At 42.7% G+C, this 282,594-nt stretch overlaps 4 protein-coding genes and 1 long non-coding RNA gene across 8 annotated transcripts in view; 2 read left to right on the top strand and 3 right to left on the bottom strand.

Annotated features, from left to right (window-relative positions):
- Window positions 1–57,308: 57,308 nt before the first annotated feature.
- Window positions 57,309–60,606, bottom strand: SOCS1 (suppressor of cytokine signaling 1). Of its 2 annotated transcripts, none has more exons than XM_073362438.1 (2): window positions 60,080–60,606; window positions 57,309–58,291 (listed from the first exon to the last, which is right to left on the bottom strand). In XM_073362438.1, the coding sequence occupies exon 2, from the start codon at window positions 58,214–58,216 to the stop codon at window positions 57,593–57,595; it is 624 nt and encodes a 207-aa protein (XP_073218539.1). In that variant the 5' UTR covers window positions 58,217–58,291; window positions 60,080–60,606; the 3' UTR covers window positions 57,309–57,592. The 2 variants fall into 2 exon arrangements, with proteins under 2 accessions (XP_073218539.1, XP_073218538.1); XM_073362437.1 differs by having other exon boundaries at window positions 60,311–60,606.
- Window positions 60,161–94,317, top strand: LOC140918336 (uncharacterized). 2 transcript variants are annotated; one of them, XR_012161149.2, is made up of 3 exons: window positions 60,161–60,280; window positions 75,255–75,367; window positions 93,763–94,317. It is a non-coding gene; the product is annotated as an uncharacterized LOC140918336 (long non-coding RNA). The 2 variants fall into 2 exon arrangements; XR_012161150.2 differs by lacking the exons at window positions 60,161–60,280; window positions 75,255–75,367 and adding exons at window positions 89,085–89,151; window positions 92,670–92,866.
- A 10,119-nt stretch (window positions 94,318–104,436) lies between these two features.
- RMI2 (RecQ mediated genome instability 2) lies at window positions 104,437–114,207 on the top strand. Its single transcript, XM_073362435.2, has 2 exons — window positions 104,437–104,979; window positions 109,252–114,207. Exons 1-2 carry the CDS (start codon window positions 104,709–104,711, stop codon window positions 109,398–109,400), a joined length of 420 nt encoding a protein of 139 aa, XP_073218536.2. The 5' UTR covers window positions 104,437–104,708; the 3' UTR covers window positions 109,401–114,207.
- A 4,849-nt stretch (window positions 114,208–119,056) lies between these two features.
- On the bottom strand, window positions 119,057–271,325 carry LOC140918001 (uncharacterized). Its single transcript, XM_078854475.1, has 75 exons — window positions 271,257–271,325; window positions 265,748–265,798; window positions 261,304–261,464; window positions 258,570–258,640; window positions 255,912–256,077; window positions 254,261–254,398; window positions 251,444–251,633; window positions 249,944–250,071; window positions 246,670–246,735; window positions 238,478–238,581; window positions 234,033–234,198; window positions 229,588–229,767; window positions 226,604–226,756; window positions 223,282–223,426; window positions 218,860–219,018; window positions 217,754–217,872; window positions 216,194–216,475; window positions 214,000–214,155; window positions 213,286–213,470; window positions 211,234–211,416; window positions 207,823–207,914; window positions 207,425–207,594; window positions 205,393–205,552; window positions 204,663–204,742; window positions 202,949–203,129; window positions 201,291–201,446; window positions 199,229–199,362; window positions 198,382–198,540; window positions 195,556–195,736; window positions 193,948–194,159; window positions 192,542–192,730; window positions 190,369–190,592; window positions 188,538–188,700; window positions 188,335–188,421; window positions 187,736–187,870; window positions 187,126–187,245; window positions 185,759–185,851; window positions 182,458–182,675; window positions 180,766–180,959; window positions 179,417–179,719; window positions 176,698–176,927; window positions 175,418–175,579; window positions 174,416–174,493; window positions 171,244–171,600; window positions 170,285–170,641; window positions 168,825–169,175; window positions 166,823–166,954; window positions 165,184–165,552; window positions 164,464–164,637; window positions 156,873–157,046; window positions 155,902–156,109; window positions 152,982–153,148; window positions 150,803–150,915; window positions 149,460–149,541; window positions 148,001–148,138; window positions 147,080–147,242; window positions 146,226–146,347; window positions 144,103–144,243; window positions 142,755–142,868; window positions 142,090–142,218; window positions 141,295–141,456; window positions 139,790–139,954; window positions 138,435–138,600; window positions 137,384–137,568; window positions 136,566–136,658; window positions 133,640–133,844; window positions 131,982–132,169; window positions 130,940–131,037; window positions 130,408–130,592; window positions 129,095–129,297; window positions 128,287–128,476; window positions 126,883–126,992; window positions 123,680–123,802; window positions 122,905–123,046; window positions 119,057–120,160 (listed from the first exon to the last, which is right to left on the bottom strand). The coding sequence occupies exons 1-75, from the start codon at window positions 271,315–271,317 to the stop codon at window positions 120,156–120,158; spliced, it is 12,096 nt and encodes a 4,031-aa protein (XP_078710601.1). The 5' UTR covers window positions 271,318–271,325; the 3' UTR covers window positions 119,057–120,155.
- A 10,338-nt stretch (window positions 271,326–281,663) lies between these two features.
- Window positions 281,664–282,594, bottom strand: part of LITAF (lipopolysaccharide induced TNF factor) — a 25,063-nt gene continuing 24,132 nt past the window's right edge. For both annotated transcript variants that reach the window (XM_073362433.2, XM_073362434.2), the window contains one exon: window positions 281,664–282,594. This exon is cut by the window's right edge and continues 2,367 nt beyond it. The gene's annotated coding sequence lies outside the window, so the exon portion shown is untranslated.

Genomic DNA, 282,594 nt, shown 5'->3' with positions numbered 1-282,594 from the left:
AACAGCACCCAGAGACTCCCCACCCTTTTGTTGTATTCATCTCGCTTTGTTAACAATTGTGATTAAAATAGAGATAGAGGATGTATGTGGATGGTTGGATAATAACTGAATGATCAGGGAGGTGCCAGCCTAAGAATCCAGTGTCCATCGCCTGAAGAAGGCGTCAAGTGGAAATAACCAGAGGATCCTCGGAGGGCAGACTGGAATCCACCCAACAGCCTCAAGAATGGGAGAACCAAAGAACAAGATAACATCTGGCAGCACGGAGCCGTCAGGAATGTGCCATCTGCTGATTGATTCAGCAACAGCATGATGAAGCAATTCCCATAGATTGACATAGGAAGAAAATTCCTATAAAAATGGACTCTAGAAAGTGAGAACTTTGGGGTCTGATTCTGCAAACCAACTTCCAGAAGCATCAGATGAGCATTTGACAAGGCCCTGCTCCCTCCTCATGTCCAGGCCACCTGGCCAGTGGCTTGGCATGAACAACTCTAAGGCTGGTAACTATTATGATAACCTTGCAGAACCTGTGTGTGTGTGTATGTATGAATGAACATGTGAATAAATATGAAATTGAATGGTATGTTATAGCTATAACTAACTGCTTACCATGATTCATTCTGTATTCACAATAAATGTGGCATTTTGCCTTTTCCCCTTTAATAAGATCCTGCTGGTTTTTATTTTATTGGTATAACAATATTTTGAATATATCCAGACTCCACATCACTAATTTCACTTCCAATGGGAAGCCCCAATATCTATTCTGCTTGGCAAAGAGGTGACACTGCTATCAGAAGAGGGATGGTGTTGTTATGCTCACTTTGTGTGTGAGGAAATAGAAACATGAAGACATTAAGGCCCCGATCTTGATTGATACAGAGAGCCCTCAAGAGGCCATCCTGCAAGAGGCATTCAGCATCTAGGGATCACTGAATGCACAACGTTTTTTTTCGTCTTTATTTTTGGCATGAGCAATCACTGCTGCTTTCAGCTGTCACCATGTGCCACCTGCAAGACGCCAGAGGCACGGTGATTTTTTGCTGTGTAGGTTCCACTTCCCTTTTCTTAGTGTCAGTCTGTCACAACTGAGAGCTCTTGTATCAGTTACATATTAGTAGGAAGACCACATTTCTATTTATTAAAACCATTGCTTGGTTTTAGTAGCTTCTTGAAAGCACTGTAGAATTTTCTGATCACTTCTGGGAAACCATATGAATTACACTAATGCCTTACATGAAACCGATGACTACAAGGTGCCATCTCATAATCATGAGGTTGCCCCAAAATAAGTCTCCTCTCAAGCAGCCTAGACTTGGCCCTTGAACAATTTTTGTAAAAATTAACCATTTATTATTGAGTTTTCCAGGATGCATTTGCCAACAGCAGAATCAATATGAAACTGAATGATCACTCCAGGAGACAAGGCATCTCATATCATTTTCCATTAAAATCCTTAGTATCTCATGTACAGGGGGGAAATTGTTAGGATTTTTTAGCTCAAAACCTTGTCTTGCAGTATTTCAGCCCTGTAGTTTCTGGTCCTGGCTGGATTATGGAAGGATGATGGAGTGCAAATGTGACAAACAAATTAGTCAAATATTTTCAGATCTGAAAAAAAGGCTTCCGATTGCTTTGGCCTAAGGTTCAAGCCAGTTCTTACCTTAACCAAATGAGTGTGTCCCCCCCCTCTTTTCTTCCTTTAGTTCTTTGTGCACCTGATTTCCATGCTCTGTCCCACTATTTCAGGTACGCTGTCCTAAATCTCTGTAGCCCTCTGCTCACAAGAAGATATGCCTAATCTCCCAGTTACCCTTCCCATTACTCATCATAGGACCACCAGAATGAGCTCAACCCTTCCTCAGGCAATCCAATGTTCATTCAGGTGAGTACAGAGCTGTAGCCATGGGCCAAACCCCTTGTATTTTCCTAGTAATCACTCCAGTTATAGTAAAACTCTGACCCACAACAGTCCAGGCAAGAAACTGAAACTTTATTTCCTGCTCAGTGGTTATTACACCAGTTCAACCAGTTCCTTGTAATTCTTCTTTTAGGTTGCTACTGTTGTGTAATAGTGAACTAAACCTACACATATTTCTTGATGCGACAAGTCAAAGAGAAATGTCCTGCTGAATGATCATCAGCCTCCTCTAATTGTGATTGCTTCAGGTATGACACTGTATTTACAGCTCTAATAAATGCTTTCTAATTACAGATGGCAATGAGCCCACACACGGTGAAATGCACAAGGCAGCACTTGTGTGGGATAAATTGGCTCTAAAAGAACAGCATCACACCTGAGACATTTGAACCTTAAGGCAGCAAAGATTCAAACTCTTTTTCAGACAGAAGGTAATTGGAGGAGAGTGAATTTGAGAGAAGTCTATGGCATAGGGAAAGCACTAATGAGCATCAGGGAAGGGCAGATGGTGTTCAGGTAAGAGAACTGGAAGCCAGGATTCCTGGGTTCCGTGCCCAGCTTGGTTACTGGCACTTAGTGTCTGGCACTTAAGCTGGTCATTTTGTGTCTCTCTGGGCAAAATTCACCCCTGGTAATGTGTTGCTATTCCATTGGCCTCAGGGGAGTTGAACCTGCTGAATTTTAACTGGTTCCATTACCCACCAGTAAAAGGGATGTAATAATACCTACCCGTGCAGCACTTTGTAGGGTTCTCATGAGGTTTAATCCATGGAGGTCAATGATGTGTGCTCTGGTAATGAAGATGGCAATATGAGGCGAAAGCATTGTCCAGCATCACAACTATGCACTCCACCCCTGGGTTTCACAATGGCTGTGTTCGAACAACAGAACATGCTGGTCCCGGTGGTGACCCTCTGGGGAATGGGGTGGGCAAGCTGCAGGGATGAGGAGCTGGAAAGAAGGACAAATCTGGAGTTTGATCCTAACTGATGTTTCAGGCCTTCTGCGAAGTTTTGAGCACCCTCAGCTCCCTTTGTGTTCAGTGGAATTCAGCTTCTGGCAGGGCAGGCACATGGTTCTCGCTGGAACTATCCATTGGACTGCAGTGTCAGCCTGGGCTGTGTCTTGCTCTCAGACTTTCCCTGCATGGCAGTTATAAATGCAGAGTATAGCGAGAAGCAGTGCAACGCTATAGGAGCAGGGTTGCAGTCTCTTCCTTCTTCCCTCAATAGAGAGAGAGAGAGAGAGAAAACAATAGAGATCTGGCTCAGAGTCTCAAGAGAAACTACAGCATACTATTGACAGCTTGAGGAACGGCTACTGATTGGGGGCTTTTGGTTTGCCTGTCAGGAGCTGCCCTTCTTCCCACCTCCACCTCCATTAACTCGGCCAGAGCTCGGTACACAAGACATCTCTCTTCTGAAGAAAACAGTTGCACAACGGCTGCCTGGCTTGGGTCATATGATTCCAGGTCAGTACTGACTCAGAACACCCTTCTGAGAGCAGCAATATCTTGCCAAAATGCTTGCCAAGCCAGCCCCCATCGCCTCTGCTCCCATCTGGGAAGGTCATCCAAACATACATATTTTATTGTTGTTCAAGACCAATCAGTTAGATTTATCCTGGCCGTGACTTTGCTGAAGTTAATGGGGTTACTCTAGGAGAATGTAAGTTTCAGGATTTCCGCGCCCATGAGTCAGGCATAACGGATCACCAAATGTGGGGTCTGGATAGAATCTCTTTTTGGCCTTCACAAAAGCCCCTAGCAATGAGTTCCACAGGTGGCCTGTACATCGTATGAAGAAGTACTTCCTTACGTTTGTATTAAACCTGCTGCCTATACATTTCATTGGATGACCCCTGGTTCTTGAGCTATGTGAAAGGATCAATAACACTTATTCACTTTCTCCTACCATTCACGATAGACCTCTGTCACACCCCCTAACTTATCTCTTTTCTAAGGTGAGCAGTTCTAGTATTTTTAATCGCTCCTCGTATGGAAGCTGTTCCATACCCCAGTCTTTTTTGTTGCCCTTCTCTGTATTTTTTCTAACTCTTATATTATATTTTTTTTGAGAAGGGATTGACCAGAACTGCACACAGTGTTGAAGGTGTGGGCTTACCATGAATATAAAGAGTGGCATTATGATATTTTCTGTCTTATTTAGCTATCTCTTTCCTAATGGTTCCTCATGCTGTTAGCTTTTTTTGACTGCCGCTGCAGATTGAACAGGTGTTTTCAGAGAATTATCCACAATGACTCCAGGATCTCTTTATGGAGTGGCAACAACTAATTTAGAACCCACCATTTTGTATGTACAGTTGGGACTGTTTTCCAGTACACATTACTCAGCATTTATTAACACTGAATTTCAGCTGCCATTTTGTTGCCCAGTCATCCAATTTTGTGAGAATCCTTTGTAACTCTCTGCAATTATCTTTGGACTTAACTACCTTGAGTAGGTTAGTAACATCTGCAAACTTTGCCACCTCACCATTTACTCTTTTTCCATATGTTGAATAGTAGAGGTCCCTGTACGGATCCTTATGGGACCCCACTATTTACCTCTGTCCACTGTGAAAAGTGACCATTTATTTCAATTTTTTGTTTCCTATCTTTTAACCAGTTACTGATCTATGAGAGGACCTTCCCTTTTATCCCATGACTGCCTACTTTGGTTTAGAGCCTTCGGCATGGGACCTTGTCAAAGGCTTTCTGAAAGTCCAAGTACATTGTATCAACTGGATCACCTTTGTTCACATGCTTGTTGACATCCTCAAAGAATTCTAGTAGATTAGTGAAGTATGATGTCCATTTACTAAAGCCATATTGACTTTCCCCCAATATCATGTTCATCTATGTGTCTGATAATTCTGTTTCAACCAATTTGCCTGGTTCTGAAGTTAGGCTTACCAGCCTGTAATTGCCAGGATTAAGTCTGGAACGTTTTAAAAAAATCATCATTACATTAGCTATCTTCCAGTTTTCTGGTACAGAAGTTGATTTCAATGTTAGGTTTCATACCAAAAGTTAGTAATGCTGCAATTTCATATCTTTGAGTTCCTTCAAAATTCTTGGGTGAATACAATCTGGTCCTGGTGACTTATTCCTGTTTAATTGATCAATTTGTTCCAAAACCTACTCTGTTGACACCTGAGTCTGGGACAGTTCCTTAGATTTGTCACCTCAAAAGAGTGGTTCAGGTGTCAGAATCTCTCTCATACTCTGCAGTGAAGACAGACACAAAGAATTCATTTAGCTTCTCTGCTATGACCGTGCCTTCTTTGAGTGCTACTTTAGCAGCCCCACTGATTGTTTGGCAGGCTTCCTTATTTTGATGTATTTTTTTTAAAAATTGCTGTGTTTTTTTTCTTTTGCTAGTTGCTCTTCAGATTCTTTTTTGGCCTACTTATACTTTTATGCTTGACTTGCCAGAGTTTGTGGTCCTTTTTATTTTCTTTGGTAGGATTTAGACTTCCAATTTTTAACAGATGTCTTTTTGTTTCTAACTGCCTCTTTTACTCTGTTGTTTAGCTATGGCAGCATTTTTTGGACCTCTTATGGGGTTTATTATTATTATTATTTTGGATATATATTTAGTTTGAGCCTCTCCTATGGTCCTTTTAAATAGTTTCCATGCAGCTTGCAGGCATCTCACTCCTGTGACTGTTCCTTTTAAGGATGCAGAAAAATCAAACAAATCAATGAAGCAGCCTCTCTGTTCCTTCCTCCTCCTGTTTCCAATGAAAAGTGCACCTTAGATTTTTTCAGAATCTGCCCGTGGGCCCAATGTGTGGGGAGTTCTGACCCAGACGCAAATTTAACCAGCTGAGTGCAAGTGACCCCAAAAATAACACATTAGTGATACTCCGTAATATTTACTCCCAATTCACTATAGCCTGTTGTTTATTTTTAACTAGAATATTAGTTCTCATTTAGGGGAACTAAAACAGCGTTCATTTAAATTCAAACAGGGTAAGATCCATTTGGGCTTGGTTGGCTGGGTTTGATGCAATTCAGATTCCTAATATTAGTGCACCAACTATTCAGCTAAAATAAACTTCCATTTGACAGGAAGGAACACCCTCATCCCCAGCAGTGTGAAGGATATAGGCCTAATCCTGTGGGGTGCAGATTCCAGCATCTTCAAGATTTTCTCCTAACTTGGGTGGAAAGGGGCCTGCATTACAGTCAGGTCAGATCAAAGATGCGTTGTGTAGAGAGCCGGGAAAATAATGTGCTGCTTGTACTGGTAGAGCCGTAATCTGGCATTTGTTCAGCTCTGTTCTGGTAGCTTTGGGTTTGGTCCGGCCCACACGTCTGGGAGGTGAGTAATCTGCCAGTCCAGTTGCTGTGTTGCAATTTCCTTTTAAAAGCTGCCATCAAGTTGTAACATGTGATTCATCTCCTTGTGAGATTACCATCCTCACCCTTAAATCGAATTTCCTAGGGACTCATAAATCCTTTCAAAGGTGACAAGCTTTCCTCGTAACCCATTGTACTTATCATGCTGATGACGCTGTACCTTGCTAGCACACATCCTTTGGAAAGGAAGAGACAGAGGCCCGTGCATGTGCGAGCGAGGAGTGACAAAGGCATGACACACGACTATTGGTTAAGAGAATGATCTTTGCTTCCTCATCCCTGTCATCTGAACTGGGTTAGCGTTATAAAGGGAAATGCGCTTGACACACACGACCGTAATAGATGTCTGCTAGTTCCAATGGTTACTGTTGCATATATTTTTTAAAAGGAGGAACTGTTGAGAGGAGGGGGGAGAGATATTAAAACAGCATATTGCAGCTTATAAATAGCAGCGAAGACTAAGGGGAAACCAGAAGCGACAGGAAAAGGGACCAAAGAAAGCAGGATAATGACAAACAAAGGAAACAAGTTTGAAAAGAGTCAGGGAACTGAAGATTTGCAACATCCTCTCTAAGCCAGTGCTAATGGCTACCATAGGCGATCAAGATCAGTTGTGAATTCAGCTCTAATCAGAATTTTGGAGCATCAGTTCAGCAGGATTATATGGAAGCTGCCCCTGGCCTGTCATAGAAACCTTGCTCTTTTCCAGCTGAATGCCAGTATCACGGTGTGAGACATGGGAAAGAGGGCAGGGGATGGCGGTATCTGAATCACGCACACTGTTCTGCTTAGTGCTTTCCATTAGATTTCATAGGAGACAATGGAGAAGAGTAGAAAATGTCATGCCCATTGGTATTATGTCAGTAGGTTAGTATATCCACTGTCCTTGTCTCCTACTGTGAAATCCAGTGAGAGGGAGGCGATTATTATTGTAACTGACTCATTTGGAAGAAACAAGGGGATGGGTTTCTTGTTCCTGGCTTGACCTTTACAGCCCTGGTACCTTGCAATGGTTCTACAGAAAGGAGATACTGTCCCCTCAAGAATCTAGGAGGTATGAGGAAAATGAGCCCTTTGTGGGGCTATCAATTCATCCTCTTCAGGCCAGCAGCTGATAGGATCCCAGGAAAGAGTGTGTGCGTGCATCCAGCAGCAGGAGCAGCTCTTTGCGTACCATCAATTTGTTTTCAAAGGAAACAAGGGCAATTGATAGCATCCAGAGAGGATATATCAGAGGAGCCAGGTGTTCATGCTTCCTTACAGATCCTTGTAGGGATCAATAGGAAAATCACTCTGACACATCAGACATTTGGTGATAGGCAGCAACTTAAAGCCAGAGTAACAGAGATGGAAAGAGGAAAAGGAAACACTTGCATTTGCTCTGTTATGAACGCACAGGAGATGACCCTTGCGGTCCCTTCTAACCCTATGATTCTATGATCACACATAGTAGTTGACAGCACAGTCCCCATTTAGCAGAAATATATTTTAAAGACACATCAGATAATTTATTAAATATTATGGCAGAAGTCACTAGATGGTGCTGTTAGTTTTACAAGTTCCTCTTCACAGTCTATGAGTATTGGGCAGTCTTTGAAGAAATTCTGCTTTGTTGTTAGTTGGGAGTTGTAATGTCTTTTGGGGAGAGCTGCGGCAAGTAGGAAAGCTTGCTTAGTGTTGCCAACTCTTCCGATTGTATTGATGATCCCGGGATGTTTGATGTTTTATTTAAAGCCCCAGATCCTGGAGGCAGTTGATTACAGAAGAATCTCTGCTTTTGTTGTTAAAAAGTTTCTAGCCTTCATGTAATTAGAGCGTCTGCCTTAATTCGGGCAGTTCCTAACTTCTGAGTGCTTAACTTCGTAACCTTAATCATTATCTTTTAACACTTTGTATGAGATTTTGATAGGTTTTAAAAAAAAGCAAACTGAAGAAACAGAAATTCCATCATTTGGCATTATATTGACACCCACACTGCTCTTGAGCAGGTTGGAACCCTTACAGCCACTGCACAGACCCCTCCTAGCTGAGTTAATAAAGTGATTGCCAGAGTCAGTTGTTTTCCTTGCTATGGACTAGCCCTAGAGGGGGATGGGATACTTTGCCAGTGGGTTTCATGGATATTTGCTGCCAGCAGTGGCATGGTGACACCTAGGAATCTTGGTTCCATTCCAGGCCATGGAGGGGAGTTTGCTCTAATGGACACAGTCTCTTATGCCCATTTCCCCCAAGCATGACCCCGTCCTCTACAGTCTGTCTCTATCCCTGTCCAGTGGTTTCCCCTCCTCTAGCTCCTTGTCCTACTCCCAGTCTCCCTGCACAGCTAGGCCTAGTATCACCCTCTGGACTGCACATCCCAGTCTCCCCTCCACCATTCCCAGTATTCCCTGTCACCTTGCCCAGCCAGTCCCAAATCCTCCCTTCCAGGTCTTCATCCTCCCCAACCCAGTCTCCTGTCACCCTCATACCCACATTCCTCCTGCCCTGCTGCTTCCCAATCCCACTCTCCCTCTCCAGGTTCCCCATCCAATCTTAGTGTTTACCTCCCGCTCAATGTCCAAATCTCTTTGCTCAGCGCAGTTCTCCCCCCATGTCCTGGCTCCTCCTCAGATTTGTCCTGCTCTCACCCCACTGATTCCCAGTCTCCTTAACCAGCCAGTCCCAGTCTCCCCCCGCCGCCCACCCCACCCCTTGTCTGATCTCCCCACTCCCACATTTCCCTGCCTGGGTCCCAATCACAGTCTTTCCTTGCCCCGCCAGTCCCAGTCCCCATGCCAGTTCCAATCTCCCCCCTACAATAGGCTCCTCACCCAATCTACTTCTCCTGCCTCTCCCAGTCTGGCTCTTGTCCCCGCTGCATTCATGCGACTTCCTCTTTCAGGCTGCCTGGGCCCATGTGGGGAGCACTGAGGGCACAGAAGGGACAGGCTCCTGGCTCTCAGTTTCAGTGCCTGGCCCAAGCATGTCCTGTACCAGCCCAGAGCAGCAATTGCAGGGAAAGCCCCGCTCTTTCCGCTGGAACTTGTTCAGTGCGGACGGATTCTTCCAGGAATTAAGCTTCAATGCTTTAGCAAGTCTCTACTGAGCGTGTGAAAGCTGCAATGTTTCAGAAGCTTAAAGCTTGGCCAAATTTGTTTTTCGTGGGGACAAGCTCTAGTTGTGTGTGAGCAGGGTTATCTTATCTGAGCCTCTCCTGTTTGTCCCTTTCACTGTGAAGATGTGCGGTTTCTTCAATTAGCAGGAATCCGGGAAGGGTTTTAGGCAGAAGCTCTGCAGTGAAAGAGAGAAATGTGGTAACTTTGCAGCATTGCAAACTCAGAATTTAATTGAGTCTGTGATACTTGGTGTTTTCTTAAACACCCAGCTTCTGCAATCATGAGAATTTTTTAGAAAAAAAGTACATCTAGTGCTTGTGGTCATGGAGAAAAGCTGGAAAATGGGAACTCTAAAACTTCAGGCACCAGAAAGTAAGAGACCCAAACATTTAAATACCAGGATGACCCCAGGATTATTTTAAAATCTCCTGGTTTTAAACCACTCACAATTTTTTAGGACCTAATGCCCTGGTTTGGGGATGCTTGGGGATGTCTGCACTGCTTTGGAGCCAACACCTTTTTCGAATAAGGTTCCTTATTCAGTGTAATAAGACGGGTTTCAGAGTAGCAGCCGTGTTAGTCTGTATTCGCAAACAGAACAGGAGGACTTGTGGCACCTTAGAGACTAACCAATTTATTTGAGCTTAAGCTTTTGTGAGCTGCAGCTCACTTCATCGGATGCATAAAGTGGAAAATGCAGTGAGGATGTTTTATACACACAGACCATGAAAAATGGGTGTTTATCACTTCAAAAGGTTTTCTCTTCCCCCACCCCACTGGGATTCACTGAGACTCTCAGCCAGCCAGTAAAACAGAAGGTTTATTGGACAATAGGGACACAGACTCAAACAGAGCTTGTGGATACAACCAGGACCCCTCAGTCAAGTCCTTTTGGAGGAGCATAGACCCCAGCCCTGGGGTTCCCTGTGTTCCACCACCCAGCCCCAAACTGAAACGAAACCCCCACCAGCAGGCTCCCTCCTGCAGCCTCTGTTCACATTCCTAGGCAGAGGTGTTACCTCCCCCTCCCCCTCCTGGCTCAGGTTACAGGCTCTCAGGTCTCCCATTGAAACTCCTCTGCCACATTCCCAGGTCAACACTCCTTGATGGCTCACCTTGATTATCATACACATTGTAAGGAGAGTGATCACTTTAGATAAGCTATCACCAGCAGGAGAGTGGGGTGGGGGGAGAGAAAACCTTTTGAAGTGATAAACACCCATTTTTTCATGGTCTGTGTGTATAAAACATCCTCACTGCATTTTCCACTTTATGCATCTGATGAAGTGAGCTGTAGCTCACGAAAGCTTATGCTCAAATAAATTGGTTAGTCTCTAAGGTGCCACAAGTACTCCTTTTCTTTTTGTAATAAGATAGTGGTTCTTTCTGCAAGTCTTTGCCTTGTCACCAGCCATTCACCACTTCAGAAGTGCACCCGGGGGATTTTTCCTATGCCCTCATTCCCAGTACCGGGGAGACTATGAGGAGCTTAGCCTCCTTTTGCACAGCTAATGAATTCCAAACTGGTCCAGCTTAGACCATTTCAGTACTTACTTCCATGCTCTGATTCCAACATGCCAGTGTGGACTTTAAAAAGCATTTTTCCCAACCAAGGAAACCTTAGTTATACTATCTTTCCTTTTCCTTCCTTCCTGTCACCTGTGCTGAACCCAGTCCAACCACAACAGGGGCTAAAGCAGCTGTAGTACGGAAGAGTTGTTTATAATTCTGGCCCAGATGACAGGGCCCTCTTTCTAGCCTGGGGACTCTCTCCTCAAGCTGAGGGTGAAGCTGGGTTTCTCTCATTGTTTCCTAGAAATAACTAACTTCTGAAGCCACTAAACAAGTGTAGGTAAGAGGAGAGGTCTTACTAGAGCCAGTAATTGATGCCCCAGTTTCAGTTTACTAGCTGGCTGAGACTTCCCCAAGAACATGTGAATTGCTGGGAAACCAGTACAGAGGATAAAGAGGCTGTGTCTGTCAGTTACTTCTGTCTGATGTCCAGATGCTCATGGATTCAGTTTTAGCACAATAAAGGAAGCGCTGCCTAATGACCTTGCTCTAGTCCTGTTTATAGACTTCTCTGAGCCAAAATATTGATTCCATGTAAGCAGATGGCATGTGCTAATATGACTTAGCCTCCACTGTCCAGATCCTATTGGTGCAGAGTCATAATGAAGATAGCCGATAACACTCATGTGCGTTATTAGATTGTTCTGTTCTGAATGTCTTTGTCTGTTTTTCCCAGGAAACATTCCTGGAAAGAACATGTCAACAATTTCCTGCCAAGAGATTTGACTAAATCATTACTGCCAAGCAAGCAGTATCTCAAACCCTTATCTCCCTCAAATACTAGAACATTTCCCTCGAGGAGGAAATATAGCAGTCAGGCTTTGCTTGCACACAGTGTACTCTTCTCACTGCAGTAGTTCTGGGTAGCACAGGCACTCGGCTCCTCCTAACTTTGGAACAATCTCTGCTGTGTTTCCTGTAGGTCAGCCTCACAGCAGCTTTGCCCCACAACAGTGCTCATGAAGCTGAAGAAGTGTTTTAGTGACCGTTATGCCCCCACCTTAGCCTTTAACCTAGCTTGGATGTGGGGCTTAAAAAAAAAAAAAAGCTGTGAGAAAATTAATACAAAATGCTCATTTTATATTCTGCTCATCCTTTTCTAAATACTTTTCTGGAATTCTTGGGAGCAGTGTTCTACAGGGTTTTCTATAGCATGGAAGAAATTCATGGAAGCAGATCATAAGCTGTAGGATCTATGCTGTTTTTGCATGTAGCTTTGAGTTTGGAGCATAACCATTCATCACTGTTTCACTCTGCTGTAAATATATGGCCCCACAGGAATTACGTGCATGGACAGTGAGAGAAGGGTGGGGTGAGGAAGGAATTGATCCCTGCAGAGGTTTCTTCCTGCCTGGTGAGGAGTACAAGTGATGATCAGATTTGGAGTACAGGCTGTGTTGATGATAACCCTGTTGCTCCTGCCTGAAGAGTAAGGACTCAGAGGAAATGCACAACTGCTCATGTGTAAAGAATCTTATAGCTCCTCAGAGCAGGCGATTGACACGTATTCCTTTTTCAGAGGACTTTGCCTAGTGTTTAGCCTTGCTTGCATAGCCTCCATTCACCCCACAGTCCAGGGTAACCTTCTCCTCCCACCCTGCAAGGATCTGCAATATCAAGGCCTGCATCTGTGTATTTATTTTCACATGTCTCAGACCATTGTCCTGTCTTCCAAAATGTCAGGAGAAACTAGCTTTTCGCTTCACAATGTTCCCCATTGAATGTAGCTGCAAACAGACGTCAGACAATCGTTACTGGGGAGCGATACGTAGCACATGAACCTTTTATGGCTTGTAGGATGAGACTAAATGTTTTTTTCTTTTACACAAATACCACCTTAAACAAACTAGGAGCAAGGGGCAAAGGATCCAGAGCTCTTATCAGGCCAATGTAGAATACATGAGCATAATGGCTAATCAGAGGGCATAAATTTAAAGCTATGAGCCTTTCCTATTGCTGCCCATAGCTCTAAGGCAGGCATTAAGGGCTTCTCTCCCCCTAGAAGTTATGCTGCTTTAACTAGACCAGGTGTAGTCTTACAACTATGGGCAGAAATGGGAAGGACAGCTAACTTTATGCTCTTCAATTAGCCATCACTCATGTACGCTAACACTCGTTTGCCTGAGAAGAGCTCTCAAATGTGCCTTATACTGGGTAGTTTACCCCTGTTCAGGAATGGAGTAAGCTACGCTGGGATAAGGCACCTTTATACTGGTATAACTGCATCCGCACTAGGGCTTGGACTGGTATAAATTATTTTGGTTTTAAAAAAAAGTTACACCTCTACTGGAAATACGTATACCGGTACTAAAACTGTGTGTAGACCAGGCCTAAGACTGGCATGGGATACTAACCAGGAGACTGCTGACTCCAACAAGGAACTGATGACTGTGTAGGGAGGGGCTTTCTTAACTTGTAAGCTCCCCTCTCCTAGGCACCTTATTATCATATTACAAAAAAACACGTTGATATGAAAACATGTTGGTGGCTAAGTCAAGCACTCAAAATGCCAGAGTTAAGACTGCCCATGCAGCAATAATTTGCCCCCTTGTGCACCTGTCCTAGGATACAGTCTCTAACTAGACGACGATATTCTCTTTTTCCATAGAATCCTACCTCCTCCGGTGGACAGCATGGATTTTTGATTTGTGTTGCATTTATAAGACATGAGGTTAAAGTAACTGGGAAGACAAGTGTGCAGGGGACCCTGGTGCAGTGCTGTTGCATGGCCATGTGATTATCCCTGCCTGAGAGCAGCAGTCAGGCCAAAGACAGGGAGAGCTAGTCCACACATAAGCCCAGGTCTCCTGAGCAACAACAATGCTCACGACTTATCCCGTGTGACTAATGGAGCAGATGCATGCAGGGCTGCTTGAGGTGAAGCTTTTGAAACTTTTGCCAGAATAGTAATATTACTTCGGATGTGCAGGCTTTCTGACCAGAAAAGCCTTAGTGTAGATACAGTTATACCAGCAAAATAGAGCTTTAGTTGGTGTAATTCACTTAGTTTGGGGAACTGGTATAAAGAACTCTTTGGTCAGTACAAGCTGTCTCCCCCTGGGGGACCTTGCTGGTATAACTAGTATTGGGTAATCTCACCTAGCACTTAACCTTAGGGTATGTCTACACAGCTGGCCGGTGCCAGCTGACTTGGGCTCCCTGCACGCAGGCTGCAGGGCTGTTTCATTGCTATGTAGACTTCTGGGGTCAGGGACCCTCCCCCCTCACAGGGTCCTAGAGCCCAGGCTTCAGCCCGAGCCCAGACGTCTACACCGCAATGATACAGTGCCACAAGCCCTGTGAGCCCGAGTCAGCTGCCATGGGCATCTAGTTGCTGTGTAGACATACCGTTAGTTCTGTGTGCACACACAGGGACAGATTCTCAGCCAATGTAAGGTGGCATGGCTCTATTGAAGTTAATAGAGCAACTGAGGCTCTTCCCCATAGTCTACATTTACACTTGGGCAAGAGCTGTACTGCTTTGTTCTCCCTCCGCTGTGTATTCCAGGACTTCAGTCAAGGCCTATATATTTCTATTTCAAAAGCATGTGACCAGAACCATTCTAAGGCCTTGCTTGCAGCCCAGGATTATAGCTTTCCACATTTTCTCCCTTCACTGTTGGAAGGTGACCGTATTCTCACTGGAGCAGCCTACCCCTAGTAAAGCACTTTACCTCTCCAGCCCTGGTTTTGTAGCAGAATCCTGCAAGTCTAGCAGTTGTGGTTGGTTTAAGCTAAGTGTACTGATGCATGAAAAGGAGCTTACTATCTGCCTTAGCACAAAGTGGTATGGCTCTAATTCTTTAAGGATCTATTAAACAGATGCATGTTGTTCTCTGTAAAAGTACAGAACACCCCAATATTTCAATTGTTAGTCAGATTTGCTTGCTCAGGGCTTGTTTCTGATTGCAGATCCATAAGTGCTTAGTACCAGAAAGTTCAAAATACACATCATGTTTGCATCATTGTCCAAATCAAACTATAACTGTGCCACAGTAATGCCAACCTCCAAAAGGCCCAACAGAATAAATACATATATGTAACATGCCCATGTCTGAAAATAGAGTTAAGTGGGAGGAGGCCTTAGCTCACAGACCAGTTATAGACCATATTCCTGTATGCACTTGCATTACTTTGCTTCAGCCAGCATATGGACTATGTAGTCACTAGGGAACTTGCTACTTACCTATGACTCTACACACCTTTCAGCAGAATTCTATATGCAAAATACAGCTGTCAGGATCACTGTGTGAATCTGTCATGCTCACATATCATAAAACAGTGACTGGATTACACTCAGATATACTATGATTATTTTTTCCACAAGATAGTATGTGGGCAACAATCTTCAACATGTCATGCAGGTATAATTCAATACACGTTCAGATCTAATGCCCCAGTCCTGCAAAGTCTTAGACATCTGAGTACTCCCATTGCCTTCAATGGGACTATTAAAATGTGCAAGTCTTCGCAGGATTGGGACTTGTGTTAGAAAAGCTCACCTATTTTATTTAACTTTTTCAGAGTTCCAGGCATGCAATAACTCAACAAAATGGAAGTTTTTTTCAGAGAAAAAGATGTTTTTTCCAGCTATTTTCTAGCCAAGTGCAGAATCCAACTCATCCCAAACAATGTCCAGCATCTTAGCAGGGACTTAGACTACATGACCCCTGTGGTCCCTTCTAACCCTATGGTTCTATGATTCTCTATCTTTCAGTTGCTTTCTGGCTTCACCCTTGTGCCTTATCCTAGATGGGTTCCAAGTTGAAGACTTCCCTTTTTCATACTATTGATCCCTCCAACCCTTCATGTTTCTTTCCTCTTTCGTTGCATTGGACGTGGTCAAATTTCCCTTGCTGTTAAAATATTTAAGCAATCTCTTATTTGTGTTTCTGAGAGGTAAGTGGTTCTAGCTCAGTCTCATTGACTGTGTTCCATAAAAAACTGTCCAAAATAGAGCATTTTCCTATTGGAAGCATAACCATTACAGCTGTGTGAATAATGGATTTGCCTATTCCAAAAAAAGTTTCATTTTGGGTCAAACCAAAAACGAATGTTTTTGAAATTTTTGGTGAAAAGTTAGGAAATACATTTTGGATCAAACAAAATGTTTTGTTTCTTTGGAGTGTTCAACATTTTTGAATTTTTTAAAATAAAGCTGAAGGAAATTTTGACACAAAATTGTTTTGAACGGAAAAACTAATGTTTCATTTTGAAAATGTTGACATGAAACTGAATTTTTTACAGATTGTGGGATCAACATGAATAATTTGGCAAAACAGACACAAACTCACAAAGTGTGTCAGTGTTGTTAAATCTGCAAAGTTTTGGCCAAAAAATGTCACTCAGCACTTAATAACCACGCTAAGAAATTCAGATCAGCCAGATGTGTGCACATATCAAAATACATTAAATATATTCATGGAGATGTGAATAAGTATTTTCATTGTGTGGGGCCATGTCAGCGTGCATTTTACCTGAGTCTGATTTTGCCTAGGTTTTCAGTTGAGGAATGACCTCTTTTAAGACGTGTTACTCTTTGAATGTGGTGTTTTGCAAGTCGGACTGAGTGACACATGCAGTTTTTACTTCCCTAGTTTTGTGGATTTCCCCAGTATCTTGGAATAATGGAACTAAAGATGAAGACCTATTAGCCCAACTAGTCCATCTCATGACATTAGGGTTCTCCAGTACAGAATGTTTTCTGGTGATTTGTCCCGTATAGTTTTAAATTACAAGTGCCACTTCTCACAGGAGATCTTCCCAATCTGACCAAGCTCCCTGTCACTGAAATTATTGCTTCGTATTTGCTAAATATCCCTGGCTTACTTTCATTGCCGTACTCCTTTGTACCTCTTTAATTCCTTTCCTAGGTTATTCCTCTCTCCCACAGCTTAGGGCTTGTCTATACTAGCAGTGCTGCTGTTGCTGTGCAGCTGTGTGGCTACAGCACTTAGTGAAGATGTTACCTACGCCAATGGGAGAGCTTCTCCTGATGGCTTAGGTATTCCACCTCCCCAAGACACAGTAGCTATGTCAACGGGAGAAGCCCTCCAAATGACGTAGCGCTGTCTACACTGGGAGTTTGGTTGGTATAACTGCATCACTCAGGGGCGTGGATTCTCCTGAGGGATGTAGTTGTACGAAAATACTTTTGTAGCATAGATGAGGGCTCGGTGTTTAAAGCATCAAGAAGACCTACAGAAAACATACATTTGAGAATAGCCCCAATTCAGTAATTGGTCAATATGCAGTGTAAACAAGGGAAATGCTTATTATTTGGAAACAACTGGATTGTTACTTGGTAAAACTTGCTTAGCTACTGAGCATTTGGATTTTAGTGCTCTTGGGCTGGATGCTCCTGTCTCAAATAGGTGAAACTCAAGAGTAGCTCTCCTGAGGTCAATAGTCATTCCAGTGTGAAATAGCATAATTAAGTTTGGAATTGGGGCCTCGAAATGCACAGATGTGTACAGTTATAGGTCTTATTGCTTCTGAATATCATAAGCAGAGATGAGCTTGCACCACCATCCTAGTTCTGGACACTCCAGGATTTGGGGGAAGATTAGCTAGGGTTTTGGAAAGAACCATTATAGAAACACGGGTGAGCTACAAATTTTGAATGAAGATCTGAACACCCTTGACTTTGGGGGAAGTTGGATCCAGGTCCAACCCGTCAGCTCAGAATCCATATCTTCAAAGCCACCACCACTGTTGGCACCAGTGGACACCTTTGGGAGCCTCAGCAAGTCTGCCGGTTTTTAAATGGGCATGAAAACGAAATTACCCTTCCAAACCTGGTGACGCTCCCTTCAGATCAGAGCTGAGGAATAATTGTGGAGCTATGTGGGGAAATTCACTGTTGCTACCTATGTTGTACCTATCTCCAAAACAAATGGCAACTCTCTCCGGGGCTGGCATTCCTGTATATTTCAGTGGAACCTAGTTCACTTAAATGCAAATGAAATAATTAGTCTCATACTTTACAAGCCTTAAGAATCCCATTGGATTAGAGCTCTCCAATTTCTTTCCATCATTTTATCATTGCACTTGTCATTGTTTATTGCAAATTGCTTGAATAAGTTAAGTTTATCTTGACCAACTGAACTATAATATATCTTGTCTTCATCACAAAATGCCACATATTGATTCCAAGAAATGCACTTTTTCCAGTTAGCTTGTCAATAGATGCTATTGCTCTGTGATGCTTTTGAAGAAAAAAAATAAAGTTGAATGACCATTATCAAGGGTGTTAGTTTTATTCATGATTAGAGACATTGGTTCACAGAGCAAATGGCTGACATCACTTGCTGGTGCAACTCTTTAGGAGTCTAGGAGTCTGCTCTCAAAGAGCACTGTTCAATTCCCAGCAATGCTGTGGTTTAGCAATGAGATTCCTAGTTTGGGTGGACACAGTAGAAGGAAGTCAATGAGCAGCGTATGCTACGAAACAGTTAACAAAATAACAGCATCACCAGTGGAAGGGTGCAGGATGTTCTGACCACTCAAATAAGTACAGATTAGTGCACCAATTTAAGAAAATGCAACTGGGCCAATTCAGCACAGGCCTTATGAACAATCTGACCTGTGCTCAAACTTCCACTGCAATTAGCTGTGATTTTAGATTTGGACAACATATGCATTTTTATAACTATTTCACTGCTGCCAAACTGAGTGGCACATTGCTACAAAGATTTCAAATCCTGAGCCATAGAATTGGCCGGTCTGTAAGTCAAAATGAAATTTATTTCTTGTGCTTCCTATCCTTAACAATTACTTTGCATCAGTCAGACACCCATAAATGGCTACAAACCAGCCCAGTTTCTATAGGGAGGATTTACGGCAACATTGTTATAATCTGGGGAAGAGTCACCCGGCAGCCACTGGCCAAGAAAATCAGAGCTTCCCTGTATGGATAGTCTAAACATTCATACAGTATACAAGTGAATTCAAGAGAGGGGAAATACAGCCGCAAGTCAGTATATGGAAGCCTGCATACTAACGGTGTAAGCAATTTCTCCTTCACCCACCTCACCCTACAAACCTGACAGAGAGTTGTGTCCAAAACCTGCAAGCTTTTTCGGTTTGGCCTGGTCAACCTCACATGACTTTGGAAAATGGTGACATGCCTGAACAATAGAACACAAGCCTCTCTGGGTTTGTGTCCTTCCTTGACCATTAACTTTGGTTTTGGGAGTCTTAACTGAGCAGTTGCTTAAATGAGTGTGTTCTTTCCTCTTAAAATGACCAGGGTGAAGGTGTTTTGCCTGCTGGTATGAAATGTAACCTGTTGACCAAATGACACATTGGGAGTTTTGAAACATTGTATTATTGCTATTTTTTTTAATCCCTCTGCCTGTAATCCGGGATCCCTTACTACAGCAAATCCAACTATACAGGCCCCAATGGGACAGGAAAATTACAGCAAATTCCTTTAGATAGTCTTCAAAGATGATTACAGTAGCTTAACCAGACACAATAATGTTGCAGTTTCAAAAATGCAGTAACTCAGGACTTAGCAAGAGGAAAGCTATGGGCTCTCCTAAATTTCTAATGGGCTTAAACATGCCATTTCTAGTTATGATGGCTGGCTGGTTGACTATTACCTATCTTCGGTCTCAGGCAATTTTAGGGGGAAATTCCACATTCTACGGGAAAAGGAGGAAACATTTGCCTGGAAGACTTTTTTTTTTTTTTTTTTTTTTAAGTGGCAGGTGCCTGAAGCTGCTTAGAATTGGTTTTATTAAAAATAGCCTTGATAAAAAGATGGATCTGATCTGAAGCTGATTGAAATCAATGGGAATTCTCCATAGACTCCAAGGGGCATAGAATCAGGTCTTTTGTGAGCAGAGTGAAGGAGAAGTAAGTTACATTTATCATAAGTTTCTGTAAACCACAGAGCTATCACCAACACATGTGCAGTGTGTGCATAAATAATCAAGCACACAAGACTAAGGGCTTGGCTACACTTGCAAGTTACAGTACAATAAAGAAAAGGAGTACTTGTGGCACCTTAGAGACTAATAAATTTCACTACCCGTCCACACTGGCAAGGCACGTAGAGCACTCTGACTCTGCGGCTGGTCCGCTCCTGGTACTCCACCTCGGTGAGTGGGATAACGTTTGCTGCGCCCCGCTGGAGCACTGCAGTGCCAGTGTGGACGCACTGGTCTGTTAGTGCGCTCTGATCGGCCTCCAGAAGTGTCCCACAACACCTGTTCTAGCCACTTTGGTCATCACTTTGCACTCTACTGCCCTGCCTTCAGGTGACCAACCAGCAGACCCGCCCTTTACATTCTCTGGGAATTTTGAAAATGCCCTTCCTGTTTACTCAAGGCCAGGCGTGGAGTGCTCTCAGGGAATCTTTCCAGGTCACCATGCCTCCAAGCGCCATGTGATCCCCAGTATGGAGCAATGGCGAGGTGCTGGACCTCATCAGTGTTTGGGGGAGGAAGCTGTCCAGTCCCAGCTGTGCTCCAGCCATAGGAATTACGATACCTTCGGGCAGATATCAATGGCCATGCTGGAAAGGGGCCATGACCAGGACGCACTGCAGTGCAGGGTTAAAGTGAAGGAGATGCAGAATGTCTACCGCAAAGCCCACAAGGCAAACAGCCGCTCCGGTGCTGCTCCCACGACCTGCCGTTTCTACAAAGAGCTGGACATGATACTTGGGGCCAACCCCACCTCCACTCCAAGTACCACCATGGACACTTCAGAGCCCAGTGCAACAAGGCAGGAGGAGGAAAGCAGGAGCGAGAGTGCTGAGGCGGAGGAAGACACCCCAGACTCCCTAGATGCATGCAGCCAGGAGCTGTTCTCAAGCCAGGAGGAAGGTCGCCAGTCAGGGTGACCGGTGCTTGCAGAAGGACAAACACCAGAGGAGGTTCCTGGTAAGCGACTTTTATTTTGGGAGGGAAGTTATTCAGTGCAGGCTCTTGGAGTGAGGAAGGTTAGGGCTGTATGCATGCCTAGATGTGGAATAGGGCATTGATTTGCTCTCTCACATCACAGTAATCAGTGATCACAGTGGCCTCAGTGATCTCTTCAAAGGTCTCATCCAGAACTTGGGCAATGTGCTTGCACAGGTTTCTCAGGAGAGCCACTGTGGTCCTCGTCCCAGTAAGGCTAAAACTTGTCTGCGCCACTGTGCCGTGGAGGGCGGGGCGGACCACTGCTGCACACAGGCAAGCTGCATATGGGTCAGGGTGGAAGCCGCATTGAAGTAGAAGACCCTCCCTTGCTTCCCAGGTCACCCTCAGCAGCGAGATACCTTCCAGGACGAACTCCCATGGAAAATGTGGGGACAGTGTTCAGTATAGGGGTCCCCTGCCCCTGTTGGCTCTTCCCAGGGCACAGAAACCCAGAGGATAGTACAGCCATGAAACAATCAGTCACGCTTGACCCTGTGTTTACTCACCATTTTGGGGCTCCCGTGGGTTATGTGCACTCGCTTTGGGATGGGCAAATTATGCTATTGTGTAGACTGTGCTTGCCCTTAAGTACAGGGGAATCATTGCTCTGTCTGGTGTGAACAATGCTGCCTCTGTTCAGTGTTGCATTTTACCTTTATAGATGCAACCTTGAGATCTCAGCCGTCCATGTAATCAATGGCCTAGAGGCTGCAAAGAATCAGGAAGAGGCCACGTAAAAGCAAAGAGGACATGCTGCATGAAGTCATGCAGCATTCAACTAATGAAAATCGAAAAGTGCAGGAGTGGCGGGACAGTGAAAGGAGGATCCACCAGCAGAATGAGGAGCGCCGGCACAAAAGCGCGGTGCTTCGGCAGCAAAGCACGGATCGGCTGATAAGGATAATGGACTGCCAAGCAGACTCTATCCAGGCTCTCGTAGTCATGCAGGCGGAGCACTACTGCCCCCGCCCCCCCGGCAGCCCTTGTCCCAAAACTCTTTCCCTTGTGTCCCCATGTCACCTCCAACCCACTTTCCCCAACATCTGGGTTCTTACCACCACCAGCTGCCTCCAACACCTGTAGCTTAGCCACCCAGCCCTGAAAACTACGACCCTTACCCCCTTACCCACTGCACTTAACCCCCATCACCATGCAGCATAGCCATCCTGAAGTGCAGCACGCATTGCACAGCACTCCAGAAAGGACATATGCAAATCTGTGATTGTACTGTTCCCCACCCCCACCCCACCCTTTTGTGTTTCCCAAGCAGTTTTGTTGTGTTTCTTTTAAATAAATTGATTTATTAGCTTTGAAAACATTCTTTATTATTGCATAACCTTAGCCCAGGAAAGCAACAGGCACTGCAAGTCAGTGTATCATATGTAGCAAACACAGATTCCTACCACACTTCACTCCCATGCAGGGCACCACACCAGACATTACTGTTGGCTTTCAGCCTCAAATTGCTCCCTCAAGTTATCCCTAATCCTTGCAGCCCCTCACTGGGCCCCTCTAATAGTCCTGCTCTCTGGCTGTTCAAATTCAGCCTCCAGGTGTTGAACCTCCGAGTTCCATGCCTAAGTGAATCTTTCACCCTTTTCTTCACAAATGTTATGGAGGGTACAGCACATGGATATAACCGCGGGGATGCTGTTGTCAGCCAGGTTCAATTTCCCATACAGAAACCACCAGTGACCCTTTAAACGGGCAAAAGCACACTCCACAGTCATTCTGCACCGGCTCAGCCTGTTGTTGAACCACTTCTTGCTGCTGTCAAGGCTCCCTGTGTAGGGTTTCATGAGCTACGGCATCAAAGGGTAAGCGAGGTCTCCAAGGATCACAATGGGCATTTCAACTTCCCCTATGGTGACCTTCTGGTCTAGGAAAAAAGTCCCAGCTTGCAGCTTCCTGAACAGGCCAGTGTTCTGAAAGATGCATGTGTCATGCACCTTTCTGGGCCAGCCTGCGTTAATGTCAATGAAATGCCCACAGTGATCCACAAGCGGCTGGAGAACCATAGAGAAATAGCCCTTCCGATTAATGTACTCTGAGGCTAGGTGGGCTTGTGCCAGAATTGGAATATATGTGCCATCTATTACCCCTCCACAGTTGGGGAAACCCATTTGTGCAAAGCCAGCCACAATGTCATGCACATTACCCGGAGTCACTGTTCTTCTGAGTAGGATGCGATTAATGGCCCTGGAAACTTGTATCAACATGATTCCAACGGTCATCTTCTCCACTCCAAACTAGTTAGCAACTGATTGGTAGCTGTCTGGAGTTTCCAGCTTCCAGATTGCAATAGCCACCTACTTCTCCGCTGTCAGGGCAGCTCTCAATCTCGTATCCTTGCACCGCAGGGTGGGAGCGAGCTCCTCACACAGTCCCATGAAAGTGGCTTTTCTTTTCCAAAAGTTCTGCAGCCACTGCTTGTCATCCCAGACTTACATGACGATGTGATCCCACCACTCTCAGTGCTTGTTTCCCGATCCCAAAAGCGGCATTCCACGGTGGTAAGCATGTCCATGGATGCCACAAGCAAACTTGTGTCATTTGTGTTACTCGAGTTGATATCATCGTTGGAGCCCTCACTGTCGCTTTGGATCTTAAGGAATAATTCGACTACCAAACATGACATGCGGACCAGACTCATCAGCATACTCCTCAGCAGTTCAGGCTCCATCCCCAGACCGAAAGGGAAGACAGAGCGCGCAGTACAAGAAACGTTGACAGATGGCGTCAAATGTGGACGGAAGCAAAGGGAATGCTGGGATTCAAACCAATGCATCACGGGGCGTTGGGACAGGACCCAGAATGCCCCATACCCTCCGCCCCCTTCCCACAAGCCACAGTGCCAGAATGGGAAGAGGGACAGCTCTGTGGGATAGCTGCCCACAATGCACCGCTCCCAATGCCGCTGCAAGTGCCGCAAATGTGGCCACACCAGTGCGCTTGTTCCTGTCAGTGTGGACAGACGGCAGCGCTTTCCCTACTGCGCTGTACGAAGGCAGGTTTAACTCAAAGCGCTCTACATCTGCAAGTGTAGCCATGCCCTAAAGTTACTTAAAAAAATAAAACGGGCTTCTCTACTCATTGCTTGCACCTCCCCTGCCCCACCAGCACTGCCACTGGTTTCTAAGAACATACTACTTTCAACTTTTCCATGTGTCATTTACTCTGTAAACTCTTCAGAGGTTTTACACACAAGTCAACTTCTTCACAGTATGTCTAGCCCAAGGTTAGGTGCTACTTGAGGTCATTGGATATCCGCAGATCATTTTGATTCTGAGAAATGCTTGCTGTAGTACATTAACTCTCTCTGTTCACCACCACCCTCTTTTTTGCGTGTGTGCTATAGATTAAGTTTCAGGCTTTGCAATTTCAGATTGGAGAAATGTTTAGGGCCAGATCCTCAGCTAGTGTAAATCAATGTCGCTCCAGTCTCTTCAGTGGAGCTAGCTGAATGTACAAGGTTGAGGCCCTGGCCCTAAAACTTAAAGAAAGTTACAAAATTGCAGAAGTGAGTCTGCTCGTCGGACAATCCTTCATAAGATTAATGTGTTTGGGGGAGGGGACGGGGGTTTCCATCAAGTTTCATTTCCTTTTCTTGTGTCTGTCACTTGGTGTGATCAGGAATTTCTTAAAAAGAAGTGGAATTACTATAATTCCTTTACAAGCACATTAATAACAAAACAGAAACTGAAATCATTTCTGCTAATGGGAGTTTTGAGATGATTCTGTTCAAACTAAAAGGTCCCTTTTCAGTGGATCTCATCCCTGTTACTATAACATCTGATTTATTTAGGGTCTCTGCTATGAAGCAATTTTGTTTAAGAACCTTTCTGGGCTTCCTCAGCTATACCACTCACTCACATCACTTGAAACACTTTATAAAAAGCTTGTGTGTTGATCTTAACTCATGTTACAAAGTAAACAGTGAAATGCTAGGAAAAGAAGACAGATACTTTACTGGAAACTGGGGGCCAAAGGCTATTTTTGTTGCACAGACTCCAAATGCTTGCTGTACAATATGACATAATTATCTGAAAGTCTGTACCTTGGAGTAAAAGGAACACTATTGATTTTCATCTTTAAGAGTTACTGAAAACCAAAAGGAAAGGGAGCTAGGGAGCGTTAAGTTCCAGGTAGAGTAAAACTGAGACAATGATGACTGCAATGAAGGAAAGCAGATGGGCAGCCAAAATGTCTGGGTAACTTTAAAGCTACATAATTCTGTACCAGCAAACTTCGGGGAAACAGTCAAGTTTGTTTTCCAGGAAGAGATAATAACGTAGAAACCTCTTTCTTGTGGCTTTCTTTAATCACATGCAGGGATGGTGTTAAAAGCAGAGCGCACACACACAGTGACACCCGCTCCTTTTGAACTACAAGAGACCAGCACATCCCTGGCTCATCTCTAAATGGGAGCTTGGTTGAAAGTTACATTCAGTTGGTGTGTGGGGCTGACATGCTGAACCCCTTTTAAAAATAACCTTTTTGTCTGAGTGATCCCAGAACTATGGGGTTTAGTGAACGCTCAGAACCAAGGAGTCAGACAAAGAGCTGCTTCATTCAGTGTTTGAGTTTAAACTCGCTGTGTAAATCAAAATCTTCACAGTGCCCTTTCCAGGCTCTGTGTCAGGAAAGCTCAGCCCTTAAAGTCACAGGCCCAATACCAGGAACAATTAAAGTTATCAGACAAGAAAACTCCAGAAATCTGTGGAACTGAGCCCAGCAGAAGGGTACACTTACCACACACATCTGTCTCTCCTAATTCAAATGCATATTTTACAGAATATGCCTAGATCCAATTAAAATACTTTAACTAGCTTAAAAAGGCCATTTATCTAGAACTGTTTCTGCAGCTGGGGAAGGTAACCTGGGAGACATTTTAATGATATACTGTTGTATCCTTTTCCATTGCCGATTTACAGGTCTCTGTCTCCTCTCAGACAGATTTATTGAGCTGTCACTTTGTCAGTGAAGGATCAGGAATAAATCCTCTGTCTTTCTCCCCTCCCTAGGTGCTCAGGTCCCCAGATGCTGCAGAACCAGCATGGTTTGCTGCTGTATGTGTTAGATTTGGGTGTGTACCCCTTGCGCTGTCATGTCATGCTGCAGGCAGGAATACAGAGGCACATATAGTTACAACAGAGGTAAGTGCTTTCTTAATGACAACCTTGGAAGTGACAATCAGCTTGGGCAAAGAAAGACCAACAGTATTAAGTATCTTCTATCACAGAGACCAGCTCCCAGGCACTGACATGAAGAAGGATACGAAGGAAGGAGCCAGGGTGAAGAAAGTGGATCTGCTACTATAAAGATCCACTGGCTGCCTCTCCCCCTAGAGACACTGGGTGGCGGGAGCTAAATAGCAGACTTGTCATCCCTTCCTCAGAGTTCCATAGCACAACTTGGCTGCCTGGAGAAGCAATTGTCCCAAAGTGACAAAACTGGGTGTGTAAGGACTGTACTGAGGGGTTCCTCTGAGCAAATGCCGTCTTTGAGTGCCCTTTATGATCCATGCACAATGCAAGGTTTGGAGCAATGTGGGGATTTCCTAGCTGTGATGGATCCAGGATTTTAAAAGGAGTCCAGTAGCAAGATGAAAGGTTGTCCTAGTGGTTGTCTCAACAGCTGTAGTGCAAGTAAACAAGGATGAATTGATCTAAAGTTCCGTGGGCTACCAATGAGCAAGTTACACCAATCAACCACTAAAATAGAGTAATCCACGACATTTAGTATGAAAATCAGGTAAGATAACTAAGTACTGTGAAGAAGGTTAGTCTTGTTTCTTCCTTTCTTCTGTCATCTTCCTCTTTTTCTGGAAACTTAATATTGTCTCACATGCCTGTTTGAACTAGTGATGGACAAGCTCCAAAACATTTAGACAGGCATCCAAACCCAGCCATCTCGAGTCCCTGCATGTGCTGAATGTCGACCTCTTGACCTTTCCTTCTCCATACAGACTGTTCTGGCCCTCCTTCCTTTCATGCACCGAGGGCCTAATCCAAATATATGGAAGTCAATAGAAACTTTCCCATTGACATCAATGGGCTTTTGATCAGGTTCACGGTCTCTAATTCAGCCCCTTCCTCCTGGAATTTCTGAAATTCCCTGCTGGCTGGTGCAACACACTCCCATGCCCAAATAACAAAGAAGAAAGTTTCCCGCAGGATCCTGAGTCCCCAGGCCAGTCATTATGCCACTCCCCACAGCCTCACTCAATGTGACATGCACTGCACAAAACGCAAAGCGAGACAGACCCAGCCTAAAATCCTTGCAGTCTACAACCCTGGAACGAACTGTGGACAAACACACTAACGTGGTTCCCCAAAAACCTTCCATACTCTAAATGCAAAAAGGCTTCTTTGACCCTCAGCAAGAACTCGCAACGTTTTGCATCCTCTCTTGGGTCTAGTTTTGCAATTGCTAATCTGGAAATCTCCACTGACTTCAGTGGGAATTTTGCTTGAAAAAGGACTGAGTAAGGATTGCAGGAATGGGGCCTTACTCATTAATTGCTAGTTAGCACAGTTCTCTGTAAATCTGAAATCTCCCTGGATGAACTCAATCATATGTTTCTCTGGCTCACTCTTGTATTTTGCTCCATAAATTTTTAGCTCTGATTATAACTGGCTTATGATTTTTTCCCCCAATGAAAATCAAAGTTTAGCAAGACTAACTTATCCATTCCACATAACATTACTGGAGCGAAAGTTTGCCACTCTACTCCTCTTCCATCAGACTTTTCACAACAGTAAAGTTGTGATTTGTTAGATCTTAGTCCCTAAAAATGTCTTTGATGAATACTGATATAGGGTTTTTGCTTTACAGTTCAAAGCAGAAATGATTTTCCTCACAGTCCTTCAGGCTTGGCTCTCTCTCTAAAGAGGTTTTCTTTTGGTGACATCATCAGCAAATCTGTTCTTTAAATATTTCAGATTGTTTAGCTGTTCCCTGCCTCACTGTTAATGGAGGAGGCTTGATGTATGCTTTGCCCGCTATTAGATTTCCAGAAATCCTTCTCTTTACAAAAAGACCAGTCAATATAAAAAACTGGAGCCTGTAAGACCATTCAGGGAGTCTTCCTGCAGCTGTGCTCTACATTACGAAGTTTCCATATGCGTTTTACTGAGTTCCAGCATAGCTGATTTGTCCCAGCTGACAGACACTACTTCCTGGTGCTGACAAGTAATCACCCTTCCAGAGCACTTTAGAAAGACCTTTTAGACCTTTCTTTAACAGCAGAAACGCACTGGTGGATTAAAGCAAACAGCACCGACAAAACAGACTGAAATCCTAAAAATCAGTATTAAAAGTCTAATTCTGTTTTCAGTTGCATGCGCAGGCCCCAGGAAGACCACAGAAGCAGTATGTTTATGTCTGAAGGAAGAATGTGGCCCTGGTTGTGTAAACATAACTTGCAAAAACATTGACTTGGGTGGACCTGTGTAACTCATTAAGATATTTAAAGGTAAAATGCTCCCCTCAGTTGTACATGTGCAAACCCACTGATTTCAGCAGAATTGTGCTCAGTGTACCTACCAGAGGGCAGAATTTGACCGTCTGTGTTAGGCCACTCAGACCTGACTGAAGAGCACCCCGCGTGTGCTATTTCTCTTATAGGAAGTACTTGACTTGGAACCTTTTGATTCCTGGTTCATTGAAAAGGAGCCACAGAGAACTGTGCAATTGGCTAGCAGGGGAGGAGCAATTCCACTGACAAGAACGCAAAACGCAGGATGGCTCGAGGGTTACTGTCCACGCCTGATTAAGACTTAGCTGGGAGAATACATTTTGGTTCAAGGAGGTACAAAGAAGGGCTGGTTTCTGGCCCTAACTCTGAGGGGAAAAACTAGTCTGAACAGGTCCCAGCCTTTTTATTTGGGGCACAGAGATGCCAGAGACTTTATTGGTCTACCAAGATCTCCCAGTATAAGGCAAGTCCTGAGAAAGTTAAAGCCTTATGGATGTTAATCATCAAATATGAAATTCCCAATCCAAATGCATCCAGGGAATTTAATCAGATTTTCACTAACCACAAAGTGAGACAAAGAATAGAAACAAAGTCTTCAGATAAAATCTTACTAATGCCTGTCATACATAGATCCTAATCTAGCTAAGAAGAAACAACTCAGTTCTGCTAAAAGTCAAATTTGGGGGCCGAGAGTAGGGGCACCAACAAGGTGTAATAATAATTTAATCCAAAATTGAGCTTTGGCTAAGTGGGAAATAAGAGCAAGTTATAGGTCCTGACTCCTGACCAAAAGCATATTTCTCTTAATTGACTCATAAGACTTATGTCTGTGCCGAGCCCAGATGTGGAAATGCGGCCATTTTTTAATTTCTCATTCTCTACCACCTGAACTTCCTGTCAGCTAACAGCATCCTGTCTTTATTACTCTTACTACCACCATCATCCCTTACTAGTCAAGACTGATTAATACTGTCCAGGAGGCTTTATTTGATGTGATAACCAATCAGATAATCCCCTCGAGTGAAAACAGGGATCTCTTTTAGCTCTGGAAGGGCAGCAATCTGCAGTATATTCAAAAAGTGTTGGTCTGGTGAATTAGCACCGTGGGCCAGATCTTGCTGCCTGTAACATCAATGGCAAAACTCCCACTAACTTCAATGGGAGTAGAGTCTGTCCCGTGACACAGATGGTTCTCTAAGAATACTCATTGTTACAGGGGGTGTTTTTTTTAAAAGGGGGGTCTGCATGTAGGTAGATACGTAGCGTGCCCTGAGAGGGTGCTCAAGAATATACAGCATTGTTTCTGGGTTTTGCTGAAGCAATAAAACTTCTTAGTGTTGTGCTCAGCAAATTGCTTTTTGTGTGCAACTCTGCACATAGTGCTCTTACCACCCATTTCTCTTAGCACATTGCTTGTTCCTTCTCATTACAGGTGAAGACACATTAAAGACACTATCCTTTCCCAAAAGAGCTTCCTTGCGAAGTTGGTGAATAACTGGAGAGAGAAAAGAAAAGGAGGACTTGTGGCACCTTAGGGTATGTCTACACTACGAAATTAGGTTGAATTTATAGAAGTCGTTTTTTTAGAAATCGTTTTTATATATTCAAGTGTGTGTGTCCCCACAGAAAATGCTCTAAGTACATTAAGTGCATTAACTCGGCGGAGCGCTTCCACAGTACTGAGGCTAGAGTTGACTTCCGGAGCATTGCACTGTGGATAGCTATCCCACAGTTCCCGCAGTCTCCGCTGCCCATTGGAATTCTGGGTTGAGATCCCACTGCCTGATGGGGCTAAAAACATTGTCGCTGGTGGTTCTGGGTACATATCATCAGGCCCCCGTTCCCTCCCTCCCTCCGTGAAAGCAAGGGCAGACAATCGTTTTGCGCCTTTTTTCCTGAGTTACCTGTGCAGACACCATACCACGGCATGCATGGAGCCCGCTCAGGTAACCGTCACGGTATGTCTCCTGGGTGCTGGCAGACGCGGTACGGCATTGCTACACAGCAGCATCAACCCATTGCCTTGTGGCAGCAGACGGTACAATAGGACTGGTAGCCGTCATCGTCGTGTCCGAGGTGCTCCTGGCCACGTCGGCCAGGAGTGCCTGGGCAGACATGGGTGCAGGGACTACATTAGAAGTGACTTGACCAGGTCATTCTCTTTAGTCCTGCAGTCAGTCCTATTGAACCATCTTATGGTGAGCAGGCAGGTGATACGGATTGCTAGCAGTCCTACTGCACCATCTTCTGCTGAGCAGCCATGAGATGTGGATGGCTTGCACTCCTTCTGCACCGTCTGCTGCCAGCCAAAGATGTAAAAGATAGATGGAGTGGATCAAAATAAGAAATAGACCAGATTTGTTTTGTACTCATTTGCTCCCCCCCTCCCCCGTCTAGGGGACTCATTCCTCTAGGTCACACTGCAGTTACTCACAGAGAAGGTGCAGCAAAGTAAATCTAGCCATGTATCAATCAGAGGCCAGACCAACCTGCTTGTTCCAATAAGAACAATTACTTAGGTGCACCATTTTTTATTGGAACTCTCCGTGAAGTCATGCCTGAAATACTCCTTGATGTAAAGCCACCCCCTTTGTTGATTTTAATTCCCTGTAAGCCAACCCTGTAAGCCATGTCGTCAGTCACCCCTCCCTCCGTCAGAGTAATGGCAGACAATCATTCCGCGCCTTTTTTCTGTGCGGACGCCATACCAAGGCAAGCATGGAGGCCGCTCAGCTCACTTTGACAATTAGGAGCACATTAAACACCACACGCATTATCCAGCAGTATATGCAGCACCAGAACCTGGCAGAGCGATACCGGGTGAGGAGGCAATGTCAGCGCGGTCATGTGAGTGATCAGGGCATGGACACAGATTTCTCTCAAAGCATGGGCCCTGCCAGTGCATGCATCATGGTGCTAATGGGGCAGGTTCATGCTGTGGAATGCCAATTCTGGGCTTGGGAAACAAGCACAGACTGGTGGGACCACATAGTGTTGCAGGTCTGGGACGATTCCCAGTGGCTGCGAAACTTTCGCACGCGTAAGGGCACTTTCATGGAACTTTGTGACTTGATTTCCCCTGCCCTGAAGCGCATGAATACCAAGATGAGAGCAGCCCTCACAGTTGAGAAGCGAGTGGCGATAGCCCTGTGGAAGCTTGCAACGCCAGACAGCTACCGGTCAGTTGGGAATCAATTTGGAGTGGGCAAATCTACTGTGGGGGCTGCTGTGATGCAAGTAGCCCACGCAATCAAAGATCTGCTGATATCAAGGGTAGTTACTCTGGGAAATGTGCAGATCATAGTGGATGGCTTTGCTGCAATGGGATTCCCTAACTGTGGTGGGGCCATAGACGGAACCCATATCCCTATCTTGGCACCGGAGCACCAAGCCGCCGAGTACATAAACCACAAGGGGTACTTTCAATAGTGCTGCAAACTCTGGTGGATCACAAGGGACGTTTCACCATCATCAATGTGGGATGGCCGGGAAAGGTACATGACGCTCGTATCTTCAGGAACTCTGGTCTGTTTCAAAAGCTGCAGGAAGGGACTTTATTCCCAGACCAGAAAATAACTGTTGGGGATGTTGAAATGCCTATATGTATCCTTGGGGACCCAGCCTACCCCTTAATGCCATGGCTCATGAAGCCGTACAGAGGCAGCCTGGACAGTAGTCAGGAGCTGTTCAACTACAGGCTGAGCAAGTGCAGAATGGTGGTAGAATGTGCATTTGGACGTTTAAAGGCGCGCTGGCGCAGTTTACTGACTCCCTTAGACCTCAGCGAAACCAATATTCCCACTGTTATTACTGCTTGCTGTGTGCTCCACAATATCTGTGAGAGTAAGGGGGGAGACGTTTATGGTGGGGTGGGAGGTTGAGGCAAATCGCCTGGCTGCTAGTTACGCACAGCCAGACACCAGGGCGGTTAGAAGAGCACAGGAGGGTGCGGTACGCATCAGAGAAGCTTTGAAAACCAGTTTCATGACTGGCCAGGCTACGGTGTGAAAGTTCTGTTTGTTTCTCCTTGATGAAACCCCCCGCCCCTTGGTTCACTCTACTTCCCTGTAAGCTAACCACCCTCCCCTCCTCCCTTTGATCACTGCTTGCAGAGGCAATAAAGTCATTGTTGCTTCACATTCATGCATTCGTTATTCATTCATCACACAAATAGGGGGATGACTACCTGTGATCATTGAAACACATGCAGCTGGTGGAGAAAAAAAAAGGGACAGCGGTATTTAAAAAGACACATTTTATAAAACAGTGGCTACACTCTTTCAGGGTAAACCTTGCTGTTAACATTACATACATAGCACATGTGCTTTCATTACAAGGTCGCATTTTGACTCCCCCCACCGCGTGGCTACCCCCTCAATCTTCCCCCCTCCCCGTGGCTAACAGCAGGGAACATTTCTGTTCAGCCACAGGCAAACAGCCCAGCAGGAACGGACACCTCTGAGTGTCCCGTAAAGAAAAGCACCCTATTTCAACCAGGTGACCATGAATGATATCTCACTCTCCTGATGATAACACAGAGAGATAAAGAACGGATGTTGTTTGAACGCCAGCAAACATACACTGCAATGCTTTGTTGTACAATGATTCCTGAGTACTTGCTACTGGCCTGGAGTGGTAAAGTGTCCTACCATGGAGGACGCAATAAGGCTGCCCTCCCCAGAAACCTTTTGCAAAGGCTTTGGGAGTACATCCAGGAGAGCCGCGAATGCCAGGGCAAATTAATCCTTTCACATGCTTGCTTTTAAACCATGTATATTATTTTAAAAGGTACACTCTCCGGAGGTCCCTTCTCCGCCTGCTGGGTCCAGGAGGAAGCCTTGGGTGGGTTCGGGGGGTACTGGCTCCAGGTCCAGGGTGAGAAATAGTTCCTGGCTGTCGGGAAAACCAGTTTCTCCGCTTGCTTGCTGTGAGCTATCTACAACCTCATCATCATCATCATCTTCTTCGTCCCCAAAACCTACTTCCGTATTGCCTCCATCTCCATTGAAGGAGTCAAACAACACAGCTGGGGTAGTGGTGGCTGAACCCCCTAAAACAGCATGCAGCTCATCATAGAAGCGGCATGTTTGGGGCTCTGACCCGGAGCGGCCGTTCGCTTCTCTGGTTTTCTGATAGGCTTGCTTCAGCTCCTTAAGTTTCATGTGGCACTGCTTCGGGTCCCTGTTATGGCCTCTGTCCTCCATGCCCTGGGAGATTTTGACAAAGGTTTTGGTATTTTGAAAACTGGAAGGGAGTTCTGATAGCACGGATTCCTCTCCCCATACAGCGATCAGATCCCGTACCTCTCGTTCAGTCCATGCTGGAGCTCTTTTGCGATTCTGGGACTCCATCCTGGTCACCTCTGCTGATGAGCTCTGCATGGTCACCTGCAGCTTGCCACGCTGGCCAAACAGGAAATGTGATTCAAAAGTTCGCGGTTCTTTTCCTGTCTACCTGGCCAGTGCATCTGAGTTGAGAGTGCTGTCCAGAGCGGTCACAATGGAGCACTCTGGGTTAGCTCCCGGAGGCCAATACTGTCGAATTGTGTCCACAGTACCCCAAATTCGACCCGGCAAGGCCGATTTAAGAGCTAATCTACTTGTCAGGGGTGGAGTAAGGAAATCGATTTTAAGAGCCCTTTAAGTCGAAATAAAGGGCTTCATCGTGTGGACAGGTGCAGGTTTACATCGATTTAACGCTGCTAAATTCGACCTAAAGTCCTAGCGTAGACCAGGTTTTAGAGACTAATAAATTTATTTGAGCATAAGCTTTCGTGAGCTACAGCTCACTTCATTGGATGCATGCAGTGGGAAATACAGTGGGGAGATTTTACATACACAGAGAACATGAAACAACGGGTGTTACCATACACACTGTAATGAGAGTGATCAGGTAAGGTGAGCTATTACCAGCAGGAGATAAAAAAAAACCTTTTGTAGTGATAATCAAGGTGGGCCATTTCCAGCAGTTGACAAGAACGTGTGAGGAACAGTGTGTGTGTGGGGGGGAATAAACATGGGGAAATAGTTTTACTTTGTGTAATGACTTATTCAAGCCTAAGTTAATAGTGTCCAGTTTGCAAATTAAGTCCAATTCAGCAGTCTCTTGTTGGAGTCTGTTTTTGAAGTTTTTTTTGTTGAAGAATTGCCACTTTTAGGTCTGTAATCGAGTGACCAGAGAGATTGAAGTGTTCTCCAACTGGTTTTTGAATGTTATAATTCCTGATGTCTGATTTGTGTCCATTTATTCTTTTACGTAGAGACTGTCCAGTTTGGCCAATGTACATGGCAGAGGGGCACTGCTGGCACATGATGGCATATATCACATTGGTAGATGTGCAGGTGAACGAGCCTCTGATAGTGTGGCTGATGTGATCAGGCCCTATGATGGTGTCTCCTGAACAGATATGTGGACAGATTTGGTAAAGGGCTTTGTTGCAAGGATAGGTTCCTGGGTTAGTGTTTTTGTTCTGTGGTGTGTGGTTGCTGGTGAGTATTTGCTTCAGGTGGGGGGCTGTCTGTAAGCAAGGACTGGCCTGTCTCCCAAGATCTGTGAGAGTGATGGGTCGTCCTTCAGTATAGGTTGTAGATCCTTGATGATGCGTTGGAGAGGTTTTAGTTGGGGGGCTGAAGATGATGGCTAGTGGCGTTCTGTTATTTTCTCTGTTGGGCCTGTCCTGTAGTAGGTAACTTCTGGGTACTCTTCTGGCTCTGTCAATCTGTTTCTTCACTTCAGCAGGTGGGTACTGTAGTTGTAAGAATGCTTGATAGAGATCTTGTAGGTATTTGTCTCTGTCTGAGGGGTTGGAGCAAATGCGGTTGTATCGTAGAGATTGACTGTAGACAGTGTATCGTGTGGTGTGGTCTGGATGAAAGCTGGAGGCATGTTGGTAAGTACAGCGGTGAAAGTTATTACTTTTTAAGGCCTATCAGGTGGTGTTAGTCTTAAGCTGCACCTACTATGTAGCCACCATGCCAGAATTTATTTTACCTGTCATGGTAATCAGTACTTACACAAATACAGCTGTTCTTCTTGACAACTTTTATTTAACTGCCTAATTAGCTGCTTTGGCATTCTGAGAGACCAGTTTGTGGATTGGGCAGATTTGGCATGATGCAACATACCTTGAATAGTCAATATCTGAAAAGGCCACAAAGTTTTGATTATTAATGGATTCTCTTACTGGAGATCTTACCAGTGATCTCAAGCATGTATGGCAAATCACTGGAGGGGCTATAGTGTTTGATGGACTAAGAGCAATACTTGCCACTTACCATATTAAAGGCACACTATAAATAATAAGTAATTAGTGCTTTCAGCATCCCTGGGAGGTACAGTAGTGGTTAGCCCCATCTTATAAATAGAGAAACAGAGGCAGAGTATTTGTGATGGTCAAGACTGTAGGAGTCAGTAGCTGGACTAGAACTCAGAAGCCTTTGGCTATCACTCAGAGCACAGGAAAAGGTTTAACTCATGTTAGACTAATTTAAAGGAAGATTATTCAATGGGAGGGCTTGGATTAGACTCTTCAGAATATTCATCTAGCTCCTTTGTAAATGCTCCAAGTGAAAAACAGAACTGGGTCTTCAAATACAATATTAGATCAACATTCATAACTCATCCTCACTTCAGTGATTTCAAAAATTATTATTTGGGTGTTGCTTCCTCCTCCTCCCGACTTTAACATTTTCTGCAGCATCATATTTGAATAGGAAATGTCAAATAATTTAGCAATGTTAACATGAAGCAGTGTAGGTAAACTACAGTTGGTTCCAGTGAAATTGTTGTGTAATTATCTCATTGTCACAACATGTGTTATTATGAATGCTCTATGGAAGGGATCACTTTACTATTTAGATTTCTGAACTCTTCCTCATATATCATTCAAGTGAAATGTGCCATTCCACATGATTCATAGCAGACAGCAATACCACGGGCAGTTGTTTTCCAGATAAGATCATATTTATGCCAAGTTTAAAAGGAAAGTTAATTATTTTGTTAGTGCAGGCAGCAAAAGATTTACATTGTGCAACTCTTCCTAGGAACTGAACTGAAGAGCAGGAAATCCAGGGAAGCTAGATGGATTTCAGCTGAAAGGAGGGGTTTTGTTTTTCTTCTCCTGTTTTGATGCCTGTCTTCATTGAGAATGGGTGAAGTGTTGTATTATTCTGAGCTTGTATTAGGCAGTTCAGTATGAGAGAGCTGTGCAAAAAGCCAAGCTGATCAAAACCTAATCCAGCTCAAACCCCAAATGGAATACGCTTGTCAATGAGCAAGTGAAACTTGCAGAGTCAGTCCTGAGGAGTGTCATCTCAGGACCCGCTTTACAAGTATAATTGGGTGGAGCACTGCACAAATAGCATTTTCTGCTCAGGAAAGGCCCAGCACTGCACTAGTAAGAAGTACAGAAGTGCTTGTCTACGCTGACATTTTATAGCCCCCTAACTTGCTGGCTCAGGGGTGTGAAAAATCACCCCCCTGAGTGCAGCAAGTCTGAGCACTTTAAAGTGCTCGTGTGGACAGGCTCCGAGCGCTGGGAGCCGTGCTCCCAGCACTTGGAGCTAATCCCCTCATGGAGTGTGGATTACCACACACGCACTTCAAAGCGCTGCCGTGGGAGCGCTCCCGTGGCAGCGCTTTGACATTTCCAGTGTAGCCGTGCCCTGGGAATTCAAGGAAGGAGTAAGCAGTTACATGTCAGGAAAAACATACTAACACTAAAATGTGGTAATTTTCCCACAGATCAGTCAGAGGAATGTGAAGGAATCAGCTGAGTTTATCCTGCAAAGGTTTCAGATACTCTGGGCCAGATTTTGCTGTTATACACCACTGTAAACCTCTGGTCAGCACCTCAATCTGGATTAACTCAATGACATTTATGAAGATTTACACCAGCAGAACCAAGAGCAGAATCTGGGGGCATGGCTACACTTGCAGATGTAGAGCGCTTTGACTTAAACCAGCCTTTGTAGAGCGCAGTAGGGAAAGCGCTTCGATTTGTCCTCACTGACCACTACAAACGCACTGGCGTGGCCACATTAGCAGCTCTCACAATGGCCACACAGAGCAGTGCATTGTGGTAGCTATCCCAGCATGCAAGTGGCTGCAACTTGCTTTTCAAATGGTGGGGGGTGGAGTGTGACAGGGAGTGTGTTGTGTGTATGTGGGGTGAGAGAGAGAGTGGGTTTCGGGGGGAGGGGCTAAGAGCATGTCAGCATGCTGTCTTGTAAATTCAGACAGCAGCAGACCCCTCCTCCCTCCACCTCTCTCTCTCTCACACACACACCATTCTACAGTAATGGTTCTTTGTCTCGGGGCAGATAGGCAGACGGCTGTCAGAAACGGAGCTTTCAAAGGGCATTTTCGCATTCCTGCAGCGAGTTCAAAACAATGACAAGAGGGGCCACTTGACTTAAGGGGATTATGGGACATTTCCAGAGGCTGATCACAGGGCAGTAATGCAACAGCTTGTTCACACTGATGCCCGGGCGTTTCAGCCACGGCGCAACAAGCGTTAATCTTCTCGCCGAGGTGGAGTACCAGGAGCGCTCTAGCCATGGAGTCAGAGCGCTCTATGTGCCTTGCCAGTGTGGATGGGGAGTGAGCTAGGGCACCCGGGGCTGCTTTAATGTGCTCTAACTCGGAAGTGTAGCCAAGCCCTGGCTCTGTAATTCAGGAGTGGGAGAAGGCAAATGTGATAATGAATTATACTGGCACATCCACACTGTGCTGCTAGCTAAGAGCTAGAGGTCTGCACCCAATTTTCTCAACATTAAGTAGCTTGCAGGTGCCTTGATTTTTAATTCAACTTCCTCTTTCCTGAGGAAAAGACCATAGTCTTCACCCGGTCATACCTCCATATTGCAGATGCAGTTGGCCATATGCCACCGTGGAGGACTCCCTGAATTGCACTTTGGCCACAGATTCCTAACATAAAGGTACAAATTAACATCTAACTCAATAGAAAATGTTTAAACTCTCATCCACCATTATAAATTATAGCTGGAGAGGCCAAGCATCCTTTGTAGTTAGCTAGTGCATAAAGGCTTTATGACTTGGTCAGGGAAGGTACATAAATACTTTAATCTTGATTATTTAAAAACCCACTACCTTAGGAGTGTTCTTAATAGAGGTCTCTTTTTTCCTCCATATTCAGCACATTAGCCTAATTGCCAAACTGTGCACTTAATATGGATTAACTTTAAAACCAGACAATGCATTCATTTCAGTGCTAGTATTTATGGCAGTTAAATTAGACCTGTAATAAGTTCAAAGAGGAAAAATTAGACCACCGCTAACATAATCTATGTGGCAATTAACTAACTAACTGGCCTTTCTAGCATTCACTAAGGTAAGGACGCAGTCCTGCATTGTAGTAAATGGTAGCTAAGAACCTTGCTGGCTCATGTTGTAAACTGGCTGAATCTAGGATTAGACATTTTCGGCCCAGTCCTGCAACTGCTCTGCAGCTGGGACCTCCTCCAAAAATACAAGAGACTATTGTTAGTCAGATGGTTTGCACAAGCCTACCTGATGCCCACTAGCTATCTGGGGGTTCTTCAAAGCCCTGCCAGCATTTTTTCTAGCCTTCTTGATTGTATTACCCCTTTCCAGTCCCCTCTGGCATGTCACATCCTTTCCAAAGCTCACACCACGTTTTCCTTTCTAGAGCACATTTGCTTTCCATGATATTTCTGAGCACAGCTCTGTTTCCACTGACTTCACTGGGTACTGACTCGGGCCTTAAGGGAAGCACTGTACATATTTTACCATAAGCCAGTCTCGGCATTTCTTTGAAGCTATTCATATGGTGATTTTATTGTATCTGTTGGGCTGCATTCAGACCAATGAATTCACATCTGCAATCACAAATCAACATAATGGAATAGTATCCACTTACACCAGCTTTGAATATGACCATGTATCAGATTTAACATTGGAATGCAGTAATCCACATGGTGTATTAATGACTAACTGAAGTAGGTCTTTGTGCTGAAGAGTCAACATCTTATTTTGCTTACATCAGGAGTTCAAGTTTTGCTGGTAAACTGTGGTGTTATAGCGGCTTATATGTGCTTAAGAAGTTATTTCCCTTCTTAAAGTATCTCTTCTTTAACCTGTTTGAGGTTCCACTACATTACATCTCTTGACCTTCACTAGAGGGTATGTGGATTTGTAACCCACTGGAGGGTTGTGGTTTGTAATGTACAATGAGATTAATTTACACTTAGCTTGGATTCAAATCTTCATGCTAATTGTAACTCGAGTGAAATAAAAACCATGAAGAAAATTATAATCTGAATGAATTTAGTGGCTGAGACGGATAGTCCTGGACAATGGAGTCCTCTGCTTATCCTCACTACAGATACAAGCTTCCCCACACTGTGTGTTTCAACAGTGTTCACCAGTGTGCTTCAACACAGACCTGAAAATACCAAACCATCAAGTATCTACTTACAATTTAAGATATGGCTGTTTGTCTACAGTATAAATTATAGCCAGGGGTGGTAGCACCACCTATTATTAAGGTTACCCAATATTTTCCTTTGTAAGATCGTATTTTCAGTTACTTGTAACTTTGCCAAACTTTAACCATTTGGGGCTGAAATTTTCCATGTTGAGTGTCTGCCTGAGGCTGAATGTGCCTGGAAAATTTCATTCAAAATAGTCCAGCCATTCCAAAGAACAAGGCTACTGGAAAATATGTTGTTTCAAACTTTAAGAAAATTCCTTTTCTTTGGAAAGCTTTAGCACACCCAGGCTTGGGAGCAGGTATCTGAAATTTGGCAGAAAGGGGCCTTTATGTCAGGGATGTGCCTTTGGTCATACCTCTAAAAATCCCCCTAAATTTGGCCAAATCTTTGTTGGGTGGGGGGAAGGAACCACAACACAATTTGCACATGCTTAGTAGAGACTTGCTTGCATTTAACAGGTAAACATCTCCAAATAGTCCATCCTCTCTGAGTGCGTTCAAGTCTCTCACAGCTGTTAGTGCTGATCAGACTGCACCTGTTCCAATGCCACAGGGCTACTGAGCATGCTCCTGCCCAGGGCTGCAGGAGAAAAGCCAGACTTTCCTTATTATGCGGCTCAGAGCTTGAAACTAGGCTATTGTGGGGGAGGGCTGGGGGAGTAGATTGGGACAAGGAGCCTGGGAAGCAAAGATTGGGAGCTGAAGGGCAGAGACTAGATCTGGACCCAGTGGGGCAGAAGTAATTACATGGGGAGGGGGAAGAGACCTCTGACAAGGATCTAGGGTGAGAACTGGTCAAAGAGACTGGAACAAGGAGGCAGGGGCATTGACTGGATGAGAAGCTTGGGGAGGGAGATGGGGACTGAAAGCCACTGAGGATGGGGAACCTGGAGTAGAGAATGATTTGAGACTGGGGAAGATAAAAAGAGATTGGGGAGGCTGGTTAAAGAAACTGGGAACAAGGAGCAGGGGGTTGGGGGGAGTGGGAGTGGGATGAGAAGCCGGTGGGGACTGAGATAGGTTGGACGGAATATGGTGTAAGCTTGGTGAGGGTAATAGGCTTGTTCTCACTTGAACACTCCCTTCCAGAGCTTGGAATGGAACCCAACATCCCTGAGTCTCACCATTCCTGTGCAACCTTAATTTAGCCCCCTTGTTCATATGCATGATGCGGTCCTAAATTACACTCTCTCTCTCTGTCTCAGTTCCATGTGGATCATAGGATCCACTTCACCACTGCCTTCCATCTTTACATCTCTCCTGCTGCAGTCTTAGCTTTCAATTCTGCTTCCATTGTGTGTTTTCATGTTGTCCTCTGTTTGCCTCATCACTTCTTGTCCTGGAGGTTAGAGTCCAACCCCTGCCTTGTTATGTTGTTTGGGTCTTTCCTCTATGGAGATGGTTAGAATGTAAGCTTTTATTCTGTAATTTTCTGTCCTACTGGTTTCTCTTTTGTCTTCCTCCAGAATTCTTTGTTTGTTTTTTTTTCCTGGCCATCTGATATTGAGAATTTCTCTAAGGCAGCTGTTAATGAAAATGTGGAGTTTAGATGATAAGGTCTTAATTAGGCTCCAAGTGTCAGTGCCATATAATAAGACCAACTCTACAATGGTGTTAAATATTCAAAATTTAGTTTAGAGGGCAAGATTTTTCTTTCTCCAGATCAGCTTTAGAGTTACAAAGCTTTCTCTAGTCTGGCTTTACTATTTTTGTCTGTTCCACCTGTTGTACTTAGAATTCTCTCAAGATATGGGAAATATCAAACCTCTTCTATTTCAGTCCCAGAAAGTGTTGCTGGTGTTTCTTGTTGCGTGTTGACTCTTATGGTTTTAGTTTTCTCGGTGTTGATTTTCAATCCTAGTAATTGTGCATAGACCTGGAGATCATTCGTTTTGGCTTGCATGTCTGTATGGGTGTGAAATAGCAAGCAGACGTCATCTGCAAAGTCAAGGCCCTCTAACTTTCTGTGTGAAAGTCCATTGGCTGTTCCTATGGTCTCATTATTGGTAGTGGATTGGGTAAGAGGATAATAGGTGACATAGACATCCTTTTGTCCCACACCCATAATAACCTCAAATGGCTTCGTCAGTTTGCCATTAAGTGTTACTTGGCATGACATATTTTCATAGAAGCTTGGAATGATGCACACAAATTTCTGATAGATTACATAGTGGCATAGCTATTTAAATTACACTCCCACAGATGGTGCTCACTTAATGAGAAGATACTTTACATTTTGTTTTCTCCTCAATGTTCAATGTGTGGGCCCACGCCTTATTTACTATAAACTATTCAAATCCTGCTCTGAAGACAGAGCCATTAATTTCCTCAGACTTTTCTATGGTGCTCATTACCACAGCATCTGGCTGCTTCACAAAGATTAATTCATTTATTTTCACAACACCCATTTGAGATTGCGAAATGTTGCCATCCTCATTTTATAGATGGCAAATGGAGGGCCAGAGAGATTAAGATCAAAAGTATCCACTAATTTGGGGGGCCCAATTTGAGATACGTAAGACTTGATTTTTCAGAGTACTTAGCATACATAGCACTTTATATATTCAAGCACAGCTCCCATTATGTTCAGCTGTGAGTCCTCAACACTTCTGCAAATCAGACCCCAGAATCTCAAGTTGGGCACACAAAAAATAAGGAACACACAATTAGTAACTAGCTGGGAAAAGTTTTGTTTAAATGACTTGCCCAGAAATACATAGGAACACTGTCAGAGGCAGGAACAGAATCCCATTCTCCAGGGAAGTATTTAACAGCCTTAAACATGAGATGAGCCTCTCTCTTGCTGTAGCCTTCTGCATCATTCACTACACACCTCCCAACTTCTACAACAAAAGAGGCAGTGGTCCTACAGATAGCAGCCTCCTTCAATATACAGCCCTGATTCATCCCCAGAGCAGAATGGAAAAAATAGTATATGATCATGGTATATATGATAGTATATGATCATACACGATATGAACAAGGGGTCAAATTAAGTTTGCACGGGCAACATTCATTCTGGCATTTCCTAACTCTTGAGTGCTTGCTTTGCAACCTTAATAATGTTCTTTTAACACTTTTTGCATGTTATATTACACATTGGCAAAGAACTCACATGATTTTGGCCAACAGTGAAAGTCAGCGTATAGTACACAGCATTATTTTTCTTCGACTCCTGTCCATCAGCTCAGTGACAATGGGACTGAATGAAGTCTGTCTACCACTTTCTATCTTGTATCAGGGCTTCATTCATCTTAAAACCTTTTTGTTCTACATCATTTGTCACCATGTCTATCTAGTGCATCATCAGTCTTCCTCTATTTGGAGTTCCTTGCTCTCTCTGCTATGTATCACCATCTGTGATATCCTTTCTGGGTCCATGCTTGACATGTGTCCCATCAGTCGTCTCTCTTGAATCTTCTGTGATAGCATTATTTCTTGCCCTAGCCATTTTCTTATCACTTCATCTTTTATTTTCTGCAGCCTTGAAACTCTCAGTATTCTCCTCTGCCAGTTCATTTCTGAGCCAAATATTTTCATTCTTTCCTCACACTCTGGCCTTCTGACACACACAGCAGTACTGGTACAACAGTCGTTTCATATATGCTGTCAAGGTTCCTCCCCCACTCTGAACTCTAGGGTACAGGTGTGGGGACCTGCATGGAAAACCCCCTAAGCTTATTCTTACCAGCTTAGGTTAAAAACTTCCTCAAGGTACAAACTTTGCCTTGTCCTTGAACCCGATGCTGCCACCACCCAGCGTGTTAAACAAAGAATAGGGAAAGAGCCCACTTGGAGACGTCTTCCCCCAAAATATCCCCCCAAGCCCTACACCCCCTTTCCTGGGGAAGGCTAAAAATCCTCACCAATTTGCACAGGTGAACACAGACCCAAACCCTTGGATCTTAAGAACAATGAAAAAACAATCAGGTTCTTAAAAGAAGAATTTTAATTAAAGAAAAAGTAAAAGAATCACCTCTGTAAAATCAGGATGGTAAATACCTTACAGGGTATCAGATTCAAAACATAAGGTTTTGCCTAGAGGGATTCTCTAAGTTACAAAAAGACACAAAAACAGGAATATTCATTCCATTCAGCACAGCTATTTTACCAGCCATTAAACAAAAGGAAATCTAATGCATTTCTAGCTAGATTACATACTAACTTAAGGAGTTATGAAGAGCATTCCTGATCTGTTCCCAGCAAAAGCATCACACAGACAGACAGATCCTTTGTTTCCCCCCGCCCCTCCTCCAGCTTTGAAAGTATCTTGTCTCTTCATTGGTCATTTTGGTCAGGTGACAGTGAGGTTATCTTAGCTTCTTAATCCTTTACAGGTGAAAGGGTTTTGCCTCTGGCCAGGAGGGATTTTAGAGTTCTGTGTACAGTTGGCGGCTCCTTCACGGAGTTGTGAGCACGGGCATGTTTTTGACGCGGTTCACCCCCATCCCAGATACTTGCCTTTTTTGCAACGTGAGGGAAACCCTGGCACACATGTATCTGGAGTGTGCCAGGCTGTAGCCCCTTTTCCGGCTCCTCACAATTATTCTATTACACTTTTGGCTGCACTTTTCCCCTCACCTTTTTATTTACACACTCCCCACAAAGTCGTGGGATCTCCTGGTTAACCTCCTCCTAGCCCTAGCTAAAACAGCCATCTATAAAACCAGAGAGAGGAAGTTGGCCAATGAAGCGTCCTGCGACTGTAGGGCCGTTTTTCGATCCTCAGTACTTTCACATATCCGGGCGGAGTTCCTCTGGGCGGCGTCCACCGACTCACTTGACACCTTTGAGGAGCGGTGGGCACTGTTTGAGGTTCTCTGCTTGGTGACCCTGTCTGGTTCCCTCTGTCTGACCCTTTGATTGAGGGGAAGAGCGAGAGACCCCAGCCCCAGCCATTGACACTGTGGATACCATCATCACTGTCACCTAGGAGGGGTCCTATCACACGTGGGTGTACGTCCCCCCAACCCCGTGCCCATCTTGTCGGGCTCTCTCAGGAGAGGAATAATCGGTGACACTGGGTGTGGCACTAGGTAACTCGAGGGGGTGGAAGACCACGAGTGTTGAGGAAGCCCCCCTGCTCTAGGCCACCAGGTAACTCAGGAGGGTGGAAGACCATGAGTGTCAAGGAAGCCCCCCCCGCTCTGGGCCCAGGCTAGCCTGAACACTTCTCCCTCCTGAAGGCTGCTGTGTTATACCTTGTGTTTGCTTTTGTTTTGTTGCATAGTTTTGTTTTTTCCTTTTTGGTGATTTTTTGTAAGTGTTATGCAAATAAAATTCTATTCAGCTTCAAAAAAAAAAAAAGATCTTGCAGAGTTCTTCAAATGCAGACGCAGCTAGTTAAATTCTTCTTTTTATGCCACGTCCACAATTCCCATTCCTTGATACTAGGCCTCCAGGATACACAGATTTTCCCACTTATTCTAATTCTTTGTCTCCAAGTTTGATCTTTTCTGGTCTTCTCTTTGCTGATCTTCAATCTGAATTTTCTGCTTTCCCGGCCTACCTTCTCAATTATTCTCTGTAAATCCTCCTTGGTCCGTGCTGGAAGGTCAATATGATCTTCCAATCTAAGGTTATGCCCTGTGCTACCACATAACAAAACCCCTCCATTTCATCTCTCTGTGCTACAGCCACCACTGCTCCCAGTACCGAGCTGAACAAATCTGGTGTGCATTATGCAAAGTGAACTGTACTCACTTATCAGGAAGAAAGATTAAACCCGTTTTTATTAGTTCCAAAGTATAATAAAGAGCCACACCACTTATCAGCTGCTATGAAGTCACAGAATTGACATGAATAGCCTTCACCTGATTCAACTCCATTCATAGGGAAAGTCCTGCTTCATCCAATCCTCTGAGATAAAAGCACAGTCAGAAAGTATGTTCCAGTACTTCACTCTCTGCACTTCTGTAGTACCTTTCTCTCAAGGATCTCCAGGTGTTTTCTGAACAATTTTGGATTAAAGTAGTGTTTCCTGAACTGTGGAGCACCACTTCCAGTGCCAGGTTGGGGGGTGCAAAAGGGTACTGGAGGGGCTGCGAGACGTGCGTGCCCTGCCGCTGCTGCCTTGTTGTGCCATGTGTGCAGTGAGAGATAGTTGCATGCCCTGTCCCTGCCAGCCACTGCCCCCCTCGCTGTAGTTTGTGCTGCACAGTGAGAAGTGCAGCAAAGTGGCAGCAGGGACTCACAGCTGCCACGCTGACCCCATGGGCAGGAGGAGGGGAGTTGGCCTGACCCAAACCTGAGGAGGTTGGGTTGTTTTCTGACCCCCAAGTCCCACAGGGTTGAACCCAAAGGGGATCACAGCATGACAAAGTCTGGGAACTTCTGTGCTAAAGCACCACTAGGAACTGAGTAAAGTAGGATACCCCATTAAACCCATGGAGGAAATGAAAGCACAGGGTTTGGAAGTTCAAAACTTTACAAGCTGATTTCAGTAAGTCAGAGGCTATCCCAACACTCCAGGTTTCTCTGAGTGCATTTTGGGCAGTTCCTGTGGCTTCAGCAATGAGGCCATTGGGCAAGTAGAAAGGGGGGGAATCAGTGTCACCACAACAAAAAACCCTCACAACTGAACATGTTTATCACTGCTTGCATTCTCATCAAAAGAAATGTCATCTGCCTGCATGTGTACAATATTATTTGTGTTACAGTACTGCCAAGAGCAGCAGTTCTCAAACTGTGAGTCAGGACCCCAAAGTGAATCACGACCTCATTTTAATGGGGTCACTGGGGCTTAGACTTACTGGGGCTCAGGGCCGAAGCCTGAGCCCCACCACCAGGCAGCAAAGCCAAAGTCTGAGGGCTTCTGCCCTGGGCAGCAGGGCTGAAGTTATAGGCCCCCCTGCCTGAGCCAGTGGGACTCAGGCTTTGGCTTTGACCCCCCGCACCTGGGGCAGCAGAGCTTGGGTGGGCTCAGTCTTCAGTCCCACCTCCTGTGGTCGTGTAGTAACTTTTGTTGTCAGAAGGGAGTCACAGAGCAATGACGTTTGAGACCCCCTGGCCTAGAGCACTCCAAGATTGTGCCAGGTCCTATATAAACATGCAGCCTAAATAGGCTAGACAGGCAAAGGGTAGGAAGAGAAGTGACTTGTTTCACACACCAGTTCTGGGGCAGAGTCAGAACAGAACTGAGGTCTCTCCCAGGCCACTGCCCTATGAACAGAACTACACAGCCTCTCTCTGCCATGCTGTTTGAGTGGTTATTTTGGATATACATGTAATACACAACACATGCTGGCAGCCTACTTAGCCTCAACATGCAAAACATCATTAGTAGCATCACAAGTGACTTCAACATTTTGTGCAGTTCATCGCTGTAATCCCCTGTGGAAGCCCAGCCTGCGAGAAAGATCTTGAGATCCTTAAAGTTCTATCCTTCGCTGGGGAATGCATGTGAGTCACAGGGTAACCGTCATTAAAGCCCACAGAACACTCACTTGTGGGAGTGGAGGCTGGGGAAAGTGTATTGAATGAAGACAGAAATAATCCCATGCCATCATCATCCATACTAGAATCTAGTGAGATACATCCAGAGTATTTAAAAGATTTGAAAGGAGTCTTCAGCTTAACAACTAGTAGGGTGGAATACATGCAGTGCTCACTATGTTTGTGGCTATGAACATCCTGAGAACTCAGGTATGAGGCCTACGGTGTTTCAGTCAACCATGCCCATAGCTATATTAACAAGTCCAATTTAAGGCATAAACTTTCTTGTCTTGTCACCTGTAGACTTTTTATAATGGGATAGAAATTCAGAGCTAGAAGTCATTTAGCATAATTCCAAGAAGCACAAGGACAATATTGATTGGCATTTACAATGTTCAGCCCTTCTGAAATTAATTACCATATCAAAACTGTACCGTGCAGGGCAAATTGATTGTATGCATTTGCATTACTCAGTCACTCCCTTTCTGTGTCATAACATTGGTGACATAGTAAAATATAAGATAAAGAGAATCTCTCACAAGGAGACGTGAAATGAATTCAGCTATACCAAAAGTTTTTATACTGAAGATACTAAAAATGAAGATCTTGTCGTGTACTCTGTATGCAATTATAAAAATATTATACACACCACCAAATAGAGGCAATATCCACATAATAAATTGCAGAGCCAAGTAGTAAATGAATGTAGCAGGTACTATTGACCACCTCACCTACACTCTGCCCATTAATTCAGCTCTTCTGAGATTTATTATAATGTGTCTCAGAATCTCTCAAACTCATCCAGATCAGAACTTTAAACCACATCATCACATGTATATTCTCCAGAGAGATAGCAATATACTGTGTGCAGTATATATACACATGATATCCTGTACATTTACGTGCACACCCACACACACGCATACACACAGCTAGATAGATGAGCTTTAGACATATCTGGGTCATTTGCTTATTTTTTTTAGGTTAACTTTGTTTTCAAACTGGGAAAGAGCACTGGGAAAATAATTCTTTCCAATCAGGAAGAAGCTTACCTGAAAGCTCAGTCTGACTCAATTTCCAGTAACAATCATATTCTCCTAGAGGGAAGTTGACTTTAGGGCAGTTTGGTCAAGGTGAAAGTGTATTATAGTGAAGATCAGTTTCAATCTGAAGGGCAGAATAAATGACTTGGGAACACTTGCCCATATCCATGCTAATCATAGTAGGGTGTACAATATCTAAATTAAACAGCATAATTTGGTAAGGAAATGGTTGTTATGTCATTCTCAAGCTGTGAGTTAGCAAGGCATCAGTTAAGGTAATAAACCCTCGTTACAACTACAGTCCATAGATTTAACTCCAAAATGCTAGTTGTAAAATCCTGGCCCCATTCAAATCTATGGGAGGCTTGCACTCACCTCAATGGAGTCAGGATATCACCCCAAACATATGTTCTGGAATAATACAGGAAGGTCTAGGGAGCAATAAGCTTGCTGTTGAGTGTGATTAATATTTTAGTTATACATAAAATGTTGGAAAAGACTATCCTTGGACAGTGCTACCTCAAGTGCACCTGCCACACCAAGAAAAGGGAATAGTTCTAGTTTGCAGTAAAAACACTACAGAAGGTGGAACAGTTTTTATAGATTCCTGTGAGAGCTTTGAACTATTAAAAGCTGCACGCAAATTCAGCTGGTGCTTCTACGGCAAAGACTCGCATCTACCTATCCACGGCTCACCTTTCATTCTGTTCTGAATCCACATGGATAAATTGCACTCAAATTAAAGGTCTGGCTTCACTTCTTGTACCAACTCTTGACTTTTATGAGAGCTGATCCCACATCTGTCAGGCATGAATTTGGCTTACTGTATCTAAAACTGAAATCTTGATCTTTTCTTTTAAAGTACCTCTTCCTCCCCTGCACTCTGGTCCCCCTGACTGCACCACCATCACTCAAGCTGATCACATTAGTGCCATCTCTGATTCCCCCCTTTCTCTTCTCAGATCCAGGCCCTTGCAAAATCCTGCTGCTGTTTTCTCCGCATCCTCAGCGAAGTTCATTCATTCCTCTCTATTCCTACTACCAATATGCTAGCGAATGCACTTAGCTATGTGTCCTCACTGCTGCATTCTTCTCCCTGACTTGCTGTGGAGGATCAAAATAACTCTGCTCATTGAACTAGTGGTGAGATAAAGGAAGACAGAAAGAGTCAGTTTTTCTTAAAACCAAAATGTTTAATTACACCATGAGACAAAAAATAAACTAACACAGAGATCCCTTTCCCAAAATGATAGAAATTCCAAGACATCCTACAGTAGCAGAAAAAAACAACTAACACAGCTACCTCTCTGAAACCTGTTACTGTATCAGACTAATTAAAGGCCAAAAGCTATCCAGAGGTGAGTGCCTCTGAGCTTCCTACTTATGTTCCCTACAGGTTTTGCTACCAGTAGACACTACCCTCTCACTTGATGCCATCTTAATTACAGCCATCTGAGAGTGAAAGGAGATTAATTTATAAAGGCTCCAGACCCCTCCCCTCTCTCATCATGCTTTGCTAAAGAGAGAACAATAGTCATGCCATGCCATGCCATGCCATGCCTTGCCTTGCCTTGCCTTGCCCATCTGTTACCAGAGTGACTCAGTCAGTCTTAAATGGCTTACTGCTCTAGCTTTACGCAGACCACGCCTGCTGTGCACCACACTCTGAATCCATCCTTTAGGTAAGGAGATAAAACTTACCACCATCTGCTTTCTGCTCTTATCCGCTCTTTGACCCACCCTTGCCTCCGATCTCCAGCCCACAGGTGTGGAGAACGAGTAAAATAGCACTAACGCTTTCCCCAGTTCCTGCGCATGGTCTCACCTGGGTATTCCTGCTCCAGCTCTGCCACATGTCTCCATCAACATCATATTTCTTTCCTAAATACTCTGACCACATGTACCACCTCTTTGAATTTCTGCACTGTTGCTTCCCCTTTTATTCAGCTAAGTTCAAACTTTTTCTATGCACTCTCAAAAACAAATGTTAATGCTTTCCCCCAGCTGTATCCCTTCCCTTAGCTCTCTGTTGCCAGAGCTATTGTGTCTATACCACAACCCTCCTGCTCCCTATGCTCCAGTCACCGTTTGTTTCATCCACCCTTTCCCAGCTTTATGCTTTCTTCCATAGCAGCATATGCATGTGAAATAGACTCCCTGTTACTATACAATCACCTTCTTCAAAAACCCAGCTTATTCCATTAAGCACTCCACTTATAATCACATAAACTGTGCTATGTTCTTTCTTACCTTTCTGACTGTAATTCCTGTTAGAAAAGGGCCTGTGGGCTGGCACGCATCACAGTTTGGAAATAAGACGTAACATTCAAACAGCGGGGTGTACTAATCATTGGGGAAGCTTTCCACGGGAACTGGCAAATTCTTCACTGCTTGGAGCCTTCATATCAAGATGTCTTCTAAAAGGTATGTTGTAATTCAACCCCAAAGTATTGGGCTTGATAGTGTTCACTAATTTAGCAGGGAAGTATAATTTCTTCCACAGCAGAAATTACTGGGTGAAGTTCTATGGGCTGTTTTATATAGAAATTCAGACTAAATGGTCCCTCCTGGCTTTGAAAATCTATGGACAGTGCCTTAAAGTGAAAATAAAGGGCCTTAGTGGAACAGCGAATCAGACCTGAAGGATCTATGGATCCCACTAAGAACTATACAGAACTATATAAATATTATTAGTACTAATGCACAGATATTCTGGGTCTGCCCTTGCTCTCGGTTACGCTGGTGTCCATCGCAGGTAACTCCACTGAAGGCAGTGGACTCAGAATTTACACTAATGGAAGTTGCAAGCACAGTCTGGCCCTTTGTGTTCAACACAGGCAACTATAACAGGCTGTATAAATTGGAATCATCTGTAACCAAAGATACTAAGATGTTTACCAAATGACCCTTTCTCCTAACAAATTCTAAAACAGGCTTAAAAAGAATGAGTGTTGTGCTGGAGCATAAAGGCATGAAGTTGACGTAAGCAGAGTCAGGATGAGCTCCACCCTGACATCTGGTGGTGAGGTGTGGCAAGTTGTGGAAAAGAACTTCAGGGGCTGATCTCATTTGCATAGGCATACCCACCCCGCCTAGAATGAGGCCATAACTGCCCAAATGGTCACTTTGGCTGTTGTGGGATCCCCAGTGTCTCTGTTATTGGGGCAGAAAGAATAAATTGTTATTACCCTGATTATGGGAACTGTGCTTGGAACTGTACTGGGCCTTTTGTTATGATGGAGGGACTCACCATCAACTAAGTAGCACTCTCTAGGCAAGGGACATGGGTTCCAAAACTCTGGGAATTGAGAGAGGCTTGAGACAGGTATTTGTACCTGGTAGTGTGGGCCCCTTTGTAAGGGCCTGAAACACCCATTGCACCTCTGTCTCTCTCTACTGTGGAGTGTCAGAGCTAATTTTGGGTCTCTTAAGAGTCTTGCTACAGGTACTGTGCTGAATTCACTTTGGCCTTATGGTGTACCAGCACTAAGGCTCCCACTACTATGAGCTGGAATCACTGAGCACTGTGTCAAGTAGTGGGGAGCCGGAAGAACTAGAGTGCAGTGGTGCTGTTTGTAGATAGGCTCGCAGAGTGTTTGTGAGACAGTGAGGCGAGCTGCGCAGAGTGGAGCCCGTTCATGAGACACTGAGCGGAGCCGGTCATGGTGGAGTGGAGCCCTGTGGGGCAGTCAGCTTCAGGACATGTAAGGTGCCCCTTACCTCTTCCCCCCCCCCCCCCCACAGGCACATTTTAGCCAAACTGGGGAGCAACATTCTGCAGATGAACTTTTGAACTCTGGGGCTGGACTTTTTGAACTTTGGGTGATTTGTGGATTGCTGGACTCAAGAGACATTTGGGTTCTGGGACTCAAGAACCAGAGGGAAAGGATGTGACCCAATTTGCTGGGGTGGGTCTTTGCTCATGGTTTGGTTAACGAACACTAGTTGTGGTGTTTCCCCAATTTAATGCTGATGTCGTTTACCTCATGTTATTAAAGATTCTCTGCTACAGGGAGACTCTGTGCTTGGGAGAGGGGAAGTATTGCCTCTTTGAGGCGCCCAGGGGGTGTGTAAGATTTTCCCAGTTCACTGGGTGGGGGCTCGAGCCAGTTTTGTATTTGCTTTGATGAGAGGGAACCCCTGTGTACTGAACCTGGCCCTTGCTGCTATCAGCCTGGCCTGGCAGAAGGGTTACATTAATATTCCTGTAAAAGGAAACTATAAAGGCTTGGCAATAGGTGAGGGTATAAGGCGCCTCTGCTTGGAAGCGCACAGAATAATGCTATTAACAACAATAATGACGTGAAGAACGTTCCTTTGTTTTTGAAACTACTCATTCAGAACTTTACATCCACAAACGTATCTGGGGGGAATCTGGACATCTCCTAGAATAGCTCATTAGCCAGGGGATTTTATTCAGCACAAAATTAGCACATTTTAGTAATCACATCAATTCAGTTAGTAGCAGGGAACAAAAGAAATTCATTTGTATGCTTTTTAATGCAAGCCTTTCCCATCAGGAGAAATAAATGTGGAGAAGGCAATAGCGATTCCCTGATATTCAGAGAGAATCACAGAATATCAGGGTTGGAAGGGACCTGAGGAGGTCATCTGGTCCAACCCCCTGCTAAAAGCAGGACCAATCCCCAACTTTTGCCCCAGATCCCTAAATGGCCCCCTCAAGGATTGAGCTCACAACCCTGGGTTTAGCAGGCTAATGCTCAAACCACTGAGCTATCCCTCCCTCCCAGAGTATTCTTTCTGCTTTTTTGTGATAGACTGATGATGACTGGAGCCACCTATGTGACAGTGCAGTTATGGGATCTATGAAAAACATGCCTATAACTGATATTAAAATCATAGTAGAACGTTGATGGTGCTTAGTCCTGCTTACATTACTAACACAGGTGTAATCAAGGTCTACTGAGTAAACTGAGTAACATATGGCCTCTGCTATTTTTGATCTGTTCTATTCAGGTGCTTAAACCAGATCTATATCATATCTGAGCTCTAGAGATTGCAGGCTGCTTCCTTTACTATGCTCTGGGACAATTGAGCATATCATTCTTATCATTTGTAACATCAGTAGCTACAGATGGCACATTTTACCATCAGTGTCAGGGAAGAAGGGCAAACAGTTTGGGCATGTGAGTAACTCATTTACTTTGCAAATTAAGGTTCTACATTACAGTTGTTCCAGATTTCCTGCTTTGGCTTATTAACACCTATGCAACTGGTGCTTTGCTTTGCACATCCTATGGAGTCCCTAACCAGTGCTCTCTTTTGGTTTGTGTTTGGCCTATTTCCATTATCCCATGATGACAAGAAGAGTAAATGGAAGGAAGTGATATGGCTGCTGTGGTACATGCTGGTGTGCAGAAAGTCACACCTGTGAATATTTCTGGTGTGTGTTTGAGGAGTGTAACAGTCACAGGAAAGCCATGCTTTGGCCACTGTAGTGAAAAAGGTCTGAGGTCAGTGAGAGGAAACATCCTAGAAATGTTCAGCAGATGCCATATGCAGTAACTGGTTTGCATTTTAGCTGCATTTAAAGAAATTAAGATAAATCAGAACTAAACTGCTCTTAGGCAAACTTTACCTTAAAGATAACTGTACAGTGAATAAATAAATGAGTAGCTTGAAAAGGCTGATATCATAAAAGAGAGGACAGAAAACGATTTAGGGACTGAATGGATGCATGGCACTGATAAACATGGTACTGAGTCTAAAAGAGAATGTTCAGGAGGTGGATATATTGTTGACTGGAGGATTTAGTACAGGCTGGGTGAATAGTATTGATGACTACATATGGTCAGTAGATTGCCCTGGGGGACACTTTTTGCCTGGCTGTTGAATATAGCTTCACTGCTCATTGCAGCTGAGGCCTCACTTCTTGTAAATGACTTCAAACATAACAGGATTAGTGAGACCACAGCTTCATAGTCAGGTGAGGCTATGTTTGTCACTCAAGATTCTTCTATTGAGCCTCTGCAAACCCATCTAGCTGAGTTAACTAGGTTCTCTGGGCAGCTGTATGGTTAATGAATACAGATGATTAATGCAATATTTTTGCTGCAGCAGCAAGCTCTGGAAATTAGCTTATTGTGAAAGAAAACAGGGCTGCTTTTGTTGTGAAAAAGATGCAGAAACACTAGAATGAGGCTCTCTATTATATATAATCGGCTCAAATATTCAACTAGTATCATATGACTGAGCAGCATTAGACAATTCCAGGTACTTGGCTATCAACAATAGTAAAATGAACAATCCACCTCAAAGTCTTTGTTTCCTCTCTACTCTTAGGGTCACAGGGACCACAGACATCCCCATAAGCAGTATGCTGTTTTAAAATCACTTATTCCCTACTCATGATAAATATTACAACCCTCCCCAGATAATGCAGAACTGGGAGTGCTGTTCAAATTCTTTGCTAGCATTTTACAGATTAACTGTTGTCTTCATCCTACCTCCACAGCTGCAGTGTATAATCAGAGTGGGGAGAACAGAGCTAACCGACGCATGGAGGTAACTGTGCTTGTAATGTACTGAGTTGTATTTTGGTGTTTGTAAGATACTATTTGAAATGTTTCAGTATATACCTGTGGTGTTTCCATTGCTGGCTGTGGAAAATATTGGTATTAATTAAAAATATTACTTCTAAAACCCCATCAAAGTCATAACAGAAAACAAGGGATTTCACAGTTCAAGGGGCAACAAAAAACTTTGGGCTCGAAGCTCTTTCCACGGCTCCTGCATGCAGCTGACATGTAAACAGCCCTGTAGGCCCACTTATAACTGCCTGCTCAGAGAACATTCTGGGAGTTGGAGGTGCATCCTCATAGCACATAATCTCAGCTGCTGTGGAGTGACCCAAAGGAGCTCTAAGAGACGGGGTCCCCTGCTGTTCTACTTTATGCTGAGGGATACCGCAATCCCTGATGAAACCCAGAACTGTGAGGTGCCAAGTTACCTTTGCCCCCTCCCCTTGGATTGCATGCTCCGGACTGCACCTCTTAGAGGCACAGCACCATGTCTTTTAAACACAGCTTTGACTCTTTGCCTTGAGCCTTCAAACAGCCCCTTTCCATTTATGGACTAAATTCCTGCTAAATTAATTTTAAAATGAAGAAAACAGAGCTTTTTTTAGAAAGAGGCCAAAGAGAAAGATAAAGCCTAAATCCATATCATCCTCACTACAGGGCAGGTGATTTTAGACCCCCATTTATCTTCATCCCAGACCAGTCTATTATCATGCTCTCTTTTTACTTTCGCAAATTGACATCAGAGGAGCTTAATCAGGATAAAGAACCTCCCCCTAATGCCCCACCTACATAATTTCATGCTTCTTTGTTTTATGGGCCTTTGTCACATATTATTAGGCAAGCATCACACATTGAGGTCCTAAAGGGTTAAGAGACACTACAATATCTGTGGAGAAAATAATCCCAGCGGGCTGCCAACCTGTTTGGCAGCATTTGTCTTCCAAAGAATTTTTTTCAGCAAAGCCCTTAACCTCTGAAAGTACACTGTGTTCATGAGTTGCTTACCACCTCTGCTACATCACAAGCTAATCAGTACTTCTCCAATTTACATGTTCCTCACAGCTGCTGTGGGAAAATTCTGCTTTTGGTGACAACTTTAGAATTAAATAGAATTTGGGTGTGATAACCCAAGCTATGGGAACACTGCTGCAGGAGGGGAGACTAGATGCAGTGTAGGAGTACAAATTGAAAGAACAGCTTTAGCAAAGTAGCTGTGACAGTGTTAAGGGAATCTTGCTATACTGTTAAATATTTGTGTATTTGACATTTTTCTAAGCTTACACCTTTTCAGTACTTTCAGATCCTTAATTGCTTTTGGGTATTCTTAACCTTTAAGCTAAAATACTATTTGGTATTAAATATAAAGAACCCTATATTACAGTCCAAGTCCCCAAGCTGGCATTAACTTCTAAAAAGAAGGTGAATTACAGCACTGTAAGAGGTTTCTTAACCTCCAAACCCTAAAGTTACTTCATTAACAGTGTAAAGCCATAATGATATATCCCAGTGCTGTGGATAGCAATATGCTACCTTTTGAATTATCTGATTCACTCTGTTCTTTAAAACAGTTTCATAATTCTAATTTTCAAGGAAGTGTGTGAACATTTGGGGAAAGCACAAGATTAGGGGAAATCTCATGTGGATGACTTCTTAAAAGAGGGACCACTGCCCCACACCCCTCATAGTGACAAAGTGCTCATGTCCTTCTGAAGTACCTGTCATTTCTGCACTGTTTGATTTTCTTCACTGACATTCATGTGATTTGGTTGTGTAAGACAGCAGCTTCTTGTCTACAGCCTTGGAATTGCGTATGCAGCTTTTAAAAGAAATGAGACAAGCCCAGGTCTGATGATTACCCCAGACAAGGGGATGTCATAGAATCACTCCTTCACAAAACGTGCACAAAAATAGTACAGAGGCAGTTTCAACAAGGTTTTGGTTTTGGGGGTGGGGTTTGCAAAAAGTGTATATTTATTCAGCTCCCTTGCACTTTCCTTCTCAATATTAAATTTTCCCCTGGAAAACACCTAAACTTTGAACATAGAGGACTAGAAATGATTGGTCCTTAACTACTACATGGGGAAGGGTGACTACAGATATTCAAATCCTTCCATAAACCTCACTTTTTATTAAATAAGGCATCTCAGCACATACACTCCAGTACCCTGCTCCTATTGATTTATAGGGGAGCTGTAGAAGGATCCAACACAGACCCATCCTTAGTGTATTCAGTCTCATTTCTGTTTCTTTATATAGTACCTGGGACAGAGAGCATGTCTGTCTTTGTCTGCTGGCAGCACCAATGTTACTGGACCAGCTCCTCAGTTGAGGTAAAATCAGTGAAACTTCAACTTTGTGGATTACTATGATTTACCCTAGCTAAGGACCTGGCCCATTGTCACTCCTAACTGATACACAGCAATCAGAAAGTAGAACCCAGAAATCTAAAGACACCAGAGATGCTATTTTTTAAAAACTTTCACAATAAAGTTTATTACATTATTTTCATTAGAAATATTATAAAATAGAATATTCTGCCCAGCAGAAAAATAATGCCAGGGTTTAAAAACCCTGGGTTTGTGCAAACAGTTTGTGTAAACATAAGAAGTCAAGTGTTCAGGTTCCATCACAAAATACAGTAAATTGCTACAAAAATAAATTTGGTCACTCCCAAATAGATTAAAAAACCCAGATGTCTTCACACATCTCTCTCTCTCTCACACACACATGCACACAGTTAATGCTGCATTTATATCTGAAATGGGAAGGATTTCAGGTAGTCCTTTAAAACTGGATTGAGAGGGATGTGGTTTAAATTCTCTCTCCCGAATGTTGCCACAATGCTTTTCCGGCAGAGCTCCTGCAATGGCCGTAAACGGACTTTGCGTAGTGGGGTGACCAGCACCTTCCTTGGGGAGCTTATATAATGTTCCAGTAGCTTAAAGAGACAGTCGAAACTCTCCTTGCTGCCATCCAGGCTGAAACGCCCAGCCTGGAAGTTTATTCGGATGCTGGTGGGCCCAGTAACAGTCTTAACACTGATGGCAAAGAAGCAATTTTTTTGTCTGCTGTCCCTGATGAGGAAAGTGCCCTCAGGCTCAGATTTCAGCTTCTCGTGGGCCGCGCTGACAGTCAGTGGACCCCAGTAGAAGCCACATGCATCCAGCAGGGCGCTCGCTCGGGTGATGCTACTGAAATCTGCCTGCGAGCGGAAAGTTCGGAAGTGTGTGTCGCTCTGCGCCTGCCCATTGTTGGACCGAGCCGGGCCATGGTAACCTCTAGGCCGAGAATGATCCCTTGCTGGAGGCTCAAGTCGACATCTCGGGTCTGCTGCAACTGCATTATCTGCTGCCACCTTACTGTGCGCTACCATCCTATAGACTAGACCAGCGGATGCGGTCTTCCATAGCGTCAGTGGCCAGGGCAGTGCAGCTCTCCAGCGGCTATTCTGAAATTAAAAAAAAAAATAAAAAAAAATTAGATCCGCAGGGAAGGAAGAGGGAGAGAGGGGCCCTCAATCTGTGTAAATTAATGACAATCTTCCATTCACACCTCTCTGCTCCCTTATAAAATAAAGCCTTTACTCTGCAAATTTACACCCAGCAACAACTGATTAACAGCATCACTTTCTGGCTAGGTTAGCAATCCATTGCTCTTGAAACATCTGAAGGTCAGAAGTATTCAGCCAGGGAAACAGTTACAAATGATGTGGTTTTCCTATTATTAGTCATAGAAATGCATCAGATTCTGGATAGAGTTGACTGATGGGAATCTCTTTTTTCAAACATTACTTTCTGTGTATCCTTCTCCATCAATTCCTTAATCTTGCATAAAACCACTTAGAATAAAACTACTGATTTGCTCACTTCCCTCTCCCATTTCCCAGATGTAGATGTCTGGGCTCAGACTGTATTGTTCGTTGCATTATGTGGAAAAAAAAAATGGCTAAAGGAAAGGTAAACTCTGCAGCTGGGTACAAATCCCCAGAAACTGGATGGAACTGGCTGAAATGAATAGGTGGCATTGTGATATTCAAACATGATTGGCAGTGCAGTTTAACACTGCCAATTTACTCATAATTCTAAATCTACTCTCCATTCTTCAATAAACTGGAGAAGCAGCCATAGAAGTCCATTTCCCACCCCTTGCTCCCTCCCGGGGGATAGCAATGTTACCACCTCACTATGTCTACACAAAGCAACCTCTATGAACCCTTAAAGCATTATTCCTCTCTCTCTTTTTTGTATTGCATGCACTTTAAGTGGCCCTATCTAAATTGCTTCCTATTGATATATCTTTCAGCACCAAGGGCCAAATTCATCCCTCAAGTAAGTCTTTAGAAATAAGCATTGTTGTACCAGCAATTTGTGTGGCCTCAAATGTCTAACCCGACAGCATGGTTCAATACATCTCTGCTGGCTGCCTTGACCTTACTGGAAAGCATAGATTTTAGAATTTATCCCTCTAGTCAGTTATAGATCAGCACTGGCAGATTGCCTCAAGCTCTCTCAACATTCTCAGAAATGAATCCCCCCAGCTGTCTCACAAGTACACAGCAACATGCCAACGTAGATGAAGAGACAGCACTTAGCTGGATTCCTGTCTCTGTGAATGCAACAGTTGGACATTTTAGTTTAGTTTAGATCATTTTACTGACTGAAATAGCAATAATAAATTCCTGACATTAGCAGATCACTTAAAACAAGCGAAGTATGGGCAGGTTTTCCTTGTATGGCACATGAAAGAAACTGATGTCAGCTTTTCTAATCATTGGGTGAGGATCGTTATTTAGTATTCAAAGTTTAAAAAAAAAAAGCAAGGCACTCTGAAGCTTTTCGTTTAAAACAATAAGGTTCTCTAGAGTAAACCATTCACCTCCAGGAGAAAGAAAACGTTCTCTCTTTTTGGGGGAAAGGGGGATGTACATAAAGAGTTCTATGCACTTCACTGCCAGTAAGCTTGAAAACACAGCGGCTTTCCTGTGCCTCACTGCAAGGTCCCAAGGCAGTTTTTCCTACGAGCAGAAGTTTCGCCCTTGTCTCCTTGGCCAAAGTTTTCCCCATCCCGGCCCAGCTAATGCTGGTCTGTCAGTTCGCCGCTGCGCTCCACCCCAGAGGTAACTACTTTTCAAGGATGCCGCAGGATAGACACTTCGCAAACGGCTCGGGAGTCCTTTTGGCAAGCAAGGCGTTAGCTAGAGACTCAACGATGGGCAGTATTATTATGATTCTGCTACCTTATATTCCACCGATCTTTAGCTCTTTAAAAACCCCAGCGTTGTGCAGGCTCGTGAGTTCTTGCGTAAGGACCAAAGATCATTCGCCGCGCTTGGAAACTCCTTGAACGCTTCTAAGGCTGGAAGCGGACTAGGGCTCGCTGCGCTCCAGGCTAAGGGACACCAAAGGCTGCGCGTGGAAGCCCGCTCGGGACGGCCCTGGTAATGGCTTACAAAGACAGCGCCCCTTACCTTCTCTGCCCTGAGCCGCGGGGATCAGCTCTGCTCCTTGCACGGGCTTAGGGCACCATAAACCCGAGCTGCGAGCACGGCCGCCTTGCAAGCCCGTAGCCCCCGCGCGGCAGTGGTGCACTCGTAGGCCTGGCCCTAGGAATAGCACAACCATAATCTGCCCGCGAGTCCTGCCTAGCGCCTGTAGCAATCCCAGCCTGCCAGAGGCTGCGCGGCGCGCTGGAGCCGGACTGCTCTGCCTGCGCTCATCGCCCCGCAGTTTTATGGCTCGGGCTCCGCTCCCCGGCCCCGGCGGCTCCACCCTCTCCGGCTAGATTCGCAGAAAACACGTGGCCTGGCCACGAGCCGCTCACTTTCACTTTCCATCTGCGTCAGGCGGCTGCGGCGCAGGAGCGCCGAGGCTCCGGCGGGCGGCCGGGCGCGGGAGGGGCGGGCGAGGGGCGGGCGGCCGGGCGCGGGAGGGGCGGTCGGCCGGTCGGCCCCCATTGGTTTCGCTTCCCGGGCGCCGCGAGGGCCAGTTCCAAGGAATCCTGGCTGGCTGGCGCGAGCTCAAAGCGGGCCCCGAGCAGCCCGCCCCGCCCCTTCCCCGGAACAGCAGCGCCAGGCTGGCTGCGCTGGGGCGCGGCCGCTGGTAGCCCGGCTCCTGGCGCGCTCCAGGGGATACGGGGTGAGGGTGGGCGGCGCACGCGAGCGCCCCCCCTCCCCGGAGAGCCGCGGGGGGACCGGGGCTGTGGGGGCGCGGAGCGCTACCTAGCTCCCCTTCCCCGGTCAGCCTCCAGTCCGGAGCCCTGGTGGAAGCGGCCGCGGCCGGCCCCCGCTTGTGAGCGGCGCTGCGCAGGGAGGGCTCCTGGGTAGCTTGATTATGCATCCTAAGCCTCTAGCCGTCACTCAGCCTCTTGCTCGGTAATGGAGATTTGGGGGGCTCGCCTCTTCCGCCGCCCACCCGGTTGCCTCGTGGCTCTGGGCAAACAGGGCTACCAGTCGCCAGTGAGAGGTGGCTAAAATGTTGGGGAAACTGAGGAAGGGGGAAGGGTGGTGGGACGGTAATAGAGAGGTGTAGTGAGGTGAGGGCTAGGCAGCTGGTGCAGGCTATGAATTTACTGGGGCGAGCACAAGGAGCAGAAGCCAAGAAAACAAGAGCAACAAGCTGGGGTGGAACTTCTAGCGTAAGGGTAGAGGGCTACTCAAAGGTAGCTGGTCAACATGGATGCCTTGGTGATTAGCAGTGTCCATTGTTAGTTAATTAGTAAAAGTAATGTGTTAAATGGCATCCCAAAATGTGAAGCAATCAGGCAAATATGGGTATAATAAGGAATACAATGGCGAACCTGGGGTAGTTTTCTCTGACTCCAATAGGAGATTTGGAAATCCTCTTTGAAACCTTGCTTTGGCTATTTGCCCTAAACTATGCCAAAGTATGTCTGTTCCCTGAGCAGGCTCGGCTGAACTTGAGTTCACCCTGAGCAGGAGCTTTTTTAAGTTACTAAACAGCACCTGTTTAAATGGTAAGGATACTTTTGTTTATTTTAAACCTAACCATGTCAGAAATGCCAGCTCACCCACGGTCTCACAGAGAAACTGAGTCAGCCAATGGTTAGCTTTTATGAAAGCAAGGGAAACACAAGCATTTGACTGCCATTCCTTCAGGGTACAACTTGTTTCTCCCATATGTTTTGTGGCTTTGTACAATGAGAGGTAGAAATTATGGAGACACCAGTTCTCTATGCTGAAGATTTGGGTTGAGTTTTGCACTTAAAGCAGAGTTTTAACATCTTTGGTAGGTATGAAAACTAGAGCACATTCACCACAAAATAGAGCACTTACTCTATGAGCATAGAATGAATAAACAGTGATCTTTCATGCCTGCAAAGTGCACATGCTTTGGGATGTATGCAATGGATGAAAGAGGTGCCTGGTGTTCTGAGGTGGCTGTTACCTGTTGGGAGCAATTGCAGGAGTGAGATTTTTTTTCCCCTTAATGGTAGCTGTGGTTTTCTGGGACCATACAAATGTATGGTTTCTATCTGACAGAAGGGTGCTGCTGTCACCCACAAATTCCTAGTCTGGGATCAATTTAAGGGAATGTGTTTTCCGCTTGTTCTGAGTGTAAATATTCCTTTCAAAGTCCATCCCCATCACAGGCAGGACTAATGTGATGGTGATGTCATGCCTAGCAAAGAATTCAGTGTTAAACTTGGAGATTCACGCTGTGGTATTTAGACCTTGATCTTGAAAGGCATTTAGGCACCTAACTCCACCTGAAATAATTATCTTTTAGGATCTGGGCCTTAGTTACCTAAAGAGGCTCCTGGTGGTTTTGTTCCCTATTTGGATGGCAGATATAACAAACCAACTCAGTATGAATTTTATGTATTGTAATTAAATATTCAAATCATCCTCTTCCAAAGAATTTCTGAGTAATTGAGCTTCATATTTGCTTTTAATGAATATTCATGTTAGTGAAGCGCAAGTGCGTTAATACTTGTGGAAAGTGAATGCAAAAGTATCAGGAACATGGTGAACTGAAATTTTCTTTTGAATTTGGATATATGTTAGTGGAAATTGGTTTGTATTGTTTTCTTAGCTGCAGTGAGCACAGTCATCACAACTAAGCTGATCTATTGGGTGACTGTCGCTGAGAATTATCTTTTATTTTTATTATGGTTGCATCTAGAGTCCCCAACCAGTATTGTGCTAGGTGCTGTATGAACGTATATAGTAAGACATGGTCCCTGTACCAAAGAGCTAACAGTCTAATTAGACCAGGCAGACAAAGGACATGAGGGCAAAGAGATGTGAAGTGACTTGCCCAGCCCCAGGGTCATACAATAGGTGAGTAGTAGAGCTCAGATCTCCTGAGTCCTAGCCAATGCCGTATCCACATAACCATGTACCTCTCTGGAGCATGGAGTTGGAGTGTTGCTTCTAATTTCCCCTCAGGTATGGGGAAGCTTTTGCATTGCAGCCATCGTGCAGCGTAAGAGGAAAATGTTACAAGCATCTTCCAATTGATATAAAAGCTACATGCAGCTAGCTATAGGCAAAAAAGATCAGGTGAGAGGGAGGGGACAGCTGCTTAGCTGCTGTGTGTTTTTTCTGTTGCAGACTGCAGGGGAAAAATCTCTGGTGTGTGTGTGTAGGTACATCATCAGGCACTGGTAGAACAGCAGGCAAAGGTCTCTCCAGGAGGGAAACAAGCAGGACTGCCCAAAAAGGTAATTCAGATCTCGTGGCTCAGCAGGAGGGAATGTGGAGGTCATAGTTGGTAGCTGTGGGTCAGAGCTGGGTGAAAGAAGCAACAGAACTGCTGGTCACTCAAGTGGGAGTAGGGTGACCAGATAGCAAATGTGAAAAATCGGGATGGGGTGGGTAATAGGTGCCTATATAAGAAAAAGCCCCAAATATCGGGACTGTGCCTATAAAATTGGGAAATCTGGTCACCCTAAGTGGGAGGAAGTGACATGAGTGAGTGTACAGGCTTGGACATTGTGAAAGCCACAGAGAGCTGCTTCCTGTGAAGGTTGGCAGCAGCCTTAGGTGATCACAGCTATACCCTGATAGCCTTGAGGGAAGGTAGTCAGAGACCCTGTGGTGCCCTCCAAATAGTTGATGATACTCTCCTATGTGACAGCCTGTGGTGGATGATATTCATTTTGTATAGTGAAGAGCTATTAAAACTGGATGGAGATTATTCCTTCCTGACAAAGTGTTGTAGGGGGACTATTCCACTCTGGATGGAGGAAACATTACAAAATGGGCAGGTGCCACAAGTACTCCTTTTCTTTTTGTGAATACAAACTAACACAGCTGCTACTCTTTAACCTGTCAAAATGGGCAGAGTGGCCATGGAAATGGTCATGCCACCTCACCCTCCATGCTCTTTAGAATTCCTGGGGATCCTCATTCCTTTAATCACCCCTGCCCCCCAGGATCCCTCCATCATTCCTCATTCCTTTGTTCCATCACCTCTTCCCCCACTCACTCTTTCCCTCCCACAGAAGGTGACCAGATATTTAAAATGAAAAACAGACTACCGGAATCTTGTCGTTGGAGAGAGGAGTAGAGGGGATGCTCATGAGAGGGTTTGGCCTGCTGGAGTGGACAAAGTCATATTTCACCCACTAGAGCCGGGGTTCTCGCAACAAATTTTTTGGTGGCTTCAGAGTATGCCATCAACTCTTGCTGGTGGCCGCACTGTCACTTTTCCCTAAAATAATTAATTTTAGGAAAAACAAATGAATATGCATGTATACACATCCAGTTCATTGCAATTTATTTATGTAGGGATTTCTATTGCAGACTCAATAATTAAAATAATGCTGTGAAAAGTGATATTTGTACGTTTGTTAATATCACTTTTCACAGCAATTCCTGGCAAGTTAAGACTTGGATGGAGGGGTGAGGCAGTGCAGGCCAGGAAGGCTGGATGCGGGGCCCTGCCACCACCACCGCCACCTCATGGTCAGAGGTATGGGTTGGCGCCTGGGTTTGGGGCTCTGTGCCCTAGGCCAGCACCCACTGGAGCTCAGGGTTGGTGCCTGCAGTTACTTGGCCAGGGCCAGGGGTCAGCACCCACTGCCATGCAGTTGGGAGTTGGTACCTGGAACCAGCATCTGCTGCTGTCTGACTGGGGCTGGGGGTCGGGACTTGGGGTGTGCGCCCACTGCTGCTCAGCCAGAGCTAGGAGTCTGTGTCCTGGGCCAGCACCCACCGGAGCCTGGGGTTGATGCCCACTGCTGCATAACCAGGGCTGGGGATCTGCACCCAGAGCTGGTGCCTGGGCATCATTACATATGGCCAGCACCTGCCGGAACCCAGGGTCAACCTCCAGGAACAGTGCCTGGGGTCAGGGGCCAAGGCTGGGGGTTAGAGCATGCGGCTGGGGTTTGACTGCCACCGCACTTTGGGGCTGGCGCTTGGGGTCTGCGCCACTGCATGGGCTAGGGTTTGGCATCCAGAGCCAGCACCTGCCGGAGCCCAAGGCTAGCATCAGGGATCTGCACCCAGGGCCGGCAGCTGCTGCCGCTCATAGTTGCTAGCCAGCAGATGGGGCTGGGGGTTGGAGCGCATGGACTGGGGTCAGCACTTGGGGTCTGCAGCCGCAGGCGAGATTTGGAGTTGGTACTACGTGGTCAGAGACGGGGATCGGAGCCCACTGCCACCACGCAGCCAGGGGTTGGTATCTGTAGCCCCGTGGCTGGAGCCATAGTATGAATGCATCCGGTGAAGTGAGCTGTAGCTCACGAAAGCTTATGCTCAAGTAAATTTTAGTCTCTAAGGTGCCACAAGTACTCCTTTTTGCGGATACAGACTAACACGGCTGCTACTCTGAAACCAGTCTGCAGCCAGGCTCCCTAAATCCCCGCCACTCCAAACCCCACTAAGCCCCTCATCCCTGCCCCACCCTAGTAGAGAACTCACTTTGATCCTTCAGCGGTATGCCTCACCTGTCTCCAGAGACATGCAGAGTGGCGCATCCAGAAGCAACAGGGAAGGAGTGGGAAGGGCCAATGCTTTGCTGCCCCTGCCCCTTCCCCGCTCCCCCCCCCCCCCCAAATCACTGCCTAGGAAGCTGTCATGGCTGCAGAGAAACCCCCTGGTGGCCGCATGTGGCCATGGTGGCCACATTTGAGAAACAGCCACTAGAGGGCAGTAGTATACATAAACAGCTGATACAGATTTACAGACCTGCACTGAAATGAACAAACCAGGCTTCATATTACTGCAGCAGGATCCCCTAGAACTTGAAGTGTGCCTGGCAATTTGTATGTTTCTGATCTGTGTTTTATTACGTTTCTCATGGGGTATTTCTCTGTCATATTCTGAGATGCACTAGGCTCTCCTTAGAATCCATCCTGTCTGGTGAACAGCTGCTTCCTTATCAGCCTGTTCAAAACTCCTCTCTTCCTTATTCAAACTAGTGTTGCCAGCTCTGATGGTTTTGTCATGAGTCTCATGATAATTATTGTTTTCCTTAAAGCCCCAACTCCTGGAGTCAAGTGATGATTTCAGCCTTCATTCTTAAAGAAAAAGTACATTTCTAGCACTTGCATCTATGGAAAAAGCTTCAAAATGTGACCCCAGTGCGCTGTAAAGGCTCAAAAAGCAGACAGCAAATAAAAAGAACACCAAATCTATTATGTAATCTAATGATTTTAAAGACAGTCTCGTGATTTTTGGTGAGCCTGACTCATGGTTTTTGAACATTTGGGGTTGGGAATACAGCAAGTGTCATTTCTACTGCATAACGCTGGAGGGACAAATCCTGCTCACCTTATTCAGTGTTAATAGTCTCATTAATGTCAGTGGGCAGGTGGTGGAAAGAGGAGTGGGAGGATTTATACAGTGACCCCTTCTTCCCTGTCCCTAGGTATCTAGCACTGACGCATTGGACCCATGCTGGAGCCCTTGTTTAACCAAGTCCCTTTGGTCCCTGCAAAGGACAAATTCAGCTTTCATTTTAAATCAAGGTCCCCAGCCCTGTTTCTTGCAAAGACAAACTTGGAATCATAAACCAATTGCTTAAGAGTCTGCAGCTGGGCTCCCCTGCTGCAGCAGATTGGTGGGTGGGCAGGACTCCCCCAAGCTGGGGCTGAGGGAGGATTTCCTGGGATGCTGGTGTGAGGAGGGTGGTTGGGGGAGCAGATCTGCCCAGGATGCTGGTATGGGAAGGTTCAGGGGGGATAAATTCCTCCTTGTGCATGCCATCCCCGATGGACCAACAGGTACTGATCCCCACAGAGAGGACAATTTGGCTAATTGAAAATAATTCAGCACCTTATTCTAGTTCAGTCACCTATTTTGGGGAGCTCAACCAGACCCTGACTGAAATATTGTGAGGCTTAATGAATTATTGGGGCAAGGTGTGTGTGAAGTATTGTTCTCCTGTGGACCTGGTGGTACCAAATAGGCAACCAGCACTGAAAATTATGTTAAAGGGAAATCAGCGTAAGAGTGTTATTTCTGCAGGCAGTATCAGAAGACACTAGACTGATTAATTAAAATGTTCTTTCCTGCACTCTGATCATTGCAATTTCCAGAAAAGAGCAATCCAAATAAATAGGGTCACTTATTATTATGAGACATGTTAGTGTTAAGGTAGTCCTTAGAAATCTCAGTTGAGATTGGGACACCATTGTGCTAAACTCTGTACAGAGAGTCACTGTCCCAATGAGTTCATCATCAAAATTGACAAGACAGTATTATTGTTCCCATTTTACAGATGAGGAACCAAAACACACAGACTAAAGTCCCACTTGGGGGATTTGTAAAATAGCTGGGACTTGAACCCAAGGGAAGTCAGGTTACAGAGCCACTAGCTAGCCCCTTAACCGCAAGACCAGCCTTCCTTTCTTTTAATTTATTCTTTTCTTCTCTCAAATCTACAGTTTCATTTAAAATGAAACGCCTGAAATCTGAGCTCTTTTGATTGTGTATGTAAATCAAACACCACACTATTTTTGGAGTCTGCCTCCACATGCACGGAAACCAGTAGCTCCAAGAAAGGTGCGAACCTTCCTCATCCTCCTTAACTAACTATTACCATCAAAGTGTGAAGCATTTATATGCTGCACTGGTGAAAGATGGCAACTTTCATGTGGCTAGCCATTCCCATATTTATCCTCATATTCCAGTCATTTGACTACATCTGACCACAGCAACCCAAGCAAAAAGCAGCCTGATGAGTCCAGCTTTAATTTTGACTCGCAAGGCCAGATTGTCCACTGTCTGCCTCAGATCTTTGCCCAGATGAAAATGATTGTAAAAATTAATCACTTTCCACATACATAAGTGACCACGCCAGATGTGAGAGAGTGGAGAATCAAGCCTTTGTTAGTGTCCTAATGGCAGAGATGTTGCTGAATGGGTAAGTCTTCTTACTCAAAGAACAGAAACACAGTTTGTAGTGGTTTCAGAGTAGCAGCCATGTCAGTCTGTATCCGCAAAAAGAAAAGGAGTACTTGTGGCACCTTAGAGATTAACAAATTTATTTGAGCATAAGCTTTCGTAAGCTACTGTATGCATCCGATGAAGTGAGCTGTAGCTCACGAAAGCTTATGCTCAAATAAATTTGTTTGTCGCTAAGGTGCCACAAGTACTCCTTTTCTAGTTTGTAGTGGTGTGAATCTTTATCAAGGCCCTGGGGGGATAGCACTTATAGCCAGATAAGGGCTAGCCAGTCTATATGGAAAGAGTAACTTATGCCTAAAGTTAGAATTTGTGGTGTTCTGCAGATAAAGCTTCCTGTAGATTTCCCCACCTCCACCCCCTCAGTCTTCACCACATAAATCTGTATTGCTCTTGCCCGTTGAAGCCAAGGCTTTAGGAAGATTAAAAAAAATTAGACGTATCTATGGATAATGAGGCTAGCCACAGTGGCATTTGACAGAATGAAAGGCTGTTCTCTTCAGGGGAGCCTGTGTTATGTGAACTAGCCCCTGGGATTTGAAGAGACTTGGGCATCTCCCTCCCTTAGACACTGAAAAAAACAGCCAAAATGTTTCAAAGCTATACACTGTCATGCTTCAGGGCCTAAGGCGACGACTAACTGGTGTTAGCAGGGGCTAGGTCCTCAGAGATATTCAGCTTCCTAACTGCTACTGAAATCAATGGCAGGAACCTAAATACTTTTGAGGGTCTGGGCCAGAATGCTGCCTTTGGGCAGGTTATTCCATAATTGTTCATTAGAAGGGGGTTTGCTGCTTCCTAGGGAGCAGCTGGGTGCTGGCCAGTGACAGAGACAGGATACTGGACTGGCTGGAGAATGGGTCTGAGCCAGTCTGGCAAGTCCTGTCTTCCTATAAACTCAGCCAAATCTACATAAACTTGAGCCTTCAGGATTCAAATGCTCACAGTTACGAGCAAGAAATGTGGTTTTGGTTTTCCACCTTTTGGTAGTGTGGACAGCTTTTTTGGTAATTAGGTAAGTTAAAAAAAGGAAAGCCTCAGTTTATTGGTGAGATCATTGTGTAAGGCCAGCTTGCTCTCTGGTGGTTTGTTCATGCAGATGAGATGCTAGTGTTTTGGTTTGGTTTTTATGGGGTGTGCCAGACGTCAAAACCCCTCTGAATTCCTTATTTCCCTGTTGGTGCCAATTTGCATAGCTAGCAGACTGGTCCTGTGCAATAGAAATCTTAGCTCAGGCATATTTTTAAGCACAACCCTCTTTTTGTAAAGGTAGGTTGGCTTAAGACACTTACTTTCAGTGGCTACGTTTACCATCAAAGTTGGTTCTATTTCCTGAAATTGGTTTCTGATCCCCCTGAAAGACTGAAACTGTGGTTTTGCTTTTTTTTAAAGGTTGATTTCGGGGAAACTGAACTGCATGCATGAAACTGTAAAATATCAACTGTACAGATAAACTGCGGTAGCAAGATTGTTACTCATATAACCAGCCTCCAGTTCCCTGAATTCCAATTAATTCCCTGCTTCTAGTAACTGGTGACAAACAGCTCACACTTTGGCTCTTTTCTGTTGAACTTTGCCAATGTGTGGTTGAGCAGAGGGATGAGGGTGGGTGGGAAGCATTACACTCTTTCTTTAGAACTGGGAGGTGAACTCATTTATTTTATAACTATGGGCTCAGTTGATTTGGGTCAGATCCATCCTTGGTTGCATCATGCATGTACCATCTTCATGTGCACACGGTCTATACTTTTGGTGCAGCCTGCACAATGCATAGGCAAGGGATCAGACTTGCTTGTAATTCACTCAGCATCCTATCTCCTGCCTGCAAGTCTGATCTCTTGCCTATGCATTGAAAGGAGGTGTCGGGGATCAATCATCTAAAAAGCGGAAGAGGCAAATGTACTTTGTGCTGCATAAAAAGCAGCTCTAATCCTACAAGGTGCTGAATGCCTCAAACTCTCATTGACTTCTGTGGGATTTGAGAGCACTCAGTACCTTGTGGTAGGTGCTCACACATTGCAGGATTGGGCCTTATGCTTTTACTGGTCATTTAAAAAAAAACTTTAAGTGATTCTAGTCTCTAAATATCCAGGGTGCCCAATGTTTGTGACAGTGAGTGTATAACTGTCAACTTCCCAGAAGCCTGAGGGCTGAACCTAATTTGTATATACAAGTGCATACTTAAAAACTCATCAAGAAACAGCTGCATTTATATGATTTGCTTGTATTTGTATCTTCCTCCCTGGGTTAATTCCCATCCTTTTTCCAGTAGTAGGGGTGCCTGACAACACTGGAGGGGGGAGGGGGACATATTTGGGGCATCCTGTGCAGGGGAGTCACACCCCTCATGTGCTGTGGAGTTGTGCTCATGAGGGGTTACCTACACCCCAGAGCATAGGAATTATTTAGGGGGTGGGCAAAGAAGAGGATGAGTGGGGATCTTCAACTAATCACTCCTCCCAGGGAGCAAAAAGGGTTAGTTCAACTCTCAGGCTGTGGAGCGGCTCCATTGTTGTTGTTTGGCCTTGGGGAAATGATTCGTTCCTCTCCAGCTTTAGTCAGTTCCCATGCCAGTTCCTGCTGGGTTCCCTTGAACAGATGTCTATGCTCTAATCTATTTCAATACAATATAAAAAATATGTTACAAGAACGTTATTTAGGTTGCAAAATCAAGCACTCAAAAGTTGAGAAATGCTAGATTTATAGTTGCCCGTTTAACTTTCATTCTGCCCCCATGTGCATCCAAGCTGTGCTCTGAATGAGCCAGGGTCCTATGGAAAAAACAGTATGTGATCCTGTACTTAAATATCACAATTCATAAACACAATAGGGCAAGTTATGGTTGCATGGACCATTAGAAGGGCCACAACTGCAAATCTGGCATTTTCTAACCTTCATATGCTTGGCTTTGCAACCTAAATAACATTCTTTTAATATAATTTTTTGTGTGCTATTTCATAGGTTTTTAAGAACAAATTCTATTATGTACAACTAGAACAATTCCATCCCTCCATTATGCATCATCAGCAGAGTTTGAACCCTGAGCCTTCAGCACTGACTTCTACCACTTGAACAACAGGACCAGTTACATTAGCCAGATGCAGTAGGCTGTTATCCCAGATTCTGGGAGATGGGCATCTGGCACCATGTGCTAAGTTTCAGGAGGCAATCCACCTGTGCCCTCACTCGCTCATCACAGGGCCAGGAATTGAGGGAGCTCTTGCTTTATGTAGTGGTCCAAGTGGGGCCGATGAGAAACTGAGGTCATGTGCTTATTTTAGATGTAAGCACTTTTGTACTAGTAAAACTGTGTCCGTGCTGGAGGTGTCACCAATTGTAACTATACCAGTTAGACACAGCTAAAGCAATGCAACAATGGAGTGTTGGCTCTGTGCAGCTCAGCCAAATCGGAATCGAAATTCCCAGGAAAAAGGGCATGGCTATCGGGCCACTTAGTGCCCAGAAGGCTGGGGTGTAAATCTAAGAGCACTAGCCAACCCCACGCTAACTGGCTGTGTGGACCCTGCTGCCGCTGCTCACTAACAATTCGGTAGCACACTTTGCATACTGCTGTTTGAAATGGGAGTAGCTCAAAGCACACTACGGAAAGTTCATGCTTGGCAGCAGGGTGCACATGGGCCAGTTAGTGTGCTGCAGATTTACCCCTCAGCTTGCTGGGCACTAACTCTCCATATAGCTGAGCCCAAAGATAAGGCACTTCTGTAGCCTGATGGGTTTCCCCTTGCTGAATGTCAAAGGCTTGCAGCAATGGAGGTGTTAATGTGTCTCCAAGAAAATGTCACAAGAATCTTTTATAACCGAAAGTGTGAGACAACCTAAATATAGCTACCAGCTACCCTTAAAATGTAGAACTGTCTTTATTCCTGTGAATTTTTAACCATACAACACCAAACATATGTTGTTTCTAAGATAATACATCAGAATAACAAATAACATGAACACTTGTCTTTTCCATAGTAACAAAGACACTTATGTTTCACAGAACCCTTTAAAGAATAAAGGCATTAAAGCAGAACTGTAACCTTCCCCTAGCATTCCAATTTCAATCAACATTTGCACTCAGTTTATTTTCTTGCTCATTCAGCTGTCAGTTTGTATTAGACAACAAAGTTTTAGCACCATTTCCCAGCCATCCTGTTTTAAATAATAATAATCATAATGAATACAAATGAAGAAAAAGGAAACAGACTGACAAGACTGACAAAAGCTTATGCTCAGATAAATTTGTTAGTCTCTAAGGTGCCACAAGTACTCCTTTTCTTTTTGCGGATACAGACTAACACGGCTGCTACTCTGAAAGACTGACAAGTGTCATTCATGGAAGCAGTGTCAATTTGTAGTTAGAACAGGACAATGCTTGGTCCAGGGATGATTCAGTCTAGTGGATGGGTCACTGGATTTGGAGTCAAGGCCTGGATTCAAGTCCCAGCATAAGTTCAGGATTCCAGTGTGATCTTGGACAAGTCGTTTAATGACCACTGTGCCTTATTTAGTTCCCCATCTGTGAAATAGGGATAATACGTCTCTGCCTGACAGGGATGTTGTGAGGAGGGAATCCATTAATAACTGGGAGGTACTCAGATACTACAGTGATGAAGATCTAGAAAATTGACTTTGGTTTGTGATACCAAGCAAATGACTTAACCTCATAATGTGACTTACTCTACTCACCTGTAAAATGGGTACAATAATACTGATCTACTTCATGGGTTATCAAAATTCATTCATGTTTCCAAAGTGCTTTACCCAGCTTGGTTATATCTGTGTATCACAGCTGGCCAGAAAATTTCCCTCTAAACATTTTTTCAGTGTGAAAATGTTTCCCATTTTTTGGCAAGATCCAACACATATATGGCCATGTGTAAACTTAAGTCTGTGAGGAATTAATCAGTGGGACTGCTCGCATGCTCTAAGGTATAAATGAGTTTAAGTACCTTGCTGAATCAGAACCTATATATCTATGAGAAAGCCTTTGCTCATTAACACTCTCCCATATTAGCAATACATAGAAACAAATGAAATCCCACTGTGAAGATACAGAGATACTTGGAAACTGTCTGCAATGGATGTATCCACATCATCGATGATGATAAAATGATGATAAAATCGTCTACTGAGCTGAGTTGGGTGGTATAGCTGGAATGTAGCTCTGATCAAAGGGGTAGGTGGTTTCCTGCTAAAACAATCCTCCTCATTCCTAAGAATTCACTGTGACTCAACTGTTGTAGTCACTGAGACCTCAGGTAGCATTTCAGTGAAGAATTTTTGCTCCTTGTTGCACCTATTCAGGATGGGCCTCATTTATTTCCTCACTTGACCTCAGGGAGGAATTTAACCCATTATTTGTTGCCATTTAAACAGTGATCTTAAGTTAGACAAACAAGATGGTTTGTTTGGATCTCTTACTAGTTAGCTTGATGGCAAATGCTCCACTCTTGCAAAGGGATCTACATGGGGTAGGGCTTGGCTGGTGTGGATCCCTGTGTATGACACTACATCTGTAAATCCTATTCGATTTGAAAACACTTTGGGTCTGTCACTTTCATCAGTTTCACACCAATGTAATATTATGGACTAGAAATAGAATTGCCCCTGATTTCCTCAAGTGTAAGTGAGAGACAGATCTGGGCCATATTAGATTTATGTCAGGTTTCAGAGTAGCAGCCGTGTTAGTCTGTATTCGAAAAAAGAAAAGGAGTACTTGTGGTACCTTAGGTGCCACAAGTACTCCTTTTCTTATTAGGTTTATGATTACTTTAAAGAGTATATGTTGATGGACTTGTTGCGTGGAAGGAAATTAGCTAATTGGTTCCCACATGTTTTCTGATGTTACTACCATTCCTTCAAAATCTGAATCTAGAAAGACATGGTGGAACTCAAGCAGTTGTGCCCTTCGCATTATGACAGCAATAGATAGTCTGATCAGATTTGAAGGTCAGCAGCATTATAGAATGTCACTTTTCTTAAAATACCTATGTTTCAGCAGTCAAGTGTCATCTCCCTATTTTTCTGGGCTCATCATTTTGGTTTCGCTTCTCTCATTAAGTTTGTCACTTTCATTAGTTCATCTTAACTGATAGTTCCCTCTTTGTGCAAACAGTTCTCTGTCTGCAAGGCTTTGAACTACTGGACTGTGGCAGGTAATAAACGTGTATTGCAGATAGTTGCATGCAGAGCTGCTGGGAGATTTGCAGGGCCTTATGAGCTAAGTTAAAACCAGCCCTTATTTGATGTTCTCGTGTTCTCCTCCTGTCCTTGCCCTGCCCTGCCCTGTACTGTAGCTTGTTGCTTCTTTTCTTTCACATTCACTTCTTACCCAGCTGATCTCCTCTACTGCGTTTGCCCTTTCCCATTCTTTTTCTTCGCGCTTCCCTCCTTATCATCTCACCTCGGCTTGGCCCCTGACTCCCTAGCACCGCACCACTGCTGGACACATGCTGCTTTGGTGTTCTGTTTTACACCAGCTGACCTTTCTCTGTGTGAACTAGAACATGGACATTCAAGTCCAAGTGTACCACGAGGTTTGGAATAGTGCCCAGGAAAATTCAGGAGCGTGAGGGATGAACGCAGGTTTGTACAGTACTTCCAGATTCTCAGGTGAAAGGCGCTGTTGAGTATCAACGCAAAATAGTAGGCTCATTAATTCTGAATGAGTGGGAGGTCACTGGCAGCTTTTCCGTCTTGTGGGTTTTTGTGTAGTTTTTTCTATTACTCATTTTTCACACAAGGGAAAATCTTGTCTCCTCTGGCCCTGAACACAGCAGAATCACTATGATGCTGCTGTGCAGAAGGAAGAGGAGGAGGAATATTGAATCCCACCCTCCTCCATCACCACGGCTCTGCGGGGGCCACTTCTGCTGTCAAACCACAGAGTTATGCAGATCGGGAAGGGGAGTGCTAGAGGCAGGGCTTGTGGATCCGTGACCCCACTAGCCCCACAGCAGCTGTGGCTACTCCTGTATTGCAGCTTTGAGGTTGCTGTAGCAGATATGGAACAGCTTTTCTCTCGTTTCAGCTCTCCACTGGCCCTCATGGAGCTCCCAGCCTGTCTACTGGGGCTGTGCACAATGTCCAAAACATGACCTGAGGGAGAGGGAGATCCTGGTCACACTGGGCTGCATGGCTAAGGCAAGTGACTGTTTACATTGCTGTATGCCAAACACTGAAAAACATGTCCCAGAATGGCCAGTGCCCTCTAATGAAATCTGGAGCCTGAGTCTCTTATACCACAAACGCATGACCCCTCCACCCCCAAGCATAATACCCCACAGGGCCATGGCAGGTTTCCATAGTAACCTACAAAGCCTAGAAGGAGCAAAATACACACGCTCCAGTCAAGGCTCTGTGTATGTCCAGGCTCTGCTATAGCAGCGGGCTTTAAGGAAAGGCTGTTGGTACCTGGCTCCTCTCTCTATCCGAACACAGCAAGATCAGGGTGAAGCAACTGAAAGGCTCTTCAGACAGCAGGATCCTGCTGGGGAAAGCAAGCTGCTGACTCATTCCATTCCCACATATACACAGGTCCCTCCAGTATATCACCCCATAATGCTCCTCCTTCGTAGATATACCTGCTTCCTTATTAGATCCCTGACCTTCCCTGTGTGCTTCCCCAAATTCACAGGAGTGAGACACTTGGCCAGCTGGGGTGTATGCCTCGTGACCTCCATCCTTTGCTCTCCTTCAGCTTTTAGCCTGACTCTTTCATCACAGTCTGTAATTTTTCTTTACCATTTCATGTAGTCTGAGGAATATTCCCTAATCTCTTGCTTTCTCTGCAGGATATTGACTGAATATTCTTCAGTCATTCTTTGCCTTCTAGAATTTAGTCTGCGTTCTCCCCCTGAGTCCTGAGTTTGCTTATAATCTGACAATTCGTCTGTGACTCCCTGCTAGTGAACTTCCTTTATGAAAAGTTCAATCTTGTATTTTGACTCAGGTTAGCAAGCTGTCAGTAAAATCAAACCAGCTTTGTCGTTCATGCAAATTCTCATGACGACAACACAACTCCCACCACCTTCTTTCTCCTCTCTTCTCCCTCCCTGGCTCTCTCTGGTGCTCACAAGCATACACTGCATTGCCTCACCATGCTCTGTGCAGTAAGAATTATACAGGAGAAGCTCAGAATTATGAACACCTTGGGAATGGAGGTTGTTCGGAACTTTGAAATGTTTGTAACTCCGATCAAAACTTTCAAACGTTTACAGCTGAACACTGACTTAATATAACTTTGAAGCTTTACTATGCAGAAGAAATAATACTGCTTTCCCTTTATTTTTTAGTAGTTTACTTTTAACACCATACTGTCCTATATTTGCTTTTTTTTCCTCTCTCTCTCTCTCTCTCTGCTGCTGCCTGACTGCATTCTTCCAGTTCCAAATGAGGTGTATGTTTCACTGGTCAATTCATAACTTTGAGGCTCTACTGTACACCACCCATCTTCTCTTTAATTAAAAAAGAAGAAGAAGAATGAATATGCAACAAATTAATTTCCAAGCATTCTATACTTAAAGGATCACTTTAGTTTTTCTTAACAGATACCCAGAACTGTCACCCTCCTACTTGATATGTACACTTTCATTTTAATCTTGAACTTGAAAAAAGTAGCTAGGCTACCTGGAGGAAGGTGGGAGATTCCCTTACCCTTCAGCATCTGCCTGGGAGTGGGGGGAGGGGGCAGGAGAGGGAGCAGTGAATAGGCAGAGCCATGGCTTGCTGGCTGCCAGGCCTGGAGCATGCTGATCCCCCTCCCCCAAAGGTTGTTGCAAATGACTCTGATGGGGAGCTGTGGTAGGCACTGTGCCTCTCTGAGGGGCACTGCAGCTCCACCCCACCCATTGCTACAGGTGGTGGGTTAGTCATTTACATCCTATGGGCACCATCTGACATGTGACCTGCCTTATAACGTGCGCTGAATCATGGGTTTCAACGTACATCAGCATTCCTAGCCACAGTGACAGCAGCACAAGAGGGTGTCATTAATTAAATCATAGCCACCAATGGATCTTCATCCTCACGCTGGACTCATTGTTGCACGTGCACTCCCGCATCTGTTTATAAAATCTGTTGTCTCTTTTCTTATACTGAGATTGTAAGCGTCTTAGGGCTGGGACCAGCTTTTTATTCTGAGATTGTACAGCACCTACGACAATGGGCCCTGGTCCATGACTTGGGCTCCTAGGAGATACAAATAAGTAAATATAGCTGGCAGCTCAGTCTCACCTGTTTAGAGATATTCTAAAATAAGGGCCTTGATTCCACCTGCCTAACTCATGTTGAGATCGGTATCCTAATCTGCAAGCCATCAGGTGTGCCGGAACGAGGGGGTGGGGATCCAGTGCCCTCCCACTTTTTACTGGCAGTAAGGGCAGGCGATGGGTGTGGGGGAGGAGAGGAGCGAGCAGGGGGCGGGGTTTAGGGAAGAAGGGGCAGCATGGGAGCGGGACCTTGGGGGAATGGGCGGTGCGAGGGCAGGGTCTCAGGGAGAAAGGGCGGTACAGGGGCATGGGGCCACAGTTCGGGCTCTGTTGCCCCCCCCAAATACACACACTTACAGGGACCTTCTGCTGCTTCTGTGAGCCATCCCACAAAAGGACTTTCTCACAGAGTAAGGCACTACTCAACATGAGTAAGGGGGCAGAACTCTTCATTCAGTTATGAAAATGCACCTACCTGTGGTCTGCTATTGAGTGAATGGAAATGCAGCAGAAACACAATTCTCTTGGTACATCGACCTCGAATGACCCTGAACAATGTGCCAAGCCAAGCCAGCCTTCTTGGGTTCAACTCAGCTTCTATTTCTCAAGCTTCGGCAATTTAGTTTTATTTTGTGTGCCCTGATTCTGAGTTGTGGCTCCTGTGCAGTCTTAAGGGTGGGTGGCAAAGGTGTCTTTTTGCCCCTCCTGGATTGCCCATCTCCTGTGTAACTTCGAGCAGCCCAAGTGGTTGCCCTAATTTATGGCAACTATCCAGAGCTACCTGGGGGCCACTGTATAGCCCAGAATAGCCAGAGTTTGGTGTGCGCCAGCCACACTTTCTACAGCCATCAATATGCCCCTTCCTACCTCAAGCCAGGCATAGGGGACAGACATACACCTTTATGCTAGCTCTATGCTGGCTTGGGAGATCCTGTACTGGGGGTTTTCCTAGGGGCTATCTCCATCAGCTTTCTGACCCCTTCATGCTACTGGAGCAGTTGACAGGGGACAGATTACAAAAAAGAGGAGGTTCAGAGTTTCAAAGACATTAGGTCCACAATTGTAGACCTACTTATGCACAGTTATTCTGATTATATAAATCACTATAACAGGTAATTTGCACTCAAGAATCATAATAATTGTACATGCAAATTAGGAATGTGACTGCTCTTTCATTTGGATGCACACCTGGGTACCTAATTAGCTAAAAAAACCTGAATTGCAAATTAGCTGTGCCACAACACTATATTTCTTGCAGTAGGCTAAAGCAGTCCATTGCACACAGTTATTTTAGCACTAATGCACATATGCATGTTGTATATAGTTGAAAGGGCCTTCTGCTGAAGTAGACAGGCCATATTGAGGAGAAAAAGGAAACAGAGATAGCCAGAAAGCCACTTAATTTGATTTGTGTGTATTTTATATTTGCATGCATCTGTCATATTCACAGGAAGTTCTCTTTTTACATACCGTGCTTTGCAAGTTCCTATAAAAGTCAACAGTATTACTCATTTTCCAAAGAAAACATTTAGTTTTTTATTTAGATCGTTTACTGCAAAGCACCCTCTGCTGGAAATCATTAGCTGGAACAATTACATTTTCATTGTAAATCTCTCCTTCCCCGATTCATACATTTTTTTGTACATAGAGATGCTGAGTTTGGACCACCATGACACACAGGAGCAGTTTGTTAGTTGTTCACATTATGAATATTTGGCCAGTTGCTGTGAATGTTTGAAAGTCGCCAAATTTTCATGACCATTTAGTCATCTGACAATTTAGCCAGGAAATTAATTATTACCTTGTTTAAGACATCCATCCAGTTAGATGAAACCATATAATATGTCCTGTATTTTCCTCCCCACAGCCTTTTTGTACATATTATCGATTGCTCTAATCGATGAGCAAGTTAATATAATTAATGTAATTAATGTATATTTTTCATGCGCTTTCTTTTTCACAGAATAATAAAAAACTTTAATCCAAAAAATAAAAATGTAAAACAATCCTTTTAACTAGCAGTCAGGAAATTCAAACTTTTTTGATCACCAGAAGTGAAGTCAGGTCCTCACTGGATGTCACAATGGGATTTTCGGATATATGCAAGGAAGGTTCACACAAGATGGAAAGGAGAAGATATTGGGATATCATAAAGAGGAATAATAATAATAATAGACACTACTTACACAATGCTTTTCATCTGTAGATCTTAAAGCACTTTGCAGCGATAGGTAAGCATTTTACATGGAGAAACTGAGGCACAGATAATACGTTATTTGAGAGGAAGGATGATCCTGTGGTTAGGTTACTAATCTAGGACTTTGGAGACCTGGATTTAAATCCCTACTCTGCCACAGACTTTCTGTGTCAACTTGAGCAAGTCACTTAGCCTATCTGTGCCTCAGTTTCCCCTCTGTAAAATGGAGATAATAACTCTTCCTAAACTCACAGGGGTGTTGCCAGAATAAATACATTAGAGAGTGTGAGGCATTCAGGTACTACACTATAGTAATGGGGGTGTGTAACTGTGCCTTAGTGGGTCACAACTGAGGATACAAAATTCAGGACAAACTGCTGAGAAATAGGGCAAACACAACGCCAAACTGGTGGATATTGTTTTATAAGATATACCAAACGAGCCACAAAAGTAAACTCCTGTTTCATCACACTGGCTAACAAGAAAACATAAAGGCAGTTTCCTCAGGCATTCCAGTTCTTATATCACCACCACCAAAAACACTGGAGTCAGAGATGAGTGGTTCTTTACAACCAGTCTCATCAAATAATAGGTTCTTCTGATCCCAAAGGACCAGCCACACACCCAGGTCAATATATAACTTAGATCTTACCCAAAAATCACGCTGATGCCAATCCTTTAGTATCTAAAACCTAAAGGTTTATTTATAAAAAGAAAGAAAGAAAGGTGAGAGGTAAAATTGGTTAAAGGAATCAATTACATATAGTAATGGCAAAGTTCTTGGTTCAGGCTTGTAGCACTGGTGGAATAAACTACTGGCTTAAGTCAAGTCTCTGGAGTACATCCACAGCTTGGATGGGTCATTCAGTTCTTTGTTCAGAGCTTCAGTTTGTAGCAAAGTTCCTTCGGAGGTAAGAAGCAGGACTGAAGACAAAATGGAGAAGATGCAACTGCCTTTTATAGTCTTTTGCCATGCAGCCTGTGCTTCCTTTGTTTCAAACATAAGCTGCATAGCACATGGCTTGGAAGCCTAGAGTTCTGTCCATAGACATGTTCCTACATGTCTTGCTGAGTCATAAGGTGTACCTGCCTTCTCTCAATGGCTGATGGTCCTTAATGGGCCATCAAGCAGGCTAGGCAGTGCTGATGTCAAACTGTCTGGGGGGGTGTCACCCAGAAACATAGCACAGGTTTGAAATATAGACATACATACATATCTATAACTCATAATACAAAGGTGATACAAACATACAATCAAGATTATTATATCTGGCAAATTATAACATTTTTGCAGCTATATTACATGGCATATCTGGCTTTGACAGGTGTCCCCATGCAGGATAGCTATGGTCACTCAATTAGGGTGAACTGCAAAGAATGGGGCAGACAATCCCCATAAAGCTGGTGGATATTCCACTACTTATAACTTCACATACAAAAATGATACATGCATACAGACAGCATAATCATACCAGCAAAATATAGTCTTTTAATAGACACCTCACTCGACAACCTTTGTACAATATTTGCTGCAAATATATAACAGTGGTTGCAACAATGATCTATATGGTTATATTTTAATTAGATAACGTCACAGGGTCATAGAAGTACCTCAGATATGTTTGGGATGGAGCTGTGAGGTCTTCTGTAGGTTGTGAGGAGAGAGAGTCTGGAGCCATCTTATCCAAACAAAACTGAACCTTAAAGTTCATGTTGAGATTGTAGGAAGGATTGCATTTTAGGCCTGTCCTTTTGTTCATCCATGGAACCAACTTGAACTAATATGAGTAAGATGGGCTATGTGTGATTCCTGAGGTACATGGAATGATATATAACCCAGATTCAGAGAGAACCCATTTCAGACCCCTCAGAATGGTGTATATGTGTCTTTTACATTTTGTGAGGGTGAATGTAGAAGTTGAAGGCTTTTCCAATCAGATATTTGCTGATTTATTAGTTTCACTCACATAAACTCTCTGACCTTAAGGTTTGGGGAGGAAAGCGAGAGCTGTGTGCTGCTAAGTGCAACAATAAATCAGTTTGTCCCTTTCCCGTCCCTTGCAGGTCAGCTGCCTGTTGCAGGAGGAATCAGTGACACAGGATATTCTCAGGGTACGTCTATTCTGCGATTGAACGTGTGACTGTAGCACTGGTAGCATACACCACGCTAGCTTTAATCTAGCCAGGATGGCTAAAAACAGTAGTGAAGACACACTGGTGCTGGCTTCAGTGCAGACTATACAAGCCTGCCTTGTACCTTGAATACGTACTCACATTGCTAGCCCACATCAGTGTCTGTGCTATCATGTCTTCATTGCTATTTTTAGCTGTGCTATCCAGATTAAACCTAGCATGGATATGCTTCGTGAACTGCAATCACACCTTTGATTGCAATGTAGACATATCCTAAGTAGAACTTGTTGCGCTCACGCTATAAACGCCTGTCCTTGGACAAAGGTGGTCATAAAGGACATGCAGCCATCCTGACCAAAACACCAATGTTCGGTTCCCAGGCAACAGCTGTGCCTCAAGAATTGATTCTTAGCAAGATTAAGGCAGAGAATAAACTCCTTAGCTGCTTGCTACAGTTCCCCCACAATGAAACCGCTTTTCTAAATTCACAACACAAGCATTTCTTCAAAGACTGAACTGTGGTCACATACTCAGAAAAAGAACAGCGCCACCCAGGAACACCTGCTGTAACAATAATATCTGACCCTTCTGTAAACACCCTTTTTGTCTATGAACCTCAAAGGACCATTAGACCTCACAGAACCTCTTTGAAGTTCCTATTTTCAGTCCCTTTTACAGACAGGAAAACTGATGCATAGGAAGGTTAAACAGTTTATCCAAAGTCACACAGCAAATCTGTGGCAAAATGAGGAAAAGAACCTGGTGACTTCCATTCCTGTGATTTAACCACTAGACAAAAGCAAAACCTGGCATATTTCTGAGCACACGTGGCCTCCTATCAAAAACATGCAGAACTTTGCCCTTTTCCCATTTTCAGTGTAAAATTAATCATTTTGCTGAAATTTGGAATGAAGTAAAATTTGTGTGTGTGTATGTATGAAATGCAACACACCTCAGGGGCGTGGGGTGGAAATCCATGATATTCTGTGAAATGAAAATCATCAACTTTGCACAGCTCTATAGTTCGTTTAGTTTGAAAAATTGTGACAAGTGTGCCATAAAATCAAACTCTGGGCAAATGGTAGGGGGAGAAATGCATTGAATTGATGTTACATGCTAATAAATCCATTTTTAAGTGGTTTAATGTAATTATATTTCCAGTGACAATGTGAACTAATTAAAAGTTTCCTATAATATACTGTAAGTACAGCATATGTCCTACTGAGGTTAAATGAGTATTTAATCTTAGGGATAACATCCAATAAATGCTAAAATTAGTGATGGGCCTGAATTGGAAACAAATCCAAATATCCCCCCAAATTTTGGAGAGATTAGGAAACCAAAACCAAAACCAGATCTGGATTTGGGGGTTACAGTTCATCTCTGTATGGGATGAGCCATAAACCTGAATGTAAGCAAACCCAAACTTCATGTGGCTCTGTGTACACTAACCATTAAATGTAACCACAGCTACATTGCATCTCCGCTCAAATCCTCTGCTATTCAAGATTAATAGCAAAGCCGACCCAGCCCCCATCTGTGTGAGTGAGGAGGCTCACTGAGCAGCAGAATGGGCATGCTCTGGCAAGAGAAGGAAACACCCTAAGGTAGAGGTGGTGGCTGTTGCACTCGCTGGTCTCCAATTGGAGAGAGAGAGTTCTTTCACACTTGGCTGCATCGCTGCTCCCTCATGAATGAGATGGAGCTAAGGCTGGCCCAGTCAGAGTCCAACCAAGCCCGCTTTTGCTTCTAAGCCATCAGTTCAATCTGGGCCAGGACACTAGTGACAGAAAGTCATTGGTCAGGACATGAAGCAATGAAAGACAGGCACAGGGATGGATTTAAGCAGGAGGCCACAGCTTTAACAAAGGGGTGGGGGCTATATGTCCACCCCCTCACACAGCAGGCATTTAACTGGGTCCAATGCAGGGTTACAGGGTTACATGTAACCAATAACTTGGCTCGGGAAGACCCTCTTCAGCTTACCCCTAGGACTCAGCTCACATATGAATTCTCTTGCCTCCTGCCCTGCTCCCATGAGGAGGACCACAGGGTACCAAGGGAGACCTCAGTCTATGAAGACTTCAGGTCTCCCTTTCTTACAGGCACATGATCCACCAGCAAAATCCCAGGTTTCGTTTATCTCTGGAAGCTGTTTCTCTTCAGGCTTTATGTTCTAATATTACTTCCCAGTCCTGTTCCTTACCCAACTGTGCCTCCACAGTACTGTGAGGGAGACAAAAACCCTACCAGACCTTTACCAATTGGACCCAGCAGAGAAAAAGTCCATTCTGAGCCAGACAGGCATAAAGTGGATAAAGTGGATTGTGGAAATTATCATGGTATCTCCATCCTAGCTATTGCAGGCAAAGTTCTGGCGCGGATCCTTGCAACCTGCCTTCTGCCCCGTCAGAAGAAATTTTACCAGAGTCACAGAGTGGTTTCCGACCATGTCGTAGAACTGTGGGATATGATCTTCACAACACGGCAGCTGCAAGAAAAGTGTTGGGAGCAAAACCGACCACAGTACATGGCTTTTATTGATCTAAATAAAGCCTTTGATTCAGTGAATCGCCGTGTCTTCTGGACTGTACTTTCTAAACTTGGATGTCCTGATAAATACTTCAATGTCCTAAAATTTCTTCATGTTAACATGAAAGTGACTGTTCTGAGCAGCACTGGCTCCCAGAGTGAACATTTCACAGTACAAACAGGAGTCAAACAGGGCTGTATTATCGCTCCAACCATGGCATTCAGATACTAATTACAGAGATAGGGGCCATATAAGTACCTAAGATAGATCAACTGAATTACACTGGAGGAATATTACCATGTTGCTGTCCATGCTTTATCAGCAGATACGTGAATATTACTCTCCAGGGCTCTCAGTCTAACCTGTCCTTCGGGAACAACTAATTCACTTCTGAAGAAGGTCAGTCTTAGGATATACCTGCACTAATGTAACAATGTGCTGTATCGCTCACTATACACATGCCTTTGGGATTAAATAATAGGGCATATAACTTGCAAGATCGGTGCAGGCTCTTTTAAGTTCAAGAACAGAAACCAAACCTTCTGCCACCATTCTAGACAGTCACAGCATGCCAATGACTCTTGTTCTGAGCTGGCGCAGTTTAAAGCGCGTCTTCCTAACTGTTATCAGTTTACAGCACTTGGCAACTGCAGGAGAGATTTGCAGAAGCACAAAGGCAGCTTCAGTGATTGGTAGCAGGGAAACTCCCTTTATGAGAAAAGGGCACAACAATAAGTGAGTGAGTTCACCTTAAAAATCATAAGATGAGTGGACAGGGTCCTGCATCTGCTTTTACTTTTGTTCCCTTTGGATGGGATTTTTTTTCCCTGAGATGATCATGCCTCCAACCAAAATTCATGGCAGTAAATCATGACATTTATAGGAAAGAGAAGAGAAAGTAACTGCAACTGACAGAAGACATGGTAATGGTTCACTTAAGAGCTATATGTCTGTTAGGCTAACATATATTATCTTAATGCAGCTAGTGAAGGCAGCTAGTGGCAAGCATACATCTGAGGCATAATGCTATGACCTCTCCTAAATAAAGACTGTCCTACCCACAAGTGACAGCAAAATCAAGCCCACTGTGACAGAGGTGTCGATTTTTCACACTCCTGAGAGGCATAGCTATGGCAATGTATGTTTTCAGTCTAGACTGGCCCTTAGGCTTTTCCTGGTATAGAAGTGTTGTTAAAATACCACACACCCCAAGTGACCCCACTATACCAGCAAAAGTTTTAAGTGTAAATCTGTGCCTAAATTCCCCATCTCTAGCCCAGGGATCCATCCCTAGATGTTGTTATAAGGATAATTACATTAAAGACAGTGAGATGTTAGTGATCATGATGGGCGATCACTCGTTACCAAGTATGATCATCTTCCATGGCAGTTATGGGTCCTCAGGTGGCTAATAAGGCCAATCGTTGAACCATAAGTTCTATTACAATGTTTTCAGGCTCAGCAGGAGGCTGTTGACCATGACTGGAAGCCAGTCTCTCCTTCCTCCTGCACCTCTTGTCCTCTTCAGCTTGTTGTCGAGCAAGTTCAAAATCCAGGGGACCATCATGTAGGACTTCACTCTGTTTTAAGCAATCCTGGGCAAGTGTCTTCCAAGTGTCAATGTCAATATTACTCTTTTTTAGGTTGTCCTTCAGCAAGTCCTTATAACACTTCTGTTGTCCACCCACGTTACGGTACCCTTCTTTCAGCTGAGAGAACAGGTACCTGTTTTGGGAGGCGATGGTCTGGCATCCAGACAACATGACCAGTCCAGCGGAATTGCAGATAGATGATCATTGCCTCGATATTGGTGGTCTTTGCCTCTTCCAGAACACTAATACTGGTGTGCCTGTCTTCCCATTTGATCTTCAGAATCTTACGAAGGCAGCGTTGATGGTGCCTCTCAAGGACTTTCAAGTGCTGTCTATAGGTTGTCCAAGTTTCGGACCCATACAACAGTGTTGGAAGAATAACAGCTTGATAAACAAGAAGCTTGGTGTCTGTTGGAATGTCGTGACCTTCAGAAACCCTGTGCCATAAACAAGAAAAAGCTACACTGGCACAGCTCAGGCGAAGTTGAATTTCTGCATCAATATCTGCCTTGGATGAAAGATGACTTCCAAGGTAGAGGAAATGATCGACATTCTCCACTGCCACTCCATTGACTTTGATAGATAGGGCATGTAATACCTCATTTGGAGTGGGCTGATAGAGCAGTTTAGTCTTCTTGATATTAAGAGTGAAACCAAGACATGCGTAAGAATCAGCAAACACATACAAGACTGTTTGAAGATCTTTCTCAGAGTGGGCAAAGATTGTGTTGTCCTCAGCATACTGAAGTTCCACAACAGATGTTGTGGAGATCTTGCTCTTGGCTTTCAGCCTGCTAAGCCTGAACAGCTTTCCGTCCATTCTGTAAATGGTTCCAATGCCAGCTGTAAACTTCCCAGCAATTAGGTAAAGAATGACGGCAATAAAAAACGATTTTTTCGTATTTTCCATCTTATCTATCACTTTCCTAATGATTCCTAACATTGGTAGCTTTTTTAACTGCCACCGCTCATTGAGCAGATGTTTTCAGAATGTACCCAAAGATCTCCAAGATCTCTTTCTTGAATGGTAACAGCTCATTTAGACCCCATCATTTTGTATATATTGTTAGGATTTTGTTTTCCTATGTGCATCACTTTGCATTTATAAATATTGAATTTCATCTGCCATTTTGTTGCCCCATCACCCTGTTTAGTGAGATCTCTTTGTAACTCTTTGTAGTTTTCTTGGACTTCGCTATCTTGAATAATTTTGTATCATCTGCAATTTTTGCCATCTCACTGTTCACCTGCCTTGTGCAGATCATTTATGAATATGTTGAACAGCATTGGTCCCAGTACAAATCTCTGAGGGACACTGCTATCTACCTTTCTGTACTGTGAAAAATGACCATTTATTCCTACCCTTTGTTTCCTATCTTTTAAACGGTTACTGATCCATGAAAGGATCTTCCCTCTTTTCCCATGACTGCTTATTTTGCCTAAGAGCCTTTGGTGAGGGATACTATGATACTGGATCATCCTTGTCCATATGTTTGTTTAATCCCCTCAAACAATTCTGATAGATTGGTGAGCATGATTTCCCTTTACAAAAGTCATGTTAACTATTCCCCAACATATCGTGTTCATATATCCATCTGATAATTCTGTTCTTTACTACAGTTTCAGCCAGTTTGCCTTGGTCCTGAAGTTAGGCTTACTGGCTGTAATGGTCAGAATTGCCTCTGGAATCGCCATTTTTTAGAAATCAGTATTGTACTAGCTATCGGACAGTCATCTGGTACAGAGGCTGATTTAAGTGATAAGTGACATATCACAGTTAGTAGTTCTGTAATTTCATATTTGAGTTCCTTCAGAACTCTTGGATGAATAACCTTGAGTCTTGGTCACCTAGGTGATAGTAGCTAATCTCAAAAAGAAAAGGAGTACTTGTGGCACCTTAGAGACTAACCAATTTATTTGAGCATGAGCTGTAGCTCACGAAAGCTCATGCTCAAATAAATTGGTTAGTCTCTAAAGTGCCACAAGTACTCCTTTTCTTTTTGCGAATACAGACTAACACGGCTGTTACTCAGTAGCTAATCTGAATCTAATCATATCTACCTATGAATTACTTTGTCTACCACTGTTCAGTCACTTCTTTGGTAAAGGTTGGGCAGTATTTAACAACAACTGCAAGACTGTACAGTAGATTAGGACAGAAAGTGAAACTCACTGAATCCAGCTGGGATCACAGAGGGAATTTTAATAGTTAGAATGAAATCATGTGAGTTATAGCTTCTCCAAGACACCAGTAGTAACAACCCTGATCTTCTAAAGAGTGACATCAGTTTTTACTGGCCTGATTTTCAGATAGTTAGATGCACAATTTAAGTAATTGCACATAGATGTGACCAGTTGTGATTTGAAATGGCAATTTGCAGACACAGTTATGAATGAGTGAGGAGTTGCAATATTTATGTGCAAACTTCTATACTTGTCTGCATGCTTAAAGTTCTGACAATCGGGCCTCTTAATGATCAGGACCTTGATTTTATATCCAAAAGATGGCAGGTCACTTTTTTTGGCTCTGTTCTTTCTCCTTTGTACTGCTTTGGGGGCTCAATGGAGACTTAAAGATGCCCTAATGAGCCTTGAGGACGATGTACAGCTGGAGTAATTGGCTCTACTCCATCCCTCCCAGTCCCCATGGTGTAGAAAGGGTGTGTGACTGGAGTGTGCTTGGCTCCAGTGATCTCCACTGGTGGGTTAGTCTTTAGGGAGCCATTAGAAGCTAATACAGTTTTAAGGACCGGAGGCGTGGGTAGGGATAGGGAAAGTGGTAGGCAGCTATTTTCTCCCTCTCCCTCAAATGAGCTGAGTGTTGCTCCACTTACATATATCTCTGATTTAGCGCTTCCAATATGGCAGCACCTCCAACAACAGGCTGGGGTGCTGGGTCACTGAAAAAGAAAACCAACCCACTTTGAATGACTAGAATGCAAAGAAGTTGCAATGGCCTTTATCAAGCAGGAGGTCAGATTAGGTGATCATAATGGTCCCTTCTGGCCTTAAAAGCTATGAAAGAAATGAAAGTGATAATTTAGGACATAAACTACTACAGATTAATTTCTGGCATCTGCAAAAATAATTATCTGTAACCACAGTGTTATCTGTGCTTGCAAAGATAACATGGTAAAAACAATATCGCTAGAGTGTACAAAGCTGTATTAGTAGGAAAAAGAAACAACGTTAGTTTCTCTTTCACCTGGATGGTTTCCCGTAAATGAGGCTGTGTGATCAGCAGCTGAGCTTCTGGACTCCAAGTAGGTTTGGTTTGCAAATTCAGGTTCTTGTTTCATTCTCAATGGTTAGAAAGTATCTCTTATCTGAAATTGATATGCGCGTAAGTTGTATCAGAACTATTTGAATTTAAGGACTTGATTTTTGTGTCTTCAAAAGCACAGGACAGAGTGCAAAAATGTGTGTGCAATGTCATGCATAATTTGCACAACATTTGCTGTGATTGTGCATGCAAATTAAGTATGTGCATTTGTGAATAGCCCAGGAGGCATGTTCTGCCCATTTGCCCTTGTGAATAAACAATGATTGCAAGTATACATAGAGCAAACAATTGTGGGCACATTTTGATACATGGACCTGCACTTCTGAAGTTTTTCAGATCATGTCCATTGGCTTCGCTCTTGTGATTTATGACTAGGCCTTTATCATCCAGCTTTTCCTTATTATGTCATTCTCTCTTTCCCCTTCCCCCCCACCCCTCCACCTCCTGCTTGGTTAAAAAACCTGGAGTCAGATCGTCAGCTGGTATGAACTGGTGAAGCTCCCTTGGTTTCAGTGGAGCTAAGCTACTTCACACCAGCTAAGAATCGGCCCCTTTGTACTCCTGTATAGCTTGTAAGATGGGACATTCAAGATTCAATTATCAGCCTCAGCTGTTCTAGATTTACTGTGTTAGCAATAAATGGTCTGAAACCCATCCCATCAAATTCTTATTTGACTCTGCCTGTTCTAGACATAGTGGACACAGATGTTTCTTAATTGGGCTGGAAAGCCTTAGTGAAATGTTTAATAACAAATGGTGTCCAGAATACAAACCAGTATCTTTGCTTAAAATCAAGATATGGAGGAGGTTTGTGGCATTTTATATCAAAGTACATTTCTGAATTTGACATTTCCACTTGAATCTGGGAGATTGTATCAGTAAATGGGCTAGACATTTCCAACTTGTGTCTTAAATGACTGATTTGTTTTCAAAAAATACCAGAAGCCCAACCCCCTGTGCAAAAATGCACAAGCAATTGTGTACTAAATTTGTGCATTCAGAGTGAATGTGTTTCTGTGACAAGGGCCTGCACGAGACCTGTCCACCATTTAGATCTTACTTAAGACCTGTTCTGAGGGATGAAATGCCAGTTAAGTGGTTGATAGGCCTTGTGCAGCCCTCTGCACTAGGGTGAATTTCATCCAGAATTGCCATTACTGTACATAGCAATATGCAATATGCATGACAGTAGCCACACTTTAGATATTCTGTTACAAATTTGCATGTGTAAATGCATATAATATAAATAGTAATTGCATTCTAAGGTTGGGCTTGCAACCTCACTCTCATTTTGCACATAGCTGTATCCCATAGATAGTTTGAAAACTGGGCCTTAAAAGAGTAAGAAGGAGGAAAATTGAGTTCACTGAGACACCAGGGGTACACAGAGGTTTCCAGGGGGGTACTCATCTAGATCAGTGTTTTGCAATCTGGGGGTTGCGACCCCCAGGGGGATCCGGGGATGTGTTTAGGGGGGTTGCAAGTGCAGGGCCAGCATTGTGGGGGGGCAAGCAGGGCAATTGCATGGGGTCCCATGCCACAGGGTCCCCCGCAAAGCTAAGTTACATGCGTCAGTCCTGGGCAGCGGGGCTCGGCTTCTGACAAGATTCACAAGTGAAAAACAGGCTTAAGTATCACACTGACATCTAAGTACATTATTTATATTTCAATCAATGTATTTAATTATATGATAAAATGAGGAAGTAAGCAATTTTTCAGTAATATTGTGCTGTGACATTTTTTGTATTTTTATGTCTGATTTGTAAACAAGTAGTTTTAAAATGAGGTGAAACTTGGGGGTATGCAAGACAAATCAGACTCCTGAAAGCGGTATAGTTGTTTGGAAAGGTTGAGAACCACTGTTTGACCTTATTTCCTCTTTTCATTCATTTGTACTTTTGCACAGTTACTCAGCTGTCCCTTCTACATTTATGCTCTGCTTCCTCCTCACATAGAATCTACAGAACCACCTCATTTCCTTGGCTGTGATTTCTGCTCTTACCTTTTGCACCTGCAAGTAACAACTTATCCCTGATAAATACTGAGTAGTCCTCAGGGCTGGCCTTATGGGTGGGCGACACGGGCGACCACAAGAGGCAAGGAGCAGGGTGGGCCTGGAGTGCGAGGCCATGGAAGGGAGCTCAGAGCAATGGGGGGGGGGGCAGAGAGGAGGCAGTGGGGCCAGGAGGTAATGGAGGGGTGGGGACCCCAGGGAAGTAGTAGGGGCCAGGGGTGATGGGTAGGGAGCCCAGGGACACAGCAGGGGTCAGATGCTATGTGAGGGGAACCTGGGGAGGAAGTGGGGCTGGGGGGGATGGATGGGGAGGCAGTGGGGTCCAGGGGTGCCAAAATACAAATTCACCCAGGGTGTCATTTTCCCTAAGGTTGGCCCTGGTAGTCCTTTTAATCTTTAAGGACATTTCTGTTTCTTCCTCCAGCCCTGTCACTCAGTGAATAGTGAAAGAAATTATTCACAAGCAAATGAATTTTACTCTGGCCGTTTTCAGTCTTTTTCATTTGCCTTTCCTAAGCATTCAGGCAGGCAAAGTTTTGGTCATGCAGCTGTTCACAGAAATTAAGTTCAGGCCTTTATGCAAGGTTTGTCTGATCACAAGACAAAATGTGTTCAGTTAATAAACAAAGTTAATTTCCCGCAGAAGCAGCTTATAAAGTTTAGATCATTCAGTCAAGGACCAAAAACAATACCGTGCAACTTAGGTGACCAATCACACATCTAAAATATTAACTCATGAATATCAGATTCTCAAAGAAATACTCACAATACTCACACCGAACAGTTGATAATGGGATCATGAGAGGAAATTTGCTTGAAAGACCATTTGTTGAACAATTTATTCCAGTTCTAAAGGCCCAATGTACTTTCTGTAAAGGTAGGAGTCTGCTAAGCTTGGTGTTCCTGCCAAATTCCTGGGAAAGTACATTTAACTCCCCCCAGAAGATTTAGTTGTATGTAATTATTTGTTTAACTAATTTTAACCTAAAGTTTATGCATCTTAGAATGGTCCTAAAACTGTTCTGTAGCACAGGGCTGCTGTGCGCTGCTGGAGAGATGCAACTTTTCACTACAGATTGTGATGTACTTCAGTAGTAGGTGAAAGAAGCTCTCTGAGTCTCTTACCTACCTCACAGGGAAACTCTAGGAGTTTATCCATCCATATTTATCTAGTGCTTCAACATCTTGGACTTCAGCTTGTTGAAAATAAATGGCCACTCTTCCTTTGTAGCTCCTTTTCTTTTGGAGCATGATTCTGTACTCACACTGGGGTAAATCAGAAGTTACTCCACTGAAATCAATGGAATTACACTAGTATTACAGTGGACTAATGGACCAATGGACTAGTAGACCCAGCTCTCCATGTTCCTCTTGACAGGAAATATTGTATGTCAAGCTTCTTTTAAGAGCCTGGTGTTTTTTTATAAAGTTAAATGAAGTGGGAAGAATTGATCCAACTGAAATAATTTCTGGCTTCATTTTAGTGGATATTAAGGAGCAAACACATTTGATGTCATCCACATGCTTGAGTAATTGTGTTTGCAAAGGGCTCCTTAGGCGTGTTTGCAGGATTTTGAAGAAGTTAATTTGGAGGGCAGTTTTACCCTGTGCCTAGGAACCGGACATGCCGGCCGCTTCTGAGAGCCACACGGAGCTGGGACAGGCAGGGAGCCTGCCTGAGGTAAGCGCCACCTAGATGGAGCCCCCTCCTACACCCCCAACTCCCTGCCCCAGGTTGGAACCCCCTCCTGCACCTTAATTCTCTCCCAGAGCCCACATCCCCTCCCGCACCCCAACCCCATCCCTGAGCTCCCTTCCACACCCAAACTCACTCCTGCAGCTCATACCCAACCTTCTGCCCCAGCCCTGAGCCCCCTCCTGCACCCCAAACCCCTCATCCCCAGCTCCATCCTAGAGCCCGCACCCCCTCCTGTACCCCAAATGCTTGCCCCAGCTCAGAGCCCCTCCTGCACCCTAAACTCCTCATTTCTGGCCCCACCCCAGAGCCCACAGCGCAACCACCTGCCTCAGCCCAATGAAAATGAGTGAGGGTAGGGGAGAGCCAACAATGGAGGGAGGGGGGATGGAGTGAGTGGGGGGCAGGGCTTCAGAGAAGGGGTTGGGCAGGGGGCATGGCAAAGGTGTTTGGTTTTGTGCAATTAGAAAGTTGGCAACCCTCCCCACCCTTCCCCCAGCTGTTTACATCTTCCTGTTAATTTCCTTTTGAAGAAGTCTCCACAAGCTCTTCATTAGCATTTGACTCAGTATGCTAATAGACTTCTATAAGAAACATAGTACATAATGGGCCACAAGGGAAATATGTCTCCTACCTTCTGTCTGGAGAAGTCTGTCTGGAGAAGCATGTTACTTTTGAGAGACCTGGCTTTCACTCCATATTATTTATGAAAATATGCTTATGATATGAATATGACATAACTGAGAGGTACTTAATGCAAGATGGATCTTGTAAGATATCATTGGAAAGATTATAATTTACTGAATGTGATTATCCAATTTGTATGCCTGTATCATTTCTGTATCTGAAGTTAAGATATTGACTATGTATCTGTATTTCAGCTATGCTACTTTGGGTGACGCCCACTGCTAACACTTCAGGTACAACAATGGAAAAGTCAGACAGGGTGGATGGCCCATCAGCGAGGACAATGGACTGTGAAGAGGCTTGGCCAGAGCCGCTGACTCATGGATGATGTGATACTACAGTCAGGTGGTCTTGTCACCTGATACTAAACATTACCTGGGACTTCTTGTAACTTTCCACTGGAAGGGCTGGGGGGTTAAGTTTGGGAAACAAAGAATTCTTACCCTATGTAAATCCTATTTAAGGGTGAGAAGGAAAGCAAACGTGACTCATCCTCTCCATGGCCTGTCTGCCCAAGAAGAAAGACTGCTAAAAACACCTGAAGGGAAGGCAGCGGGGAAGTCCAGTCTTAAAAGAAATATAACCGGAACTCGAAACACAGAAACTTTTCAACCTGCCTAAAATAACATTTAGGATGAGAATTTACATTTTATAACCTATTTCTTCGGTATTTTGATCTTAGCTTGCATTTTTGATTTATTTCTTCAGCAATCTGCTTTGTTCTGTCTGTTGTCTCTTATATTCACTTAAAATTCACCTTTTGTAGTTAATAAACTTATTTCTTGTTTATACTATAACCCAGTTTATGTAATTTTTAACGGGGGGGGGGGGGAGAAGCTGTGCATATCTCCCTCTACATTGAGGGAGGGGGCGAATTTCATAAAACCTTGGGGTTTGTACCCCTTAAAGGGAGTGGGAACGAGAGTTTTGGGGCAAGCCCCTAAGGCTGAATTTTTCCAGAGCGGATCTCTGTCTCTCTGTGCAGCTGGGTGTGGCCCTGCCTGTGTGCTTGGGTGGAAGAGGCTTGTGAGCCTAACCCAGCAAGGCCAGGTAAAGGGGACCCAGGCTGGCAGAATAGGCTGACTCAGTGGCATCCCAGCACATCAGGTGACACCTCCAAAGGGCCCAAACCCATCACACTGCCTTTAACTATAAGGCCTAGAGAACATAATTTTCAGTATAGCGACACAACTCCTCACATATTTTCTGTACATACATCTTGCAATGAGTATGGAGATCGATGTGACACAGGCTTTCATTAGAGACTGCACATGAAATTCTTTTGGTGAACCCAGGGGATTGCTGTACCCCTATGTACTCCTGTGTCCTCTGCCAGATGGCATCAAGGGGTTCTTGGGTCACAGGAACAGGTTAAGTTTGGGTCATGGTGGGGACAGCAATGAAATTGCCAAGTATGGTAAGGTTGGCTGTGCCTGCTGAAATTTCAGCCCTCTCTGAGTTTGGAACTGAGCCAGCTCCTGCACACTCATCTGCAGCACTGTGGAGGCACCTGTCATTGTGTTGACAGCCGTTATAAGCAGACTCCCTGCATGTGTCCCCCACGGGCACCACATGTAGCATGCACTAATTTTTTTCCTGCAGCTAGCTGCTTCAGCAAGCATATGGGGAGGTGGTGGTGTTTTGCACCTGATGTATTGTATGGGAGTCCTGCAGCTGTTGGCCCTTACCTTTCTCCCCATTGGTTCCTGTCTGCTTTACATTAGGAAATATAATATGTAGTGCCAACTAAGATTGACAATTTTTGAGGGAATCCCATCATTAAATTTTTGGGCAGCACTTCACTGTGCAATAATTGGCTTCTGATGCAAGGCCGGTTTTATGTCTCCTCCAAATTGTTGCTAAAATCTCATCTATCAGCTAAAACTTTGGCAGATCCCTTAGAGAGTTTTCATGTCTCATCATACTATTTGCTTGTCTCCTAGATTAGCATTCTAGATGAATCGGTTCAAAAGTTTAAAGGAGAGGTAGCAGAATCTCATATTAGGGAGGTGGGATGTGTCTGATTGTTAACCTATTAGCTTGTCACTAATTAAAAGCCAGTGGTGATGAAAATGCCATAAAAAGCTGGAGGCTGAAAATATCTTCCCAAATCTGGGTCTAATATTCTGTCAGTAGATCACTACAGCATCTTCTGCGCAGTGCAAAAGCGAAGACCAGCAAAGTATTACATTTTAAAGTTGTGGGACTGATTTATATTGCACCAGTCACACACAACTACATAACACACTACTTTCACAAAATGAAAACGCGTGACCTGGTCCTCTCCCGCAACCTGTCTGCCAAGCTGCTGTCATCTGAATACAAAGGAAAGGAAGATAATTTAGCTTGGATCCCTTTTTCACTTACAGAAAGTAACGTATTTGCATGAAGTACTATTGTCAGGCTTGTTCCTATTGTACTTCATTTCTATAGACCACTTCCTTTTACTGAGAAAGGATCTGAAAGAAACAATCCTGTGACTTGACTCTACTGTTTACTATGGTTTGGGACAGTCAGTCCCAGATCTACAAAGGTACTCAGATGCCTAAAACCCCTCCCACCCTCCACCCCAGTCTGGCTCAATGATTGTTCCACTGTGGCTACTTAAATAGTATTTGAGCGAGCGAGAAAGGAAATGACTTTGTACGGGAGGGATAGCTCAGTGGTTTGAGCATTGGCCTGCTAAACCCAGGGTTGTGAGTTCAATCCTTGAGGGGGCCATTTGGGATCTGGGGCAAAAATTGGGGATTGGTCCTGCTTTGAGCAGGGGGATGGACTAGATGACCATCTGAGGGCCCTTCCAACCCTGATATTCTATGATTAGGGCATCTATGTGAAGTTGGGAGACATAGGACCAGTCCCCCCGATACAATCACTCTTTGGGAGCCATGCATCAGAATACGCCACAACTCAGTGGTTAGCACACTCTCCTAAGCGGTAGGATTTGAACAGGGATCTCCCTTCTAGGGGGAGAATTGCAACTGGATCCCACACATCACAGGTGAGTACTCTAACCAGTGGAATAAAAGTTATAAGGTGGGCAATTCTGGCAATTTTGTGTGGAGCGAGGCAGGTGCTGAACTCATTTCTGCAAGAAACTTCTTAAGTGCCTAAGCTGCCTGACTCCAGGCAGTGGGTTCCCATTCGTGGATTGCTAAGTAGAGCTAGACACCTATCTCCAAGAAAGGGGCAGGGCTTAGCACACAACCTTGTCCATGGCATCCCACAGGCTAGCTCAGGCAGCTTCTTGCTTAGCATTCTGGCTTTTGTGGGCAGTGTTCTTAGGTGTCTATCTCTTTCTATTCATTGTATAGGGAGCCTAGGTGCCTAACTCAGCCCTGGTCTACACTAGGACTTTAGGCCGAATTTAGCAGCGTTAAAGCGATTTAAACCTGCACCCGTCCACACAATGAAGCCCTTTATTTCGACTTAAAGGGCTCTTAAAATCGATTTCCTTACTCCACCACTGACAAGTGGATTAGCGCTTAAATCGACGTTGCCGGCTCGAATTTGGGGTACTGTGGACACAATTCGATGGTATTGGCCTCCGGGAGCTATCCCAGAGTGCTCCATTCTGACCGCTCTGGACAGCACTCTCAACTCAGATGCACTGGCCAGGTAGACAGGAAAAGAACCGCGAACTTTTGAATCTCATTTCCTGTTTGGCCAGCGTGGCAAGCTGCAGGTGACCATGCAGAGCTCATCAGCACAGGTGACCATGATGGAGTCCCAGAATCGCAAAAGAGCTCCAGCATGGACCGAACGGGAGGTACGGGATCTGATCACTGTTTGGGGAGAGGAATCCGCGCTATCAGAACTCCGTTCCAGTTTTCAAAATGCCAAAACCTTTGTGAAAATCTCCCAGGGCATGAAGGACAGAGGCCATAACAGGGACCCGAAGCAGTGCCGCGTGAAACTGAAGGAGCTGAGGCAAGCCTACCAGAAAACCAGACAGGCGACCAGCCGCTCTGGGTCAGAGCCCCAAACATGCCGCTTCTATGATGAGCTGCATGCCATTTTAGGGGGTTCAGCCACCACTACCCCAGCTGTGTTGTTTGACTCCTTCAATGGAGATGGAGGCAATACGGAAGTAGGTTTTGGGGACGAAGAAGATGATGATGAGGAGGAGGTTGTAGATAGCTCACAGCAAGCAAGCGGAGAAACCGGTTTTCCCGACAGCCAGGAACTGTTTCTCACCCTAGACCTGGAGCCAGTACCCCCCGAACCCACCCAAGGCTGCCTCCTGGACCCAGCAGGCGGAGAAGGAACCTCTGGTGAGTGTACCTTTTAAAATGCTATATATGGTTTAAAAGCAAGCATGTGAAAGGATTACTTTGCCCTGGCATTTGCGGTTCTCCTAGATGTAGTCCTAAAGCCTTTGCAAAAGGTTTCTGGGGAGGGCAGCCTTATTTCGTCCTTCATGGTAGGACACTTTACCACTCCAGGCCAGTAACACGTACTCGAGAATCACTGTAGAACAAAGCATTGCAGTGTATGTTTGCTGCCATTCAACCAAAATCCGTTCTTTATCTCTCTGTGTTATCCTCAGGAGAGTGAGATATAATTCATGGTCACCTGGTTGAAATAGAGTGCTTTTCTTCAGGGGACACTCAGAGGAGCCCATTCCTGCTGGGCTGTTTGCCTGTGGCTAAACAGAAATGTTCCCCGCTGTTAGCCACAGGGAGGGGGGAAGATTGAGGGGGCAGTCACGCGGTGGGAGGAGGCAAAATGCGACCTTGTAACGAAAGCACATGTGCTATGTATGTAATGTTAACAGCAAGGTTTACCCTGAAAGAGTGTAGCGACTGTTTTATAAAATGTGTCTTTTTAAATACTGCTGTCCCTTTTTTTTTCTCCACCAGCTGCATGTGTTTCAATGATCACAGGATCTTCCCAGAGGCTAGTGAAGCTTAGAAAGAAAAAAAAACGCACTCGCGATGAAATGTTCTCCGAGCTCATGCTGTCCTCCCACACTGACGGAGCACAGACGAATGCGTGGAGGCAAATAATGTCAGAGTGCAGGAAAGCACAAAATGACCGGGAGGAGAGGTGGAGGGCTGAAGAGAGTAAGTGGCGGGCTGAAGACAGGGCTGAAGCTCAAATGTGGCAGCAGCGTGATGAGAGGAGGCAGGATTCAATGCTGAGGCTGCTGCAGGACCAAACCAGTATGCTCCAGTGTATGGTTGAGCTGCAGCAAAGGCAGCTGGAGCACAGACTGTCACTGCTGCCCCTCTGTAACCAACCGCCCTCCTCCCCAAGTTCCATAGCCTCCACACCCAGACGCCCAAGAACGCGGTGGGGGGGCCTCCGGCCAACCAGACACTCCACCACAGAGGATTGCCCAAAAAAAAGAAGGCTGTCATTCAATAAATTTTAAAGTTGTCAACTTTTAAAGTGCTGTGCTTAAAGTGCGTGTGGCATTTTCCTTCCCTCCTCCACCACCCCTCCTGGGATACCTTGGTAGTCATCTCCCTATTTGTGTGATGAATGAATAACGAATGCATGACTGTGAAGCAGCAATGACTTCATTGCCTCTGCAAGCAATGATTAAAGGGAGGAGGGGAGGGTGGTTAGCTTACAGGGAAGTAGAGTGAACCAAGGAGCGGGGGGTTTCATCAAGGAGAAACAAACAGAACTTTCACACCGTAGCCTGGCCAGTCATGAAACTGGTTTTCAAAGCTTCTCTGATGCGTACCGCGCCCTCCTGTGCTCTTCTAACCGCCCTGGTGTCTGGCTGCGCGTAACCAGCAGCTAGGCGATTTGCCTCAACCTCCCACCCCGCCATAAACGTCTCCCCCTTACTCTCACAGATATTGTGGAGCACACAGCAAGCAGTAATAACAGTGGGAATATTGGTTTCGCTGAGGTCTAAGCGAGTCAGTAAACTGCGCCAGCGCGCCTTTAAACGTCCAAATGCACATTCTACCACCATTCTGCACTTGCTCAGCCTGTAGTTGAACAGCTCCTGACTACTGTCCAGGCTGCCTGTGTACGGCTTCATGAGCCATGGCATTAAGGGGTAGGCTGGGTCCCCAAGGATACATATAGGCATTTCAACATCCCCAACAGTTATTTTCTGGTCTGGGAATAAAGTCCCTTCCTGCAGCTTTTGAAACAGACCAGAGTTCCTGAAGTTGTCAAATGAGCATCATGCACCTTTCCCGGCCATCCCACGTTGATGTTGGTGAAACGTCCCTTGTGATCCACCACAGCTTGCAACACTATCGAAAAGTACCCCTTGCAGTTTATGTACTCGGCGGCTTGGTGCTCCGGTGCCAAGATAGGGATATGGGATATGAGAAGCTATCGCCACTCGCTTCTCAACTGTGAGGGCTGCTCTCATCTTGGTATTCATGCGCTTCAGGGCAGGGGAAAGCAAGTCACAAAGTTCCATGAAAGTGCCCCTACGCATGCGAAAGTTTCGCAGCCACTGGGAATCGTCCCAGACCTGCAACACTATGCGGTCCCACCAGTCTGTGCTTGTTTCCCGAGCCCAGAATCGGCGTTCCACAGCATGAACCTGCCCCATTAGCACCATGATGCATGCATTGTCAGGGCCCATGCTTTCAGAGAAATCTGTGTCCATGTCCTGATCACTCACGGGACCGCGCTGACGTCGCCTCCTCACCCGGTATCGCGTTGCCATGTTCTGGTGCTGCATATACTGCTGGATAATGCGTGTGGTGGTTAATGTGCTCCTAATTGCCAAAGTGAGCTGAGCGGCCTCCATGCTTGCCTTGGTATGGTGTCCGCACAGAAAAAAGGCGCGGAATGATTGTCTGCCGTTGCTCTGACAGAGGGAGGGGCGACTGACGACACGGCTTACAGGGTTGGCTTCAGGGAGCTAAAATCAACAAAGGGTGTGCCTGTACATCAAAGAGTATTTCAGGCAGGACTGCACGGAGGGTTCCAATAAGAAATGGTGCACCTAAGTTATTGTCCTTATTGGAACAAGGAGGTTAGCCTGGCCTCTGATTGATACATGGCTAGATTTACCTCGCTGCACCTTCTCTGTAAGTGACTGCAGTGTGATCTAGAAGAATGAGTCCCCTAGAGAGGGGAGGGGGGGAAGCAAATGAGTACAAAACAAATCTGGTCTATTTCTTGTTTTGATCCACTCCATCTATCTTTTACATCTTTGGCTGGCAGCAGACGGTGCAGAAGGACTGCATGCCATCCACATCTCATGGCTGCTCGGCAGAAGATGGTACAGTACGACTGCTAGCAGTCCGTATCGCCTGTCCGCTCACCATAAGACGGTTCAATAGGACTGACTGCAGGACTAAAGAGAATGACCTGCTCAAGTCACTCCAAATTTAGTCCCTGCGCCCATGTCTGCCCAGGCGCTCCTGATCGACCTCACAGAGGCGACCAGGAGCACCTCAGACATGACGATGACGACTACCAGTCGTACTGTACCGTCTGCTGCCACAAGGCAAGGGGTTGCTGCTACTGTGTAGCAATGCCGTACCGCATCTGCCAGCACCCAGGAGACATAGGGTGACAGTTACCTGAGCGGGCTCCATGCTTGCCGTGGTATGGCGTCTGCACAGGTAACTCAGGAAAAAAGGAGCGAAATGATTGTCTGCCTTTGCTTTCACGGAGGGAGGGAGGGAACGGGGGCCTGACGATATGTACCCAGAACCACCCGCGACAATGTTTTAGCCCCATCAGGCATTGGGATCTCAACCCAGAATTCCAATGGGCAGCGGAGACTGCGGGAACTGTGGGATAGCTACCCACAGTGCAACGCTCCGGATGTCAACGCATGCCTCGGTACTGTGGAAGCGCTCCGCCGAGTTAATGCACTTAATGCACTTAGAGCATTTTCTGTGGGGACACACACACTCGAATATATAAAACCGATTTCTAAAAAACTGACTTCTATAAATTCGACCTAATTTCGTAGTGTAGACATACCCTCAGCTTTGTGGATTGCAGAGTTGTTCCTGTAATTTTCTAAGCACCTAAAAGTTTGGCAGCGTTACTCTCAACGTTGTAACAACCGAGTCGCTTTGTGGATCCCACCTTCAGTATCTGGAAGTACACAAAGTATTACAGAATCTGCAAACAAACTCTAGAGCTGTACATTTAGCACAACCCCCAGCGGACGCTCCTCTGAATTTCTGGGGCTGGCATTAACGTTTCCTAAATCATTTGTTTTGAGAGTTTCTAGGCCACTCAAATGTTGTCATTTAACCCACATGTTGGTTGGTCTTATGCATCATGTTTCGTCTCCCAGTCAACTTCAGGTCATCTATCTAATGCTCTTATTTTTTTTTTAAAAATCAGCGATGAAAGTCTTGGTTGTTTGAATTCCATAACTGCTTTTAAAAGTCGTTTGAAAACCAGTTAGTGTGGCCTGCCAGACCTTTTGGGTTTTTGGGGAAAGAAATTGTGAGGAAAAAAACTCAAGCAACTCTTCTATGTAATATTAACCAAGGGCTGGGACAGAACTCCATCTCTTCTGTTTGACGGGTATGTAGTTGTTGTTGTTTGTCAAATACAATGAATTTCTGGTCTGGGCAAAAGAGTGATTTTCTTTTCTTTTCTTTTTTTTAATTTGTCCTGTCTGCTTGTGAAAAGCTGCTTTTCATTTTCAACAAAAAATAGAGGGAAAAATTAAAGAGGCTTAATTTTTCAGCTGACACTGTGATTGGTGGGTAGTGGGTGAATGCATATGTGCTGGAAGAATTTTTTCAGGCTGCTTTTTCTTAAAAGGCAAGGGTCATAGTCTCTTCTCATCTACCCTGCCACCACCCCAGTGGAGTAGTGTCAGTTGTAACTAAGGAGAATTTGGCCCCAAATATGTATTGGACTATATATAATACTTATCTTTGTATTGTCTGAGTTTATTACCCAAACAGTATGGATGCTGCACTGGGTAACACAGTATGGGGAGGAGGTGAGCAGCTCTCAGTGGTGAAAGAACAGGTTAAGGACTATTTACAAAACCTGGACATGCACAACTCCATGGGTCCAGATCTAATGTATACAAGGGTGCTGAGGGAGCTGGCTGATGTGATTGCAGAGCCATTGGCCATTATCTTTGAAAATTTGTGGCGATCGGGAGAGGTCCCGGAGAACTGGAAAAAGGCAAATATAGTGCCCATATTTTAAAAAGGGAAGAAAGAGAACCCGGGGAACTACAAACCGGTCAACATCACTTCAATCCCCAGCAAAATCATGGAGCAGATCCTCAACAAATCCATTTTGAAGCACTTGGAGGAGGAAGGTGATCAGGAACAGTCAACATGGATTCACCAAGGACAAGTCATGCCTGACCAACCTAATTGCCTTCTATGATGAGATAACTGGTTCTGTAGATATGGGGAAAGTGTGGACGTGATATAACTTGACTTTAGCAAAGCTTTTGATATGGTCTCCCACAGTTTTCTTGCCAGCAAGTTAAAGAAGTATGGATTGGATGAATGGACTGTAAAGTGGATAGAAAGCTGGCTAGATTGTCAGGCTCAATGGGTAGTGATCAACGGATTGATGTCTAGTTGGCAGCCGGTATCAAGCAGAGTGCCCCAGGGGTCAGTCCTGGGGCTGGTATTCTTCAATATCTTTATTAATGATCTGGATGACGGGATTAATTGCACCCTCAGCAAGTTCGCAGATGGCACTAAACTGGGGGAAGGGTGGTATATATGCTGGAGGGTAGGGATAGGGTCCAGAATGACCTAGAAAAATTGGAGGATTGGCCCAAAAGAAATCTGATGAGGTTCAACAAGGACAAGTGCAGAGTCCTGCACTTAGGATGGAAGAATCTCATACACCGCTACAGGCTGGGGACCGACTGGCTAAGCAGCAGTTCCGCAGAAAGGACCTGGGGATTACAGTGGACTAGAAGCTGGATATGAGTCAGCAGTGTGCCCTTGTTGCCAAGAAGGCCAACGGCATATTGGGCTGTATTGGTAGGAGCATTGCCAGCTGATCGAGGGAAGTGATTATTCCCCTTTATTCAGCACTGGTGAGGCCACACCTGGGGTATTGCATCCAGTTTTGGTCCCCCCCCACTACAGAAGGGATGTGGACAAATTGGAGAGAGTCCAGCGGAGGGCAACAAAAATAATTAAGGGGCTGGGGTCATGATTTACGAGGAGAGGCTGAGGGAACTGGGGTTATTTAGTCTGCAGAAGAAAAGAGTGAGGTGGGATTTCATAGCAGCCTTTAACTACCTGAAGGAGGGTTCCAAAGAGGATGGAGCTCGGCTGTTCTCAGTAGTGGCAGATGACAGAACAAGAAGCAATGGTCTCAAGTTGCAGTGCAGGAGGTCTAGGTTGGATATTAGGAAACACTATTTCACTAGGAGGGTAATGAAGCCCTGGAATGCGTTACCTAGGGAGGTGGTGGAATCTCCATCCTTAGAGGTTTTTAAGGCCCAGCTTGACAAAGCCCTGGCTGGGATGATTTAGTTGGGGTTGGTCCTGCTTTGAGCAGGGATTGGACTAGATGACCTCCTGAGGTCTCTTTCAACCCTAATCTTCTATGATTCTATGGACCTCCTTGCCAATTTTTTCAAAGCATGACATATGCTGCAAGAGTGGCAGAAGGTCATGACTTGCTTATTTTTTCACGAGATTAAAAGCATAATCAAAGCAACAACTAGGCTAAAGTAAAAAAAAAACAAAGCACATGAAAAAAGCAAACAGGAAAAGGTTAAAGGATAACGTAAAACAGTTTTGTTGCACCCAGCCCTCCCCCATCCTCTGGAGCCTGTGTGTGTTCCCGCCCCATCGCCTGCAAGCCCGAGCCAGTGTGCTTGTTACAGCAGGCGGCGTGGGCTGAGCAGGCCCCCCCGGCTCTAAGGAGAAGCACGTGCATAGCGGCCAGGCCTTAACGTGTAAGGCCCGGGCAGGGCCCCTGCCGTGGCGCTGGAAACGGCTGTGCAGTGATCAGGGGCTTCTCACGGCGCTGTGGGGCCCCGGGGGGGGACCCACGTGCTAGCGGTGGGGTCGCAAACCCCCGCTCCCTGAGCTGCGGGGGGGCCCCCGGGCGTCCTGAGCGCGCACAACCCTCCTCCCGCGGCGGCTGCCCGGCGTCCGCCCACGCCCCGGCCCGCCATTGGGGCCTGTCCCGGGAGCCCCTCCCCAAGCGCGGGCGGCAGCCGGGCCCGGGCCGCGCTGGGGGCAGCATGGCCGGGGAGCCGCGCAGCCCGCCGGTGAAGGTGCTGGCCGCCCAGCTGAAGCGGTGCCGGCGGGCCGCGGGCGGGCCGTGGCTGCTGGGACGGGAGGAGGCCGGGCAGGGCCCGCTGGCGGTGCCGGTGGTGTGGATGCAGGGCACGGTGCTGGCGGTGGAGGCCGGGGGCGCCCGGGGCGGCTCGGCCCGGCTGCAGGACGAGAGCGGCCCCTTCACGGTGCTGGGGGTGGAGCGGGTCCCCAAAGGGCGGCCGTGCCTCAGCGCAGGTACCTCCTGGGGGAGCCGCAAAGCGCGGGTGGGGCGGAGTGTGGGGGACCCGCTTAGAGAGTGTGTACTCCCGCCCTGCGGGGCCAAACAGTCTGGCGGGGGGTCCCACCGCCCACCGCCATGGGGGGGGGGGAACCTGCCCCGTGGGGTCCCCCACACCAGCTGCCACCAGGGGGAGGAGCCTTGCTGTTCCTCTCCTATAGGGACCCCCCCCACACAGGGGGCCCTACTGTTCCTGAGCTATAGGGCCCCCCCATACACAACCATGGGCGGGGGCTTACGGCTCCCATTTCTTGGCGGGGACTCCCCCCACATGCTAGGGTGCTAATATATTTGCCTTGTGGGATCCCCTGAACACATACATACCTGGGAGGGTCTATTTCTCCTGCGCATGAGTCTCACATATACTGGAGGCAGAGCGACATAGTGGTTTCAGACCTACGATTCACATGCACACACAGGGACTTACCACATGCATGCAAGGGGGTTATACTGCAGAGGATGGGCAACCTGCAAAGATACTTGTGCCAGATGCTTCAGGCCCACATCCTCAGTGCACGTAATCCTACCTCCAGCATTTTGAGAGGGTAAAGTATGCTTCAGGACTAGGAGACAATCAATGGGATACAATCATTCTGGGGTACAAAATATATCGGAAGGACAGAACAGGTCGTGCGGGAGGAAAGTGGCATTATATGTGAAAGAAAATGTAGAATCAAATAAAATAGAAATCTTAAATGAATCCACATGTTCCATAGACTCTCTATGGATAGTAATGCCGTGCTCCAATAAGAGTATAACCGTAGGGATCTATTAGCAACCACCTGACCAGGACAGTAATAGTGGTGATGAAATCCTAAGGGAGATTAGACAGGCTATCAAAATAAAAAACTCCATAGTAGTGGGGGATTTCAGTTATCCCCATATTGACTGGGTATATGTCATCTCAGGAAGAAATGCAGAGACAAAATTTCTTGATACTTTAAATGACTGCTTCTTGGAGCAGCTGGTACACGAACCCACAAGGGGAGTGGCAACTCTCCATCTACTCCTGAGTGGAGCGCAGGATCTGGTCCGAGAGGTAACTATAACAGGATTGCTTGGAAATAGTGACCATAATATAATAACATTTAACATTCCTATCGTGGGAAGAACACCTCAACAGCCCAACACTGTGGCATTTTATTTCAGAAAGGGGAACTATGCAAAAATGAGGAGGTTAGTTCAACAGAAATTAAAATGTACAGTGATTAGAGTGAAATCCCTGCAAGCTGCATGGACAATTTTCAAAGACACCATAATAGAGGCTCAACTTAAATGTATACCCCAAATTAAAAAAACACACTAAAAGAACTAAAAAAGAGCCACCATGGCTTAACAACCATGTAAAAGAAGCAGAGATAAAAAAGCATCTTTTAAAAGGTGGAAGTCAAATCCTAGTGAGGTAAATAGAAAGGAGTATAAATACTGCCAAATTAAATGTAAAAATGTAATAAGAAAAGCCAAAAAGGAGTTTGAAGAACAGCTAGCCAAAACTCAAAAGGTAATAACAAAATGGTTTTTAAGTACCTCAGAAGCAGGAAGCCTGCTAAACAACCAGTGGGGCCCCTGGTTGATCAAGATACAAAAGGAGCACTTAACGACGATAAAGTCATCCCAGAGAAACTAAATTAATTCTTTGCTTCAGTCTTCACAGCTGAGGATGTTAGAGAGATTCCCAAACCTGAGCCATCTTTTGTAGGTGACAAGATCTGAGGAATTGTCACAGATTGAAGTGTCACTAGAGGAGGTTTTGGAATTAATTGAGAAACTTAAGGGTAACAAGTCACTGGGACTAGATGGCATTCAGCCAAGAGTTCTGAAAGAACTCAAATGTGAAATTGCGGAACTATTTATGGTTTGTAACCTGTCCTTTAAATCAGCTACTGTACTCAATGACTGGAAGATAGCTAACGTAAGGCCAATATTTAAGAAGGGCTCTAGAGGTGATCCGGGCAATTACAGATCGGTAAGTCTAACGTCAGTACCGGGCAAATTAGTTGAAGCAATAGTAAAGAATAAAATTGTCAGACACATAGAAGAACATAAATTTTTGCGCAAAAGTCAACATGGTTTCTGTAAAGGGAGATCATGTCTTACTAATCTGTTGGAGTTCTTTGAGGGGGTCAACAAACATGTGGACAAGGGGGATCCAGTGGGCATAGCATACTTAGATTTCCAGAAAGCCTTTGACAAGGTCCCTCACCAAAGGCTCTTACGTAAATTAAGTTGTCATAGGATAAGAGGGAAGATACTTTCATGCATTGAGAACTGGTTAAAAGACAGGGAACAAAGGGTAGGAATAAATGGTAAATTTTCAGAATGGAGAGAGATAACTAGTGGTGTTCCCCAAGGGTCAGTCCTAAGACCAATCCTATTCAACTTATTCATAAATGATCTGGAGAAAGGGGTAAACTGTAAGGTTGCAAAGTTTGCAGATGATACTAAACTGCTCAAGATAGTTAAGACCAAAGCAGACTGTGAAGAAATTCAAAAAAATCTCACTAAACTAAGTGATTGGGCAACAAATGGCAAATGAAATTTAATATGGATAAATGTAAAGTAATGCACATTGGAAAAAATAACCCCAGTTGTACATACAATATGATGGGGGCTAATTTAACTACAACTAATCAGGAGAAAGATCTTGGAGTCATTGTGGATAGTTCTCTGAAGACGTTCACATAGTATGCCGCAGCAGTCAAAAATGCAAACGGGATGTTAGGAATCATTAAAAAAGGGCTAGAGAATAAGACGGAGAATATCTTATTGTCCTTATATAAATCCATGGTATGCCCACATCTTGAATACTGCGTACAGATGTGGTCCCATCATCTCAAAAAAGATATACTGGCATTAGAAAAGGTTCAGAAAAGGGCAACTAAAATGATTAGAGGTTTGGAACGGGTCCTATATGAGGAGAGATTAGAGGCTAGGATTTTCAGCTTGGAAAAAAGGAGACTAAGGAGGGATATGATAGAGGTATATAAAATCATGAGTGGTGTGGAGAAAGTAAAGAAGGAAACGTTATTTACTTGTTCCCATAATATAAGAACTAGGGTCCACCAAATGAAATTAATGGGTAGCAGGTTTAAAACAAATAAAAGGAAGTTCTTCACTGAGCGCACTGTCAACCTGTGGAACTCCTTGCCTGAGGAGGTTGTGAAGGCTAGGACTATAACAGGGTTTAAAAGAGAACTGGATAAATTCATGGAGGTTAAGTCCATTAATGACTATTAGCCAGGATGGGTAAGGAATGGTGTCCCTAGCCTCTGTTTGTCAGTGGGTGGAGATGGATGGCAGGAGAGAGATTACTAGATCATTACCTGTTAGGTTCACTCCCTCTGGGCCACCTGGCATGAGCCACTGTCAGTAGACAGGATACTGGGCTGGATGGACCTTGGGTCTGACCCAGTATGGCCATTCTTATGGGTGCTGCCCCACAATGGTGGGGGTTAGATGCTGCCCCAGTGTGGGAAGGCCCTGGTTGGAGCATTGCAAAGTGAGCCTGCCCCACACTCAGTACACAACAGCAGGTCCTGGTGAGGCTCAGTTACCCGCTCCAGGCGCTACAACCTAGACACTGGTGCTGTCCGTTGTGTTGCACAGCACAGCTCAGGATTGTCCTGGCTGCCCCCAAACTTGTATGAATGGCTGTTACCTGTCACACACGGTCGCAGTGCCATTCTAATTTTGCACCATTAGAGGGCCAGCCACATTTGAGCGGCACTGCAACCGTGTGTGTCAAGGGCCAGGTCATAACAGCTGGAGGATGAAGCCAAGCCCAGCCAGCCCCATGAGACAGAAGCTTCGTCAACGAGGACAGGAGGTCTAGGGGTCAAAACCTGGGACCGTTGGGAGGTATGAATAATTGTTGCATGGGGGCAGGAATTTCTTCCTAATTCCCACCTGGTGATCAGTTTATGCTTTGAAGCAGGAGGATTTAATAATCCATCATATATGAGCCAGTGGGACTGCAGATGCTGTTCTTATTCATACAAATACCAAATCCTTTTTCTTAAATATATGGCCTAATTTTGTGATATGGTCAGCATTCTCAGCTATTCACACTGACAAGCCTTTGATGACTTAACATTTTTCTCAGAGGTCCTGCCCTGCCTCACTTTTTGGCTGCTTTGAAACAAAATAATCGAATAGTTTAAAGTGAAATAATGGTTCCTGAGCAAGAATAATGAAAATGTTGAATGTTAATTGCATTTTGTTTTTTCTAGGAAAGTATGTAATGGTGATGGGCTTGGTACACTCCTGCAGTCCAGAACCTATTCTTCAAGCTGTGAAGGTGACAGATCTTTCTGATAATCCTATTCACAGAAGCATGTGGAGCTTTGAAGTGGAGGATTTGCACAGAAACATTTCTTAGATGCTGTGTGTTTTTGTCAGCAGCCTAAAGGACCTGGAAACAAATATTTGCTTTTACACCATTTGGACCTCAGCTCAAAACATTAGACTGTCAGGAATAGTTATAGCCTCATCTGGAGAATACTTTGAGAGACAAAATTACTTAGTCCACTAACTAACGGTTTTAAGAGTTATGGACAGGAGACCAAATTTACCATTGGAGAAAATGTGAACAACTCCATTGGCTTCAGTGAATTTGACTGAGATTCAATATTTAGAGATTTTTATGCTCATGATAACTCATAGGAAGCTGGTTCATGCCCTGTTCCAATAATGTTTTATGCCAACAGACTAAACTGCATTAATTTTCCAAAAGTTTATCTGATGCTTTCCAAATAATAGTAGGTATTTCAATACTCGCTCCATTATTATAGCTGTCATCTCTTAGACTGTAGGGTTAGGCAGTCATAGTACCATATTCTGTCCTCCATTTTGCATAACACTCTTGCTGCCAGTGTGAATTCTATATCTGGAATGAGGGCAGAATGTGGTCCATACTGTTTAGATTGTGTTTATGGTAAGGAAATGGTACCTTTGCTCCATGCTTTCTCTATCAAGAACATCCATATCCAGTTTGCTTTGTTTACAAGACATATATATATCTTTTCTAACTGTAACCATAGTTTGGTGCCTAAAACTCTGCAGGTGCAGCATTCATCTCTACAATACTAAGAGTTGCATGATAACAAAACCTATAGTTCCAGTAAACTAAACAGAGATTTGACACAGACTCACAGGGAGTAGATTTATCCAGGTCCAAGAAGTAAGTACTCTTGCCACATCACACAGTAAGATTACCTCAGCCTAATTATGCATCTTTATGTTAAGTTTTCTTTCCCTGGATACACTGTCTCTTTAAAGTTACTGTTAAATGTATATTATTTTTACCTTTGTTACATCCTCTTCCTGTAAAGGACAAGTGTATGATACTGCCCTTTTGTCCCCAAAATATTATATTTGCTCAAGTTTCAATGATAATTCATGCATCCTAAATAAATACTACATTATGTATATACTGTAGCTCTGTAGGTTGGGGGAAAGAGACAAGTTCAACAGTATCAAATAACGTTAAGTAACTTTGAGCGTATGAAAACAAGCTTTTTGCCTTAATATAAACCACAAACTGAAGTTAAGATCAGGTATTGCACTTTGAACAATGCTTTGAAAATGCTAATTCTCACAGTGCTATCTTGAAGTAAATATTGTCCCCATTTTTACAGAGGCCCCTTGGAGGGTGTTGATGAAAGTGCCGGGATCAGAACTTTGGGAGTGCGTACTTCCATCCCTGAGTTTAGTATTTGAGACCATGTCGCTTCAGAGGCCTGGGTATAACTGAGAGGTTGTGTTAAATGAGACCTTGTTGATTATATGTGGGATAAGCCAAGACAGGTGTACAGAATTTTGACAGTATGGGTTAATTTTTTTAAAAAATGTTGGGAAAAAGTCCACTTGTAAAATGTAGCCTGCCAGCAAATTCTTCTTCGTGTCAACATTGTTAGACAACCATTTTTATTTTTTTGGTAGCAGGTCTCTTGACATCTTAATGGTTCTTATTCTAAGAACTTGAATTTCATCTCAGAAGGAAGAAAAACAAAGTTCACCTTGACATGCATGGGAACTAGATTGTGTGTAAAAAGTTTTGATGAAAAGGGCCAAATTCAAACCTTGTGTAAGGGAGTGCAACTCTGCTGGCTTCAGTAGACTTGTACCACTTACATCACAGCTAAATATGGCTCAAATACTCATAGTTGGCCTTTACTCATAGTTGACAAGTACATAATGCAACAGATGTGATATATAAATATATATATATAGTATAATGCATGTTCATTAAATGTATAGCTCAGTAGCAGTCTTTACTCAGTGTTGACTTAAATACTGCTGACCTGAATTTAATTAGCAATATCTCTATATCCTCCCCACCCTCCTGGTTCATGAATAAGGGAAGCCCCAGGGATCCCGCTGCCGCTCCAGCTGCTGCCAGGGGGCAAACCCCTGGGGTCCTGCTGCCACTCTGGCTGCCGCCAGGGGGCCAGCTGCTGCTCCAGCTCCCCTGGAACCACTGCCGGGAAACACCGAGCTGTGGCGGTGCCAGCCGCCCACAGGACCACTGCTCAGGTAGTCTCCGGGGCCAGCTGCTTGCGCGGCCTTGGGATCAGCCACACTCTCCGCTGCAGAAATCACGGACCCCTACATATGAGCAAGCTATGCCGCTCTAGTTTTTGGATACTAACTATTCTTTAAAGTTGAGATTGGCCCAAACTAAATCACTAGATCTGACCATCCCAAGCTTTGGGATGTTTCAGAATCTACATGTGGATCTAAACTTTGTAGTTGGAGTTCTCTACTTCTATAAAAATAATTCAAAACTGGAGACAAACTCTTGGAAAATTGGTTATCTTTGTTTGGTCTAAAGCTACTACTATATTTGACAACTGTTGGCTTGTAGAAGTGGCCTAACTGTAGTGCAGCTTCAGAGTTTCTTTGTAACCAAAAGCAACTTACAAAGTATACTGCAAAGATTTTATGTGGATTTTATATAATAGCATTGGATTGTTACACCAGCCTGAGTCTTTGAAACCAGGTTCTTTTCTAGAACTCAAAACTGAAACAGGTTCCTAAGAAAGTTGAACTTGGAGCTTCTTAGCAAATGAACAGTTCTCTCTTTTCAGAACTTTTGACCTTGCTTCATTTTTATAAAACAGCAACAGAGTGTTTTTCTCAGTGAATTGATGTTGACTAGGCATGGGGACAATATGTCCCAAGTTTTATGGTATTGTCTGTGGTTGTATACTTTATTGTGCAACAATGTGAGTGATTAAATAAGTTTCCTTTAAGTCTTTCAATTTCCTAGTCCACACAATGACTTTCTTTTTCTCTAGAGCCTAGGTCTGAGAAGCTGAATGAGAGGTGTACATGTTCGTGTCCATGTGAATTTGAGTCCTTTGGGGTAAATAAAGGAAATAAGAAATGGTTACTATATGAGTTGTAGGCACTAGAAATACTGAGTACTTAGTATTTTTCAAAGGGCTCGATACTCTACATCTCCCTGCAGGGAAGGCCGGTGTTGTTATGTATGGTTGCTGAGGTACAATTAAGTGAACTGATGTAACTTACCCAAACTTTGTGATAGAGGTCGGTTAAGAACTCAGGAGTTCCTGGCTCCTGCATTCTGTTCAAAGTGCACACCTGATCTGACTAAACCACACACTTACTTGAGAGAATATTGATATGTTCCTTATGCAGCCTTTCTGCTGTTTGCCATTTGATAGTCTCATTCGCATACTAAAATACTGTCTTTATGTGAAGCATAAATATTTCCACAATGCCTCTGGCAAAAGCACTTCACAAATCAAGCTGTCCTAAAATTTTCAGTAACAACTTACGTCACTAGTTCTACTCTAGTTAGCATCTTCGTGGCCAAGCATCAGTTTTTAAATACCAAAAATCCTGAAACTACAGGTTTGAATAGAAGTAGGGTCAAATCCCAGGGACTCTTAAGGGACATATTCTAGGAGGGCTTGTAACTTCTGAGAATCATAAAAAGATTTCAGGTGCTCTGAGTGATGGTTTTTGCTCTGTCTCAATCTGTGGCCACTGTATGTTTTTCTCTTCTTGTCAAGTTCTGTAGATAAAATACCAGCAGTGCATTGCAATTTCAGCTGCAGAGCTCCCTAAGCCAGTCAACAAGAAGTGCAACAATGTGTATTTTGCACCCTCCTACCCAAAGGCTCTGACATAATCCTCTGCCAGTTTGAGATATGCAAGACCTGATCTGACCCAGTTCAGGGTTAATGGGAGCTGCTTTTCCATCATGATGGCATCCTGCCACTCTTTCTGGGGGAGGCTATAAATTGTCCATTTAAAAATCAAGAAGAAAACTTACCATGCAAAACAATAACATAAGAATGCTTAAAAAATAAGCGGCCTGTTTTGTTAACAGGGAATGGATAAGAAAGATATTACAGGTTTCAGAGGTTGCTGCTGTTTTAACTCAACCATAGTTTTGTACAGATGTCCACTTTACAAGAAGCACTGCTCGATGGCTACTTATTGGCATCTCTGTTGGCAGTCTCTGCAGAAAATGGGCATGGAGAATGTAGTAGTCCCTCCAAGACACAGCTGGTACACATTTATGGGGCAGTGTGGGGAAACTTGTACTTATTCTGTGGGTAAAGCAAGAATGTTCAGTCTCCACGTCTGCCAGTCACAGACCTTTCACCAACCCTAAATTCACTAGCAAATAGTTTATTTAAAAAGTAGCTTTGTTTTTTAAATTGGCATCTTGTATTCAGCAAGTGCATTAGTGCACTGTACAGACACTTTTAGAATAACCTGTTTTCTTTCTTGGTTTGAGTTCTATATTAATATCACTCACAGTTTACTTTGTTTTTAGGAGTGTTTGGAGAAAAGATTTTCTGTTTGAACAGCAGAGATAGGAGGCAAAAATCTAAAGTTTTCTGTTGAACTTGGTGTTAGCACCACCTCCTGGTCATTCAGTGGCATGAGTGTACTGGTGGTACATGCCAGCATAGATCAGTATACATGTATGACTCTAGGTATATTACTGAATGCCTGTTAGCTTTCTCGCATCTTTTACTGATAGGTATATGGATGCTCACCCTTTCATTCCTATAAGGTGAATAGATCTCAGAAAGGCTCATGACGGGTTTAGTATTGCCCATCACACACCAATTGTATATCATATTTGACATTGTTTGTAATGTAAAATGTGGAATATTTAAACACTGATTAAATAGTAATGTTTCTTTGATGGTTACAGTTATTTTAATGTTAAAAGTCAGTATTAAGGCATGATGCAGTGTGTTAAACAGATGTTGCATTTTGTGCCAGAAGTATTTGCACCTTGTACATCACCTAGTATCTTACCTATCTTGCAGGGGCATGATGGAGACTTAATTGTTTAACCTGTGGAAAGCATTTTGAGCTTGCCAGATGCTGCAGCAGAACAAAATACTCCACCACTAGGATTTTGCTTGGCAAACGCCGTTTGTCAGTGTCTTGCTTAATCTCCTCTGAGCCTTCTTCCATGCACCACCCTCCTCTGTGGGTACAGCCACTCAGTATGCCTCCAGAAGACCCCTCTTTTAAAGTCCCTTCTGCCTTGTCATCTACAATTGACATGTATAAAGACTCCTCTGGCTACTTGTCTGTATGTCCTTAGATAGTGAGCTCTTCAAAGCTGGGACCATGCTCTTCTTGAATGTCTGGCAGGGGCCTAGTACAGCGTGGATGCTAAACATAATAATTGGCCTCAGTCTTCATTGTGGGCTTTAGCTGCTAATTTAGTATAAATACTAAAAAGAATAAGAGCTCTCATTGCTGCTTTAAATTAATTTCTGTCTGACTGTTCTCATAGTCTCTTGCAATATTTGCTGACATTTCACTTTGTCCTTGCAGTTCAAATGTCATTTCGATGAGTCTGATCTCAGCAGGCATATTAGTGCTTGGAATTACCAACACAAATTGGCTGATTTAAAAAAAAATGAAATTTGTATAACAAAATCAATAGTCACCATTTACAAAGCTCTTATAAATCATCAAACCAACTTCCAAATAATTTCATGGCAACCTAATCTTCACACGTTGAACTGTGTTTAAACCTCACTCTTGCTAGCACCACTTTTTTGATCAGCGTGGGTGGGATTTTTTTGTCTTCCTAAAACTATGGTATAAAACCACACTATAGGCACTCTCTCAAGGAATTTAGACCTTGGTTTTTCTGAGGGGCATGGGGAGAGTCCCTGTCCACATTGATCAGAGAAACCAGGCTAGCAATGGTCATATTTAAATGCCCTAAAAACAGCACTTGCCATAGTTTCAAATATGTGCCCTGATAAAACATGCAAGTATCTACTCACAGGAAGTCTCCTGTGCTTGCAAGAACGCCCACTGACCTGAGTGGGGCTTCCAATCTGCCCATGTGGTGCAGCTTTGCAGGATTGGGTCTGTACAGTGGAAGAAGCCTCTCAATAGCAAAACTACATTAGAACCATGATACAGAATTGTACATTAGCTCTATGAATGCTGCTTAAATATGATAAAATACATAGTGTACCCAAACCTAATAACGGCAAAAATGGTGGAGCCACAGATCACATCCTGGCTTAGAACCTTTTTCTAGTCAAGCTACGTTAGCCATGAAACTGGAGATATCCCCATCTGTTCTTGGATAAACATCAGGGACAAAAGCAAATCATTCTTGTTCGAACATCCCAGAAAGACAGCACCTACTGTTGTCTTCCATTTATATGGGTAACATGGAATTTGACTGTTTTCCTAAAGTATTATTTGTAAAGCACCTATAATCTTAGTACCTAGGTATGAAAGAAATAGTGTACAAGGTAAAAATCTCAAAGAAGGAAGTTTTCCTGTTTCCATACCTCCACCATGGCTGCCTGTCCAGCAGACAGGCTCATGGATTTGCCTAAGTTAAAGCCATTTTTAAAATGTAGCTATTTGTTTGGAGTACTCCACACCCTGTCTTTCCCCTACGCCTCTTTGAAACCAGATGTTATTTATAGACACAAATTATAAGATAACTCTGGCCACCAATATGCTTTTACTTCTAAATGATTGGAACCTTCAGAGACCATAAATGGAGAACAAACTGCAGAATACTAATACAAAATGGCTGTGTAATGATATAGATAGATAGATTAAACAGATCTTGAGTTTAGTAAGGCTTTTGACACAGTCCCACATGGCATTCTCATACGCAAACTAATAAATGTGATCTAGATGAAATTACTGTAAGGTGGGTGCACAACTGGTTGAAAGACCATACTCAAACAGTAGTTATCAGTAGTTTGCTGGCAAAGTGGGAGGATGTTTCTAGTGGGATCCCACAGGGGTCAGTCCTGGGTCTTGGAATATTCAATATTTTCATTAATTATTTGTGTAACAGAGTGATGAGTATGCTCATAAAATTTGCAGATGATGCCAAATGGGGAGAGGTTGCAAGCACTTTGGAGGCCAGAATTACAATTCAAAACAACCTTGAAAAATGGGAGAATTGGTCTGAAATCAACAAGATAAATTCAATAAAGACAAGTGCAAAGCACTTCACTTAGGAAGGAAAAATCAAATGTGCAATTACAAAATTGTGTGTCAGTGGCTAGGTGGTAGCACTGCTGAAAAGAAGCTGTGGTGTTATTGTGGAGCACAAATTGAATATGAATCAACAATGGCCAATGGCATTTTGGGATGTATAAGTAGGGGCATAGCCAGCAGATCGAGGGGCGTGATCGTCCCCCTCTATTCGACATTGGTGAGGCCTCATCTGGAGAACTGTGTCCAGTTTTGGGCCCCACACTACAAGAAGGATGTGGATAAAGTGGAGAGAGTCCAGCGAAGGGCAACAAAAATGATTAGGGGTCTGGAACACATGACTTATGAGGAGAGGCTGAGGGAACTGGGCTTGTTTAGTCTGCAGAAGAGAAGAATGAGGGGGGATTTGATAGCTGCTTTCAACTACCTGAGAGGTGGTTCCAGAGAGGATGGTTCTAGACTATTCTCAGTGGTAGAAGAGGACAGGACAAGGAGTAATGGTCTCAAGTTGCAGTGGGGGAGGTTTAGGTTGGATATTAGGAAAAACTTTTTCACGAGGAGGGTGGTGAAACACTGGAATGCGTTGCCTAGGGAGGTGGTGGAATCTCCTTCCTTAGAAGTTTTTAAGGTCAGGCTTGACAAAGCCCTGGCTGGGATGATTTAATTGGGGATTGGTCCTGCTTTTGAGCAGGGGGTTGGACTAGATGACCTCCTGAGGTCCCTTCCAACCCTGATATTCTATGATTCTATTGCAATTGTGGAAAAGGAAAATATTCTGGGGAGTATTAACAGGAATGTGGTATGCAAGGCACTGGAGACAATTGTTTCACTCTACTTGGCACTGGTGAGGTCCTAGGTGGTGTACTGTGTGTCACACTTTAGGAAAGATGTGGACAAATTGGAGAGAGTCCAGAGAACAGCAACAAAAGTGATAAAAGTTTAGAAAACCTGACCTCTGAAGAACAGTTGAAAAACCTGAGGATGTTTAATCTAGAGCAAAGACGCCTGACAGGGGAACCCTCAAATATGTTAAGGTCTGTTTATAAAGGCCTATGCTTGCTGAAGGTAGGCCAAGTAGTAATGGGCTTAATCTGCAGCAAGGGAGCTTCAGGGTAGATATTAGGAAAAGCTATTTGACACTAAGGGTAGTTAAGTGCTCAGACAGACTTCCAAGGGCAGTAAATTCCCCCTCATTGGAGATTTTTTAAGAACAGGTTGGACAAACACCCATCAGGGTTAATCTAGGTTTACTTCATCCTGCCTCAGTGCAAGGGCTAGAGTTGATGACTTCTTTTGAGCTCCCTTCCAGCCCTATAGTTCTATGATTCTGTGATACAGCTGTCCCTTCCCCAGCAATACCTTACTTCATATCTGCCTTGTTTCTGTTATCTTTCTCCAATGCAGTTAACTAGCTGACCTTTTTTCCCAGCGGGCTGGCCCTTTATGTTTGGCAGAAACAAACAGCTGGAGCCTTACCATGGCCATTTTGGAACTGATTACTGCTTCCTCCTCCTAACTGGTGAGCACTTTTAATTCTTGTTATAGTTTTCTTGTTTGATTCCCAAAGAGCTGGAATGTTCTCAGAGACTGCAAAATGATCTAGGGGCTCTGTGACTGCAGGAGTGTTGCAAGGTGACAACTCACTCACTCGGTTGTGAGGCTGTCTTTTCTAGAAGAAATGGCTAATTAAAATTCTCGGTAATGGAGTTTATGTGAAAATGAACAGTTTCCTCTTACACAATTTCTTAGTGAAATAAATTATATGGATTGCCTGAACCAATTCAGTTTCTCATTTACATAGTGAGTAGCTGGTGAGTAAACAATGCATTACTCTCAAACTACTGGAAGTCTCTTGGCACTGATGTAAATGAGCTGAAAAATCAATATATCCTACTTTAGAGGCAGTCTAAGCTAGTGGAACAGGGCAAGTTGGTTTCTAGTCCCAGCTTTGCCACTGACTTGCTGTGTGATTTTTCAGCAAGTCCCTTAACCTTTGTGTAACTTTATCTTCCCCTGGTTATGACATGAAGGCTGAGACCCAGCTTTAAATCTGTGGCTGAAAGTGCTGAAAGTTCCAAGGATGACTGATTTTCCCTACTCTTTGGTAACCAATGTGTTTGATCACCTAGGCATTATTAAATATCAGAAATTCTCTTCATGAATCCTGGACTATCACACATTTTCTTACACCGACTCTTCTATTCAGGCATTACTAATGTGCTTTTTATCTTACCAGCAAATAATGTTGAATCTAACAGATGTCTGATGCATAGTCACCTTTCTTTAGCTATACAGTTGCCTATAGTATTATGAAGAGCATGTAGGCTAATAGTATTGAAAAATGTCACTGACAATCATAGTAGAAATAAGAAAGGTTATCCGATATTGTGGCGATGTTTAGGGTACTCAGCATTGCCTCACCTAAGTCCCTTTGGCCCTCTGTTCAGAATTAAATTCTTTTAATGAAGATTTCCCTTCAGGAACTGGCCAGATAGCTGCGCGCATTTTAAACTCTGTTAACTAGATAAACACATTTTGCTCCATAGATCAGGACAACTTTATTTTTAAGAACAATTAATGAAAGTGCATCACAGCAAAAATAAGGAAAGGAAGTAAAAACTTTCATCAACATAATATATACTTCAGGACCCTGTTATTCCAATTTATGACAATAATTCTGAGCAATGGCTATTGAATATTTGCTTTGTGTTTCCCTCACTAAAAAATAACCTCTTTGAGGTATTCCTAGTATTGACTGAAAAAATGTGTATTTCAAAAAGAAAATGGGCTTTTCTTATATAAAAATCAAAATATTTAAATCCATTTGATTTAAAATATCAAAAGTGGTTTAGCAGTAAGATTTCAGACAGTGATGTCTAAAGATGCCAGCTGCATCCTGTTTATAACTACCAAAAGGTATGGGTTAGATCCGTCACCCTGTCGAGGGCACATGGAAAGATGTCTGAAGGAAGGAAGGGGGATGTGCAATTGGTAGTGGGACACTACAGAGAAGATTGTTTCTCTTTTACAGTGGTGTGCTAATTGTGTTTCATAATGGGAATCAGGTGGGAGAGCACAAGGAATGGCTATTTTTCACCATCTCAAAAGTCCTACTTTTTGGGGGTGTTCTCTTTAGTAAGCTGGGTTAGACATGAATCTGTCCAAACCAGAACAAATGGCTGAATTAGATTCCTAGAGAACAACAAAGATGGTACTTCCATACAACCTTAAGGCTTAGTGTGCTGACAGAGCAGCCAGATTTTACTGATCTGGGGCGGGGGAGAGACAATGTGATTGTTTTAATTATATTCAAATTATGAAAATGAGATTCTGTATCTGAAGAGGAGGGCAAAACAAGAGGTTTATTTTTTTAAAATAAAAGTTACTCTAACGTTCTCTCTCTCTTGTCAGAGTTATCCTGATGTGATATTAATATAATGACAAGTAACTGTAAAAATTAAACTTTCTTCAGGTTCTGTAGCCTGAAAAGCTTTTCTTCTTACAATCTGTGTTGTAAGTCCTGGCTTTTGTGGACACTGTTGCTGGTTTGCCATACTGTTGCTTCTAGGTTGTCAAACCAGGTTTTTTTCAGAGCTTGAAACAGCTTTTTCATCTTCAGGGTTGATAGTTGCAATTAAGAGAAAATTCAAACTGCAAGTAAAAAGAGATACATTACTAGACAGTGTTCTCTGGACTCTCAGAGGATAAAAAGGTAATTGGCGAACCAAACTATACAAAATAAATACAATCAGATGTCCCACCAATAAAAGGGATCAATGGAAATAAAAGTTTCATTGGGTTGTTCCAAAGCAGGCCAGGAAGTTTTACTTACACTATGAATATGTGACTTTGGACATTTAAAATAAAATCAGGCCCAGATATGCTGCACCCTAAGCTATATTTAGAAGAAGGAAGTATTTTTTTCTTTTTAACTAAAGTTTGGCAACACAGACAAGCTCCTGTGCTGAAATCTCTACTCAGGAAAAACTAGCATTCAAGTCAGTGCAAGTCTTGTTTGAATGAGAACTGTTGGCAATGGCCCAAATGTTGACAGGTTCCCAACAGTACTGAACTCTTAAGGAATTATATAGGTTAATACTACTAGCTGATTTCACAAACTTGGTGATCGGCCTATTGTAAACATGGTTTGTGTACTTTAACTGAATATTCAGTGTCAGACACTTTTTTTAAATTTAAACAAATATCTGTCTCTGTATTTAAAAGAAGTGAATTCCTCTATGTATGTCTTAAATATGCTATTAGAGGTGGCAGGTATCAAATAAAACTCAATACTCCTGAGATTTAGTGGGCTTAGAATAAAATCCAGATTCAGATTTTGCAGCTGGGTACTGTCTATACACTGGGCAGCCCAAACTCCGCATTCACCTACTGATTTATCACTATCTCCTCTGAGAAGTGTGTAATAATCATGCACACACCTAGAAGTATGCATGCACATACATGTATACTGAGCATTCTTTTGATAAGGCTTTATTTATGTGGCCTCATCCACAAATATCTGATGGTCTTCCCCCGTGGTCATGTGTAAAAAAATATTATACACTTGTAGTTCTTCTAGCTTGTTAAAAATGTAATTGTACGTTTGTAGTCACCAAATCAATTGATCTTTTGTGGTGGCAATGAATTTACAAATGCCAGGGAATAACTTGTCATTTCATTTCATGTACCAAGAGAGCTTCCATTTTCTCATTTCCAAGCCTCAGCAGTGCATACAGCAGACAAATTAGCAGCGTAAATCTAAGTGCTTCAATCCTAGCAACTGCATAATTCCCTCATCTGCATAGTCCTATCAGTTACTTACAGTAAATGCTTTTCTTTGCAGTAAATAAGTCGTAAATGGATCATTACACCTTAAATTATTATTTGGACAAGTGTGGTAGTAATTAGCATGGCAGTGATTTGTATGTCTGTTTCCTTTAATGTTCTCAACAAGTGAAAGTGATGTAAGGACTTCTTTTCTTCCAAATAAAGGACTGTACACTACATGTAAATAAAATGTTAATTATTGGGGTCAGTTTCAAAGATTCATTTTTGTCAGAAGATGATTATAGCCTCAAATGTTTCCATATTAGAAGCCATTCTTTATTGCACTTAGGCGGCGTATAATGCAGAACAAGGAACCACGTCAGCAGTTGTAGTGGGTTTTTAATTATTTATCTATCTACTGTAGTCAATAAACAGCACATACAGTTCAAGAAGGGTGCTGTTATCTATAATATCTGGAAACAAAGAGCCAAAAAAAATTATATGTGCAGGAGTCAGTTGAGGTGTGTTGTAATAATTCAGAAATGCATGGGATTAGGTGTTTTCTACATAAAGTTCAATGTGCAGCTATTTATAATCCCTAAATTACAAGATGCAAGATGTATCAAAATCTTGCCATTCTGCCTACACAGATTGCTTTTCATTTAGCTACTAGTATTGCACACTTGTGTTTACAATGGCTGAGGATCAGCACTAGAGCTACAATATATTGAGGCAGAGGACAGATGATTCCATACAATGTAAATGGGAATAACAGCGGTTGTCTCTTGCCATTGGGAAATGATTGCTATAATTTAGCTGCTTAGAAGAAATAGAACAAGAAGGTAGCCAGAATATAGATGGAGTAGTGGAATGCGCTACTCTATATGCTGTTGGGCACCATCACTTAGATCAGGTAATGGGCCTGATTCTAATTTTCACACCAGCGTAAATCAGGAGTAAGCCTGTGGAGATGTATCCACAGCAGCAGCTCAATCTTTCTCTGAATTACTCAAGAGGTAACAAACATTCTTTCATTTTGGCAGGGACTCTGGTGTAAACAGTTACAAACCTCCAGAATCACGCCTTTGAAAGTTTTCTACCTCTACGTTCTAAATAGAGAGCAGCAGAGAGATGGATTTGAGATAACTGATGGTCAGATTAAAATAGTGGTTTTGATAATCTTGGAATTCTAAGGAATGCAGATCTCATTAAAAAGAGTGGAAGGAAGGGAAACTTTTTTGTTTTTTGAATCACAAAATATATATTTTTGATGACATGAACCCAGATAAATTATTCAGAAGGAAAACAAAGGAACAAAGCAAAAAGATCATCAAAGAATTAGAAAACATGGGGAAAATAAGTTTATAATATTGTAAAAATGTTTTCACTAAGCAAATTCGGAGGAAATAAATAGCCAGCATGGAATAAGAAACAGAGGTGGTGTCTGCTCTTGTGGTTAAAAACAAACGCTGAAATATAAACTGGGGGGACAAAACTGACTGGAGATCAGCAGAAAACTGTGGAATGGTGTTTTTATGATTACTTATAGCTACGTTACTAGATAACGTTTGTATGTTAAGCCTGGCATCCCAGGCAGAGTGTTTGGGAGGAACAGAAATTAAACTTACCACATTGAGAAGGAATTTCCAAGGGGACAAAATTTCTGCTGCACAAGTGGACAAAGGCAGCTGCCAAGTTGCAGGCAGCTTTCAACTCACTGGAGTCACAAGCATCATGCACGCACATGCTGTAGAATGGTTCAGGGTCCACCTTCAAACATGAACAGAGTTATACGTAATGTTTCGGTTATATGAAGCAAAGTGCACAACTCTTCTAACAGATTGATAATAATTTGGAAATGTGAATAAACCTTCTTTTAGCTTGTCTTGAGTTGTCAACCTCAGCTGCAAATGAGAATTAACATAGGTGAAATTAAGGTATTTAGACCATATCAAGAGTCTATAAAATAACTCTGCAGCAAATCAGGCAAATTAACTGTGAAAGAATGAAATCAAGAACTTCAGAGGAATTGACTTTTTTCATTCCACATGTCCGTTTTCTGAAATCAGTATTAACATATCTTTTATTATGACTGATTCTAGGGCTTTACTGTATTCCATATTGTAGACCAGTATGATAAACTACAATGTCAAGACAAGATAGCATTCCATCGATCAGAGAAACGTATTTATGTGGTGGAGAGACTGTGACATTTGGTTAGTCCTTCTGTGATGCTGTTCTGATCACTACAGAGGTTGAGTTTTCAACTAAACGCCTGATAGTTAAAAGTAATGATGCTGGAATGTTCACCTTCCTGCAATCTTTCATAATTCATTTATGCAGCTTTGAAGAGTGGTGATAGGAGGTTCAAACCTTCCTTCACTGATTCTTACTAATACTTACAACTTTGAAGCAGTTCCTAAGAAGAGAGTGAGGTTCTCGAAAAAACACTTTACAAACTTTTTGCTTAGCTGTGATGGAACACGGTTTCACCTTCTTCTGTACGTAGTTGCAGTGACTGCTCACCTGAGAAAACAAGACTAGTCAATAAATAAACACTGTTTTTTAAAGTACTAATGCACTGTAAACCCCTTCATTTACATTGGGCAATATCACTGCAAGCAATAAAGATGAAGGCTTGTTAGACTTTTTTTTTTTACACTGCTCTTAATAATTGTTTATTGTTTCATTAATATTAGGATGTGCCATGCACTGTTTATAGTTGAAACAACGACTGTATCGTCTTATAAATATTACAGGTTACAATTATTTGTAATTATTTATTACAATTATTATTTCCTTTTCCTATCAATTTTCATAATTCATTAAAGATTTTTTTGTATAACTTCTGAAACAAGTTGTTGGCTAGCTGTCTTTTTTAATCTGTCATTTATAATGTTATTAAAAGTAGTGTTTTTACTAGGTCCTTTTATAGTGAGAAAACAGTTACTCAGATTCTTTCTAACTATTGCACTTATTAACAAGAATATTTATGAAGTTTTAAGAGAAAATAATCACAAGTGGAAGGTAGTAGCAATGACAAACATTTCTGCACAATGAGATGTGGGTGGATTATCGTGATGCAGGTCCAATCACAAAAGTGGTGATATGCAACATCAACAAAATCAGAAATGAGCAGGATTCACTGCAGCTTATGTCATGATTTGTTTGGCATGAACATTGAAAATGCACATTTGTGCATCAGATCAGTATGCCATGAGGTCAACTCTACATTCAGGCAGAACACAAATGTAAGCTCAGGTTCTACTATCTCCTTAAGGAGAGAATTTTAACGTGACAATTTAGCCTCCCAAACAATTCTTTTTCTATGCAGGCATTCAATCGCATGGCTCCTGGCTTACAAAGTCTCCTGTCGCCCCACATTCTGCTCCTTTGCCCCCTGCAGTTCAGGGCTCTCCTGGGAACCACAGCAGGGATAGGAGTTAGAATGCCGGCAGCTCCTCCGGCTCAGCGCTACAGCTCCCAGCCCTGCACCCACCCACCCCAGCCCTGTCCTCTGGCGGGGCTGCTGAACTGAGCACAGAGAGATGCAGCTGCGTGGAAGGGCTGGGGTAGTTCAGGGCTCTCCTGGGAACTGCAGCGGGGAAAGGAGCAGAACGTGGGGCCACCGAACAGCCCCACGCTGGCAGCTCCTCCAGCACAGCTGTACTGCCCCCAGCCCTGTCCTCTGGCAGGGCTGCTTTACAGACGGAGGAGACCCTGAGTGAAAGGGCTGGGGCGGTACAGCTGCGCCAGAGGAGCTGCTGGCGTGGGGCCGCCTGGTGGCCCCACGTTCTGCTCCTCCTGTGTCTTTCCAGTACGCTGTACCAGCTATAAAGATCTTGCTGGTATGTCAGACTGTAACGTACCGCCCTACTTGCACTGTTGAAGAGATGTAAGCTCCATTTTATCAGTACCACTAAATACATTGTCCGGCAGGTTATTCCCACTGTATTGTCTCATCCTACCCCTTTAAAAAAGTTTGTAGTCATTAGAATGAATTCCTGACTTGGCATATTTGTATTCCTGGCCCTTGCTTTAATGATGTATGACAATGGTACATTATCAGCAAGTCAATCTTTTTATTACTTTTTCTGAATGGGATAGGAGTCAAACTGACTGCAAGCAGCTCACAGAGTTCAGCTAAAGTCATCTATAGATTCTTCCTGGCGGTATTCAGCACTCCAAAGATGCTGTGTGGCATACAAATAAAATGTAGCAATCAATAGTATAAGCAGAGTCATTATGACATCAACCACTTAAAAAGGTCATGCATGCCTGCCTAGCTTGTTTACGGTATTACAAGAAGTTTTGTATATATTGTGTTAAATTGATTATTTTTACTAACTCAAGTTGCCCAGGTGCTTTTGCATTTGGTGCTAATATGTATTCTTAAATACAGACGCTCCCCAGGTTACACAAGACCCGACTTACGCAAATCCGCACTTACGGAAAAAGTTATGTAAGCTAGAAATAGGTGGGGTTTTTTGTTTTTTTGCGTAATGGTTGGGTATACGTTTCCGACTTATGCAAAATTTGAGTTACAGAAGGCATTCTGGAACGGAACAATTGCATAAGTCAGGGAGTGCCTCTAAATGGAAGGAAATTAATAATAAATAAGTAGTTTACATTAACAATGCACCTCTGTCCATCCCACCATGATACTGGCCATATCACCCATATAATCATCCATCTGATTCTCCAATAGCAGAGCAGAAGTAAGATATCTTGAACCCTTCTGCTATTTGAGGCAGAGTTCAGAAGCCCTGAATTGGAGGTAGATGGTTGCAGTGGTTCTGGCTGTGGAAGTAGATCATAGTCTTGCAAAGGAAGAGCCACAAAGTCTCAGTGGCATCATCTGCTTTGGGTATTTTTTTGAGTAAGCTCTTTAGTAACTGATGTGGAAAGGCCACAGAGGAGTTAATACCAACCAGAGTTGGTGTTCTCAAAGGCAAACATCTTGGCCAGGCATTGTAAGCTTCATTTTCCTTTTTCTGCATTAGTCCTGTAGTACAGCTTATGAGCTCTGCTCATTTTTCCTGGAGCGCCTGCTATCAAATATATATTAGCTAGTCACACCCTTGACTAGCTATATGCCTCATTTAACTGCACACCTGGGTCCATATTAGAATTGTGTGCATGTGGTTGTAGTGGCTGAAAACACATTCAGTGAAATTGTGTGTGCAAACAACCAATGTGATGTTTACCTGGCCATAACATGCATTTATTTGCTTAAACTTTCCAAGAAAATTCACCTTCAGGCAGAAACCAAGCATGGAAACTTTCAGCCCAGGGGAAAGATTCCAAAATTTCCATGCATGGTTTCTGCCTGAAGATGAATTTTCTTACAAAGTTTAAGCACATAAATGCAGTTTTCCCCCAAATAAATGTAGGGTGAATATTTTGGTCCACATTTCCAGTGTTCTGTGGCTAACGCATGTGTTCCTGTACCTTCTATCTGTATGATTTTAACCCTTTCAGTAAAACAGAAGTTCTCTGTCACGTGTATGTTACGTGGCCCTTTGTGTTCCAAGTGCCACATGTGACCTCAAAAGACAGATATCTTGCAACAGTGCTTTCTGATAGCAGTGAGATCGCCAGCATACCTGCCAGCTCTGTGTAAATTCCTGCACGCTACCAGTGTAGGAGTGATTGGGAAGCATCCATTCATTTCCAGCTTCATTATCATTGGTACCAAAAAGACCAGCTGATACACCTGGAACCAAATGAAAACAGAGGAAGATAAAAACAGAGCCACAGGAGAATTCTGGTTTTAAAAGCCACCCCTGGCCTTTTGCTATCCTGCCTAATGGAGCTCAGGTGTAAGGCAGAGGTGATGTGTTTGGGTGCCAGAAGGACGGTATCCCTTGGCAGAGTAACAGGTTGAAGGAGCTATATTGTCCTCCCATGTGTTAGCTTTTCACTCTGCCCTCCTGCCGGAGAAAGGAGCTGCCATGACAGAAGACGTATGTCTATAAAGATACAGGGTGGTGCGCTGTAAAGTTTGGGGTGGTGCATTACATATGAGTGGTGAAGCCATGAGTGGGGTATGTTAATCATACCAAAAGTAGCTTTTGTACCATACGTTCATATGCTCCGTTATATCTGACATACTAGACAGAAGCTCTCAGACTGGCTTGTGGAGGTGGGCTGGCTGGTCACATGGTACTGGCACCTCAAGCTGCTATACTCCATTAAACGACTGGAAAATTATAATAGTTCTATGTAAACCAGAGGTGGGGAAACTACGGCCCGCAGGCCACATCCGGCCCGTGGTACCGTCCTGCCCAGCCCTTGAGCTCCTGGCCAGGGAGGCTAGCTCCTCCCCTGCTGTCTTCAGCTCACTGTGCCACCAGTGCTCTGGGTGACGTGGCTGGCGGCAGGGGGCGGGGGGAGCAGTTGGATAAGGGGCAGGGACTCCCAGGGGGCAGTCAGGGGATAGGGAGCAGGGGGCGGTTGGATGGGAGGGAGGTTGGGGGGGGGCGGTCAGGGGACAGGGAGCGGTTGGATAGGCCTGGGAGTCCTGGGGGGTCTGCTGGAGGGTGGGGTTGTGGATAAGGGTCGGGGCAGTCAGGGGACAGGAAGCAGGAGAGGTTGGATAGGGAGTGAGGTCCCAAGGGGTGGGGGGGGTGGTCAGGGGATTGGATGGGTCGGGAGTTCTGAGGGGGGCAGTCGGGGGCAAGAAGTGGGAGGGGGCAGATAGGGGATGGGGCCAGGCTGTTTGGGGAGGCACAGCTTTCCCTACCCAGCCCTCCAAACAGTTTCACACCCCGATGTGGCCCTCGGGCCAGAAAGTTTGCCCACCCCTGTAAACACTTGCTGCTGTTACTATAGGGACATATATTTCTCATCATATTCACTGGCAGTGTCTTGTGCCATCTCCAGGGCTTGAGGGAAAGGCTGATGCAGGGCAGCCCGTATTCTGAAACCTGAGGTTTCTAGAATTCAGAGAGAGAGAAAAACAAATTAGAAGCAGAAGGGAATGGCTATGCTGAATGTTTAGTACTTACCATGATGCCATCCATCCAGTGTAACAGTACAAAGATCATAGTGAAAGTTGCAGGAGACAAAGACTCCATTCTCGTTCAATACTTCAATTCTGTTAGCGTCTTTTCTTATGGTGATGCCATTCTTTTCAAGGGACTGATCCAAACTGAGGCAGTTCTCTTCCGTTTGGGAAAAATTGTACATCTTGTATGTCTATTTTAAGATAATGATAAAAATGTTCAGGGTAACTAACTTAGGATGGACTTTGCACGGTGTTGATTCCCCTGAACTCCCCAATGAAGTTCTACTTTCAAATATCTGAAACATAACTTACGTTAGAAATGGCAACTCCTGGTTACTGGGTCAGCTCACAGTTTGCACATTTGCAAATGGATGGTGCCATTTATGCACAGCCCCGTGTGGAGGATAGTATGAAGCTCCTAAGGGAGCAGTGAAGCACAAAGCCTCCCAGGTGGACACAAGCAGTGAGGTATAGCTTGTTCCTCCAAGCACAGGTGGTGTAGTTCTTCCTGCTTACATGGGCCATGCTGGGGAAAGGTTCTTTGAGCCTTCTCCATCCTATGTATCCACATATAGGCCAGGCAGAATATAGTCCAGGATTGATGGTATTAGTTTCTCTTATTGAGGGCTATTCCCTTTTGCTGATATATTAGTGGGCTTTTCCTATCTTTGCATTAACTTATGTGAGCCACTGTATGCTAAGTCTGAACTGCAGATAAATTCAGGGTTTGGCTTCTTTGTCAAAGTGCAGTGATTTCAGTGTTCATATTCTCTTTTGGAAAGGAATGAAGTTTGAATCTCCCCTCCTACCTTGAGTCCTGGGTAGATATCAATGGTAGTCTGGTTCATCTCCATGTGCAATGATCTCAAGCCACTACTCTCCTGGTTCAGCACTACAGTAAAGGTATTGTGAATAAAGTCCTTGGCAAGTAGCACACTGCACTTCAATGTCAGATCATACATTCTTCCATCAAAAGTCCGAAAGTGCTTGTTGCCCATCAGCACAGCATGATCTGGAGGATGATATTGCAAAAGCAATGTCACTGTGTTGTTCACAGAGCTCAATGGGTGGCACTTATTAACTGCTTGCCAGAATCAGAACACCTTCTTTGCCTATTTGTTCTCAGGAAACTTTCTAAGATATTCATCAGCATAAATTCTAAAGCAGTTACAAATTGTCCCCTATCAGCAAATGCATCAGTTTCCTTATAATTCTATACCGTGCTGGATCCCAATGTCCTGGAACTTTGGGAAGTATGAAAACAGGATCCAAAGTTTACACCTGAGCCCATCTCTTTTTACAATCTTACTGCTAAATATACATATTCTTATACAGAAAGCAGGAATAAATATTAAGCGTGTGCCTCAAACAGAGAAAAGCCAGCAAAATCAGAGATAAGACTGGGACTTTCACAGGTGCAGAGGATTCCACTCCAACTGCAGTCAATGGAAAGAGTGGGTGCACAGCATCCCTGAAAATCTTACATCGGAAGCCCCCTTTTAAAGCCCTCCATTCTGCCCAGCTGTTGGAGCTAATGAAGCATGAGATATACTGTCCAAAAACTACTGTTTCTGGAAGATATGTTGTATTCTAATTGTTGGTCAGATGTTCAATGAGGAATGCTCCTATTAGCAATGCTCCCTATCTAATGCGGTTGCTGAAGTGTCTGCATCTTGTGCACTCTGAAGTTAACAGGAGTTATGTCACTGACTTCAATGAAATTAGGATCAGGCCCTCAGTAGGAGACCCAGATATTACCTCAGCCATAATGCATGCTCTGAGACCTCATCACAATGGGATGTAGGTGAGATACAGATATATTCTACCTGCTCATTCCCCGTTTCTCAACATAGTGATGTTATAAAACAGCTTTTCTGCACGGTATGCAATTTAAAAAATAAGAAAAATTCTCATGGAAACTTGCTGGAGCTGAAAGATCGCAAAAATAGCTTATTTACTGGTAGGTGACTGTTATTCCACCAAAATATCAGTCTACATGAAATACCATCCATAGAAATATGGTGTTAATTAACAGTCCTCTCTAGTTATGCAAAATTCTGTCTGGAGCTCAGAGGGGACTGGGACCAGCTGAGAAATATATTAGAGCTGTCAAGGAACTTACATTCAAAGGGACTCTCCATCATCCTCTGTTTGATTCTATAATATTCAGCTACTGGGTTGATGTTGTAGAGATCCCTGAGGGGCCTCATTATCTGTTCTTCAATGAGGTAGTTAGTGATGTTTGCCAGGTCCACAGAGTGGTCTCCTCTAGGCAGCATTGGCAGTTTCACTGCCATTGCACAGTTCCTTTGGGACACAAATGATTCACTCATGTTACTACTGGTGTTAAATTGATTCAATGCAGTTAATGTATCAAATGTTATAAAATGGGAAACAAAAATGCTACTTAAGGCTGAGTGTACCAGAGTTATTCTATTTGCTGGTGGATATTTATTCTCCGAGGTGGAAAAAGCAGGCTATGATAGTAGATGATAACTTATATTGTCAATGTTAACTGGTATAAAGGGTGTCCAAGGACAGTTGCTTGGTTCTCTTCCCTAATACTGTAACTTGATGTGAAAAACAAATATGTAAATATCTGTTTAGAAAACTATACTGCAGTGTAGAGCTTATCCAGGAATATCCACTGTTACCTGGCTGAAAAACTGTACAGGTTTGATAAAGGCTTTCGGAACTTGCTCACAGCTCTGGAAAACTTGGCTTCTGCCCACCTCAGCATCTGGTGTGTTGCCTAGTGGGGAACCAGAACAGCATATTATAAAATCAACTGTGACATTAACATGGTTTTCGGACCAGCCAGAACGTTGCTTTGATATCAAAGGACTAGCCACAAACACTCAATCCTCCCTCACATCTGTCACTTGCCTGACAGCATACCATCCTGTTATTTAGAGGTAGCTGGTGAATGAGAAGTTAACCATGTTAATATCAGAGAGAAATACAGCCTTCCTATGATGATGTCATTTAACATGAACCAACACTTCAATGAGTTGACGTGCTAAAGTTGCTACGGCAGAGGATTGAGATCTCCATTATATGCATTGGTTCTGCAGCCCAGACAACCTCCTTTAAACAGTTTTAAGTATATCGTACCTCTGACGGGCCCCAAGGCTATTTACAAACTATAGACTGACAGGAATTACACAGGTAGCTCTGGGGTGGGAAGACAGTAACCATGTGGACGACAAGCACACTGCTCGTGGTGTCATTCTGGCCAAAGACACCAGAGTGACACACCCTCTAATACGAAACATGTCACTGAGATGCCAGGCCACTTTTTCAAAAGTAGCAAACAGCCATACCCATATATTAGCAGTATGTGCACAAAGCAGGAAGGTGAAAATCTATCTGTGCAATTTGCATACACAAAAATGTTGCTTAAAATTTTAGGTGCAATTTTAGTAACTAGTTTGAGAGGAGGTTGAGGAATATGACCCTTGATGTCCACACAGAGCAGACAAAAAGCTTGAATTTTATTAAGAACTCATGTGAACAGCCCCAAAACAGAAAGGGATCCAATGATGGCATCTACCTTGAAAAGATGCAGGGTGAATCAGCCTGAGTGGGACCTGAGCCAGACGTGTATGTAGAGAGACTCTCGGTATTTCAAAGCTGATGCTTAGACCTGTAAGCCATCCCCTCTGATATAAAAATGAAACATTGTTTTATACTAACCATATCCAAGCCTGTTTTCATGGCTCTTAATGTCACCTGGATTGGTTCCATTAACCATACATCTTTTACAATACTGGGCACAAAAGCCTGGATTTTCTTCATATATGCCTCTGTTTTCTCTTGCCAAACATCATCCAGTCGCTTCAAAGTCACATCATAGTAGGCATCCTTCAGAGTCGCTAATGGCTCTGAAACAAGTGTGAAACTGACCTTAGCAAATAGATTTCAAAATGGTCCCCAGCTGTGCTTCAGGACAAAATCTTCACTGCCCCAACACAGGTGGAGGGTGAGAGTACAAGAGGAAAAAAAGGGGATCTTTCCATGCACAGGAGATTGGAGCTTTAGTTCTTGATCTTCTGTGCGGGACAGGCTATTGAAAACAGGTATGTCCCTGGTTCACCTACATGCCTGCCAGCATCCAGCAGGAGACACTGAGATGGTGGGGAGCGCATGCTGCTTTTTCAAATCCACTGTAAGGAATGTTACATAACATGCTTTCCCTGGGCTCCCTCAGTCTGTCCCCATCTGCCCTGCATAGGCAGAATGCCTCAGCACCTGGCTGCTCTACTGTTGCAGCTCTACCTCCCACCTTGTCATCCTCCAAGGAGGAGCAAGGGGACAATTTGGTTATTATAACCAAAAGCACAAATACACATTGAACTTGAGTCCAAGGACAAAGCCCGGCTATTGGCAATAGGGGGACAGATGACATTCTGTGACTTTGGTAGAAGTTTTCTCTTGTGCCATGATGAAGGCAGTTGTTAATCACAGATTAATACAGTTCACTTGATTTTCCTCTATTAGTTTGACTGCAAATGTCATCCATCTGAAACATCATGTGAACGGCTAGCAATGGAAAGGGCCGGCAGCATGCTAACGACAGAACAGGTACAGTGCCCAGAATCTAGCTAACACAAGTTCCAGCACGCTAGTCCTCAATTTAATGGTCCTTTGGTTGAAATGCCAGGCGGGAGAGGGAGGTGGCATTTTTCATCATGTATTCCTTGAATGAGGAATCTGCTGCCAGTCTTAAGCCTTGTCTACAGTGCGGGGGGTGGGGGGGGATCAATCTAAGTTACGCAACTTCTGCTATGTGAATAACATAGCTGAAGTTGACGTACTTAGATCTACTTACCGCGGGGTCCACACTATGCTATGTCGACAGGAGACGCTGTCCCTTGCACTTCTCGTTCAGGTGGAGTAGAGGAGTCGATGGGAAAGCGATCTGCGGCCAATTTAGCCGGTCTAGACCTGCTAAATCGACCGCCGATGCATCGATCGCCATGCATTGTTCCCCCGGTAAGTGTAGACAAGCCTTAAGTGTGACAGAGCCTAGATTTACTGACCTTCAGGGCATGAGTCAAAGACTATACTTGTCGTCCAGGATTTCATTAGAGGGTTTGTTAAACCAGGGTTATCTGGCAGCTTTTTTATTGTGGCAACTGGAGAAATGATCTATGTGAATATGGATCCAGTGGAGTTTGTATAGATATTTATAAATAATCTATCAGAGCCCATTGTCTAGCTCAGCACTTTTTCATAGATCAAAATAAAACCTATTCAGCATCTTATTTACTCAGTTTGCTAGCCCCTGCTTACTTCCTGCACTGACCTCACCCTGTGCAGCATACCCCCTGGCTTTAGATGGCTCTGCTTACTTTTCAGTTCATTTTGCATTTGCTGGACAGTGTCTTGAATTTTTTCCAAGTAAAGTGGGAGGTTGTTCCTCAGGGTTTGCCTGATTCCACTCTGCTTCCACATCTGGGCGACAGCTTTCCCCCCACTTTGGAGGATTCCAGCAACCTCTTGGGAGGCTTTCAAAGGCCAGCCAGCTGCTTCATACAGGAAATCAATTTGCTGCACCTGCAGTGGGCCCCAAACAGCAAGAAATGTAAAAATATGCAGTGATCTTTAGCAAACTTTTGGAGCTTGTTTCCTGCGACAATAATCAGCACTCTGGAGCTTCAGGACTACCATGTCTTTTGCAGCAAACCTCACAGATTTCCCATAATGCTTTTGTGATGAATGTGGGAATTTTCTGTATACCCTCTCTGTATACAAATACTATATACTCTGTACCCCTCATCTTGGCATCGCTACCGACGGCGGGTGGGGGGGGGGAATGGTTTTTTTCCCTAGGCATGGGAGATCAGGTTAGGTATGTGAGACATACAGGCACTAGCACTGTCTGGGCTGGAATCAACACATTTGAATGGAAGACCCTACAGAAACAATAGGAACCCCAGTGACCAAAAATTACCACTTAGCTGCAGAGGCAGCTGTGGCTGTGAATGCAGCATGGCTGTGACTGGAGAACAAAGACAAGAGGTGTCAGGTGTCTGCATTAAGAGGAGCAGGGTACACAGGCAAAGAGCGCTCCTTGAACTGGGAGACAAAGGAGACAACGCGGGCGAGGATGCGATCAGGGGAAGTAGAGAATGGCGACACCCTCTCTTCCACCAATAGGAACCATATCCTAAGCCTGACCCTCTCATGAGAACCCAAAGACTTTGAGATTCTGCATGCCAGGTGACTAATACAGTCATATTATACATATTATAAGTCATACAGTTAGCTCATATTGAAGAGCCTATCGGGTGTAGATGCAGATATATAGAGTAGTGCACCCTGAAGGTGTAAAAAAGCCTCCCACAGGAACACGACCTGTCTGGGCTCACTGTAGGGAGTCAGAGAGAGACGCAGGGATTGCTGGTGCCCAAGGCCCAGTTTCAGACCTGTGGAGGCTGTGGGCCTGCCCCTGTGGGACTGTGGGGACCCTTGGAGTCTGGCATGCTAAAGGGATCACTCCCAAAGGACTGGCTACAGGCTGGCACATAGACCAGAACCTGTGAATCTGTGACAGGTTTGTATCTTTCTTGCAAGATTCCTATAGAAAAGGGCTATCTGATTTATTGAAAACCCAAGGCAGGTTTATAGGACCAGACCCTGAAAGGTACTGAGTGCCCAGAATTCCACTAAAGTCTTTTGGAGATGAGGTGGATCAACATCCCTTAGGGTTTGTTACGTAGACAAGGAATCTTTATAAGGCTGGAGTGTGCTTTTCCTTTATATGAACAGCAGTGTCCAGAAAGGATGGACCATTTAATAATTCAAATTAAACCAAACAACCAGAGTTAATACAATGGTGTTTAATTTGTATTAATGACTGTGACCAAAAGCAACCCTGGATTCACACCCTACACACTATTGCCATAATCTTTCTACAAAATATGCCTTGTGGGGTATCATTTGAAAACTAATAATTCACTGATCAATAATATCATGCTGAAATGTAGGTTGCAATATTATATGTAAAGTTATAATCCCCCCCATATGATGTTGTTAGCGTATATTCAAACCCACATAGCCCTGACTAGGCAGAAGTTGTTAAACAGTCTGTCCTAAACAAAGGCATGTGTGTTTACCTCAGTTTACATATAAGTAGTAAACAGAGCCCTTGAGACAGCAAGAGAGGGTACATCAGTTTTGCAAAGATAAAGGACAAGCTAATGCCTCTAGCCAGGTGTCATCAAAGTTGACTGTAAATCACCGGTCAACTGGCCAGGAACAGATCGATCTGCATTTTCACAAACAAGATGGAAGCTCTTTCACCACGAGCCTCCATGTCTCCATCTTCACAGCAGAAAGGAACTTTATCTAGGGGTAACCCTCAGGAAAATGCATTTAAAAGGGGGACTGGACTATAAAAGTGAGGGGCAAAAACTCCCCAGGTAGTCAGTCGTGTTCCCCCCCCCCCCCAAAGAAGACAAAGGGACCAACCTGTTGACTTTGGAAGGGATCCTGACATGTAAAATTTGCTGGGAACATGTGGCAAGGATTTTATCTTGAACCAAGAGTAATTTAAGTTTTAGCTACTAGAAAATGTTCTATCTTTCTTTCTCCTGTAACCATTTTTACTTTAATACTTTGCACTTGTACTCACTTAAAATCTCTCTCTTTGTAGTTAAATTAATTTGTTTTGTTTTTATTCAAAACTAATCCAGTGTTGTGTTCAAACTGAACTGTTTGGATAACTCCAGTTAAAGGAGCAAACTGCTGGATATTGTCCGCTTACAGGGGCAATGGACATCTAATATCTGAACTGTCCAGGAGAGGACTGGACTGAAAAACACACATTTTTAGGACAATTTGGGACTGGGAGTGTGTTGGGATCACCCTGCAAGTAGTAACCCAGGCTGGTGGAAGCCAGAGTGTGATGGAGTGTTGCTGATAGGCTGCTGGGGTCAGAACTGTTGATCCAGAACTGCAGCTATACACAGACCCTTAGGCTATTACCTGCATGCTGTTAGGCTGTTGGTGAGTGGACCAGCTTGGGAGCTACACCAGCAAAGTGTTGTGAGACACCCAAGATTACAGGGCAGGTGGTGAGACAACGCTTCACTGGTCTGTGTTGCACCCCACAATGACCCCTTCCCAGAGAATAGCAAGGATGTTTCTTGCACAGGATTTCATGGTGCTCTCAGGTATACTGCATGACAGAATGGGACCATCCTGCATTAGATGATTTGGCCATTTTTAAGATGTTTACAATCTTTAAGCCAATTGGTCATGCTCATTACTTACTGATCTCCTGAATTTCCAAACAGATTCATCAAACTTCTTGATCTTCTCCAGGAGTTTGGCTTTAAGGTGGGACCCGATTTCATTAAGTTTATACTGTGAAAATATGAAATATCAGGATTTTATGATTTAGGAACCACTTGTCCTGGGCCAAGACCATTAAGAGTCTAGTCAAACTCCAGCAGAGTTCCCTTGTGGTTGAACTTCCACTGGGGAAACAAGCTGCACATTGCTCCAAAAGGGTGCAGCCTGGGCTAGAAAGGGGAACAGGAGAAATTTGCTGACGCCCCAGTTCTCTGAAGACTCTCCTCCTTGCAGCACTCCTATGGAGCTGTGGTGGGAGTTCAGAGGCTTGGGCACTGAACTAGGATTCAGGAAACCTGGGTTCTATTCCTGCTGGATGAAATTGGGAAATTTTGTCTGTCTCTTCTGTTTATACTATCAGCTCTTTGGGAGCAGGGTCTGTCTCTTAGTATGTTTTTACCTAGAACAAAGCGGACCCATTGATCTCAGTAGGATTTTTGTGCTGGGACAGCGTCCTTACTGTCTAGCTCTAAGGGGTTGATCTTTTCAACTCCACTTTTGGCAAGACTCCCAACCCCCCCCCCCAAATGTTGACTCATCCCAGATATAAAAAATGGTAACATAATATACATGGTTATGAGGGAAGAATCCCAAACACCTCTAACGTGCTACATTATTGGATACAATCCACTAATGAAACCCATCTGGAGGATGTTCCACTAATTTGATGAGGTTAAGAAAATATTCCGTAGCTCAAACTGCTGCACTACTATCAACTGCTGCTAAAGGCATCTCACCTCAACTTTAACTACTGGATCTCCACAACCATGAGCCACCAAACTCAAGCTCTGGTTAACAGCAGTTAGCGTCAATTGTCCCATTCTTTCTTGCCTTATGCCATTAACGCTGAGATAAGTGTTAATGGTAGCCATCTCTTGTCCATCAGTACATGCAGTGAGCTCTACTCCTTCCTCCAAGTCCCCTAGGAGAGTAAAAGGAGATATTCATTTGCACAGACAATATTGACAGGCATTAGTGTTTTAAAGCCAGCTTTATAATTAATTGAATAGAGTGGTATTTATGCAATAGCGATAGAGGTTATGTACTTGCAGAGAGAAGCAAGGATTAATGAGGAGAAACGTCAAATCAGCTTAATTATTTGCGTTTCTCCTTTTGTATAACTTGTATATACTTTACACTAAAAGTGTGCAGGCTTTTTGAAGCATTGGGTTAACATAATAAGGTGACATTCTCCTCTCAGATCTCCATAATGACTCTTGTGCTCTCCCTTTGACTTCCGCAGTCTTTCACTCACTCAAATCCTGCGTAGGTCACAAATGAAAATGTGTTGGGCAGTCTAATCACTCATTCATCCCCCCAAAAATGACTGTATGCAGTAGTGTCACACACTGATCCATTTCCGTGCAAGAGCATACCAAGAAGGGAGGACTGAGGTGTTGCATGGCTTTTGCAGGCATTCTGAGTCAAGCCATTGCTATCAACCCTTGATTTGCACATTAAACCCCATGTAGGCAAGGGGAGGATCAGTCACTCGAGACAGTGTTTCAACTACATCACCACCTATTCAAATCCAGACTTGGTTGGGAGTTATTCACAAGTCACTACCACCCAGCCTATATTAAATGAGTTGTTGGGCTCAGTATACAGGGTCCATATAGTGAAAAACTATCATCATAATTGGCATCCTTGTTGATAGGCTCAACTCCTCGGATTGAATGGCAATGAAAACTGAACTGAGGTGGCACTCTTTCCTCTTCTGTGTGTGCACAATGCAACTGGCTGTCAATCACAGCTTATTGTTATAAATTGCAGCCCTTATATACTTACCCTTTACATATCCCATATAATATTGATGACACTCCTTTCCTTTAGAAGCAGTTACTTTTACTTTCTCTTTTTGATCAATATTTCCCTCCATCAGGACTTGGCTTTGAACAGCTGAGGAAGTAGCAGTTCCTGTCAGACCTAGCCAAATATCCTCAGATGCTTTTAGCTGCATTCATAAGAAGAAAAAAATAGATATTGATGCAGAGCCAAGGCAAAGAATAAATGAAGCAACATTCAGTGATGATGTTGGAATGCAAATGGATTCTACATAAGACTAGATGGTAACGGAGATATTTTTCAATGCCTGTGCTTTACGCACAAGAGATCCTGTGCTGAAAAGCTCAAGCAATAGGATAATTGACTTGAGACAGAACAATTCGATAGCAAAGTGGAGTCAATCAATTACAGCATTGCAGATTGTGCCAGGCATGTGGATAATCTTTTAATCGTGGCAATGAAAGAAACACTGATGATCAGTTACTTGCTATACTGCCAGCTTGTGCCACTCATTCCCAGTGTATGTGCAGGAGTATAAAGCCCATATGCATGAGCTGAGTTTCCCACCTTTAATATCTCTTCTTTTGATATAGTTCCTTTAGAAGAATGTCCAAATCATTAAAATATTTCAAGTGGTAGCTAATGTTGCATAAAATAATTATGGTTAGCTATCAGTGTTCCTCCCAAAACATGCTCAGCAAATGTCATGTGTTGACCTCAATGCTTTTCTCTTCCCCATGAGCTCCTCTATCTTACTTGCTACCTACAAGTTAAAAGCGAGAAAGGAAGGTGTTTGCCTGACTGATGATCATAGTATCAGGCAGTTCTCCATCTCTCTTGCAGAGACCAATGTTGTTTTCTGGCAATGGACCCTTTGTTTGAGTCTAACATTTTGTTTCCCCATGAATAAAATATGCTTGTTTTTGCGAAGATCCCGTTTTATGCTTCACCAACTAGGCCAGTCACTTAACCTGCAGATACTGAATAAAGTAGCAGGCTGTGGAGACCATTTAAAAAGCATAACACACACTCTGGTAGAGGTATACTTAGTGCATTTCTCACCAAAGTCTGCAGTTGACTGGTCTTGGTACTTCCTTTTCTCTTGTGGTCACACTGCATCTGCAGTGCACACCAACATGGTAAAGGGGTTTGCTACCAAAATCAGGAAGCAAACTCCTTTTTGATTTTTAGCCTGAATTTTCCCCATTTTACTGTCTTGTTAGTCATTTACTGCACTCACACAGATTAGAAGCTAGATGGCAGTATGACTTCAACAGAGAAAAAAATGACACTGGGAGTGCTATAAAGCCCTTATTTTAAAAGACTTCACAGATGTCCATGCCCAGCATTAAACTCACTTCAAATTCCATCAAATATTTCTTCACTTCAGCTGTGCTGTTATTTTTTAAGGCTATTGTGAGCACCCCATCCTCTCTGACATCACCAGTATGGTGGAATCTGCCTTCTGACTGCAGGATGATATCTCCTCTGTTGAGCTGATGCTTTCCAGAGAGAACAATTACCTAAATATGGAAAATGTCAATATTTAGGCTTAGTTTTACTATGGAAATTAAGAAGAGTAAGAGAATCTGCAAGAGTTGCCACAGATCTTGGCATTCTCTCAGTCACTCAGCAAATTGATGAACCACACTTGTCATTTCAGAAACCAATGCCTCTTGAAACGTACAGCTCTCTCTTACTCTATTGTGCCTCTAAATCTTTGTGATTTAACTACTGTACATTCCGCAATCACTTATGTCTACAAGACTAGATGAATGGCTGAACTAAAATTGCACTTCTAATAAAACAAATGAATTTCTTTTTGCTCTTGTTCTGCACCATGGTAGCTGTCATTCTTGTAGATACTTTTTTATATATAAGCAGAAGATTTTTAAAGCAGGAGGATACATCCGACTTTAAAGTGGCATGTTAAAGATAGGTCCAAACTTCAGAAATAAACAATCCCAAATTTTGAGAAAGTTTTACTGGGACCAAGATAAAAACCCTATTTTTAACTGGGCCCAAAACTGCTGTGCTTGCCAACAAGGGAAGCAGCTGGGAAGAGACGAAATTTATTTTACAAATACAGACCTTGAGTATGCTGGTGAATATTTTGATGCTTTTATTATCTACAGGAAGCTCTGGATTCTAAGCATGAAAACAGGACAGAACACAGAAACTTGACCCGTTTGTGTGTGTAAACTAAAAACAAACATCAAACATGAGACCAAAGCTTGACCTCCAAATTCTACCACTAGCACCAGAGCCAGCACAGGCTGGGAATGCTCTCAAGGCAATACTGCGTAGCTAGGGATGAAGGTTTCAGAGTAGCAGCCGTGTTAGTCTGTATCTGCAAAAGAAAAGGAGGACTTGTGGCACCTTAGAGACTAACCAATTTATTTGAGCATAAGCATGTAGCTCACGAAAGCTTATGCTCAAAAAAATGTGTTAGTCTCTAAGGTGCCACAAGTCCTTCTTTTCTTTTTTCTAGGGTTGAAGGAGAGCCTGGTATATTGCTCTCTGGTGACCTCTCTGACCAACAACTGGAACTGCATAGATGAGCTCTGGGAAAGGCAAGGGCCTTTGAGTAAGGGCATGGGAATGGAGTGACTGGCATTCTTAAGGGGGACTAGAGAATCTCTCCAAATGAGGCATATATAAAAAAGTAATGAGAGTTTGGTGGTAACAACTATTTTTCCCCATCCCAAAATGCCATTCAATTTTTATTTATATTTTGCTAAATTCTAGAAACAAATATCTGGTGGTAATTTTTGTGGAAAGCTGAGACTCAATGAAAATCAGTCATTTTGCTGGCAAATACTTGTGAATTGCAGTAGCAGCAATATACTAATATCCGACTTACATTTGGAAGGTCACACAGTGCAAGACTCATGTAATAATCCAGCCAAGTTGAGAAGTCTGTTTCTATTTTACCCAGCATATGTTGCTTGCTGCACGAGGTCAGAAAAACATTTTCCAAAGTGGCTTCTAACTGAATTTCATCTGGATACAATGGTCTGTTTCTCTGTATTAAACCGAGAAAATACTCTGTTAATGTAGCAATTGAATGAAACATTATAGTTATCCAAAATAACAATTTTCCCCCCCACATCAGGTTGCCAACTTCACTCCCCATCCCATGCTCATGGTTTGTTTCTGAACCAAAAGAAGGTCCAGTACACATACACAGCCAGCTAGCTGCCTGTGTCAGTTCTATGTCTCACCCAACTCCTGTTACCTAAAGAGCCAAAGCTTCAATATAATCCAAAAATACAGTTCTTTCACTAGGAAGCATGTTGGTTTACCAGCATAACTACTGGGCCCAAATGTATAGCATCATTGTACACTCAAGGCAAAAGTGATGCCTGTATTTTATTTCATCTGATATATTCTTAGCTATTCTACAAATATTTTTCTTTTTCCACATGAAAATAAAGGAAATCCATAAATAGTGAAGATTTACAAAATAATAAGAAAAGTAACCTCCTTCAGCTCAATGGAAAATGCGTATAGACTGTTTCAAAATCCATTCTAGATTTTTCATGGAGTTCTAAGGTGATTCATGTGAAATTCAAACACTAAGGATAAACCCTGTAGACACAGAAATTGCTCCTGCAAAGTATACGATGAGTAAACAGATATAGTAGCTTTTTGATACCTCATATGTCAGATTCTGTGTGATTTTTTTTCCATCCCAGTTCAGATCTAGATATTCAGTAAATAAGATTGTGGCTTGTTTTATAGACCCACATGCCTGAAGATTTCCTACAGTTAGTACTTTCTGAAGCTGGAAGAGAGCAAAATGGAATATACATGTTAGTGCCTTTGCCTGTCTTATATTTTCTTTCTGGAAAATTAGTTTACAGTTATACAAAATGCATTTTATAAACTCTTAGAGAATTGGTATCGTGGCACGTGCACCAAAGTAGAATCCATCCCGGTGCAGAAAGCTATCGCAAGTGGAGCCTATGCAGCATTTATGTTCTGCTTTGTTCCTATTGCGAAACTTAAGTGGTGTGTAGCCCTTGCCATGGTCATCAGCACAAGAGTGCATTTCATCCCGAATGCACAAATTATTTTTAGACTTGAAATGGAATTTGTCTGCGCAATTGTGAGAACACTTTAGATGGGAAAGGAATACAATAAAGATTCCCCAGAGGTTTTATTCTACCCTCTCTAAAGGTTTGCTAAGAAAAAGTCTGCTTCAAATACAATAAAAACTCAGGTTTTCATGACAACAGAAAGGAAGCACTTTCAATTCTTATAGTGGTTAAGGCTCAGAAAGTAAAATGTGCCTACTCATATTGAACTCCAGATTCATACCTGACCTGAAGAAACTGCCACACAAGCATCCCAGAGGGTGATGTTGAACTTAGATTTATCTTCCAAAGTAATTTTGAAGTCAGCAGGCTGCCCACCATTCCAAGTGAGCTGTATCTAAAACCAGAAGAGAGAGATTTATACATTGATCCTGGGCTGCAGGACTAGAACTAATGGAACTGTCTGATAGAATCCTCCCAAAGAAGATGTCCAGTGGAAACAACCATATTTGTTGCAATAACTACTATGGAAGGCCAGTATTTTCTATTTACAAAATGTTGAGGCATTTCTAAGTCTGTCCATGTTCCATGTCCTAGAGAGTGTGAATGTTCTACTGAATTGAATGCTGTCAGGCCTCAAAAACCACCTTCTGCTCCTCTTGGCAAATCCATAGATAAACTGAACTTTTAGAATGAAGTCAATGAAAGTCTTTCCGTTGACTTCATTGGGAATTGGATTGGGCCCACAGTCCTTCCTCAGCAAAACTACCCTTGAAATTAATAATTCCAGTGGGAGTTTTGCCTGTATAAGAACTGGAAAAACAAGACTTATCCCTAGGCAAATACTGATCACTACAGATACAATCACTTTTGTATGAAAACAAGTTGAGAGCTCTCTGTTATTTGTGCAAGGGTCGGAAAGAAATCCCAAGCACCAGAGAGAGCACTGCACAATTCATGTGGCTTATTATTAGGCATTATTATCTGTTTCAGGTGATAATTTACTGTGCAAATGCCATGTCATGCAGTGCAGTGCAGTGCAAATGCTATGTCATGCATACATCTTGCAGATAGGTCATGTAATATTTTCCATTTTTCTTATTTTGCGGGATGATTTGCAAACTATTTTTTCTATTCCTAGCATAAGCACTTTGCAGACAAACCTGGCCAAAATGTATTTTAAATCCTTTTTCTTTTCATGCAACAGATTTCCTCATTGCTCCCTACCTTCTTTTTTGTGTGGGACTTTCATTTGAAGCCTAAAAACTGAAGTTCTGTCTGCTCTGTATATACATTAAAGAACTCAGAGCAGTTTTTATAGGAATAGGGATTTATGTGACCATTCTAGGTCAAAATTCATTTGACCCCTTTTCCCCCACTGCTGTGCCCACCAAAGTGCAACATGTACATTGGACATCAGTAAAATGTTTTCAGTTCCCAAGAGTATCTGATAAAGCACGGTTGTGTGTTTATACTTAGAAAAGGAAATAATTGACACTAGGACACAGCAATGTTTGGTAAGTTACAGCTGTCCAATGGTGATCACTGTATACAGCTCTGGAAATGAAGGATACAGTATAAATATATTATTATAGATATTATTTAATTTGCAGCACCTCTCATCATCGTACCTGCTGGTTGTACTTTCCACCTTTTCTTTCAGACAGGGAACTGACCTCCAGTTGCCTCAAGGAGAAATTAAACGGGTGAGCAACAGTGGCTCGGTACTTTACATGCTCTTTTCCAAATTTCAGAGAAGATGAAACAAATACCTGGGAAACATCAACAGACATAGAAATGTCTTGAGTAACAAAACTCCTTACACTAACTGAGCTGGGAAATCCAGCACAAAGCTGTTTTTGTAGTTTTTACTCATATGAATGACATGCTTAGCACTAGAAGTCAATTTTAGAGTTAGGGCATTCTTACTATCTAAATCTCCTCTGTGGTTTCAGGAGGATGCAGCATTTCTCTTTACCAGTGCACTAAGGCCATCATCCTGCAAAGACTTACGTACGTGTAACACCACCAGAGCCCAGTCGTCGGTGGGCAGGATGGAACCTGGAACCTCTGGAGCTAAATACATGAGCCTCTACTGCATGAGCTAAAAGCCATGTGCCTCTTAGCTAAGACTCTAGAGCAGACTCATTAAATCTCTCTAAGTGGTCTTGGTGCCACTAGATGGGATAGAACGCCACACACAGGTGGTGTGTGGGTTACACATGCACTTAACTTTAAGCACTGCAAGCAGTTCCATTGGCTTCAAAAAGACTTCTCATGGCATGTGAAGTTTAAGTATATGCATAAGTTTTCCAGAACTGGGGTCTAACTTGTGTAGTGTTATGCAAGAACTGTTTAACATCATACACCACACATGGAAATGGCAGCATACATTTCAGCAGTGGTTCAACTGTTCCCTGTATATCCTCTTCTAAATTTCATTTGGGATATTGATGCTTGTACATTATTACTCTAAGGGAAGCTTGATCCTTTATGGAGGCAAACTCATTTTCTGCTATGGTAATGAGTTTTATACTTTTCTTTTCCCCTTCCCATCATTAAGAAAATAATACTCTTTGAAATATACCTGTCTTGAGTAACATTATGCCAGTGTAACAACCTGTTTATTGCCTCAGTATGTTGGTAATTATACCTTAGATACAAATTCAGAGTACACATAATTTGCTTTAAGTCAGAGCTTGAGATGAACTCAACTATTCAGCCATGTTTCTATGTTATACCTGAGATTATTAAATTATGGTCCTTTACCAATTATTTTTAAAGGCAGATTTGCTCCTTTATTTTAAAAACTGAAACTGGTTTATCTGTTACAGTGTAAAATGTATTAAAACAATGAGGAGTCCAGTGGTGCCTTAAAGACTAACAGATTTATTTGGACATAAGCTTCCGGGCTTAAAAAATGACTTCTTCAGTCTTCATCTCCTTCAGTCTTCAGAATAAGTGGTTTTTAACCCACAAAAGCTTATGCCCAAATAAATCTGTTAGTCTTTAAGGTGCCACCAGACTCCTTGGTTTTTTGGGGTTTTTTTGGGATACAGACTAAAACAGCTACCCCTCTGATAAAATGTATTAGACATTTTATGCCAAATGTATCATTCTTATTGCTAATTAGGAGAAATCAAAGAAAAGGCTGTGATTAAATCACTGATGTTTAAAATGCCTGCCACTTGGGGTATTTATTGTCTAACTCCTGTTAGTATGAATCTGACCCACTTCATTGAAAGAAACAATCTCTTAATCCCTTACAACCACCTCCCCACCTTCAGTGGCTTCTCACCTAATTCAAAATTCTTTTTTTGGCTTTGAAATTCCCCAAAGACTTGCTCCATTCTACCTCTTTGACCCTATATCCATCCTCTGCCCCATCCTGGTCATTTGCACCTTCAATCTTGGCCTGCATGTTATTCTGAATAGCTGTTTTTTGCCCTTTCATTTGGGTTGAAATTCCTTCAGTCTTCCACTCTGGACCATTTCCATTTAGCCTTTGGTTGCCTCTCTTTGTAAAGCAGTTTGTAGGGTTGCTGTATGAAGGATGTTGCATACAATAAAAGGCATTGCATTTAAGTAGTTCCACTAAGAATAAGGACTGCTCCACATTCATAGTTTTACAAAGTTATCTTAAGTCTACAGTTTTTCTCCTGCTCAAATTCCTTGACTATCTTTCTGTCTCATTTAGTCTTTTCAAACACACTTGATATTCCACAAATTTCTTCTGTGCTGTGTGCTGTTTTACCTGGTCTTTGTTGTTCCAACCAATGGTGACATCATCCTGATGATTGTGTGTTGAATGCTCCACATACATGTTGACCTTCGAATGCCAGGGGAAAGGAATGGAGAGAGGATGGAAAAACTCCACTAAAAGAAAGAGTTCAAACAGATTAACTTCAGATTACCATGCTGGTTTTCTGTTACTTTTAATTAGTGACAGTGCACATGACATAGCACCTCAAGAAGACAAGGACAACATTTGGCACTTAGCAAGAATATCTTTTTCTCATAAAATCATTTTTTGTGCCACATGTTGATTTCTACTGACTAAAAAGAACCACAGAAGGGGGGAAAATTCTCTATTTACTAATAAATCAACCATGCAGTAATTAAAATGGAGACATCTGCTCAAAAGAAATTCCTGTAGGGAACACCAGGAAAGTTGTTATTTTCAGATGAAGATATCTCAGCATCGGGGGCTAGATGATCTTTCTAGACAGATGCCTTAGAAAGGTGGGAGTGGTAAAGGGCCACTGCTCTAGGGAGAACACAAGGCAATGTGCACAATGCCCCCGGGGTTCCTGGGCTGCCTTGGTGGAATGTAATTTACTACAAGCAGTTTCTGAAGAAGGCCATATGAAATAACCTAGCTTGCTTTACAGTCTCATCCCAAAGGATAGAAACAAAGGGCGCAATATTGAAGTCCTTACTCCTTGAATTCATTGGCAACTTTGCCTGAGCAAGATCTATAGGATTGGTCCCAAAATGTTTGAACTTATCTGGCATTAAAATATTTAGATAACCAGATTTTGTGTCCTTCACTTTTAAGTTTCCCTTATTTTCTGCTATCAAGGCTTCCTAGAAAGTTGAGAAACCTACCCTTAATGTCATGACCTCCAGATAACTTTGGGAAGAGTCCAGTGTAAGCGCCTGTTACTTTTACCTCCTTGCCGTCCCACAGCACAATGTGTCTCAACAAATGAGTTCTGTTACTTTTCTGGTAAACCATCATGAACACAAGCTGCCTTGGAAGAAATTTTAACTGAAAACAGAATCGGGGGAGGAATCCATTAAAAACCAAGACTTTGGAGACAGAAAAATCTAAAACGTGTAATTTGGGATTGAATTCACTGCGGCCAGTGATTATCTATTAAATAAATGTTTGTATGGTGTCAATTCAAAGGAACCCTGATCCTTCACTGAGGCTTTTAGTTACTACCATTATATAAATGACAGTGCATGTCTGCTGTCAAATACCCTACTCTGTCTACTGTAACCAAACATACACAGTACTGTAACCTCTTTACAATATCTGTTTTTGTACACTTATTGCTTACTCTGCCATCTCTATCTGACCACACCTATTACAGTATTCTCTCTATTGCACCACAGTGTCACCATTTAAAAAAAAAATCCAGTGTTTGCACAAGCAGTTACTACAAACAGTGGTAGAAGACGTTTTTACAGTTTTCTTCTCTACTTAGACTAGGAAGTATGTGTGGTAACTGAGTAGAAAGAGTTGGCCAATATTCAGTTTTAAATATATTACAACATTTTCTCTACAGCATGTATTTGTATATACTGTGCACTGTCTATGTGTATGCGCAGACAAACCCCAAACCAAACAGTGGTTACATTGTTGGATACTAAACTAAACTAACCATGATCCGTAGAATACTACAGGCCTACTCCTGCTGCTAATGCAGTCGATAGCAAAACTCCTAATGGCTCCAACAGGGGCAGGATTAGTCCTAAGCATGGACACAAAATGGCAGTGGCTATTTAGCCGATGGTACCAACCTGGGGCATTGTGTGCATCATTTCAATGACTTTTCTGTAGCTGGTCTCAGTGAAAGTTAACTTAGTTGTAAGATGGAAATCCTTTTTTCCCATCCTGATAGACAGCCTGCCTTCTGCTTCCCTCATGGAGTAATTTACCTATGGGAATTCCAGTTAAAGTGAAAGAAAAACTGACTTAATTAGACTCAGACTCTTGTTTCTGTGGCAGAGTATATTACACGGAAAGGTGGATGTGATTTGTCATTTTCTTTCTTACATTCATATTGTAGCATGAAAGGTTACAAAAACAGACTGTTCTCAATGTGTGTGTCTGTCACGGAAGTCACGGATTCTGTGACTTTCCATGACCTCCATGACTTCTGCAGTGGGTAGTGCTGGCTCAGGGGCTACCCGAGCCAGGAAGCCCCTGAGCCGCCAGCAGCAGCAGTTTGGGTGTGTAGGAGGGGGCTCAGGGCTATGGGAAGAAGTGCTTACCTCGGCGTAGAGGGTCTCCCCAGCTCCCACCAGCACGTCCCTGCAGCTCCTAGGAGGAGTGGCCAGAGGGCTCCACGCACTGCCCATGGCTTTAGGCGCCACCCCCGCAGCTCCCATTGGCTTCAGTTCCTGGCCAATGGGAGCTGCAGAGCCAGCGCTTGTGGTGGGAGCAGTGTGCAGCATCCCCTTGGCTGCCCCTCCCCCTAGGAGCTGCAGGGACATGCGGAGCCGGGTAGGGAGGCTGCCAGCCCCGCCAACCCTCCCCCACCCCAGCACCAGCGAGGGTCCCAGGCCGTGCGCTGCCATCTAGCCCCCCTTCCCCAGCAACAGCGGGTTCCCGGGCCACCCCCCAGCACCTGCAGCGCCCCTGGACCGCCCCACCAGAGCACCCCCAGTTCAAGTCATGGACAGGTCACAGGCTGTAAATTTTTGTTTATTGCCTATGACCTGTCCGTGACTTTTAATAAAAGTGCCTGTGACTAAAACGTAGCCTTCCTCATAAGGAATTAGGCTTTGTTACTCTGGCAATAACTGCTCACACACAAATAGTCTACTGTCTCCTGTGGACAATGTTATTCTTTCCCTTCCCTACTTTGCTTTTGTATTCCACACCCACTGTTAGTAGCCAGTTTCCAGAATAATTTCCTCACTGACCATTGTTTTTTTAAATAACCAACGTAATTATAAATACAGCTTTGGGACAGCAAAAGAAATTCTTTATGGATACAAAATTCTGGCATTGCTTTATCCAGTGTTTAGGAAGTGGAATCTACTGATATAAATGAATCCCCCCTATTGTGCTAGGAATGCTGACAATTATTGCTTTGGAACATATCCAGCATCTTGGAAATGCGCTGTGCCAAAAAACCCCACCAATAATAAAAAATTAATAGTTGTTAGTGCTAGAAATCCTGCTGTTAGAATCTTGAAAAATTAGATGGGTGTAGCAAAAGACATGGAGGGTGGATAACCTGTAGATAGTTACCTTTGAAGAAAGTTCAGCTGTGCTGGGGAAGTATTGAAGAAGGAAGGGGACATTCTGTAGGGCTTTTATATTCAGTTCTTCACTAGAGGAAAGAAATACATTGTTTGGACAAAAATATTACTAAAACTACTCATGAGTCACTGGAACAGAACACTCAAAAGGGTCCAAACCACTGCTGGAATACGTGGGTGCAACCGCATAGGCCTCTGAATCTACCAGAGTCTCGTGAATTATGAATTGCACTTAATAGACTTGTTCAAGGCAAAAGAAATGAAATGACAAATTCTGACCTCAATGGAAGATGTGCATTCCAAGGAAGTCCAATATATAGGAATATGATTTTTTTGGAATGTATCACATGTGCATCACTGATTTAAACATGGGACTTGTACTAGGAATATGGGGCTATTAATGCAGTCAGTCATAGTTTCCTGATGAAAATTTGCTATGGTCAAAATTCTAGCTAAATGTGAACGAGTTCTTAGTGCAAAGAAGTACTCCTGGCTGGAATATACTGAAATACATGTGTAATATTCCAGAATTTCAAAAGCCAAAATAATACATCTCTTAGACCCCTTAAAAAGCTCAGAAGTTTGTGCATTAGTCTTTCCAAGTCCTTTCTATTACGATATTTTCTATCTAGTCCTTCTGAAGTGAATCCCTTTTCTATTAATCTTTCATAGAACATCCTTGAAAAGTTTTAGAAGAATTCTGGAAATAAACACTGTAAATACCACAAGCGCTATGCATCAGAATGCCCCCAAATTAGAAGAATCAGGAAGTTTTCACAATTTTTACTGAGGTTTAACTGTGCTGAAGTGACTTTAATGGGAGTTAAAACACATGCTTAGAGTTAAGGCACGGGCTTAAGAACTTTGCTGGGTCAGAGCCTCAGTCATCTGGTCCCCGCCAAAGGAATACAGTGGCAAAACTCCATAGAAATGCTGCCTGTCTCCTGCCTGGGGAAGTAAGGAAGTGGAGATTTCTTGCAGAGGATTCTACAGTTTCTTCATAGAAATGTGGGAGGAGGAGGCGGACGGTCAAGAGGCCAGCACAAAACATGCATCTACTTTCCCAAGCCCCTGTGTTTGGAGCAGGCTAGGGGAACAGCAGACCATGCCTGCTAAATTTTCCCTATCACCAGCAGTTAGGGACTGATACCATTCTTCAGCCCCGCATACATTTCCCTGAGCTAACATCCTGTTTATCAGGGCTGTGTATTTTATTTAAGGATTTATTATCCACTTCATTAGTATTTGGGCCATTTAATAAGGCCTTAACTGTATTTCTGTGATCTCACCAGCCGAATTCAAACTTTACAATTACCAAAATCACCCTCTCACCTTTGCTGTTCATTTTTCACATTGATGGTGACTGAGAGGTTTGTATTTGGTTCACAGGTCAACTTCATAGAGCCTTCAATTTCACTTGCAGTTAGGACTTCGAGGAATGCTATCTGGGGAGTAAGCAGAAAGACAGCAAACAGAATGTGTAAAGGGCAGTCTCTCACTATAAGGCTCTCTGGTAAAAAGCTAGTTTCTAGTCTCTACAAAGCTAGCGTTGGAGCTGCTAACTCAAGCAAAGCCCAATGCAAAGTGTCCCATTATACAACACACAGTAAAACATGCAGGGTCTTTTAGCTCTTCACAATAAGTTATATGGGTTGTGTGCCCCTTGCAATGTTCCTCAGAGTTGCCCAAGTCATGAGGTTGCTTTAATGTATCTTAAAGTGCTGGGCAAAGCACTGACCAGTGGATGACAATTCTGCTTTGTGGCAGCTTTCAAGGTTTCAACATTTGTTTTCATTCCATGAACAAACCTTCTGAATGATTTAATGGAAGTGGGAGCGTGTGTGTGTCAGTCAGTCTCACTCAATGTAGCCGGGTGATCAGAGCACTGGCCTTGGGAGGTGGGAAGCCCATGTTCAAATTGCTGCTGTCTGATTCAGCACAAATGTTTGCATGCCAAATCAGACAGAGCAGAGACTGGAACCTGCGTTTTCCACAAAAAGTTTATGGAAACTGACAGCTCTACAAAGTGTCTCTGCTTTAGCAAAGCAGCGTATTTGCTGAATCAGCTCTGCTGCTCACATTTGATGATTTAATAGCTGGTGACTTTAAAACTGAGCTATAGAGGAGCATCGGGAGACTTAAATAATATTAAATGGTATTTCCTGCCTTAGCAGTTATAATGCTGACTTACATATTTCTGAATGGGTTGGTTTAGAAGTAGACCCCCCCCGCCATTTTCCACCTGGATCTCTTAATTATCATAGTTAATCATACTAAAACAGACAATGCAAGCTTAACTCCCTTAACCTCATTTGTACCAAACTCCAATGCACTCCAGAGCTGTACTGCGTTAATACTGTGTCCATGGACACCGGTTAACATAAATGTATCCATAGGACTTAAATGCTTATAGACTTATTGGGAGATACCACATTTAGAGCTTGATCCTACAAGATGCTGAATAGTCCCTCATGGTACTGAGTACCCTCAAGTCAGCATGTGTGATGTATGCTGAGTCAGCAGGAGCTGAGGGCACTTAGCTCGTCACTGGAGTGCTCAGTAATTCAGAGTTAACCCATGCTTCCTACATGCATAAAGCACTGAAGGAGTCAGCGTCTCAGCACTCTTCCTTTTCTCATGGAGACTTTTAGAGGATAAGACGTTACAATAAAAGATCTCAAGGTGGGAAAAGCAAGAGTGTAGTTCCTGTCCTCTTTAGTAAGATGTTGGCATTAAATACTTAATACTAATTTCAACATTGAAAATATGAGGCTCTAATATGGATCTAATATTTATTTTAAGAAGAATGTACCTTAATCTACATTCTGTCTCCTAGCTACACATTCTCTCATCTCAGGTAGGAGGCTACATCAGGAGCTTACTAGTACTACTTCTACGCGTTACCCAACAGAAGGTGAGGAGCCTTCCCAAGAGATGAATGTGTGCAGTTTTTTGCTGACCCCAGTGGGTGGCTTGGAAGCTTGAAAATATTACTGGAATAGTAAATTGCTTGAGTATGGTGAGAGGCAGTGAAACGTGCAGCAGTCATTGCATCCGGTCAAACGTCCCTGCTAAAGAGCTACAAATGACTTAAACCAAAACACAGTGATTCTATATCAGGGTTGTGTGAAAAAACTGTTTTCAGTAAAGTCTTTCTGGTTTGCTAAGAATCTGTTCACATTAGAAAATGTGATCACCATGGCTTATTGTAAATCTGCTCCTTTCTGAAGTGCATGTTTAATCACGTAAGAACAGAAATTTCTACTAGCTACTGGATTTATGTATTGGAAGTGGACTGTTAGCTCTGCATGATATTTATTTATATTAATTAAATATTTGGATATGCTGAGCCAAGACCTGCTCTCACCTACATCATTCTAAATCTGGAGTACTGCGACTGATGTTACAATGGATTCGTGCCAGTGTAACTAAAATTAAAATTATTATCCATGGTAACTCAATACATTCCTCTAAACAAAGCACACAAAGCTATCTATCTATGTTTTATTACCTTACTCATGAAGGGAAGTCCCAGATGCTTGAGAACAGTTATTGAATGTTTTACCTCTGCCATCAGTTCAAATGTATCATACAATTCAAAGTCAGTAACAACATCCATATTCAGAGTTATATATTTGTCATCATATTGAATTTCAAAGGTCGTCTTGGCTTTGTTTGCTAAAAGCAAGGAACATAACATTAATCATGCCATTTTAACGGGCTCCATCCCATTCAGTGCAGGCTTATACAAAACCGAAAGTGCCAGTGAATACACCTTTCAAGTAAAGCCATAAAACATCAGACACTCTAGAATGGCATGGGCTGTGGTCTTGGGTTTGCTGAGCCCAAAAACTGGGTTCTTTAATTGCATTTGTATATATTAAGCCAGGATCTAGCAAAGCACTTAAAAGTTATACACAATCTTAAGTATGTGAGTGGTCTCATAGGAGTCAATGTGCTTTGCAAGATCAGGGCTTTATTGTCTGTCAATACACATGGTTTTTATAGCACCCAGCATACTGGCATAGTTTCCTTTAGCAAATAAGACCTATTTTGAGGTCAAATGTTCCCCTCTATTATAAATAGAGATTATCATAATATTTCAAATGAAATTTTTTGTTCTTTTTCCCCCTTCCACTCCCACTTTTTCACTAGCAAAATGGGAAAAGGACATAAAAGGAGGAGGGAAAACAGGAGGGGAAAAAGGGGGGAACCTGAAACCCAGAAACATTTTAGAGAAGCAGGCAAAAATGTGGAGAGGCATGCAGTATGCTAGCTTGTGATCCAGTTAGTGGCTGGCTCAATGAGAGTGAGCACCTATTAACAGCTAATGGAAACACACCTTTTGATTTAAGTAGTAGGGCTTTAGCTATTGGTACTGAAAGTACTGGTTTGGTCCCTGTTGACCTCCATGACACCTGTGCTTACATGACTGTGGGTTCCTTACATTACAGAGTTTACCTAAATGTGACCATTCTTCCATTTGGGCACAGAAGACACTTATTGCAGTGGGAGATAGGAAGTAAAGATGGAGATAAGGTCTACAACCTCTAGTGCCATGCAGCTGTGGTGGCTCCTTCAGTGTTGATGTTTGGAGGGTAGGCTGGCATGTGACAAGTGGCTCTGCCTGCACCTAAACAGATCCACAGCTCAAGCCATGTGGTGGTGGTGAGGTTTATGGTTGCCATGGAGACTACTATAGCCCTTCATACACAACTGCTAGCCAAATCACCTAGGTCAAGCCTTCTCTTGGTGCAGGGACCAGGTTTAGACCAGCGGTGCCAACTGAGGTGGCTCGTGTGTGTGGGGGGGGGGGTGAGGGGGATTGTGCCACCTCTGCCCCTAGGCTTTTGCCTTGCTCAAAGTTCCGTAGGCCACAGAGCCAGAGGCCAGGGCCTGACCACTCCAATGCAGTGGTACCTGGCACACAAGGTTGCAACGCCACTCAAATTTGACCTGGCCACTCCTTCATCCAGATGTGGAGCTGCTGGGCCAAATGGTGTTGGCAACGTGGCACAAAGGAAATCTTTTCCTGTACAGCAGAGCACAGGGGAGTCTGCCAAGAATTCGACTCCTAGCAGCACCAGCTCATGCCCTGTGTGAGTAAGAGAGGGGGAGACTCCTTGACCGAGGGAGACCCGGGATCCCTGTGGAAAGAAGGGAGGGGGGAGATGAGCAGGAACCAGCACATGGTATTAGTGTCAACGGCCCTTTCATTTTATCTAAGCATTATGAGGCAAATGTTAGTGATGGTGCGTGGCCTGAATAACTGGGTTGTGTGCTCAGGAGTTCCATATGGGCTTGAGGGAAGAAACCTTTCCCTCCACCTACGCTCTGTTGCCAGGACTGCAGCAATGTGTGCTCCAATGGAGTCCCTGTTATCCCTATTGACAAATAAACCCTGCACTGTAAATCCCTTTGGACCTGTGCTCTGCTGCTGCACACAGTGGTTGGTTTCTGCACCCTGTGTGGGGGCTCCCAATCCTACCCTCTCCCACTGCAAACAGCAGAACTGCATTGGTTCCCTATGGTTAGGGCCCTCCTACAAAACCCCAAATGGAAATCTCATCACTATTGGATGCACTTCTGTTTTGGGGGAGTAGGGAGAATTTCATGCTGCAAGTGATGTTTGGTGGATCTGGGGGCTTTTTTGGTTGCTTTTTTTGGTATGCAACAGATGATGATGGGCAGGCTATTAACCAGTTTGATCATTAATTGATCAATGTTTGCCTTGTATTTCAGTTCTTCTCATTGTTACATAAAGGGAAAGAATGTATGTGATGGAGACATATGTGCAATAGTTTGACTGCTTAAAAAAAACCCCTAAAGACTCATCTTTCACAGTATTAATGATTCCAGAACTGCTGAATTGTTTCAGCATAGGTAGCTAAAATAGCCTGTAAAAGCTGGTTGGAAGCTAAAGACAAAATTATACCTGAAGCAATTTGTGGTAGAGTGAGTGCCTTCTTGGGGTTAGGGCTCTGACCTGGGACTCAGGAGATGTGGGTTCAATGCCCAGTGCTGCCACAGATTCTCGGTGTGACCTTAGCAAGTTATTTTCCCTTGGTGCCCCTCATTTCCCCATCTATAACATGGCAATAATGCTAACCTTTCTCCCACACTTTATCAATCTTGTCTAATTCAATTGTGAGCTCTTGGGGTAGAGACTGGTGTTTTGTACTGTATTTGTACAGCATCTAGCACAATGGTGCCCTGACCTCAACTGGAATACAAAAAATAATAGATCTAACTCATCTCATGCCATACACATTTTTAAGTGCTACCATTTTTATTGGAGAAAGGAAATACTGTGACTTTTTAGACAGTATCGGTGGCACACAGCGAATCAACTTGCAAAGAATTACACAAAAAGTAGTAATGAACACAAAGTCCTGTTGCATAAAAAGACTACAAAAAAACCAGCATCCTACCTAGTTTCTGTAACACAAGAGTCAGATTGGTCGCCTTAGGGTAGCCAAATGTCAGTAGTGCCTCACTGTTATGTACACTTTGACAGAAAATTTCCATTTGCTGGCCAATGTAACGAGAGTTAACTGTGTATGTGACTGATGTTCGTCCAGTCATAATTTGCACACGTCTCTCTTGAGTGGAATTTAATATTTGAAGGGACACAACCATCTGATAAAAGATATGTATATGTACTGAAAACAGACATTCAAAAACAATATCCTGGCCTGTTCCTTTTCAGAGAAGGACAGCAGAAGGAAAAGTTACTTTTATCTACAATTGTTACTAAAATCGACCCATAAATAGCAGAGCTTTAACCCATTCATTCGTTATCTATTAACATTTCTAGTATCAAATAGATCCATTGGAATGAACTGCAATTTAACTTGAGTTTAATCAATTGTAGGAATCAATTTTATGTCACATATTGCTTAAGTTACACCTTATCCCATAAAAAGATGAAAATATATCTAAGATTATACAATAAACCATTGATGTGTGCACACACACAGTTTAGAAGACAGGAGGATTTTTCTGTTAATTCCATGAGGGGACATTTAAGGAAATATTTCCCAGTAAAGTACACATTCCCATTAAAATCATGGGAACTGTGTCTCACTGAGCAATGCATTGCTCTGAAAATCTCTCTCTTCAGGACTTGCATTGCATTTTAAATGCCTGATCATCACATGCTCTATACTATCAAAGATCAAAATGGAATAGACTGGTTCACAAACCAGCAAATTCATCCTTAAGGCTTATATTTTGGCCTTACTTAGATTGTAAACTTTTGGGGGCAGATCCCATCTTTACATTCTGTGGGTGCACAGTGCCTAGCACAGCAAGGTTCTGGTCCATGACTGGAGCTTCTTGGTACTACTGGATTACAAATAATAAATAATAATTCATCAAACTATTTTAAAATGAAAAATACCTGGATCGATGCTGAGACTCCAAGTTGTATCAGCCATGGCCAATTGTGCTGGAAATTCCCAGACAGGTCAGTTCTTGCCTCAGTCTTTTGGATTTGTCCTTCCAGAACCATCAGGCAAGAACCATAGAGTGTTTGGATACTGAAACTCTTGATATCTTTCAGGTCAATGGTAGCCTGTGCATGATAATATCAATGATATGAAAAAGGGTGAGTTTACAAAAGTTAGAGCTACAATTAGTCAGGATTCCCTTTTCAGTTCAGGATGCATCTTTGAGACGAGGCGTAAAAGAGAAGTCCCAGGAGCTTGTGGGTCATTAAGGATCACATGACACTTTTAGAAAGGGAAAGTTAACTTTGGTGTTTAGCATGAAATTCCAATCTGGGTAATTACATTCTGGTTACCTCAGTGTTCCCAGCCTCCATCATCTCCAGACGGTTTATTTCGTCTCCCCTTGTTTTTCTGTTCAGTGTTGTTAAACACATGGTGCCCTGTTACTCTGCACTAGCTCTCTGTTGCTCTCAGGTGCAATTCAAGGTAGTGTTGACATTGATTTATAAAGCCCTTGCAGGTTTGGGGCCCTGCTACTTGAGCGTTTGCCCCTCTCCTTGTGCATCAGCACAACAGGGGAATTCAGCTCACACATCCTTATTCTTAGTCACTGATTGCCCGGGTCTATCTGTGGCATAGTGGAGGGCCCTTGGCTCTGGAATTCACTTTCTCCCTGACAGAGCCCAAATCTCAGGGTGTAAGGCAAAACCAGTCTTGCCTGAGGTGGCCCCTTCATTTCCCTTGTTCCTTTCAGCTTAATTAATAGAATCAGCATTGAAACCGTGCATTGACGTTTATCCACACATTTCTGTATTGTTTTGCAAATGTCTGTGCATGTGCCCAGAGACCTACAGTGTGAAAGAAATTTTAAAAAATAAATAAGGAAATAAATTTCTCCTGCATTTTCAATTCCATCAGCTGTTCTCCTTCCCATCCTAAAATGCCGCATTGCTACATGCTGTTAAACAAGTCGTTGTGTTTCAACCCAGAGGTGGCCTTAATTTGGAGATGGATCCTTGTGTATAATGGGTGATGGGCTTTGAGGGGAAAGGCATTATGTACGTGTCATATTATTAAATAGAAGCGTATTACCATAGTGAGGCCAGGACAGCTAATTGCAATTATTTCTTATTAATTAGTACATTATGAATTTTTAAAAAGCATAAGGTGTGATGTTTACAAACAAAACATTGAATTCTATTTTCCAGAGGTGTAGCGTACTATAAATGAACAGCATACCTTTCATTTGTCTGTCTGGGTTAAAAAGCCAGTAGTACCAGACAAACTTTTATTGGGTGTCTGCGATGATCGAGCTACTATTGGGAGGAAGCATTAAACTGTTTTCAGCTTCCGCTTCCTATCCCAGAAACAGGGCGTGTGGTTCTTGCCGTTTACTTCCAAACCCCCTGAGGGAACCTGGTGCTCTGCAAATAAATTTCAAGCTTCAAAGCCACATTTCCCAAGTATGTATGTGGCATGCCCTCCTCCCCTCGGTCCGCTTTATTGCAGAAGAGTAGTTAGAGATATTTGGAAAGCCACACATTTTTTTCTATCTCTGCAATTGAACTCAGGCATATATTTGTAAGCTTTTACCCTAACCTCTTCCACGCAGCTATGGTGTTAATCAGCAACTGGTGCCATCTCACAGGTCTCTATCTCACAAAGGTTCTCAAGTGTTTAATTTCATTAGGCCATTTCAGCGACATATTGTTGAAACCTAAGAGCCCAAAACCATATGAGTAAAACCCGGTCCAGTTCTATATATTGCATTTCTGAAGTGGCTCACGGCATGTTGAGAACCTAGGGACCATGTGGTCACACCTCGTCAGTGTGCTGCATAGGGGCGGTACATGATGTTTTGGAGCAGAGCTTTACCATTATCTCAGATGGCTTGCACAGGAGCAGCAGCAGCAGGTGAGGGGCATGTGAGGGAGGTAACCTAAATGCTGACAGTTTTAAAAGAGGAAGCCGGGCAGGCTGCTTCAGTTTTTCACAAGACAGAAAGGGAGAAAATAACGACAAGTGAAAAGTGCTTCACTGAGGAAGAAAATATCAGATGCACAACTGCCAAATGAAGAATAACTGAGTAGGCGGAAGTACTGCTGAAAAGGGATCTGTGGGTTGTAGTGGATCACATATTGAATATGAGTCAACAATGTGATGCAGTGGCTAAAAAGTCAAACATCATTCTGGGGTGTATGGACAGGAGTGTTGTATGTAAGACACAGGAGGAAATTGTCCTCTTCTACTCAGTACTGGTGAGGCCTCACCTGGAGTACTGTATCCAGTTCTGGGCACCATATTTTAGGAAAGATGTGGGCAAATTGGGGAGAGTCCATAGGAGAGCAACCAAAATGATAAAAGCTTTACAAAACTTGACCTATGAGAAAAGGTTAAAAAACCTGGGCATGTTTAGTCTTCAGAAAGAAGACTGAGGAGAGATCAGATAACAGTCTTCCAATATCTTAAGGGCTGTTATAAAGAGGACTGGGATCAATTGTTCTCCATGTCCACTGAAGGCTGGGCAAGAAATAATGGGCTTCATGTGCAGCAAGGGAGATTTAGGTTAGATATTGGGAAAATCTTTCCAACTATAAGGGTAGTTAAGCTCTGGAATAGGCCTCCAAGGGAGGTTGTGGAGATTAAGAATAGGTTGGACAAACACCTGTCCCGGATGGCCTAGGTTTACTTGCTCCTGCCTCAGAGCAAGGGGCTGGACTACATGACCTCCCGAGGTCCCTTCTAGCTCCACATTTCTGTGATTCTATGGAAAGGAAAGTGGAGCAGGCCCTGAGCAGCTGGGCTCTTAACAAGCTAGAACCCTCCTTTGCCTCCTGTGGAAAGTATATTGGTCCAGCCTACTACCTTGGGACTTTCCCCTTTCCCTCCTGGGGAGCAAGGTCAACTTCTGGGCTCCTCGTTTCTGAGATTTGGAAGCAAAGAGCAGAGGCCCAGAGCTGCTGGAGCAGCAGTGGAGCTCTGCAGATAGGGTAGGGCCAGCCTAAATTAATTGTTTTTTGGGTTAAGAGGTGGGGGGCAGGCAACCTAACTTGACTGAACTGGAAGCAGCCTGAAACCATCCCTGCCCTCTGGAAAATCTCATCCCACAAGAATCCTGGTTTATTTAATTCATATGGTGAGAAAGAGAAGGTTCCTCACCTTGTGCAGTAACTGAGGTTCTTCGAGATGCATGTCCCTGTGGGTGCTCCACTTCAGGTGTCAGTGCATCCCACCGCCGTCTATCAGAGATTTACAGTAGCAGTGTCCACACGTGCGCAGTAGGTGTCTCGTGGTGCCGTTGGTGCTGCATTCTAGCACACACACAACCCAATCCCTTCAGTTCCTTCTCTACCGCAGAGTCCTTACTGAGAACTCAGAAGTAAAGGGGAGGAGGGTGGGTAGTGGAGGACCCACAGGGACACACATCTCGAAGAATCTCAGTTACTGCACAAGGTGAGGAACCTTCTCTTCTTCGCGTGCTGTCCTTATGGGTGCTCCATTTCAGGTGACTGTAGAGCAGTGCCCCATAGAAGGCAAGGAGGGACTTCAGGTTCATTTGAGTCTTAAAGGTAAGTATGGTTAAGCCAACTATGGTGTTAACCCAGGAGTCTTCAGTAATTGCATAGTGCTCAGTGAATGTGTGGACAGAGGCCACCCTGCAAATCTCTAATATTGGAACATTGTCTAGGAACACTAACAAGGTTGAAACTGAGCATGTAGAATGAGCTCAGATGTGTGCAGGCTGGTCAGTGTTTCGAATACGATAGTATCGTTGAATGCATGTGGAGATCCATTTTGACAGTCTCTGAGTGGAATGCTGGGCATGTTTTAAAACGGAATGCTTGGTAGTAGAAACAAAAAATCTGGGAGATTTTTGGAAAGGTTTGTTTTTTTCCAAGTAAAAAGCTAATGCACACCTAATGTCCAATGTATGCAAAGTGGTCACTGTTGGGAGTCCCATGAGGCTTAGGATAGAATGTGGGAAGGTGGATTGGTTGATTCATATGAAAGGATGATGTGACCTTTGGTAGAAGTTTTGGGTGTGGTCATAGCATGACCTTGTCTTTGAAGAATAATGTATAGGGAGGCTCGGTGATGAGAGCCCCTATCTCACTTATACATCTGGCAGAAGTAATAGCGACCAACAAGGCCACTTTCATGGATAAATGAGGAGGGAACAGGTGGCTAGTGGTTCAAATGGTGGCCTGGTAAGGCATTTCAATATCAGACTGAGGTCCCAGGCTGGAGTAGGTTGGCGAACCTCTGGGTAAATGTTCTGGAGCCCTGCAAGGATGTGTTTAGTAATGGGGTGTGCGAAGATCGAGGTCCTGTCATTCTCATGATGGAATGCTGTAATGGCCTCAAGATGGACTTTGATCGAGCTCATTGCTAAACCTGAGCATTTCTGTTCCAGTAGGTAATGGTGTAATGGAGACCGCCAAGTGTTTTTCTTGACACCAGGAAGGTGTCTTCCATTTTTTAAAGTAAGTATTATGCGTGTTCACTTTCCTGTTTAGTAATATGTGTTTGACTTGTTCCGAGCAGGCTAATTCGCCATGATGGAACCATGTAGGAGTCATGCTTGTAAATAAAGTTTCTCTGGATTTGGGTGAAGAGTGTGACCGTTGTCCAGGGACAGCAGGTCCAAGTGGTAACGGAAAGCTCGAGGGGCGCATATCGCCATGCATAGCAGGTAAGGGTACCATGCTTGTTTGGGTCACGTCGGGACTATCAGGATGACCTTGTCTATACATATCTCATGTATCACACATGAAATTAGGGAATCGGGGGGAATGCATACATGAGTTGTGCATCCCATGTGATGAGGAAGGTGTCCTCCAGTGATCATGGTCTCATTCCTGCTATCGAGCAGAACATTGCACATTTGTGGTTTGTTGGGGATGTGAACAAGTTAATAAGGGGAGTGCCCCACCGGTGAAATATGGATTACAGGACTCCCCTGTTCATTTCCCATTCATAGTCCAGAGAGAAGTACCTGCTCAGTATGTCCGCCATCAAATTCTGACAGCTGGGAAGGTAGGAGGCCGAAATGTTTATGTTATGGTGTATGCACCAGGTCCACAGTTTCATGGCTTCGATGCCTAGTGAGTGTGATTGAGCACCGCCTTGACGACTGATGCAAAACATACAGGCAGTGTTGTTTGTTATTATGCAGATTGTTTCGTTCCTTACATGTGGTAGAAAATGTCTGCAGGCATTGCAAACCACACATAACTCTAGTAAATTGATGTGCAAATGAGTCTCCACAGGAGACCATTTGCCTTAAGCCATGTGTTGATGCATGTGGGCTCCCTATCTTATCAGCGAGGCGTCCGTTATGATTACTACTGATGGGGGTTCCTGTTGGAATGAGATGCCCAGGCATATATTTTCTGGTCTTGTCCACCACTGTAGAGAGTCCAAGACACAGGGTAGTACTGTAAGTTGTTTGTATAGGCTGGGCTTGTTCGGTATGTATACCAAGCTCAAACAGTGCAGTAGGCCGCGCATAGGATAGTCCTGCGTGTCGTACCACAAACATTGTGACTGCCATGTGTCCTAACAGTTGTCGGACAGTATCAGCTGGAATTTGGGGGCTTACTCTGACTTCTAAGATGAGGTTTGTCAGAGTTATGAATCTGTTCAGAGGTAGGGATGCCTTGGCCTTGATGGCATTGAGATGTGCCCAGATGAAGTCCAGTTGCTGAACAGGGATTAGAGTAGTTTTTCATTCATTTATCTGTAGCCCTAGATCCCTGAATAGTGTGATCATCATCTGGACTGTGTCCAGTGCTTCTTGTTGAGTTGGACCTTTGAGAAAGCAATCGTCCAAGTATGGGAAAAACGTTATCCCTTGTTTGCATAGATGTGCCGCTACTACTGCTACAGTTTTGGAGAAGACAACGCAATGGACAGGCTGAATGGTCATACTCTGTACTGGAAATGGTCGTGTCCTACTGTGAATCGCAGGAATTTCCTGTGAGTGGGGCGTATGGTAATATAGATATAAACATCTTGGAGGTCGAGGGCAGAAAAACCAGTCATCCTTGGGCATTATTCTTCCAGCGGAGATCCCAGTCGCGCCAGGCTCTTGCCTTCGGGTTGCTACAGTGGGTGCATTTTTGTGGTATACATGCCTCCCCGAGACAATGAGTGCCCATCAGAAACGGGCATTGCTTCATGGCAGGAGCTGCATCACTTAAAGCCTGGGGAGCCACAAATCTCTGATGGTTAACCAACCCTGGTGCGGGGAAACTACGTGGAGGGTAAAATCGGAAGAAGTAACCAAAAAAATCTTTAAATAAAACTAACACTAACACTAACGATAACTTTCTAACTCACTCACTCACTATTTAAACTACTATTTCTAAAGGTATGGGAAGAGTGGTGAACACTTCCCCAGAGCTCTGTCTTCAGCCAAGGATGGTTGAGAAGGAACTGGAGGGGTCAGGTCATGTGCACACTAGACGCGGCACCAACGGCACCGTGAGATATCTACCGCGCATGCGCGACACTGCTACCGTAAATCTCCAACTGACGGTGCCGGGACACACTGAGACCTGAAGTGGAGCACCTACAGCAACAGCACTCAAAGAAGCAACAACAGATTTATAATCTGCCCATTATGGCATGACATGCAAAACCCAAGTGTTCGGCCATTTTTCACGCAGTCAACTGGCTTGTGTCACACACTGGTGGCAGGTTTGAAGACTGCCAGGTATATTTGTATACAGACAACAAATGTCCTAGTACATTAAATGTCACAACTGGTACAACAAATAACTGTAAAAACTTTGCACACTTTGTGATCAGTGCTGGGACTACAACATGTATGCTCATGAGGTAGTGCCCAAGTGTGGGAAATAGCAGAAGGCTCAAAATTAGGTTTTGGAGGACAGGAACAATAGCTGTTCTCTAGGACAGATGGATTAAAGGCAGGGAAGGTTCTCAAGAGCAGCACGGCAGCTGGCTGGGACAGAAACTAAGGAAGGAACAGTAGCCTGGGAGTGGTTATGGAAATAGGAAGGGAAGATGAGTTGGTGGGATGGAGGGAAAGAGATCAGCTCAGATGCTTTAATGTGGAGGCAGGAAAAAGCCAAGACGTTACCAAGCATAAGATTAAGCAGCTAAAATGTTGGAAACAATCTATGCTACCTGCAGCTCCTGGGGCCTATTTGTCTGTGGTACCAAATTGCTACTCATGCTAATTTAACTTTGTTGAACTGGGACATTAAATAAAGCAGTATTGTACAGCTGCTCTGAAATCTCCAGTGTTGTTGTTTCCTCCAGAAGGGATAATACGGTAACAAAAGCATAAGAAGGAGAGAACAAGAACAGTACATCAAGATGGAGAAGCATTCCATCATGTTCGAGCAATAATGACTCCTAGTTTTTCATATGTAGTAGCGGCTGCACACAGTAACATCTACAATCCTTTCTTTGCCATTACAGTTCTGTTGTATTCCTTTTGCTTCCCTCATAACCAGTTACTGTCTGGATGTGTGCCACTTCTATTACCGTACAAACCAAAGGACAACATACCTGCAACTCAATCCTGTCTTCTATTCTCAGTGCCTTCAGCGCCTCTATGTTATGTGTGAGCTTGTAGTTAATAGACACATGGTCCAGCTTCCGAATAAAGCTCAATTCTTCTGTAATCTGTTTTGTCAGCACAAAATATGTTATCACCTGTATGTAGTGCATCTTCAGTATAAACTACATAGTGACCAATCATAACTATCATTTCTACTGCATTAGGGAAAACATTTCATAATGGATATCATAACATTTGTATAGGTTATAAATAGAATGTGGGTTTTGTCATTCGTGTTTTTCTAAAAACTGGAGGGAATGTAATAGTGTTGGCTTTGTAATGGTGTTGCACAAAGAAAAGACTCTTAACAAATGAAGAGTTTTGCTACGCCTTTGGAGATGGGCAACCTGGATCATTTCTGACATCAAATGCATTGTTATAAGAGGAAGATTGAAAAAAATGGGGACTGGGTGACCCAGCAGGTTAGGGCCCAACCCAGCACTCATTGAAGTGAATGAGAATCTTTCCATAAATGTAAAGAACATTGGTTTGGGGGCCTTAGGCCTGATTTAAAGCCCACTATACTAAATGGAAAGACTCCCATTGACTTAACGGCTTTAGATCAGGCTCTTAATTAGTTATCCTTTCTATTTAAGAATATGGATAAATATCCAGGGTGAGTCACAGGGTGAGTCTCGTGAATGGTCTCACGGTATTCTTGAGTGGGCATGTGTCCGTGGTGCAATGACTTTCAAGCCTTCTTTAAGTGTAGCTTGTAAGGCCATGAAAGAGCCCACGCATGGTATATCTTTTAATGTATCATCCATAGTTCTAACGAGGCTCCCTCTGTCACCTATTCCAAATGGGGAAAAAATAATTGTCACCAACCAAATCAGCTCGATGTTTCCAACCTTTACTCTGGACAATAGATATGTGGAGACACTTACTTGTTTGCCATCCACACTAAACTGAATGAATCTTTTATAGAGGTCACCATTTTTTTCTGAAGTCACATCCACTAATGTTCTTGCAGGAATGCCAAGGTCAATGGCTCCTTGAATATTATGAGTTATCAGGGCATCCAGCTCCTGTTTGTCCTGTTAACAATTTAACACACACAAAAGTTTAAAATATGATATTCTTCTCAGTGTGTGTAAAGAGCCTAGCCCTTGTGGTTTGTACGCAGTTCAAAGGACAACCCAGTGAGTCTAGGTCTCTTCACAATCTGGAGTAAATTAGAAATAATTGTATTGAAGTTAATAGTATTACAGTATTTGTACTCTTCTATCTAACATGATTTTGCTAATTAATTGATCTTTAAATATTCATGGTAAATAGGCCCAATGGCCTTTGTTGGGATGTTAGATGGGGTGGGATCTGAGTTACTACAGAAAATTCTTTCCTGGGTATCTGGCTGGTGAATCTTGCCCATATGCTCAGGGTTTAGCTGATCGCCATATTTGGGGTCAGGAAGGAATTTTCCTCCAGGGCAGATTGGAAGAGGCCCTGGAGGTTTTTCGCCTTCCTCTGTAGCATGGGGCACAGGTCACTTGCTGGAGGATTCTCTGCACCTTTAAGTCTTTAACCTATGATTTGAGGACTTCAATAGCTCAGACATAGGTGAGAGGTTTTTCACAGGAGTGGGTGGGTGAGATTCTGTGGCCTGCGTTGTGCAGGAGGTCGGACTAGATGATCATAATGGTCCCTTCTGACCTTAGTATCTATGAATCTATTAATCTAGTAATATCTGACAACAAGAAAAGCCAACTGGCAAAAGGAAGGCAAGCTGTAACTGCCATACTTTTACTGCGTCATTGAAGAAAGAAATAGAAGATGATTGAACTAGCCACTGCCCTATCAAGTTGCACTGTTAAACACAGAGTTCACTTTATTAATCAGAAACCTTTTACTTCTTCTATTATGTACACTGCTATAGACTTTTATGACTATTAAATGGTATTATAGTAGGAAGAGATATATTGCATCTAGTCTGATGTTAGCTTCTGTTTTGTTGTATTGAGCATGGTATTTACTGTCCAAATATAATAAAAGCCTTAATAGTACAATATAAAAACAAACAAATCTTCAAGGAATATAAGCAAGTAATTAAGAAACTTGAGGTGGGCTGTATTATGTTATTCGTAGCATTTGAGTTACTGTACATTATAGCAGCCAACTGTTCAATTACCTAAATCACATTCTGGACTTGAATGTTGCCTTAAACTATATATTTGTCCATTACTTAACAATTGTTAAAAGACAAAATTGCAGTTTCCCTACCTGTTTTTCCTAGTAATAAAATAGCAGTTTGCAAGTATGAGTCACACTTCACCCCACACTCATTCCAATAATCAGCATGATACTTACGTTAGTGGCTTTTAGTATAAGAAGGCCCTGTAATGTACTTTCATCGACAATTATTAGCATTTGTGAATCTAGGTTCATTCTGTCTATCATGATGTAGCCTGATCCATCAATTTTTATTGGTGTTCCAAGCTGCTGCAATAAATAAAATAAACAATCCGCTTGAAAATGACTTGCTGTAACATCTTTTATGTTTATGTAACTTTTTTTTCCCCTTAATAAGTGGACTGTGTGGCATCTGGCTGGAAGACTAGTAAATCAGACACCATGATTGTATAATGCATGGTAAATATCAGAAACCTTTTATAAATAGTAAAGAAAGAGTATACATTCCTTCTTCCTCCTGCCTATTTTAAAATGTTTGCTTATATTTTAATATGTGGTATAGCATAAATAGGGCACAAGATAATGTGGAAGCCTTTCTTGACTATTATATGTCAGATTCGGTGTTGTACTTTGCATTGTTCTGGTGACATAGTGCACCATAAATTCAGTGAAGCCAAGTTTATGGCTATTTTGCATGGCAGTGGTCCAAAGCAGCCAGAGTGTCCTGGTAAATCTTGCCCAATTCAGTGATAATGTATTTCCAAAACTTTCCACCTTCACCTGCCAGGTTTTAAAAACTGCCTGCTTTCCTGCCAGCCCTCCATGCAGACTGCCTTGCAGTCAGGGGCAATTCTTTGTTTATTTGTTTTAACTCTGTTTCTCTCTTCTAGCTAAGTTTCTATGAACAAATAAATCATACTTGTTTTTGATGAAGCTGTCCTGAGTCACTGCATTTCATACAAGTCACAAACTTCTGGAGAGGATTCTACAGTTGGACCCAAACATAGCTGTGCCATCTGATTAAATACAGTTCGTGACACAGGGGTGTTGTAGCTTGTGATCCAGTCTAAAGTGGGGTGATTTGGGTTCTATTCTGGGGAAAATGCAGGTAGAGGCCTGTCACTTGGAAGGAGTGCCCACGGACAGATGGGGAAGAGATCACGGTACAGTTCAAAACAGAACCAGAACACAAACATTTTGGGGGAAAAAATTGAAAACGTCCATAGATTTTTTAGTTTTTCAACCAGCCCTTTAACTAACTCATTTCTAACACTACAGTATGTGGCAAGTGTTGGTAAATATTGACTTTTCAAGTCTGTGATTTCTAAGCAACCAGGTTTTTTAATCAGTCCATTAGCAATCTCAATTTTCTATAAAGATGCATGAAAATTTCCATACCTTGATATTATCTGATTAAAGTTATATTTACATTTTGTCTCTGCAGATTGTTTAGATATTTTGTATACAGTCTGGGACATGCTTTTTAGCAGTGCTGAGCAACCGCAACTCCAGCTGAAGCCACTGGGCGTACTCAAGTTTCAGAGTAGCAGCCATGTTAGTCTGTATCTACAAAAAGAAAAGGAAGACTAGTGGCACCTTAGAGACTAACAAATTTATTTGAGCTTAAGCTTTCATGAGCTTAGCTTAGCTCATGAAAGCTTATGCTCAAATAAATTTGTTAGTCTCTAAGGTGCCGCAAGTCCTCCTTTTCTTTTTTGTGCGTACTCAGTACTTCTGAAGATCAGCACCTGAGGTGCTTTAACTGTTGTCCCTTACAAAGTAAATACCAAGGTATTTTATAGTAAATATCCACAAACAGTATGGCCAAATTATACAAATCCATTCACTTTGGGATGTAAGTCAGGGCAGATTTTGGCCCTATGCCTTATGATAGTATTGCTACTGTGTTTTTGGCTGCTAGAGTGGCACATTATTTTTATAAAGGGTTCCTCTTTAAACTTAGAAAAGAGTGTGGAGTCCCTACAGGATTCATTTTTGTTACATTAACATTGTCTAAATTTCTGTGTAGCAAAGTCCTGGCTCTGCTCCCACTGACATCGTTAGCTAATCCTCCATCAACTTCAATAGGAGCAGCACTCAGCCCTGTGTTAGAACTAGCTGCAGCTAGTAACAAGTAAAAGCAGTTATCTTACTTCATCCTTTTTATGCCAGGAAGTACCTGCATTGTTTTGCATTTGTTCTCCATAAGCATTTTCCATTGAAGTTTGTTTTCCACTTGAAGGTCTCCATTGGCTTGAAGTTCACAAGTGCCTGATTTCAATTCTATGTCAATACTATATTTTAACTCTTTTCCTGCCATGATGGACAACTTGTTTTCTCCTGGTATTTCCTTCAGCTGAGGCAGTTCATGCCTGAATTCAATTTCCACTGTGATGTTTGACTGGCACTCTGTTCTCACTTTCAGATGGGCAGACTTGCCATCTGTTTTGAGGGTACAGAGAAGTTCTGCTTGGCAGCCATCCCTCTGAATAGATCCGATGAGCTGTGACTGAACCGGGATATTGAGATCCTATCAAGAGACAAATATCCTTTTGGATTATAAATCCACAATGAGACTCATATTTACTTTTTTCCCCATCAGCTCATGGGACATGAGATGGTCACATTAAAAATTCAGAGACAAAGCCTGAAGTCTTTATGAAGCCATTTATTTAGGCAAAACTGCCACTGCAGCCACTGAAGTGGGAGTTTTGTCTGAATAAAGACTGAGAAAGGACTTTGGGGTTTGGCCCCTAGAATTTACAACTTCTTTACAGATAGTATAAAGTCTTTAAATTGCAAAAACTCAAACTACCTAGTTCCTCAGTCTAGGAAAGTCTATTGACCATCCCTTATTTAATTCAGATCAGAACCATTTAGAACTTTGAGAATACACTAACCTGCATAAAAACAGTAACAAGTTTTTGCAAGTGGGATTCTATGCAACCCAATGGGAAAATGGAAAAACAATTTTGCAAAACCAGTTGAAATTCCAAAGCCACTTCTGCATGGTTTTCATGGTTCAAAACTGAATATATTTTTTCAAAAGTTTTCAGGAAAAATATTTTAAAGTTTTAATATTTTGAATTTTAGTTTTTCCTCTTTCTGTCACTGAAGGCAACACAGTGAACAGTTGCGATTTTCTCATTTTTTCCTTTTGACACCTCATAGCCTTTTAAAAAGAAGTTCATGTTGGAAAAATTAAAAGCAGAAAAAAATGAATAATTAGAAACAACCCCCTAAAAGCCCTGGGAATCATTCTTTCTATTGCATTCAGTGGGGATACAAAGGAAAAAAACAAAAATTTCAAAGTTTCTGGTTTCAATGAAAAAAACTGAACTCTTTTGAAAGAAACAAAAACTTTTGACAACCTCTACTGGAGCATGGCATTCAAACCTTGCCATGGTGACAACGGGCAATAATTTTCATCTAATTCTATTCTGTAGGGGGCATCTGTCAACATCAGATATCTGTGCATTTTCCAGTGCCTCAGTCCAGTTCTGTAGTTGAAGACTGAGATCTGCTTGCAAAGCAACACAGAGAGGCTTGCGCAACCCACCCTTAGCATACTCTAGCTAAATCTCCATTAGTCCTTCACTTTACTGATCCAGAATCTCTTTTAAAAGCCACCCGGTCTACCTGCAGAAGCAGACATTCCATTTCTGTCTCCAATGTCCATTCAGTTTTATTCTGGGTCTGTAGATCTCCTCTAGCCTTGAGCTTGCATTCACCAGCCTGTAGCAACAAAATGCCTTCAACGGTAGATCCTTTAGCTGCAGAAAGTAGGACGGTGTTTTCGGCAGGCAGCCCTAGGTCACTGAGCTGGGGAACTGAGTGCCTCAACATTCCTTGGAAAGCGTGTTTGTGTCCCCAGGAGCTATCTATTTGCACATCAGCTGTTTTGCCATCGCACTGGAGGTTTATTGTTAAGCTACTATTGCAGGTGTTCACAATGAATGAGCCCCAAGTGACTAGAGTCTGAGGTAATCCCACCTTCTGTGACAGAAGAGAAAAGTTGTTTCAAACAAATACGCCACATATTCTTGTAGAAGCAACTGTCCTATTAATCTGATTCTAATTGATTACAAGGCATTTTTCCAACAAGCCTGGGGATGGGACCATTTAAGGCAGCCTGTTCCACAGAGGAATTGGAAATGGCCTCAGGAATAAACAATACGATCAGAAAAACTCTTTAATAAATACTGGCGAGGAAAAGTAAATTTCCAAATTCCTAATCCTAGACAGAAAGGATATGATTTTATTAGAGTCTAGGAGGAAGGAGTTCTTTTAATTACAAAATTGGGATTAAACATTATTTTATGGCAATGACAGTAACATCGGTCACTGTATTACTCCAAGTTCTCAACTTTAAAACATCTGCAAACACTACCTTGCTGCTACTGCAGAACACATTTGATAACCAACCCTGTCTCCTGCACCTCCAGGGCAAGATTCTGCCACCCTGCCATTGAGTAGCTTCTTACTCCAGGAGTAAGAGTGGCCGAGGGTGTTAAATATGGAGGTAGTTCTCTGTGGCCACTCAAAACTTGAAACATAAAGGCTAGAACACTTTATAGAAAAGCAGATTGGATAATTACCTGAAGGGTGACACACGTATTCATCAGAGTAACTGTCCATTCTGTATCTGTTTCATTGCTTGCCGGCCTCACTTCTCCATCTGCTTTGAAAGTGCACTGTCCAAGGACAATATCCAGCAGGCCCTTATACTTGTCTCCTCTTACTGCTGACACTTTCAGTTGGTTCTCTTTGGCTATGCCCAGAGACTGAAGCTGAGGCAAGGAATGCTTGAATCCAATCTCCACTCTGTGCTGGAGGCCACCGGTGGCATGGAGGTGCAAGTGGATGAAGGCATCATCGGAAGAAACATGTCCAATGAAGTTGGCCGTAGAGTTGCTGGTGAACACTGACCCATTAAGTGAAACTCTTGCTGGCATCTAAAATAGAGAAGAACTGTAGTGCCGATTTTGTTGCCATGTTACACTGCATATTGTTTTAAAAGGGCCCTTGTGTGAGTGAAGAATTCTCATCTGGGAGCATTTCATACCCACTTTGCACAGATATAAATGACTACATAAGTGGAGAATCTGGCCCAGAGTCTTTATACTGAGTTTTCCCCTCACTTTCTTCATAATACTAATAAAATCAGACTGGAGTTAGCTCTAGCAATTTGGGGAGCTTGATATGGCTAGCTGCAACCAACCGGCTGAATTCTGACCTCAAACAGGGTCAGTTTCCCATTGACTTCAGTGAGAATTTGCCCAGTGTTAGTGGGGATTAGATGCACAGAAGTGAGGTTAGAATTAAACTATATTTGTCTGTTGTGCCCTACGTAGCATCAGTGGGAGCCTCTGTTAGCCACAGGCATCTCTCCCTTTCTGATGCCAAATTTAATATTTTGTACGAGTTGCTTGCTGTAAGCATATTTTTAATTAAATGTTCAGAAAGTGTTACAATATAAGGAACATCTTTCCAAAACAGTTTGAATCTTGCAGGTGTCTTCCCAAGCAAACTACCAAATAGGGGGGAAAAAAATAGAGTTTGTATGAGAAAATTAAAACGCTGTGAATTGCATGGGCAACACAGCTATATCAGGAGCGGAACAATTGCAACTCTGTTCATCTTGGCTAATGTGTTCAGATGAAAAACCTTGGGATATTTGGTATCTGTCTCTTTGAACTTGCTGCCACCATTGAAATAACTGGTCTAAACTAATAACTGCTATCGTCAAACAACAAATGCATGATTTGTCAAACCCCAGCCTAGTTACAATATGTCATCATGGCTATTCAAAGATTCAGTAACTAAAAGGTCTCTTTCAGTTTTGCTTTTTTTTAAAAATAGTCCTATTTCTGCAACCCTTGAATTTATGTAATCTAAAAAATTTACATGCTGATTTGGAGGGAGAGCCATAAACAGTCTCCCTCTGTGGGTCTTTGGCTTTAGCATCTAATTGCTAACCATCCCTAAGTGACCAAATGTAAAACTTCATTTTCAGAGCAATCACATTAGGGGTGTGGATGTGTGGGGGAGCGGGATAGCTAACAGGTGAAAAGGCTAGGACACAAAATAAAAATAAATCTTTGCTAATGGATATTGCTTACTGGCATAATCATATGACTATACACCTCTGTTGCAACCACGTGTTATGCCATGAACTTGAACTGTAACTTGTGTTCTGATTGCTCCATCGTGCATGATATTAGGGCAATGCACTGTAATTGTGCAAATTTTCATTTCTGCTGAGAAAGACAACAGAATGAAAGGACTGCATGCCTCTGTGTGACTGAGACCAGGGCTGGAACACCAGGCATTCTTTCAGCACAGCCGTTAGCAGCTTTTTCATCTGATCAGTTTCAATGTTGTATAGATCCTCAGACACACTCCCTCTCTCTTGCCCTAATTCCTTTCCTAGTACACCAAAAGCTTCTCTCTGCTACCTTTTGGGAGATCACTGTAGCCACAGCACTATTACCAGGGAGTGATAATGTCAATGTGTTGATAAGCCAGCTAAGTGGTAGTGTCAACGAAAGAGACCCTTCCTCTGAATCTCCTGGCCTGCTCAGAATGGCAGAGGTTTCTTATCTGAATAACACTGCTGGAAATCCAGTTACAGGACTTTACACATGCACATTTGGCTCTCTTGAGCTATTACAGCCTCTTTCTAGGATAGCTCTCCTTCTATCATGTGCCTTCTCTGTGGGGTGGGAAGAGGATGAAGAGCAGTGTTAGATAACCCTGAAGGGCAGTTCACACTACAATCAGTTTCATTAGGTTCTTTGCCTTTTTTCAGAAACGTTCATGGCATAAAAAGGAATGAACAGGGAATTTGGGGTAATCCAAACAATGAGATGAGTCCTCTTACATAAGGCTTAAAACCTTCTCTTTTATCATTGGTCCAAGTGCCACTGCTTGGGGGGGGGGGGATTACTGATTCCGATCCAGCTCAGAACAGAAGTGGGGAAAGGTAAAATGGGTAACAAACTGATATGTTTTTAAGGTTTATCATCTTGTGATTTGACAAAGACACAGACTCTTTATTGGACCAATACAATCAGTAAATTCACCAATCTGTATTTTCTCTTTCACTCCCCTAACTTTTGCTCCTAGGTCTAATTAATTGCAGGTAGGTTGTTCAATAACAGAAGAGCTCTGCTCATGTTGAAGTAGTTTTTATTCCTTTTCACTTCTAGTTTACAGAAACGGTTGGTTTTTTGGACTCCAGTAACATCCATGAGACTCTTTTGCTTTTGCATGCTCCCTATGTTTCATGGTGCCACTGGACTTTTTTCCAGGCATGACCACTTGCACTGAGTTTTGATTTTAAATAATGCAACTTGTCTGTTGAATGATGCTCAGATATCACCTTTGAAACTGCACCTGTCTGGTCTGTAAACCCCTTGTCCCCGCTATCGGCTTTAAACTAGGTGTGTATGGATGTACCAAGGATGCAAATGTATACCACTGGAATATAAATTGTGTTGATGCTTCTAACTCAGAATAAATCTCCCATCCAGCTGTGGCAAGACTGAACATTGACATGTGCATGTCCAGTGTTTGTTTAACAAGTGCTTTGACCTGCATGTCCCATATGCTATTAAAGGAGTAAAGATACTTGAAAGTGTGTACAAAACCTCTGGTTAACTCAGACCCATTTCTGTCCCTACAACAACCTCCAATAGTTACTCAATGGGAACTAGGTCTTAAAACAGTACATTGTTGGTGGCAGAGTTCTGAGAACAAAACTTGTACCTCAAATAAACGGCTTGCAACCTCTCCACTGCAATGACCAGAAAGCTGATTAGTCGTAGATTTTCCATTGCAATTGACCTGCAGGCATATCAGCATAATATATTAATAAAAAAATAAGAGTAAATCAGACTAAATACTGAGCAGATGGTCAAATGAGTAAGTTAAGAAATTGCTTTTTAGGAGAAAGAATAAGGAGACATAAAAATACCAGCCTAAGTTGAGAACGATAGGTCTGGCTCAAGTAGATAAGTAGCAGGTCAGCTCTGAGGCTAAAACTTGTCTTTAAACTGACCCCACTGGGCTAGAACATTTACATGAGAGAGGAGAATGTCCTCAGATAGCAGGCAAAGTTTATTTACTGAACATAGAGTGAGATCCATTCTTTAAAAAAATCTATTGACCGCACTGTGAATTTGATTTTGCCATGGTATTGCGGTATTTCCTATGTTTAAAATGAAAATGACACAGTAAATGTAATTATCACCAGAATAAATATGAATGTGTTTAATGCCACCTGCTGTACCATGGAACACATTTTCAAGTGATATAGATTTTAAGCTCTATGGGGCAGGGGCTGTGCCTGCACAGTATCTAGCATCTTCTGGCCGTTACTGCAAATCTCAATAATGAACAGTAATAACAGCTGGACCCACAAAAACCAAACCTGCCTCATCTGTAAAATCCCATATTAGAACATGAGTTACTAGGCACCTGGTTACCCGATAATGATGTAAATGTGCTAATGGGTCTGCATTTTGTATTTTGGTGGGTTCAACCATTGTGTCTTGCTTTGAAAAATTAGTCCCATATGTCCTGCAGTGCTTAAAAGAACAATGGGATTTTGAATGACGTTCAGTCTTTTCATGCTGGTCTTGTTTTGGAAAAGGTCTCCCCCTTTTGACCCATTAGCTCTCTTCTTTACAAGATTTAAACCTGAGAAACAGAGCATGAAGGACAGTGAGATATATCACATATACCCCAGGCAAGGGTTTTCCTGCTGACCTGTACCACTGGTGGGACAATGTTAAGCAGTCCTCCCAGGTCATGGTGGAATGAAAGGGCAATTTCCACAGTACTGCTGGTGCTTTTCTTCTCCACTCCCACCTTCAAGTGTTCCTTCTCCACCCTGGTTGTTACCCCGGCAGCTATCTTCTTGCTGAAGTTCTGACCAGAAGAGAAACCAAATTGTGAGAAAAAACAAACAGCAACAAAATAGTAGCAGCTGGCAAACATGGAGGAGTTATTTCCACAGGCTCTGAAGACAACAGCCCCCTGCAGTGAGAGCACGGTTCAGAATCATGACGAAAGGCACACTGCACAGGCTTGCTCAGCCTGCCTTTGTCTCCGAGACGGAATCTTCATGTCGTGCTAGATCCTGCAAGGTGCAACTCCCTCAGCTCCTTTGGATCCCAATGTGAGTGGAGAGAACTCAGCACCGTGAAGGACCAGGTCCCAACAGCTTGGCCGATTACAACAACGATATTACCAGTAAGTGACTGAAAAAGCAATTGCACAGAGTCCTCTGGAGCAGGGGACTTCGTTAATTTTACTAGTGTTCCTTTCCATAGAATCTGAGTTCATCACTGACAGGAATGATCTTAGCCTGGCAACACATCTGAGTGGTAGGGAAAGTACTTTGCACCTCAGTCTCTCCATTTGTATAACAGGGATTGAACAGGTTGTGCTTTGCTCGCGCAGAAAGTCTATGGCAGAGGATTGTGCTTAACCACAACAATGGGTGGAAATAACACAGGAGAAGAGGGAAAGCCCATGCTGATCAACAGCTTTGAAGGAAAGGGACATGAAGTTCAGCTCTTTAGAACAGATGTGAAAGGGAAATTGTCAAGGTTGCTTACACCAGTGTTAGATCCATCAGTAGTGCTTTGGTTTGTGAGCGCTCTCCTGACAGCAGCCTGTGTACTGCACCATCCCTCTAGGCTCTGCCTACCTGCTTCATTTTTCTGTGCAATCAGGCTACACAAATAGACAAGATTCTGCTCTTGTACAACAGACCACTAACTTAAATCCAGAATTTAACATAGTGTATTTAGTTTAAATCCAGTCCAGATTTCAGACGATTGATGTAAAGTGTGACTAAAAGCTGTGCAGAAACCCTTCTTCAATACAGCAATTCAGCACACACATATGTAGGGATCTACTCTGCCACCACTAAATGCAGCTACCTCTGGAGCGAAACATAGCATTTGATTAACAGCTCACAGGAACAATCTACAATTGTTTCACATGGTTCTGCCTGAGACTGAACTAATCACTCTTCTTACCTGGTAATAGCAGGCACCTTCTACAGTAAAAGGGATCCCGTGTTTCTTTAGCTTTGTGATGTTGTGCTTCAAACTTGCAGTTAGTTGGGATTTAGGAGATTCTAAGGACAGTCTCTCAACTCCAAATGCAGCAGCAATCCTTTCACTGCTACTCTGTAAGGCTATAGTAACAGTGTGGTTGGCAATGACATGGTCATACATGGCAGTGATTGTGCCATCCATAGGAAATCCTGTTGACAGATAGAGCCAAATCAGAACAAATGATGCACAATGCTGCAAAGAAGCATTCAAGGAATTTTCAGTACCATTGAGTGCCAATTATCTATAAAATTTTATAAACAGAAAAATTGATCATTTCTATCACTTTTCAAAATAATAGCCTAGCTTTTTCTAACATTACTATAGATCAGTGAGATGCCCCTCTGCCATGTACATTGTCCAAACTGGACAGTCTCTACGTAAAAGAATAAATGGACACAAATCAGACGTCAAGAATTATAACATTCAAAAACCAGTCAGAGAACACTTCAATCTCTCTGGTCACTTGTTTACAGACCTAAAAGTGGCAATTCTTCAACAAAAAAACTTCAAAAACAGACTCCAATGAGAGACTGCTGAATTGGAATTAATTTGCAAACTGGATACAATTATCCTATGCTTGAATAAAGACTGGGAGTGGATGAGTCATTACACAAAGTAAAACTATTTCCCCATGTTTATTCCCCCCCACCCCCTCCACTGTTCCTCAGACGTTCTTGTCAACTGCTGGAAATGACCCACCTTGATTATCACTACAGAAGGTTCCCCCCCCACACACACACTCTCCTGCTGGTAATAGCTCACCTTACCTGATCACTCTCCTTACAGTAAAAAGAAAAGGAGTACTTGTGGTACCTTAGAGACTAACAAATTTATTTGAGCATAAGCTTTCATGAGCTACAGCTCACTTCATCGGATGCATTCAGTGGAAAATACAGTGGGGAGATTTATATACACAGAGAACATGAAACAATGGGTGTTATCATACACACTGTAAGGAGAGTGATCACTTAAGATGAGCTAATACCACAAGGAGAGCGGGAGGTGCGGGTAGGGAAAGACAGCCCCCCGACCTGAAGCAAATATTCACCAGCAACCACACACCACACAACAAAAACACTAACCTAGGAACCTATCCTTGCAACAAAGCCTGTTGCCAACTGTGTCCACATATCTATTCAGGGGACACCATCATAGGGCCTAATCACATCAGCCACACTATCAGAGGCTCGTTCACCTGCACATCTACCAATGTGATATAGGCCATCATGTGCCAGCAATGCCCCTCTGCCATGTAAATTGGTCAAACCGGACAGTCTCTATGTAAAAGAATAAATGGACACAAATCAGATGTCAAGAATTATAACATTCATAAACCAGTCGGAGAACACTTCAATCTCTCTGGTCACTCGATTACAGATCTAAAAGTTGCAATATTACAACAAAAGGACTTCAAAAACAGACTCCAACGAGAGACTGCTGAATTGGAATTAATTTGCAAACTGGATACAATTAACTTAGGCTTGAATAGAGACTGGGAGTGGATGGGTCATTACACAAAGTAAAACTATTTCCCCATGTTTATTCCCCCCCACCTCCTCCACTGTTCCTCAGACGTTCTTGTCAACTGCTGGAAATGGCCCACCTTGATTATCACTACAAAAGGTTTTATTCCCCCCCCCCTCCTGCTGGTATTAGCTCATCTGAAGTGATCACTCTCCTTACAGTGTGTATGATAACACCCATTGTTTCATGTTCTCTGTGTATATAAAGCTCCCTACTGTATTTTCCACTGAATGCATCTGATGAAATGAGCTGTAGCTCACGAAAGCTTATGCTCAAATAAATTTGTTAGTCTCTAAGGTGCCACAGACTAACACAGCTGCTACTCTGAAAGTTTCTACAATGTATTCCTAATATGGACTGATGGGAATGAAACCCCCTATAGTGTTACAGGATTAACAAGGGTAAATTTAAAGACACTACTTGGATTTTGAATTATTTTTGGAAACCAAGGGATCATCTTTCCTAAATAAAGGGATGAATGATTCTTAACTCTCCTGTTCTTTATAGTCTTTGAGAATCTATACCTGGGGCCTTGGTGGGACATTCAAAAGAATTCTGTATGATAGGAGTATGTTGTGTGTAGCTCCACCATACTGCTATTAGAAATTTTCAAAAAACAAAAACAAAACAACCAAGCCATACTATTCAAGAGCAGAGGGCTAGGTGCATTCAGCCAGCAGGGAGCTATCAAAACCTACATACCAGAAAAGGCTAAAACATTTGTTTTCACTCAGCAAATGGATGCTTATTCCTATTCCACAAGGTGGTTCATTCAAAGACAATTGGAGTTTTACAAGAAATAATTCTGACTTGTCCCAAGGGAAAACATGTACAAAAATGTGGCTTAGAGCAATGGATGGACATGCATTAAGCAGGGATATATAGAAGAGTTTAAATGGCTCTAATAGGTCTTGCACCCATTCTGTTGCATTTTCTTAAGAATATCAATAAGAAGGTTGCTGAAGTTAAGGAGATGGGGCAAATTTGGCCCTGGAGTAAGTGTAACCCCACTGACTCTAGATTGTATGAGCTTGCACTCATTTACACTGAGCTTAAATTCACGTTTACCATGTTTTGTTACACACCAATTTGATTGAGGCGTAGTTTTTCATACCTGCATTTTTTAAAGAGTTGATGTTATGTATGAGAGTCCCAGTGATTCCTCTGTGTTCCTGACTCATGACGTTGGAAACATCTATATAGAGAGCTTGCTCATCCACCTGGAAACTAGCTAGACCCCTTTTGATCCCTTTATTGAGCTCCAGGTGTCCTTTTAACTTTGCTTCCATTGGGATTGCCTGGCTGCTGTTCTGAGTCAATGTGAAAGTGATATTGTGCAGGCTGATATTCCCAAATACATTTCTGTTCCTGAGATTCAGCCCATACAGTGCCTTGTTGATCATCACACTAATGTTACCTGTAAGGGTCAGAAACAATAATTGCACAGAGCCCTTTGGGTTGGGAAACTGACACAAGAGGAGAAAAAATAATCAGATTTGTCAAACATGAACAGTAACCCTTTAATTTAATATAGACAGGAATTAAATGCATTTCCATTAGCTGTCTTAAATTATTTAGCTCATTCCAGTTAGGGAATCTGCTTACTGAAAGAGAGAGACAGCAATTAGTCAGCTAGTGGAAATACCTTTTGATGAGAGCACATTACATTATAATAGTATTTCTGAGGCAATTGCTATTCGCATTAGGTTTCTTCTTAAAAAGTTGTGTGATATTTAAGAGCCAAACTGTGCTTTTCAAGGCCCTGGACTGAGTAAGATGCACCATCCAGGGAAACTTGGCAAGGGATTGTGACACTGGAAGCACACGGTGCCCCAGAGGCACATTGTTCTACGCCAGTGCATGGTGTGGGATGGGACAGCCCCCATGTGCACAGTCCCTCCCGGAGCTCTGCAGCGCACGTGTCAGCAACTCCTCCATTGCACTCCACAGACCCAGCCCAGAAAGGGACGGAGCTATGGGCCAGCATCCCCCTGTATTTTCTGTAGAGATGGTTGGGAAATGTTATTGCTCCAGGGGAACAATGGCAATGAAGAAAAACTTGTTTCGTTTTCCCCAAATTTTCTTCAAAATGTTTTGGGGTTTTGTCAAAAAATGAAACCTTGAAAACCCCAAAATTTCATTTTAAGCCTGAAAGAGTTTAAAATGTTTTCCAATGAAAACATGTACATTTTCAGTCAAAATAGAAACATTTTAATGAATTTTGTTTATTGCCAATTTCCACTAAAAAAACCCAATTTTGATCTCTACCCAGTGGACAGCTGTTCACAAGAAACCACCATTATAAATACTAAATTTATACTTTCTGTTCTCGGCTCCTAGTAGGTTTTAAATGCACCAAGACACCACAGTGGAGGATGTCTTATACTCGAATAATAATAAATCTCCTTTGGTAGCTGCATTCTTAACTATCCTCTTTCAGCAAAGCACATAGTGAGGAAGTACCTTCATGAATGTTGTTCTTGCGTTTCAGAGATCCATTCAGAGAAAAGAGCTGTGGTATGACCTTCAAGCCTCCAATGTTGTGTTGGACTTTCCCATTCAGGGACAGGACAAGACCAACTTTCTGCTCCATCGCTCCCACAAAATCTAGATGAAGCCTGTTCTCATTTAGCTTCAGCTCAGAAGATAATAGAAGTCTAAGAGGGAAAGAAACAAACACAAGTAGCTTGCGCACCATTATCAATAAAGATTTGTTATCAGTGTTCAATATTTAACGTCACTCTATCTCCGTTAATGTAGGGCAAAACTAACCCTCCATTTTGCAAAATGACTGTCTAGTGTATATTCTGCGCTTATGCTAGACAAGTGTAGAACATGGAAAAAGAAATCCATGAAACAGGTCAGAGAACAATTTTTTCTTCACTTAAATTTTGGTGACCATAAACACACCAAACATAAGCAAACTTCCTTCTTATTATTTTCATTTGCTTAGAGCAGATTTCACTGCTTCTCACTAGAAAAAAGAATTCTAGAGGTTACCCTCAACAGGTCAAATTTTAAACAAGACTTCAAGGCTGCTCCTATTTATGTACACGCATATCTGTGTGGGCAATAGAGCCTGTTTGGCATCCCGCTATTGGTTGACTGCTCACCACACCCCTCCCCAATGCACAAGAGACTCTTTGTCCGAAAATGAACACACAAGCTCAAACTGGGACCCAATGTACTCAAAGAACTTTTAAAATCTACTGTGGAGTAAATTTTAAAATCTCGTAAAACTAGGTAATTATACCACATGGCCTAGTGGATAAAGAGAAAAAGGACTTGCCGTGCGTGATTCAGAGTGCCCAGGCACACGCACATCCTGCGTTGGAGCACCCATGAGAACATATACTCAAAGTAGTAATTTCGCAACATTTTCCTCCCCTGCCCCAATGAAATTTTGCACAAAATACTTGGATTTTTGTAAAAATTTAAAGCCTCTTTCAGTGGATAATTTTCCATTTGAGAAGTTTGAAAAAAGAAACTGCTGGAGGAGTGAGAGGTGGTGCTGGAGCCGGTGCCCATTAAAACAGTATTTCTCAACCTTTTTGATAGCAGGGACTGTCTTGCCACCTTCTTGAATCGTGTCAGGGAGATCTCAGCAACCAGCAGCGGTCCATGGACCAGTTCTTGAGAAACACTGCTCTAAAAGAGACCTGGCCTAACGGATTAAATCTAGGGCTTGGAGTTAGACAAGCTAGAGTGCTAATTCCACATCTGCCCTGAAGGTCCTTCACAGAACTTTTCAGATTATTGGTTAATCATGATGCCTCTCACTATCCCCTTAGCGTAGCTGGTAAATATCCATTCTGCTTCATCTGACAGAGGACAAAAAATGAGAAAACTGATAACCTAACATGAAGAATTAATTTACTCACAGGGAATCTCTCCTGTTCTCTCCATTATCTATGAACAATGATCTAAGAAAGCAACCAGTAGAGAGAGGGTTAGAAGATTGTTTTAGTGTTTCAAAAAATTAAAAAGCAAAATACTCGAGTAGCTAGGAGAGTGCATGGAACATTGCCCCCTCAATGGCTTTCTGCCCATGTCAGAATGCAAACTGCCCTGCTTAAAAGAGAGAGCTCAGACTGATCAGGGAAGACGCTTCAGAACTCCTGTTAAGGAAGGTTATTACTATACTGTTTTCTTTACCTTGATGGAGATACTTTGCCCATTAGCTGCAGCTGTACAGACTCTGGTTCTGTCAAAATTGCCTGATGCAGGAAAGCACTCACTCCAATAATCCTGCTGTTCTTTCTGGTCTCCTTGCTCATATCAACCTCCAGCAGCACTAGATCCTTTCCACTGGAATGAAGGTAAAGTGATCCATTGAGACTGTTCTCACCATAACTCTTAACAGCTGCATGGGCCTACACACAGGGGAAAATGAAAATAAGACATCTGTTGCATTAGGAAACTCAGATGACCCATGACAAAACAATGCGATGTCACATTCAGCAACCCTACTGCTTAGAGCAATGTACAGGACGAGGGTCTCCAAAATCCCTTGTTAAAATCTGACAAACAGTACTAAAAGGAAGGCTGGAGTGATTTCCCTGTCTCTGATGAAGTCATCCTCTCTGGACACTGCTAAATCATTATCCGCGGAGCTCAGAAAAAAATACTTCAGAGCAACAATTGGTTTTGCCTTTGGCATTTACTGAATAGTTTTTTTTAATACAATTTTCCACTGAAGGATAGTACAAGATCTTCACAACCATTTCAAGTTACACAAGCTGGATACTGGGCTAGACCAGCAGTGCACTCGGGACATTTTTGAGGAACCAAATATAAATATCTCCAGTGAGGTGCACTTAATAGAAGTTTGTTTGCCAGGTGCTATCACTTACTTCCTTGGTTATGCGAAAGCATTTTTGCTTAAATGGGAAAATGAATAGATTCCCTAACTACTCACTCCACTGTTTTAGTCATACAATCCTGGTATGAGAGATTTATTACAGGCTAGAGGGGAGCCCCAGATCAAAATATTGGTAGCATTTCATTGGCAACAGTGAATTTAAATGACAGAAGTTAGAAGGAAGAGATCTGTTGGATCATTTAGTCCATTCCCCTGTCAGAACAGGATAAGGGTACTAGAGGAGGTAGGAGAGAATGACTTGATAAGAGATTACATATGATCTAAGCCAGGGAATTATTGCCATGTCAAAGCTTTACATACTTATGTGAACTTACTGTACATCTGCTTGCAATTAGAACAAAGCATTGTTTTTTAAAAGAAAAGTCCCCTTCCCCCATGTTCTAGGGAGTTTGGCTGCATTACTGTATTTGCATGATATGATACTAGCATATTTATTGCTTTAAGGAGAAACTTTTTCAGTGTAAGGCAGGAGAGCCTTTTGGCAAGATAAGCACATGCACTGCTTTGGAATTACCATATGGCCAGTGGTGAGCTGGAGCCGGTTTGCACCGGATCGCTAAAACCGGTTGTTAAATTTAGAAGCCCTTTTAGAACCGGTTGTTCCGCGAGGGACACCCAGTTCTAAAAGGGCTTCTAAATTTAACCGGCCAAAAGTGGCACCTTAGGTGCCGACTACATGGGTGCTCCAGCCCTGGAACACCCCAGGGGAAAATTTGGTGGGTGCCGAGCACCCACCGGCACCTCCCCGCCCCACCCCCAGCCCCATCTCACCTCCTCTCCGCCTCTGGCTCCTCCCCTGAACGCGCCGCCCTGCTCTGCTTCTCCACCCCCCCAGGCTTTCCGCAAATCAGCTGTTCGTGTGGGAAGCTGGGGCAGGCTGAGAAGCAGGCGGCGACTTCCCGCTCAGGCCCAGGGGGGCGGAGGTGAGCCGGGGGGGTGGGAGAGGGGTGGGCATGAGGAGGGCCGCCTGCGCCGCAGCAGATAACCTGGTCGGGGGGGCGTGCAGGGGAACCGCTCCCCGCCCCAGCTCACCTCCGCCACCCTCGGCCTGAGCGGGAAGCCGCCGCCTGCTTCTCAGCCCTCCCAGGCTTCCTGCCGAACAGCTGATTCGCGGGAAGCTAGGGGAGGAGGCGGAGAAGCAGAGCGGGGCAGTGCACTCAGCGGAGGAGGTGGAGCAGAGGTGAGGTGTTATGGGGCCGGGTGCAGGGTGGGGAGCTGCTGGTGGGTGCTCTGCACCCACAAAATTTTCTCCGTGGGTGCTCCAGCCCCGGAGCACCCAGGGAGTCGGCGCCTAAGGCGCCACTTTTGATGTGATCAGTGTGGGAGCGGCCTCTCCCCCTGCTCCCCCCCTAGCTACGCTCCTCCACCCCTAGGAGCCAGAGGGACCTGCCAGATGCTTCCTGGGAGCTGCCCCAGGTAAGCACCTCTGGGACTCACCACCTCGCCCCTCGGCAGGTCCCTCTGGCTCTTAGGGGTGGGGTGGGCACCCACTACGGTGGCCCACAAGACCCTCCTGCCCGGTTCTGGGGGCAGTCAGGGGACAGGGGAGGGATGTGGATGGGGCAGAGGTCCTGGGGGGGGGCATCAAGGGCGTGGATGGGGCAGGAGTCCCGGGGGGCGGTGGTGGGCAACGACCCTCTCGTGGGGTGAGGAGGGAACCCGTTGTTAAGATTTTGGCAGCTCATCACTGCATATGGCCATACACTGGCTAATCAGACTGGATGCAAGTGATTGGCCACATCTCACTCTGGAATGTGTAATAGGAGGAGGAGAATTTTCTGTCCTCAGTTGTGGTGATTAAAACTGGCTTTCCTGAGCAATCACCAGCAAGGGCCTCCCCTTTCCATTGTGTATCACTCCTCAAAGACCCTGTGCTGCAGCCAACCATGCCAAGGTCAGCTGCACCCAGATCCCTCCGCAGCCTGTTCACAGTGCTCTGTCAAGCAGCAGTAACCCCAGAGCAAACTGACACAGATTCCCCACATAGATGCCTGAGCTCTCCCAGCTCCTGGTAGTATGGGAGACAAAGGCTAGAATTTGTGGCCTCAGCTCAGATGGTCAAAATACTACTACTGAACTGCACAACCAATCTTAATACAGATTAAGTGGGGTGTGGGCTACTGATACAAATGTCCTGGATATGGAGTGACTGATACTGTACATTCTACAGCTGACTCCAGTGACTAAGTTACCACCACATGGGTTTTGGGTTTGGTTTGCTGAACTAATAATAAAACTAGTGGCACTTTAGAGACTAACCAATTTATTTGAGCATAAGCTTTCGTGAGCTACAGCTCACTTCATCGGATGTTACCAATTTATTTGAGCATTAGCTTTCGTGAGCTACAGCATGATGCATCTGATGAAGTGAGCTGTAGCTCACGAAAGCTCATGCTCAGATAAATTGGTTAGTCTCTAAGGTGCCACGAGTACTCCTTTTCTTTTTGCGAATACAGACTAACACGGCTGCTACTCTGAAATAATAAAACTGAAAATAGTCAAAGAAGGAGAATGAAAAGAGAGAGAAAGAAAAAACATACCCCAATTAAAATTTCAGTTAAAATTAGTCTGTACCTGAAAGCTTTGGGGGAATTTTGACTGATATGGATGAGTAAACCGGGAAGAAAATCCAAAGTGAGCATTTGATCCATTTAGCTGAGCAATGAACTGTTGGCACAAGAGAAGTTACACAGCTGAAATGAAGAATTATGGTGAAATTCCAGCATAATTTAACTTGAGTTTCAGGATAATTTACTCCAAAGCTTTCTGAATTTTAGCCAAATCCTGCTCCCTGTGCATGTGTACACACACAGAGACACACTTTTCAACACCTATTTAGGGATATGTCTACACTGCAGAGTTAAATCAAGCTTTTACTCTGTGATTGCCTGTAATTCCCTTCCCATCCACATGAAAACCCTTCTCACTGAAGTTTGATGCTTTTACCCCCAGCCAGGTCAGCTAACATGGGTTTTAGGTTAGAGCTTGGATGCTGATTTCACTTGGACACAGTAAATTGGGTAGAGCTTGCAGTGTTGCGGTTCACACCTGGGCAAGGCTAACCCAGGTGCTGATCACCTGCGTACACTCTGTAGTGAAGACATTCACTTAGGGGGAGGGAACCTCCCAGCCGAGGTCAAGAGACTCGGGCTAGTGAGGCTTGCACTAGCATTCTAAAAATGACTGCATTGACAGTGCTTTGAAGATGCGTCTCAGGCTTGAGCTCAGGCTCTGAAGAGCTTTGTGTGGCTCAAAAGCTTGTCTCTCTCGCCAACTGAAGTTGGTCCAATAAAAGATATTATCTCACACACTTTGACTCGCTAAGATCTGGGACCGGCATGGCTAGAACGACACTTTTCTTACCATGGGTCCATCTCCTAGTTCTGAGGAAAATATCTACCTTCCTGGCATTGATACTTTCAACTAGCAAATCTTTTCTGGGAGCATTTTATGTTTAGTATGTTGCTAAACACTTGGAAGGTTCTGGAGTTTAGGCATCAGAGGTATTTTATTTGAGGATGAATTCCTCATAGCAATTCTATAAACTTTCCAAAGTTTGCGATCTCCAAAATAAAAACAAATTCCAACTGTGCACAGCAGTCAAGCCACAATCTAACCACAGAAACCTAACTAGGTGCTCTGGGTTTCTCCCTCTCCACAACAAGAGTCATCTGATTCCCCAAGAACTTCATGGCCTTATGAATGTTGTGTTCCCCTCCCTGAATGCTGTTCCCCAGGAATTTATGATACAAAGTTAAATCAAACTATAGAAGCTTTTCAGAGAATTAAATTCACTCTTATGGAAAGAGCCAATACAAGACCTTGAGGTCTTGAGCAACACACTGTTTTTATGCTTGCCTTTCGCAAGAGTGAATTAATAAGCAGGTACATCACAATAACTCCAGTTCATGCAATGGAATCACAATAAATAGGAACCTGACCTGTGAAGAATCATTTCTGTTGATGGTGGCTTTTATATTCACACCATAGTCAAAGATTTCCCATTTGGATTGCACAGAAAAGAGCTCTCCATTCAGGGCCAGTGCTTGTGGAAACTTGAGCTGTTCAGTAAAACACAATTTGTGCATAATGGCTATTTCTATACAAGTTAACTTTCATCATTTTCTATCCATACTTTTGTGTGTGTGTATATATAAACCTTTTACTTAATACATACAATGACCCCTTCCCAAGCTGAAAAAACTTCCTAATTATTACAATTAAAAAATCCACATGATCAGTATATTTTAGCTCCCCACAGACAGATTATTAATTACTATTATTAATTATCTGTATTGTGGTAGCACCTAGGAGCCCCCGTCATGGACCAGAATCCCATTGTGCTATGTCCTGTGTAAACACAGAAAAAAATGAATGTTAACTAAAACTCCCCAAACCAAAGGAATGTTAAGGAAAAACAATGGAATGCACATTGAGAGCTTATTGAATGGCAGAAGGGAAGAGACTCAAAGAAAGGGGAAACTGTATCTTGGTGGGGAGGAAATAATTGTTCATAGTAAGTACGGAAGGTGTCAATGTCAGTGCAAATACCTGGAACGAGTGAGTCATGTTCATGTGTAAGAGATGTCTGAAATCCATCTCACTGGATTTGTTCTGGTACTTGCCCAGAAACCTGACAGCATCTTTCTCATTGACTTTCAGAATAGCTTCAATCTCATGCTTTGCCTGTGTGTTGAGATTTAAGTTGTTAGAATTAGCAAACCAAGCAGAATATTAGCCTGACCTATTATGAAATGTGAGTGATATCCTGTTAGTAGGGAGCTGTTGCATTATGACTCTGAAGGAACTTGCTGAGCAGTGTAAGAAAAATAAATTAATTTTGGTAATAAAGGTAAAATGACTTGCCCAAGGCCAGGATTTGAACTTACAACCTCCAGCTTCCCAATGCACATTCTTAATAATAAATAATAATAATAATACTTAACATTAATTTACACAAAATATACTTGTTCCTCTAACACAGAAGAGACACCTCTTTGTACTTCAGCTTCCCTGCCTACGTTCTGGTAGCTGCTGTGAGCAAATTTTCAAAACCAATCAAACTTTTAACTAAATTGGTAAACCTTCAGTTATACAGACATGTTGTGGAGCCTTTCTCATGGATTAAACTTAACATAAAGTTTACTTACACTTTGGTGACATCGGGTTAAGACACATATTTCTACATTTTTGGGGAAAATCTTGCTGTTATAAGGATGAGCTAAGCCAGCACAAATCTAAAAAAATGAGGAACAAAAGCCAGAGATGTGAGTTCTATAGAGTAACCTGTTTATTTTCTGACTATGTCACTATCTGAAGTTACAGGCAAATTCTCACATCAGGTATCACTCACATAGGGATGTTCAGCTTGGTAGCCAAGTGTAAAGGTTTGAACTGATTCATCCAGCCCATTTATCAAAATTTTAGTTTCCAAGAAGTAGTGTTTTTGCTTTTTGTCTACAGTAAATGTCTCCTGGAGAAGGAAGCTCTGGGGAATGGGCAGTTTAAATGGATGTCTGGGACAAAACAAAGAAGTAAAGATTTTAAGGAAAAACCACAGAGAAAAAAAAACCAGTTTCTTTCTTCAGCTGAAACTCCTAGACATTCAATTGCAAACACCTCTAGTGTCAATTACTGAAACAAAGCAAGCCTACATGGAAGGTTGAAAAATTACAGGGGTAGAGGAAGGATGAAGAAGGGAAAAGAAATGTTTGATAATGGTACCTGTCTGAATGTGCTAGAATGACACATACTGTTAGAGTTCCATACTAGTTCAGAATGCAAGCTTTTGGAGGCGGGGACTGTCTTTTTTTGTTTTGTATTTGTTCAGAACCTAGCACACTGGGCTCCTGGTCCATGACCAGGGCTTCCAGGTGTATGGGAATACAAAGAATAAATAATAATACATAATAATAGTGTTACATGTTAGCCAGCATTTCTGATGGAAAATTCCTACCCTATACCACACAACATATCCAACATCTTCTAGCATTTAAAGTAACTGAAATGATGTTGGATTCTATGGGTGTATGAAGGACAGGTGCAGAGCACCTGAATCAGTGCCACATGTATCACCCACACAGGGACTTTATGTATCTTGCAGCCAATGCGTGTGACCATCAAAGCCGCCAGGAAGATATGGATGCACAATTCCCATTAATTTCTAATGGGAACTGATCCTCCCTTGTCCTTCAGGCAACTTTGAAAATCTCAGCTAGCAAATATATTTTTTGTACTCTGTAGAAACAATATAACTTGCATCAAATTCAGTGAACTAATTTAGGTGTCCTAGGAAACAGATGTTCAGCTAATCCTCAGCCCAGGGCATCGTTTATTACTTAGCTGCAGCATTTTATAGACTTCTCTGAATAGAGTTAGCTGAAAGCTTAGGAAGGAGACATTCTATTTTATAACCTCACACTGGACTGAGTTCACGCACAACAGGACAGCTGACATCATTCCTCATTTTTCATTCATGTACTTTTTCCACTACTTAAACAGCCACTTATACAAACGTTTGGCAGCTCCTAAGGGATCCTGGGTACTTGTATCTCCTTCTGACCTCCCTGGACATTGAGAATGCTCAAAAATCTCTCTGGAGATGGACAACAGCCCACAGACTTGAGCTCTGAATTTCTGTAGGGTCCCTGAAATTACATTTCAGTAATGACACATCAAGGGACAGATTCTAGAGTTGGCCAAAATCAAGAGACCATGCATTCCTTCCTAGGAGTAAATGAAACACATTTCCAAACTAAAACAACATGTTTTAGGGGAGATATATTTGACATTAAGGCAGTCATATTGTTCCCTAGGAAATGGGAGAAAAATAGGCACCTACGTGGCTCAAGGACTTAATTATAAGTGTTAGGACCTTCACCACCTGAAAGTCAGACCATCTTGTGACTTTTCTGTGGTCTTTGTGAAATGAGCTGATGCTCTCTGCAGAGTTCCTAATGAACAGATGTCCTTATCACAAAATTAGCTATTGCAATTAGCACCCTTTTTAACAGTCTCACCAGAGAATGGCTACAAAGACTTAGTCTGGCAGTGCAAGGTTAGGCATATAGGCAGAATGGGGACTTCAGTCTTGTCAAGCCCATCACCTTTCACAGGAGCGTTAAAACTCACATTAAAATTTAAGGTAAACATTCTGTGGAGATATGAAAAAAAAATTACTATACCTGAAATGGATGGTTCCACGTTTCTGGTAGAACATCTTATCTTTCTTCAGCTCTTCTATCTGACCCTCAAGCTGCAGCACTACTGGCAGACTCTTGTGGTCTGTCCATAGAGCCCTCAAGGAGAAGTTAGTCTTTTTAGGCTGCAGTCGAAGTAGCAGGAGCATCAGGGTAGCATTGAGAGAGGAGAGTTGAGTCAGATTTGCTGGACCCATGGGTAGAGGTGGCTAGTCACAAACCACAGAGTGAACCAGGCTGCAGTGAGGTTGTTGTCTTACAGGACAAGTCCGTTCCTGCTCCCCATAAAGCCAACAACAAAGCTCACAATGGCCCAATTCTGATCTTATTTACACCAATTTGAACACTGGTATAACTCCAGTGATTTCATTGGAGCTACTCCTAATTTACACCAGTTTAAGTGACATTGAGATCTGAACCAATGACTTCAGTAGGATCAGGCCTTAAATTACTCCATGGCTGTTATTGTTTTTCAGTGGAGATGCTCATCACATTTGTGCAGCAAAACATTGGGCAAAAAGGAGAGGTAACTGCTACGAAACATATCACCATTGTACAGCAAAGTAACCAAAGAATACCATAAAGTACAAACATTTTAATGTGTGATTTAAAAAAAAAATCAAAGTAAATTTAAAAGTATTTCTTTTATATCATAATAATACTGGAGGCAATAAGGATCAATCCTGCAAGATGCTGAGCAGCATTGACTCCATTTGAGCTCAGCTCCTCACAAGATCGGGTCTACAACAGTGATTAAATTTAGGACACTGTGTTTTGTAAAAGCAAAGCAAGCATTAAAACTCTGAATTTGCTGCCTACTGTCTATGAGTCCTAATACTTGAATGCACAGTAGTTGCAGAATATGCATGCATTCAGTACATCACAAGTTTCCTTTTAAAAGAGCCATCAGGCTGCAACAGATTAAAACCTGTTCCTTTCTGTGAAGAGCAAAAGGAGTGACCTTTGTGGAAATACAGACATGAAGTACAAGTGCAAATTACGGGACAGGAGTTGCATTTGTATTTTCTGCAGGGACATAATGCTCATGTTTTAGATAAATTATTGTATTTTAAGGTCAGTTTCACATTTCAGTTACGCTGGTTTGATTTGTGAATGGAACAGGGCTGTTTTTTCAAAACATATGGTATCCTAAGCTGGTCAAAGTATCTTTTTAGAGGACAGGCTGTTGATTATCTGCTGTGCACTGTAGACACCAAGCAAAGTAAATATAGCTTCAAACAGCACTATTGTTTGCATATTAAAGGCTAGTTTATTTATATCAAGCACACTGAAGTGTAGGTGGTGGTGCATGAAACTGCTGGGTGAAATGTTTCAACCAAATCTCTTTTTTTGGCAAAAAATGCAAATTTGGGTCAAAGAAAACATTTTTTGAGAATTAATGTTGATTGCCACGAATCGTTACAGTAAAAAGCCCAAACTCAAAATTCTAAAAAAGTCAAAACATTTTGTTTTGATATTTTTGAAACTAAACTTTTCCATTTGAAACCACTTCTTTTTGAAGTTACCTTTAATTTTATTTTTTAAATTAAAAAAGAAAAAAAGATCAAAATCAAAACAATGTTTGACCCAAAATGAATTTTGTTTTTTGATTCACTGAAAAATTTTGAAATTTTCATTTTTAGGTTGACTGGAAGCAATTTTTCCCCCTCTATATTTCAGAATGGCCAGAAAGCCATAATTTGGAGAGCTCTTCTGTTATCCTACATGCAGGCATGGTACCTGATAGTTCAAAGTATTTAGCAATAGCGTCTGCATATATCACACACCCGCACTGAGGTCTAAGTATTTAGGTTTTCATGTTTTCTAGGAACACAGCATCCCTCAGCACCCAGTATGTGCCACTGGCCTCTAAGAGATGAGAGAAGAACTCAAACTGAAGCACACCATAAAAATGAAGGAGATATCTAGTAGTGGTGATGGATTTCTTTAGCCTGCATGAAGTGTTTTTTTTTTTAAAAAAAACAAAACAAAACTCAGTTTTACATTTCAGCATTTCTCACAATATAAAAGGATAGAAAAAGCTAGCTACTGATGTGCAAGATTGAAGTCTAATAAATGAGTGATGCTCCCCATTTGGATACACCTGCAAGATACAGTCCCAGATCCAGAAAAGTTAACATTTATACAGCCATCTTACCCCCTGCAGGTGTAAATAGTCAGCTGACAAATTAAATTCCTGCTTTGTACTCTTTATCTTAAAGCAAAGAAACTTGGCTCGCTCGCTATTCTCCAAATGAATCTCATTCCTCACGAGCTGGTTCCACACTGATACCACTTCACTGTAACTGTGCAGAACATTCCTCTCAAGGTGATTGACTGTGGATGCCTGAAAGATAAAGATAAATATTTTGGACCTGTTGAGTTACAGCAGGTCGGATCCTTTTCTCTCTGCAGTACAGCAGAGAAATGAATGGAAGGAGATTCCTTGGACAGAAGTCTCCATGACAATTATAACAGCATCTATTAGAGTTAAGTTTCCAGCATTTCCATTGTAAAGACATTAATCTCACTTTCAGGAGGTTATAATTCTAACGAGGCGGTCAGTATCTATCTTTGTTCTTTTTATTTTATGTTCTGCCCAAACAAGGGAGGGATAGATGGCTGGACGTCTTCAAAGAAATTAACAAGTAAGCCAATTCTTTCTTTCCAACAATCCTCAAGTGGGACTAGACCAACAGAGATCTAATGGGGAAAGGGTGGGACTCAAAATAAAGGAACACCCTAAAGTAACCTGAATTATGGGTTTGTCCCAGCATGAAAGACATTTCAGCTGACAGCTGCTTTCTCTTAAACCCTGACCTACAGTTTTAATTCTGAATAATGTATGCTATAAAGAGGACTGACTTTTCAAATGGAAAGATCCTGATTCTGATCTCACTTGCACTTACATCAAAACATGTGCACTTACATCAAAATACATGGAGTTACTCCAGGGCAAATCTAGTGTCAGATGTTAGTTCTGTTGTTTAATGCACAACTGAGAAGTGCTCAGATACTATGGGGTGATGATCGTGGTATTAGAACCTGTATAGACCACAGTTGTGTTAGTGAAATTAGAATCAGTCCTAGAATCAGTAGACTTGGTGTCTTTGGTTAAAATCTGTTCTGATATTAGAAGTATCGCACATCCAATGGCCCAAAAACGTTGAAGAAAGGAGGTTCATAGGCTGGATTAGTGGCAGGGTGGAACTCCATCCCCCAAATGCTTTGTGCAGGGAGGGATGATGTCACCCTCAGGAGAGATGTGCTGCATCTGCATGCACAGCTAGCATGCATCACATTTTCCAGAACTGGTTAGGAGGTATTGACTGTGCTTGCACTGCAAGGTGAGGGACAGAGATGCCTAACGAGGTGCCAGGGTGAGGATGAACAGCACATTATACAAGCCCAGGAAACAGCTGAACATATGCATTTCAAGACACTATCTGGTAGATTCACACACAAAGATCACTGCATGCTGTGTGCTGAGAATTGCTGTATAACTACTGCTATACGATACCCATCCATGCTGGGCGCTATGAAAGGAAGCAATGAGTTACTAACCCGCAGGTAGGTTGTAGTTGGTGTATAGATGTGAATTTTCCCTTCTTTTTCATTGCCTTTGTCTTTACAGAACATTTCCACCACCAGGTTCTTGATGGAAAGGGCTTTCCCAGCTGTGAGCTCCATAGAAGACAGATGAGCAGATCGCTCAGGTTGGTGTAGTTTGTGAGCTACATACAGATATAGCCATGGGGTATCCATGTTTAATGCACCTGAAAGCAAATTAACAGGTTGAAGTTAAAGCTGGTAGAATGTTAGGTCTTGTGCTACCTGACTTCTAAACCTGCAACAAAATTGACTTAGACTGAGGCTAAAATGTGTTGGTATACTGCAGAGGTCTTTGGACTATGATCTTATGAATCATATGTGCTGTACTACCAAAGGCCCATTAATGATGGGACAAAATGTCATCTAGTGGTTACTCGGCAAGGGACCTGGATTCCACTGTATGATTTGCCACAATGTGCACAATCTTTATTCACACAGTGAGTTAGTGATTCTGGAGCCTTTATGCACATGATTAGTCCCATCAAAGCCAACGGGACTGCACATATAAAGGTAGAAGGTGAATTTTGCACAAGGTTTATAGTGAAAGCTCTTTCCACGACTCTGTCAACTATTATTGTTTATACTTAGATGTTAGGACCTTGAAATTTTATCTAAAGATTCATCAGATAATGCCATTCACAGCTTGTGATATATTCAAGTAAATCACAGATAAATATGTGCCATGTCAAATGACATTTATGACCAAACATTGCAAACCTTCAAAAGAAAACCTCAAAAAAGTATCTTGTTAGGGATCAAATTAAACTCTGGTGTAATTCAAATGAAGTCAATGGAAATACCCCTGGGTGAACTTGGTCCTTTACATCAGACTACTCAATTTGCAACAAAACGTCCATGTGCGCACACACAAGTGAGTTTGGTACAGACCGACTTTGGAAATGTAGCTCTTAAGTGCCAGTACAGAGATTTAGCCAAATACTACACAACACGTGATCTCACTGAAGTCAATGGCGTATAAGTTAGGGTGGAATTTGACCCAATTTGTTTGATCAATAAATATCAGAAAATAGATTTTTATTTTATTTATTTATTTTTTACAAACAACTAGGAAGCAGATAAATCAGTACAACCCCCACTTCCCAAGCAACTTTGGAAAGGACAGATACAGAATATAATAATAAAGGCCTAGTTCTTGTTGTCCTTACTAAAATAAAATTCCCTTGACATAAATGTGAAGTTTTAAACATTCATACACAAAGATATCGATGCACACAAACAGAAACGAATTACTATTGTTAAGTGTTTAACTTATAGCTTGATATTCAAGTCACTGTCCCCTCATATTTTTTCCTTTCTTGAACATCAATAATGTAGATCCAGTCAGTACCTGATAGGGCAAACAATTCAAAATGTGGCTCCTTTGAGAACAAATAATCCCTTAATGTATTTAATCTATATCCGGAGATATCTGCCTCTAGAAAGTATCTCACCATTAACTTACAGGAATAACTCTCTACGACTAATTCATAAAAATACTAGGAGCACCTTTGCATGACTGCTTTTTACGTCAGAGGTTGGAAATGTTTAGTGGTACCTCACCTTCCCACTTCCTAAGGTAATTTCTGGATGTATCTTTCCACTGCAGTCCTGCCACAAATGGCATGCGGTCATTGTACTGCACCTTAAAGTTGGTGCTACTTTCCGAACGGCCCTGAGAGGTACGTGAGTGCTGCAGCTGGGTTCTGTAATTGACCTGCTTTTCTGGGACTTGCATGGTAAACTGGAAAACAACAATGAATTCTGATTAAAATTGGAAGCATTTCTCATCCTCTGAACCATCAAGACCAACAGAACATTCATTTGGGTTTCAAGCAGCTCTGCTTTGCACATTTGTCATTTCATTTTATAGCTGTTCAAAGGTCCTTAGACCTGTTACAGACATTTTATGTATGGCATTTTTATATACAGTTAATTATGCATTTACAGCCTGATCCAAAGTCTACTGAAGTTGATGAAAAAACTTCCAATTGACTTTTATGGAAAAACTCCCATTGACTTCAGTTGGCTTTGGATCAGCTCCTTAGTCATTTTGAAAAAGTCATGATAATAATTTCATGTCATTTGGTGCTGGTGTCTCTGGTAAAATCTATGCTGCTAGTAGGAGGTCACTGCTAAAACAATATTGAAATATGCAGTATACTTTATGACAGTTCAGATATAGGCTACATGGAAAAGTCACCATCTATTCTAAACAAACATCAGCGTTTGTTTTCATGTGCAGCTACTGGCTGAGAAGCTTTGTAAAATCTGTGCCCCTGTAATGGCTGCCTTTGTGGTCCACAGCCAGAGGTTCCGCCGTCCTACAACACTTCGCCCCAGGAAAGGAGGCCTGCCTAGAGAGGCTGCACAGAAGCAGTGAATCAGAGCCCAGCAGGCTCAGACAGAAGGCACTGCAAAGCATTAGCGGGTAGTTCCTAGCTGGGAGCAGAGGAGCAAGGCAGAGTACTCCTCTCTGGCCAATGGTGCTTGAGGGATAACCAAAGTTTGGTTCTGGCTGAATTTGCTTCAACTGGGAGGGAGAGGACCTGAGAACTGTAACTGTGAGATACGGGGTGAAAATAAAAGGGTCAGGTGGGAAGAGGCCCAGGGAAATAGCACCAATAAATTGAAGTAAGTGGTATGTAGCTGCTGTTTATAAGGTCTCTGGGTTGGAATCCATAGCAGTGGGCAGGCCTGGGTTCCCCCATTGGCAAAGTGGTGTAAACCCCAAGAAGGGGACAAGGCTTGTTTGGAAGCCTGAATGAAGGGCTAAATTTAAAGGCCCCAGAGCTGAGTTTGAAGAGCCTGGTGAAGGCAGATAGATGGTTTTATTGGACTTTTGCTATTGCTATCACAGAAGGGGTTCATTTTGAACTTTGTGACTTGGTTGGAGTGTTGAGACACAGAAGGCCTCAAGCCACTGAAGCTCTGTCAAGCAAAGCTGAGAACCTATAGGAGGTGCTAGGAGCAGGAAAAGGATTAGAGTACTGCATGCAGCAGCAGCCGGAGGCACTGAAGAGGTGAGTGTTTCTGTTACAGTCTCCCTAAGAACTAATATAGAAGTTTATATGCATAGTTTCTGTAAAGATCCATTACAAATCCAGACAGGACATGAGTAACACAGGAATTGCCATATGATCCATTATTCTATCTCTTTCAGCAGTCAATACTGTATGCTTCAAAGGAAGGCACAAACTTACCATAATGCATCTAGTTATTCTCTACTACATTACTGGGGAAACATTTTTCTGATCCCACAGTTTATGTCTGGAGGAATCAGGAGAGACAGTTTTGTAAGATAGTCTAGCTATTGTAATTCTACAAGAAGACTTCTACCTAAATACTATATGCTCTGGGTCCCTTCTTGTGTTTGATTGCTAACATTACAGATCCCACGGCAGCATCTTGTGTACAAGGTAAGCTTTATTAGGACAGGCAAATCATAAGCCAACCTAAAACCTCGCAAAAACTCAAATCAAATCAAGCTTGAACCTTTTTTTGAAGTTTGAAAAAAGTCCAACTAATGGGTTTTCTTGTTGTTTGGTTTAATTTTCACGCATCTTTGAACTTCTTGGTCTCAGATGGATCTGAACTTTCTCCTCATATCTAAATATCTGGTTCATCTAATCCACACACCGTAATTTTACCTTTAAAACACTTAATAGGCCAGGCAGACTACTCATGCCTCTACTTTAAGGGATGCCCCTTATTCAGTGTTTAGTGTCCCGCAACTCACATCAAATAATAAGATATCACATGAATGAAATACAAAGTTTTCAAATAATATTTGTGTAAGGGGTTCAGTCACTGTCACATAAAATTCTGACTTTGCTCAATGAATAACATTTGGTGAGATGGTATCCTTCAAAATAAGCATGTTTCAGAAAAATGACTATACAAACAATGGAGCCATCTCACTCAGATTATTCTTGACGTGCATTCCGTCAGTTTGCTTTAATGAAAAAAGATTGTCTACAGGGATAAAACTGTTGAGAGAGAGTGAGCTCTATTCCCTATGCTCCAAGACAATTGTTTAGTAAGTTCCATTTATTGTATGCAAGTTGTTTGCACAGGAGTAAGTGAGGGAACATTTTGAACTACAGAAATTATATTCTTAGTGATGATGGTTGAGATGGGAAAAATTCAGCTTGACTCTCAGAACCCAGGTTGAGTTTGCTAAGCTGGTAGTTAGAGAAAACCTCTTTTGCTTGCATACTGAATGTATTTGACCTTGATGTCATTGAAAGACGAACATGGCTGACCACTACACCATAATCACTTTTTCAGAGCACAAGCACACGTTATGCCTCATTCCATATTTTTTTTATACAGTTTGCCCTTTACTTCCTGGCAATGCAGGTGCCATCCAACAGCAGGTGCTATTACCTCCATGAAGTAGTTGACCTGAGATGGACTTGAACTATTTTTAAATGTCTGGCTGATCAGTAGCTTCCTCTTGTTGTTGATTTCATCCCAGTGTTTGCCATAGTTGACGTCCAGCTGGGAGTAGAGCCGAGATGCACTCTCTTCATGCCGCAAATGAACCTGCAGAACACAACACACCATTCCCTGTGTCATGCTTTTCCCCCTTACAGATGGTGCTGCGCATATACAGAATGTTAGTAGCTCTGCCTACAGAAATACCCCTCGGTAGCAGGCAAGTGATAGTAAAAAGTTATGTTACAGCTAATGCTCAATATTTATACTAGACAGCATTATATGTTATTAAGCTTCAGCTCTGCCTCTTAACAATTCAGAGAACAGGGAGTTTTGAAGATGTTAATCAGCTGAAGGTTAGTTAGTGTCCGAAGGACATCACAAACTGAACCTGAAAAGCGTTACAAGCCCAAGTAAAACATTCTAATTTCTGGACATGTAAGTATGATGAAACCATGACTCTGTATGCTTAAGAGGATTCCTGGACCGCTGACTACGGAAAAGACAATGAAATCATATATTAATATGTAAATACTGGGATTAAAAAGCATATGCAAAAATATTCCACAGAAATTATATGAATGCATATATAAGAACTGAAGTAATTGGAATTACTCTGGATTTACACAGCTGTAACAGAGAGCAGAAATCGGTGACTTTTATTTTTGATGCCCTAGCCCATAGTAGGTAAATAGGCTGTAAACTAAAACAAGAGGGAAAAAAGCTTGTCCCAAAACTGACCTCTGGGATATCCCTGTGTTTGAAACCCTACATTGCAGCATATTGAACTCTCTACCTTATGGTTATAGGATGGAGTCTGTGTACAGTGAAGCTCATGTCCCAAATCCAGTTTGTATGCTTCATTTGGATTGGTCTCCACTTTAATTTTCTGTCCTGCATTACATTCATGCCGAAGATTTTTTGCATCTCCTGTTTGAGTCAACACACACACATATGGAAATGCTTTGACTTTTCAAAAATGAAAGATTCAACTCATACGCAGTAAACTATCAATACAACCCTAAGTCTGCATTATAGTTTTCATTTCACGAAATCATAACAACAGATTCTTCACAGAAATATAATTTATTTTATCCTAAGAATCTGGAGGTAAGAACACTCTTATGATATCAATGAGCATGTATTTAGGGATGATGGGTTTGTGTTTTCTACAGGAGAACTTGCCTCTGAAAATGAAAACATTAATTAACAAAGTAAGAACCATATGATATAGAAGTATACACTTTGTTCATTTAAATGGGCTGACAGTTTGCAATCAGTAATATCCTTCTCGGAGTCCTCTTCTGATTGAAACCAAAGGTTCCCAGCTACTGGTATGTATTACCAGTAACAGCACTTCAGGCTTTTAATCCAGGTGTCCCATGCTCTTCCAATGGGGCCCAGAAGTGTAGCTAGTGCCTATCTAACATGCCAGGGAGCAGTCCAAGTGCTATAAGTAGGTTAGAGTGCATGGAAGTGTGAATGAAAGGTATCTAGCGGAGGCTGTTTTAGCAGAGGTCTCTGTCTGATAAAACTGCTTATCAAGGTTGGGGGTGACAGGGTTAGGTCATAAAAACTTTGATTTATCCCACAAGTTCCATTAGAAATGAAAATCCTAAAACAATGGGCCACATGATAGGATTTATTTATGGACTTTGGCCTCTGTTTATTTTATTTTCTAATAAAATAAAAGATGTTTCCAAGTTTAGGAAATTGCAAACATCTGTTTTACATCAGAAGACAAAATGAAAACGGTCCAAGTCGTTAGGCTGATTTTTGCCTAAGGAAAATCAAGATACCGCTTATGTTTGTTCTGACATATTTTCTAAAGTTTCTCTCTTCCCCTCCATCCCAGCAGTAAGAGAAACACCCAGGCATTAATTTTACTTCTTTGGTGGAATTTTTATCTGGGTAAAAACTTTTCAAAACCTGAGCAAGTAGCAGATTGTCAGCTTTTGCGATTTTATTGTGGGTCTTGCAATATGTGGTGGGGTTTTTTTGTTTTGTTTTTGATTTTAGTTAAAAGCCTAGTTCCTGGAGCCATACAAAGACATGAAAATCTTGGCTTTCATTTAAACAAAAAGTAATGGCTGATTGTTAAGCCAAACTCATGACTGAATGCTTAAGATCGACACTGTATGTAAGTCTGGATTTGGTCCCTTATTTTTAGCTCCAAGCTCAAAGATATTTGCTTTCAGTGGGTATTTGTACAAACCAGAATAGCCATTGTACTGCACAAACACTTTCCATTTACTAATATGGTTGAAGAATATTTGTTTCCCTGTAAATGATATTCTAACTAACATGACACTAAATGATGACTTTTAGCAAAGTAAACCATATCTGTGCTGGTTTAAAAAAATTTAGCTAGTCAGACCACTACACATGACCCAGGATTAATATGCCATATGCATATACACGGTCAGGTTTTAATGCACACTGTGCACCAACTGCTATAGCTATTCAGCAAAAGCCATATAACTCCTTTGATTGTCTGACTGCTTTGGCTGCCCAGTAAATTTAATAGCTCGGTGTTTCTGGTCTATATAATGTAGCTGGGGAAATACTGCAAAACATTTCTGGAAATATTTCCTCATTTTTTAAATGAATTCACTGAATTTGTGCATCTGTTTTGTTCAGTTTTCATAAACATTCTAGCAACTGCGGAAATATTTGCAGAAACAGTGTATTTTAAAGCAAATATTGGAGAATGTTTGCAGAAACCACTTTTAAAATTTATTCTGGGTTGTTTACATTGGAATTCTGAGAGTTACATTTATTCAGTTGGGAAACAGAAGACCGTTCTAATCTTTTGGCGTTGCTCTTTAGCATAACAATAAATGTCATTTACACAGTACCTAGGAGTCCATATTTTATTCTCAGAGCATTAGACCACAGGCTCCCTCGTTGCTGCAGCAGGCCAATGGTGTGAGATCCAAGAACACCTGGAAGGTAGGTCTCCCCTTCAAGTGAGTACTGCCTCAGTTTATCATCAACCTTTTTCTCCAGAAATACTACAGAAAGATCAGAGGTTACCATGCAGCAGCACATGATGAGAACTGTGCAGTCAGAAAAAGGATACATTGGTGGGAAAAAACATACACCACCTTCTAAAAAGCAGCCCTACAGCCCAGTCCTGTGAGATAGCAAGTGCCTTCAGCTCCCCCAGTGACAGAGTGTACTGCCTTGCAGGATTGGCCCTTTTAGGTAGTGGTAAGGACTGACCAATGGCTATAGCGCTTTTCATGTCTTTTACAGTAGCTCATTGGTTCAAAATCAGCCCAGATTACAGTGATTCATATACTATCACTATGAGGTGGTCTGCATGAAAAGAAGAGTGGATTCAGCCCAATTCCCAGTGGATACGAGTCTACAAAGAAACAACATTGCACCTGGCCGCAACTAATGCCACTCTTGGTAGTATCAGCAGCCTGGTTCAGGACCAAATAGGGACAGAGACTGAACTCTCACCCTGCAGATGATCTCCCCAGAATAGAGATGAGATGGACAGTGTGGGGAAGCTCCCACTGGGACGGCCTGTGCTATAGATGAAGACAGGAGCTCACTTTCAGGCCTGTCAATAAGGCATCTTTCACCACTTTACAGGACCTTTTATTTATTTTTTCCTATTTATCTAGCCCACTCCTTTATTATGATATAATAAATATTGAGCTCTACAATATTTCTCTATAGAAGCAATGCTGGGAGGGCAAGCATGACCCACAGGGGATCCTTGGAGACTCCACTAAGACAGAGCTTCTCAAACTGGGGTGTGTGGAATGTGTTCAGGGGGGAGGGGAAGAGAGGGAGTATGAGAAGCTGCTCTGCCTTCAGAGCTGGGTGGCCGGAGAGCGGCGGCTGCTGGCTAAGTGCCCAGCTCTGAAGGCAGCGCAGCCGCCAGCAGCAGCATATAAGTAAGGGTAGCATGGGATCCCTTACTTCTGCGCTGCTGATGGTGGCTGTGCAGCCTTCAGAGCTGGGTGGCAGTATATGCACTTGCGTGGCAGGAGCTGAGTGTGTGTGTGTAAAGGACTACAGGCACAAAAAAGGGGGAGTGCGCGATCAAATAAGTTTGACAACCACCACACTAAGATATTTTGTCGGGGGGGGAAATAGGGCCTAAGTGTTACATCTTTGATTTAGTCCAGTATATGAATTCACCTTTTTATCTAGCCACATTACCAGCAGCAGGGTTTTTAACACAATAGTGAATGATGGAAAATAGGATCAGAATTTTTTTAAATAAATGACTCCCTGCAAATGTTAATGCTACTTAAACTTTTTCTTTTCAGACAAAGGGATTCAAGGAAGATGTTTAATTTACTGTATAACTGCTATTATTTTTCAAGGTAAGTAAGTGTTACACAAGCACATACATTTTAAAGGCACCCCAATTAACTTCAAAGGGATTTTAGTTCCTATAAAAGCAGGAAACTAGAACATATGCTCTTCTCAGCATATGTCTCGAGGATGCCAGATCCCACTCATGTATATGACAAGTACTTTGTCCACCAACCTGAAAGAAATGCTGCATCCTTCAATAAATTATGCAGAGACACTGAAAAAGCCATTTTCTTGCCAAGTTGCTTAGTGATGTTTCCTGACAAAACGATTGGGCTTCCTTGCTTTATCAGCTTTACTTCCAGCTGGGTTGTGTATCTCTTCTCCCCACTCACTGTTTGCAAACCCGTCATTCCCTAAAAAAACCCCGACCCAACAATCCAGTTTGATTATGTTTTGAGAAACAGACTCAGTCAGCATTTGGTGACTAGATACTTGAGATGGGCACCTTACCAATGCGGGAGGAGGAGGGGGAATATTTATATTTTCAATTTAGAAAATGCAAAAGCTGCTGTTGACAAGTAATGGGTGAGGAGACAGTGGATTTATTTTCCAAACAAGATAAAGAATCCAGTCTTGTGAGGTGCCAGGTATCCTCCACTCCCACTGACTTCAGTGGGAATTGAAAACACACAGCATGTTACAGGACTGACCAAAAAACTGAAATACAAAATGAAAACAAAATTTGTTTGATATGGTGTTATTGAAAACATTGACTGGACGGCAGTTTGGAACTTTATTTTGGTTGGCTTGAATGCAAGTGCAGCACTCTGCAATGTTAATTAGTGTTTGATTTGCTGCTCTGCTAAAGAGAAGAAAGGTTCAAAATGTCTGGATTGTAATTGTATTGTAGGAAAAAACAGCTGATAAACTACTGTAGTTGTTGAAACATGTGCAACAATTAAGTAGGATTAGGACGACAGACCCGCGTTGATGCGGCTTCTAAGTTGCCAATTAAGTAATGAAAAAAGGTGAATTATTACAGCCTAAATCTGTGGGGAAATAAAAAATCTCAGTACGATTTCAATGTTAAATTTCTACCCACGTGATTTTTTTTCTTTTATAGCTTTAGCATTGGAATGATTCTGTTTATCTCTCAGTTATGATGCAATCCATATCTTTAAAAGAGGAATATTTGAGATATTCCTGTATCTACAGAATTCATGCCAGTGAAAAGCTAACTCTGGGTTCAGTCACAGACATTACGCATGACCATTGTAAAAATTGTGATTGCAACTGAAAGCCTGCTCTAAGAAATCATTTCAGTTTATTCATTTAGCACCAAATGCAAGTGAAAAATAGGCCAAATATTGTTTAAAGCCCCAATCCAGCATATAGAAGCACATGGGGGAATGGGCTGCTGCACTCACACAGAGCCTTATAGACTAGCAGCTGAAGGTAAAAGGCTCTGTATTCAGTTACCAATCTTCCAAGCTATCTATCACCCAAACATCTCAGCTCTCTTCAAAAGTACAAGTAGCTGAGAGGACATGGGAATTTAAACTATATACACCCTTACTAAACCAAAGCCCACTGAAGTCAATAGGAGTAGTTTCACTGACTTTGGATCAGGCTCATAGTGCACAGTTATTGGTGGTTTTAAAGACAAAGTCTGAATGGAACAAAATTGCTTTTGCTTATATGTTGGTGCTTAAGGATATTTGATTATAAAAAAAACACAGTTTAGGGATGATCTGTCAGTATGTGTTATTCCTACTTGAATGAATGGATGTACCTGTAATAGAGAACTTACTCGTTCCACTAACTGATTATTCAGACACTATTTCAGTATACATGTGTCTTATTGTCCCTCTATAGGGATTTTTTCATCCCATTTCTATTTGTCTATTTCATCCTACTTTTGAAAACTTTGTATTTTGAGGATGTACCTTAATATAATAGACATCTTTGTCATCTAGTACCAGCTCCAGGTGTCCAATTCGTGAATTCTTAGATAACTCAAGTTTTCCTTAGAGAAATAGGAAAGAACACAGATGTTTTCTTTTTTTGGTACATAGAAAGCTACAATATAATTTTTACTGTATCTAATGTGGAAACATATCACAACATGGTATTTACAATTGCTGTGAATAATGCATTTACAGAATTAAACAACAAATAATAGCAGAGCAAAGGAAAACAGTAAGAGGTGTGGGGTAAAATTTGACTTTGGAACCTAAGCTTTACTTAAGAGCCTAAGTCCCATTTTCAAAAGAGATGTAGCTTCTACATACTTAAGTCCCATTGATTTTTCACTGAGACTTAAGTTCTTAAGTGGCTGTCATGTTGAAAATGGGACTTAGGCTCTTAAGTAAAGCTGGCCGGAACCTGGTATTCCTGTTCTGCAGGAAATTCCCCCTTCCCCCGCCATCTGATTTTCAGCTCCCAGTGAGTGCATGAACCTTTGGGAGCATCTAGGATTAACAAAGATGCAATTACCCCAGCTGATGGAGAATCTATAATAATGTCATCTACATTGGCTGAATGGCTTTCATACAATTCAGTATAAATTTACAGCTAGATCCTCTGCTGGTGTATATTGGAGTAACTCCATTGGCTGTAACAGAGCTCCCCTGATTGCCACTAACAGAGGATCTGGTTGTTAGTTGAAAGACCTACCATCGACTTGGATTTTTTTCTTTGGCTGCATAAATTTGATTCTGAATTTTTTCTGTGGGACATTAAAATTGAGGTCAACCCCAACATCCCTTTTCAGGTCTGACTTTGGTGTCCCAATAAAGAAATGAAGGACAACTTCACTTGGAATCCAAGAAGCCTCCTAGAAAAAAAGAAATGATCATGACACCTGCAACTGGCAGAGCATTTACAAAATGGAGCTGGCCATATGGAATTACGTCAAGGAATCACGTCAAGGAATCACAGCAGGCTGCATTGCTAGGATATTAAGACTGTTTTTCCAATCTACTTCTATAATTCTTGTATAAACCATTTCCAGGTGTGCATTTCCATTTCCAATTTAATTTTATCTTTTATTCCAAATGTTTCTCATACATATGATAGTATTAATTTGCAACTAGCTGAATTTTCCAGTCCCAGCCCAGTGATAGACTTGTGAACTCTCATTTGAACACCTAGGATTTCACAGCACCCTCAGAGCCTCTTGAAATCGTGCCACACCCTGCCAAACTTTGAGAAAATTCTAACCCAGAATCCAGGTATAGAGCTTAACTCACTCAAACATTTTCTACTATTTTCATTAAGTACCTTCACATTCTAGGGCCACATTCAATTAGCATTAGAATGTCTTCCCCTTACTATTCCTGGAAGCCTTTGAATGTAATAGGGCAGAGTTTGACAATAGAATGCTAAGTTTTGGACTAAAATCATAATGAAAAAAATAAGTTTTATAAATAGTGCTGAAAACACAGATTGGGAGGCACTAGTTTATGTGCCATTTTAAATGATAGACTCTGTAATTCTGTACTAAATGCATGACCAGTTCAGAATATTGTGGGCCAATTAGAAAGAAGCTCTACTGTCCATTTTTGTGCCAGTAATTTTACACGGTCAATCTCTGCGTTTCTCCTGCCCCAGACCTGGATATTCCAAAATCACAGTTCTCTTCTCAGTAACAGTGTCTACAGCATTGCAGGCTGCAGATATCAACAAATGGCTTTGCTAATATCACATCCTATTTTGCCTGGAATTTCTCAGGCCTGTTTAAAATGTCCTGTTGGGTGGGACATAAAATGTGTCTTTGACTGTCTGTTTCAGACCAAAATTCTTTTTGCATGATCTTTGGCTATTCCATGAATTCATGCTCCAGTCACCTTTTGCTTCCCTCACTTAGCTAATTACAAATGGCTAGGGTTTTTCCTGGTTTTATTCACAAATGAGACCACCCCAACCCATATTTATATCTTCTATCACCATAGGCACCAACTAGCTAAACACTTTTCCAAAGCAGTTTCCTGAAGATATCATCAGTAACCTTGAAACATTAACACAGCCAGAAAACAGTCCTCAAATATTTTGAGACTATAGATTTAGAAAAGTTAGAAATCCTTGCTGTCTTCTCCACAGTGCAGAAAATCCTCTCTCTTAGGCCTTGTCCATACAAAAAAAGCGCTACATCAATTTAAAAACTAATCTTGTTAAACTGGAGCAAGGCCCTAAAGTAGACACACTTAAGTCTGTTTAACTCTTGCTTAATTAATGTAGCTTAAGTTGGTTTCTTATTGATAGCAGCAAGTTTTAAACTGGCGAAAGTGCACCTACATTAACAGCTCATACTGGTTTAAGTAGATTGATTTTTAGGACAATTTTACACTGCACAAGTATAGAAAAGGGGTTAAAGAGAGGCAGTGTTGCTTTGTGGTTAGCTCAAGGCACCAAGTAAGGAAGTCCTGGGTTCTGCTCCCAGCTCTATCAGTGTCTGACTGTGTGACCTTAGTCAAGTCACTTAACTTATCTGTTCTCTAATTGTTATAAAGGGACAAGAATAATTATCCACCACACGTGTCAGATAGTAGTTTCCAAGTAACTTTTTTCTTTCTATGCCAACTGGATCCTCTAGCTGCTGGAAACTGGCTGGGCTGTAGCACACAATGTGCTAAAAGACATTTTTCACTTGAGTCAATGGAAATGAATATATCTACCAAACCAAAAATAATAGCTGGTGTAATTGTACCTGAGGAGTATAGTTATAGGCAGCTTCCATCAGGTACTGTTGCAAGCCTCTGTCTTGCTTCTTTAACATCATAGCTGCTTTTGCTGGTCCAGAGAATGGGAAAGGCAAACCACTGGTTTTACCAGGGTAAGACATTTCAGAACACAACTGCCAGCCAAAAATCTTGGACACTGGTGAAACACAAGAGCATTGGGTTCAGTTAGAACAGCATTATGATTAAGCCAAGAGGACACACAGACTATCTGAGGAGAATTACTAAGGTGTAGATTATTCTGAAGTAATGAGATGAGAAGAAATTCACAATTGTGTCAAATGTGCTGTTTGTTATGATTCAGACCTCTATATATATTTGAGAGTGATTTAATTCTGTATGATAGATACAATATCCACAAGCCTACCTTCCTCACTAGTGCAGGACTTGGTTTCTATATGGTCTTGGAAACCTTCAATATTTTCCATCCCATCCATTGTTGTGAGGTAAAATTTGGAGCTATAACAAAGAAATGCAAATAGTCATTTAAAAATGATTTATTTAATCACTGCTACAAGTTTTTATACATAATTGCGTTGATTTGCCTTTCTTTCAGGTCTGTTTCATCCTCTCCTAGGTGGAAAAATATTATTAGAAAGGTGACATTCTACTGAGGTCTCTACATGTTTATATTCATTAGGAGTGCAAGTCTCTTCTTTGTGGAAGTCTTGCACAAAGCTTATGCACCACTTTAAGCCTTAATAGGGACTTCAGTGGTACATAGATGGGTCTCAGCACAGGGGTGAATTTACCCCTGGGAGATGAAGAACAATCCTTACTCTCATCTTTATTCTAATCCTTACTCTTTAGAAGTAGAACAATTGTATAGGATCTGGTTCTCCTGATTCACACCAATGCAACTCCATTGACTTCAGTGGAGTAACTCCTAATTAACACTGAAGAGAGTGAGCAGAGAATAAGGCCCGTAAGATTGTACAGAGGAGGCAGCTCCTATCTAGTGAAAAGGAGGGAGATAGTGTGTATAAAATCGTGAGGGATAAAAGCAAAGCAGTCCAGAGAATTTAAAAGCAGCAAATTACAAAGAACTCTGTGCTAAATTGTGAGCTGCCAAGGACAGCAGTGTTTCTTGCTTATAGTTGCTCGCAGGTGAAGGATGATGCCATGAATGGCTGCCATCCATTTGATCTCACTCCCTCTCCACACAGCCATACCCCCGTCCATAACACCAAACCCATGAAGGAGGGTGCTGTGAAGTTGGAAAGCGGGAGGACGGATGCTGCTGTTTAGACACAACTCCTCCCCCAACTAGTTCAGCCCAAGTTAGGGTAATTCCTGGCCCTCTATGCTTCTCTCCTCTCACCCCCCCCCCAGTTTAGAGTATGGCCTGGCCATCAGCTATGTTCCAATCCTACATTTCTTGCAGGACTTCAGTGGGAGATGGGGTGTGCAAAGACTCCACCCTTGATAGGCATGAAAGGGTTAATAAAGTGAAACAGAAATAACGTTGATTTAATATCATGGTAAAATGATTATTTAAGATTATTCTGAGATGAAAATGTTGGGTGTGGGGAGAGAAGTTGTGTGCATTTGGAATTGGATGGACATTGCAGTACACTGAATTAGTTGCCATAAGCCAAATACTTGTGCCATCAACAGATTTGCCTCCTGCCCCTGCAGTGTGAACTACAGCTTTCTAATTCTGCTTTGTGCTTTAGCTGAAAACTCATCAAAAGTAAATTATTGCTCTATCCCTTGACTTTTCCATGAGTATGAATGCCCCTGAAGACAGAGTGCAAAACCAAGACATAGGTAAAAAAAAGTAACTATGCTGTAAATGTTTTATAAATCTGTTGTCTCGTCTAAGAGGCTGGAGCACGTGGTTTATAATATGTCAACACATCCAGCCATCTTGCTGGTCCAGAATTTTCCACTTGGACTTCTGTCAAATCTGAAAGTAAGAAGAAAAGAGAAAACTGCTGGAAATATACACTACAAAGCCTAACCCACATTAGCACAAACAATTCATCAGTTTAACTTCTGGAAGCTGTTGAGACATGAAGCATCCTTTACCCAACATTCAATGATGTCAGCAGGTACTCACCTGCTGGGTACACCTCACGAAACATGGTATACCAAATGAGCCCAGTTATGTTGTTACATACTATCAATCTGCAGGAGTAAAGCCACGTTCTTGCTGCACTGGGACAATTCCCTGAAATATAGATTGCTTGGATGCAAAAGCTCCAGTGAAGACAGAGCATTGCTAGTCAGTGAGAAACTGGGGAAAGGAGAGGAAATGTCTTTTGCAGTTCATTTCTGTCATATCTCTAATTAAAACAATACTGTACAAAGAAGTGGTTGTGATATGATTATATCTCACTCTGATGATAGGATGTACAAAGTTATAGTACGTATAGCAATATAATCATACAGTATAAGAGTAAAATTCTCCCACATGGGCATGCATTGTTAAATAGGAATTTCACATACTTACCCTGTTATCACATAGATTAATTGATGATGAGAGTGGCTGTATATGTTGCTAGACAGCCCTACTGCTTTGACCCCAGCCAGATCTGACTATTTCCCTGACTTTTGACATCAGTCTTGCATTTAAATACCACTTTGATGACCGTGCAATATGAGAATCTTCTGACAATCGAATTCTTCTTGTTATTTCAACTCCTGCCTTCCACGATGCCCTTGCACAGATAGGAACAATCCCATTGCATTCCTGGTAATATTTCTGTTTAGTTTGTCATATATCATATATTCCTACCCATCATTGCCTTCTTGCTGAAACACATCATCATCATATGCAAGACACTTCTTCTCATTGCTCTGAGCTGACCCACAAATGCCTTCCTTTTACAAGCCCCAGATCAAAACCAGCTGCTTTTGCTAGTATAAGCTTAAATACATTTTCACCAAGTGGCCACTGCAGAACCATACAGAAGAACCAAAGGAAAACGCACTGTTCACATCTCATGATCCCAGCAGCCTCTAGAGCCCATGAACCTTTTCACCCACAAAGTTACACATTCTCACGAAGATCAAGGGGTACACTGATTCTCCTCTGTGGGCCAGTAAAACGTACAAGAATCCTAATCACTTCCGAGACCAAGAGTCAAACCAGTTTCACTTTCCTGCCCCACCAACCGTTAGCCTGTGTTGAGAATCATAACGAAGAATCAAAAACCTTCTGTGTTTTCTCTCAGTCCTTACTCAGCAAAACCTCCACTGAAGCAATGGGAGTTTTGCCTGAGTAAGAATCAAGCAAAAATTGAACAAGGATATCAGGATTTGGCCCAGTGCTTTTTTTCACTTTTACTAGCTCCCACTAGGCCTTCATAAACATCATATGAAGGATCTGAAGTGTGAATACACCCAATAAGTGTCTATTTTCAAAATGGCAACTTTGTACGGGGCATAGCTACACCATACTGAGTCACTCTGTTCAGTTTAGTACGAAAGTGCAGACACTATCGCTACAGGAAGAAAACTGAATTCAAATTTAAAGTCCCACACTGTTAACAAACCTGCCAGCTAAGTTCAGATTTTAGAAGGTTATCATGGTTAGTGTTCACTGGACATTGTGTAACCCACACACCTCCTGGGTGTGGTGTTCTGTGCCATCTAGTGGCACCATGACCACCTAGAGAGATAAAGTGAGTCTGCTCTACAGCCTTAGCTAATAGCCAGGTGGCTTTTAGCTCATGCAGTAGAGGCTCATGCACTAAGATCCTGAGGTCCCCGGTTCGATTCCACCTGACGACCGGGGTCTGTTGGTGTTACAGTTGCACTCATCTGTTCTTACCTGAAGTTGATTATCTCCATGGATTCTTCAGGGGTGTTCAAGAAAACTTTAAGTTCTTGGCCTTTTTTCACCTGGATTCCTCCATCAAGGCTGGTTGATGTCCTCAGTCCTGTTACCCAGTTCAAGCCAGCTCTTCCCAAATTCCCCACAATTCCCATTTGGGCAGAAATCTGGATAAAAGCACTGGCAAGAGATGCAAAGAAACAGTTCCCACTGAAAAGCACCTTCTTTATTTACCAACACCATAATCTAAGCCACAGGCTTCTTATCCTCTGTGGCACTGTACATGTTTCATTGCTAACTTTAAAGTTGGGGTGAACATTTTGGTTTTTAAAATAACTTTGAAATATTCAGACACACGCATCTTAATACAAGCCACAACAAAAGTCTGTGTTATAACAGAGATGTATACAAGCTGAGGAATTTAGACCTGGATTCAAATCCAAACTCCACCAGAAGAGGCAAGAGAAGTGGTTGGATCCAGTGTTTTGAGTCAGGCCCATCTCTATTTATATGTGACATAGCAAAGTTCAAGTAAATAATTGAAGAACACAGCTAAAAGTCTGACAGTCAGGTAAACTAATACTGGGCTAGATCCTCATCTGGTATAATCTGGAATATAGCCTATTGACACCAACTGGATATATTTGACCCATAATGCAATTTATTCTCATATGCAAACTTAATTCATAATATCACAGATTATGGCGTGATGCTCATCAACATAGAGGAATAAGTGGGTATACATTTTTTAACCAGTAGCCTCAAAAGAAGGATGAAATACTTTGGTCTCCCACACTGAATTTTTGGGGCAAGGATTTCTATCCATAGCTCAGAAAAACCTTTAAACCAACATCTCATCTTCAGGAACCTGCTTTGGAAAGTGGTATGGTTGTGGAAGGGAAATGTGAACGTGTAAGACAAACGCAGGAGGTGTGTAACTTATCTAACGGGATTCAAAACAAACCCTCCCTCCCAATATTTTTTTTAAACTGAGCTACCTGATTGGTCAGGACACAGCAAAAGCATATTTCCGCCTGAATGACTTCGATGGAATGGCCTCCTACAATTAAAAAGCACCCCGACCATACCCCATACCCCAAGTGCCGTTGGAGACAAAATCATGGAGATCCCTATGAAAGCCAAGGCAGAATCAGCTGTATGATATGAAAAGCAACTCGTGAGATCACCCACCTGCAAACGTTTGTAAACTTGACTGAGAGGTACAATAGGTGGGCTGGCTAAAAAAGCAGGGCTGGAGAAGCACAACAATAGAGAATTTAAAATTAAATGGACAGCATAAAAAACTGCTGCTTCCTGATAACAGGGCAACATATCGCACACTGCTGGTCGCTGACTATTCTACGTGGATTTCCGAATTGATTGCAGGGCACATCCGCATGGAACTTGTGCCTAAAGCACCACTACGTTCCCCTCACTGTCGGAAGTGTGTGGAAGTAATAAATACATGGTACTTACTTTACAGTTATATAGCACTTTCCACCCACGTGCCTTATAAAAGTGAGTCTGTATTATTAATCTCATTAAGGAACAAAGGGTACATCTCCATGGCAATAAAAAGACCTGTGGTACAGCCATGACTAGCCCAGCCAGCGGATGAGGGTTTGTGGCGCTCAGGCTGCGTGGCTAAAAAATGCAATACAGACATTCAGTCTCAGGCTGGAGCCTTGGCTCTGAAACCCCCAAAGCAGCTTTTAGCCCTGCGAGCCCGAGTCAATTGACCTGGGCTCTGGGACTCAGTGCCCCGGAGGGTTTATTGCACTGTAGACATTCCTAAAAAGGCAAAATGTCCTGAGGCAGAGTCAGAACCAAGGACTCCTGATTCCCACTGACATATTCCAGACACTGTCTGTGCTGCCTCTCTTCTATTACTGCAGCTCTTAAAGATGTTAACTAAGCTCTTCCAAGTATTGGTATACAACCCACAGTCTGTACTGTAATCACAGCATGGTTCAAAGTAATTACAGTTTAACTACAATGTACTTGAATTATGAAGCATATTTGCTCCCTACTATATAAAGCATCTTTTACCTTAGCTTGAGATATCCATTTATGAAAAAATTTGATCGTTGTTTGAAATCCACATTCCCTTTGATTTTTACATTGGTTGCTGCTGAAGCATTTAAAGCCAGTCTAACTTGAAAGCCTGAAATTGATGGAAAGAGCAATTCTTCAGTAGCCAGACTCAGTCTTTTATTAAACTGGACCTCTTGCCCCTATGGCAGAATAATGAAACAAAATAAAATTGCTATGCATATCATAAAGTCAGCTGCAAGGATTTTTCCAGACTTTTGCTTGGGACAGAACCATCCACTGTGTTTCTCATAGCATTTCCCCTTCCATAGCAGGTCCTTTTCATTGAGCTGGATTTGGAAATAAATAAGAAACCAACACCAAAGCTTATCTTTGGCAAGGGCAAAAATGCAGCTAGAGTAAGCCCTATGAGTGTTTAAAGACTAGGTATTATTTTGCTCTGAAATAGGAACGTTTTTGGACAAGAACAGGGACAAGCATAATCAAGACATTAAATTAAATTTTGTTCATGGTGACACAAACACATCCCCTTTTGTTACAACCCAGAGTAGATCCTGTGTATTTCCCAGTCTTAAAGGTTTCTAAAAAAAAATATTCTGATTTGGTTCAATTAAAACAAATAATAATCCCTGTTTTTTAACCTCTTACATATCAGGTCAAAACTAGTTTCTCCAAGCACCCACTTTCAAACAGCAAAATGGTTCCTTTTACCTTTAGAAGCTTGACAGCCAGTTCCGCCAGGTTCAGGGAATAATGTTTCACTTGCTTCTTTATATCCTCACAGTCCAAAAAGCTGAGTTCATTCCCAAAAATCTTGATGCTCAGTTCGCATTTCAGCTCCTTCTTTTTCCCCATCCTTTCAGTAAACTGACAGAGTGGTACAGAGTTATTTAGGAGCAGGGGCTATTTACACAAAATACCATACAACCTCACAGCAAACTCATCGCCAGTGCAGTTCAGATTATTAGCAGAGGGGATGGTGGGGCATTTGAACCCATGCAAATATGACAAGACCACATGAGACCCTGGTTATTAGGCCTGCTGTGTCCTGTACAGCATTCCACACACCAAGGATCAGATACTTTCAGCCGGGAGCAGAAGTGATAGCTGCTTCCAACTGATCATACTCAAGATGGGTGAGTGATGGGGCTCCTGAAATGTTGAACACTGCTGTGCCAGCCACAACAGTGCTACGAACCAGAGACAGATATGGCTTTGGGGAAACAAAACCACTGACCTCCCTGGAATAATCATGGGCATCAGGTTTGTATAATTTTTGGTGGTGCCCAGAATGGGTCCAAGCAGAGCCATCCCATCCATAGGATGGACTGGGCTAACCGCCCTGGGCCCAGCACTTTGGGGGGCCCCACGCTTCAGGGGAACGTGGGTCCAGGGTGGCCTGGGGAGTTAACGGGAGGCCTGGTGCTGGCAGCAGCTGGTGACCTGGCCCCATCCCGCCCTGCTCCACTCTGCCCCACCAGCTCCCGGTGTCGCTCAGGGGAGGGGGCAGAAGCTGGGAGCCCTCACTGCAGTCCTACTGGGTAGCAGGAAGAAGGTGCTTGCTAGGACCTGTGACACCCTGGCAGTGCAAGATAAAGCCTATCATGCAAACATTCACAGACATGCTTAACTTTAAGTGTGGGAGCAGTCCTCTATTAATTTCAACGGGACTTCTTAGGAGTTTGATGTATAGCACTTGCATAAGTGTATGCAAGATTGGGATCAGAATTTGTATATAAAATAAACACATTAAACAATGATTATAAAAATAAAAAGCTGAACTGACAAATTTTAACAATTTAAACATTTGTTTGGCCTCTGTTTCCAGAATAACCATGAACGGATTTTGCCTCTCTCAGATGTATTTGTTATTTGAACTTATTAGACAACATTGCTTGCTATTAGAAAATTGGTTTGTGTTGGGTAGTTGTGATCGGTCAATTGACCTGGGCTCTGAGACTCAAATAAGTTACATGGTACTGTTTATCTCCTCTGATTAGATTAAAATAACGTAATTTTGCTGGGTAAATTCATAAAAGAAAATTTAAAATTCTCCTTCCCTGAGTATTCACATAAGCCAAAAAGCTGCTTTCTGAGACCACATATGCTAGTGAAAGTTGATTACAAGAATGTCCATGGAAAGAGGCACAAATACAGGGAAAGAAAATCCAAGCACAAATATTGTCAAATTTAGTGCTCAGAGAAATTTGTTTCCATTATCTGCTCAGCTCTAACATCAATCATATGCAGGCTCCTATAAACCACAGCTGTCTCTTAGTTTCCAATAGGAAAAAAAAAGATGGTAAATATATTGTACTCCAAAAAGACCAGCTTTCTGAGCAATTGGGGTAATTTATCAGACTATAGCTCAGCTGTTGCAGCCAGTCCCCATCACATCCCAGTCAGTTCTGCCCAGAGCATGGGTTGCTCCAAACTCTAATCTTCATTTCATTGGTCGCTGCACAATGGAATTCCATTGCAGCTCACAGCACACACAGCTGAATAAGAAATAAGCAACAACAGTGCACCAAGGCAGAAGCTCAACATTAAGGGCTTGCTTGTGTTCCTCTTGAAATCTATGGACCAAAAGAAAAAAAAGGACAGACAGACATCAATAGGAACAAGATTAAGCCTCCAAGTATGGAGAGACAGCCCAAAGTATTTGGTGACATATACCATTGTCTGGGAACCAATGCTCTAAGTTAATATAGCTTCTGCAAAACAGGGCATGATTCACCACATCCTTGATTCTTGCACAGTCATTAAAACCTGTGTAAAACACTGCCACATCCAAAGGACAGCATTCTACATCCTTTTCATACAGGAGTTCTAGGCAATTCTAGATCAGACCCAGAGACTACTTTAGAGCTTCAAAGTCTTTACCAGGATATGTGTATTTAGTTACCTTTTTCACTAACTCACTCATCTTATTGTACTTTCCATCTGGACAGCTCTGCTTTGCTTTTCTTAACTTGGGCTTTGCCCCTTTGGTCACCAGACGATCTCCACGGCTGTCTCTCTTTGAAGTCAGCTTCTTTTGTTTGAGTTTTCCAGCTGCCTCTACTGGATTTTCCGACTTGGAGTTTCTTTCATCAGTATTTGTAAATAGGTATTCACTAAAAGTAGCAGAGTGTTGGCCAACCATCTTCTGCATGAGATCCTCCGCATTCTCTAACCATACGTTAAACTAGAAGAGAATATATTTAGAAGACCACACATGGCTGGGCATAACCATGTCCATACTCAGCAAATAGAAATTTAACTACCAGAATGGCTCTGGACTGGCAAAATGTAGGCCTCTATAGCAACAATGAATTAGCCATACCAGGCCAAACTGTTAGTCCATAGAGTCCACTATCCTGCCTCAGGCAGGGGCCAATACTGGATGCCTCACTAATAACTTCCATACCGCAACTATAGCCAAACATGTGATGGTCTATATTGGGGAAGGTTTCAGAGTAACAGCCATGTTAGTCTGTATTCACAAAAAGAAAAGGAGAAAGCTTATGCTCAAATAAATTGGTTAGTCTCTAAGGTGCAACAAGTACTCCTTTTCTATATTGGGGAAACATTTCTTATTTAATCTGGCAGCAGTCCATTTGCACCCTGAAGCATGTGTTCTGGCTACACCTAGTTGAGCATGTTACAAATAATATTGCTTGTAAAATTACACACCTCTTTTTTCTGTGCTACACGGAAACTTCAAGTGTGGTTCTGTTCAGAAAGCTGACTCACACAGCATTACGAGAGTCGATATCCAATTGGTGCACATTTCATGTAAAAAGATTTTTTTTCTAACTACTGGCCTTGCAAATGGCAATCTCGGGTCAGAAAATTAAGCTGAATTCTTTCCCTCATGGGCATCATCATCTGCAATAAAGATTCTGGAGGCCAAACTGTGCCTTCAGTTCCAGCTGTGCAATTCTGGGTATAACTGAGGGCACAATGACAATGAGGTTGCATATGGGTCACCATTTTGTACAGACCACAACCATGCGTTGTCAGCAGGGATTGAACCCAGGGCCTTCAGCAACAAAAAGCACTCTTGAACTAACAGAGTAACTCTGCTGGGTTGCATCCAGCTTCCACTGAAACCAATGAAAAGATTCCTAATGACTTCAATAGGAGCTGGATTGGGTTTTAGCTGGCAGGCGTACTGGACTTTATCTCCAATGTGGATAAGACACTAGTGGAGGATATAAGCTGGTTGGCTAGTCTGCTACATTAACACAGTAGAGAGAGTTTCAATTTGAACACAAATCAGCCTGTTAATTGAAGTGTTGAAAGGGCTGATTTGTGTCCAAACTTTCATAAACTCACCAGATGAATCTCATATAAATCTCAGGGAAAAATATACAACTTGATGAAGAAATCGTAACTGGAAACTATACCCAGAAACTATAAAGCACTTAGTTCTATTTCAATACACTAGGCATCCCATGAAGAGGGAAAAAACAGAATTTACCTCCAGTAGATTTATAGCCCGCCCTAGGGTATGTATAGTCAAGTTTGTCATTGTTGATCGTGGGATGAAAGATGCAGGAGAAAAGACTAGTGCAGCCTCCACATTAGCACCTGCAGTTGCTGCAATATAAAATATCAAACATCGGGTCATTTTAAGATCAAATATTGTCATTTACTTTTCAAGTTCCAGCCTTTCTCTGGGAAATGGCAGTTTTGTTCTTTATGAAGAAGAAGAAAACATTCAGCCAAGAGATGAATCCATTTGTTAACCTTTTAACATAGCAAAAACTCAATGGACACCACTGTATGCACAAATCCTAGCTCACCCACAGGAAGAAGCATGTATGGTGTATGTCTTACATATAATTAAAGAGAAAGAGTTTTATAGTACATGAGCAAAAATACTAATCAGCCTTTGCTTCTGAGAAACTAAAACAAAAAACAGATGTGCAGAAAAACAAACAAAGAAAAAACAAAAAGACTTTGCCTTAATCTCTTCTCACATCAGTGTACATCCAGCAAAGTCAACATAGGTGCTTCAAAATAAAAACAATGCAAGTGACAGGAGAAGCAAGCTCCAAGTATTTCAGAGAGAGTTCTGTTTAGTGGTATATTTGGTGCCTAGTGGTATGGGGCTTTCTACTAATATGTAGGAAGACATGAGTTCAGAGGTGAACTCAGGGAAGCTCCTCTCCACATCAGTTTATAATATGGAGGAAGCTCAGTTGCTAATCATATCTCCTTAGTGCCCATGATTGCACTAGCCTGAACACCACTCTTGTTGCTGCTCTGGAGGTCCATGCCCCTGTGGAAGAGATTGTTGTAGGGTCAAAGGAATGACTGGAAAGTACAAAACAAAGTCTATTGGATTTGATTTTCCTTTCACTCACACCTGTTGTACACCGTCACATTCAATGAAGTGACTACTGATTTGCACCAAGAGAAGAGAGAGCAGAATCAAGCCCCACGTTTGCATATCTGGGTTCTATTCAGTCACAAAAATTAAAATATTCTGTGAGAAAGCGAGGAATAAAGAAACAAGAAAGCCACACAGGGATTTAAAGCACTCACATGCGGCACAGGGTCCAATTTTAAAGCGCAACATACCTGAATGGAAAGTGACATCTGAATAAGAGGAATATTTCCATATTTCCCAGTCAAACTCTCTGCTAAGAATGTCATCAGGAAGAGAATCTCTAAGATGTTGCTTCAGTGGATCATCTGTCTCCAGGAGCTGAGAGAGGTGACTCCAAACAAAAGAACCCACTTAAATTAGACAAAGAAAGAGGCTTGTCAATCACAGAAGAGGGTTTTTTATTTTTAAATGAACTAAGATACAGTACCAGATTCTTCACTTATTTACATCTGTGCAAATCCAGAGTCACTGCCCCAGCTGCACTGGGGTTAACTCCAGAAATCAAAGTCTAGCCCACTAGCTAATCTCATCACTGGCAATGTTATTTAAAACACCCAGTTTTAATGCATCCTAGTAAAAGCCAGAGTTTGTTCTATGTTTCAGTGATGGTATTTACACACTTTCCAATTGCTGTAGTTAACTAACTAGTATTTAAAGGTAACCAACCTCACTATTTGCAGTATTCAATGTTGTTGTTTTTTTAAATAATAATAAGTACAGAATAGCACAAGGGAATGCACTGGATTGGAGGTAAAATGGACATGCTGCTCAGTACCAACAGTGTAGCTCCAATGATTTTGAATTATTCTGGATTTACATTAGTGTAACAGAGCAGAATCTAGCTCTCTGACACCAAATAAACTCATAATGAAGAGGTCACTCTGTTATGTAATTACATTAAAAACTATATTAAAACAGCATTAAGGCTGCCCATGCAAACTTAATTCAGCCCCCTTGTAAGTATGCGTTATGATCGGTTTTCCCCAACATCACATAGGAAGTCTATGGAAAAAATCTGGACTGGAACCTTGCTCTCCTGTGTTTCAACCCAGTGCCTTAAACACAAGAGAATGGTATCTTCTTGGAACCTGCTGCTCCATTTTACTGTTCACCTCTTTACTGCCTTACATAAAAATCTTGTACAACAAATAGTCATATAATTAAAGACTGCATATGCAAAAGAGGGTTGAAAGAAGATTGCATGGGCAACCCAACACAGGCATTTCCTAAATTGTGAGTGCCTGGGCTTTGCAACCCTAACATTCTTTTAATGAAGTTTTTGGCATGTAACTTCTTAAGTTGTTTTTAAAAAGCAAACTTTAAAAGAATTATATCGTGTGGACTTATACTGACCCCTTACATGGGTCTTCAGCAGAGTCAGAACCCACAGCTTTTAAATCTATAGCACAAAGCTCAATTACTTAAGCTACAAGTTACTGGCAGCAGTAGTAGGCTTTTATCTTCCAGGTGGATCACCTGCTACATCGCACATACTTTGCCAGTGGCTTACACAAATGTTTGATAGAAAACAAGGGAATTTGGGGAATCAAGAATCTTGTGTTCTATCCTGGTTCTAAAGTACAGTCTATTTGCTACAGACAGCATAGCCAAGCATATAAATTAGGCACATTTATTGTGGAAGGCAATTCCTGCTCCTGCTGCATTCTTCCTCACACCCAGAGCTCTAGCGCTGTGCCTGGGAGCACACTCCCAATATGTGAGAGAACTCTGAGCGTGTGTCTACAGTGCAATTGAAAACCCACAGCTGGCCCGTGCCAGCTGACTCGCACTAGCAGGGTTCAGGATGTTTAACTGCAGTGTAAACTTCTGGGTTTGGGGACCCTCCCATCTCACAGGGTCCTAGAGCCCAGACTCCAGCCTAAGCACAGAAGTGTACACTGCAATTAAATAGCCCTGCAGCCTGAGCTACGTGAGTCCGAGTCAGCTGGCACGGGCCAGCCACGAGTGTCTAATTGCAGGGTAGACAAACCTGGAGACTCTGGACAGTATGCTTAGTGCAGATGGAATGTACAGAGATTTTTAACTCCAAGCCTCTAACAAGCTCTACTAAGCATGTGCAAATGGTGATTTTTCAAAATCTTAAAACTTGACCAAAACTAGAAGTATTTTCCTGGGGACAGCAGGAGGTCTCTTTGTCCATTGGCACCTCCCCCTTGCCAAATTTCAAGTCCCTACTTCAAAGAATGGAGGCAATAGAATGCCTCAAAAATTATTTGAAAAAAATAACATTGGCCACGTGATCAATTATTCCCTCACATTCTCGGAAATGGCAGATCCATTTTGGTGAAACTTAAAAAAAAAAAAAAAAAAGTCTGGCTGGGCCGGAGAGCAAGCACAGAAAATTCTGGAGTAAACGATTAAAGTCAGGCGAAGTTATAAGCAATTGAAAACAGAGATTTACAATGGAAAGTATTAGGCAACCTTAAATACAGACATCACTACCAGCTTCACTTACAATACCACCTAAATAAACTCATGTGATGAGTACTTTTCTTAAGGGTTAGACTTGCACGTGCAAGTCTGTTTCCATCAACTGGCAATGAAAGCTCTTTACGTAAAGTAAATAAATCTGAGGCTGTTACATTTTTGGAACCCAGTTCTCTTAACAGGAGACTGCCAATTGCTTGCTGCACTGGCTGCAGAGATGAGTTCCCATGCTCCAGCTTCACATGTAGAGCTGCAGTATTTATATGACTGTTGGAGGGAGGGGGTTGTAATGCAGCTTGATTTTTCATGTGTTTTTATTCTGAGCAAGGATCCTGAAAACCAACGTGTGCTTTATGCCCTGAAAGGCATCTATTACCCATGAATCTATTATAGGACTAGTGTAAATTCCACATGCTCAGAAGCCCAACAGAAAAATCAAGACAGTTTCTAGATTTTAGGGTTATTGCCTTCAATCATTGGAGCAACCGGACAACAATTTTCGATTTCTGTGCAGATTGGGCTCATAAATCAAAACTAATACAGATTTTTGTCTTTTCCACACTAGGTTACAGAGAAGAGGGTCACTATCTGTGCTGATTAGGGTGACCAGATGTCCCGATTTTATAGGGACAGTCTTGATTTTGGATCTTTTTCTTATGGAGGCTCCTATTACCCTCCACCCCCTGTCCCGATTTTTCACATTTGCTGTCTGGTCACCCTAGTGCTGATTCTGGACAGGGTTAAAAACACTGGATCAAATTAAAATTCTTCCTTGTTAATAATGGTGAAGTTGTTTATAGAAAATCCCTCCTTCATCCCAAATCCTTGATCATCTTAAATGTGTGTTGCTTTTGTATAGGAAGCTGGTGAGATTCTTCACTTCTATGTAACCTAGATGCTTATCATTTTCACACTGGCTGAAATGGCTTCTCCTCTGGAAAATCTACCACATAAACAAAAGCAGGTTTTAAACCAAGCACAATGGATTTTCTATGCAGCGTCAGTTTTCAGTTCAGCATCTAATATCAGCAGTCTGACTCAGGTCAGGTGGCAATCAGTCATGGGTTGGGCTGGAATTACTGAAACAGGCAGTACAAAGTAAAGACAAAGACTGCAATTCTGTTGCCTAGAAACTACGCATCTGGGCATATTCCAAATAGGTAAGACAGTCAGAGAGATGTTTTTAAACAACATCCCTTTTAATCCAGCATGTTCCCCTTCCCACACTTTTCTTCTTCTCTGGATTATTAATGTTTTGTTGTTGCTGTTGTTTGCTTCTAGTTGTTTGCCAAAGTTGTCAAACTTTAGTCTCCAGAGCACTTCCAGGTGGTCTGAGGAGATGCTTCTGTCATAACAATGAAGCATCTCTCAGTAAGTCTGGCTGCTATTTGCAGATGAGTCCAAAACACTTAAGCTTCCCAATGAATGTATGATCAACTAAATTAAAATTAATACACTGCTCTCTGTACCCTTCAGAACTGTGTTTGTCTTTGGTGTAAATTCAACCATGATTAAATCTACAGATGACACCAAAATTGATGGACAACAAATGCAAAGGAGGACACCGCTAGACAGCACAGTGTCCTGGAGAGATAAGTGAAGGTGAAGCTGTAGGCAATAAGAGGGGATTCAATATTAATAAGTTTGTAGTACTATACCCAGTGAACAGCTAATATAAAATGGGGAGACTGGGAACATTTTAAAGGGGCATTGTGAAATATTTTGTAAACCGCTTTTATAATACCTGTTACCTGAAATAATTTTCAGAAGCTTAGAAATGTGTTTATTTTTCTGCTACTTTTCTCCTTCTCCATTCAACAAACTTTATAATTAGCCATTTGTGTTTGTAATGTAATAAAACTCAGCATGGCCTGTTGTTCCTCTCTAAGGCTCCTTGATGATGTCAGTATGTGTTCATTAAATGCTGCCAGCCAGGGGAGATGACACTTGATTTTCTTTTTTTGATTTTCAATTTGTGTACCACACCGAATTGTTGACAATTAAAAAAAATTGAACACCCAAATTCTAACAGTTTTAAAGTAGGTAACATGTGGAGCTCAAACAGGTTGGTACCTCACACACCTCTCATAGGAATCAAAACAAAAATCAAGTCTAGAAAAGAACATATTTAGGTATTTTTAACATTTCAGTAGCTGTCTGCTGACCTTGGCTAGATGTCTCCTCCTGCAAAGTCTGTTGTACTTGGTTAAACAGCTCTTCACTTGGACATTTCATTGCTATATAATATGAAGCAATTCTTATTTCCACATCATCATCGCCTGCTTGATATAGCCGGACTAATACAGTACGCTTTAAAAAAAAAGATTAAGGTACTTACTTCCCTAAAAGAGTTGAGGTGCATTAATTTCTAGGTATAAGTGGCTAGCCATTGCAATAAGCATTATGAGGAAAGTAAGTTTTATACAACATCAAAACATACACATATATGTACAGCACAGCATCCTGTTCACAAAGTCCCAGGATGCTACACTATTACACAGATTGGGATGGATCCACTGAGCATAGGGGAGCATTAGCATTAACATTACTGAGTTCAGGACTTGACCCCAATACAATAATCATTAATACAGTTTCAAGTAGCAGAATTTACTAGTCCAGGACCAAATCCTCGGTTCCTTATTCAGAGCCTGATCCTGCTAAAACTTCTGTGTCTGAGTAACTTTTCTTCACATGAGCAGGTCTCCTTCCATATCTTACAGGTGGAAGGAAGTCATTTTGTCCACTCAATGTTTAGTTCATACAATGTCATTTATTCTTTTCTACTTAATGGTGCTCCACATGACAACTGGTTTTTTCCAATGAGAATATAGCAATGAGTGGTATAACCATATAACCCAGTTATACCCTTAAACTGGGCACAAAATTTCAGGAGATTTCAATGAGTGCTCTGTATTTGTTACAATGACAGGATCAAGCAGAGGGATCGTCTCCACTGGCACTTTACAGCACTGCAACTTTCTCCCTCAGGGATGTGAAAAAACAACCCCCGGAGCGCTGCAAGGTTCAGCGCTGCAAAGTTCCAGGGTAGACACTGCACTGGTAGCTACGCCCCTCATGGAGGTGGTTTTTTTAGAGCGCTGGGAGAGCTCTCTCCCAGCGCTATGCTGTGACTACACAAGCCACGGCAGCACTGTAACGTTGCTAGTGAAGACGTGCCCTAAGTGTGTCAGCATCGGAAGTAAATCAGTTAAAGAAATGAGGAGGAAATGCTTTGTCTTTCTTAGTATGCTTCAGAGTGTGAGCCCCCTCAAGCGTGGGAGGAAATTCCTGGTCTGTCTAGCAAGACATGCTATAGGATAGTCTTGCTTCAGTAAGGCCTGCTGGGTATGGCTTTACGTTTTCCTGTGTGTACCAAATACTGTGTCAACCATTTACTTCTCTCTAGCCAGTTAAGGATGGGAATGTCTCAGTTGTAACTAGGCTTATCCATTGCATAAAGCTTCCAATACTTCACACTGCACAAAAGGAGGTTGGGGAGGAGGAGGAGGTTATAACAAAAACCAAAAAAACACATGAGCCTCTCCAGGGCTTCACCAAGGCAAGGTAAGCCAGGCAGCTCAAGTTACCACTTTTTATCAATTCGCTAACAGTTACCACAGTGGAATGCTGAAGTTATCTAAAAAACCGACTTCTATAAATTCAACCTAATTTCGTAGTGTAGACATACCCTAAGCATAGTGCTACAGTGATACCTGCAATATTACAATGTGGTAATTATATTGCACGTTCATTATATTAAAAGGGACCTTTTGCCTGCGAAAAGATCACATTTGTCAAGATAAACATTGTAATGCTTTTTTTGCTTCTCCAACAAGAACACAATCCTTCCCAACCTCCCCTGCAGCGGAAAGAGTTCTGCTGGGAGATGCTTTTATACTCAGTTCTTATTTGTTTGCACACTCCAGAATTATTTCACACAGGGGCACCATTTTAGATTGGGGAAGGGGGCAACTTTAACCATGATTCTAAGGGCTACTTAGGCACCTGAAAACTCTAGGGTTTGTTTTTTCCAGATAATAGCTTAGAAATTAGCTGATAGGACTCTGTATCTAATTCCTATATATAAAAAAAGAGGATTAAATAAATATTAGACCCGCTCAGCTCTAATACTAACATGTTCTCACATCATGTATCAAGTCACTTAAGGGACACTGGTTATGTTTTAAATTTTAATGTATATTTTTTGTTACTAACTCTTGAATACAACAATTGTAGAAAAATCTAGATTACTTTCTAACACTTTTTTGCAGTTCATCAAGCCTGGAATAGATCATTTCACTTTGGAAACATCCTACTAGGGCAAGACTGCACCTGCCTGGGGCTCTAGAGGTGTTAAATGTTCAGTTAAAATGTAAAATTACACAGCAGCCATTGCTGTACAACCCAGCCTGGGTAGAACCTGCCACCCCTTGGGAATTAAGTGATCCCCTTTCATCTGACTCTCATTCTCCATCCTTCCTGACCTCTGTGGTGCTCTACATGCTGTCAACCACAACCTCCATCCCAACCTTCTGGGATCATTTGCTGGAGTCTCAGAGAACTGGTTGCCTTGGTTTTGCTACCATCTATCAGGGTCCTCTTTTTTTCAGCATGCAGAGGAGAGAGAGACTGGTCTCGTCTGCTGGATAGGGAGGTAGCCCTGAAAGACCTAGGTTCTACTCCCCCCCACGGACTTCCTGTCTGACCTCAGTGCTTTAAGGACAGAATTTCAAAAGCTTTTAGGCACCCAAAGATGCAGCTCGATATCTAGTGGTGTTTACAAAGCATCAACCTTCTAAATGAATTTGAAAATCTCACTAGGTGCCTAAATACCTTTGAAAATCTGGCTCTTAGTCTGGGTGTGCCTCAGTGCCCCATCTGTACAATGGGGATAACAGCACAGCTCTACCTCCCCAAGGGGCTGAGAGGAGAAATAGGTTAGACATTGTGAGGCACAGCCTCAGATACTATGGTGATGGGGCCACATAAGTACCACAGGTAGAGTGGGAACTTCGCTATTCACTGCTAGCCCTTCCCTGGGTTTGACCCCTTCTTTTCACCTATGAAAAGGTGAATGTCACCTTGGCTCAGTGCTTTGCTATATTTTTTCTGAATCCCCTGTGTTCTCTCTAAAACAACCCCTCCCCCCTCTCCATGGAGGGATTCCCCTTTTACAGGCTAAACTTCCATATCCTTAATTTGGATATTCCATATCCACCCGCCCTTTCTTATCTTAATCACTCTTTGTCAACAAAATACTGACTCCCTGCCCCAGGGACACCTCTCCTCTGCAGAACTCACACTTTCACACTAACGCTGTGCTGCAGTTAAGAGCTACACCTGGGAGCTTGCACATCTGTATGAAACTCAGGGGCGGGGGGAAGCTCCCACACTCCCCTGCCCCCCCTAATTGGCGTCCCTGATTTCACACAGTACCGATTCCAATACAGCACCAGTAAACCATCAACCACTGAACATATCACTTACATTGGCAGCACAGGGAATGCGTCTGAAGGCCTGTATGGCAGCCAGGCGGATTTCAGTAGGGTTGCTTCTCAGGGATGCACAAGAACTCAGGACAGGTGTTAGAGATGTTGCTGCCAGCCCTGCATTTCCAATTGCTTTTAACACTAGCTGCAGCTGAAAATACAAAGCAACGTAAAATGGGAAACTGACATCAGGGTTGCTAAAAACATCCCATCACCTGCACAAGATATTTTATTACTTTTATATTATCACATTTTCTTTCAAAATATTCTGCCTAAAACAGATCTCTGCTCACCATTTTATTGCCGCATGGGGAACTCTCAATAATGAACCACAAACATGAGCAGATCTGTAGAATGAACTGCGGAGAAAAACTGCTTGGACCCAGGATGCAAAGGTATCATTTCAGACACTTCTGAATCATTGCTGTGTTCTTCTTGCAAAATTTCAGAACAGTGAATACTGAGAGTGTCCTTGGAGACTGCCTGGAATCAATTGTTTAGATCGGAGAAGGTGATAGCAGAATATCTGCTTATCTGCCAGAGGATCAGGCTGGGTCACAACTCAAAAGATTTGCAGGCATAGATATGTCAGTTCGGCGTGTAAAAAATTTGCACCCCTAAGTGACGCTGTGCCAGCAAAAGCTGATGCAGTTACACTACATATGGCATACACTACATATGGCAAAAGAGTCCATATGCTTATATCGCTTATTTCATTCAGGGAACTAGTATAAAGTACAACTCCACTAAAAGGGTTTACCACTATAGTTCCACTGGCAAACCCTTCCTGGCGTAGACAAGCCTGTACATACCCAGAATTTGCTCTTCTATAAACAATATAACACCTTTTAAATTAAATTTGGTTTGGAACGGTGATGCTGCAAAAGTATCCAAAAGATACCATGCACATTAATTTCAGTGTGAAGGCACAGATAATTAAACAAGTGGGGGACGGGGACGATTTTCAAATATATGAAAGCTACGTCTCAGTTTGATTATCTATAGATCAAAATGCTGCAGGGTAAAATGCTTAGTGGTAAAGGTTTGGGGTTCCGAATGCCATGGTTGATTAAGTCATTTACCACAATGTTACCATGGTCATGTCCTATACTAAGCATAGAGGAAAGTGGAGGAATTTCAGAAACCAATGGACGCAGTAACTGTTGGAAAATGACAACTTTTCAATAGCAAGCTCTATCCCTAGACTCCCAATACCCATAAGTTCAACTCCTCGTAGGCTGTCCCTCCTTGAATTGTTCGTAGAAACACACATCAGTTTAGTTCAGGAGTAATTGCAGAGTTAAAATGTGTAAGCAAGTGCTATAACTGTGTGAGCTAAAGGAGACTCAAACCCTATTTAGTGTAGGTGGTTTATGATGCGGCTTGAGATTCTTTCGATCGTGCATGGATATTAGTAATATAAGTCAAAATATCCTCTCCCCCTCACCCATTGTACCATACAGTTGCTCAGCTGGTGCTTGGCCTGCCCCTCTTGAGGCAGCTGCATTTCAATGGGTCACAAAAATCAAGCCGTTTTTATTTAGGTGCCTTGCTTTGTGTTTGAACATCTTGGCCAGATCCTGTACAGTCCTTTGGGATGCTTCAAGACTGCAAATGTAAATTATTATTTTCATGAGAAGCTCATGCATGGAACATCAAGGAAAAAGCCCTTCCATTATTTGTATGGCCTTTTAAAAGAAACCCAGCTTTAGTCAGAAATGCATGTGGAAGAGATTAAGAGAAGTCTGGCTTACTCTCAGGAAATAGTTCCTAATGGTGAGAGCTATGAGACTGTGGAATAGTCCCGCAAGGGAAATGGTGGAAGCCCTATTGCCTGAGTTATTTAAAACCAGACTAGGCACAGCACTAAAAGATACACAGTAGGGAGCAATTCTGCCCCTCCCTAGGAAAATGGACTCTACAACCTCATACAACAGATCTTTCCTGTCTGTCTTTCCATCTTCCTTCTACAATTCTATTGCCCACAGGGGCAGTCAAAAAAGTTCAGGAATGGAATTTTTATCTTAAAAGCTCAATTGAAATTCCCATTACATAAAACCTGGTGTTTCAATAACTGCTGTAAACAGAACTGAGAGTGAACAGGATTGCTCAGATGATATGAAAAAAATAACTAAAACCAAGTGTGCTTTGCACATTGGGACCTAAAATTCTAGAAGGTGCAAAATACCTTGGCTAGCATAGCAGTTGGGGTCCTGCTACACTTACTATCTAGTACACTGTCACTGTGGTCTCTAAGTGTGAGAAAGGAGCCAACTGCTTAGGAGGATGGTGAAACAGAAGGAAGATATTTCTTTAAAGGTGAAGTGCAGTTAAAATGAAGAATCCAGAAATATGGGCTGAATTGCTCCCAGTCCAACAGAGAAATCACACACAATCAACTAGCGCAATATCATTTCTCCTTTCCTTGGCAGGTCCTTCAACATCATGTCAATCAACTCCAGTCATGCTGTGACTCCCCAGAGTGCATCATCCGATGATGTCACAGCTACCACTAACTGCATGAAACCAGTCAAAAAGAAGGGACAGGTAAATTATTTCTCATGTGTTATCTGTAGTTTTTAAAAGATTTTTCATTTTATATCCAACAGCTTTTAAAATAATACATTACAAATAAAATTTTAAAATCTGTAGAAAGGATAAGAAAAGATCCAACACTCTTGTGCCCTTTTAGACAATTTTCTAAAATGTTTTGTTGTCTGAATACCCAAGAATGTCCATGAGGGCAACTCTTTTCTGGCCATCAAGCCTCTTTTGGCCATATGTAATACTAAAGAATATAGCTGAAATGAGTAAAAGAACATGTGCTTGTAGATTCAAAGGTATCCATATTCTCACTCCATTGCATGTCATTTTCATCACACAGGTTCTTATTTTGATAATGTCTAAAGGGAGAAAAAGAGAGGGATGGCTGTTTGAAACTTGTCTTCAGGGTTACTCCACTCTTGTCTAACTCACTGTTACCTGGCTGAGTCCTGATTCTTGCAAGGTGCAGTTTCCTCCCAAGTATCCTTCCAGAATGCTTGTCACCATCTGTATTGCAGGCAGAAGGTCACAGGCGCCGTTAGCTGAACAGAAGTGATGCACCAAAGCAGTTATTCCTAAGAAGACACTCCGACTTGCTCCTGGTGACTGCAGCAAAGGCTGTAAAGCAAGACAAGAATGACAGGCTGCTTAAAAACTGTGAGCCTCCTATTTATTATAATACCCTGAGCACTCTGACGGCATGTACATCTTCACAGAGATTTACAAGCATTAATTAATTCATCCTTATGAATTATACTTATACTCTCTTCTGAAGCCACCAAAAATAGCCCCCACTTTCAAATACTGACTATTGTGTCTTTGAAAGGTTTTCATATAAAGCATGTTGGGGAGACTCAGAGGAAAACCCCAGATGATATGGAGAAAAATCTACCACTCTCATATGTTCAAGTGAAGACTGAATTAGTATGATCAGTGAGAGGACTCAAGGCCATTCTACCAAGTGAAATGCATCCCAAGACACTCCCAGTGCTTAGAACACTCACATTGTTTATGTTGTAAAATATACTGCCTGTCCCCATAGCAATGGGCTCTCCAACTCAAGATGAAGCTGCAGCAAATAGAAGCTTTTGATGCAAAAGTGCTGTACAGTGCATGGAGGAGATTAATACAAGTGGCCATTGTCCAGCACTCTCAACAGGGGAGTGCTTTAAATTAAGGATACCAGCGCAGTGAGCATGTAATTTAGGTTGGCTATAACATTATCACCTACACTTTTATTGAGGTATAGCAATAGTGCAGTATTTCATAATGAGTCACATTTTATATTAAGGTTCCTCTGATAAATAGCTTATAAAAGACAATAAATGACTATAACAGTTTATTAACCATTTATTAGTTCGTTATTGTGTCCAACAGCTTGTTTATAACCAGCAGCACCTACCACAGTGGGGTTCTGGTCTCGGACTTGGTGCTAGAATAATAAAAATAATAAAGAAAAATAACCTAAAACACATGTTAGTGTGTTACAAGTGGTTATATAATTATGCCTGAAATATGCTTACAAACCTATAAATCATTTATTAGCCTTTTATAAAAGGAACTTAAATATAAAGTGTGACCAATATATCTTACAGGGCTCAATCCTGCAGACCACTACTCTAGTAATTCTATTGAATTTAATGGGACCAGGACCAGCTGAGTCCATAAGGATTGCAAGATCAGGCCTATGGTTATGCACAGTTTGCATCTGTTGTGACTTGTTTTCTTTTTACAGCACCACTCTACTGAAATTTTCTCTTCCTGCCACTTTGGCAACTACTATTTGCTTTTTAGATGCAGCCAGCTCTATAGGAGAGACACACCATGAGCGCTCTCGTGTACACCCTACTTTTGTTCTTTCTTGTAAAAGCAGTTATTATAAATAAATATGATAAATAAATGGTTGCTGTTTGTATATACACAATCGTAACAGGGCCCTAGGCTGTAAATGTGAATACATATAGGTTAATGCCTGACAGGATGGTATGTTATTTTTCTCCTAGAAAACAACCGGAGTTTGCAGTTCAGCACAGAAATTTTAAAAAGTGCCCTCTAGTAGCAGGTCTCTGTTGCACTGACTGGCAATCAAGCAGTTTCTGATTGCCCTTTACGTAATAAGAGACCAGCCAAGAACTTTTCAAACCTCTCCCAATTTAGCTTTCTAAATAGAAAGTTAAAAGCTGCTGTAGCAACATTGCAAACCCAGATCCAACCAGCAGACTGAGAGCAGGAGTAAGAATCCTGGGAGGAAAGGAGAGAAAGAGCAGCTGGAGAGGGTGGACAGAGGAAGAAGAAATGGAGCAGGAAAAGCATCTGGGGGGGTGGGGGGGAGGGAACGGCCAGAGCAAGCAAAAGACAGAAAAAACTACTGCTGAGGGAGAGAGGGAGACTTTGCATCGAAAGTTGTGGTCCCAGCATTCTAAGGACACTAACAAATTCAACCTCATCTCTTTATGACGTCAGTGTGTAATGAATTTATGTGCATCTACCAGAGCTGTTCATTTCGTGCACATCAGTCAATATTTTAACATACCATACAATAAATTTCAGTGTGAGCACTTGTATGAGTAAAGAGACATGTGTTTTCGGGAACAGAGCCCATATGCTTACATGGGAACCTACTCTGAACTGTTTGTATTCCATAATCATTAGCAGATTCTTTCCCACTGCACAAACTTGCCATGAATTGTAAACATTTCTCAACTACAGGCATTTTGGAGAAGAGGAGCACTGGAAGCGAAGTGGGTCCAAGACACAAAATATGTTTCTATTTGTCCCATAAAGCTGTAGTCAAACCCCATATTTCCATACACCCCGAAGTAAATATGGTTTTGTTGAAAATCCCATAATTTAAGCAATGACCCAGAAGGCTAAATGAGCTGGATATGAATTATCTGAAGTAGGAATTCTGGAAAGCCTTCAAAGCTCTGGCAGCTGTCGCTTTATTATCCTGGCCTGTAATTGTTTGATAGGGAACAGCAAGTTGTGAGAATGATTCTTCATGAGTCTGACCAATAAGTGGGCCCTTTGCTGCCAAGCCAAATAGACCCATGCAGTTATTTTACTGTTTAAAAATGATTTGCAATTGCTGACTTTCCCTCAAAGTGAACTCAGGCTTCTCAAACACAGTCAACTACAGAAGTAGCTATTAAGCTATCCCCACCTGAAATGGAACAGGACAACCTCAGGAAGAATGTACCAGGCCCAAGTTCTCACTCACTGGGCACAGATACATCAGACATTCACAATCCCCCTGCATAAATCCAGCAAGAAGATTCTGTCATGAGTTACGGCCATTGCCTCCTGAACCATTAGGCTTCTCTACCCCATTAAAGGTAAGAAATAGAATTTCCTTCCTTCCTCCTTTCAGCGGCTGTGAGATACGACACACACACATGGAGCCAGTTTCCAAGGTACCCCAGCCAGGAGCAGCCTGTAATTTCTACACTTTGGTCTGATGCTGGCTGTGGACAGAAGAATCTGTGCAAGCTTTTCCTGTCTGCCTCCACATGCTCCATCTGGCCTTGATGTTGCTTTCTCCACCAGGGTATTTGAGATTTATTATAACTGAAAACTGGAATAATTCCCATGGGACTTTTGTGTACCAACTACATGAGTCAGCCAGCAAGAAATGCTAAAGGTATAACATGCCCCATTGCTTCCCTTCCTACACTTGGTCCCCCGTTCACTGCAGGGGCTGTGGAAGAATGGCCATTTTTCCACAGATAAGTTTGGAACATTGTGTACCTTGGTCAGAATTTGGTCTACTATTTATTTTATCCAGCAGTCTTATTACCTTGTTTTCCAGTCACTAAAAAAAACAAATCACAAGGAATGCTGCTCAGGCAGAGGAAACTAAGTGAGAATTGCTGCAATAGCTCTCTCCTTTTTACAGACACCCACCTCTATTCATGATCCCAGAGTAGAAATATTAAAAGACAGGTTGCTCATTCCAGTCTGCATAGATGTAGGAAGTACTTGGAATCTTGCAAACACATTGCCAGTTTGCTCAATTCTTAGCTCAATCCTGAGCTCAATTTTGCATACCCAAGAAATGTGGTTACTTCTTCAGAGAAGCACACAAACTGAACCAAATCTTTTGAGGCTCTCCGATCACTAAAAAAAAGCCCATTTACAGCAGTTTCAATAATAGTGTCCTGCAGAAAGTGAAGCCCAAAGAAGAGGGCATTGTGCAATGTAAAAACCATAGAGCATTAGAGCCCTTTAGGGTGTATGTAAAATTCCCTGTATCCTTTCCTCCAAATCTTGGAAAATGATACATGAAAGGTGACAAATGCCATTCTGAGCTGAAATTCGTGGTATACATGGTAATACACATAGGGACTGTATTACATATTACCTTAGGGGGAAACCACACTATAAAAATGTGAATACTCAGCACATGTAATCAACTAACAAGCCAAAATCTGAAAAGTAGCTGTGAGCCTGGAATGTCTGTGGGTGTTCATTATAATACTCGTGAAAAAGTGCTGAATTGACAGCACTGGAGAATGAAGCCCTCTATCCAAAAAACAGGGAGAGCAGAACCTGCAAGAATAGCAGCTTCCTCACACTGTCCTGCCTTTGAACCTCTACCTTGACCCACAGAGAGCACCCATGAGGGGCCAGTTCAGTCTCTTCCCTTCTATATCTATGCTGCTGGTTCAAATCAAACACCAGTAACTAAAGGCTCTTTGCACCCTCTGCTGGAGTCTTACATGAAATGAGCTGGTAGTTTCAGTCCACTCCCAGAACACATCACTAAAATCACCTCCAGAAGCAGAGTTTCGTGTAAATCTGAGTGTGAGTGAGACGAATAGTCTAAATGCCAAGGCTAGGAACCAGATGGTTTTAATGATAAAATGAAAAACTTGTCTGCTCACAGCAAGAGAGTTGATCATGCCTGTGGTGGGCTCAGGAATGAATGACAATGACCAAAGGAAAGATTCCATTTTGTCCTCTTCCACTTCTTTTGCAACAATAATTTCTTTCATCAGGACAACACAGGCCTCTGTAGCACACGATGGGAGAGCATCTACTAGCGGCTGCCTGAAACACAACAGAAAAACATCAAAACCTACATGAACTGAAGTACCTCAGAGTCAAAGAATATTTGCCTTCTGTCTTCCTGAGACTGAGGTTGCTTCAATGGAAATAAAAGCCCACTAAAAAACTGAGGGGCATATCCTGACCCTACAAAAGTCAAGGTGAGGTTTGACATGGATTTCAGCGGGTGCAGTGCTGGACCTCCTAGGCCAAGATTTTCAAATGTGACTAGTGATTCTGAGCATCCCAAGTTTTTTGTCTCCTCAAGGGACTTGATTTTCAAGAAAGGACTCAGCGTCCCTCTCTCAAAAATAGGTCCCTCTAAGATGTCTCAAATTGGGCACCTAAAGACTGAAATGTCTCAAATCTTAGTCATTTATGTCTGCAGTTCAGAATTATGTCACTTGGGAAGGTGTTTATTGCTAAACTGAAAAAAGGTATTTATATAGCAGAAGAAGAATGTCCACACAGGGGGCTATACTGGTGTAGCTATACTGGTATAATTGGTAAGACTTTCCCATGTAGATAAAGCCTTAGACTACTATCGGCAGAAGATGACCTACAGTTGTGATTTTTCTCTGAAGAATAATGTAGCTATTTGTCAGCATGAGAGAAATTAAGTGATTTAGGGTTTTTCTTATAACTAATGTAGAGTTAATGCCAATTTTTCATGTTTGTGTCAAGTGAAGCATGAACCATTGTTACAAATCCAGAGCAGCTGTACAGAAAATTTAGTCTAAGCTAGATAATATTTTGGCCTGAAAGCACATTAAATGCCTGTTTCTATGCTTGCAGTTCTCAATATATTTACTTGTATTTGTTAAGAAAGCCCACATTGTCAGAAGGAGGAAGAAAAATAAGATTATAGGCCTGATCCCACTCTTACTGAAGTTGAGGGACAAACTAATTGACCAAAATAGCGTAGAACTAAGCCTTATCAAAGATCCAAACCCTCAGATCTGAACCATCCCCAATATTAGAGATGTTTGGACCTTGATCAAACGTTGTGAGTGAGGCCCAACTCTAGATTATATCAAGGAAATAATTTCCACCTAAAAGTTTCTTCAATCAAAACTGGGAAAGCATTATCGACGACATTTTTGTGGACATTGGTTGAGGGTTTTTTTAGTCAGCTCTGGAAAGGCTTGAAAGGGATTTTTGACCTTCCTTGCATGCAGTCAGCATTGTTGGTGAAAGAACATTCCATTAGGAAGGATATAATTTTAGGGTTAGGCAAACTGGTTTGGATCAGTTAAGAACAGACCAAAACTTTTGCAAAAACGAATCCAAACGTTCTGTTCACTTTAAAATTACTTTTCTTTTTCACCTTCCTCTGCTATTGTCATGGTATTTCTGGTAGGACTGAAGGAAGGAAGTGGCAGAAATCTCATAAGAAAACCTTTTTTTTTTTTTTTTAATAAGGTTGCCTCCAGACCAATTTTGCAACCTCAAAAGGTTTGATAATGTTGGGTTAAGCATCTGTTTGGTACTTATCTTGAGCTACACCAAACCTCAGAACCTTTTAATGTGCCCACAACAATAATCATTTGACAACGTCCAGGTATTCATGATTTCACCAAGGTAGGATTCTCCTTGCCCTGATTCCAACCAACACGTATACATAATTTCCAGATTGTTTGATTTATACTAACTGAGAAGGAATAGCTGGACAAGATGCATAAAAATTGAAACAAAAATGACTTGTTTGGGCATGCAAAAATGTCAGGACTGAGACAATGTTTTAGAAACACAACACTCCCAGAGAACTGAACAAAAATAGCTAGACTCCCAGTGTCTAGTGAAACCCTCAAACACACACAGAAATATCCCATCCTCCACTCCACCAATCACCTTTCCTGCACAATTGGCACTGTTATTCTGGGAACAGACTATAGATGGCTGTAAAACAAATTGAACATGTTACTTTTCCTTATCAAACACATCAGCTTTGGTGAACATCAATCAAGATTTATTCCTCTAATGAAGCACATCTGGAGCAGCTGCCACTTCTAATTCATTCCACATTAGAAAGTTCATAATGTTCCCAGTGAGATTTTCTTAACCGGGATTTTCCATATTTTTCCATTATGGCAGGTGCCTAACAACATAAATCTTGATTTACATCCAGATGTAACCTGAGCATGACCTGAGCTTCCCATTGGTATTGTTCCTGGAATGGCTGGAAAGTTCTCTTCGTGAGGAAGTGGACAGAGAAGGCAACTCTGCATACTGTGCTGGATCAATGACCAGCACTGGCAGGGCATTTCTAGTGGAAAAGGCTTTACACGGATACCATTAACAGTGGCCACATTTATCAGCACTGGCATTAAATACCAAACACATTAAATTGGGAACTGTAGAAGATACACATAAAACACCCTTGAAACAGAAATCCTCTTCTATGTGCTCCCCCTTCCCATACTATTTGTACTGTTTTCAATGGACTCATTCACTGTATTTAATCCAATTTCATACACCCATGCCCTATAGATTTCTGGGCCAAATTCTTGCCTTGATTTACATTCATACAGCTGTGCTAACTTTGACTCTGTTGGCCTGAGTCTCTTTTCACCTCCACTGGTGTAAGTCAGAATCAACACCATTAGAGGCAGTGAAGTTACACCAGTTTAATACTGATCAAGTTTGCAGATGACACAAAAATTGGGGGAGTGGTAAATAATAAAGACGTCAGAGGTCACTGATTCAGAGTGAACTGGATCACTTGGTAAGCTGGGTGCAAGCAAACAATGTGTGTTTTAATAGTGCTAAATGTAAATGTATTAATCTAGGAACAAAGAATGTAGGCCATGCATACAGGATGGGGGACTCTACCCTGGGAAGCAGTGATTCTGAAGAAGATTTGCAGATTGTGGTGGATAATCAGCTGAACGTGAACCCCCAGTGTGATGCTGTGGCCAAAAGGGCTAATGCGATCCTGGGATACATAGCAAGGGAATCTTGAGTAGGAATAGAGAGATTATTTTACCTCTGTATTTGACACTGGTGCAAAATGTTGCTGAAATACTGTGTCCACACTTCAAGAAGGATGTTGATATATTGGAGAGCATAAAGAGAAGAGCCACGAGAATGATTAAAGGATTAGAAAACATGCCTTATAGTGATGGACTCAAGGAGTTCACTCTATCTAGCTTAACAAAGAAGGCTAAGGGATGAATTGATTAGTCTTTAAGTACCCACCTAGGAAATAAATATTTAATAATGAACTCTGCAATCTAGCAGAGAAAGGCAGAACACGATCAAGTGGCTGGAAGATGAAGCTAGACAAATTCAGACTGGAAATAAGGCATATATTTTTAACAGTGAGAGTAATTAACCATTGAACAGTTTACCAAGGGTCGTGGTGGATTCTCTATCCCTGACAATTTTAAAATCAAGATTGGATGTTTTTCTAAAAGATCTGCTCTAGGAAGTTCTATGGCCTTTGTTATATAGTTCAGTTTAGATTATCTCAATGGTCCGTTCTGGCCTTGGAAGAGAAGAGAATCAGACCTGCTAGGTGGTAAAATATAAGCAGGGGCTGTATAGTGTTCCACTCATAGGAGACGCTACCATGGTTATCATTTACATTACAGCAGCATCTAAAGGCCGCAACAGAGATGGGGGCCCCACTGTTCAGATCACTCCAAAAAACACATTGTAAGAGACTTTACCTGCCCCGAAATCTAAACAGACAAGTCACAAAGAATGAGAGAAATGAAGCATTGTTATCCCTGTTTTACAGATGGAGAACTGAGGCCCAGAGAGATCAAGGGACTTGACCAAGGAGTCCAGGGAGTTTGTAGAAAAACTGGTCATAGAATCCAGATCTCCTGAATCCCAATCCAGCATCTTAACTACAAGACCATTGATCCTGTCTGAAAGCACATCTCAAAACACATACCTGTGAACCCAAGACAGGGCTTTGCCACTGACCGTTTGAGAAGCTTATTTCAAATATGAGCCAGCAGATTCCTTTCTTTTGGAGAGCTATGCAAGTCTTCTTGTGCACTTACCACTATATTCTGTCACAGAAATCACCTGGCTTTGTGGGAAGTGGGTCTTGGAATTGTTTGAAGACACTCTGATACATACTTTGGAAAGTTATTGAGATGCATGCTTGAAGGGGAACATCATCTTTCGGTCATTGAAATAAGACTCACAGTAGAGCAGAGCAGAACTTAACACAACTATTTTGGCGTAGGATATGATCAAAATAAAGGTAAAGGAAATACATTTCTTTACTTTCAAAGAATATAGCTAATCACTGTTAAAGGAATCTTACCAGTTGTCCCTGCATTTAAATGAAGATCTACGCCAAAGGCCTATTAAAGTGTCAGCAGAGAGACTTCGAAGCTCAAACACCAGACTCATGAAGAGGTCTGCAGTCTAGAAATAAAGGACGACAGTACAGGTTATATAATAGTTATAGAGGAAGCATGGTTCAGTGGATAGGGCACTGGAGTGGGATTTAGCTCAACCACTGAGCCTGCAGTGTCATCTTTGGCCACCCCTCTTCTGTGGTTCTGCCTCTCCTCCTCTCCTTTGGTCTGTCTTTTCTGTTTAGATTGTAATCTCTTCAGGAAAGAGACTGCCTCTAACTGTCTGCAAAGTCCCTACCACAATGGGGTCCCAATCTTAGTTAGGGGTCTTAAGGCACTACCACAATACAAATCAATGACAGTGTAACTGGGTACAGTTTAGAGCAGGGACCATCTTTTTGTTCTGTGTTTGAACGGCACTTGTTTGCAGTGTTCTTATAGCAGTTTTGGTCCCAGGATATTAGAGGGACAAGATGGGTGAGGTAATATCCTTTATTGGACAAATTTCTGTTGGAGTGAGAGACAAGCTTTTGAACTACACAGAGCTCTTAGATACAGCAGCTACACCTAGCAGACAGCACCCTGCACAATGGGGTGCTGCTGCATGACTGCAGCTCCAAGGCATTACTACAATACAAACAATACAATCACAAAGTGTAATATTATATGATACCTAGCACTTATGCAAAACATCATTTATCTTAGTGATTTAGTAATGGTTACATCTTCCCTCTGTGAAGTAACGCACGCAAAGCTGAGAGAATTTATTTCATGTCAATTTATTTTAAAACGTTAAAATTTGGGCCTAAATTGAACAGTGCCTCTTTTAGTATTTAGTTCATTGCCACATCAATGTACATGTAGCTGGAGCAAAAGAACGCTGGTTTGGAACTAAATCAAGTGTTCCAGTTCTAAGAAGGCACTGAAAAGCAGAGTGACTGAACTAGATTGTGTAAGTCTATGATACACTGATAAGGAGTGAAGAAGGGCTGCTTTTCCCAAGGCCCCTTTGGATGTATAATGCACTATTAGCGCTAACTTTCATTCTCCAAAGCCCAATGTTGGAAACAAGCTTAACTAAACAAGCAGATCTTGTCCAGTTGGCCAGTTTTTGCAGACAGCCATCCCTTCCAGGAATGGTCATAGTTAAACCTCCATGTTTGTCACCAAGGTCATGGATTCCGTGACTTTCCGTGACCTCCCTGACATCTGCAGAGGCCTGTGTGCCTGGCCCAGGGGCCACTTGAGCAGCTCAGGCGACCCTGGGCCAGGCATACCGGCTGCTGCTCAGGCAGTCTCGGGTACCCCCACTCCCCAGCAGGAGTAGTTTGGGTGTGGGGGGACTCAGGGCTGGGGGTTGGGGGCCGGGGCGGTGCTTACTGGGGGTGGGGGGTGTCCCCGGAAGGGCAACAGCAACTCCCCTCCCTAGGCTCCTACCTCTGCCTGCAGGCACTACTCCCGCAGCTCCCATTAGCTGCAGTTCCCAGCCAATGGGAATTGCAGAACCGGGGCTTGGGGCAGAGCGGAGGCCCCTGGGCTGCAATGCCCCCCCCCAAGCAGCTGCGTCCCCTGCCCAGCACCCACAGTGCCCCTGGGCTGCGACTCCCTCCCCTCACCACCTTAGTGAAGTATCTTGTATCTAATTATGGGCTTGTTTGTTGCAGGTCTGGCATCTATTCCTTGACCATAGTTTCTTTCCCCAGTCAGGTGCCTCCTTCAGGATGTGGCGAGTTCTACTCTTAAGACAACATTTTCCAGGTAAAGTTTTTCAGTACTCTTCATTCCATGCTTACTCCTGATGAGACTTATTTTGGAATCTACCTGGTCATCTTGGCCAATACTCAACTGTGATATTTTAAGATGGATACACTTGGAGAAAAGCAAATGTTTCTCTGTAGTTCTCATGGTCACTTTTAGAGCTGGTCAAATTTTTTTTGATGGAACACTTTTCCATCAGAAAATACGATGTCTTCAAAATCAAATCTTTCCAGGGGAACGTGTCAATTTTGATTAAATTTAGTTTAGAAAAACATCTAAAAATTAAATTGCCTGCAAATTGGAAATTCTGGTTCCTGTACAGTTCTAGTCACGTGTTCTGATTTTTTTCAACTTTTGTGTAGAGATTTACTATGGAAACTCACAAGTGATTGATTGTCTCCTTCTTTAATGGAAACCTTTTCCCTGAAACAAATACTTGTGGTAGATTCTCTTTTCATCTGGTTACCAGAGCTAGTCCCCCTTTTTTATGTCAGTACCACTGTCATATACAAATGCTCCAAGCTAGAAATCACTAAAACAAACCCTCAAAGACCATACAACTTGAAAGTAATGAAAATTGTGCATCAAGAAACCACATTAAACAAACGTAGGTCTGTATTCTCCGCATAGTGCGCACCACTCACTTAGTATAAATAGAGTTATGCATGCTCAACAAAGACAGTGTGCATTTGATTTTTATACAGGAGTCTTATCTATCCAAACCCCAATTATCTGAAACTCCCTGTTAACCACATACAGACTGTCCTCTGGTGGGAAGGGGATTACTTACCAAATAACACCTCTGATTTTGATAAACCCTATTTATTCCAAGTATTTTTGATCTCCTGTAGGATTAGGATGATATTTTATTACACCTGGAGACTTGTGTGTTTCTTTTAACATGCCATACATTTTAAGGTGTCCAAGCTTTAGTTGGTGTTGTACTTTAATTGGATTCATTTAAATTATTCATTTTGGATTTGAAAGGCTGTAAAGTAAAAATATTATTCTTACCCGAAAGACATCACTATGGGTCTTGTGTGTGTGTGTATATATATGTATAAATATATACACAGAGATTGAGAGAGAGAGAGAGAGAGAGTGGTTTAATTCTGCCAAATCAAAGCTCCAAAGAAAGGGGCAGACCTAATTTGGCTCCCTAACTTCTAGCTGTCCTGAAATTTCCTGTGATCCTGTACACTTGCAGTGGGTTTCTACACAGAACTGCCTCCTCAGTAAACAGCCCGATCATTTACATGTTTCTTACTATTTATGTGGAAAATGAGAGCTCCAGAACTGCTTCCAAGAGCAACGAGAACGTGCTATAATCCCATGCCAGAATTAGATTTTCATTAAAGCCTGCCAGGAGGTTTTCATTAAAAAGAAGCTGGCACTATGTAAGCAGATGGAGTAATCTCTTACCATATACCTTTTTTTGAGAATACTTTCACAGATCGGTGTGTGGGTATTACTCTTTAAGGTTTTGTTCTAACTGGACTATGCTCAGCAATAGCACATTAATCTTACCAAAATAAAATACACCAACAAAAAGAAAAGAAAAAGATAATTCCTGCATTATCTTTACAGGCACCTTCAAAAATGAAACCACCAAACCCTGAACATTATAAACTTAGGAGAGTCATTGATATCCTGTATCCAGCACAACATCCAGACAAGTATATAATAGACTTCTTCCAAAGCATTGGTAAAAATCTGGGTCAGAAGTTTACTGTACAAGGGATGGGCATGAGGGTGATAACCCAGTAGCTACTCACATGAGTAGCCTCACTGAAGTCAACGGGAGCACTTGTGTGAGTAACTGCTGACCAGTGCAGTAAGGGGTTCACAAATTGGTCTTATGCATCTTAGCAGTCTTGACTGTAGCTACAAAACGTCAATAGGACTCAAGCACTTAAGTTCTTTGCTGAATACAGATGGATTTACGCACTATGCTTAAACGCTCTCCTAACTGGGGCATGTGGGTGGCCATTTTTTATTCTCAGAGGTGCTGCAGTCAGTGAGAAGGAGATACACCCATCCACACACACTGTGCTCTCTCTTTATTGTGTCTCTTCCTTGTTGCTGCTTCCTTTATTCTAATAATAGTCTTTTTAGACTGAATAATACACTTATTTTGCTCTTTATAAATGGACACATAACAAATAATGGGTAACGTTTATAAATCCTGTAGGAGTTTAAACTCCACTGTCCTTCTATAGGACTGTGGTTCCTAAGTCTTTGAGACACTTTTGAAACTTTTACCCAGTTTCAATTCTAAACTAATGCAATAACTAAAGGACCTGATCCAAACCCATTGACATCAATGGAAAAATTGCCACAGATTTCAATGGGCTTTGGATCAGGGCCTAAGACCTAGGACTTGTAACTTTCCTGCTATCTTTAATATCTGTATCCCACTAGCTTAACTTTAACTACATGTACTATATAGGCCCCAATTTAGCATAGCACTTAAGCGTGTGTTTAATCCCACCCCTACTTGGCAAGTACATAACAGTTTTAAGATGGTGCTGAAGTCCTATTGACTTCATTGGGATTTGCACACCCTGAAATACCTTGTTGAATCGGGGCATTAGTTCTCTGATGAACAGGGTATGGGAGCACATGCAGGCTTAACATTAAGCATATGTTTAAATGCTTAACCTTATTATGGCCCTGATTTAGCTGACTGGAAATGTGCGACAACTAAAGAAAGGTCTGACAGAGAAGGAAAGGGATGAAAGTGTCCAATCAAAGTAAGAAAGAATTGCTGATGACTGGGGTCTAAAGAAAGCATTTCAGGAGATTGGGAAAAATGCCCCAAGCAATGATAATGTAGGGGCGTCATCAGACCAACTCCACTTCATTTCAGCACTCATCTTCAATTCAAGGAAGTTATATTTTTCTAACACATGTTCAATTTAAGAAAGAAATCTAAGACACCTTCAGTTTTCAATAGTAAGTAAGTAAGGTGAAGAGGGAACTATGTAATTCAGAAGCAGCGTGCTAATAATATCAGATAAAAGGAAACCATACTTGCATAAAACCCATACACTAATAATCAAGCTGAACCCCTTGTGACTTTATAAGCTCTAGTGGTTGGCAGCAAATAAGGTATTAAGATTTAAACAGAGTAAATGCTTGTATTTAATATCAACAAAAATACTTTTATCTGGAAAAAACTAAACATCTCTTCAGTTCATAGTTTATTACATTACCTCCCAATTTCAAATACATGCTAATATTTATGTTGTCAAAGAGGGGGAAATACTGTTTATGTTTTTGCTAGGATTACAAAATTTCTTGAGGTGTGTGTAAGAGGAAAAACAAATCACTTTTAATGCTGAGTGAAGGGTCCTCAGTAAGGTTACAGCTTACCTGACTACCCCATCTCAACACCACCTAACATCAAGGTTAAAAAAGACCATTGCAACCTGTAGTGAAGCAATGAAAGAATATTTGTATTTCTGGGCCAAGTTCAGTGCTGATTTATAACACTCACAATACTATTGAATTCACAATGGATGTGTCAGTGGAGAGGGAGAATGGTCCATTGGTTTGGGTGTTAACCTAGGACTTGTGAAGAGCTGGAGTCAAATCCCTGCTTTATCACAGACTTCCTGTGTAACCTCTGGCAAGTCATTTAGGCTCTCTCTGCCTCCATTTCTCATCTGTAAAATGTGGATAATAATAATTCCCTAACTCACAGTGGTGTTGTGAGGATAAATATACTAAAGATTGTCCTCCCATCACTATGGTCGTGGGAGCCATGTAAGTACCTAAGATAGATAAATAGTAGAGCTTTACACATGTATATGATTAATTTCTAACTAAGTAAAATAGGAAAACCACTCATAAAACTTCTAGAGGATAATGGAATCATGAGCAATAAGGATTGGTGGACAAGGGAAAGCAATAGATGGATTTGGGTATTGCTAGCATGTCTGCAGAAAACTTGTTCTCAACTAGTGCTGGTTGAAAAATTCAGTTCTTTTCTTGTGGAAAATTCTATGTTGAAAAACTGAAAATCCTCATCTAAAACCAAAAGTTTTCAGCCAAAAAGTGTATGGTTTTCACAAAACATAGGTACTTTTTCATGGAAAAGTTCATTTATTTAAAAAAAAAGTCTGACAAAATACAGTTTAGACAAAAAATTTCAGCCAGCCCAACTCATAACATTAATTCAAATGGCCTGGGATACAAACGTGATTCAGACTAAAAACCAGCAGGACAGTAAATACAGGTTAATAATTTACACCAAAGCTTGAACGAGATGCCTAGCGAGGTGCCATAGGGATCACTGTTAGGCTCAGTATCGTTTAGTATTTTCATTAAAGGTCTAGGAGAGGGAGTAAAGAGTAAAGAAATATGCAGATATTCAGCTGGGCGGAGCTGTGAACCCCAATGAGTACAGCGGAATAATACAAAGGTGCCTGAAAATAACAAAATGTGATTCTACTTGGAAAAATCAGATTAATCTCTGTTCAGGGGAGAATAATCCAACCTACCAATATTCAATGGGAAGGAGAAACTTAGGAAGTATTAATGCCGGAAGAGACTTGGAAGTGGGAACAGAGAGCAAATGAAACATAACTTTACAACACAGTAGGGTAGTAAAAAAAAGCTAACACAATTTTAGGCAGCATATGTAAAAGCTGGGGTAAAGGTCCCTCTCTTAAACAGCTGGAATGCACAAACACCTGGAATATTGTAGTCATTTCAGGGCACGGCATTACCAGGAGATATTGACAAACTCCAAGGAGTTCATAGAAAAGCAACAAAACTGGCTGATGGCTGGGAGGAGGAGATGGCTTACAATGAAAGATTTTAAAAGCAATCATTTTGCTAAGTGACAGCTAAGGGAAGGCATGATAACTGTCAACAAATATGTGGATCATGTAAACATCAAGGAAGGAGAGGAATTATTTAGATCCATACAAAAGTAGTCCACCTAAGGTCTGCAAATACTGCTTGACAGTGGGCTCCATTAAAGTGTGAAACAGTCTCCCATGGGAAATGGCAGAAGCCCAATCACTTGGGATATTTAAAACTAGACTGGACAAAACAGCAGTAGATGTTTAGTGGGGTGCAGTCCTGGCTTGGCATTGAGAGGGACAAGGTGACCTAACAGACCTGTTCCATTTCTGTCTTCTAAGCATTCAGGGTATGTGACATTTTCTGTTCATAACTGAGGCCAACTGTGCACTAAGAGTAAGTACTGACAAGTTCAGGAGGTAAGGAACAGTCGTAGCTGCTAAAAGCAAAGCAATCTATACTGTCTCCCCATCTCCTTTTCTCTTCCATTACTTATGTTACCAGGGAAGGATTCAGCTTTGCTTCCTAGAGTCAAAAGCCATGAGTCCAACTCACAGCACACAAGCGTCCACCCCACAGACACCACCCAAATTCGTACTAATTAGCAACTTTTCTGAACACTTTAGGAGTGAGGCCAAGGAATGAATGGGAATGGAGAACAAACTAACCTCTTGATCCTAGAGGTCACTCATCCAGCTCAGAGCTGGGGGTGCGGGTTGCTAACTGTGCCACTGTCCTTGCCGCACCACTTTGGTGAATAGAGGGCTGCATTCCCAAGGGCTTACACTCCAGTACCACAACGTTAATGGAGGCCACTGCAGAAGCTGCATCAGAGTCTCACGGCAAGAGTTTCTGAAAGTGACAGTTGCATCTCTCCTTTCTTTGATTTTTTTTTTTTAATTCTGTGCTTGTTTCGTTAACGGTCCATTAGCTAATCTCCATCCACATTGAAATTCAATCCATTCTCATAATGGCATTTTAAAAACGCTCAGCTTCCTGGGGAGTGACACAATTTCCCCCTCCTCCTTCACACTGTTCACTGTTTTGGGGGATTTTCCTCTCTATTTATTCTTGTTTTTGTTTCCTGAATGAAATGCATAATCTTGCTTCATTCAGAGCCAGACAATAGGGAGACAAATAAGCGACACATGGATGCCAAGGAATAAGTCTCCCAGACAACGCCATGGCCATTCCCATAACTCTCTTCCTGGCCCAGAGGATATTTTATTGGTTGGAATGAGGTGAATGAAAAACAGAAAAAGGGGGCTGGGGGAATAATACAGGACCCATTTCAAACTTCTTGTCACACAGAAGGAGTCCCATGGAACAGTGAAAACAGCTGACAACCAATTGTCTCCAGTGTTGGGACATGCATATTATGAATAATTTAACTCTCTTTCGGGCATTTGAACAGACAACAGCTACTTGTGCTAATCTTAGCAATTTACAAAACAAGCCTCCCATACAAGAAGTCATTGTGACTTTTTGGAGACACACATGACACTCAATGGCTACTGGGGAAATTAACTATCATTCCCTTGGGGACACTTTCTCCTAGATTCTGCATTTTAAAAAGGCTCCATACCTTATTTGAAATAGCTTCTTGAGTCCAAGGTGGCAGTATTATGACATTTTCCAAACAGCACAGAGCCTCATAATTTGTTCTTAAATGCCATCACACATTCCCTCTGCAAGGTCCAACACATATAAAATTAATCACTCATTTAGGAGGAGAGGTTACTTTTGTAGCTCTGCTAGTCACACTTTGCTCCCGGCTGTTCAGCTAAAGGGGCAGCCAAACTACCCAATACTCAGGGAATGTTCTATCATGCCAAACAAAGATCCAGGCAGTCCTCCTTCCTTCTCCCCAGCCTTATTCTTACTCACTGGCCTTTGCTGGCCTGTGTTACAAGGGTCAAACAATTAGAGCCACCTAATAGTCTAGGAGTAACTACTGAGATTGTAACTTAGCATGGTTGACTTGGAGTCCCCCTGTTCCAGTTGTGACTGTGACCTCTCTCCCCAACCCTATCCCTTAACCCCGAGTCTCATGCCACACTGAACAAATACCTGTACTCACCCTTTGAGCTCATTAACCATTGACCAGAACCAAATATTGCCTGAGAGGTCCACACTCCCTCAGTGGAGACAAGAGAGTTTTGCTTGAAGTGTGCTAGGCTGCTTTGAGCGGATTAAGGCCCCATGGAAGTGGGCCCATTCCTGCCAGGCATCGAACACCCACAGCTCTCATTGAGATCCATGTTTTACAGGATTGGACTGACAGGGCCAAATTCTCCACTCACTCTGTGCTGATGTAAATCTGGAGTGGCTCTTTTACACCAGCATAGCTGACAGCAGGATATGATCCATAATCTTTATGGTAATTGAAACGTAAGTAATGGGTCAGATTAACCACCCCCCTTGGACTGCAAGCATGGACAGTGCCTACGGACAACGCCCTATATACCTGCCTGGGGTCCCTCCGGATTATTGCAACATCAAATCACACAGACCTTAGGCTAAACTCCCATTGACCTCAAGGATCAAGCCCTTCACAACACCACTTTATCATCCTAGTCCCTATGTTACACAATTAGACTGAATAACGAACAGAGCAAGAGAGTGAAGCCATCCTCTCCCTGCCCCCCAAAAACAAAGATGTGTGACAGCAAATGGTGAGTGGAGGCTCCCAAGACACCCTTTACATTTAACAAATCCGTTTACAGGGATCTTTCATCTCAATTCTGGAGGCTGGAAGAGAATCTCAACACGAGATCATGCCAGCAGTACTCAAACCCATCAGCCAGTGCTTTATGACAATGCTAACTGCTAATCCAAACATTCCACTTTGGGTCCTCAGCTATACACCATGTGAAAGTGTCATTCTCCTATTTTATTAAAATTAATACAGAGTAATGAAACTCTGAGACATTTAAAATTATTACATGTAAAGTAGCACCTCATACATTTTTCCAGCCTTTTAAAATGGTTAGTTAAATAGATATTTATTTTGGAAAGAATTAAGAATAAATAAATGAATATATTTTTACATCCTAAACACTGAACTGATTTGAAAGGTAGCTACAGTACACCATTCTCTCTCCTCTCTGTCTCCCCAAAGAGTTCTCATAGGGACAAATTGAGCCAAACCTCAACTCTGATATAGCTCAAATGAATGCAAAAGAGTTATGCCAGGGATTAATTTGGCCAACATCTATTCAGCATATTAAATAAATAGATACTCATCATTTTCCAGCTGTGTGATATAGGAAACCAGATATTTTGCAACAAGTAAAAGAAATTGTGGTCACCTTTGCGCTATTGCTTTAAAGTGATTTAGCATGATCTCACACAGCAATTGTAATATGATTACATTAGAGCTATAATTATGAATAGATATTTAAGTCTTTCCTGTTACAGCTCATGACTAATTCTGGAACAATTTTAAAAGTATTTATCATGATCCTGAACACTGCACATGCTCCGATGAAAACAAACATTAAGCTTTGGGCAACTACACTGCAAGGAACAACCACTATTTAATCTTATATATGTGCAAGCTTTACAATGGCACTCACCACCATAGTATTTGAGCCCTTCACTCATGCTAGCTATAATTAATTCTCCAGGGGACTAAGGGAGGGAAATAGTATGAGCCTTATTTTACAAATGGATAATTGAGACACAGAAAGCTTGAGTAACTTGCCCAAAGCTACAAAGGAAATTTGTGACCGGGTAGAAACAGAATCCAGCAAGAAGTCAGCAGGTTAATAATGGGTAGATTTGAGCAGCAGTCAGGAGTAGCTGATTTTCTTTATTTAAAAAAAATACTTTCAAATGATTTGGAACCATGTGTGCAAAAACTGACCTACCAATCCATATAATCTTGTTGCTGTTACCCATATCCTCCTTCTTTCCCATTGTTTGTTACGCTTTTTTGCTATACCTTGTTTCAATTTAGATTGTAAGTTTTCCAGGGCAGTGATCACGTTTTCCTCTGTTTGTATAGTACCTAGCACAATGGAGCCCTGATTCTGCCTGGGACCTCTCAATGATTACCAAAAAGAAAAGGAGTACTTGTGGCACCTTAGAGACTAACCAATTTATTTGAGTATAAGCTTTCGTGAGCTACAGCTTACTTCATCGGATGCATACTGTGGAAAATACAGAAGATGTTCTTATACATACAAACCATGAAAAAATGGGTGTTTACCACTACAAAATAGATAAGCTATTGCCAACAGGAGAGTGGGTTTGTGTGTGTGGAAAGCGGGGGGGGGGGGGGGGGGGAGAAAACCTGGATTTGTGCTGGAAATGGCCCAACTTGATTATCATACACTTTGTAAGGAGAGTGATCACTTTAGATAAGCTATTACCAGCAGGAGAGTGGGGTGGGGGAAGAGAAAACCTTTTGTAGTGGTAAACACCCATTTTTTCATGGTTTGTATGTATAAGAACATCTTCTGTATTTTCCACAGTATGCATCCGATGAAGTGAGCTGTAGCTCACGAAAGCTTATGCTCAAATAAATTGGTTAGTCTCTAAGGTGCCACAAGTACTCCTTTTCTTTTTGCGAATACAGACTAACACGGCTGTTACTCTGAAACCTGTCAATGATTACCACAATCCTAATCTTAATAAATAAGAAGATCATCCTATGCCTCTTGAATCCCCGATGAGTTCGCACCCTTCCTACTGAGGCTTTGTTCCTATGGAACGATTAAAAGGGACAACAACATTAGGATATTAACCTTCCTTTCTGGGAGTCATGGACTACTTGTGTGAAACACATCATAGCACCAAATGGTTGGTTATTCCACTAAAGAACATGAGGTGGATGTTTTATAAAGAAGGCTTACCTCAAAACTCATGCTGTGTGCTAAGCAGAGCTTCCGCACCAGTTCAGCCACCTCTTCTCCTGTGGACGGCTTCTCATTTTCTTCCCTTTCATACAGCATATTACTTACATAGAGATCACTGGAGTCCACTGGAAACACATGGAAAAAAAACAACTATGCAGCAGTCGATATTTTCTGTGGCCAACACTAAATCCCAGGGAATCTTATGCTCTGAGGCTATGTCTTCCCTGCCAAAAAAGGTGGGTTTTTACTGCGGGATAATTAATATGTATGTAAAATCCTAGTGTAGAGAAGGCACTGTCGTTTTGCAAGTTAAATAAATAAGGTCTACCATAGACAGGGATATAGCACTGATCTTGCCCAGCTACCTCACATTAAAAACTACCGTGCTTTGTCACCACTAAGATTTTACAGAGGACAGCTAACAAGTATTAGTTAAACCACAGTAAAAACACACCTTTTTTGGCAGTGAGGACAACACCTACAGCTTCAGTTCAGCAAAATTCTAAAATATATGCTAAATTGAAGTCAACGGATGTGCTTGCATGCTTAAAAGTAAGCATGTGTTTAAGTACACTGCCTAAGGGAGCATGTAACCTGCAAGGAAAAGTCATAGAAAGACATGGAACAAACAAGACACACATGAAACAAAAACCAACCACATACTCTCCTTCCCACACCTTGCCTGCCTGTTTTCATCGCTCCCCATCTACTTATGTCTTGTTACTGCCCCGATCCTCCATTTCTGAACTCCCAGTCAACTCAACTGGAATGTTGGGTGCCAAAGAGACATGTTTGGACTCTTACTATAAACTCTTAGGGGCCTTGTCTTCTTATGTCAGCATATGTATATGAATATTCTGAGAAATTAGGATTTATTTTTAAAAGAGAATAATTTACAGGGAAATATACACCAGTAAAATAAGAAGTTTCACCATTTAGGTCTCCACTCCTTACTTAGGCAAACTTCCCATTGACTTCCCATTGATTCGTTCTGCTAATGAAGACAGGCCCAGGGAGATGAGGCAATGGATGGAAACAGGGGCTCTACTTGGCATATTCCTTTGAAGACCATTGGAATTTCTAATATTTTAGGCACCATACACTGGGGAAAGCTAAGCATCACACTCTGCCACTGCAGGGGGAATATGTGCATCGGGGAGGGCCTGAATCAGTGTTACAGGTCCAGGGTTAGGAAAGACACAGAACAGGAGCCAGCCATGGAGGAATTCAGATCTGCAAGCTCTCACTTGTGGATACCAGCCTCACCATTTTTGGAGACTCACTTTCTTCCAGGTCTATAGAACCTCAGGGCCCTGTCTCCCAGAGCAGGCAATGGGCAACAGCCCAAGATCCACAGATATAGTCTCCCGTTCCATGCCTTTTAGCACGTGAAAGGAAAGATCTGGTAAAAAGGGAGTTCTGAGGCAGCCCATATACTTTTTTTTCCACCTCTCCCCAGGAAATCACTAATTGCTGTTACTGGAAATATCAAGTAACCTGTTTTGTACAACATCTCTGCTTCCACTTGAAGTAGTTTCAGTGAGGACTGTGTCTGTGTCTTCGCCCCACTGCCCTTCCTAGAGAAAGGTGTAACAAGACTGGATTCAGTGCATTTGGCCTCTGCCAGGATTCCATCCTTAAAGCTCTGAGCGCATTCCAGTTTGGAGGACAGGATCTGCTGCTGCAACTGAGAGAAACAAACATTTCAGAAAAACTCTTTGCAACCTCTGTCCATTCACACAATCTCTTCTGGGAAACACAGACTTCACAGAGGACCCAAGCTCTGCGACATTCCTGTCTCGACCTGTTGTGATTCCTAGAGAAGGATACATTAATAAGGTCCCAATTTCCGACCTGCACTTCCCTTTTCTGAAATGGAATTCACATGAACTTTCATTATGAACTGGACTCGTTTCATTTTATTCCATAAGGCACCAATTTTACCAGGTCTACTTTGCCAGCAAAGGTTTGAGTACAACAAAAAGCTATTCATGTCAAAGAGCTGACAGCTGGCTCGTACAGTAGGTGTGGTTGACTTATTTCTGTTGCTAGTGTTTGTAAAAAACAGACATGAACACTGATTGTGCTTGGGAAAGCCTTGAGTTTTTAAAACAACTTTTAGTGATTTTTCCAAAAACATGACATTTAGCTCACATACACCTCTTTTTATCCACAGCTTTCTATTTTTCTCCTCCAATTTTAGTTTTAAACCACCTCTTTAAGCATCATACATTTGGAGGGGTGGAGGATTAGCTAACCCATGAGTTTTAACCAAGCCAGTCCCTCCATACATTGCTGTCTGCTAATCAGTTATGTGATTAATGACTCAGTAAAAGAAGATCAATAAAATACATGTATTCATTGCCAGAAGAGCTCAGAATCCATTTTAAAACTGTCTGCTACTCAAGTTATTTAAGTCTTGCCATTCCAAAGAACCATTCTCAGCTGCGTAGAGATAGAATGTAGTCAAAAAGCCAGGTGGATGTAGTGACTGAATCAGGAGTCCAGAAGACCCTTATTACACTCCCCGCACAGGGGGAATGGTGTGTTATGAATGAGGCTGGGATCTGCTCATTGAACAGTGAGGATAAAAAAATAAATACTGATCAGCTGCCTCATTTGCTACTTAAAAACTAGGGAGATGGGCGCTCAGAAAAACCTCAGACAGACATATCGAAAGGTTGACTATGCATTGTCCAACCTGTGCATTAAATGATGAAGAAAGCCTGACAATACAGTTGATTGTGATTGTGCCATTAAAGATATTACTGTAATGCATAAATGCAAGGGGGCCGAATTAAAGTTGCATGAGCATAAAGGAACATGCTGTATTTGTCACATAACGTTCATCAAATACAACAGCAAATCTCAGCAAAAACAAAGGAAACTGATACAACCGCATTTGCTCCAACTCCTCAGACAGAGACAAACACCTACAAGATCTCTATCAAGCATTCTTAAAACTACAATACCCACCTCCTGAAGTGAAGAAACAGACTGACAGAGCCAGAAGAATACCCAGCAGTCACCTACTACAGGACAGGCCCAACAAAGAAAATAACAGAACACCACTAGCCATCACCTTCAGCCCCCAACTAAAGCCTCTCCAGCACATCAAGGATCTACAACCTATCCTGAAGGACGACCCATCACTCTCACAGATCTTGGCAGACAGGTCAGTCCTTGCTAACAGACAGCCCCCCAACCTGAAGCAAATAGTCACCAGCAACCACACACCACACAACAGAACCACTAACCCAGGAACCTATCCTTGCAACAAAGCCCATTGCCAACTGTGTCCACATATCTATTCGGGGGACACCATCATAGGGCCTAATCACATCAGCCAGAATATCAGAGGCTCGTTCACCTGCACATCTACCAATGTGATATATGCCATCATGTGCCAGCAATGCCCCTCTGCCATGTAAATTGGTCAAACCGGACAGTCTCTACGTAAAAAAATAAATGGACACAAATCAGACGTCAAGAATTATAACATTCAAAAACCAGTCGGAGAACACTTCAATCTCTCTGGTCACTCGATTACAGACCTAAAAGTGGCAATACTTCAACAAAAAACCTTCAAAAACAGACTCCAACAAGAGACTGCTGAATTGGAATTAATCTGCAAACTGGATACAATTAACTTAGGCTTGAATAGAGACTGGGAGTGGATGGTTCATTACACAAAGTAAAACTATTTCCCCATGTTTATTTCTCTCCCCCCCGACGTTCCTCAGACGTTCTTGTCAACTGCTGGAAATGGCCCACCTTGATTAGCACTACAAAGAGCTTCCCTCCTCCCCCAACCCCCCCGCTGATAATAGCTCACCTTAAGTGATCACTCTCTTTACAGTGCGTATGGTAACACCCATTGTTTCATGTTCTCTGTGTATATAAATCTCCCCACTGTATTTTCCACCGAATGCATCCAATGAAGTGAGCTGTAGCTCACGAAAGCTTATGCTCAAATAAATTTGTTAGTCTCTAAGGTGTCACAAGTACTCCTTTTCTTTTTGCGAATACAGACTAACACAGCTGCTACTCTGAAACCTATAAACCTAATGACTATCTAACATGGTTTTATTTCTGAGGATTTAAGGAGGGATGTACATACATAAAGTGTAATTGGGCCTGAGTAACTTTTATTTCAATAATCAGAAACATTTTGATTAGCAGAAACACACATCACTAAATATATTTGACATCAGGATGTGGTTATAAATACTTAGCAGGCCTGGCACTTTTTAATCACTTCAGGAAAATAGCAAGGACTCCTGTTAGGACCACAACCAATCCCCCAATACTTACCAGCATATCAGGCAGAGCTATGGACTGCAGGGAAATAAAACCTGAATACCGGTGAGAACACAGGTTTAAGTCTTTTGTCTTCAAAACAAGAGGGCCTTTCCGCTGATATTTGGTTGGGCATTTTCCCAGAATATCCATCTAATAACAAACATACAAAACCAATAAAGCTACGTATACTCACACACAACACAAACAGACTATATCGATCATTACGGCAATTAACTATAATTGCTTTCCTGAAGTAGCAAAGGCTCAGGGAACTGAACTGTCCCTTGCAGTGTATTAGCTTTGCCACAGATACCATGGGCAGGCACATGCATTTAAAATGGCCTGGTGAGATGATCTTGCATTTTAAAAGTCGGATTGGAGGGTTTAACTTCAATCTGAAAGATTTTTAATTACATAATTGCTTAAATGCATATTACATATTGCTCCACTTGTTTTGTACCTTAAGCCCTGATTCAGAAAAACATTCCCACTCAGGACATGACTTTAACCCAGAGGTGGGCAAACTATGGCCCGCAGGCCACATCTGGCCTGCGAGTCCCTCCTGTCTGGCCCCTGAGTTCCTGGCTCGGGAGGCTAGCCCCCGGACCCTCCTATGCTGGCCCTCCTCCCCGCAGCCTCAGCATGCCATGCCGCCGGCGCAATGCTCTGGGCGGCCGGGCAGCGCAGTTGCAGAGCTGCAGCCTGACCCGGTGCTCTGGGCAACGCGGCTGTAGAGCCACCAGTCATCAGTGCTCCAGGCAGCGCGGTAAGGGGGCAGGGAGCAGGGGGGTTGGATAGAGGCAGGGGAATTCGGGGGCGTGGTCAGGGGTGTGGATAGGGGTCAGGGCGGTCAGAGGGCAGGGAACAGGTGGGGTTGAATGGGGCAGAGGTCCTGGGGGACAGTCAGGAATGGGGGGGGTCCAGGGGTGGTCAGGGGACAGGGAGCAGGGGGGGTTGGATGGGGCAGGAGTCCCGGGGGAGCCATGAGGGGGCGAGAACAGGGGGGTCAGATAGGAGGCAGGGGCTTGGCCACAGCCTCCCCTAACCGACCCTCCATACAATTTTTGAAACCTGATGTGGCCCTCAAGCCAAAAAATTTTCCCACCCCTGACTTAACCACATGTTCAATATTAGGCACATGCTTAGGTGCCACTGAGACTTCATATGGCTGTATTGCTCTCACACAAACCCACTGACTTCAATGAGTTACTCCAGATTTACCTTAGTGCAACACAGCAGAATTTGACCTTATGTTTTCAGACATAGTGTTCAAATGATGCTCAGCTAAGAGCCTTGAAGCCTGATTTTGCAACCCCTTGAAGTCAATGACAGAGCTCCTGTTGTTTTCAGTGGGTGCAGTATCAGGCCCTTGGTGAGGGAAGTCTGCACTTTGCCCACAGAATAGGTACAGCACAAGTCTCCTTTCATGACTCTACCCTGCTCTGCTCTGGAGCAAAAAGGAGCCACCTTCCGGGGTAGCAGAGTAGTAGTTGAGCCAGCTCTGCTTAGACTTCCAACAAGAATGCCGAGAAGAGCCAATTTTACAATGTGTCCACTTAGAAACATAGTCCACTTAGACCATGAGAGGCTGCTGACTGGCCATGAAGCAGCAACAACTTTTGGTCATTTTAAAAGGAGATAGCTAAAAGCCAGCAATGCTCACCTCTTCAACAGTTCCACTGCCAGCAGCTGCAGGTGATGTCTGAAGAACGCTGAGAATGCCCCGCTTGATGTTCAGCACCCAGGCCTGTTCGCACTGCTGGGGGCAGATCTTCAGAATTTTCCCATCGTGGAAAGAAAATTGAAGGGGATGCTGCTCTAGTACTTCCCTGCAACAAAGGAGTTCACAGCTGCTAGGTTCAGACACTGGCTGCAATGGGAATTTGAGAGCTTTGATGGATGCAGACATTTTGACTTGGTAGCATCCCTCCAATGGGACTGGCTCACTCTGTCACATATCCTCCCATTTTGTAACAGCCCCTCTTATTTCACTTCATCTAGTACCCTACAAGTCTTCTAAAAAACCAACTATCAAGCGAATTGCTGTGAAACACAGCCCAGTCCACTTAATTGGGACATAATCAGGACAGCTCCCAAGGAACCCATTTAAGGCTAAGTATACTTAATGGCAACGGCTCTTGCTGAATGGAAGACAGTAATACCACTTAATGGTGAAGACTTGTGGAAATTCAGTGAATCTTGGGCCACACATGGTGTGTGTGTCACTTACATACTGTCCCTCTGATACCTTGCTGCCCTTTGATAGCTGTGGGACATGCAGAAAGGGGAGGAATGGCTTCCCAACAGACTTCTTGTTAATGGCTCCTTCCATGATGCCTACATATGCCTGGCCACCATAACAGGGGTCATATATATCTGTCCTTGCTGCCAGTGTGGGACAGGCAGCAAACTCAGTCCCTGTCTCAGGGCTTGTCTACATTACCTGCAGGATCGATGGGCAGCGATTTATCACATCTAGTCTAGAGGTGATAAATCGACTGCCAAGTGCTCTCCCATTGACTCCGGTACTCGACCAGAGCGAGAGGCACAAGCAGAATTGACGAGGGAGCGTCAGCGGTCGACTCACCACAGTGACAACACCGCGGTGAGTAGCTCTAAGTACATTGACTTCAGCTATGTTATTCACATAGCTAAAGTTGCATAACTTAGCTCGATCCCCCTCCCCCCAGTGTAGACCAGGCCTCAGGGTAGGTAGTGCTTCTGCCCAATTCCATGGCCATGAGGGGCTCTGTAGGCAGTGTCAGCATTAAAATGCTGACTTCTGTTCATCAGGAATTCCTCTGAACAGGAAAGGAAAGGCCATCCATGTGCAGGGGTGCAGCAGCACCCCCTGACTTAATTCCATCATAGACAGGGTTTACAGTTTTGTTCAATGACTTTCAGCCCTCCCCATTACAAAAATTCTTCCAACGCCACTGTCCATGAGTGTGTCCCAGTGAAGAGGGTTCTACTGTACTCCTATCAAAAGGATTGCTCCTACTGTGGGCGAATCAGTGGAAGACACATTTCATTTGCACCTTCCCTTCCGAATGAACCATTCTCCCCACGACTGAGAGCAAAAAGTCACCTCAGAGAAAAATGTCATTTGTGGAACAACATCCAGATCAAGTTCTCACCAAGGGAGATGTGGTTGTGTCTAGAGACAGGGTATTTCCCATGGATATGCCTCTGAGTCCCATTTGATTCAGTCAGAGTTGCATGCATGTATGGAGGCCTGGCTAAACCGCAGTATATATACACTAGGCTGAAGAGAATGCTAATAAGGTGTCGCTGTTCTGAATAATTATTTTTAGTAGCCAAGCTTCAATTAATCCTTTTTCCAGCATTCTGCCATTGCATTTTTGGCTTCTCTGCAGAGAATAATAGACACAACAGCTCTTATCTCTCCAGAAATCCCCACAGCCAGCATTCCAGAGGAAGGTGCATCTGTGCCTGAAACTATCTGAACTCCAGTGTCAATGCTCATATTGTGGAACAAAAGCTTTTCCTAATGAATATTTTTAAAAGCAATGCATTTACTCAAAACGTGCTCTTTCTGACCCTCTGTATTCAACTGATTATATTTTTGTGGGCCTGGTGCAGATCTCTGTGTTGTTTAAAGGCTGGGAATCCAAGCAGAGGGACAATACAGGGAGATTAGCCAGCTCAGCCTACCAGACAACAAAACAGCTTTTCTTGATGATGCAAGAAACATCAGCTCTCTGGGAAAATACCACCCCTCCAAGGGTTGTAAGGGTCTTATTGTATAGTCATCCCCACCCCATAAGTGTCTGTACATTAGTTATCCAGAGGGCTGCCCAGTAACAGCATGCTATGAATGAGCTACTAAGAAATATACAAGGAAGAAACTGACATTTGGAAAATAATAAATATCCTTTAAATATTCTGGAAGGCTACAAAGCATATTTTCATCATACAAAATATAAACTACTCCAAGATTATACCTTAAGTGTCAGGTTTTCAAAACCTCAGCAGCCCAGGGCCTAGATGTTCATGAAACTATCAAAACTGTGAACAAGATCAGGTATCGCTACATGAAAGTAACCAGTTAGGTGTCTGATGTTTTGCACAGCTAATTGTGGTAATCATCCAATGAATGTACAGTTTTTACACAAAAACCCCAAAGAGATCTTTTTTAACCACATGGCCCTTAACTATTGTTAACAATGCTGTAATCCTGACCAATGCTTGCTCGACAGCTAAAAAGTAAATGAAAGAGGAAACACAGAGAATGGTAATATGATGCTGCTAAAGAAAGTTTCTAAAGAAAGGAACTGAGCCAGATCAGAAGCCATGTTACCTTAAACTGTCCATTTCCTTCAGAGACTCCTCTCTGGATGTCAGGGTCGTCTTAATCTGTACATCTTGCAACTAGGAGGGAAAATAACCGTGTGGCAAACACCACTGTCAACAGGAACTTGTGGACTTTAATTCACACAAGAACAATGAAATACAAAATAGAACACAGAGCACTGGCCCAATTCTCCAGCCCTTATTCAGGTAAGTCAACGTTACTCACACACAAGCAGATTCGCTGAACCCAGGTGGACAACTCACAAGTCAGATTAATTCCCCAAACTGCTTGCTTGATATTTACCCCCATGAATAAGGGTTGCAGATCAGGCCTTACAGGGCATGTCTAACCTGCATCTGGGAGCAAGCCTCCCAGCCTGGGTGAGACTAATGTATGCATGATACATTTTGATTTCAGACAGAAAGGGAAAAGCTAGAGCTTGGCTACACACAATGCCTTGAACAAAATACTTGATAAATACACCATGAACTGAATCAGGGACCTCCAGAGCTAACAGCACAAGCTGCAGCTTCAGCTAAAGCTTTGCAGTTGGGGATCTAACAGGCTCGTATCCTGTTTGGGTCAGATACAGCAGGGGAACAGTAACACCCAGCGGGTTAAACGCTACCTATTGTCTGAGCCTTCTTTGGTGCAATATTACACTTCCCCCATTGTTTTTACTTTTACAGCAAAATGTGTTAGGCTGCATTTCCCATGCTTGGGGGATTTGTGTGTCTTCTACAGCAGTTGCAAGCAGATGCTATGGGTAGGCCAGTGAGAAAACGGTGTGTGAAGCTATTGTAACTCACTATCACCTTACAGTGTATCCCATGGCACAGAGTACACAGCAGATAGAAGTATCAGTAAGTCAACCAGTTACCACCAAAAACAATTATAAGTCTAATTCTAAGCACTCGCATTCTGGGCACCTTCCCAGTTAGGGTGGGGCATTGACCAGATCAGGCACGGGGATAGACACCTCTAGAGCCCTTGGTCAGAGGAAGAAGAATCCAGACTCTCCTCTCCCAAGCACCCTGTGGCCCAAGTTAGTGTGGGGGGAGTGGGTGTTGTGGCCACATATCTTCCCACTTATCTGGTTGGTTCAGGGGTTGCAGGGAGACACTACTGGCTCCTGGCCTGCTGGGTATTATGCAAGCACCCAGCCTTTAGCCTACGCTCATTGGCTCAAGTGGGGGAAGAGGTATGCTTGGGTTGGTTGCTGGACTTCCTAGGTGTCTGGGGATTTGGCCGGTTTCTGTTTGGGGTCAGGAAGGAATTGACCCACATGGCAGAACTGGCAGTCCACATGGTGACTTGTTTATCTAGCAGCCTCTCAGCACCCAAGAGGCTGAACCAGAGTCACTGTTTATTTTGGTTTTAATAGAATGTTTGTTGCAGATTCTAAAAGAGCAGCCAGTGCAGATAGTTTTGGCAGGAAATGCCAAGTTATAAGCGGGCCTGAATCAAGAGAGCACTGGAAGACACTGGGCCTCGTTCTTGGTGTTGCAGGGTGGTGGTGTAGGCTTGAGCATCTCAGGCAGCTCAAAGACCCCTCCTCTGGACCCTTATCCATCAAGTGAGGTAGGCAGGGGACCATGGCAGCTCCAGCCACTCCCCTTTATTCAGTTGGCATGGATGGGGTAGAAGTAGCTTCCCCTTATTCTCTTGAAGTCTGCTTGGGTACGGCCCTGGACCAGTTCCTGCTGGTAATTTTGTAGGGAGCTGCTCAATCCCCATGTCTTTTGTTAGATATGTTAATAAAGTTGCAGTCTCCACTTGAAGCACATTTTTGTGCCTTCTTCCAATGTCTGGGTCAGTGAAAGCACAGATATGCCATAAAAGCACTTTATATTATTCCAGTCACACACCCCTGAATACAGAATCTTCCCCCAAATCATGCCCACAAGGACCTAGGTGCTCAGATAACTGTGTGACTGTGTAAAACAAGAATATTGAGAAGATATTATCTGAGCAAGGGCATGTGCACAGGGGTCATGAATAAATCAGACGTCATATACACATCAAAGCATGGGCCTTCCCCTGACCTAAAGGCTCACCCTAGAGTCTCTGTGGGTCTTTGTGCCCAGAATCTATGAATTAACCTCTGTGAGTCTAAAAGGAAGCCAGAATTGGTACCAGCAATTAATTTCTCCATGCTCCCCCTGCTGGGCATCAATGCATAATGTCCAGCCAGAATTTGGCCTGGATAAAGCATCCAATCTGAGTCCTTGGGCTGCTGCTCCATTTAAGTCAGTGACAATTTACCGATTGAGTTCAATGGGAGCATTATGTGACCCAGTGAATTTTATACTGTGCTAGCCCTGCCTTATTCCCAACAGATCCCAAACCTTTCAGAAGTTCTCTCTCAAAGAAAGAACCAGGGATATTTTTAACTTGTTGATACAGATCTGAAAGTGATTAAAAATCACCTTAGTTTCTTTCAAGGGCATCGACTTCATGTCCTCTTTCACTTCTCATGGCACAACAGTAAAGCAGCAGTTTTACTCAGGGAAGGGAATGATTTATGTAACTTAGCTTCAGATTAAGTGGTAAAGAACTTTAAAGGCTGTGATGCATCCAAGCAATTCTGCAACTGTAATTATTAGTCCTAGGGATTTGTTTACTTGCAGGTAAACCAAATATTTTGAATGGAGCAGTCACCCTATGGAGGGGTATTATCCTGTGTTAATTAATTGCAGTCAGTCATGGAGGCACTTGTTGAACTCATGACAATACTCACTTTTAAGACCATATGGCACTTTCCTAGGGCTTCAATAATCACTGTGCTTTCCAGAGACATACCACTCCTTTTGTAGATGCTTCCCTGCAGGAATGTATTGGTGGCTGTTGAATACCTATAGCTATATCTGGATCCTCTGGGGAAATTCAGCCCACTGTGTTCTGGGAAACAAACAAACAAACCAAAAACCTGTGTGCGCACTTCTATATTTTATCAGCAAATCAAGAGACTGTTGGTAGATTTAGGCCATTTAGGCACCTAAGCAAGTGGCCAGATTATCAGAAGAACTCTGCTTCCAATTAGGCTCATAATGTACGTGACCAGATTTTCAATAGTATGAAGCCCCCAGGAGCTCCTGCATGGAGGGCACAGAGGAGTGCCCTCCTTCCCATGGCACACTCATACAGGGCCCAGCCACAATGTGGCCCATAACACTGAAGGCCCTGTAGTGTTAAGAGTCTGCCCTACCACAAGCAGGGTGGGGCAGGAGTGTTGTGACACAGCAGTCTTCCCACCACCCAAGCTGGATATTTTGATGACAGCAACATGAGACAACCAAGACTTTACAATTCTCCAGGTACATTTCACACATGTAAAAACTTCCCATCTGTCAGGGTAGTTAAGCACTAGAACAAATGACCTAGGGAGGTTGTGGACACTCCATCACTGGAGATTTTTAAAAGCAGGTTAGACAAACACCTGCCAGCAATGGTCTAGTTATGACTTAGTCCTGGCTTGAGTGCAGGGGGCTGGACTAGATGACCAGCTGAGGTCTCTTGGGGCTGGTCTACACTAATGCTCCCGCCAACTTACCTTCCACCTCTCGGGGTGGTGGCATACAGACGTCATCGACGGGAGAATGTTCTGCCATCAATTTAGCTTGTCTACACCAGACCTGCTAAATCAACACTGCTGCATCGATCGCACCAGTGCCGATTTAGCCGCAGGTATAGATAAGCCCTCACAGTCCTACACTTTTATGATTCTATGTGCTGTTAACTGCACATCTGTTATCAGATGGATGATTTCTATGCCCCGGTCTACACTACTAACTCATGTTGGTATAACTGCATTGCTCAAGGGTGTGGAAAATCCACACCCGAGTGACACAGTTATACTGACCGATGTCCCATGTACATAGCGCTATGTCGCCAGGAGGGCTTGTCCTATTGACACAGCTACCACCTCTCAGGGCTTGTCTGTACTTACAGCCCTGCAGCTGTGTAGGTGGACCAGTGCAGCTGCTCCACTGTCGCACTTAGTGAAGATGCCACCTATGCTGACAGGAGAGCTTCCACCGGCTGAGCGATATAATTACACTGACATAAATGTGTAGTGTAGACCCGAGCGTGGGGAGATGGAGTATCCACACTGACGGGAGAAGCTCTGCCATCAGCATACGTAGTGTCGACACTAAGTGCTACAGCGGCACAGCTGCAGCGCAGTAAGTGTAGACAAGCCCTACGTCAGAACTGCCACTTTGAAATACCACCCTGGAAGGTTTGGGCTGAGAAAAGGAGGGGGAAAGGGAAGGCAGGAGTTCTGTTTGGATTAGGGACACTTGATCAGTTTGGTCCTTTCTATCTTCCACTTGTGGGGATGAAGCTTCTATAAGTTTGTTGAAAGGAAAGGAGCCTGATTTCCTCCTACTGACACAACTGTTGACTGGGGTAACTCTGCTGCTATCAATGAGTGACACTGGTGTAGGAAACAAGTTGGAAATCGTTCCCCAGAACTCCATTGTCCACTTTGGGGTTATACTGTAGTGTAAGAGTCCAGAGGCAAGGCAGAAAAACAACAATTCCATTTATTCGAGACAAATTCAGCTTCATGAACAAGCCAGAAGGAAAGAGAATCCCTGTTCTGTCTAGTCCCAGGGGAAAACCCACCCCTACCCAATCTCCACAGCAAGTTTTCAGGTTCCAGACACTACAGCCAACACTTTGCCAGACCAAGTTTGCACTGGCTGATCCTAGCTCGAAGCAAATACATGGATGTCAACAGCTACAGCCTTTCACTTCTATCACATGAACTGCACGAGTGATGTGCTGTTCGGCAAAACATACTGTGTGTGTCCCTTGAAGGGGGACAGCATAGAAAGTGTATTTGGAGGTTAGATTTGACCCATAGGGCCAAACGGTGATACAACTTCAGGCTTTTGAAATTTCAGGCATTCCACATTCACTGGAATTCTTTACTGGCCAAAAAAAAAAATCACACAGATTTAGTTCTTTTGCATGTAGCTCAAAAGGGTACATCCCAAGCTCAGGGTAATGTCATACCAGCAGATACAGTCCAATCTTTGTTTTATAATAGTTTGAACCTGACTGTATTCTGCACTGAGCTATTGACTGTATTCTTTTGAGTGGAACCAGCCTTGGAAAATAAATCATGCTTTGAAATATATGCTGTTAGATGTCTTCCTGTCGTGGTGTTCGGTACATCTCTCCCCTAAAAGGGCCCTGGATACTATTAATTAGATGCTGTAAACATGATGGAACCTCTATTTTGCTAAGGATTTCAAGATTTCAAAAGGTAGCCTATTCCCAAATCAGAACCAAAACCAAACATTTCAAAATTTTCTGAACAAAAATTTGGTTTCGGTCAATGAAAACATTTAATTTTGTCAAAATTGAAAGGATTCATTTCATTTTCTATTTTTTAAAATGCTATAATACAAATTTTTAAAAAAATAAAACAAAAAGCCATTTAAAAATGAAAAATCTAACCATTTCGTTTCAACACTGTCAGAATTTTTTCCACCGGTTTTTCCTCTGAACAAAATTTTGGCAAAATCCACATGATTTTACAGGGCATTTTGATTTCAACAGAACTGTATTTTAATAGATTTACAACTGATATGCGAGTTATTTATTAGATAGAATGCTACCCTCCCTTTCAGAAAACGAGAATAGCAGGCAAACACTGAAAAAAGCAAACAGCAAAAGAAGGTAACAGGGCCGGGGTGCTGGAACAATTTGTATAATGGGGATGCTGAGAGCCATTGAATCAAACTGTAAATCCTGTATCTGAGGGAAACTACTTCAAGTGAGGAGGGTGCAGCAGCTCTCCCAGCACCCCTTGTTAAAGCACCTATGGGCCTTTTTAGTGACTATGCAAGGATTAATATGTTTGCTCTATCCTGGAAACATGGAATGTTGCTGCTTTCAAAATGTCTTCATCTAAAGTCTTTTACAGTTACTTGATGAATTATTCAATTTAAATGATCAAGGAGTTTTGATGTAAACTGTGATCTGATTGCATGACGTGGCTTTCAGTCCATGTAATTATCTCCCACTGAATTATAATCAGAGTAATATTGCTTCTTTCACTACAATCCCCTACAAGAAAGGTCATTTAAAATAGCCACTTAATAGTAATGAACTGGCTAGTGCATATGTCCCGCGCTGCCCTTTACTGAAACAAAGTCAGAAATGCTAATGTGTGCCATAGACTCTATATTGCTACTGTCAAAGAAGATTCTCCTTTAGTTCAGATGATAGTAAGCTGTGCTTTAAGGGCCGGAGGATCAGAGTAACCATTCCACCAGCATGAGTTCTGGTGGTCAGGGCATGCCACGGTGTCACTTATAATGACAGTGGTAAAATCCCTGAAAGATCACAGATTTGTAGCATTATTTAGCTTTGGAACTACTGTAAAGTAGAAGCAGGAGAGTTTGATTAAAACGTTCTCTCTTGCATCAGGTTAAGAGCAAAGATGGCCACAACCTTTGTCATGCTTACTCTTCATTAGCTCCACCTGCAGGCTCACTGGGGAATTGAAAGCCCTTTAAAAAAAAACAGGTTTTTGTTAGGAATTATGGGGTTGGATTCGAGCTGAGCAATGATGGCTGAGCAAAAAGACACTGAGCCACACTGGCTGTTCAGGACAGCATATAGGGGGACCTGGGATCGGAGTGCTCTCTGATTCTCCAGTTGTTGTTCTCAGTGCACACTCAAGCACCTGCTGCCAAGGTGAGCAGGAAGCTTTGGTTACTGATGCATGCACACAAGCTAGCTGACCAAGCCTTGAGTCTGTGAAGGACTCCCAGGAGCAATAGCCAGGCTCTGTGGACGGAGTGCTAAGTCTTTCTCCTACCTTGCTACTGTGCAGGTAACGCTGGGATGTGGAAAAAGAGACTCAGGACAGGGCAGGATTTTGTGTTGCATATTTTGGAGCACACTGTAGGCTAGTTTTAACTTTTGTGTGATCTGAGTCCATAGAACGTTAATTTAGAGCAACCCAGTGCAACAGAAGAGACAGCCATGCTAGGCAGTTTCCTCCAGGAATATAAATTAGCTCAACAGCAGTAAATCCTAGCTCAGCTATCACTGTCATCCTTCCAATAAAGCAATGCCCACTGAAAAGTCCAGCACGTTACAAACTGCAAAGTCGTGCGTTGTGACTATAAACCTGCTCTGTATACTAGCTTGGTCTTACTCACCAGCACACTCAGTCACACAGGCAGGTTCCGGGCCTAAATTCTCCTGAGATCCTGCAACAACAAATCAGAAATAATTGTAGAAATGCACTAAGAAAAAACCCATGTGCAGCTTCAGTGACTGATATCATAACTGTTCATTTACAATAACACTGAGATTAAAGCAGCAACATACATTGCAAAGTCCTCTAATAGTAATTACTGAAAAGACTTTATTGGGGAAACACCATATACAGCAAGGGACTTGTTATCACACAGTCGTTTTGCAACAATGATTTTGCATTCTTCTCTGGCAAAGGATAAAAGCTCCAACATTTGAACATCATCTCTTTTCTAAATTGGGTAGAAGCCAACATTTTTCACAATATAAAATATTCTTGCAACCCTCAGATCAGAAGCCTTAATGTGTGAGTGACAGTGAAATGGGCCACATAATGGAGTCAGAAGTTCATTCCATGACTGTTTAGTCCAGGCCAGGACTCTGTGTTGTGAGACCCACTGGCACAGGTTCTGCCTAATTATGCTGGCAGCTGGAGAACCAGAGGGACAGTCTGTGTCTGGCTGGCAGTTTCAAGTGAAGAACCACTGTTGTACGCATTACAACTGAGTCTTGTCTCCTCTGTACCACCAGCATTATTACAGGCCTGAGCAGCAAAGTGGAGATCTGTGCACAGTATTAAGAGCTAGGGTTTAGGTGCTGCTGCTTATAGAGATAGGAGTCAAAGTTCTGATGAGGGCTTGAAGTTCATTCAGGGGAGTTCAGCCACAGAGTGGTGGTTTTGGTCCACTTCCGTTGATGTTAAACCATCGGTAACTACGTGCACATTAACACTCATGATTTCCCTTTCTTCCTTCTTCTGCTCTAAAGAGGATAAACACTTTCTGAAAACACAAGCAAATAAATGCAATGACTAACAAGTTTCCTGTTTCTCTCCCATAACTTTTCCAGCATATTTTGACTATCTTGGTTTTTAGTGCTTAAGAGACTAATTGCTCTGGTTAGATGGGTATAAGCAAAGTGCAAGATTCCCCTTTAAAGTTCTGCCATGCCTCATTCTAACCATATCTAAATAAGTGCCTTCTATCCACAACCTGGAAATGTCTTGGGGTTTATATTTTTATTTTCTAGATTCCACAGTCACCATTAATATTTTCAAGGCACGCATTAGACATGCTGCAGCCATTAGGAAAGAACAAATGACTTCACGGTCAGCCATAAAAAATCCCTCCCCAGAACTCTCAGATCAGGTTTTGTTTTTTAATCTTCTTGACAAACCAAGTATACTTTAGCCTTCTGAATAAAAGGCTCATGGAAGGCTGCTGAGACCCAAAATTGTTCTCCAGCTAAGTTGTCCAAGGTCTGACAAAAATCACATAAAATAGCACTGGACAAGACCTAATAAGCAAAAGGACAAACAAGACATTGTAGGCCAAGTACATCTCTCCTGTCACCCGTGGTGGAGCTGACTGTTGAATAGAAAAGAGATTCTTTTCAAGCTAAATGGTGCCTTGTCATTCTTTTCTATTGGCGGTAATCAGCACAGCATCAGTAAATAGTGCTAACCAACCAGGACTTTTATTTATTTATTTTATTTTTAAAGAAGACTTTTCTAACCATCTAAAGTAAAAAAAAACCCTGCGCCCTCTCATGTCTACTCCTTTGCTATAAAGGTGGCTGACACCAAATTTTCTGATAACTCCAAAGTCAGAGGGGTACCAGCATAGCGCACACATAGATAAACAAAACCAAGTAGAGGAGAGATTTGAGAGTATTAAATTACTCTTTATACCCCAGGAGAGGAAACAAACACCACAAACATAAAATAAGAGGCGGGAATAAGAGATAGATTTACCAGAGCAACCTCAGAAATGGTACTCACTGTCTCTTTAAAGCCTTCATATTATTCTTTCATCTAACCTAGCTCTGTAGTTGCCGGGGGGGCGGGGGGGAGGTATGGGATTTAGAAGGGAAGTGTTCTACAATATGAAAAATTTTGAGAACCACCAAGTTATTCTAGAGCAAAATTACACTAATGTTCTGAGTGTAGCTACCTTTAAATAGAACACATAGCTATGTCATCTTACCCTCATCTTCTGATGCTCTTTGTCCTTTTTGCTTATTACCATCAGCCATTATGTAAGCTGTTCAGGGCAGGCCTCATGGGTGAAATCCTCAGTGGGAGTTTAGCCATTGCGTTCAATGGGGCTAGGATTTCAGCCCATGTCTTCCTACATGTCTGTACCATACCGAGCATATTTTGGATACTACTGTAGTGTAAATACATAACAATCCCTTGGTAGATTTGCTCAGGTGGGTATGAAAATGTAATTACGTTTCTTACCAACAGAGGAAAGGAAAACCTATAGTTAAGGGCCTAATTCTGCCATTCTAGGCACTTAAGGCAGGAAGGATTCTAGGCACTCAGTGAAGGATTCTGCTGCCATATTGCTGAGAATCCAGTCTAAGTAGAAATGGGGTGTCTAACCCAAGGAAGAATCACACTGTATTTTATCCCCCAAACTCCCTCCCCAAGTGCAGATTTTTAAATGAATCAATTGCTTTTCAGGTCATTATCTGCTTAGCAGGAGAGTTTCATTGCCAGTGGTTACACAAGACAGAATGCAAGTGTCATCTGAAGCATTCACAGCAGCAGGTTTCCACACCAGAGCTGTTCTTTTCCCAACGCCGGCATGCTGAGGAGCAAACACTAAACATCGCATCACAAGGCCTTTTTGTTGTTTCATCAGTCCCTAAACACTAGAGAATCTATTCTCCTTCCTGATTTTCATTCAGGCTTCCTGGAGAGGGCAGTGACTCTCTAGAGACGTGAGGGCAAATGCATTGAAATGAATGGAGTTATGCCAGAGTTACGCAGGCATAAATGAGAGAGCAGTTTGGCCCATTATATAAAGATACTCGGTCTGTTTTTTAATCTCAATGCACATACAGCGTCTGTTAAAACTAATGGCATAGCTCACGATCATGTTTAGGCTTTGAAATGATCTTCCAAGGGAAGTGGCAGAATCCCCAGCCCTTGATCTGTTTCAAACACAACTAGACAAAGCGCTAACTCAAGAACCATTAAGTGACAGGACAGAGTCAGATTTTCATCGTCTAGGAGGCATGCACATGTGTGCAAATTGCCTGCACAATTTCTGCAATTGCATGCACAGACATTGGGACTGGGCATTCAAATAGCCAGTTAGGCTCCGTCATAGAAAAATCAGGTGAGCAAAAAGGTCAATAGATTTTTATTGTTGTTTGTCCATCCCATGGGCACTTATATGAATATACTGTAGTTCTGAAGATCTAACCCAATAGACCTTTTCCACTGCTATAATAAGTGGGAGTTAACTAGATATACTGTGATGAGAATGGCCCTTTTAAGGATACTTCTAAGACACAACCCCCATCCAAGACCTGATCCTACATTCCTTGCGCACACCAAACTTCCTTGGAATTCACTGGGAACACACAGTGTTGGACGGAGTCCCAGGTGTTCTATTAACAAAAACTTGGTCACACTGATACAGTAAAAACAGCCAAAATCAGATGAGTGATGCAGATTCACTACTGTTTATGGCACTTGCACATGCCTGGACAGAAATGAAGGTGAATTTGCTGCTTTTATAATAAAACATTTACTATTAAACCTCTTTAAAAACCACCCCATGTTAGCTTGCTATAATCTATAAAAAGCTTGGTTTAAGATAATTCTCTTCAGTATTAAGAACAGCAGCAGTATTTATGCCTCTTCCACAAGTTCTACGCTAATGAAACATGCCCTCCAGTTATAACCGAGGTCCTCTGGGGCCCTTAGGTCAATTATTCCTACAGGAGACAAGAGTTAACAATACCTCTCTCTTTACTTACCATTGCTGCGCTTTTGTATATTTCATATGTCCCATCTGCCTTAAGGAAATCCTTTGGCAAACTAGCCCATCTAAAAACCCCATTCAGATTATTTGATTGAAACCACATTTTCTCTTCTCTTCCTATAGACTTTAAGACTGGGGGGGAGAGGGGGGAGGAATTCACTGTTTTTGCAACAAAAATAAGTGAGCAGCTTTTCCCTTTGGTATCTATTCTTGTATCATTCTTGAAGCAGAGTGAGAGCTTAATTCTCAGAAGAGTAAAATTACATTTCTGTCAAAATACATTTACCACTTATTTATTTTTCCTCCCCTACAAGATTCTGTTACATCTTTGCAGAAACTGAACTCGTTTATGGAAGTACAAACTTGAACTAAAGGAGCAAAATGCAAGTGAGTTGGTTATTGTTGTTCTAAATAAACTTTATCTCAGTTCAATCAGTAAGTAGAAAGCAAAAAGATTCCTAGAATGATGATTGTCTGTCTAACTGACCATATCTGGTAATGTCATTCTAGGACAACAAAATCTTGCTACATTTATAGACCTGTATAAATAAACCTCAAAATTCCAACTGCACTGCATTTGGAAAGCAATATAACTATTCTGATTCATTCTCTCACAATCCCGTTAGAAATTTAAAATACACAAAAAGAAAAATTGCAGCCGTACAAATCTAAATAACCAAGTTTGGGTCTAGAAATTCTTTGGAAAATGTAAATGGTTTCTTCTTTCTTGAAAAAGTTGGCTGGAAGCGTAGAAAGATACATTATCAAGTTAATGGCCTTTAAAGAAAATAAATCAGCAATTTCCTTTGCAAGAGCATTGAAATAAATGCAACACCCAAAAATCACACACAGTTCACCTTAATCATGGAGGGCTAGATTTTCAAGAATGTTCAGCACTCGCAGTTAGGATCAGATTTTCAAAAGAGCTCTCAGCACCTAAATCATACAGCCAGATTCTCAAAAGTGCTCGGCCCCCAGCTAAGCAAATGGAGCTGAGGAGTGCTGACCACTTTGGAAAATCTGGCCACTTAGTTTAGATCCCTGACTGGGAGCTGGTCAATGCAGAGTCCTGTGAATATTTTATTTTATTGTTTTTAATTGGTTATCCTGTTTGTTTTTGATTTAGGAAACAGCATGTGTCTGGATCTATTTTCAGCCCAAAAAATGGACAATATTGTTACAGTTTCCCTCATTTTCAGCTAGTTTAAGGACCTTTCATTTTCAAAATATTGTAATAACCATCATTTTTAAACATCAAACTAATGCAGCCTTTTACAAACTCCAATCATTCTGTAATGAGTGCATGTATCCACTACAGCAGTTCTATCGTTTTCCTGGGCTTCCCCAACTAATGCTGAAGGAAGATACAGTAATACTGTGCTCTTTAACATGTAGGATACCCTCCCACCTGCAAAAGCACCACCCAGGCAGGCCAGCAATACAGAACTGATGTACAGAAAGCCAAGACAAAGTTACTACAAGAAAGTATTCCTACAAGAGCTGCACGTCCCAACATAATTTACACTCTCCCAGATGCTTTGCAAGTGAGATCATTGCTGTGCAGAAACATTGTGCATTGGCGAGCGAGCAAGCTGCGATTTGAGCAGAGGAAACAACATTTTCTTCTACTTACGCCTAGGCACTCCTGCGACAACCACGCAGAATAAAAGGACTGAACGCAGCCCCATGACCATCCAGAGTGCCTCCTTAGCCCAGCAATAACAAACCCACATTGGTCCTCCTCTCAGAGGCAGCTCTGAGCCAGGCAGTGAAAGGAAACTTTCTTCACAAAGCAGGACCTGACTATTTCAACTCCCCTCTTCCAGCCGGAGGAGGGGCTGACGGGGGAGCGGGTGGTGGTGTGTGTATGGATGGGGGGGGGGAAAGAGTAAGGGAGGGGGAACATCTCAGCCACTAAGAGTTCTTTGATAACATTTTAGACCCACGGCTCCCACCCAACAAGGACCATTTCTAACCTATCGGAAAAGAGTCACCCCGGAGGAAACTGGAGCGTTCGGCATCTAAAAAGTTCAGACAGCCTGAACAATCCTGGGCAGTGATCGCCCTGCAGGTGATACATTCCTGCTGCAGTAATTACAGCCACGTGGGGGAATGGGTGAGTGCTTTGGGGCCGAAAGGAAGATGTTTCCATCGGGGGGAGCGAACAAGTGAGCTTTTCTCCCCTGTGCTTATCCAGGGTAGCAACATCCTCTTCGCCAAAGTGCCACTTCTCAGATGACTGAATGTGTGCCTAAAAACACAAAGACAGGCATGTAAAAAAAGAGCCCTGCAGGTAACTATGGGGGTTTAATGACATGCCGGATACATGGCTTCCAGCGTTCACTAGCCTAAAGACTTCCCCTGCAGCAGCTGCCTTGAGTTTGCTTTTTTTCCCCAGCTCCTGCTCCCCACCCAGGCCCTTTCCCCTGCTCTGCCTGGCATGCAGCACTCAGCCTAGGAGTTTCTGCACTTCCTCGTCACCCTTCCTTCCTTGGAGCTAAAGCTGGAAAGGACCTCTAGGGGTTGGCCCTGTGTAGCAGGGCACAATCATAAACAGCTAGGAGGCTGCCTGGTTTAGCAAGCAGAGCACCAGGGATGGGTGTCCAGGCCTCTGCTTCCAAGTTCACTATCGACAGTGCTAGGTCTTAGCCCCGCCTAACCCCAACTGTAAAACATGGCTCCCATGGGGGGCCTGCACCACAGAGGTGTTGGGAGGCTTGGCCTGTTCATGCACTTTGAAGTTACTTTAGAACAGCAAAGAATTATTTTGCTCTGCACTAAGCTCCCACGTCCTCTAAACAATCATATATGTGGCGGTCTGGTGCTGCTTTTGCACAAGGGATAACAATTCAAGTCACTGGAGTTAGGCTTTTCCACGCGGTAGGTAGTATCTTCAGAGCAGCAAGGATTACCCCCACCCTTCCTCCACCATTTTTAATGATAGGGGAAGGCAGATCTTCCTGCATATTTTGAAGGTGTAAAAGGCTAGGCCAATGAGAAACGGTGGAGAATCAGGTCCACTATGCTAGGCAGAATCAGCTCTAATTAGAGATGGGTCTAAAGACTGGAAGAGCTTGGACCTGGAGTTGGAATTTCTTATAATCAATCCCAAATGTTCTGAGAGAAAGACCAGTTCTGTCTCCTTATGGAATTTTTGGAAAACATTAGAGCTTGGCTATGAAACCACCCAGAAACTGCATTATAGTGATCTAGTAACTGTGTTTTCTTCAAATCTGCTGTGAGTTATTGAATTGAAAGCACAAAACTATTGCACACTTTATATGATACCAATTCATTTGGACTCAATGAAAAAGGTTGTAGTAAGTTACCTAGTAGTCAATTACCTCTGCAATTAGGCTGCACTCAGAAGCCCTAGGAGGCAATAGAAGCAGGGGAGGTGTGTGTTTGTGTTAGCAGGCTGAATTTGCAGCAGAATTGTTTTACTAGGACAACAATTTCTGCCTTTTCCAAATTAATGATGTTGCCAATTCTCCAAAATAGTCTGACTTCATAGTGTTTATATAATGAAAAAAATCTATTTAATAACTTTGATCAGGCTGTGTTACTGAATACTTTACCACGGCAAAAACTTTCACAGAAGTCATTAGCCTGACTCTCCTAAAACCTGCCTGGCCCGATGTACACAGCAGTATTTGTTTGTTGGATTCAGGTTGTTCAGCCCAACCCTCCTAGTAAAGAGGACATGTGAGACACATCAGGAAGTCAACATAAGCTAGTCTTTAAAGAAATTATTGTTTCTTTTTTTGAGAGTATGTTGATGTCATGTATAGCAGCAAGGTCCTGAGCCACCAAAGCATATCCCAGAACATGCATTAGCATGGGAGTACTCCCCTTAAAATTAAGCAAGTATGTAATTTAAGTGGTTTGCTGGAACAGGGCAAAATTAGTGTTATTGGCTTTGTATCCCTAACCCAGGCACCATAGACTCTGCTGGAGGGTAGTATGCAGGACTAGCAACACTGTAAATAACATTTCTAGTTATTTGTCTAGCTGGCTTTGTTTCACACTTAAAGGAACAATAATTTTACCCTATTTCCTCTTCCTTCTTCAATTAAATCTCTAAATGGTCCCAAAAAAACCTCTCTGCATTGCACACATCTTTGTAGTATTGTAAAAAAATGTAATTCATGGCTATTAAAACCAGAGGAGACCATAATGATCATCTAATGATCTCCTGACCTTAAACGTAAGGAAGGCTGCCTAGTTTAGTGAGCAGAGCACTATGGATGGGAGTACAACAAATAATTCCTGCATCAAACCAAGTAAATTTGTAGCTGAACTTCAGCATTGATTGTAGAGAGCCATGATACAAGTATTTGGACACCTATTTAGAATGACTTTTATAAACTACCCTCTTATAGCAATTTTTAAAATACTGGCAGTTCTATCATGACCCCCAGAATCCCAGCGCACTGAAAGTCGCAAATAGAACACATGCACATTACCATGTTAAAATGTATTGTGTATGCCAGCATGTATGTCATGGCTCAGTCCTCCTAAAGAACTAACCCCCAACCTTTCTCAGATGGATGAAGGACATAGCATTATAATATTCACAGGGTTGCTTATGAAGTTATGGGCGTTGGTCCCAGTCTTGCAAATTCTTATGCATCTCTTAATTTTAAGCACAAGTAGTTCCACTGATGTAAAGGCATTTGTGACAGTTCTTGGGGTTCCCAGGACTGTTGGTTTCCTGTCAGGCTTCCAGTTCGCCACCTGTTGCCTTTCTTGGGTGGAGACTCATGTCTCTCCCACTCTTGATCAGGGTATTGCCAGGCGGCACAGTTCCCTGCCTTCACTGCGTTACTCCCAGCAAAAGACAGACTGCCTCTGCAGACTTGCTTGCTGTCTCTTCAGAGACTAACAACAGAGTGATTGCCACAGTTATAGGTTACCACACAGCACTTCCTACGCACATTTACATTATTCTTGTAGTGAAGCATTACAAAGAAGACATATTAAAAGCAATAGAAGAATCTACACACATGCTAATAAGCTAAGCAGAGATCACCCCAATTCTAACATGGGTTCCGGCAGGAGCAATTCTTCAAAACCCCACAAAGGAGTCTCTTCTATGCTCACAAGTTCATAAGAGCCTCAGTTCAGAGCTAGCACACAGCCTAATTGGACCTCAGGGAGCCAAGGCCTTCCAATCCTTCCCTAAGGATTGGTGCCCTCCATGGACCAGAGGTCCTGTCCATTTGCTGCATCAGAAGGCCGTTAGCCTGTTTAAAACTAGGCTATTGATCCAGAACTCTTTTGTTTGTTGGTCCTTGGAGAAACCAGTTTGATCTAGTATATGCAAACCTCTCCAGTGGGTAGCTTCAAAGGGCTGATAACCAGAGGAATTATATTAGCATACACCATTCCTCCTACAGTAGTAACATACAATCTCACAACAAAACATTAAACACTTGCCTTTTAAATACAATGAACTCTAAATTAAATTTCATTGAATTAAGTTTAAGTTTGTCCAGGATATTGTCCTCTGTCACATTTACATCCAACACCAAAAGGCATACTTTCCATATAGTTATGTAATTCCTTAACTATTACCCATAGATACGTCTCATACCGATTATGAGGCTTGACAAGTTACAAAGTATCAGTCATACATTACCCTTTATGAATAGAGTATACCCTGCAAGACGTGTCTGGTGTAGTGAGTTTGTCAGATCTCAGATGAGCATTGTTTGCAGTGAACAGGGACCCTTTGCCAACAGGCCTCTGTGTCACAGGATAACTCATACATGTGAAATTAAATGCATATACAAGTGTTTCTAGGATCAAGGCCTATATTTGTGTAAGTGACTAGTGATTCTTGGTGCCAAATATGAGATGCCTTGAAGGGAATGATTTTCAGAAAGTGCTGAGCACTCTTAAGGTGAACTGGACATGAAAAATCCCTAACAACTTGAAAGTTTAGGCTCATATGCCTGAGGCTGAGTACTAATCATTATTTGGAGGCCTCTGAGAGAAGGGTACCTCCGTCCCATTGGGCAGCACCTGACCCAGACTCCCGTACTAAGCCCAGTACCAATCTTCAGGATCTGGATCTGCAGTATCCCACTAGCACAGAAGGGGAGGTGCCTGATGAATCCACTTATGGCTGACAAGCCCAATTCGAGCATGACACAGCTTGTTACAAGTTTCATAGATCCATGTGTTGTCTGAGTTAGAGTCCAAGATTACAGCACGCTGCTTTCTTCTTTCTTGCTTTGCTTCCATCCTCTGGGGATCAAAGCCCACCTGTTCAGTGTGGAAGGATGTGAAGTTGTTCAATGTCAAGGTGAAGTTCATGTTGAGCAGTAGCTAAAGCCAGATGTTCCTTCCATACTGAACAGGATTCCCTTCCCAGCTGTCTACCTTGACACTGAACAACTTCACATCATTTTTGCATACATCATGGTATCACCATTAAGGGCAACCCTGCCTTCTAGAGCCGTTCCGAATTTCGCTGTACAAAATATTCTTGGTATATGGTCTCCTCCCATTCTCCTGACATGACCAAGCCATAGCAACCTCCTCTTTCTGGTAGTAGTTTCTAAGTGGGTCAATGCTGCACCCTCCAATACCTCTGTGTTTGGCATTTTGTCTTCCCACTTTGTTTTCAGGTTTTTGCGCAGGGATCTCATGTAGAAGCTGTTTAGTCTCCTGATGTGCCTAGCATACGTAGTCCATGTTTCTGAGCCATAGAGCAGAGGTGACAGCATGCAAGTCTAATAGATTTGCATCCTCACCTTAGTTGATAGTTTGCTGTTATTCCATGCACGTTTTTCTAATAGCCCAAAATTCGTAGCTGCTTTTCTGGTTCTTAGTCAATTCAGTCTGACAGTCAAGATTTTTGCTGATCACTGAACCCAAGTTGCAAAAGTAGTCAATGAAGCCAAGAGATTTACCCTTCAGAATAACGTCAGACGCTGATTCTTCCTTGGTCAGGGATGAAATTCCTGACTGCCAGAAGCTGGGACTGGAGGACAGGGCATTAATGGATCACTCAGTAATTGCCCTGTTCTGTTCATTCCCTCCGGCACTGGCCAATGTCGGAAGACAGGAGACCGGGTAAAATGGACCATTGGTCTAACCCAGTATGGCCATTCTTATGTTCTTATATAAAGTAACAGTATAGAATAGTATCAGAGGGGTAGCTCTGTGTTAGTCTGGATCTGTAAAAACAGACGTATTGGAGCATAAGCTTTCATGGGTGAATACATGCATCCGACAAAGTGGCTATTCACCCATGAAAGCTTATGCTCCAATACATCTGTTAGTCTATAAGGTGCCACCACAGGACTCTTTGCCACTAGTATAGAATAGATATATCTCAGATTCCAAACTCCTGACACAGCAAACATTTACACACATGGATATTGAATCCCTGCTTACTCACTAGATGGATCTATTTATGTGCCTAAACCTTTGCAGGACCAGGGACTAAATGAATGAATGAATGAGACTGGAATACATAGAATCACTAGATCTATTGGTATTTGTGAGCTGAAAGGATCCTGAGTGTAATCAACAGAGAACACAGCAGCAGCATTCACAGCGTCCAGCGTTCAAGCTGGAAGAAGTATTACTATTAAATTAGAAACACTGCTTTATACTCCCTTACATTATGTGTCCATTATAAGGGTCATTACACATATTTAAGTTTCAGAGTAGCAGCCGTGTTGGTCTGTATTCGCAAAAAGAAAAGGAGGACTTGTGGCACCTTAGAGACTAACCAATTTATTTGAGCATAAGCTTTCGTGAGCTACAGCTCACTTCATCAGATGCATCCGATGAAGTGAGCTGTAGCTCACAAAAGCTTATGCTCAAATAAATTGGTTAGTCTCTAAGGTGCCACAAATCCTCCTTTTCTTTTTATACGTATTTAATCTATTTCCCTTAAGTTAAGTATCCTCACACCTTCTTGTCAACTGTCTAAAAGGGCCATCTTGATTATCACTACAAAAGTTATTTTCTCCTGCTGATAATAGCTCATCTTAACTAATTAGCCTCTCACAGTTTGTATGGTAACTTCCAACTTACCTGTATATATCTTACTATCTGTTCCATTCTATGCATCCAATGAACTGGGCTGTAGCTCACGAAAGCTTATGCTCAAATGAATTTGTTAGTCTCTAAGGAGCCACAAGTACTCCTTTTCTTTTTGCGTATATAGACTAACACGGCTGCTACTCTGAAACTTGTCATTATAAAGTTGAGTAATAGCACCATTGAGCCCCAATGCCGAGAGTCAGGGTAGACAGAGCACAGTATTGCTATCTTTGCAAGACTTAACTTTAAGGAATCTAGTATGTTGTTCTTATAATACCAAGAACTGAAACTTTAAGTCAATGCAAAAAAAATATAAAATGTTCAGTCAATCCCACATAGTGACTTTAATAGCTGCCCTTAAGAGAAAATTCTCCAGCATCTTCTCAAAGAAGCAAAAGCACAGAGCAAATTAAGCATAAATTTTTGTACATGCCATTTTACACACACATACACACACTCTCTCTCGCATTATGCCCTGGGCCTAGGGAACACACTTTCTTTGATCTCCACTAGGTAAAGTACATCTGACTTAAATTCCCCTTCCTCCATTATAGGTCCTACTGCCTAGGGAATAACATGAGCACCCTCTTGTGGTGAGCAATTTAACACCTGCAAACATGAACTGCTAAACAAAAAGAGTATACAGCCCAATGGATGAAGCAGGTGATCTGTGGTACAAAGGTTCCTGGTTCAAACCCTTTTAGGGTTCATTTTTATTTCAAGTGCCTCAATCTTTTCTTCTGAAGACTGAATGGGATCAAGACAGCTTTGGCCCTCTTTAATACTGTCCAGTAAACTAATAAATACTTTAACTCTTAAAGAATCAGCTAATATTGGTTGATGAAATCTTACAAAAGTCTGCAAAGCCCACATGACACCAGGGTGGTCTCACTACCATCCACATAGTATCCTTTACCATAAAAAAAATGAAGATATGACGCAGGGCCATTATAACTGCCCGTGACAAAAGATGGAATCTGGAGTAAGGGCCTAGCCTCTGCTGATTCACAGAAATCTGCTGTCTTGCTCTCCAAGGCATTAATCTCATTGTGATCTTCTGCATGTCAGAGTGCCCAGCAAAGAGAACATAAGGAGAAGAGACATAGGAGCCATCAGAGTTAAAGTCACAGATGAAAATCCCATGTAGTAATCAATAAAGACGACTGGTGGCTCCTGCGAATTCTCCTGCAGAAAGCCATGAAGCCAACTTGATTCCATTGGTGTCTATGAACAACTAGTGAATTAAGGTCCTGTGTTGTTTGTATTAATGCACAGCGAGCTGGTACATAATTTTTTTAAAAATCAAACATTACAGAACACAGCCACGAGCACTTCTATAAACCGCAGCAGTCTGCAATTCCCTGATTTGTTTCTGCAGTTGAGAGATGCACTTGTCAAGGTGAACAATAACCAAATGTCTCTGCAAAATACAAGGAACCTTCTTACATAACTGCTGCTCCACACCATCTGCCCCATCAGAAGCAAAGGCAACTCCTGGTACACACAAGTATGTGAGTGTCTGTCCTTGTAAACTATTCTGATGCTTTTGTGAGACCTCATAATTTAAGGTTTCAGAGTAACAGCCGTGTTAGTCCATATTCGCAAAAAGAAAAGGAGAACTTGTGGCACCTTAGAGACTAGCCAATTTATCTGAGCATAAGCTTTCGTGAGCTACAGCTCAATGCATCCGATGAAGTGAGCTGTAGCTCACGAAAGCTCATGCTCAAATAAATTGGTTAGTCTCTAAGGTGCCACAAGTACTCCTTTTCTTTTCTCATAATTTAAGTTCATTTATTGCTGAATTTCTATGCTGTGCTTTAGGATCACTTGGTTATTTGGTATCAGATATATACATCTGATACAATATTTTGAGTCTCCTCATGACCACATCATCAATCATCATGTTCCTGTTGTACCTCGGGCGTTTAGGGCAGTGACAAAGCTCCTCCACTCCTGTCTGCTTCTGGCAAGTTTTTCAATGGTTCCCTATGACCACATTTTAAAGCATTTTATTGAAAGATTTAGTCAGATGAGCTTCTAGGTATAAGAGGCAAAAGAAAAGAAGTCGAGGGGGAGAAGGTCATCACATGTGGCAGAACAAATGATTCTCTCTGGCAAGAGATTTTAATTTCCCAATGGACTTTACCTGAACCCATTCTATAGTGTGCAGGACTATTTTTAAGCTCTCCAAGCCCCAAAAGAACCTGCTCACCACACAGATTTAAATTCTTACACCCTTAAACTAGAGAAAGACAGGAAAGGGGGGGAGGAGAGAATCAAGTTTGCATGAAAGGCTTTTTTCCCTTAAGCCACTAGATCTTAATGTTCTCTCTCGTGTGTGTGTGTGTATATATATATATATATACACACACACACACACTTTTTTTTTTTAGTGGCCTGGTGAAAAGACAGTACATTAGCAGTGCATTCTTATATGTCAACAGCCCAGCTGCTGGAGGATTACATCAGAATGTAGAAGTCACAAGAACCCCTTAAACACTCATCCTGAGATCACAGGTTTTACATCTTTTAATTTGATCATGAGATCAAGGGTTGAAAACATTTTAAAATAGGTAGAGCCACAAAGATTGGTTTACTATGAAATACAAGTAAATCAAGTTATACATGAGAAGTGTATGTCCCAGTGTATAAGTATCATTTAGATTTTTCCTTTTTAAATTGTCAAGATGTTGTTGCTCAAATATGAAGTTCATTAAAACTGGTGTAGGTTAATGAGGTCACATTGCTGGTGCCTCACAAGTTGAGTTGTGATTAGACAACCGCTTGTAATGAGAAGTGCTTTCAGAAGGAATGCTGTGAATACCCACTATGTAAAAATGGTTTTGCTTTTACTCCACAAATCTGTACCTTACATGTCATCAGTTGATAGCTGCTTGCTTTCCTTTGGTCCTCTCAGCAAGTCTGATTCCATTCTGGCTTGCACATCTTCAGATTTAACTTGTCAGTTGCTCAGTACCAAAGCCTATTACGTTCATATCTCCAATGCCATCGTTTTTCTATGCGGTTTCCCTCTTTTTTTTTTTTTTTTTTTTTTTGAGGTTATTGCTGATGGCCATCCAGGCTGAATGTGCGTCACAGGGTTCAGTTCCTGAAGGGAACCATGCAGCTCAGTCCACAGGGCCTGCCAAAAAAAAGGCATGCTACCCCTGCAAATGGCCCCTCCTTGCCTTCCCCTTTGTCCCCTCCCTCTAAGATTCCACAGAGCAACCCTGTTTTCCCACCTTCAGGGTCTTCATTGCTCGAATCTCCTGTGCATTTATTATTAGGTCAATTCAGGAGTGACTTCCTAAAAGGGGTGGGGGGAGGAGAGGCCTCCCTGCCCCAGCCACACTGGAAGCAGCAGGGAGCTCAGACTCCTCAACCTGCATGGGGAGAGGGTCCTCCTAAGAACAGCACCTGGCTTGTGTCCCCTCCCACAGGTCCTGCACAGAATAGGTGGAGGGTCCCTGGCTCCCCACTTGACTCTTACCCCAACCCGGCTTCCAGTCAGGCCGCAGAGCTGCAGCCTCGCCCATGGTAACAGCCTCCCAGGCAGCTGTGGGGAGCTGTGACCCTCCATCTGTCCTGGGCAAGAAGTTTGAGGGTGGGGACCACAGGCTGGGAGCTGCTCTCTGCCCCCCCCCCCCGCCCCCCCCCAGGCAGGTGGAGGGCCCAGAGCTCCCCATGCCGCTCTTACCCTGGCCAGGCTCCAATTTCGAGCCTGGGGGGGGGGGGGGGGGAAGGAGGAGGAGCAGGGGGCTGGGCCCGTGGCAAAATGTGGATGGGCCAGGCCTGTCCACTTTCAAAAGTGGGAGGACCATGGCCTGTTGTCCCACCTCCGGGTCAATTTACTGTTGTGGGTTTTGGAAAGCTCTTTAGGGCAACTAAATACAAGTGTTCCCCCCTATCTAGATTAAGGCCAAAATGTTCCCACTTGGGACCTAAAGTTAGGCACACACATTTTCCTCAAATGTGGGTGCCTATTTATCTCAAGAATAATCTCTCCAGCCAACATTTTCATACCCCTGCTGGATCTCTGGATGCAATATTTCATAACACTACCAAACAGGATTTTATTGTAAAAGATATTCAGCAACAAAAGCAGACAGTAACTTCAATGTAACCCAGAACATGAATGCATTTTCTCTCTCTCTCTCACACACATACACACACACACAATAGTATTTCCTGCATTTCCTTGATACACTTATTTGGACACTGAAAATTGTTTTGGTCCATTCAATTTAAAACGTCTCTACATACACAAGAAATAATATCTGAGGAGCCATGCTCAGAACAAAGCCATACAAGGGGTAGTAGATAGCTTTTGCAGGTGGTTTAGCAAACCTAAATCAAGCTCAGAGAATCCTCCCACGCAATAAGCCTTATTCCGGTTCTGACAGGACAAAAAAAGAAGTGGCAAACCGCACCCTAAACAAAACCCAAATGCTGTTTCTTGTGAGCATAAGGAAATATTGTGGTGCTACCATCTCAGGCTTTCCATGACGTCGCTATGTAGGGACAGGGGAACTTAGATGAATACTTCTTTGACAATGTATCTGTTGTTCATTTGTTGAATAAACAGGGTTGCCTATGTGGAAAAGGAGTGATGTGATCCACCTCTTTTCATGCAAATGAATGAAGAGTTGTTAAGAAGTGTCACATGCTTTTTTTGTTCCATCTGTCTCAAAACAAACTAACACTGAGCCAAGAATTATGTTTTGAGATGTGGATAAAATAAAAGCATGATTTGTCATTCTGACATATGTAAGGTTATAAATTAGGATTAACTAATGTTTGTGTAAAGTATCTATCAGTAGCCTGATTTAACAACTGAATTGCAGCTTTAGATCCATATCCTGCAAAATGCTCCTGGGCAAGCTGACCCACACTCCAGTGAACTGCAA

Source organism: Lepidochelys kempii, chromosome 10 (genome assembly GCF_965140285.1).
Source record: "Lepidochelys kempii isolate rLepKem1 chromosome 10, rLepKem1.hap1, whole genome shotgun sequence".
Lineage (NCBI taxonomy): Eukaryota > Metazoa > Chordata > Testudines > Cheloniidae > Lepidochelys > Lepidochelys kempii.
This window is presented reverse-complemented; position numbering and strand designations above follow the sequence as displayed.

Coding starts and splice junctions, on each gene's coding strand:
- SOCS1 (XM_073362438.1), bottom strand. CDS start 58,216: ATGGTAGCGCACAGTAAGGTGGCAGCAGATAATGCAGTTGCAGCAGAC.
- RMI2 (XM_073362435.2), top strand. CDS start 104,709: ATGGCCGGGGAGCCGCGCAGCCCGCCGGTGAAGGTGCTGGCCGCCCAG. Junction 104,980..109,251: donor GCGGCCGTGCCTCAGCGCAG/GTACCTCCTGGG, acceptor TGTTTTTTCTAG/GAAAGTATGTAATGGTGATG.
- LOC140918001 (XM_078854475.1), bottom strand. CDS start 271,317: ATGGTCATGGGGCTGCGTTCAGTCCTTTTATTCTGCGTGGTTGTCGCA. Junction 205,553..207,424: donor CCTATAACTATACTCCTCAG/GTACAATTACAC, acceptor CTTTTTTTCTAG/GAGGCTTCTTGGATTCCAAG. Junction 123,803..126,882: donor AATTTACACAGAGCTGGCAG/GTATGCTGGCGA, acceptor TTGTTTTCTCAG/GTGAGCAGTCACTGCAACTA.